The sequence below is a fragment of the Oryctolagus cuniculus genome, chromosome 21, assembly GCF_964237555.1.
Source record: "Oryctolagus cuniculus chromosome 21, mOryCun1.1, whole genome shotgun sequence".
NCBI lineage: Eukaryota > Metazoa > Chordata > Mammalia > Lagomorpha > Leporidae > Oryctolagus > Oryctolagus cuniculus.
Genome location: NC_091452.1, coordinates 31353816 through 31632457, shown reverse-complemented (window position 1 = coordinate 31632457; position 278642 = coordinate 31353816). Strand labels below are relative to the sequence as shown.

General features: G+C 56.0%; 5 protein-coding genes, 1 long non-coding RNA gene and 1 pseudogene across 18 annotated transcripts in view; 6 read left to right on the top strand and 1 right to left on the bottom strand.

Annotated features, from left to right (window-relative positions):
- Positions 1-42346, top strand: part of GNAZ (G protein subunit alpha z) — a 46752-nt gene extending 4406 nt beyond the window's left edge. The window contains exons 2-3 of the mRNA XM_051837136.2: positions 16039-17261; positions 40535-42346. Coding sequence (XP_051693096.1) covers positions 16539-17261; positions 40535-40879 — 1068 coding nt within the window. The 5' untranslated portion in view covers positions 16039-16538 and the 3' untranslated portion in view covers positions 40880-42346. The remainder of the gene's footprint in view (positions 1-16038; positions 17262-40534) is intronic.
- Positions 1-56586, bottom strand: part of RSPH14 (radial spoke head 14 homolog) — a 70435-nt gene extending 13849 nt beyond the window's left edge. The window contains exons 1-4 of one of the 3 annotated variants that reach the window (XM_008250155.3): positions 56517-56586; positions 53791-54037; positions 53118-53220; positions 50291-50409 (exon numbers count right to left, since the gene is read on the bottom strand). In XM_008250155.3, the coding sequence (XP_008248377.1) occupies positions 50291-50409; positions 53118-53220; positions 53791-53989 (421 nt within the window). In that variant the 5' untranslated portion in view covers positions 53990-54037; positions 56517-56586. The remainder of the gene's footprint in view (positions 1-50290; positions 50410-53117; positions 53221-53790; positions 54038-56516) is intronic. The other 2 variants (XM_008250154.3, XM_051837138.2) reach the window with 2 other exon arrangements.
- Positions 56587-61894: 5308 nt separating this feature from the next.
- RAB36 (RAB36, member RAS oncogene family) lies at positions 61895-83154 on the top strand. 7 transcript variants are annotated; one of them, XM_051837079.2, is made up of 11 exons: positions 61907-62136; positions 64120-64207; positions 71708-71799; positions 73202-73267; positions 73475-73576; positions 75205-75269; positions 76624-76675; positions 77443-77524; positions 77800-77870; positions 79158-79255; positions 79733-83154. In XM_051837079.2, exons 1-11 carry the CDS (start codon positions 61946-61948, stop codon positions 79795-79797), a joined length of 972 nt encoding a protein of 323 aa, XP_051693039.1. In that variant the 5' UTR covers positions 61907-61945; the 3' UTR covers positions 79798-83154. The 7 variants fall into 7 exon arrangements, with proteins under 7 accessions (XP_051693042.1, XP_051693041.1, XP_051693039.1 ...); XM_051837077.2 differs by having other exon boundaries at positions 61915-62136; positions 77800-77890; XM_051837076.2 differs by having other exon boundaries at positions 61919-62136; positions 79158-79277.
- An 11523-nt stretch (positions 83155-94677) lies between these two features.
- On the top strand, positions 94678-224064 carry BCR (BCR activator of RhoGEF and GTPase). Of its 2 annotated transcripts, XM_008250161.4 has the most exons (23): positions 94678-96123; positions 159770-159954; positions 165925-166029; positions 166567-166752; positions 173899-174006; positions 178285-178345; positions 179485-179537; positions 181955-182095; positions 190534-190655; positions 191551-191719; positions 195677-195796; positions 196428-196503; positions 198896-199000; positions 199584-199658; positions 202130-202227; positions 205641-205772; positions 216775-216834; positions 218068-218177; positions 219301-219440; positions 221470-221604; positions 222320-222425; positions 222825-222987; positions 223181-224064. In XM_008250161.4, the coding sequence occupies exons 1-23, from the start codon at positions 94818-94820 to the stop codon at positions 223268-223270; spliced, it is 3846 nt and encodes a 1281-aa protein (XP_008248383.3). In that variant the 5' UTR covers positions 94678-94817; the 3' UTR covers positions 223271-224064. The 2 variants fall into 2 exon arrangements, with proteins under 2 accessions (XP_008248383.3, XP_051693069.1); XM_051837109.2 differs by lacking the exons at positions 94678-96123; positions 159770-159954 and adding an exon at positions 165317-165455.
- LOC138847405 (uncharacterized) lies at positions 105998-110624 on the top strand. Its single transcript, XR_011385202.1, has 2 exons — positions 105998-109541; positions 109899-110624. It is a non-coding gene; the product is annotated as an uncharacterized lncRNA (long non-coding RNA).
- A 17825-nt stretch (positions 224065-241889) lies between the features above and the next one.
- SPECC1L (sperm antigen with calponin homology and coiled-coil domains 1 like) overlaps positions 241890-278642 on the top strand; it is a 135148-nt gene continuing 98395 nt past the window's right edge. The window contains exons 1-2 of one of the 4 annotated variants that reach the window (XM_051837119.2): positions 241890-242086; positions 266865-267051. In XM_051837119.2, the coding sequence (XP_051693079.1) occupies positions 266902-267051 (150 nt within the window). In that variant the 5' untranslated portion in view covers positions 241890-242086; positions 266865-266901. Of the gene's footprint in view, positions 242087-257189; positions 257236-266864; positions 267052-278642 lie in introns of those variants that run through there. The other 3 variants (XM_051837121.2, XM_070065956.1, XM_051837120.2) reach the window with 3 other exon arrangements.
- On the top strand, positions 267061-269888 carry LOC127488337 (MOB-like protein phocein pseudogene; annotated as a pseudogene).

The window sequence follows — 278642 nt, the reverse complement described above, 5'->3', positions numbered from 1 at the left end:
TATTTGCTTCTAAATTAAGGTATAACTCTCTTTTAGAGACGTCCCTGGAGAATCCATCGAGAAGTGCTACATCGAGACTGTGAAAAGCCACAGCGCAGGGCGGGGCCTTGCAAACGCCGTCAAGCCCTGCGCTTCTGGCTGCCTCCACGCACAGCACGCCCGTTCCTCAGGGCTAGGGCTTGGCCGGGTCTTGTGCCCTGCAAGGGATGGCCAGCACTAACCTTTCAGAAGGGGACCCCTGCCCCACTGCGTGGTCACCCTGTGGAGATGGGTGTGCTGCCAGGACAGGCTCCCTTGGCCCGAGCCCTGATCCCTCAGCCAGGCCAGTCCCCGTGAGCCATGGAGACCAAGTCCTCCAGTGTGTTGAGCCTGGTGTACACATCTTCTTCCCCCTAGACCCATGTACAGCGTTTGCAAGGAAGGCACCAGGAGCCTGCTCTGGGCTCCATGGCCAGGGGCCTCCCGTGGCCAGTGCTGCTGGGAAAGAAGCTGCCCCCTCCCCACCCCCACTCCCGCTGCTTTACGGTTGAGGAGACTGAGACCCAGACAGGCGGGTGGCCCTTCCTGATGCCGCAGTGGGTCTGACTCACTGGGCGCCGAGGAGGGTGTCCCGCAACCTGAGGGCTTGCTTCCTTGACACCATGAGGGCAGCCCAGCTGCCTCTCGTGTGGCCTGACTCCCGCCCTCTGGTTGGCCACTGGAAGGGTGGTGGTGGCGGCCTGGCTGTGCCTGCTGGGCTAGAGGCAGACACAGTGGCTGCAGCTGGCTCCTGGCCTGTTCCCTTCCCAGTCCGCACCCCTGGGAGAGGCAGCAGGCAGGCGCTCAGGGCACCCTCAGACCGCCACACTGCCTGTTGGGGCCTCAGTTTGCTTCTCTCTAAAATGTGGGGCTGACGTGTGTGGGCTGCAAGGCCCCTTCTGCACTAACCCTTGCTTCCCTCCGGGGACCCAAGGCTTGCTGGAGACAACATGGGGGCTTGGCTCCTCACTAGCCATCTTTACACTCCCTTGGCTTCTAGAGCTGCCTTTATCCAGCTGCTTGGAGAGTTTGTCTGTGCATCCGTGTGGAAGGCTGGGTTCTCTGGGGGCCCTGTGGCCCCGCTGGCTGCTCTGTCTTCTCGTTCACAATTCTCAGGGTCCCTCCCAAGAAAGGTCCGTGCGTCTGCTGACCGCGTGTTCACTTGAGGCCTGTCAGGCCCTCTGTCCAGGACAGTACTGTGTCCCCTTGGCCCGCAGTCTAACCAATCCCTCGTTTTATTTGCGTGTGGTGTGTCCCTGCTGCCCCTCTCCTGGACCTAAATGCCAGCTCTCAGGCAAGGACTTTGTGTTCATCAGGAGAATCCGGCCAAGCGCGCAGGAAGTCGCTGTGGAGGCAGATGAGGATGGCAATGGACGGGCCTGCAGCTGCCCTGGTGGGGCCCACTGATGGTGAGGGTTGGGGCTGTGTGCTGTCAACCGTCTGCTCCTAAGGGGTTCTGCCTTTGGGTCCCGAGACGCGTCTCTTCAAGGCCTTCTGTTTGATCACCAAACACAAACCACCTGCAGGTGGACAGCACCGGCCGTGCACCCTCGGGCCTGACCGTGGTTCATCCTGGAGTAGGTGGTGGCTTCTCAAGCCTCCAGCTGGCATCTGGCCCCTTCGGTGACATGGCATGACACGGTGGGCTCCGGTCAGACTCAGGGGGATCCCCATAATCATGACTGCCAGAGGCATGTCTCTGGGATGCTGTCCTAGAGGGGAGAGGTGGGACAAGGTCCTGATGGCAGGAGAGAAACATGGTGATGGCCAAGCGGCCTTCCAGGTGGCCCCTGTGCTCCAACATCAGGGAGCGCCTGTCAGTTGGGTCGAGAGGGCAGCTCGGTGCAGGGGAAGGCTTGAGGCTTGAGTTGAAGTCCCCAGTGTGTCCAAAACAGTGACCCTCATGGGTCACTCTTGGCCACAGCTCCCTCTCCTCGTAAGCTCTGGACTGGGTCAAGGGTGTGGATAGTTGTCGTCCTTTTTCCCACTTGGAGGTGGCCACCGAGGAGTCCGGGTCTGTGTCTTGGCTCAGGGAGGAAGGCAGTCATGGCTGATTGGTGACATCTGCGGCAGGATTTCGGTGCTTACCAGCAGTAGGCCAGCCCCACCACTGCACCCTCCCTCTGACCTAGCATCAACACATCACGCACTCTCCTTGAGCACCCCTTGCTTGGGGACCTCCCAGCCAGTATCATGGGGGTCTGAGCAGCTGAGTGACTCCTCCCCTCTCAGCTGATGCCTCACTCCCTGCAGCCGCCCCAGGGCCCACCCCATGCCGGGCCCCTGGTAGCTTCTCTCTGTATGCTGAATGAATGAACGAGCCCCTTCCTGGGTCTAACTCTTGGACTGGGCTCTGCGCCTGCCTGGAGCCCCAGGAAGCCTGCGTGGAGCAGGGAGACCAAATGACCACCAAAGTGGAGTGCTAAACTGTTGGTTTGGGCTGTCAGGTGTTGCAGGAGTAGTAAGGGCTGGGCAGGGGAGGGGAGAGGTGAGTGACTTCCAGGCTCTGGGTCCTGCAGGGGCTCAGCGCTCCATCTGACCTCAGCCATGAACATGGCAACAGGGGTGAACATGGGAAACGCCTCAGTGGTGCCAGGAGGGGTCCTCTGACGACCTCCACGCCAGCAGGCCCTCGACTCCTGCTATGGAAGGAGCAGCTTGGCCCGAGCTGGTGGCGCCCTCCCCATCTCCTTCTGCTCCCTGCACCTGTGCTGGGGTGGAGGTGGCCAGGCCCGGGAAGGAGCGGTCTCCACGTAAAGGGGGAGCTTCATGCCGACTGTGGCCGGCATTTTGCCTGCCTCTCCCGCCGTCGTCCTCCAGCCCCAGCTGCCCGCGGCCTTGGGCCTGCCCCGCCCGCCCATCTTCCTCCCTGTGGCCCCATGGCTTGGCTGCTGGGACCCTCTCCAGCCAGCCCGCCAGCCCCCCATCGGCAAGTGTGGGTGTGGGTGGCCTGTCCCCAGGCTGGGCTCTCCTCCAGCTCAGTCGCCCCCTCGCCTGCCCCATTACCTCCGATATGCTGTGCAAACATATTTCTCGATAAAATGCTGGGAAGAAAAATAATTAGAGTGTTGCCTCCATTATCCAATTTCTGATTAATCAAACTCTCTTTGTCCTCGGCCAAAATCTATTCATTTCCCTTAAACACTGGGCCAGTGCCAGACATCGATTTCCTCTATGATAACACCATATACGCACGCACGAACGTTCCCAGCCCTGCCCTGCCCTGGGCAGTGCTGCTCTCGCCTCCCGCGCAACACCCACCTCCCCCAGGGACCCTCCCTGCACCCATTCCCTGCCCCGGATCTGGATCCTGGAGACACGTGACTGGCCTTGCTTCAGGCAGGGGGCAGTCTTGCCTTGTTGCCCCTGCCTCCTGCCCCCAGAGCTGGAGGGGAGACTGCAGCCCCAGGATCTGGGCAGGCCAGGGTTTGGGAAGCATCCCTGACACCAGAGCACAGGGCCTTTAAGGGGCTGAGGGACCGGGAGGTGTGTGTATGGGTTGGGGACATGCTTTCAGTGGCAGCAACACAAGCCAAGCCCCAAAGGGAATAAAAAATAAAGGGACATCCTAGCCCCTAGGCCTGGGGCAGCATCAGGGTTGGCCAAGTCCAGATGGGAGGTGGCCACACATCTACTTGGGTCCATCTAGGGTAAGGCCAAGGGACCCTTCCAGAAAACTGCCTGGATATCCCCTCCAAGTGTGACAGCCATCCACCTGTCACTCGGAATTTATTGGCACTGGCGGGGTGCCATGTCCTCAGAGGCACTTGGGATACACCAAGTATATCAACTGACCTGTAGTCTTGCCTGTGGCGCTTTCGCTGTTTTGAGCAAGGTGGGGCTGGTAAGCATAGTAAGCGGGTTATGCAGTGTTAGGGACCGCACTGGGCGAGCACAGGGTTCAAGGTTTGGGGGAGGGTCGTTTCTGTCATAACTTGGACAGGCAGGGAGCAGAGGAGAGGAGAGTTGAGCCACTGGATGGGGATAGAGTAAGCCCCCGGGTGCTCTGGACTCAGCTTTCCAGACAGGAGGGAGAGCAGTGCAGAGGCCCTGAGTGGGGAGCGTGCGATGTGTGCCAGCGGTCAGTAAAAGGCCAATATGTGGGGCGGGCAGCAGGGGGGAGGTCAGGCTGCTCACAGAGCCTGGGTCCTGGCAGGACACGGACTTGCTCTGACCCCCGGCTGCTGGAGAAGCAGACTGCAGGGCTGGGGACAGCCGGGGAAGGACCTGCATGGTCACTGCTACAGTCCAGACAGGGCTGGGCTACCATCAGAAAGTCCCCTGAGGGCTGCCCGGAGGCCAGCTGGATCCAGATCCTGAGAAAGGAAGGGGACCTGCTGTGTGGACACCACAGTGCCCCCACCCAGGTCCCCTTTGCGGCGGTACAGTGTTGCCCAGCTACCCGTCCAGCAGCTCGCAGCTGCACCCCTGCCAGACAGCTGCCCCAGGCCCTTGGAGCCCTCCCTGGAAGTGCCAGGGAGCTACTGCCCCTGCCTTCAAGGTGGGACAGCTGTGACATCCTTCTCCCTCCTGAGCCTCCAGGGGACCAGGTCAAGGCACAGGAGTCCCAGCTCGGGGTCAAGGCAGGGTCAGGGTCATCACAGGCAGGTAGCACCTGCAGCAGCTCCCTGGGCAGAGGCCTGAGACTGCTGGCTTCAAGCGGATCCACAATGGCTGACAAAATGCACGTCCCTGGGCTCTTCCTCAGACCTAGGTGTGGGCCCAGGACTCTGCACTTTCCTTGTAGCTTCCATGAGTTGGGTCTGAGTAGGTGGATGGGAACGCAGGAGGCCCTGGAAGCCGACTGTGGGGAGGGGTGGGGTGGGGCAGGGCATGGCAGAGAAGGGGGAGCAGGGGCGAGGGGCTGCAGGAGAAAGCTGGTCACTTACCACGTCCCCACAGAGCCCTCACAGGGTGGGTCTGGCCTGTGGGGTGGGGGTCAGGGGATGGGATTATGGGATGCCATACTCAGAGGTGGGGACAGGAAACTGCAGGCAGCAGGGACATTCCCTTCCCCAACCCAAGGGCATGACCAAAAGCCCCTATAACTGGGCTGTCACTGAAGGCCCTGCCTCTTCTCTGTCGTCTTTTCCTCCTGCCCCTCTGTAGATGGAAGCTCTCGGTGTTTATTTATTTATTTGCTCTTGGCCCAGAGACGTAAAGTCTGGCCCGACTTCCTCAGGCGCTGCTGTCACCTCCTCTGGTCGGCCTTGGTGGCCACAGGCCAGAAGACTGCTGAGCAGCAGAGGATGTCCCTCGCCAGGACAGCAGGGCCACACGGAAGGTCCCTGCTGCTCACCTGTGTCCCTTTCCCTGGGCCAAGGGAAGTCCAGCCAGGGCTGAGCCATTGGCTGAGTTGGGGCCTGTCTGCAGCTGGGGGAAGCAACACCATGTCCAGTGGCCCTGGTGCTTCCTCCTGCCCACTCAGCTCGCTTCAGGACACCCAGAGACCTTGGGCAGAGGCAAAGAGGGGCCTCCTTGTAAGCGGGGAATACACTGCAGATCTGCAGATGCCAGGCCAGTCAGGCCAGTTGTGGGGGGGACGCAGAGAAGCTAACCCAAGTGGCCTGGGCCCAAAGAACCCACAGACGAATGACAGCCCCACATGCTGTCACTCCCCACATACCCGCAGAAGCTGTTGTGAGGAGTCAAACGCAAAGTCGTTGACGGGCCCAGCAGAAGCTTGGTGCACAGAACCCCCTTACAGCTCAGTCATCAGCAAACGCCCACTCTGCTCTCACAGTGAAACCCATGCCTGCGGCAGGCTGACCACTACAGGACGGTGGACCTCCCAGAACCCCCGTGCACTCTGCTCGTGCCCCCTCCCCGAGTTGGCTGTGTCTGCCCCAAATCTGCCTATGCCCGTTGTGCTCGCTGTGAGTACCTGTGAACCGACAGTGAGTGCAGAGGGCTTCTGCCAAAACTCCAGCAAGGGTCAGGTGTGGCGTGGGCAGAACACACGCTGGGGGCCAGGGAGCCGTTAACAGCCTTGAGTTCAGACTCTGATGACTTCGCCCCCTGACTGACGTGGATGTCACCAGGGGGCTGCCGGGTTCGAGCGAGAGAACCGTGAGAGCGACCCCAGAACACAAAGAGACCTTGGCCCTCTCCAGAAAAGATTGGCGCATGAATGCACGTTCATCTGTTTGAAGTGAAAGTAAGATCCTTGTAGTACGTACATACCATTTCCCATGACTCCCTGCTGTAACTCACTTCTCGCAGAGCCCAACCCCAGGGGTGGGGGTGGGGTACTAGGGCAACTTACAGGGGAGTCGGAATGGCCAAGGACCAGGAGGACCCTCCACCCACCCTTGCACTGTGGGCAGGGTCTATGTAGTCCTGCTTCCCCCCAAGGCAAGATGTGGAGTGGTCAAGATCAGGCCAGGGAGGGCCGGGGGCAGAAGATAGGGGGTGGGAGAGCAAAGAGGAGTGGACAGGAGAAGCTGCGGTGGGGGAAGGAACTGGAAGCCACTATGTTTGGGGGCTGTAGGGAGTAGCCTGTGGCTCAGGGAGGAGTAGGGAGAGGCACAGCTGCCAAGCGTTTGTGGAGAGCAGGACAGGAGGGGTGGGGACAGGGTAGGACAAGTAGGCACACAGGCAGAGGAGGCCCCGGGGGAGCCCGCCTGAGCTGGGTCCCAGAGTCTTGGGGCTGTGAGCCTCCAGGCGTGGCCCCCAGGCCAGCAGAGACCCCAGGACCTGGGGCTGGAGTGTGACCCCCTCCGCTGCAGGCTCCCGGGAGAGGTCACGTTAGGTAACACACTCCCAGGGGAGGGCTGGGAACGCTTCTGAGCTCAGACAAGAATTGTTTGGTGTTCATCCATCTACCACCCATCTGTGCTGTGAACCCTTCACGGCACCTGCTTCCAGGGAAGCAGAGCTAGCTACTGGGGTAGAGAAGGCGGTGCGGGAGCCCAGACCAGCCCGCGGTGGGGACTGTGGAGACCACACGCCCAGGAGGAGGCGGCACGGGCCGAATGTGGTCAAGGAAGGCGCCTGCAGGAAGAGCCTGCAGCCCGAGGCTGGGAAGGGCTAGGCTGCGGGCATCCCTGCGTCTCCTCCCGGGTTGAAGTCCAGCCCCAGTGCTGAGCCAGCCGCATACCACACCTGGTTCAAGGTCAGAGGGGCCGGGGGTGAGTCTACCAGGGCTCAGAGAGGGCCTGGCCCAGCAGTGTTCAGGCAGCTCTCAGCAGGAAGGTGGCTCTCCCAGAACATCCAAGTGGGCATTTTGAGCTGGGGGGGGGGGGGGGGGGACGTGGCTGGAGAGCAGGAACCTGGGTTCTTGTGGGGTTAGCAGGAAGGATGGGGCAGGGCTGTTCAGGCCCTTTCTCCCCAGGGGACATTTCTGGAGGATCTCTTCCGGAAGATGTGGCTTTTTAGTCCAGAAATACATGTTGTATCAAAAGCCTAAAACCATCAGGCCCTTCCTGCAGGCAGCCACACTGTGGGGGGACGAAGAGGCGCCAGGGAGTGAAGCGCCCGCTGCGTGCATGCTGTGAGTGCGCCCTCGCTCGCTCACTCCTCAGCCCCACCTGCTCTTGTACCACTGCACCATACTGCTGAACACAGAGAGGGCTGGGGGCAGCCTTGCCCTTCCCCACCTCATCCCCAGTAGGGAGCTGCACTGTGAGGTGTCCAGGAGTGTGTTTGAGACGCCACGTGTTGGGAAGTGAGGGAGTGTCCATCCACACCCTCCCGGACAACATGGTCACGCGGTACCCATCCTGCTCTCTGGACCCATGGGGCAACATTACATTCAGTGACAATGACTGGCAGGGTGGGGGATGGGCTGGGAGGCAGAACTGCTTCTCTCCATTCTGGGAAACTTGCTGCTCCCAGAGTCCAGGCCCACCCAGTGTGTCCCGAGTACCCTGCACATCCCCACCAGCTGCCTGCCTCAGTGGGGAGCCTCTTCCAGAGACCCTGAACTCTGTTTCCAGGGGGTTTGTCCCAGACGCACACCAGCTCCCATCAGTGCCGCCAGCTCTGATGTCCCCAGAAGTTCTTCACCGGTGCTGTTCTCCCTCTTTGCCTGTGTCCTCGTCTCTAGGACACTGGTCTTCATCAGGAATGGCCCTGGCTGCCTAATCTGCAGAATCCAGGTCGCTTGACACACACACACACTCCACTTGTCCCCTGCCCCGAGCAGGGCTCAGTTCTGAGCCAGCACCATATTGATCGTGGCAGGCTGGGTGGCCTGAGTGTGGAGCGCCTCGGGCCAGGGCACGTGTGCTGGGTCATTTAGGAGTAATGAGAGAAGCAGTGGAGGGCTGCAGAACATGTAAATGGAACAGAGACAGGGAGACCGTGACCCACTTTTCTGAGACCAGAAACAGCCTTTGGACAAGGGGTACATGGTTGATACCACAGCCCGGGAGCCTTCAACTCTGCACCACTGCCTCCACCCCAGGGGTCCCAGCTGAGAGCTGTCTGGGCCTAGCCCTGTGTGCACCTGCAGTCCTAGGAGACATGGCCACAGAGCCCCACTTCAGAGAGCAAGGGGCTGGGTGGCCACCAGACCATAGGAGGCGGCCTCAAGCCATGGCTGTGGACAGCACTGAACCTCCCTGTGAGGAGGTAATCCTTTTTTATTTCTCCCTGAATCCTTTTCCTTCAAGGAGAAAAATCTCAGTTTGGTACCAGTGTGGCTCTAACACCCTCCAGCAGGCGCTAATCCCTGTTGTTTAACCAACAGCAAGCGGGCAGCCTCACCTGGCCCCTCTGCCTGCAGTAGGCCCTGGCCAGCAGCAAGAGCTGTTTCTTTGTGCTGCTGGACAGTTCACGTTACTTCTGTCAGAGTTACCCTGGCTGTCCATTTAAAGCTTAGGGACCAACGGTTGTGGTGCAGAGGATTAAACCACTGCTTGCAACACTAACATCCCATAATGGAGTGCCAGGTTCAAGCCCTGGCTGCTCTGCTTCTGATCCAACTCCCTGCTAATGAGCCTGGGAAGACAGCAGATGGCTCAAGTACTTGGGCCCCTGCCACCCACATGGGACACCCTGGCTTTGGCCTGGCCCAGCCCCAGCCATTGCAGCCATTTGGGGAGAGTGAACCAGTAGATGGAAGCACACATGTGTGTTTCTCTTTCTCTTTCTCTCTCTCTCTGCCTTTAGAATAATAAATAAATCTTTTAAAAAAACTAAAGTTAGGATATGAAATTCTTTCTTAAGGACATCTGTTTAGTAAAAAGGCAAGCCTATTTAAAGAAAAACGCTGAGTAAGTAACAGCAGGAGGTGCCCAGACACAGCCAGGTTGGGCTGCAGTCGGGTGCTGGGGCAGGGACGCCAAATCCTGCAGACTCCCAGCCGGTGACCCTCAGAAGAGTCACCTCCTGTCTTCAAACCTTGGCTTCTTCATTGTCGGTGAAGTTGTGGCTGCCTCTCGGGGTGGGAGCAGAAGAATGCGGGATAGCAGTCTACCTGCCCTGGGCTCCTCTCCTCCCACTGGCTCATGGGAAAGAACGGCCAGCACCCAAGGCCCTCCCCTTAGTCCCACCTCACCCAGCTTCCCTGGGACCGACCCTCTCTGGATTCTGCAGCTGTCTCTGAGGTTTTTAAAAATTATTTATTTGAAAGGCAGAGAGAAAGAGATCTTCATCTACTGCTTCACCCCACCCTCCACCCAATGGCTGCAGGGGCCAAGGCTGGGCCTGTCTGAAGCCAGGAAGGAGCCTGGAGCTCCATCTGGGTCTGCCATGTAGGTAGCAGGGGTCTGTGGACTTGGGCCATCTTCCGCTGCCTTCCCAGGGGCACCAGCAGGGAGGCTGGGTCAGAAGTGGAGCAGGTGGGGCTCAGACACCTGACCCCTATGGATAGCCTGTACCCTTCAGCCTCTCCAGGTTGCTGCTGAGCAGCCACTGGGTGCCAAGGTGGAGCTGGCAGGTGGAAGGGCCACTGCTGCCAGGGTAGAAGGTGTCTGAGCAGATGGGGAGGTGGCAGTGCCGAGTCACAGCCCCGCTCCAGGCCTGCTGAGCGGCTCAGCCTCCGGGGACATGCCGGGCAGGGCGAGGAGCCTGTAGTACAGGCAGCCCCAATGGAGTGGTAAAGGCTTGTCCTGACTCATGCTGCCACCCCCAGCCTGGGACTGCACACACCCCAGATCCTATGCTAGGGCTGAGCATCCTCTAGGCCCAAGCCTGGGGCACAGATCCAGGGCATCTGAGGGGTGCCTGGGAGCTCTGCAGGGCACTGAGGGTGCAGCCTCACTCCACCCTGCTGGCCTTGTAGCCTGGGCTGCCTGCCACCTCCTGGGGTCCTACTCCCTGTACCCAGCAGAGTTGGCTGGCTGAGTGGCCTCTGCTTGGAGCCCGGATGTGAACATGCCCCTCCCTCCATTCATAGTCTGGGTTTGGAGCCAGCCCCTTATGGAACTTAAACGTATTAAACCATTGCCCAGTCCTGGCTGCCAGTTCTGTGACTGCCCTGGCCCAGTGTGGGGCAAGCTCTTCTAGGGGCAAGGAGAGAGGGCAGCTGGGGGACTGGGAGGGAGGGGCTGGGTTGCTGTGTCAGAGGAAGTGGACCTTGTCATGAGGGAGCCGACCTGTAGGCAGCTCAGCCTTCCGCCCTAGAGTCTCCCTGGCTTAGCCCGGCTTGGGCAGTGACACCTGTGGGACGTGGAGCTGCCTTCCCCCCACCTTGGGGCTCCTTCTTTGCACTGGCCATTGTGGAGGAGGCCCCGGGGCAGATTTGGAGGTGTGTCAGGGGATCTGTGTGCCCAGAGCAGGCTGAGGCTCCATGAATCACAGGCTGGTGGGGAGCAGTGGCTCTTGGCATGGAGGACATCCAGGATGCACAAGCCCCCAGAGAGGTGGCAGCCCCTCCTTCCACAGCTCAGTGCTGTCACCCGATGTCTGTCACAGGAACAGGCCAGAGGGCCTTGTCTAGGGGGAGACAGGCTGCACCACCAGCTGGTGAGCGTGGCCGGGGGCAGGGAAGGAGGGTGTTGGCGGGGAAGTTATCTGTGTGTGTGCTCAAGGTCTGGACTTGAGACCACCAGAAGTGAGCGGCTTTCAGTTGAGGGGTCCCTGAGTGGGCTCAGGATGTGAGGATCACGCCTTGGCAGTGCTTGGGTAGGTGAGTCAGGGAGACATGTTAGGGGCCAGGAGGAGCCTGTGGCGAGGAGGGGCTGGTTTCCTGAGACTGCCAGCACATGGCAGGGTGGCTGCAGACGGGGGTCTGGCCCTGTGTTCCCTGTGTTGCTCCCCAAGTTTTAGCAACCTCCTAGTGAGCCCATCAGGCTCTGCATGCCTCAAGCGCCACATGTGTGCAGGGGCAGAGGGTGGGGCTGCCTGGTGCTCTCTGTGTGTGGTCCCTACAACTGCACTGAGCAAGATCCCAACTACAGGGACATCTGCTACTTCCTCTGCAAAAGTGGCCCATCCTTCCAGCCTGCTGGCCAGACCCCGGGGTGCCCTGAACACCTCCCTGATCCTACCCCACAACTGCTCCATCGCCAGGCACAGTTCATCGCACAACCCATATATGAAGTAGAGCCACCCACTGCACCTGCCACCCTCAGCCCTTGGCCACATTGCTTCACTGTCACCTGGGTGTACAGGAAGCTGCCTGATCTAGCCTCAGCCAGCAGCCACACTTGGGGCAGGTCTCAGCACTGGCTCCTCCCCCAAACCCAGGCTGGCTGCTGATTCACCCTTCCAGTGACCTCCTACCCACGACCTTGGCACCAGGCACACAGCTGCCATCCTGTCCCTCAGGCTGGCCTCAGGACCTTCACACTGGCAGGTCCTGCGTTCACAGGTGCCTTCTTGTCTGCCTGCATCACCACCTGTTCACATTTACCTTCCACATGTAGGGAGACCGGCCCCGCCCACCTTGGCACACATGCAGCCTTCACCCCACCCCACCCCCAACAGGCCTGCTGTCTGCAGCTCTGTTTTCACCATGAAAACTCGGCACCTCTGTCACTCACTGCTTATCTGTTGTCTGTGCTCTGACTCCTGCCCTCCCTGCCTAAGCACACGTGAGGACCTGGTCTTATCGGCACCTCATTCAGCAGCGCTGCCCTGGTCCCCAGCCCCCATGGGCCAGGCTCAAAACAGACGTGGAAAGCAGAGCTCCTGACTCATCTCCCCAACAGGCCCCTCATTTCCCCCGAGCCTGGATCCACGCCACAGCTGTCCTTCCTGTCCATGGTGCCCCGGATACCACACACAGGCCCACACAGGCCCACACACTAGGACATGCACAGCTGCACGCAGCACTCGGGCGTGGCTGCTGACACAGGCAGAGGTGTGTACACAGCACCCAGAGCTGGGCAGCCCTGTGGAGCTGCAGGGAGAGTTCTGGCTGGGGCCTGCAACCTGCCTGGTTCTAGTGAGCTGAATGAAAAGACTGCCTTGAGGAGGTGACCTTGCCCTTGGGTGTGACTGTTGATCACCTGGCCCCACAGTGCACGGTCACTGCCTGGCCGCCGTTTCCCTTTTACTCCTTCATTGCCCTGTCACGCACACCATCGAAGGACCACATGGCCAGCCTGGGGCTTCCAGCCGGCAGCAGGTAAGGCCACGGGCTGCCCGTCCACCACCCTGGCCTGCTCTCCTGATTGAAGCCCAGCCCCTCCTCCTTAGGGCTGTGGACTGGGTGCTTTCAGAGCACCCTCTTCCCCCACCACCACCACGGGGGACCAAAGGCTGGGTGGACACGGTTCACCACCCTCACGTCTTGGCACTGGGCTGGGAGCCACCAGGACAGGGCATGTCCAGTCCCCAGGTTATCTCTCTGTTACCCACATGGACTTGGCAGAGGTAGGAGCTGATCCTTGAGTGGATGCTCTGCCCGGCTCAGAGCTAGAGGCCAGCCCAGAGCCGCCCGACACCACGGGGTGGGGTGGGGCCAGGGTCAGCACGGACAGGGCCTGCCCCTCTCCTGCACTACATGGCCACCCCACTTTTAAGGAAATCCAGCCTGGCAGGAGAGACGGGGTACAGAAGCGCAGGCCGCGGGAGAGAGAGGCACCCACAATGGGGGAGGTGGCTGTGTGGCAGCTGACCAGTGAAGACCTGCAAGAGGTCCCAGACGCTGAGCAGGCTGCAGAGAACAGCCTGTGCCAAGCCTGGTGAGGCCCCCAGACCCACGTTTCAGGGAGCTGGGGCTTGGGTTTGAGAGGGACCTGCCAGGGACTGGCTCACTGTTCAGGGGCAGCTCTGCCCTGTCCTGGGGCAAACGGGAGCAAAGCTCACTGGGAAGGAGCTGATCCTGAGTGACCTTTGGCCCTGACACTGGCAGGCTGTGAGAATCGGTGGCGCCTGGAGCCTGGCTGGGCCTCAGATTGTGAATCAGGAAACTGAGAACTGATGCTGACCAAGAGGGGATCCCATCTCCCCCAGCCAGGCTGGACACAGCCTTCAGCGGGAGGGCGGGGGCAGCCCTGCTAGGATGACAGCGCTGGCGGGCGGAGTGCTGGGTGCCCCAGGGCAGCTGCACTGGAAGAGCTGTCCCAGACACCGTCCCACCCCCGGGGACAAGGGAACAGCCACAGTGTCCCTCCCCCATACACAGACGGCCCATGACATAAGCGAGCCCATGGACGCTGAGTGACAGGGCCCTGTCAGGGCCATGATGCAGCTCACAGAAACGTAGAAGATACAGTCAAATGCACGCGCGCACGCGCGCACGCACACAGAAAACCCCCGGTGATTCCACAACCCAGAACTCTTCGCCACTCGGGGAAAACTTCCCAGACCTCCGCCTGCAGGCTATCCTGTGCCTGTGCGTGTGTGTGTGAATACACGTGTGCGTATGCACAGTGTACGTATCATGTATGCAGCTCCTTTAGGCAGATTCTCCTCGGACACCCACTCTGTGCCAGAGTCGGGGTCGACTCGAGACTTTCAGGAGAACATAGTTTCCAGCCTTTTGGGGATTGGACTGAATGACCTTTTCGTCATCGCTGGCTCCCAGCACAGATGTTGCCGGGCCATTCTCTGATGCAGCCCCTTCAAACTTCTCCCCTTGGCAGGCTGCAGAGAAAGGAGAAGGTTCCCTAACCTCTCTAGGCCTGCAGGCTGCCCCCCAGCCCATACCCCCACCACCACCAGTGCTCACTGAGCCCACTCTGTTCAGGACGCCGCGCTGCTCCAAGCGGGGAGAGGAGAGGTAGGACAAGGCCAGGACAGGCCTTGCTCTCCTGGCACTCTCAGCCCGGGCAGGAGGTGACACCAGCGCAAGGTCATGTAGATCACGCGTTTACTGAGGGCTGCTGTGGAGGAACTAGAGAGAGGCCAGGGCAGAGGAGGTGACGGGATGGGGGTGGAGACACCTGTGGCCCTGCTGTTGGAGGCAGCTGGGCCCCGGGAGAATTGCTGGGAGGAGTGGGTGAAGGTCTGTGAGGGGTAAGGGACAGAGGGGGGCACGGATGACAGCTGGGAGGATGAGGGTCCCGGCGTGCGACGCGGGGGTGAGCCGAGGCCAGTCTGGGCAGGTTGGGTTTTGGACTCACACTTGGCAGTGGAGACGGGGATTGGGGGGGAGGTCTGCAGCTGCTGGGGTCTGTCTGCCTGGGCCCCCCTGCCCCATCCTGCCAGTGGCTTGGTAAGGTGAATGCTCACCTTGGCAGAGCAGCCTGGCAGGGACAAAGGTCGGGGGAGGAGATCAACAGGTATGCAGGTGGGGCCGTCGCGGCACGCCGTGGCCTCGGGTTAAACCTCCACTCGCAACAGCAATAGCCCATATTGGAGTACCAGTTACGAGTCCCAGCTGCATTGCTTCCCATCCAGCTCCCAGCTAATGCACCTGGGAAAGCAGCAGAGGATGGCCAAAGTACTTGGGCCCCTGCCACCCACATGGGGGACCCGGATGGAGTTCTGGCTCCTGGCTTTGGCCTGGCCCAGACCTGGCTGTTGAGAGGCCATTTGAGGAGTGAATCAACAGATGGAAGATTCTCTCTCTCTCTCTCTCTCTTTGCTCTTTCAAATTAATTAATCTAAAAAATACATACATGAGGGCAGGGACTATCCTGGGTTCCCGGTCACAGACGAAAGCCCAAGATCTGAGAGTGGACTGGCCCTGCCTACCCGATAGGTCAAGGAAGCATCCTGGGCATCCCACCAAACAGGTGGCCAGCGAGGAGAGTAACTGCACAGCCCAGCCCCCACCTCGTGTGGCCACAGCTGTTGCTCTTTGGTGGCCAGGCGGGGTCAGATCAGTGAAAGATTAAACCTGGGCCCAGGGAGGCCCTGCACTCAGTGACTGCCTCTCCTGCCTTCCCAGATGGACTTGACCACAGTGCCCCACACAGGCCAGGCCCTCCCTCTGGCCCCTGCCTCAGTGGCAGCCTCCTGCTGCCTCACGCCACCAGGAGTGTGGTCCCCATTCATACGGGCAGGCCCGACCCCAAGCAGCTGTCCACTGTGCACCCTGGGTTGTACCCACAGCCTGAAGCACCACCACCCCTTGTGTTGAGCCCTGCATCTGCTCTGCTCCTTCCTGGGGCACATGTCCTGCCCTGTGCGAGAAGCAGTGTCCCAGCTCCTGCAGGAGGTGGTGAGGGCCAGGGAGGTGCTCAGTTAATGCTGGGTCTGGCATTTGGGGGCCGGCAGGGCCACAGCCAGCACCCTCAGAGGAGAGGTCAGGGGCTGCTCACAGCGCGCTTGCCTAACTGAATCCCAGCCAGATGCAGGGCCAGCGGCTCAGGGAGGGCGGAGTCAGCCAGGTCCGGTGGGCAGGGAGGGGCAGGGAGGTGAGCGTGGCATGGGGGCGGGCACACACCTCACACACTTGCTGCTCTTTTTGTGCACCTGGCTGCGGACACGCTGAGCTGGCCGGGAGGGCAGTGGGACGCGGCGGCAGCCAGGAGTGTTTGTTTTGCTGTAGTCTGGACACCAACCCTGCAGCGCTCCGCGGAGGAGCGGGGTGTTGATGAATTGCTCCCGGCTGATTTTCTGAGCCGGCCTCAGCTGCTCCGCTTTCTGCCTTCCCAAAGGGCCCGCTTTCTCGTTCAGGCCAAGGTGGGGCCGCAAGGACCTGGGCGGGCCACTCACGCTTTTCTCTGTGTTTGGCAGGTGAAAGGCCGGATGCGTGGCCAGGAGCTGGAGGCAGGGGGGCTGCAGGGAGCACACACGGTGGCCGTGGCTGGCCCTCCAGCCGCACTTAGCAGCATCGCCACAGCAACCAGCGGCCAGACGGCAGCAGCCTAGGCAGGCGCTAGCGGCCAGCTTCTCCCCCCACCCCGTCGTCGGCAGAGGACAGGGAATGACTGCTGGGAATCAGGCCTCGCTGCTGCCCAGGGAGGTGGAGTGGAGCTAGAGGGGAGGGTGCGGCTACCGCCCCGCAGCACAAGCGCCATGCCGGCTGGAGAAGACGCACTGGGGCAGGGGCTGCAGCCTAGCACCGCCCAGCCCCCCCACCAGCACTGAGCACCCCAAGGGTGCACTGTCCTGCCTTATAGTGTCCCCCCCTGCACACACACCGTGGCCGTCTCCTCCCCCTAGTGAGGCGCAGAGCGGGTGAGGGAGAGGCGCCCTGCCCCGTGCCCCACATCCGGGCCCGCCACTGCCGGACCATGGGATGTCGGCAAAGCTCAGAGGAGAAAGAGGCAGCGCGGCGGTCCCGGAGAATCGACCGCCACCTGCGCTCCGAGAGCCAGCGGCAGCGCCGCGAGATCAAGCTGCTCCTGCTGGGCACCAGCAACTCGGGCAAGAGCACCATCGTGAAGCAGATGAAGATTATCCACAGTGGCGGCTTCAACCTAGAGGCCTGCAAGGAGTATAAGCCCCTGATCATCTACAACGCCATCGACTCGCTGACCCGCATCATCCGGGCCCTGGCCGCCCTCAAGATCGACTTCCACAACCCTGACCGCGCCTACGACGCTGTGCAGCTGTTCGCGCTGACAGGTCCCGCGGAGAGCAAGGGCGAGATCACCCCCGAGCTGCTGGGGGTCATGCGGCGGCTGTGGGCGGACCCTGGGGCCCAGGCCTGCTTTGGCCGCTCCAGCGAGTACCACCTGGAGGACAATGCGGCCTACTACCTGAATGACCTGGAGCGCATCGCCGCGCCCGACTACATCCCCACCGTCGAAGACATCCTGCGCTCCCGGGACATGACCACGGGCATTGTGGAGAACAAGTTCACCTTCAAGGAGCTCACCTTCAAGATGGTGGACGTGGGTGGGCAGAGGTCGGAGCGCAAAAAGTGGATCCACTGCTTCGAGGGGGTCACGGCCATCATCTTCTGCGTAGAGCTTAGCGGCTACGACCTGAGGCTGTACGAGGACAACCAGACGGTGAGTGAGGCTGGGGTCTTGACTCCTGCTCGTTCCTGCTGCCGGGAGTCTCTGGGGAGCAGGCACATTTGATGGGGCAGGGAGAGGAACTGATGCAGCCGCATGATGCTGGGTGTGGGAGGGCCTCCGGTGAGGTGGGGGTGACCTGCCCCTCGTGCTGTGCTCAGGAGCATAATGGAGCTCTGTGGGTGCTGTGGGCACCAGGGAGTCTTGGACTCCCTCTTCCTGCCAGGATGTCAGCCCCAGAGGAGGACCCCTGGTGGGCAGCGCCGTACTGGGCTCTTACAGGTTTCCTGCACCACCAGCTCTTCATAGCTACCTTGGCCTGCTCTGACCTAGTTGGCCAGGCTCTGATTGGCTCTGGAAGCTCTGGCACCTTCCAAATGACAGGCACACCCTTTGCTCCACAGAACGAGGCCCAACCCCTGTCAACTGTAGCTGCCCCCTCGGTGGGCACGAATGGCGTTGCCCTCCTGATGCTCGTGGGCCTTGGGTACTTTGGCCGCAGCAACTCTCACAGGCCTCAGAGTCCGCAAGGGGAGAGAGGACAAGGCCCAGCCATGCGTCCGGTGTTGGTCTCTGTAGCAGTTTGGCAACTCCATGCTGTAACTCCATGATGGCGGTGGTGGGGCTGGTAACTGTTGGGAAAGCGTAACTTCAAGGCACTAGGGCCTGACTGGAAGTCCTGTTGGTGGGAGGAGGAGGCACAGCCAGTGTAAGGATTCTTCAGAGCCCTCTGTTCAGGTTGAAAACTATTGTTGGGGGTGGGGGTTGGCCAGAGGGAGACCCAGGCCCAGTGCTATCCTGGTGGCTTGTGAGGGGAGTTGCTGCAGAGGCTGGGGAGCCAGCCCCCTGGCAGGCAGGGGGTGGGCAGTATGCACAGGCCTAGCAGAGGCAAAGGCCCAGCATAGGAGGTACCCACAATTTCCCCAGGTACCCAGGAGTCACAGCCATGGGAACCATGTAGTCAGACAGGGATGGGCCCGGCCAGGGCCATCCTGGGGCTGGGCTGCTCTGTGATTTTGTGCCAGGCAGAAGCACTGAGCAAGGACCCAGAATTTGCCCTTTGACCTCTGAGGAGCTGGGCATGGCTGTGGATGCCCCAGGGTTCAGAGGACATGGAGGGTCCAGCTTGGGAGCCTCTGGGGTGGATGACAGGGACTTGTGAAGGCAGGTGGCAACTTTGTTCTTTGGATTCACCCAAGAGTTTGAGTTTCGGCCTGTGACCCCTCCAAGGAGTCTGGCTGCGGTGCTGGGCAAACAAGATCTGTGGCTCTGGGGTCAGGGCTCACCTCCCCCTCCACACCACCCATCTGGGAGCCTGCGTGGCACGGTACCCAGGTGTGGATGGTGTCCACGGTAGGAGAGGCTATGCACTGTAATGCTGTGTCCACAGGAGGCAGGGCAGGCTGCAGCCTCCGCCGTGTCTGCCAGTGGTCTCTCAGGCTCCAGCTCCTCTTGCTCCTCTGGCTGCCCCCACTTCAGCAGCATGTGCATTCCCAGCAGATGAACAGGTCAGGCTCTCCTGATGAGACGCCCTTGCAGGCAGACCCCGCCTTGAGGCAGCACAAGGTGTCCAGGCTGTGCCCAGGGACAGTGCAGTGGTAGCTGCCAGTCCAGTCACTCAGGCTCTGGGGGTCGGCTCTCTGGGATTTTTCTGCCCATTTCTGCTATGCCCTGCAGCCGGTGAGAACCCATGCTCCGAGGTCTCCCAGGCCTGTCAGGGTGGGCATGGTCAACTCCCTGGGCACTGGGCCTGGCTCCCAGGCCCATCCTTGGGCGGCCTGTGTCCATGGAGCCTGTGTGGACGCCTGGACAGGACAACTGGGCCCCATGTGGGTCCTGTGTCTCATGCAAAACCTTGGGTGTGTCCTCCACTCTCTGCATCTGTCATTGAGGAGGCCACAGGTGTCCTCCCAAGACGGGCCCAAGGCCACGCCCCCCACCTTGTCGCTCTGCACCCTGTTCTGGCCAGCATCAGATCCTTTTGCTCCCATAGCACTGCTCTGTCCAGCCTTAGCTGGTGACCATCCTTCTCCCTGCCCGCGACCCCGTGGCCCCATCCTTTGGGTCTCTGCGCAGTGACATCTCCATAGGAGGCTTCTCTGGCTCCAGCTTGGCACGTGCATGTTGCTCCCACGTAGCCGTCCACTGCAGGGTGGGTTGGTCGACCTCGTATCTGAGCAAACGCCTAGGAGCAGGCTCTGGGTGGGGCCTCATGGGACCTCGTGTCTCCAGCAGCCTCCACCTCTGTCCCCGAGGGGAGCCACCGTGTGCACCCCCCAGCAGGCCGTGGGGATCAGTGAGGCCAGGGTCCAGGGTATCAGGACACTTTCTGACCGGAGGACCCGACAGCCAGCTGGCACCCCCCCCAGCCCCACCACCCGGTCTCCACAGGCCTGGGGAAGCGACTGTTCACCAGAAAAGGAAATTCTGGATGAGAACCCAAGCAAGGCTGGAAATTCACTGGATTCCAGATGGGTCTGACCTTTCATGCTCTACCAGCAATATCTGGGGATGGAAAACAAACAGGCTGCCGAGGAAAGACAATGCCCTCCCGTGATTCCTCCCAGCCAGGGCCTGCCTGTCCGCTCCCTGCCCGGCCGGGGCCAGCGCAGCACGGGGGGCCAGGACGGGCTGCCAGCCTCTGCCTTCTCCTTTTAGAAGGTCCTGCACCATCCTCCCAGCCCTGCGAAAGGCGAGTCAGCCAACAAAAGGCCGCACTCATTTTTGCAAAAAATCAAATGAAACTTAGGGCGCAGCGCCAAGGCTCTGGACGCGGCTCCTGCAGAGCTGGCCTTCCTTATGCAGCTCCCTAGGCCTTGCCTCCCCTCTGCCAGAGGCTGGCGGTCCCCCCCCCCCCCCAGCCCTCCAGGCCTGGCGAAGGAGCCACAGCCCCCCTGCCCTCCTGCTCGCCCGCCCGCCTGCCGGCTTCTGCGTCAGCACGTTGCCAAGGAGAGGCATCAGCGTCTCTGAGCTCCTGGGCGTGAGGGCTGCAGTGAGCTCAAGGCAATACCGTGGAGGGGAGAAAGGCAGATTCCAGGGCGTCCGTGGACCATGGCAACGGCAGAGACAGGAGCCCTGCGGGTCTTGGCCACATCGGGGGGGGGGGGGGGGGCGGTGCGGGGAGTGGCAGCAGCACCTGTCGTCACTGTCGGGGATGCTGAGGCTCAGGCACAGGGGTGGCGCCACTCCCCTGTGCACTCCCCACCACCCCCACCTGCATCAGAATGGCCCCCAGCGACCCACCACAGGCTCCTCACTCAGCCCAGGGCTCTGCCTCTCCTTAGTGCCCTGACACAGGAGGCAGTTGACAGAGATGGATCAGGCTGTGGCTCCAGGAGGACCACGGGAAAGTGGAAGTAGAAGAGCTGGCACCTACTAGCCCATGTGGAGGGACGAATGCAAGAGATGACAAGGGCCCCTTGGGAGATAGGTGGGCCCTGAGCACCCTTGCTGGGAGCCCTGGGGAGGCAGGCGCTCGCCTGCAAACTTCTGCCCTCTACACCTGCTGGTGAACTCTGCCGGCGCTGAGTGGAGGGGCATCCTTCCAAGGGGCCAAGTGTTCTGTGGGAACACAGGGAGCTCCCTGCCCATTTCCCAGCGGGGCTGTCAGCATTCTCAGTCCTGTGGCAGGCCTGCTGTGCACCTGCTGTGTAGCTGCTGTGCAGGCACAGGACCCAGGCTGGGGGCTGGAGATGAGGATGAGCTGACTCTACTGGCAGCACAGGAGCTTGGGGGGACAGGGAACAATCACACCAGCACAGCCACAGCATCGTCTCCACAAACCCTCATGCCGCTGGGGCCACCCGGCCCTCCTTCCTGAGCCAGCAAACAGCTGTTCCCAGGGGTATCCCCTGTTTTGCTTTCATCTAGAACCTCTGGCAGCCAGCTGGACCACAACAGGGCTCACCCTGGGAGGCCTGGTGGCCATGCTGTTTATCTGAGAGACAGCTGTTCAACATGTGTCAAGGAGGGTCCCCAGGGGATAGGGGGGTGGAGAGGTCAGGTTCTGCAGATGGGGGGTGCTGTGGCAGCTAGAATCCAGGCAGCTGGCCTCTGCCCAGACCTGGCCCTTGTCCTCGGGCCCTCACATCCTGAGGACAAGGTCCATACCTACACTGAATGGCCTGTGCTGATGGCAAAGGGCCTGGCACACAGGCAGTAGGTGCTCAGGAGGCCAGCTTGCTCAGGTAGAGCTGGGGGTGCAGGGTCCTGGCTTCTGGGTGTGGGGCTACTGGAGCCCCCATCAGCAAGCCCCCATTGATGCCAGCTCTTGACAGGAGTGCCTGCAGTGTGCCTCTGAGCGGGGGGCCTTCCCAAGGCCGTCCTGCCACCCTAGCTCTGTGGTTTGTCACTTAGCCTGAACAGAGAGAGCTCGTCCAGTGCTTCAGACAGCTGCGTCCTGGATTGGTGTGTTAAGGGTAACATGGGCTTCCGCAGTAGTAAGATGGACTTTCATCTTTTGATCACAGAGCCAGTGATATCTGCCCCCAGGAAGAGATTACAGACTGGAGTCAGCCAGGTGTGCATCTAACATGTCCTTCATCGTCCCCAGTCAGCCAGCTTGCAGAGAGCAGCCGAGGCTCAGAGAGATCCCATCGATGTCCCTAGGTTCTCAAGGAGGGCCCTACACTGTCTCCTGGGGATCCCAGCAGCGCCCTCCCTACCCAGCCAGCCCCACGACCTCTGGGTACAGGGTGGGTCTCCACTCTGGGCTGCCGTGTGGCCAGCCTCCTTTTGGGAAGGGCCGAGGGCAGTCACAGCGAGGCTCAGAAGGCATGAGTAGCCGTCAGAGCTGGCACTGCCTGCCACCACCCCTACCCGCCACCTCCCCGGACCAGTCAGTGACAGGACCACAGGGAGCCCCAGCATGTCCCCTGCTCCTGACCTGGCTGAAGACCTAGTTCCAGCAACACTGTCCCATGCCAGGGGTCCTGCCAGGAGCCTACCGCCCTTCCCCTGCCAGGTACGCATTTCCCAGCATTTCCCTCTGATCCTGTGATGCGCCGGGGCCACACGGACTTTGTGATGCCTACAAATCATCATGACCCTGGGACATGCAGACCTCCTAGGGCGGAGCTGGAGGCGGGCTGGGCTATGGGAGATGCTGGAGGCAGCCCAGCTCTGGAGAGCCTCACAGAGGCAGGAGACGGAGCCAGGCCCGCGTCAGGGCCCTGATGGTGCCACCTGCGGCAGATGAAGGCCTCAGCTAGCCACAGTCCCCCCCTCCCGACTCCCCTCTGAGTCTGGACTGGTTATCTCTGTGACCTGGTATCCTTCTCAGGGGAGCCAGGTGGCCGTCGGGCCCATACCCACAGCACTTGAGAGTAGGCCCTATACCACTTGGCTGCCAGCTCCCCCAGTCTGAGGTCCTCAGCTTCACTGCCTCGTCTGAGCCCTGGCTTGGCTGCAGCCGTCTCACTTGAGTGGGCCCAGGGCCACTCAGCCTGTGGTCCCTGCTCAGGGAGTGGTGGGTGTCTGCTTGCCCAGGGTCCCGGGCTTCCTGTGAGTCCCCATGGAGTGCTGACTCCAGCCTGGGAGGGGCAGAGGAAGAGGAGAACACAGCACACCTGAGCCCCTGTTTGAGGCCCTGGGCACTTGTCCACAGGTGTTTCAGGTCCTCATGCTGGGACTTCCTTCTCTGTACTCCCAGGGGGGAACTGGAGCATGGAGGCTCCAGTAGCAACTCACTCCATCTCCCCTTCCCGTCACTAGGTGTTTCTGGGAGCCCCCTTAGTGTGGTGGCTCCTTACACTGAGTGGGTCCTTGGTAAGACGGCAGCCGATAAGCAAGTTGGGCCCCGGCTCGGGCTCAGCATCTCCCTGCCCCGACATCAGCCCCCACCTACACAACGAAGCCTTGGGAATCCAACAAGACTTTTTCATTTACTCCCACCTCCTCATCCTCATGTCACATTGTCACTGAGAGCACCAGGCTGGGCACAGGCTGTCCCTGTGCACCACTGTGATACCTTTGCCACATGCCTTCACATGATCCACACAGGGCGTCCACCTTGGACTCGTGAAGCTACCAAGGCTGCAGCTGGGCAGGCAGACAGGGGTCAGTGTCTTGGCCTAGTGCCAGGAAGCCAGCACCCTTCAGTGCCAGGTGGGGAAGGGCAGCTTGCACCCCGCACAGGGGGGCACTGGCACCACATCAGTCTCTCGATTTTTACCAAGTTGCCACGCCCCTTCCACATCGTTCTGATGGCCTCAGAGCCGCCTGGGGGGGAGTAATTATCCCACAAACACTGACATTACGAGCCAGCCCCATGTCCCCACGCCAAGCTGCCTGTTAAACCTTTGTCAGCCACAACTCCCCAATCAGGCCAGGTTACTGGTGGATTTTGGCATTCACTGTGTGCGTCCTTTTGAAGAGACAGACAGTGACCTTATCTCTGTCGCTCTCAGCCCTCTCCTGGGACTCCCCTGTGATTCCCAACTCTGGCCCTGTCCACATCTGGGCCACTGGAGAAAAGTGGTTTGCCCAAGTTGGTCCACGCTTGCCCAGGCCCCTCCCGCCCTCCCTAGAGGCCCAGAGAAGCAGCCTCAGAGCTGGGGCTGTACTCTCTGTCGTCGGCCAACACAGGGGGCTAGGGAAGGCAGCACCAAGGGAGCTGCTTGGGGGGTGGGGGCAGTGGAGAGCACAGTAAAGGTGAGCCAAGGCACTGGGCGCCCTGTGTTGAGCTGGACCACACCCAAGACCCAGCACCACGGAGGTGGGCAGCATGGCTGCCCGAACACTCCATGAGGGTGGAGCAGGGGGGTCACACACATCTCCCACTCCCAGGCTGGGCGCCTCACACTCTATCTGGTGACTGCCAAGTGCCCACAAAGATGGCCCTCTCCAAGCTGCCCCAGGAGCTCCAAGACAGTTGTTCCCGCCCCGGCCAACGGGTAATTACTCTCCTGAGCACATTAGCTCACCCGATGCATCACACGAGCTTCGGGCTTTAAGGTGCAGCGTGTTAACTATTTTACAAGATTTGTATAATCCAAGACCTGGAAAACAATTTTTCCACTTATCCAGAGCAGGCTCCAGGGTGGAGACTGACAGCGCTTGGGGTCTTGCTACCTTGGAGGCCCCTGGTCACCAAGGCTTCAAGGAGAGTGGGTGAGGGTGGGAGTGGGCACCGCAGTCGGCCCTTCAGGCCCAAAAGACTGCTGTGCTGACCTCCATCTGAATGGGCTCCCTCAGGTCCCCTGGGTCCCCACGGTCTACACTTCCTGGTGGAATCAGAGTGGCAGTTGGCTGGGAAGGAGAAGGGCCTGGGCATCTAGTATTGTCCAGCACAGAATGCAGGCCGGCCCGGAAGCCTGGACTGCAGCTCACCCCAGTCCCTTCATCACAGCCCTGGTGGATGTCCCCTCAGCTCACACACTTTGACTTCATAATAAAACCAGTCATCAGGACCCCGAGCCCATGTCCTAAGGCTCCCCACCAAGTCCAACCCAGGGACAGTAGCCCCACACCCTCTCTGTGGCCCATGGTAACCCCTAGCCATGTCCTGACCGAGGAGGCCCTGAGCCTCCAGGGCAGATTGGCCTAACTGGAGAAATGACCACGGATGAATGGCCACCCCACAGGACCTCCCTAGGGCAGGGGAACTGGAAACCCGGGCCCCTTGGTGTTCCCCAGGAGCGCTGGTATCCCAGGAAACAGCCCCAAAGAGAGCACTCTGGCAGTGGCTGGGCTACATCTGGTTCTTGGGTGCTTCCTACTGACGGCCATCCAGGAAAGAAACCGGAGCCTCAGCTGCCCAAGGAAAGGGCTGTAGGAAGCAAGAGGGGCAGAGGCGGGCCAGACATGGCCCCGACCCCTGCTCAGTCTATTTGGATGAGCTTGTCTAGCCATCACTGCTTGCTCAGCTTTAACATGGGACTAACTGTGGGTGAAGGTGGACAGAAAGCCTCTAACAGTGTTCCTTCTTCTGCCCTTGCGTGGTCGTGGCTGAGTGGCACTGTGGTGGAGCGTACCAGGCCTGGGGGTTAGACCCTGACGGGTTCAGCAGTTGGGGAGCCTCTCCTGGCCCCAGTGGCCTGGTTAGTGGTGGCTATGGGACCTGCCACAGGCCTGTAGGGACCATGGTACCTGCCTGCCACAGAGCCTGCCAGCCATTTAATGTTCATCTCACAGGAGACTGCCGTGAGCCCCACAGGACAAGGGAGTGTCTCCAGTCTACACACAGCGTGAGGCCGGCCAAGGTCAAGGTGCTGGGGTACACGTGGCCCCAGCTGAGCTAGGGTCCCCAGAGCAATCTGAGAAGGCCGGGTCCCTCCTCCCCCAAGCCTGCCATGGACTGCCCAGGACCAGAGCACCAGGGCCCCTCAGGATACAGCATCATAGGGGGCCTGAGAGCTGCACAGAATCAGGAATGGGACTGTGCTGGCTGAGGGGGCATCCAGGGTGAGGCTGTTGTATTCTCCTCTGATGCTCAGACCTAGCAGGACCTGGCCTGGGGGGTCTCAGGGCAAGTATGCTGGGGCATCAGACCTGGCACAGGACGAGTCTCCCAGGGACATCGTAGCCCCTTGTCTCTGCTGGACAGGGAGGGACCCGTTCCCTCGTATCAGGCATCTCGCCTGACAGTACCCACCCCCTAGGGTAGCCAGAAACGCCAGCCTGGCTTCTGGGCTCACACTTGCCCTGTGCCATGACCATGTCCCTGCCCAGTGCTTTTGTCCCTGGGAAAGCTGCTAAGGCAGGCCCTGCTACCCACCCTCCATGGCTCCGAGGTCCTAGCTGGGGCCAGCCACCCCATCCACTCACAGCGCCCCGCTGGACCCTGCTCATCGTGCGTTCTCTGCCTGTTGGGCCCTGTCTACCTGTGGCCTGGCCAGATAACATCCTGACCCATCCATGCTCCACCTGGGAGGACAGCTCAGGCAGCCGTGAGTGATACAGGGGAGTTCGAGAATGGAGCAGGGCAAGTTGTTTGCAGACCCACCCAGGGGGCAGTGATGCTGACCACATGACCCAAGGTCTAGGACAGTCTTCCTGGTGAAGCGTGTAGGCTCAGGACCCTGTCTGTAAATGAGGCTACAGATGACTGGCCTCGGTGGGGCCAGCACCGCGGAAGCACACTCTGCTCTCTGCCCTGCACATTGGTCTTTCTTGCTGCCCACAGCCCACTACGTGACTCTTAACAGGTGCACTGATCAGTTGCCACCTAAGGCATAAATGTGGCAGCTTTGGGAGATGTTCTGGAGTCTAAGCCCTGGTCCCTGTCCAGGTGTTATCTCAACAAGTCATCAGCATCAGTGCAGGCGCCTGTTCCCACTGAGGCCCAGAGAGGGGACGACACAGCCAGGGAGTCCTCCTCCTGCAAACACCCGGAGCATGGCGGTCCCTGCTGCTGCTGGGGACTTGGGGGTAGCTGTGCAGTGCCCTAGCCTCCCCAGGTGACCTCTCAACTACTGCTTGTGACCAGGCCATCGCCCATGGCCACAGAAGTCACCATCTCTCCTAGAGCAGCTGCTCAGTAAAGGCAGGAAGCCCCCTCATCCTTGGTGCCCTGACCCCACCCGCAGCTCCTCCGAAGGGCCCCACCAGCCCTCACAACCACGGAAGCCACTGCATTCCGCACAGGGTGAAGCCTCCAGCTGCCCCTGAGCATACACAGCAAGGGATGTCAGGGCCAGGAACAGAGCGTCCCCAGGCCTCGGAAATCCCCCAGCTTAGATCTGGGTTTTGGACCCTGAGACTTGGGAAGTCTGAGCTCATGTCACCCCTCATCACTGCCCAACCACAGGTGCAAAGGCCAGCGTTAGGACTCAAGTACAATTTTTAGAAGAGGCACATTTCTTAAATCCATCTTGCCACAGGCAGAGAGGGTCCCTGCTGGGATCTCCCCCACCCCCCACCGTCAGTTTCTCACCTCCCTGGAGGAACTGGCCCAGGCTGGGGCTGCTGCGGGTAGTTTCACAGCCTTTGCGCCTATTGTGGGGGCCCCGGGCTGCAGTCTCAGCAGCCGGCATCCCAAGGCACACCTCGGTGACTGGTGCCAGGAGCCGCGCTGGGCTGTAGGTTCCAGGGACCCCTCTGGAACTGAAAATAGGGGCTCCTTGCACTATAGCTCTCTGCCACAGGCCTGTGTGTGTCAACAGCTGTGGGGCTACAGTGGGCATCCTGCTGTTTGTTAATTTCCCGTCAGTGACTGACAGCAGGGGGTACTCCATCAAGCAGGCAAGATTTAACACAAAAGCAAGCAAGAGACAGTTCTCACTTCAGAGGCTTTGGATGGGGAGAGCATGCGGGGCCACAGCCTATACACTGTCCCCTGATGGCCCAGGACCTGCCTTTTCTGAGCCTGGGCATGGAACTGGGGAGCATGGCGCAGGAACTCCAGGCCCTTTCAGAGCAAGCACGCCCAGCAAGCACCTTGTGGGAATTTGCTGTCGCAGAACTGGGAGTCACTCCCTCTGGTTATGTGACACCTACCTCCCGGGTCACACCTACCCTGGGGCTCCGCACATCCAGGGACTTTGAGCAGGAATAACATCCTGCAAGTCACTGATACTGAGATCTAGCAAGAGCAAAATATGATGTTTCCAGGGACCCCCAGAAAAGCTCTGTCAGGCAGGGGAGCCCTCCCTGGCACCCGGAAAGTACTCTGGTACAGCACCAGCTCTGGCTCACACTGGGATCCTGGGGTGGCTAACCACGGGTCCAGCTGACTCAAGGTCACTGGGAGGCCCCGTGTGTCCATCTGGACTGCCCAGGTCCCAGCTGAGCCAGCAGCATAGCACTGGGTCCCCTTGTCCCTCTCGCAGCTCCTAAGGAGTCAGGACAACTGACTGGGTACCTGGTGAGCTCAGAGCTGAGGAGTGGCCACTATAGTGGTTGCCACAGAGTAAGTGGGAGCGGATGGGCCACTGTGAGCAGGTGGCCAAGAGCACTGCCCATACGACCTCTAAGGCCCAGAGCAGCAGAGATGGCCCCCGGCCAGACACACCGGGAAGCGTGCATTCCAAGGCCAAGGACCCTCTGCTGCCCACTGCCAAGAGTGCTCGGGTGGCTTAGGAGGCAGCACTCTTGCTGTTACTTAGGGTCACCGCTGCCCGCCCTCCACGCTGTGCCCATGGGAAGACCAGGCAAACAGGAATGTCCAGGCCAGGCGACAAGGTGGCCCTCAGCTGAACTGGTGCATGAGGCAGGAAGCGGCTGGCGGCTGTCTCTGGCAGGTTGGACAAGGGCTTTTCAGGCTATTAGGGCCTGAGTTACAGCTCTGCCGGCAGCCTGTTATCTTGTTTAAACAGCCCTTGCTGTTTGAAATGGTAGGCCAGGCTGCTGCTGTTACTATGAGTGTTACAATTGTCCCTGGGCATCACCGAGAAGGGAGGGACCATGGCACCGGCAGGCCAAGGCTGTGGCTTCTGCACTTGGTTGGGGGAGACATGCCTCTAGCCCAGCCCCCACCCCAGAGAGCCCCATCTGTTGCTGGCCTGAGGCCTCGAGGGCCAAGTACTGGGTAAAATGGGCCACTCCTGAGCCACATGGGTGTCCCCCCACCACCACCAACCCACCTCCCCTAGGCAGCAGCTGAGCTGCAGGGGCTGGGAGGAGAGAAGATGGCAGTAAGGGGCAGTACACTGGGGTAGGGTCAAGGGCCCCATGAAAACCGCAAGCCTGGGAGTGTCTGACGGCACCACGTGGAGGCTCCCGAGTTGCTAATCCTTCCACACCACTTGCTAATCTCGGCTTTGACCATGCAGTCCTACAGACTCAGGGAGTCCCTCTGCAGGTGACAGCTGGGGTAGGAAGCAGAAGCCAAGCATCAGGCCCACGCACAGTGTCCCAGCGGACACACAAACCCTCTCAGGGGGAACGCGGCTGTGGGATTGTGTCATGTGGCCGTCACACCCAAACCCCAGGGCATTGGCCACACAAGGCAAAAATCACAGAAATGAAACTCAAGGCTTCATCCGCCAAGATACAGATCAGACAGTTCCTGATCATTTTCAAGCTGAAAGCACACCTGCCTTCCGCAACACCTATGTGGAGTGTTTGCCAGACTGACCCACTAAACCCCGAGGCCCCCTGCAGGCCAGCTATCGCCGGAAGCTATCACTGGAAGGCCAGGGCAGGCCTGCTGGGGGCAATGGGTGGGGGAAGCCCAACCCCACTCCTATCAGAACTTCCTGTGGGTGCCTGTCTCCTGCCTGGCCATGTCAGGGGTGTCCTCAGAGGACGGGCTGGGAAAAGAGGTGTCCCCATAGGGGCAAGACAGGGGAGCGGGGTAGGGGGCAGGTATGAGGCCTGCAGACTCCTCCCCACCCAACCTAGGCCAGATCACGTGTGGGCCAGGCTAGGGTAGTATATCTGTGTCGGAAGCTGGGGTCAGGTCCACGGGCAGTCAGGTACCCACAACCCCTCTCACACCAAACACCTATAGCATACACCATCTGACTCTGTCATCTGCCCCACCCCGGGCAGAGCTGGGGAGACCCCCCCCAAGACAGGCGGCCCTGTGCTCACAGGCAGATGACGAACGATCTCGAGAACCAGGGCCCGTGGTGCAAAAAGCTGTGCAGTGAATCTAAGGGTCGGGGTCACGACTAGAACATGCTTCAGGTGGGAAGTTCAGCGAGCTACCCAGCTCGTGAACCCAAGGAAAGTGCGAGCCGTGCAGGACAGCACGGCCGTGGCCATGTGTGGAGTGGTGGGGTGACTGGCAATGAGCTGGGGAGGCTGCCGAGGCCATCCGGTCTGCCGAGGGAGCCCTGGGGAGCAGTCATGGAGCAGATGCAAAGACACGGGGCTGGGTGAGAGATGGCAGTGGTGGCAGTGGGGAGGAGAGGCCCAGCATGCTCCCTGAGTGTCACAGAGGCGCCATTACCAGACAGGACGGGACAGGGACAGGGCCACAGCATTTTGCTAGCCCTCTGCATGCCACATCCCTCGAGCTGTACCATGGCCTGGGTGCCGCCACCTCCTCTGCCAGCAGTCAGCTTGCTGCCCACCACCCAGCCAGACGCTATGCTCTGTACCGCCTGCCCTTCAGCTCCCAGGGTGTGGTGCTGGCCGCCCCTCAGGCCTGTATCCTTGCTGGACGGGTGTGGCATGCGGATCCCGGGAAGCCAGGACTGCCCTTTGCTCCTGTCTGCCCCTCAGGCAGGGAGGGGCCTGCTCTGCGTGCAGTGTCGGGGAGCAGCCAGGGAAGGGGTGCCAGTGTGGGGGAGGCTGGGCTCCCAGGAAGAGCAGCCTCTTCTCAAGGCCCAGACGGCGCCCGGTGGGTGGGGGACGTGGGGCTGCAGCCTCCTCATCGCTGCCTGTTGACCACATTTCTGTTGTGACTCATCTCACCATCGCCCAAAATAACTGTTGTCTCTCGGCTACCGGGACCAAGCTCTGGGGGTAACGCAGAGGTCAAGGAGAACCAAGGCATGGTTCTGGTGGCTGAGCAGGTGGGCAGGAGACCACGGAGCTGGCTCTGCTGCTGTGTAGAGGTGGGTAGGGGTTGGAGGCGGGGACGATGACTTCCCTCACCCCCTCCCTTTAGGACTGCATCCTGCCTTCTGCAGGTCACCCAGGGAGACCTACAGCTGCCAGAAACCCCAGGGGTGGGAGGGGGGACTCAGAGAGAGGTGAACTCCAAGCTGAGGGCGGGGGGGGGTCTGACCCAGAACCAGAGCAGAGCTATCAGGGTGGGCACTTCGGAAGCTTGTAGCCAGACACAGAATAACGCAGCGTGTGGGGCCAGGGGCTGCAGTCAGCCTGGGACTGATGGGGGAGAGGGAGGTGTTCAGGGAATAGGGGCCCCAGGCCGGGGTGGTCTGACCCAGAGCAGAGCCTTCCCTGCAGGCACGACCGTGCCCATTGGCCTCTGCATCCTGCACACTCACATGACCAGGGCAGGGAGGAGTGGGCTCCGGGTCCAGGCTCGGGAAGCACTGCAGGGAGCCCAGGCAGGCCCTCCCCCACCCACTGCCCACCCCTCTGTGCTCCCGAGGTTGGCCACCAGCACTGCCTCTTGCCCCAGGGTCCCTGCAGACCGGCTCCACGGCAGCCAGGGGCTCACTGAGTCATTAGCCTCGTTTAATCCAATTCTGCAGGCCGGCAAGGCAGCATTCGTTTTGCAGGAGGAGGAAGAGGGAAGCGCTAACCGGATTAGACTGGAAGTGACCCTGGGCATCCGGCTCTGTCCCCAGTCACTTCCCTGTTCCTGAGGCCAGTAGCATGGGGGGCATGGCCCGGTGTGGGGGATTGGGGTGGGGGTAGTTCACGCTGCCTAGGGCTCTCCTCGGGGCGGGCAGAGGGCCAGACAGAGGGGCCTCATGTCCAGCTCTGTAAAGTGGGAGTGTGGCAGGGAAGCCACTGGGGGCTTCCTCTCCCCACCAAATTGAGGAGCCTCGTGCATCTCTGAGGGAAAATATCGGGGCTGCCCACAGGTGACGCGAGCGAGACACGCCCTGCGGCTGTACACCCATGCTCCCTCCTAGCAAGGACACCCAGAATCCCACCCATCCCCAGGTGCTGTGCTCTCCTGACCTTCCCAAGTGGGCCGGCGTGGATGTTGGTCTGACCAACCCGGCCTGCCAGTCCCTATGGAGGGACACTCGGCCAGCTCTGGGATCACAGCTGCATGAGATGGAGGGTAGAGGCAGCCTCCTTGGTTGTCATGGAAACGGCTATTGGGCCATCGAGCGTCTGGGTGCTCAGCTTTGCAGAGGGAGGGGCAGCTGCTGTTACCGCCTCCCTCCCAGCAGCAGCAGCACAGTGCAGGCAAGACCCACGGGGCTGCCATGCACCTGGGCACGGCCAGCACGCAGAGGGCAGCTCCATGACCCTCCATGGTCCAGGCTGTGTGGGCAGATGGACCCCTGTCTGCATGGGGTCAGCAGTGATTCCATCCAGGCACAGGTGAGCTAAGCACAAGGGCACTGCCCTCAGGAAGCCATCTCCCATGGGGCGGGGTGGGGGTATCATCAGGATTCCAGCAGGTGACAGTCAGTAACCACCTGCCTGGGAACGGCCGAACCCCGGCCCCCTGAGCGTGAGCAGAGGTGACTCACATGGCCTCCACCTGCTGGCCTGCTCGGGTTTCGCCAGAGTGACCATCTCCCCTCTCAGCTTTGTAGCTTCTTAAGGACCAGGTGGGCACATGACTTCCCCCCCATTTACTCCCAAGCCAAGGAGTGTGGCTGAGCCAGAGGAGCTGCCCTGTGGCTGTGGCCACAGAGCCAGGCCCAGGCCAGGCAGGGGAGGCGTGCACACTGGACTCAGTACAGTCTGGAGGCAAAGAGAGATTCAGAAAAGGCTCAGGGTCTGCGTGCCTGGGGTCTTTAGGACCTGGAGACAGGGTCGCGTCCAGAGAAGCTTCACAGTACCAGTGGCACAGAGACACAGAACCGCTCCAAGTAGCCCCACACACGGTCACTACACTAAGACCAGGCGACCATGTTGGAGGAGCAGCTCTTCTACTGAGGCAGGAACTGCGGCCCAGAAGAGGGAGCGATGCCATTTGGTGGCACCCGGGACCTCCCAGCCCCTCCTATGGGCAGCCAGGAGGGAACAAACAGCTGTGCCACAGGAGCCCCTGTGCACCCGCCCCTGTTTGTGTTGATTCCAGAGGTGCTGGGCAGGGTGAGATCCAAGCTCCCTCGTCATTTCCGAGCCCAGAGTCTCCAATCACAGAGCCACGGCACCGGGAGTGGGTCCTGAGACGCCAGGGACGTCTCAGGCTTAGTCCCCTGCCCTCCGTGGTCATCGTCTTAGTGGACCTGTGAGAGTCCCCAGGAAACAGGCGCCACTCATGACATTTGCACAGGGCACTAGGGGCCAGGCCACGGGCTTCCTGGGCCTCCTCTCTCTCCCAGCACCCTGAAAGCATGCCTCCAGCTGTGTTCCTGGTTTCAGTCCCTCTCCTCCCCCACTTGCCTGTGTGGCTAGGGTGGGGGCTGGTGGGTGGAGTCTGGAAAGGGAAGACAGCCTGTGGGGATGAGGACTGGACTGCGGGAGACGAGGTGGCAGTGGTAGGGACTGTGGAGGGGACTTCAGAGACGCGGCTGCAGCCCAGAGAAGGCAGGGCAGCCAGCACCACCCTGCTCCCAGGAACCCACGTGGAGGCACCGGGAAAGGACAGCATTCCCAGCAGGGGTGACTGCCGTCGTGTAGCTTCCAAAGCAGCCAGGGCTGCAGTGCACAAGGAGCCACCCACAAGACCCTGACCCCAAGGCTGACCCTGACCTGGACAACTCTCGCACTCAGTACCCCCCTGCAGCTGTCACTCCTCCGGGCAGCAAGCCGAGGCTTGGCGGTTGACTGAACAGCGCTTGTGACACCTGGCTCCGTGCCCAGTGGGGTCCTGCTGCTCCCAGCATCCTCCCCACTGGTCTTACACCACCTCCCTGTGTCCCAGTCCTGTCCCAACCAGGCTGGCAGCTGCCACCGCCCCATCTTGAGCAACCTCCCTAGGTGTCCCTGCCCACAGCGTTCCAGGATCTTACCCCTGCTGAGCCTTGCTGGGAGCTTGGAGCCCCAGAGGAAAAGGAATTCCTGACAGGGACTCTTGGCAGCCAGGCCAGAGAAGCACAGGGCTGTGAGCCACGGGACAGTCCGTGTGCTGAGCCCAGCCTGGCCTCTTCCCCCAGAGCCCAGGTCCAGAGCCCTCTGAGTGTGGCCCCTGCCTGCCTCCCACAGCCAGCAGGGCCACCTGTGCACCCCTGGCCCCCCAGACTTCTCTGAGAAGAAACACACACTCCTTCCCTTGCTCCCTTGCCCCTACTTTGAAGACAGAGAATAAGCCACGCCCTGGGACTTGGACCCTGTCCCTGGGGTGGATTCCTGGGTTGTCCTCACACCGCTCCCCCCGGCAGTCACAGGCACACCTAACACGGGAGCCAGATCTGGGGGCACAAGAGGCACGGGCTCCTCCACCCTCTGTGCACCCGCTGTGACCACGAAGCATAGGGGTGAGGCCCATTCACCCTCTCCCCACTCAAAAGTCTAGGGATACCTGTGCCCTGGATTTCTCCCTCTGTCAGGGACAGAAAGCGGGAGGGGCAGACAGCACTCTCCGAGCATGGACACCAGGCCAGCCAGCAGGGAGGTGTTGCCTGTATCACCTGCGCCTCTGCACCCCTCCACTTATGCCCCACCCTGTGGTGCCCCTAAACTCCCACCACAAGAGGGGGCCAGTGTGAAGCCCAGCCCCTCCAGGCAGGGTGCTGCCCTCAGTGCCCTCCGAGCCTGGCACCCTGTGGCTCAGCTCGGGGTGGGCGGCCCCGGGGCCAGCCCTGTCCATGTGAATGGGGCTCATTCAGGTCCCACAGCATGGCTTCCATTGTGAAAAGCTGAATTCATGGCCCAGCAAACAACCACTCAGGCTCTTGGTGGCAGTGGAGCTGGGCTTCCCAAACTTGCCTAAAGCGAGACAGTGTCCCATGGGAAGGAAACCATAGCCTAGGGCCCGACAGAGCCTCCCTACCCAACTGGACCAGCGCGCAGGCCCTGGTCCCACCAGCCCCAGCCCACCCACCCACCATGTCCCCGGCATCTCTGGGCCTTTCCTCCCCTCCAGATCCAAAGGTCCCTGCTGCTGTGAGCTGTGGCCCTGCCCCTCCGCCTTCCTCACTCGGTCACTTCTCTGAGTCACAGATGGTGTGTGTCTGGTCCCTGAATGCCAGCTGCTAGCTGTCACCTGTCTTACAGATGGGGAAACTGAGGCTCAGAACCACTAAGAGCTGGTGGCTGGCAGAGCACAGCGGGGTTGGCCCCTGCAGGCTGCCCCACAGCTTCCACGCCAGCAGTGTAGGCTCTTCCTGTCCAGGCCTCTCCGCTCACACGAAAGGGCACCCGGAGACACCTGCCCAGGGAGGCAAAGCAGGCACGGGGCCAGGGTTCACACGGTTCCAGGAAGAGCTAAAAGCTTGACAGCTCCTGCGTCTTTGCTGTCACCTGAGACTTGAGACCCCTCGGTGGGCCTGCTGGCCTTGCCCTGCACTGTGACCACAGTAGCCTAGCCTTGGACCCTGAAAGTGGGAATGTGGTGGCAGGAGAGTGACTGGGAAGGAAGACAGGACGGGTCAGTGCTGAGCCTTCCAGAGCCATGTGGCCATGTCCCAGCCACCACGGCGCAGGATAGGCGCCCCCTATCTGCAGCAGCAACATATAACAAGGGTTTGGTGCATGAGTCACTATGACCGTGGGTAGCAGGCTGTGGCCCCACCGCCTCTGGAGCACACCCGCAGGAAGGGGTGAATGGGTCCCTGGGCTGCCTGAGACCTGGTGGCCTTCCCCGTAAGGAGGGGGCAGGCCTCAGGGCAGCCTCTGAGACAGGAGGTGCATGAAACAGGTGCAAGGCCTGGGGGAAGCTGACCACAAGCAGGGGCAGCCCTGAGTGATGCCAATTCCGACCTGGCACTTGGCTTCCTCCACAAAAATTTAGGGGCCTCGCCCGAGGTCAGGGGACAGGACCGATGTTTCTGCCATTTTGACTCAGGTCTTTTTCAAGGAACCTAAGACTTTGAGAACCCCAAGGCAGCATGATCAGCTCGGGCCTGTGTCAGGCTAGGCGCACCTAGGCAGGTGCAAGTCGGGGGGAGGGGTCCTTACGGCCATGATCCGTGAAGATCCGGGGTCCTGGCCTGACACTGCCCGTGCACTCTGCGCCAAGTCACGCTGTGTTTGCTGGATTCACAGCCTCATCCCGTGTGAGGCACAGACAGGCAAACAGGCTGTGGAACACCTGGGCAGCTGAGGTGCAGGAACAGGGAGCAGCTTGGTGGGGGGTGGGGGGCAGGAGAACACCCGATAGTGAAGGGCTGGTGTGGGGTCCAGACTTTGTCCCCAGGAGGCTGCAGGAAGATGGGGCGCATGTGAGGACATCAGAAATGGGGGGGGGGGTGCAGGAGAGGGCTGTGGAGGACTTCGCGCTCCCCCCAGGGTGGCCAGTGAGTCACCACTTACAGGACGTGGGTCACGACCATGCCTGCGGTGACCTGTGAGGAGGGAACAGGAAGGACACTGTTCCTGGGGCTCTGATCCAGGGAGTGAAAGCAGCCCGGGGTGGCCTTTGGTACCTGGCGCTGAGTCTGCCAGGAGGGGTGTGTGGATGGAGGGCCAACACCCAGGCTCCACGAGGCCCTGGTCCCCCCCGGCTGCCACAGAAAGGCCAGGGCATGCCACACTGGGGCCAGGCAGCCATGAGGAGACACTGCAGGCTCCCTGGCTCCAAACACAGACCCCTCCTCCTCCCAATCTGGACAGTGCGGCCTAGTGGGCACCTGCTGTTGTCCCTCTGTCACAGGTAGGCAAGTGACCTCTCCCCAGCTGGAGGTGGAGATGCCAAGGGGGCCTCTGCTCCTCTGTGAGGTGCAGACTGGACTGAGGTGGCCACCGTGGGTCCCTCCCTGCCAGGCACAGGAAGCCAGGGGCAGCCCCCCGAGACCTGTTGCCTAGTACTGGGGCTGTTCTGTGCCCCCCCAACAGCTCGGGGCACACACTGCAAGGAGACCAGCCTCCCAGGGGGCACCAGGGGCCAAGGCAGAAGGTGAGGTGCAGGTCACAGGAGCCTCCCTAGGAGCCAAGCTGACCTGGAACTCTGTGGCCAGCACAGGAGTGTCACCTGTGGAAGCCCTGCCTGCAGCCAGGTCCCTGGGCCACGGTCGGAGGCAGCTCTGGGGTCCTGTGACTTTGCCCACGGCAAAGTCCCCAAACCTCTGCTGTGCTGGTGGCGGAGGGAGGTGCAGGGCGTCCAACAGACCCGCTGGCGAGAGGACATCCCAGAGTCGGCACGAGGGGCAGTGGCATGTTGGGGCACAGCCCCTGCTGGGGCAGCAGTGCGCCTTTGCACAGGTGCCCACATGCTCTGACTGAGGACACTGAGTTCAGAGGGGAGAAATGACTTGACTGAGGTGAGCGTGGACCCTGGCGCCTGTTACCAGAGACAGCTGCCCCTGGTGTCACCAAGAAACCTCCACAGAGGGTCAGGACCGAGGGACCTTGGCTTCTGAGGAACCAGACGCAGGCCACTGCTGCAGCATGTCACTCCAGGGGCCAGCCTTGTGCTGGGGTGAAGAGCTCAGACTGGAAGGCCAAAGCCCAGCCTCCAAGGAGGTGCTGGCCCGCTGGTGAGCAGGCCCTGGAGAGAGCTGGGCTGGCGTCCCAGCAGCAAATGGCCGGTGCTTCTGCCGCCACCACTGTGCCCTTGGCAGCTGCAGGAGGCCCTCTCAGGGGAAGAGGATTCCGCAGTCGATGCCACATAGGGTTTTTGATGGAGCCATGGCAGGTTGGTCCCGCACTGGGCTCAGTCCCCTGCCTGAAAGGGGAGGCCTTTGCCCTCCCTCACAGTGGGGTGGTGGGCTGCAGAGGCAGCTCCTGTGACCCTGGCTATGTGGAGAACATGTTCATACAGCGCTGAGGGAGGAAGTCACTGCAATGCAGCGGCCGTGGGCAAAGTCACAGGACCCCAGAGCTGCCTCCGACCGTGGCCCAGGGACCTGGTGCTGACCCCAACATACCCTTCTCTCTGCAGCAGAAAGAGAGGTGACTGGGTGGGAGGTGGAGCCACCTCCCAGGCCATGGACACCCATCAAGGGAGAAGAGGGGCAAGGGAGACCCCAAAGGCCAGACTGTGGGGCTGGGACTTTATCATGGTGCAGGGAGCACAGCCAGATGCATGCTGTGGGGAGATGAGCCAGACTTCCAGGAAGATGGCGCCATGAGTGAGGCCTGCCCAGTGAGCTGGACATGGATGGTCAGGGCGAGGCCCAGGAGGTCAGGCACAGGGTAAGGCGAGCTGGGGCTGCATCCTTCCTGTCCCTCCCCAGCACGGGTGCTTGCCATGGTTTCCAGAGTTACGGCCCAAAATAGCACAGCTCCTTTTTCTCGAGGATTGCAGTTTGCAGTGTCGGTACTGGAGTAGCCACCTGTACACGCTAGGGGCCGCGAGGGACAGGCACTGCTACAACCCTGGCTCCCGAGGCCACAAGGCCCCCACATGGTCTGGACGCTGGGTCTCACAGGGAGACGAGCACCCAGCCCTTCCCCTGCCCCACCATGGCCTCTTCTACCACTGATCTCTCGGACCCTAAAGAGTTTTCTCCTGTCAACTTTGGCAGGTCAGGGTCCTGTCTCTGTGACTACCCATGCTTCTTCAGTCTCCCCCCGCCCCAGTCCACTTCCCCTACCTCCAAGACCCACAAGCCTCCCTCTGGTCTGGGGACCACCCCTGGACGCAGTGCGTGCCAGCACCAGGTGTCTGAACACTGACCCTTCACCGGCTCATGACGATCCCAGAGTGGGTACAGGCAGGGCAGTGCCCACACGCAGGGGAGGGCTCCACAAGCATCAGGGGTGCCAGCGTGCATAGTCGGTCAGGGCCTCCTAAACCCTGCCAGGCAGGGCCCAGATGATAAATGAGGCCAGGGGCCAGGTGTATGCGCAGGTATTCATTGTGACTTCCGGGCACCCAGTGATCCATGGCCAGTGTGGTCCCCCAGAGTTCGTGCCAAGGAAGAGAAGAAAGCTGAGCTCCCGCTCACCAACAAACCGAGAGCAGCCCTGGGCAGGTGCACATGTACCGCAGAGCTCTCCATGGCCAATGGAAGTGCTATTTCCTGCCCTTCCTCTTCCTCAGACTCCCCTGGCTGTCACCCCAAGTGGCCCAGTGGGGCTCAAGGGGGCAGGCTTGCCCACCACTGTTGACCCCCAGCTCTGTACCCTACTGAAAGCCCCCCTGCACACCCCAGCTACAGTCTGCTGTTCCTTCCTGGCCTCTGTCCCCACAGCCCCTGGGCTCATGGCCCTAAGGCTGAGTCACCCGGTGTGCCCAGTGAACTGACCAAATGAATACGTGCTAACAGGCACCGCTGTTATTTCTCTGATCCAGAATTCGGGGTCAGAAGCACAGCCCCCAGTTATGACAGCACCCCTGTGAGAAATGACACTCCATTACCACAGCCGTCCTCACCATGCGGCTTCCAGGAACCCGTTAGCGCTAATTACTCCCGCGGGAGAATGTGACATTCCTAGACCACCGGTGATCTTGCCCTCACGGACTTCACCGCCAGAGGCACTGGCGCCTCCTGGGCTCCTGTGCACAGAGGTCAGGCCCCCCACCCTGGACCTGAGACTTCTCAGCTTGTCAGTGTCTAAGCTCCATCGAAATCAGGAGTGTGGGGTCTCCCGGGTGGAGCACGCGTGCCGGGTAATGACGGGTACCTCCAAGCATCCGCCCCTCCCACACCCCAGGCTGCTCCTTGGCACAGACACTGCCGGGGCCTTTGCCTTGGGGGACCCAGGGGCTCTGGAGAATGGGGTTTCCGTGTGTGACCATCATCATGACCGCAGTCACAGTGATGCCGGTGCCTCACGTCTGTGTGGTGAAAGCCTGCTGTGGTTACCATCCTCATTAGCACGGGCATCAGTGATGTCATTGGTCAGAAAAGCCCTGAAATCTGAAGCTTCAGATCTTCACCAGTGCCAGACCTTGTCCCAACACCACGCCTTCAGTTTGTGCTCAGACAGGGCAGGGCCGGGTGGGGGGATTGGTCTGCTGTCACCAGCAACAGTGCCAGGTGGTGGCACTAGGCAGAAGTGAGAATGACTGGCTCACAGGGAAACCAGCTTTGGGAGTCACACAAAAGCGTGCTCTGTAAAAACTCAGACTGACATAACACACTGAGAAGGGGCCCTTGTGATCGTGGTCCCGAGCACCCACTCAGTCCAGGCCACCAGGCAGCCCACAGCCAGGATCCTGCCTGGGATCCTGCCCTGGGCAGCCGGAGGCCCCTGACGCCCACAGCCAGGGAGAGGAGCCCAGCCCAGGGCTGCCACTTTGTTCCTGGCTCCGGTAAACCTGCCATCTTTGGGTACAGAGGCACAGGCTGCCTGCCCCCTCACGCTGGCCCAGGACTGAGATGCCGCATGGCAAGATGGAGGTGTCAGGTCGGGGGTCAGGCACAGATTAGGCAACAGCTGCTCATGTTCACATCCAGACAGCTGTGGTCTGACAGCTGTGTCCTCGGGAGCCTTGCATTGTCGCATAGCCACACAGGGGCAGGCTGAGGACCCGGGAGAGGGACCGTCAGGGAAGGTGTGGGTGCCCAGCTCCACAGGGGTGGAGGAGGCTCCAAAGCTACATGCTGAGGTCCTGGGATCCAGAAGGGGCATGGGTCAGGCTCCAGGCACGGAGGGCAGTGTCAGCCATTCCCGTCGGAGGCCAGGCACAGAGAGGTCAGCCAGGAGGCCCTGCCGAGGGGCTGCGGGTGCAGGGTCTGCGCTTACTCACTGCCCCCTGATTAACGCCGGCGCCTTCCTCTGCCCAGAGTCGAATGGCGGAGAGCCTGCGTCTGTTTGATTCCATCTGCAACAACAACTGGTTCATCAACACCTCGCTCATCCTCTTCCTGAACAAGAAAGACCTGCTGGCGGAGAAGATCCGGCGCATCCCGCTCACCATCTGCTTCCCCGAGTACAAGGGCCAGAACACGTACGAGGAGGCCGCCGTCTACATCCAGCGGCAGTTCGAGGACCTGAACCGCAACAAGGAGACCAAGGAGATCTACTCCCACTTCACCTGCGCCACCGACACCAGTAACATCCAGTTCGTCTTCGACGCCGTGACAGACGTCATCATACAGAACAATCTCAAGTACATCGGCCTTTGCTGAGGGGCCCACCCGCCTGTGACAAGACCGCGCGAGGGAGGCCCCGACCCAAGGGCAGCCAACAGGGGGCCCAGAGAGCAGCCCCCAGCCTCTCGGCCCCGTGTTTCCGCAAACATCCATATGTACGGATAGATCACTAGGTAGATAGACACACACACGCGCACACATGCACACACACGTGCACAAACACACACGTCGGAGACGGCAGAGTTCCCCAAAGCATCAAGGTCTGTTGAAGACTTGAGAGCCTGTTGCAAGTCCGCCACTAGCCCATCCTGCCCTCACTCTGCCTTCCTGAGTTAGCCCCATCCCTCTGCATGGCGGTCTCACGCCAGACTGCCAGGACGAGGCGGCAGGGCTGGGGCCCGAGAGCCGGGCCAGCCGTACATCCCGTCACCTGGAAGAGCTCTGCCCTGGGGCACCTTGCCTGCTGGCCGCCACGTTCATTGTGGAACCAGGGACCCTGGTAGGGGGTAGGGTGGGGCAGGTGACAGCACCAACCAGACCTCCAGCCACTCACGGCTCTTTTTAAAATAAAACAGCTTCGAAATATGCAGCAAAAATCGACACAATAAAACGAGTGGCACGGTGTATCTAACTAGGCCAGCTGGGGTTCCCAGCTTTTCTTCTACCAGTGTGATGTTTTATAAAATCGAAACCTGGTTTTTTTTCTTCTCCGACATCCTCTTTTTCGTTGTTGTCGTCGTCGTTGGCCAAACTTCGTGGTGTTTCGCAAAAAAGAAAAAACACAAAAATACAGGAAATTTCCGACGCAGTTGAGTATTCTTTTTTAAAATGCAGATTTTTTCAAGACATATTTTTTTTCCCCTCCAGGATGGTCCTTTCTTGTGTCTGGCTTGCTGAATGTCAAAAGTCGTTACGAGAACCCCGGGGCGAGCGGCAGCCCTCATGCCAGCCCCGCGGGGGCACCACGTTGTACATAAACCCTCTGCAGCGACCTCCTGTTCTCGGTGCGGTTTTTTTCTGCTTTGTTTTTATTTAAGAAAACAAACGTGATGTATTTAAAGAAGGTTCTTCACTTAGGAGCGGATGGACGTCTCAGTGTCGCAAGGGTGAATCCTCAGCGGTTTTTGCCTGGTGAAGGGAGGGGCAGGGAGCCGGGGGGTCCCGGGAGCAGCCGTGACTCCTGTGAAGGCACAGCTGGTGGCCTGAGGGAGGCCCTGCTGGGACTGAGCTCCGGCCTTCCTGCCCCGGGCCCGTGGGTGCCCAAGGCCTTGTGTGAATATAACCCCTCCCCTCCACTCCTCCCCACAGTGGAGGCTCCGCCCGGAGCCCTTGCCAAGTCTTTGCTCTCATCCTGTGTTTGGTAGCCACGCGTGTCCAAGGTCAGAGTGCAGTCACGGCCCGGGACTTTGAAGGATGTACAGACGGGGAAGAGAGAAGCTGGTGATTGGTAACGAAAGTCAAAGATTGTCTACTTTCCGAAAATAAAAAAATACCCTGAATGGAGCCACGCCTCGTCCCCGTGTGCTGTGTGCCGTGTGTGCAGCTGGAGTGTGTCTGAACTCACTCGGAACACTCAGGGAGCCGGAAACCGCCTTCCACACTGAGGTTCCAAAGAATAAAACCACCCGGAGGGACAAGAAAGCTGCCGGACAGGGAGACCGGCCAGGTCCATGGGACCCGAGAAGCGTAGCTCTGTGGGTGATGACGGCTCCAGCCCCTCCCACCAGTCCCTCATCCAGACCCCTCCCATCCTACAGATGCCCCATGAGGGTCATCCCTACAGAGCAGGAGGGTTCCTTGTGTCAGGAAGGACCCAGCCCCCACGGCAGCGCAGGGCAGATTCTGCAGGGTGCTGGGAGGTGGGGCCCTCAACAATCCTCCTCTTCCTCTGGCTGTGCCCTTGGGTGGGCAGAGACCACAGGGAGCCCAGAGCTGTCCTTTAGCCTCCTGACCCTTGAGCAGAGCCCTAAAGGGGAGCATCAGACACACATACTCATGCACACGCCCTGACACGTGCACACAGATGGGTGCACTGGGACACATACTGGACCTGGCTCTCCCACCACCTCTGGAGCCCATGTGAGGGGCTGGGGGGGATTCTCTTCACACCTTTCTCTGTCGGCAAACAGCAAAAATCCAAGGGGACTTTTGTTTAAGAAGGAACCAACCTGTGACTTAATGTTATCATTGTCACTGAGACCTGTTCTGTTTTTCATGTCCGAAGTGATTTTGTGGTGGAAACACACAGCTAAAGGGGAAACAGCCTCCAAAGCATTTAACCCTGGTTTGCAGAGCCCAGCCCCCTCCCTGCACCCCACCTCCTAGGGCACCCACCCCAGGGCAGGGCAGGAAGGGGTATTAGCACCTCTAAGTCTGGCCCCACCTGACCTGCCTCCTGCCCCCAGTCCATGCCAGGCATGGGAAGGTGTGAACTGGGAGGGGTCCAGGGGAGGCCTAATGAGTACAAACACTGACAGATGGCCAACCTTGGCCTTGACCTTGGCCTTGGCCTTGCTGGGGCGGGGGGAGTGGGTAGGTAGTGAGCACCCAGAGGGACCGACAGGGGTGGTGAGAGAAGGGCTGAGCTGGGCCCTGCACTCTGCAACTGATGGACCCCAGCCCTGGCCTCCCTGCCCAGGACACGTGGGCTCCTCCTGGGGCCTTGCATTCTCCCCTGTAGCCACCAAGGTGGTACACTGGGCACATGACAGTGGCCACCAAAATCCTGCACCTGTCATTCACTGCACACTGCAAGGTTGTGGACTCCATTTTATAGAGGCCCTGAGCAGGGTGACTTCATAGCACCGTGTGGTGCGTGATACATGACCGGGCTGGGCCTATCCATACTCTCCCAGTAGCCCTACAGCAGACCCACCAGGCCCTGAGGCATCTCCTCCCCAGGGATGAGACTCCAGCTGGCACAAGGCAAACGCCAGGGCAGGCTGCACTTGCACCGTGAGGACACCCCGGGGAGGGGGGCACCCAGCCCAGCCTGAACAGGGAGGGGGCCTCCAAGCTGAGCAAGGGCATAGGGCAGGTGCCAGCTGGCACAGCCCACTGCACACCCTCGGGTAATTCCATTTGTAGCAAGCTGTCCAGTCGCAAACCACGGTGAAATGCCGTGATAGCTCATCCAGCAACAAGGAAGCATGAGGATAACCCCGGGACCCTGGAGGGGCTGCTAGCCTGGGACTGAGGCACTCTGCAGCACGGGCTCTGCCTAGGCGAGCAGCCTGTTCCCACCCCTTCTGCTCCCCCGAACCCAGCCACCCCCACACAGTTCTCTAGCCCAGGCACCAAAACCCCAAGTAGCCCTGCACTCCCAAAATGATCAGACTCACATCGGCGTCCAGACGTCTCTCCTGGCTGCAGGCTGCAGGCTGCCCCCCACCCCAGCTGGCCCTTCTCCTTTCTGAATCCCAGGATCCAGTTCCCACACAGCAGTGAGCAAGGCCTGAGCATGGCCTCCCCGTCCCTGGCTGCCCAGGAGGTCCCACTGCACTGCCCCTGGAGCTGGACCAGCGTCTCAGAGCCTGGCACAAAGAGGGGGTGGCAGAAGGAAGGCTGGACCAAATCCACAGGTGTGGGACACCCCAGAGGGTCTTAGAGGATGTTCAGCTGCACCCCAAAATGTGGTTGGAAAAGAATCCAATCTTGCATCAGACCTATCTCCCTAAAAACACCTGGTCACAAAAGGAGACTTGGTTTCACATGAGGTTAGCAGGAGAGGGACTCTGGGTGGTCACTTGGGGCCTGGCTGGCAGGAGCCTGGGCTAACATTTGCCTCGATGATCCTGGTTTCTTCTCCCCTGACCTGACACCAGGCGCTAGCATAAGGCACTCCCTGGGAGGAGGGCTCCTACCCCATTCCTTCCCAGGCCTGGGAGCCATTAGGACAGTCAGCCATCCTAGAGCGCCCCCTGGTGTTCATTATGGGAACTCACGCAGCAACTCAGATCAAGTGGGGCTCCCAACTTTATCCCACAGATAATTTAGAAACTGAGGCACGGTGGCTGGAACAGAGCAAGGTCCAGCACACATTTGTTGAATGAATGAACGAGAAGGTGAGTGAACTTTAGCAAGAAAAACAATAAGTGATCCTTAAGAATATGATATAAAGGGGTCAGTTTTAAGTCGCCGCTTGCAACACCCACAGGACTGGCCCACGTCCCCGCTGCTCTGCTCCCCGCCCATGCACATCCTGGCCAGCACCAGATGATGCCTCAAGTACCTGTGTCCCTGCCACCCACGCAGGAGACCCAGATGGAGTTCCAGGCTCCTGGTTCTGGCTTGGCCCAGTCCCAGCTGTCGAATCCATTTGGGGAGTGAACCAGAGGACGGAAGATCTTCCTGTCTGTTTCTCTCTCTCTCTCTCTCTCTCTCTCGGGGGGGGGGGTATGGGTGTGTGTGAGTGTATGGGCATGTGTCTTTCTGCCTTTTAAATTAATAAACAATTTTAAAAGAATATGACCTAAAACCTGCTAAATAGTCAATACTTGTTTTTATTTATTTATTTTTTGACAGGCAGAGTGGACAGTGAGAGAGAGAGAGACAGAGAGAAAGGTCTTCCTTTTCCATTGGTTCACCCTCCAATGGACGCTGTGGCCAGCGCGCTACGGCCGGTGCACCGCGTTGATCCGAAGGCAGGAGCCAGTTGCTTCTCCTGGTCTCCCATGCGGGTGCAGGGCCCAAGCACTTGGGCCATCCTCCACTGCACTCCCTGGCCACAGCAGAGAGCTGGCCTGGAAGAGGGGCAACCGGGACAGAATCTGGCGCCCCGACCGGGACTAGAACCCGGTGTGCCAGTGCCGCAGGCGGAGGATTAGCCTAGTGAGCCACGGCCCAGCCAATAGCCAATACTTGAGTACTAGCACTCCGCCTGGAGCAGAGGGCGTGTGCAATGGGGAGAAATCTGCAGAGTGGCCGTGGGGAAACCCTGATATACCAGCGGCCACCAGCACACACTGGGAGCCGGGTGAGCCTGGCATCCAGCCTGCCCCACCCAGCTAAGCTAACAGGGATGCAGTGAAGGCTCCCACAGCCACATGCTAGTCAGAGTGGAGCCACAGAGACAGATGCCCTCTTATAGACAGATGCCCAGGAGGGGCGCCAGCCACACTTCCTCCCTCCTCCGTCCATCCTTGCCTCTGTCCAGCCACTCCCCCAGCCCGGGACACTGCTGCACAGCCCTCACCGGGGAGCCTCAGGAGGCTAAGGAGCAGATCCTGGGAACAAGAGCTGAGACTCAGCACCCCGACTCCCAGTGCCATTTTTGCTCATCGGGCTCCTAGGACCACAGAGCTTCGCTCCTCATCATACACCCAGGGTTTGTGGATTTCAGGGGCGGAAAACACCACATGGAGAGAAGATGGGGGGAACCAGGGGTCTACCCAGAGCCATTTCAGAATGGAAGCTGTGTTGACTGGACAAGAGCTTCAAGCAGACAAACAGGGCCGGCGCCGCGGCTCAACAGGCTAATCCTCCGCCTTGTAGCGCCGGCACACCGGGTTCTAGTCCCGGTCGGGGCGCCGGATTCTGTCCCGGTTGCCCCTCTTCCAGGCCAGCTCTCTGCTGTGGCCAGGGAGTGCAGTGGAGGATGGCCCAAGTGCTTGGGCCCTGCACCCCATGGGAGACCAGGATAAGTACCTGGCTCCTGCCATCGGATCAGCGCGGTGCGCCGGCCGCAGCGCGCCAGCTGTGGCGGCCATTGGAGGGTGAACCAATGGCAAAGGAAGACCTTTCTCTCTGTCTCTCTCTCACTGTTCACTCTGCCTGTCAAAAAAAAAAAAAAAAAAAGACAGACAGAAACCCGCCCCAGGTACCTTCTACACTTGAAAAGCTAAGCTTTCACATTTCGGTTAAAAAAAAAATAGGAGCTTACGGTAAAGAAGGATTATTTCACACAGCACCTCAAAAATGCACAAAGGAAAGGGTTGATGACATGATTACATGATTCAAATAAAAAGCTGCTGGGCCAGTGAACCAACCAACAAACAGCGCAAAGCCAGGCAGACGGTGCAGGTTAATGATATTTGCTGTGCAGGTAACTAGTGTAGGATTAGAATCCTGGATACAGGACGCACTCCCTCGAATCAATAAGGAATGAGAAAACAACTCGTGGACAGCACGGGCCCCAGCTCCCAGGAGGCACTGTGCAGCAGCGGAACCCCAGGAGGCACCAGGAAGAGGGAAGAGGCTCCTTTTTATTTATTTATTTATTTATTTATTTATTTATTTATTTTACAGGCAGAGTTAGAGAGAGAGAGACAGAGACAAAGGTCTTCCTTTTCCGTTGGTTCACCCCCTAAATGGCCGTTGCGGCCGGCAGAGACAAAGGTCTTCCTTTTCCGTTGGTTCACCCCCTAAATGGCCGTTGCGGCCGGCGCACTGCACCGATCCGAAACCAGGAGCCAGGTGCTTCCTCCTGGTCTCCCACACAGGTGCAGGCCATCCTCCACTGCCCTCCCGGGCCACAGCAGAGAGCTAGACTGGAAGAGGAGCAACCAGGACAGAATCCGGCACCCCAACCGGGACTAGAACCCAGGGTGCCAGCGCCACAGGCGGAGGATTAGCCAAGTGGGCCGCGGCACTGGCCAAGAGGCTCCTTCTTGTCAATCACAGGGGACGGCAAAGCCACACAGCAGTGGAAATGCACAGTGCCACCCGGGCTCACTTGCCTGCTGTTGCTGTGGACTGGGAAGCAACCAGGACTCCCTCCTGCAGTACGGCCCAGAGGCAGCCCACCTGCCTGCCCGCAGGGGGATCTGTTTGCAACCCCCTTCCCATTCCAACGCTGGCAGAACGTGCAGGAAATAAACGACAGCAGGCCTGCAACATGACCTGGTTAAAGCTGCAGGTGACAACGTGACCGTTTTTCAGGTCTTCTAAGTGCTTACACTGTGTTTCCAAACTGGCAAAGCAAGGGGATGTCTGTGTCACCTGCTGATGGATGTAGTTACATCTATGGTCAAAGATACAGACACGCCGCGGGGACACAGTCATCACAGGATGGCCGGCTTGAGGGAGGGCAGGAGAGAGGCAGGGTGCTGGACAGCAGGAGGTTCATGGGCTGCTTGGACCACACCTGTGGGGTTTCCGATCCAAAATCCCAACCAGATATGAAACACAGCAGAACACTGAGATTTGGCAAAGCTGGGGATGGTACTCGGCATTCGTTACCATCATCTTGTGCCTCTCTGGAGGCTGAACAGGTCCCAGGTATTATAAGAGCCCTGGAGAGAACAGCCAATCCCCCCTCTGCACACCCCCAGGAGCCAGAGAACAATGCCCTGGCTCAGGTCTTCGGGTTGCTGCTTGCTGAGCACCTGGGCATAAGCTCAGCCCCGGTTCTCCTGGGAGACACTCTGAAACCCCATTGGCTCTCCACCCCAAGAACACGTGCACATCCTCCAAGGTGCATTTAGGAAATCTCGCCCCCGGAGACTGGAGGCCTGGGGTAAGTAAGGCTGAGGTTGGGAAGGGGTGGTGGAGGGAAGCGGGTCTTTTTAAAGACCATCAGAGTTCTGTTGTCCAGCCCCGACGTGTTTTCATCCCTGAGCCCAGCCAGACCGGAAGATCAGCCTTCCTAGCTGGACAGCAACCCCATGGCCTCAAGGGCTCCGCTCTGCTGGGCCTGATTCTCTGCACCTGATCCCATAGCCCTTTCCCCCTGGGCCCTAAGTCAGGGGGCACCCACACCTGCCCTAGAGCCTTTACGTCCTTCCTAACTGGTGCTGCGGTACAGCCCTGGCCAGCCAGGTCTCAGTTCAGACCTCCAAGGCAGGCACGACCAGCCTCACTTGAGACAGGAGGGGAACGGCACTGTGGCACACAGTGGGTTAATCTGACACCTGCGATGCCCGCGTCCCAAATAAGCGTCGGTTCGAGTCCCGGCCGCTCCACTTCTGATCCAGCTCCCTGCTAATGTGCCTGGGAAAAGCAGCAGAAGATGGCCCACATGCTTGGGCCCCCTACACCCACATGGGAGACCCAGATGGAGTTCCAGGCTCCTGGCTTTGGCCTGAACCAGTCCCAAGTGTTGTGGCCATCTGCAGACTGAACCAATAGATGAAAGACCTCTGTGTGTGTGTGTGTGTGTGTGTGTGTATCTCCCTCTCTATCATTCTTGCCTTTCAAATAAGTATATCTTTACAGATTTCCCTTTAATCACCAGCTGTGGGGAGCAACTCGGACTAGACTAAGTTACTGGAATTAAGACTTATTCTATGCATCTGCTCTCCCACAATATGGCGCTGAGAAGGGAGAAACAGCTTCTACACAGCTGCCTCCAGTTCAACCAATAAACTGTAGGACCTGCTCCTGATTGGAGGAGAGCAGCGTACTCGGCGTGTGGGTAGCAGAGTTGGGATTGGCGGAAGAGGACTATAAAGGAGGAGAGAGACAACATGCACCAGGAACATCTAAGGGGAACATCTGAGGGAACACCTGTGCAGCCCCCGAGAGAGCCGGCCGGCGGTGTGCCGCTCCCCCGCGGAAGTAGGGAAAGTGGCAGGGGGAACCGCCCTTCCACGGAGGTGGAAGGGACGGTAGCCAACCCGGGAAGAACCAGCAGCAAACCCGGGGAGGGCCGAGCAGACAAAAGAACAGCGCAGGGTCCTGTGTCGCTCCTCCACGAAGACGGGGAGCGACAACCAGGGAAATACACATTAAAACCAAAACCAAACTGAGACACTGCTACACAGCCTCCAAAATAGCTAGAATAGAAACACAGAAAGATCAAGTGTTGGCAAGAATGTAGCTAGAAACCCATTTGGTTGTTCCTTCTAAAACTGATGGTGAGGGTCACCTCCAGGAGCTGTTCTGTTCCTAGGTGCATCACACAAGAGACGCACACACACGTCCCAGGAAGCCTGTAGAAGTGTCAGTGCCCACTCTGCTGTTGGCGATTCTAGACTAGAAACGATTCGTATGTCCGCAGACGCAGAAAGGAGAAACCGCAGCTCAAGGAGTTTCCAAAAAACATTCATGGGAAATGGGAGTTGTAAAACAATGGCAGTGCTGCCACTGTGGCACTGGGGAGGCCGACAGCCCACACCAGAGCGCTGGTTCCAGTCCTGGCTGCTCCACTTCCCATCTGGCTCCCTGCTAATGCACCTGGGAAAGCAGCAGACCATGGCCCAGGTGCCTGGGTCCTTGCACCCTGGCCTGGCCCCAGCCGTTAAGGCCATTTAGGTAATGAATCAGAAGATGGAAAAAAACTATCTCTCCCTTTTTCTCTTAGTCACTCTGGCTTTCAAGTAAATAAATAAATCTTTAAAATTAAAAAAATACATATATGCATGAGTTTCCAAATGTGGGGCACCCAAATAAACTTCTCTATTTGCGTTTTTCCATGAATGTCTTGAAGTCCCCTCACAGGTGATCTGGAGAGGAGGCCCACGGGTGACCAGGACACCCACAGGATCCACGTGCAGGACGCATGCCTACCTGCAGGCAGCTCAGCCAGGTGCTTGTACGCCTGATGAAGGTTCATCCGGCAGACAGGGTGGGGATCATTGAGCAGGGAGGACAGGGCCGGGATGACGTCACACTCCAGAAAGCCATTCCTAGGGAAGGGAAAGTAGATGCAGACCTAACTGGAACCCTGCCAGGAGAGGGAGTAGTGTCGCCAGCTGCCCTGGCTGCAGTCCCGTCTCTGATCTCTGGCTTCAGGAGAGCGCACAGAGCCCAGAGGTGGCCAACGCCTGAGGGACTCCCCAGAGGCCATGTCCGCAGAGCAGTGAGGCTCCTACTGCCAACAGCCACAGCTGTAGGGGCCGACACTGTGGCACAGCAGGTTAAGCCACCACCTGCATTGCCAGCATCCCATATGACCACCAGCTGCTCTGCTTCCAATCCAGCTCTCTGCTAAGGCATCTGGGAAAGCAGTGGAGGATGGCCCAAGTGCTTAGGCCCCTGCACCCACGTAGGAGTTTCCAGATGGAGTTCTAGGCTACTAGCTTTAGCCTGGCTCAGCCCTAGACATTGCAGGCATTTGGGGAGTGAACCAGTGGATGGAAGATCTCTGTCTCTGACTCTATCACTCTGCTTTTCAAATAAATAAATAAACCTTTTTAAAAAAAATCAAAGCGACAAATCAGATAAGTGTTCTTTAAACAAAAAAGATTGCAGAAAACATCAGCCAGTGAACCCATATCCCAGAAAAGGCCTGGGTCCCACACAGGGATTGGCAGATGCCTTGTCATATGTGTTTGGAGTTTTTTTAATGAAAGGTGTAGGTGAGGGGCCAGTGCTATGGCGTAGTGGGTAAAGCTACCGCCTGCAGGCACTAGTTCGAGTCCTGGCTGTTCCAATTCTGATCCTGCTCTCTGCTATGGTCTGTGAAAGCAGTAGAAGATGGCCCAAGTCCTTGGGCCCCTGGATCCACGTGGGAGACCTGGAAGAAGCTCCTGGCTCCTGGCTTTGGATCAGCTCAGCTCCAGCTGTTGTGGCCATTTGGAGAGTGAACCAGTAGATGGAAGACTCTCTCTCTCTCTCTCTCTCTCTCTTTCTCTCTCTCTCTCTCTCTCTCTCTCTCTGTCTGCCTCTATGTAACTCTGCCTTTCAAATGAATAAATAAATCTAAAAAAAGGAAGGAAGGAAGGGAGGGAGGGAGGGAGGGAGGGAGGGAGGGAAAGAAAAGAAAGGTGTAACTTAAGTTTACCATCTGTATACTTCTTTGCTTTGTACATATTTCTCCTGATTGACCAACTGATGGCCGGGCCTGCCCACAGATGGGAAGAGGGTTTCTGAGGCCACACCCCTCAGCGTTGGGTCTGGAAACAGATGACGTCAGGCGTGAAGCCCTCAGCCAAGTGTCCAGCACCCAGGAAGTGCCTGACCAATTGTGTCACTGCAGCACCGATCAGGACTTAACCATACGGTGTGTTCTGCATCACTCTACAAGGAGAAAAAAAATCAAGGTGCCAGGGCCCTTCCTGACCGCCAGGTCCTCCTCGCTCGGTGCCCAGTCACCCAACCCCAAGGTCACTCATGCGTCCAAAGCTGGTTGCGTTCGGCTGCAGAGTGTGCCCCCCTGCCCCCCTCCCCACTTCCCCCGCAGCAGGCCAACAAGAGGGCAGGGGAGGGAACTATCCGCCCAGGAGCCACCTGGTCTGTGGGCCATCATACAAAGTACCTCCTCATGGCGCCAGGGACACGGAGCCTGGGGCTGCCAACCTCATTCCCGGCTCCCGTCAGCACTCACGTGGGTGGAAGCAGCTGAAGGCTTTCGTCGTGGGTGACCCAGGGCAGAGACTCAGACTTGCGGCCCTGCAGGCTGTTGGCTTTACTTGTGAGTTCACCACTGAACCCGGAGGAAATTCACCAGGGCCCTTTTCCTTCCTGGTGCTATGCAGTGTGGGAATCCTAGCCTCTGAGCATGTGGCTGGCCGAGCGGGTCTCTCCCCGGCTTCCATCCCCTGGCCTGGCAGTGGTCATGGGAGGGACACAGAGAGAGTGGGTGGGGACAGGTCCTGGATCAGGAGTGACTTCTTGACTATGTCCTTGACAAGCCTTGCCAACAGGGGCCCAGCCAGCGACCTCCCCGACCCCGTACCCTGGTGCCCAGGCTCTCCCAGTGCTACCAAACCCTCCCCAGGCATTTAGTCTCAGTCCACTTGCCCAGGCTTCAGCACCTCTCCTCCCAGCACCCCTCACTGTCACCCCCCGCTGGAGGCCTACTGCCTAACAATGTCCATATTGGCTCTAGAAATACGGAGGAGGAGGGGGACAGGAAAGGTGCGAGATGCTTGACTCCTGTGTGTCAGCATTTTTTTAAATTATTTATTTATGAGACAGACAGCTCCCATCTAATGGTTTACTCCCCCAGATGTCCACAGCAGCCAAGACAGTAAAGCTGCCGCCTGCAGTGCCGGCATCCCATATGGGCACTGGTTTGAGTCCCAGCTGCTCCACTTCTGATCCAGCTCTCTGCTATGGCCTGGGAAAGCACCAAAAGATGGCCCAGGTCCTTGGGCCCCTGCACCTGCGTGGGAGACCCGGAAGAAGCTCCTGGTTCCTGGCTCCTGGCTTCGGATCAGCGCAGCTCTGGCCATTGCAGCCAGAGTGAACCAATGGATGGAAGGCCACTCTCTTTCTCTCTCTCTCTCTTTGCCTCTGTAACTCTGCCTTTCAAATAAATAAATAAATAAAATCTTTAAAACCCCCCCAGAAGATCAATGCTACAGACACAACTTCAGAGCACTCCAGGTCATCCAAGGGCAGCCACCCAAGGGGAGGAGCAGGACCCAGGTTTCCAGGGACGGCTGCCCACCTGCCCACGTTATGCGTCGCCATGATGTAGAGCACCTCAGTGGTTTTGATGCGCACCACGTCGTCGCTGTCCTTCAGCAAGGCTTTCAGGCTCTCCAGGCAGCCTAGGAGGTAGAAAATCCTTTGATCACGGGCCAGTCCCAGAATTCAGTTAACCCAGACGCCAACGCATGGGCAGGAAGGAAGTCTCAGAGGTTCTGCTGCTTTGGGGGCGCTGGGAAATCACACAGGGGACACACAGCATTTCACAGTCATTGAAGGTGCTGTCTCATCTAACCTGCTGCACGCTTTCTACAAATGCTTGCAAGTCCACCCTGGGGTTAACAACCCTTGACCCAGGAGAGACATGGGGTCAAATTATAACCCTGTCCCAAACTAGTCCCATGGCCTTGAGTGGATGACACCAAGCACTGCTAGGTAATAAACATCCCGCTTGGCTTCCGAGGAGACAGCCCCGTGTTCACACCCCTTCTCTGAACCTGCATTCTTATCTGTCGGTTGCAGGCGGCTGCTATGAAGACTAAGATAACCTAGACACTGTGCATGGGGTGGTGCTGGTCCACGGTCAGGCTAATTAAACAGCAACCCTTCTAACCCTTCTTCCTGAAGCTCCACCCGGCGTTGAAGCCACATCAGAACCCCTGGCACGGTCGCCTGGGCTGGGACACTCTCACCTATGTTGATGGCCTCGTAGACATACTCGGGGTCGTGCATGAGGTCACACAGGGCCACCAGGGCCTTCTGCCTCGTCAGCAGGTGCTCTGACTGCAGCTCCTTGTTCAGCTTGGGCAGGGCCCGACAGCCGTAGGCAATGGGAGCCTGCGTGGGGTTGACGTCGGGGGGCAGGTACATGGAGATCCGGGCACTGGCCATCTTCGCACACCTGCAAAGGACTCTCCGAGTGAAGCTCTGCAGAAATCACTGGTTAAAGGAACCCAAAAGGCTGTCGTTATTACTATTGTGATGTAGAAGCTACTTCTCATCTGATCTGCAAAACTGGGAGTGGAGGCGGGAGAGTATTTTTACTTCCATTATACAGATGGGTAGACTGAGGCTGACAGCGGTAGATAGATAGGTTCAAGCCCCCAGGGAAGGTAAACTGCAGAGTTCTTCCACGCAGTAGTGTTTAATGACAGAAGAAACCACGGATAGTCTACAGTTTTGGTAAGAGTTATCCAAAAAAAAAAAAAAAAAAAAAAAAAAACTAAGCAATCCATACTGGTCACTCCAATAAGTGATTACCTCGTGCCAGCAATAACTAGTATCTAATTCAACCATGCCGTTAGGAAGGGACTAGTATGAGGGGACTTCAAAAAAGCGCACGGAAAATGGAATTGAAAGGTTATTTTGGTGCAAAGAAAAGTTTGAATTTATACATGACAAAGGCTCTTCAAAAAATTCATGAAAAATATGTATTATCAAAATACTGCATGGATTTCAGACTCTTTGGTGCCAAAACAAAGTTTAATTCCACTTATCATTAGACTCTTGGAAGAATCCTCATATTATCCATATTTTACAAGTATGGTGTAGGCCAAGGAACTCACTGGAGGCCACAGAACCTGGAAGGTAGAAGCCGTTGTCCAAATCCAGGTCTAACTCATTCATCTATCAGGAAATATTCAGGTGCTTCCAACACACCCACAAAAACTGAACGAAGGTTAGAGGGGGGTTGTTTTCACCCCACACACACACGCACTTTGGGCAACTCTAGCCAGAACCTCAGAAGGTCAGTAGTAGCTTCCCACAATCACGCAAAAGGCAGAATGTCACAGAGCAGGGAGAGGCAGAGAGCTTGCATCCCCTGGTGGCTTAGGAAGAACCAGCTCCAGGAGCAGGCATTTCACACGGCAGCCAAGATGCGCCTGAAAGGTGCCAGTGTAGTGGGTTAAGTCTCCTCCTGTGGCACTGGCATCCCACACAGGCACCAGTTCAAGACCCAGCTGCTTCACTTCTGATCCAGCTCTCTGCTATGGCCTGGGAAGGCAGTGGAGGATGGCCCAAGTCCTTGGGCCCCTGCACCCACGTGGGAGACCTGGAAGAAGCTCCTCGCTCCTGGCTTTGGATCCGCCCAGCTCCGGCTGTTGCGGCCAGTTGGGAAGTAAACCATCGGATGGAAGACCTCTCTCTCTCTCTCTCTCTCTCTCTGTGTGTGTGTGTGTGTGTGTGTGTGTCCCTCTCTGTAACTCTGCCTCTCAAATAAATCTAAAAAAAAAAAAAAAGATGCTGTTTAGGGAGCAACTCAGACTAGACTAAGTTACTGGAATTAAGACTTATTCTATGCATCTGCTCTCCCACAATATGGCGCTGAGAAGGGAGAAACAGCTTCTACTCAGATGCCTCCAGTTCAACCAATAAACAGCAGGACCTGCTCCTGATTGAAGGAGAGCAGCGTACTCGGCATGTGGGTAGCAGAGTTGGGATTGGTGGAAGAGGACTATAAAGGAGGAGAGAGACAACATGCACGAGGAACATCTAAGGGGAACATCTATCTGAAGGAACACCTGTGCAGCCCCCAAGAGAGCCGGCCGGCGGTGTGCCGCTCCCCCACGGAAGTGGGGAAAGTGGCTAGGGGGAACCGCCCTTCCACGGAGGTGGAAGGGTCGGTAGCCAACCCGGGAAGAACCAGCAGCAAACCCGGGGAGGGCTGAGCAGACAAAAGAACAGCGCAGGGTCCTGTGTCGTTCCTCCACGAAGACGGGGAGCGACAGTTTAGGACACCAGCATCCCACACCAGACTGCTTGGTTTGAGTCCCAGCTCCTGGTTCTCATTCTAGCTTCCTGCTAATGTGCACCCTGGGAGGCAGTGCACAATGACTCAAGTCCATGGGTCATCACACCCATGAGAGACCCAGATGGAGTTCTAGGCTCCTGGCTTCAGCCTGGCCCAGCCCTGGCTGTTGTGGGCATTTGGGGAGTGAGCCAGCAGATGGCTGATCTGTCTGGACAAGTTCCTTCCTTCATCTGTGCCTCCCTGCAACCTGCTACAAGGTCATAGTAATGGCACCTCCTGCTCACCTTCCAGAATAACCCACAGATACACACTGGCCTGACTCACCAGCGCTCCAGATAGGTTAACTGGGGTTATGATTATGGTTGTGACTGGGCTTAGTCACATGGGCAAGCCCCAGCCCTGCAGAGTGAGCCAGACTCTGATACCCGGCACCAGAAGGTCAGTCCAGGAGGTCGGGCTGGAAGGGACAGGGCCGTGTCTGATCTGGGCTTCCCAGCAGGGTCAGTAGGCGCTGGGGACAAGGGCCTGCCCTCCTGTAAAGGGCACGGCTGCGGGGTGAAAGAGCACGACTGGGGCGGGGGGGGGGGGTGCTGGGACACACGAGCCTTGGGTGGGTTAGGGGACCCCCTCCACCCTATCCCGGGCCCCTGTCCCGCCGCCACCCACCTCACCTGCCTCAGCGCACCAGCTGCCTCCTGGCGCCGGCCAGCTGGTAGTGTGCGGGCCCGTTGCTAGGTGACCCAGTTGCTAAGCGACCGGGAAGCGTCTGCTGCGTCTCCCTCTGCGCAGGCGCTAACAGCCCCAGGCTAGGACCTGCTGCCAAGGGGGAACTGTAATAATTTACGGGGTTACTGTGGGGGGAACAAAAGGCGGCTCAGCTTTGTTCCCAGGTACGTAAGGGAGACAGAGTGGCTTAGCTACGATGTTCTCTATATTGAGCGCTTTGCATGCCTTTGATCTTCAGATTAAATCCTAGGGACAAAAGCCTCAGACGGTCAGTAGTAGCTTCCTACAGTCACGCGAAAGGCAGAATGTCACAGAGCAGAGAGAGACAGATCTTGCATGCCCTGGTTCACTCCCCAGATGGCCACCAATTGCCAGGTCTGAATCAAGGCCAAGCCGAAGCCAGGAGCCAGGAGTTCCATCCTGGTCTCCCACGTACTTGGAAGATCTTCCACTGCCTTCCCAAGCTCATTAGCAAGAAGCTGGATTGGAAGTAGAGTCGCTGGAGCTTGAACTGTTACTCCAATAGGGTATGCCGGTGTCACAGCAGTGATTAACCCACTGAACCACAGCGCTGGCCCCTTTTGCTCCTTTTTCTTCAAGCTCACCGTCGGAATGACAAAGGTCACCCTGTGCTGGACCCAACACACTGCTGTTCTCAAAAGCGAGCCAGAAGAGCCGACGCTGTGGCTTAGTGGATAAAGCCACCACTTGCAGCACCGGCATCCCCTAGGGGCACTGGTTTGAGACCCAGCTGCTCCACTTCCAATCCAGCTCTCTGCTGTGGCCTGGGAAAGCGGTGGAAGATGGCCCAAGTCCTTGGGCCCCTGCACCCTCGTGGGAGACCTGGAAGAAGCTCCAGGCTCCTGGCTTCAGATCAGCCCAGTTCCAACCACTGCAGCCATTTGGGGAGTGAATCAGCGGATGGAAGACCTCTCTCTCTCTCTCTCTCTCTCTCTCTCTCTCTCTCTTTGCCTCTGCCTCTCTGTAATTCTGCCTTTCAAACAAATAAATAAATCCTTGTTTAAAAAAAAAGCAAGCCAGACGCAGCCACTGCCACCTGTGAAAAATCCTCCCTGAGCTCCCCACTGATCTCAGGTCTGAGTCCAAGCCCCCAGCTGGCTGCTCAGATCCCTTGGAAGTGGCTTCTTCCAGTCATCTGGGCTCTCTCCTTTGAATTGTATTTATTTATTTATTTATTTTTATTTTTTTATTTTTATTTTTTTTTGACAGGCAGAGTGGACAGTGAGAGAGAGACAGAGAGAGAAAGGTCTTCCTTTTGCCGCTGGTTCACCCTCCAATGGCCGCCGCTGCAGCCGGCGCACCGCGCTGATCCTGGCAGGAGCCAGGAGCCAGGTGCTTTTTCCTGGTCTCCCATGGGGTGCAGGGCCCAAGCACCTGGGCCATCCTCCACTGCACTCCCTGGCCATAGCAGAGAGCTGGCCTGGAAGAGGGGCAACCGGGACAGAATCCGGCACCCCAACCGGGACTAGAACCCGGTGTGCCGGCGCCGCAAGGTGGAGGATTAGCCTATTGAGCCACGGCGCCGGCTATTTATTTATTTATTTTTATCTGTGTGTTTGTGTGTGTGAGAGAGAGAGGGAGAGAGAGAGAGAGAGAGAAAGATTTTCCATCCACTTCCATTTGGGTTTACTCCCCAAATGCCTACAACTGCCAGGGCTGAGCTAGGCTGAAGCCAGGAGCCTAAAACTCCATCCAGGTCTCCCACATGCTACCTCCCAGGAAGCTGGAAGTGGAACTGGGCTGGGACTGGAATCAAGGCACTACGGCAGAGTGGGTAAAGCTGCCACCTACAGTGCCAGCATCTCATATGGGCACTGGTTCTAGTCCTGGCTGCTCCACTTCCCATCCAGCTCCCTGCACTGGGAAAGCAGCCAAGATGGTCCAAGTCCTTGTGATGTAGGCAGGCAGATAGGATCAAATTGATTAAATTTGGGAGCTGGAAGACCACGCCCCCTGTGTGATCTCAGCCCACCCGCCCATCAGGCTATGTAACCACGCCCCTTTGGAAGTGGATAAAAGGCCTGAAACAAGGTGGGCCGGCCAGTTTTCCCCATTATGGACCTTTGTTGCCCTGCGCCTTCGGGGTACGTGGCCTTTGGGCCGCCAGCGAGCTCTGCCTCTGCTTTGCTGCTTGGGATAAGCTGCGTGTAACTGCTCTTGGCCAAATGCTTGCTGCACATGGCTTTTGGCCACCTCTCTGCTCAGTGTAGATCTAGACTTCCCTTCTCTCTTAGAGCCCTCACTCTCTTACGCACGTCTCCTGTCGCTCCCCCTCTTCACGGAGGAACGACACAGGACCCTGCGCTGTTCTTTTGTCTGCTCAGCCCTCCCCGGGTTTGCTGCTGGTTCTTCCCGGGTTGGCTGCCGATCCTTCCACCTCTGTGGAAGGGCGGTTCCCCTGCCACTTTCCCCACCTCTGCGGGGGAGTGGCTCACTGCTGGCCGGCTCTCTCAGGGGCTGCCCAGATGTTATTCGGATGTTCCCTTTAGATGTTCCTGGTGCATGTTGTCTCTCTCCTCCTTTATAGTCCTCTTCCACCAATCCCAACTCTGCTACCCACACGCCAAGTACGCTGCTCTCCTCCAATCAGGAGTAGGTCCTACAGTTTATTGGTTGAACTGGAGGCAGCTGTGTAGAAGCTGTTTCTCCCTTCTCAGCGCCATATTGTGGGAGAGCAGATGCATAGAATAAGTCTTAATTCCAGTAACTTAGTCTAGTCCGAGTTGCTCCCCACAGTCTCCCACTGAATAAAAAGCTTAAAAATTTACCGTGTCGTCTGGTCTATCTGAGCCAGCATTCAGAATTCTTCTCTGAATTCATGGCAGTGACCCACACTGCTTATTAATTTCAGAAATATTAATGAGCAAGTCGGTATCACTTGGGCCCTGCACCCACTTGGGAAACCTAGAAGAAGCTCCTGGCTCCTGGCTTCGGATCAGCCCAGCCCCAACCACTGCAGCCATTTGGGGAGTGAACCAGCATATGAAAGACTCTCTCTCTCTCTCTCTCTCTCTCTCTCTCTCTCTCTCTCCCTCTCCCTCTCCCTCTCCCTCTCCCTCTCCCTGTAACTGTGCCTTTCAATAAATAAATATTTTCTTAAAAAGGCACTATGATACAGGATGTGGTTTTCCAAGAGCTGTCTTTTTTTAAAAAAAGAATTTTATTTATTTGAGAGGTAGTGTTACAGAGAGGGAGAGACAGAGAGAGAGGTCTTCCATCCACTGGTTCACTCCCCCATTGGAGGAAAGAGTTGGAGCTGGGCCAATCCGAAGCCAGGAGCTTCTTCTGGGTCTCCCATGTGGGTGCAGAGGCCCAAGGACTTGGACCATGTTATACTGTTTTCCCAGGCCATAGCAGAGAGCTGGATTGGAAGTGGAGCAGCCAGGACTTGAACCAGTGTCCATATGGAATCCTGGCACTGTAGGCGGAAGCTTAACCCACTATGCCACAGTGCTGCCCCCCAGGAGGTGTCTTCACCCCTGTTACAATGCCTACTCCTGAACTCTCTTCTCAGTCTCCCAAATGGCCAGCTCCTTCTGCAGCCTGAACTGCCTTAGCACTAACTGCCTCTGTGTCCTCGGGACACAGCTGGCTGGACACAGCTGGCTGGACACTTCCTCCAGGAAGCCTTCCTTCTCTACAAGCCAAATTAATAAGTGATGCTGTAGCTTAATCACCCCGTTGGCACTCTGCCTTTTTCTTACTTCTCTATTTATTTCTTTGTCCTCCCCAGCAAACTCCAACTTCCCTGAGGGTAGAGACCATGTCCGTTCCGTTTCTTTGCCTCCTGAGTGCCAGGCATAGGACTTTCAGCAAATGTATAACAAATGAGTAGTTAACAGACCTGAGCCAGGTTTTACGATATAAAAACCCATTCATTATCCCATTCGAACCTCAAGACAAACCCTTGGGGTAGAAAATTGGGTCCATTTTACAGCTGGGTAAACTGAGATTCCAGTGGTAGAGCAGCTCACCCGAGTTCAATCCCTTAAGCCTGAGGACTTACTGGTGAAACTCATTAACAAAGATCATCAACATCAACTGCCAGCATGTTTGAACTGAAGATGGCTGAGCGAGGGCCAAGGATTCCACGTGGTGATACAGAGACTAGCCTGAGGGAGCTCTCCAACCCAGAGCTTCCTGGTGTTTTCAGAAAGACGGTGGGGGCTGGCGTCGCGGCTCACTAGGCTAATCCTCCGCCTGTGGCGCCGACACAACGGGTTCTAGTCCCGGTCGGGGCGCTGGATTCTGTCCCGGTTGCTCCTCTCTGCTGTGGCCCGGGAGTGCAGTGGAGGATGGCCCAAGTGCTTGGGCCCTGCACCCGCATGGGAGACCAGGAGAAGCACCAGGCTCCTGGCTTTGGATCAGCGCAGTGCGCCGGCCACAGCGGCCATTGGGGGGGTGAACCAACGGAAAAGGAAGACCTTTCTCTCTGTCTCTCTCTCACTGTCCACTCTGCCTGTCACAAAAAAGGGAAAGATGGTGGGAAGCCTACAGAGGTGGAAATCAGAAATCTTCCAGCTGGAGTTGTAACTCACTAGTTGTAACTCACTTTCTCTCCTTATCTGGGAAACAAGTAGACTTTCAAGGCTGGGAAACCCGAAAATCCTTTTCCATTTCCTTCCAAATGGAAACTAATTTACAGAGAGGCTCAGTGACTCCGGCCAGCTGTTCGACAGGCATCAATTAAGGAAATTAATTTTGTAGCATGAACTCCAGCAGCCGGACATATGTCACTCAGACAACCCTGGATTCACAATTATGCAAATTAAAGTCAGTAGATGGTAGGCATGTCCATCTCTTGTCGCTGCTGGGTGCTTAACTCCAATTAAACACCGAAACTACTGCCAATTTTTTAAAAGATTTATTTATTTGAAAGAGTTACAGAGAGGAGAGACAGAGAGATCTTCCATCAATCGTTCGCTCCCCAACGGCCAGGACTGGGCCAGGCCAGAGCGACAGCTTCATCCAGGTCTCCCTCATGGGTGGCAGGGGCCCAACCATTAGGGCCTTCCTCCTCTGCTTTTCCCAGGCTAACGGGGAGCTGGATTGGAAGTGGAGCAGCCGGGACTCGAACCGGCATCGCAGGCGGCCGCTTTACCCGCTGCTCCATACCGCCGGCCCCATGCCAATAGTGTTATGTGTGCCACCACGCCTCTCCACCAAGGCGATCAGAGGCTCAGCCCGCCCCGCCCAGGCCCCGCCCCTATACCCCAAGCCCCACCCTCTGGCCTCCGTGACTCCGCCTGCCGCCTGCGGATCCAGCACCGCCCTCGTTGCCATGATGATCTCCGCCAACTCCCTGGAGTCTCACGCGCCCGGACTCCTCCCGGGAGGCTCTCGTCGCCATGGTGATCGCCGGTTCTGACTGCCCGCCGGACTCGCTCCGCGGCCAACCCCGCCCAGGCCCCGCCCCCGACGTCTGGGATTGGTCAGATTCGCGCGGTTCCCGCGTGGCCTGCGTTGCCGTAGAGATCCCGGGCCGCGGGTGCGGCCAGCTGAGGCGGCGCGGAACTCGGAGCGTTCGCGGGCGCTGCGGGTGAGTCCAGACCCTCATCTGGTGCAGGCACGTCCGGGAGGCCGGGGTCCCCAGCGCGTCGTGTGCTCCACCGTGTCTCACCTCCCGCATCCCCACCCGCCCAGGAACGTGAACTCGGCCTGCAGCCCGGGGCGTCCGCATGGCCTGGGTGCCCCGCATCTGCGCCAGGCCCGCGCTGGACCGGGAGGGAGCTGGGAGCGATGGGAAGGGAAGGACAAGAACAAGCCGTGGGCGAGGCCATCCTGACGGCAGAGGAGGCTGGACGGGAAAAGGAGATGGAGGCGGGCGGTGCAGTAGGCTCGAGGGGCCGGCGCTGCGTGTGTTGGGGGGGACTTCCTGGGGAGAGGCCTGTTGGCGGGAACTTAAGCCCCCCGCCCCTGTCCAGCCCGCCCAGGTCACGGAGTGGGAACGGGCATCCCTCCCCCACGCTGCTTCCAAGGCCTGGTGTTTGCACCGCGCCTCCCACCCGGTGGAGGAAGCTCAGAGCTGGGTCTCTTTCCCAGAGACACCTGTCAGGTCTTCTGACTCCTAGGCAGGCCGGCCCACCCCGACCCTTCCGTACTCCCTGAATGGACAGAGATGGCCTGAGGTCCGGTGTCCCGGTGACCTCTGGCAGAGGGAGGCTTGGATATGTTTTTAGTTTGGTTTGGTTTTGGGTGTTTTTTTTATATTTATTTATTTATTTGAAAGAGTTACGCAAAGAGAGAAGGAGAGGCAGAGAGAGAAAGAGAGAGAGGTCTTCCATCCACTGGTTCACTCCCCAGTTGGCTGCAACAGCCAGAGCTGGCCAATCCAAAGCCAGGAACTTCTTCCGGGTCTCCCATGCAGGTACAGGGGCCTAAGGACTTAGGCCATCTTCCACTACTTTCCCAGGCCACAGCAGAGAGCTGGATCGGAAGAGGAGCAGCCAGGACTAGAACCTTTGCCCATATGGGATGCTGGCACTGCAGGTGGTGACTTTACCCACTATGCCACAGCGCCGGCCTCGTTTTTTTCCCCCAAGAATATTTATTTGAAAGGCAGAGTTACAGAGAGAGAGGGAGGGACAGAGAGGTCTTCCATCCACTGGTTCACTCCCCAAATGGCCCCAATGACTGGAGCTGGGCCAGGCCAAAGCCAGGAACTTCCACTGGGTCTCCCACGTGGGTTGCAGGGGCCCAAGCACCTGGGCCATCCTCCACTGCTTTCCCAGGCACGTTAGCCAGGAGCTGGATTGGAAGTGGAGCAGCTGAGACTTGAACCGGCACCTATATGGGAAGCCCGTGGCACAGGCAGCGGCTTAATCACTAAACCACACTGCCAGCCCCTGGATCTGGTTTTAAAGCTGATGAAAAGTTTAGGCAGAAACTGTGGGTGAATCCCCAGGCTTGCATGTCTCCCTAACTTTCTTGGAAATATGGAATTGCAGCAAATTTAGCAAGATCTTAATTGGCTTTTACTTGCAAGTCTAGAATTGAGCAACACCTCCTTTTATAAGATAGAGTGGGTGTTCCTGTGAGCTGAGCCGAGGGGGTGGATTTTATAAGGAAAGCAGAAACAGAAAACAGCAGGCAGATTGGTCATCCCGAAAGGACTTTCCTTCTAGGGTTAAAGCACAGGGACTCTACTTGTGCTCACTCGGGTAAAGGATGGGCTTTAAAAGAATTATTTGAGAGGCAGAGTTAACAGACAGAGGGGGAGAGAGAGAGGTCTTCCACCTGCTGGTTCACTCCCCAAATGGCCACAACGGCTGGAGCTGGGCTGATCCTAAGCCAGGAGCTTCCTCCGGGTATCCCATGTGGGTGCAGGGGCCCAAGCACTTGGACCATCTTCCACCGCTTTCCCAGGCCATAGCAGAGAGCTGGATGGGAAGTGGAGCAGCCAGGTCTCGAACTGGTACCCATATGGGATGCCGGCATTGCAGATGGCGTCTTTACCTGCTACACCACAGCGCCAGCCCCCTTGTACACAGTTCATTTAACGTGCTCTGTGCCCTGATTTCAGTCCACAGGACTCTGGAAGAATGAGGTCCTCCCTGACACCTGTGGGCCCCCCTGTGAGCCGGGACCGTGTCATCACCAGCTTCCCTAAGGTAGGGTCCGTGTTTGTCGGTGTTGCTCTCCTGACAGCTGTGGCCCCATCCAGCTTCCTCCCCACAGCCTGCACTCACCCCAGAAATAACAGCAGGTGAACCAGGGAGGCATGTCTCTCGCCTCGTTGACCAGAGTTCTTGAGAAGCCAGGAAACTGGTGTAGGCTTACCCAAAGCAGGCCGGCAAGTTAATGGTGACACCAGGCTTGTGTCACACAGGGCGGTTGTGGCATGGAGGTTCCAAGGGCTCAGACTTTGTAGGCAGACGGTCCTGATCTTGTCCCTGTGCTGTGTGACCGTGAGGAAGCTGCTCCGCCTCTCACAGCTGCTGTTCCGTGAGAATTCCTCACGTCGGGTACCTGGGCTGCAGTAAATCTGCCGTCGCGGTCTCCATTGTCATGACTGTGACCAGAACGGGACTCTCTTCCCCCTTGCCATTCTGCCTTCAGTTTCTGCTGAAAACTCACAATTTTCTCCTGCCTGTGTTAAAATCCAATATTGGGGCTGGCACTGTGGTGCAGTGGGTTAAGCCACCGCCTGCGATGCCAGCACCCCATGTGGGCACTGGTTCATGTCCCAGCTGCTCCTCTTCCAGTCCAGCTCTCTGCTGTGGCCCAGGAAGGCAGTGGAGGATGGCCCAGGTGCTTGGGCCCCTGCACCTGCGTGAGAGAACAGGAAGGAGTACCTGGCTCCTGGCTTCGGATCAGCGCAGCTTCAGGCATTGTGGCCATTTGGGGAATGAACCAGCATATTGAAGATCTTGTTCTCTATTTCTCCTTCTTTCTCTCTCTGCAACCCTGTCTTTCAAATAAATAAGTGAATCATTTTTATAAAAATGATATAAAATAAAATCCAATATTAAGGAGCAGGTGTGTGACCCAGAGGTTAAGGTACCACCTGGGATGCCTGGTCCCTTTCCCTTTCAGAGTCCCGGCATTTTGAGTCCCAGCTCCACTTCCCATTTCCGCTTCCTGCTAATTCATACACTGGGAAGAGCAAGAGACATCACAAGGACTTGATCCCCTGCCACAAATGTGGGAACCTGGATTGAGTTCCAGGCGCCTGGCTTCAGCCTGGCCCGGCCTCACCTGTTGCAGGCATCTGGGGAACAAACCAACAAATGGAAGATCTCTGTCTGTGTGTCTCTGTCTCTCTGACACTCACACTCTCTGTCACTCACACTCTCTGTCTCTTTTTGCCTTTAAATAAATAAACTTTTTAATATATTAATTACAACAGGAACAAATCAGCACACACTCTGAAGGGTGCAGTGGGACAAGATTTACCAACACTGCAGAGGCCCTGCCTGCTGACCCAGCATTCTATTTCTAGGAGTTTTCTCAGCAGGTTTGCTGGCACAGGTGTACAGTGTGCACGAGGCCAGGTACTGCAGATTTTTTTATTGCATCTTTTTAAAAAAATTTATTTCGTAGCTGGCATTGTGGTGGAGTGGGTTAAGCCACCGCCAGCAGCACCAGCATCCCATATGGGCCCCGGTTACAGTCCTGGCTGCTCCACTTCCAGTCCAGCTCTCTGCTTATGCATCTGGAAGAACAGCGGGAGATGGCTCAAATGCTTGGGTCCTTGCACCCACGTGGGAGACCCAGATGAAGCTCCTGGCTCTCCCCAGGCCCAGCCTTGGCTGTTGTGGCCATTTAGGGAGTGAACCAACCAACGAAAGATTGAAATCTCTCTCTCTCTAACTCTGACTTCCAAATAAACAAATTTTTTTAAAAAAATTATCTGTTTGAAAGGCAAAGCATCAAAAGAGAGAGAGACAGAGATCCTCCATATACTGATTCACTCCCCCAAATGACCACAGCAGCCAGGTCCTGGTTAGGCCAAAGCCAGGAGCCCAGAACTCCATCCTGGTTTCCTACACAGTGGCAGGGGCCCAAGTACTTGGGCCGTCTCCTGGCGCATCAGCAGGAAGCTTATTGGGAGCAGAGCAGCCAAGACTTGGGACTTGTGCCGGGGCTCTGATATGGGACTCTGGTGCTAGAAGCTCTGGCTTCACCCACTGCTCTACAGTGCTGGCCCCTGCAGCAGTTTTTTTTGTTTGTTTGTTTGTTTGTTTTGTTTTTGTTTTTGTTTTGACAGGCAGAGTGGATAGTGAGAGAGAGAGACAGAGAAAAAGGTCTTCTTTTGCTGTTGGTTCACCCTCCAATGGCCGCCACGCTGCAGCTGGCATACCGCGCTGATCCGAAGGCAGGAGCCAGGTGCTTCTCCTGGTCTCCCATGGGGTGCAGGGCCCAAGTACTTGGGCCATCCTCCACTGCACTCCCTGGCCACAGCAGAGAGCTGGCCTGGAAGAGGGGCAACCGGGACAGAATCCGGCGCCCCAACCGGGACTAGAACCCGGTGTGCCGGCGCAGCTAGGTGGAGGATTAGCCTATTGAGCCACGGCGCCACCTGCAGCAGTTTCTAAGAGCAGGTCAAACCCTACAGAAATGTCCTCCAAGAGGGGGCTGCGTACACAGTGCCACTTCTGCTGCAGTCGAAGTCGACCAAAGTGAATTGTTGGGTAAAAATGCCAGGAGTGGAACGGCATGTAATTGAGTGTGTATAGCATGCTCTCATGTGTTTAGAAAAAAGAAGAAAGGGAGACAAGAAATTTCTGTGTCTGTTCATGCACGCAGGAAATACTTCTGTGTCGCTCCCCCTCTTCATGGAGGAACAACACAAGACCCTGCGCTGTTCTTTCGTCTGCTCGGCCCTCCCCGGGTTTGCTGCTGGTTCTTCCCGGGTTGGCTACTATCCCTTCCACCTCCGTGGAAGGGCAGTTCCCCCTGGCCACATTCCCCACTTCCGCAGGGGAGCGGCACACCGCCGGCCGGGTCTCTCGGGGGCTGCACGGGTGTTCCTTCAGCTAGATGTTCCCCTTAGATGTTCCCTGTGCATGCCGTCTCTCTCCTCCTTTATAGTCCTCCTCCGCCAATCCTAACTCGGCTGCCCACACACCGAGTACGCTGCTCTCCTCCAATCAGGAGCAAGTCCTACAGTTTATTAGCTGAACTGGAGGCAGCTGTGCGGAAGCTGTTTACTTCTCTCCCAGCGCCATATTGTGGGAGAGCAGATGCATAGAATAAGTCCTAATTCCAGTAACTCAGTCCAGTCCGGGCTGCTCCCCACAGATCCCCCTTTCTTTTTATTTTTTGGCGTTGATACACGCCTGTCTTCGGTGTCCCGCGGCACACACTCTGCTCTACTTGCTAGAGTTGCCACAGGTTCTTACAAGTCCTATCAATCAGGCAAACCGAATCCGGGTCCTCTCTTCGCCATGTTGTGAGGAGGTTTTTAGGCGCTGATGCGTGCCTGTGTTCGGTGACCTGCGGCTCATACTCTGGTCGAGCCGCCTGCTGGCGCTTACCGCCTTAATCAGGCAGACCAAATCCAAGCTCTCTCATTGCCATGTTGAGGGGAGGCCTTTCTATTTCTCTATTTCTCTATCTCCGGGCATTCCTATTTCTCCCATTTTACTTCTATCTTCCAGCGTTCCTATTTCTCTCACTTTGCTTCTAAACTTCTATTTCTCTTATCCCTGCAGCTTCCCGGCGCCTCGCCCTGCCGGCAGCTTCCCGGCTCTGCGCCGCTTCAGCCAGCGCCTCTCTCATCTGCGTGGCTCGGCTTTGCGCGCACACTCCGCGGTCTCGCACTTAACCCTTTCGCGTCTGAACCACGGCCTCGCGCCAGCCCCGCGTTCCCTATGTACTTGAGCCCCGCACACTCTGTCTGCGCGCGGCAGCCTCCGCGAGTCACACAGCGTAGCTTACGTGTCCGCCACTAGCATTCAATCTAAGTTCCCCGGGCTAGCCTGACGAATTCAACCCAGCATACGTCTCCGCCCCATGATTTGGCTTCCCGTCCTTTGCTCCCCGGGCTAATCAGACGGATCCCAATCTGGCTTACGTTTCAGCTTCTGGTTTCAACTTTTCGCCCCCTATTCCCGGGCTAACTTGAGAATCCCAAAGTGGCTTTCATTTCCGCCTCGGCCTGCCCCCCGCGGCTTCAATTTCCCTAACATTTTTCTCTACCCGGTATGTTTCCCCAAGCTTTCCTCCAACAATACTCCTCCCTCATTTCTCCTGGCCTCTCCCCACAGTTCACATCCGAGTCTGTTTGTTCTAGCTTTCACTTTCGCTTGCATCCGAGTCTGTTTGTTCTAGCTTTCACTTTCGCTTTCGACCTTAGAGATTTCTCCCAGCTTCCCCCCGTAGTCCGTATCTGAGTCTATGCCTAGGCTTTCAATAGCTTCTTCCGGCACCCTTTTCGTCCGGCTTTTCCCTAGGCTGTTTGCTAGTCTCTCTCTCCGGTATTTTCCCATTTCTTCCCGTTTCTTCCCTCCTAAGTTTCATATCCGTCCTAGGTTTCCTATCCGTTCTAGGTTTCCTATCCGAGCTAGGTTTCCTATCCGAGTCACGGCACCATTATGTCGCTCCCCCTCTTCGTGGAGGAGCAACACAGGACCCTGCGCTGTTCTTTCGTCTGCTCGGCCCTCCCCGGGTTTGCTGCTGGTTCTTCCCGGGTTGGCTACTATCCCTTCCACCTCCGTGGAAGGGCAGTTCCCCCTGGCCACATTCCCCACTTCCGCAGGGGAGCGGCACACCGCCGGCCGGGTCTCTCGGGGGCTGCACGGGTGTTCCTTCAGCTAGATGTTCCCCTTAGATGTTCCCTGTGCATGCCGTCTCTCTCCTCCTTTATAGTCCTCCTCCGCCAATCCTAACTCGGCTGCCCACACGCCGAGTACGCTGCTCTCCTCCAATCAGGAGCAAGTCCTACAGTTTATTAGCTGAACAGGAGGCAGCTGTGCGGAAGCTGTTTACTTCTCTCCCAGCGCCATATTGTGGGAGAGCAGATGCATAGAATAAGTCCTAATTCCAGTAACTCAGTCCAGTCCGGGCTGCTCCCCACACTTCTGGAAGGTTCCATAAGACCCTACTGTTAGCTGTCACCTGCATGTGACTTGAGAGAGACATGGAGGGAGATCGTCTCTCTGTGGAGTGACCTTTTACTGCGTTTATTTTGTCTGAGAAGGAGGGGACCTCCCATCTTCTAGTTCACTCCCCGAAAGCCTGTAACAGCCAGGGCTGAAGCTGTGAAGCTGGGTGCTGGGTCTCCCATGTGGGTGGCAGGGGCCCACCTACTTGAGCCGTCACCTGCTGCCTTCCCCGTTGCGCAGTATCAGGAAGCCAGATTAAAAGCGGAGGCAGGCCGGCGCCGCGGCTCACTAGGCTAATCCTCCGCCTAGCGGCGCCGGCACACCGGGTTCTAGTCCCGGTTGGGGCGCCGGATTCTGTCCCGGTTGCCCCTCTTCCAGGCCAGCTCTCTGCTGTGGCCAGGGAGTGCAGTGGAGGATGGCCCAGGTGCTTGGGCCCTGCACCCCATGGAGACCAGGAAAAGCACCTGGCTCCTGGCTCCTGCCATCGGATCAGCGCGGTGCGCCGGCCGCAGCGCGCCGGCCGCGGCGGCCATTGGAGGGTGAACCAACGGCAAAGGAAGACCTTTCTCTCTGTCTCTCTCTCTCACTGTCCACTCTGCCTGTCAAAAAAAAAAAAAAAAAAAAAAGCAGAGGCAGGTCTCAAACCCTGGCACTCCAGTATGGGATGTGGGTGTCCCGATTGGCCACTTAGCCACTGTACTGCAACACCCATCCCTTCTTCCTTCTTTAACTCCCCCCTGCCACGTTCCTGCTCCCCACACCCACAGAGAAAGGCTTCGAATCCCAGACTCATGGCTGCGTTCCCCCCAGGGCTTCCACCACGACAAAACCTCAGGCAGGTGCTCTCCCTGTAGCACACGACAGAGGTAGCTGAGGTGACAGGGACTGGTGATGCATAAGCCACGAGGAAGAGAGGCATGAGTGGCGCAAACAGCCCGGGTCTCGTGGGACCAAGGACCCTGTTTCCCGGGGCAGGACGGCGAGGCTCAGAGGCGCCTCTCACGAGGTTGTCGATGCTGTTCCGCGTGAGTGTGGGCTGCTCGACCCGGCTGCTCACCAGCGTGACTCAGGGACTCCTCCAGCAACCACATGAAAGGGAGCTCTCACGAGGAGCCCATTTTAAAGATGAGGAGGCCGGGGCCCCGAACGGTTTCATCACTCGCCCTTTGCGAAGGCTCCTTCCCCCGGTCCTGCTTGCCTCACCACCAGCTGAAGCTAAGAGGACAGAGGGGCCAGGGCAGCACCCAAACTGATGCCTGAGAACCCGGAAGAGACCCTGGGGCTGGGGCGGCGAGCCGTGGGGTCAAGCGGTGCCCGGCGGGACCGAGTAAAGAGCCAAGGGCAGCATTGCCGTACACGAGGAGCTCGCCGGCAGCCTCCATGTTTCTTCCCACAGCCTCGCCCTGTCCATGCTCTGCCGTGGTCAACCCAATGGCAAAAACTCGAAGTCATTTTTAGTTTCGTTTTTTTTTTTTTTCTAATTATATAACAAAGCATGCATCCCACCTATGTCCTGATGACTTTTTAAGTTTTATTAATTTTTAAATATTTATTCATTATTTGAAAGGCAGAGTTACAGAGAGGCAGAGAAAGAGAGAGAGGTCTTCCATCTGCTGGTTCACTCCCCACAACAGCCAGAGCTGGGCTGATCTGAAGCCAGGAGCCAGGAGCTTCCACTGGGCCTCCCACACAGGTGCAGGGGCCCAAGGACTTGGGCCATCTTCCACTGCTTTCCCAGGCCACAGCAGAGAGCTGGATAGGAAATGGAGCAACCAGGACTCGAACCAGCACCCACATGGAATGCCAGCACTGCAGGTGGCAGCTTTACCCAGTACACCACAGCGCCAGCCCCTATTTATTTATTTTAAAGAATGACAAAGAGTGAGAGAAAGAGAGAGCAAAAGATCTAACATCTGCTGGTCACACCCTTAATGGCTGCAGCAGCCTGGGCCAGACCGGACTGAAGCCAGGAGCTCAGAGCTCGCTCCAATCAGATCTCCCCATGTGGTGGTGGGCACCCCATACTTGAGTGACTGTCTGCTGCTTTCCCAGGGCGCTGGATCAGAAACAGAGCAAGCCGGATTGGAACCAGCACTACAATACAGGATGCCCACATCGCAAGCAGCAGCTTAACCCACTGTACCACAACACCGGTGCCAATTTATTTATTTGTCTGAGAGGCAGAAAGACAAAGGGACAGGGACAGAGAGAGCACCCATCTGCTAGTTCACTCCCCGGATGCCTGAAGCGGCCTCTCAGCTGGTGCCAGGACTCAATCCAGGTCTCCCACAGCAGGTAGCAGGGACCCAATTCCTTGAGCCATCACTGCTGCCTCCTGGGGTCCACGTTAGCGGGAAGCTGGAGTCAGGAGCCAGAGCTGGGTGTTGAACCCAGACCCTCCAATATGGAATGCTGGTGTCTTAACCGCTAGGCCACACGTCTGGCCCTCATCCCGTCTTAATAGCCAAATACTAAGACACTCCCTCGCTGCCCAGCTTGGGGTTGGAGCTGCAGCCTGGCGGGAGGATGTGCCCATCTGTCTGTCTGTCTGTTTCTTTGCAGTGGTACACGCCCGACGCCTGCCTGCAACTCAAGGAGCACTTTGACAGACAGGTCAGCACAGCCTGCCAGCGCCGGGACACGGGGACTGTCGGGTGAGCCCACGGGGCGCTGGGTGGGAGCAGAGACAGCGAGAAGGAATGAGCGCGTGAATGACCATGTGAACGGACGAATGAGCAGACGAAACACCACTCCTGCCCAGGTGTCTGTGTGTGGGGCAACCTGCCCTTTGCTCACCGAGTCCCACAGTGACTGGGCTGTCAGGCCGAGGCCGTGGCGCAGGTGCATCTCCTCTGTCTGTCCCACTCCCCGTGCTTTCCCGTCCCTTGCTGGTCAGTGCCAGGACCTCGGGGAGCCTTCTCTGACCCCCCACCCCACTGCCCCTGATGCCCAGCCCCTCCTTTGTGCTTCTGAGCCCCAGGAACTCAGCTCACAGGTTGTAGGTTTGACTTTCTGGATGTCACCAGAGCTGGCCTGTCTTATTGCTTGTTCTCACACTGGTAGCACCAGACACCAGTGGCACAAGGGTTTTATAACAATTGTTCTGTTTATTTCTTCTTTTCTTTCCTTTTATTTTTCAAAAAATATGTATTTGAAAAGCAGAGTTACAGAGAGAGAGAGAGAGAGAGAGAGAGGAAAGAGAGATCTTCCATCTGCTGGTTTACCCCCCAGATAGTTGCGGTGGGCTGGACCAGGCCAAAGCCAGCAGCCTAAAACTCCATCCAGGTCTCCCACGTGGGTGGCAGGGGCCCAAGGACTTCCACTTCCAGGTACTGGTGAAGCATCCTCCACTGCTTTCCCAGGTGCGTTAGCTGGAAGCCATTTTGGAAACAGAGTAGCCAGGACTCAAACTGGCATTGGATATTTGAGATGTGGCGGCTTAAGCTGCCAGTGCCACAACTCGGACCCGAGCTACAGGAACTCTTAAAGCATTGTCAGCAGTCCCGGAAGTGCCAGCACAGAAGGCCAAATCAGAGACAGAGAGAGGGAGAGAGAGACAGGGTGGCTAGGGAGCCCAACAGGTCCAGAGCTGATTAGCCTCAAGCCACAGCCCAGATGTGCAGAGCCCAGGTCCCTTTCCGTGGCACACCCCTCGGCTTGTCTGACCCTTCCGGACCCCACTGAGTGAGCAGGTGATGGTGTCCTGGTCAGGGAGTTCCTGCTTGTCAGGAGCCAGAGCCCGCACAGGTGCACAGCCCCAGCGAGTGCACAGGAGGCTGCAGGGGCGGCCTACCCACTCCTGGGCCCCCGTCTTCCTGTACCCTCTGCATGGCAGCTCCCCCCTGCCAGCTTAGACATGGCTCTTGGCTGCCACAGCCCCACCCGGGGTCTTTCTCTGACATTTTTATGACATTTTATGACTTGTCCCTCGTCCAGCAGAGAGCCATCTCTGGACGATGCCATCCCCAGCAGAGAGCTCAGGGAAGGGAAGGGGCCCCGTGTCGCAAAGATGTCCTTGAACCACACCCAAGAGCAACACGGGCATATTTCTCGCAGGCTCCAGCTGTCCAAGGTGGTGGTCGTTGGCGATCTCTACGTGGGGAAGACCAGCCTCATCCACAGGTGCGCCCTGCCGGCACCAGGTCGGCACACCTTTACCTGGGAGGCCCAGAGAACAGCCAGGGGGCCGCTGGGAGCCCCTCCCCCTCGGCCTGGTGGGCGGTCTCTTGCTGTGGGTGTTGTCTGCCACCCGACTTCACGAGCAAAGCTTTTGCATGTGTTCCTGTCCGAAAGGACGCCCCTCTGACAACCACGTCCTCGCCCCCACAGGTTTTGTAAGAATATGTTTGACCGGGACTACAAGGCCACCATTGGGGTGGACTTTGAGATTGAGCGCTTTGAGGTGGCCGGGGTTCCCTACAGCCTCCAGATGTAAGTCCCATCTTCGTCAACAAGGTCGTGTTGTGCCAGTTCCCACCCTTGGCTCACGGGAGGCCTTCCCAGAGGCACGTGGGAACGGCCTAGGCGAGTTCCTTCTCCCCTGTGCCCCAAGGCACTCAGCAAGGCCCTGTCTGGACAAGCAGGGCCTGGGTTGGATGTGTGGAACTGGGCCTCCCAGCTCCCCAAGTCCCCAGCCCACACACCCGCTCCATCCCTGTCATGGTCTCGTGTGGGTTGTCAGACCTGCCCACCTGCTTCCACCTCCCAGTGGCCTCCGGCTCCTGCCCCTCTGCCACCTGGAGCTCCCATGATCCCACTCTGCAGAGCCCCTGCCATCCAAGTCCCTTCCTCAGGCCTGGGACGCTCAATGGCTGCCCCTGCTCCACCCACTTTTCTTGGCCACCCCCCGACCCTCGGTCTCAATCTCCAGGTCTCTGTTCCTCCCTGGGTTCATGCCTCCATCGCCCTTGCCTGCCTGGGCTCAGCCTGCAGATCCTGTGGGTGTCCATTCCTAACTGGTGACACAATGCCCCCGTGTAGTCCTGGGCCACATGGTGCCCATCCTGCCCGGGGAGAATACGGCAGCAATCAGGAGCAAAGGAGGCCGTGGCACATGGGGCCGTGGGCCTCAGGGACCTGGAGGCTGACGGATGCCAGGGCGGGGCAGCCCAGGGGGAGCCATGCAAGGAATGGCTGAGGCCAGCTCACTGCCTTGGCCACAGTAAAACAGGGGCTCTGTCCTTATCTTGAAGCCACTGCCAGCTACCCTCTGGCCCCCTCCCAGCTGCCTACCCCTGCATCTTCAGAAAGGAAGGAAAATTTATGAGGGAATTAATGAAAGAATGAAGCCCAAAAGGCTGCATCATGCTAGATCACTTGATTAAAAAAAAAAAAAAAAAAAAAAACAGACCATCCATGGATCGTTTCAGACTTGTCTACACTTCCATTTCCTGAGGAAGTTAAACTGTGGTCTCATGGATGGAGCGTGGATTTTCAGACTCACCTTGCACATAGACCACCTGCCCTGTTCCCAGCCAGAGCCAATAGATCTTGGCATGTTCACCTTCCCCTCTGCCATGCTGTGCCCCTGGCAGACATCACCAATCAATGATTGCATTCTCTTCTGTGGACACAGTGCTCCACTTCCGAGCCCTTCTCAACATGGTGCTCCAGAGAGCCAGAGCTGACTGATCCGAGCGGCTGGGGAGTGTCCCTGTCAGACACTCCCACCCCCACACTGAAGCAGGGGCTCCTGCCACACCTGAGCACGTGGCAGAGCCACAGTTGGAAGCCCAGCTTGGAGCCCAAGGCCTCCTCTGAGGTGAACTTCCATCGCCATATGCTCCATCTGCAGTCAGAAGGGCCTGAGCTGCAGCTCCGTGCAGGCAGGGGACTATGCCCCTCCCCCCACAAGCCTGCCCAGGGCACCCACAAAAGCATCATAAGGAGCTGGGGACAGGAATGGCTGGCTCCCAGCAGGTACTTCCTAGAGGCTGTGCACCTGCAGGCCCTGAGCCTCCTACACACACACACACAGTCCCACTCGCCTGTCGGCCTAGAACACTGCGACTGCTTAACCTGCCCCCACTCTTTCCCTTCCCCTCTCTCCCATGGCACAGCTGGGACACAGCCGGGCAGGAGAAGTTCAAGTGCATCGCGTCTGCCTACTATCGCGGTGCCCAGGGTGAGTAGTTGTGCCAAGGCAGGGCCCTCAGCCTCAAGCAGCAGTGGGAAGCCCAGGTCCTCTGCAAGGGTGCTGAGCTCCTGTCCCCCTTGAGCCACTGAGAAAACACTGGGGACAGGGAAGCCACCTCCAAGCTGGGGCCCTTGGCTGGCTTCAGGGTCCCTGTGGTGGAGGGTGCACGCCTTAAGTCGCAACCCCAGTCTGGAGAAGGAGGCACTGAAGACATCTCAAGACTCCAGGGAGGTGGGGACAGGCTCGTCTAGTCTCAGCAGGGGGTGGGGGTGGCTAAAGCCGGAGAGGAGGGGCAGAAGGTGGGCCATAGTAGGACTGGCAGGACCCAGGTGGGGGCCGGCAGGGCCAACGGCAGACCAGGCACTGGGCAGGACTTTGGGTGGCAGGAAAGTCCCCACGCCGACCCCAGCCTCCCGGGAGGAAGACAGGACGGGATCGGAGCAGGAGGCTTGCAAGGGTTGCCCAGAGCATTCTGAGCCAGACTCGAGATGCGTGAGGCCCGGTTACGCCTGCGCAGTAGTGCAAAGCCACAGCACGCTCATTCAGATCTGAAAGCGGCAGAAACAGGAAACACACTCCGCGAGCCTGAGCCTGGGGGTCAGAGCTCTGGCTTGGTCACGTCCACGATGGCTTCCTGCACCCGTTACCTCTGCAGGCCTCTCTCTCCCAGGGCAGCCACCCCCTGGGAAGAAGAGGTGTGAGGCACCTGGCACACCCCTGCCAAGGCAACCAAATGCCTCATTGCCATTGTCATCTCCCTCTGCCCGGTCCCACACACCACTAGAGGCAGTAGAGAGCCAGTGTGTGCCCACAGTCATCCTGGTGGGGCTCCCTTAGGGGTACCACTCTCAACACAAGGGGCCAGGGTGGGGTCGCATCTCCCAGTTTTCCTCCCACCCAGCCCCACCAGTTGTCTCCCTCCAGCTGGTTGCTGCCACTGGTTGTAAGTGCCCCATGTCAGACTCCAGACCAACAGTTTTGCCAAAAGCTGCTCAGGTTGAACACCCCCCACCTCCGGTTGACAGGCGGGGAAACTGAGGCTCTCAACCATTAAGACCCTCCCCCCGACTGGTGCTAACCTTTGCCCTAAGTGGCACAGGGTGTCTGACACCAAAATCCACCCACTGCTTCCTGCTCCCTGCAGGCAGGGGAGGGCGGGTCTGTGGGACAGCCAGAGTTGTCTCCTCCCCAGGGCCAATGCCTGGGGCCACCCCAGCAGTTGCTCAGGATCCGGGGGACCCTGGGAGCAGGGAATGCCCCAGTGGAGTCCCCTGGGTCTCCCTCTTGGCCTTTCCTGCTGCTGATTGGCTGTGCTTCCCCCTGCCCCCCACTGCGTGTCCAGTGATCGTCTCGGCCTTTGACCTCACCGACATACAGACCCTGGAACATACCAGGCAAGTCCCAGGCACTGTGGCCTCAGGGTCCCCCAAAGCTCAGGAGACTGCCCAAAAGGGCTTCCCAAGACCCTGGGCTGGTAGGCTGGGCCCCCGGCAGTAGGTGTGAGTTAACTGGGCAAACTTTGTCCAGACCAGCTGCCCACAGGCCACTTCCTGTCCAGTTGCCCTCTTACCCCTAGAGACTTGCTTCCCAGGGGGCACACGGCCAGGGCAGCCCCATGGGGGTGGGGGGTGGGAGGGAATGTGTTCCCAAGGGCCGCGCCTCGCTTTAGTCACCTTCACTGCAGTCATCATGTTCACTTTGCCCTGGTCCAGGACATGAATTTGACCTTGCTGTCTTGGGCAGAGATGTGGCCCATCCCAGCGCGGCCGGAGGTTGGGGGGAGCATCTTGCTTCTATCTGGAACAGTCCAGCAAAGCCCCGATCCTATGTTTATTCCGAGTGTTCACACCCAGCATCTCAAACCCTGTGAATAAGAGGCCAGGTGATCTTTTGAGCTGATTGCAAAGCAGGATTCGCCCAAGGTCTCACAGGGTAAAGGCAGAGCCAGGGCTAAGGCGGGGGGGTGGTCTTCACTGTCCCCCACCAGGCCCAGCACCCTCCTCTGGCAGCGTGGGCCAAGGGACCCTCCCTGCACCTCCCCGCTCTGTGCTCCCAGCCCTGGAGGCTGCACCCTGTCCCCTAGTCTTCTGTAGGCCCCTCTGGGTAGGGGGGTGACATGTCTCTGCCCATGTCACCCCCACCCCACCCCGGTACTTTCCAGACAGTGGCTGAAGGATGCACTGAGGGAGAACGAGGCAGGCTCCTGCCTCATCTTCCTCGTGGGAACCAAGAAGGACCTTCTGGTGAGTGGAGCGGTGTTGGGGCCGGGAGGGCCGTGGGCGAGGAGCAGTGGGAGGGACTCACACGTCTAAAGTTGGAGTTCAAAGACACGGGCTTTGGGGCTGAAGGGGAAGGGACTCCAGGTCCCTGTGCTGCCTCCCAAGAGAAGGGTGGACCCCCTCCCCATGGTGAGGCCGCCCCATTGTCCTAGGGTGAGATGGGGGAGCCAGGGTGGGGAAGAGGCAGGGGCATCCCTGCCGGAGGCCGGGACGCTGGGTCAGCCAGGTACTTCTCGCAGTCAGGGGCGGCGTGTGAGCAGGCAGAAGCTGAGGCCGTGCAGCTGGCCCGTGAGATGCAGGCCGAGTACTGGTCAGTGTCAGCCAAGACAGGTGAGTGGGCTTGGGGCATCGCCGTGGTGGGTCCTCCTGGGGCTCTGGCATGGCGTGGGGCCTGGTGGCACCTCTATCCCTTTAGAAGGAGTCTGGGAGTCCTGCCTCATGGGTGGGTGGAGGACAGTGCCCCCACTACCACCTGGGAGGTAGGCTCTGCTTCCCCCTGCGGAGTTACCCCTCAGGTCCCAGGGGAAGAAGTGGCAGGGCTGGGAGCCACACACAGCCCTCACCTGGAACCTGTACATGGTGGCTGTGTGGCCGCACCTGGCAGGTGGGAGGGACCAGAGATGCGGGAGCTGCTGCCCCTTCTGGGTTTTGTCTAAACACTGAGATGTTGCCGCCTGGCCCCGGCTCTCACCTGTCCCACTCCTCACTGCTCCTCCCTGGCCTCACCGGCCCCCCTCTAGCCCTGGGCAAGCTGCCCGGCCTCGTCCAGCCTGAGTCTCTCCGCCTGGGAAGCTGGCTGGCGCCGTCCATCTCATTTCCTTTGTAATGAAAACACGTGCTTTAAATTACAAACGCCAAGGAGGAAGAACTAGGGAAGTTGCGGGTAGTTGCGGGGTATGTGGAATCCTGTGCAGTCCCTGGCCCAGAGGCAGCTCCGGGGGCTCAGGAATCGAGCCCCCTGGCGGAGGGGGAAGTGGATGTCTGGCCCTCAGGACTGAGCGCTGAGCGCAGCAGCACCTCCTCCAGCCCAGCGCGAACACCTGGCAGTGCTGTGCCAGGTGCCCCCTTGCTGCTCCGTCCCAACAGAGGTCGCTCGTGCCCTGAGGACCCACCCTCCTTCGTCAGAGTAACAGCAAGCTCACCGTGCCCCGTGCGGTTGTGCAGGTTGTTAACTGCACAAAGGCAGAGTGAGTAAGTGTGTTTGGGACTGGAACCCTGGCTGCTCCCTGTGCAGCACCTCCACCTGTAGGAGGGGGTACAAAGATGCCTTGTAGGGGCCAGCAGCATGGTGAGCCTCACGGACCCACTGGACAGGCATGGAGACAGGCGCAGGCAGCAACTGCCCCTAGCGGGTGGTCAGAGGCAACCAATTGGAAGAGTAGACACAGGCAACGAAGACTCAGAGGTGGGAGGGGGCTCGAGCCAGGTGGGGAAGCTGGTTCTGCAGGTGGGCGGAGCTGCCCCCCAGGGCCCTCACTGTGACTGGCAGGAGCGCTCTAAAGGGGGTCCCACACCAGCCTGGGGGGAGCCCACCTCCAAACACATCCAGGGCATGGGCAGAGGCAGCCAGGGTCACAGCCGTGTCGCCGGCCCACAGGGGAGAACGTGAAGGCGTTCTTCAGCCGTGTCGCTGCCCTGGCGTTCGAGCGGTCAGTGCTGCAGGACCTGGACAGGAGGAACAGCGCCCGGCTCCAGGTCGGCGATGGAGACCTCATCCGTGCGTACAGGCGAGGCTGGTGGGTTGGGCAGCAGGCTCGTGACCAGGAATCCACGTCCACCAACCCAGGACCCTGCATTTCCTTAACCCAGCACCCTAATGTCCTCCTTTGACCCTCTGTTCTGGGCTGTCACCCAGCCCCAGGTCTGTAGCTACCCTGCCCCTGCCCACCAGCTCAGACACCTGCCTGGCCCTCCTGGCCTCCTAATAGGCTCCTCATGGGCTGGACTGGGGCATCTGGGGCCCTGCAGGCGTGTCCTAGGTCCAGCTCTCCCATCCCCATGCCACCTGCGATGTTCCCCAGCCTCGGCCTGTGCCAGGTCATCCGGGGCCTGAAGCACAAACCTAGGAACTGAGGTTCATGGCTGTGGCTGTCAGGGAAGGAGTGGCCCCTGCCCAGTGCTACAGGGTGCTTGGAGGGCTCCAACTTGTACCTCTTTCTCCCCTCCGCACAGGGATGGAGGGAAGCCCACCCGAGACCCAAGAGACCCAGCAGTCCTCCAGCCTGGGCTGCTGTTAGCAGGAGCCTGTGTCACAGGCCCCCACCGGCCCCCTGCACGCGCGTGGGCAGCGGCTTCTGTGACTGAGGAGAACTGATGTGGCGCCCCAAGCTCCACAGCACGTCTGCCTCCTCTCGGGCAGGCCAGGAGCCAGCGAGAAGGTCGCCACTGGCCTCCCAGGGGCCCCACACTGCCCCCTACCGGCTAGGTAGGGTCATTGTAGGGACCTCCCGAAAGTCCTCCCTGCAGGGTCACCCGATGGTCACCCTTGACCTTGAGCAACCTCAGGTCCGGACCACAAACTCAGGACAGCCACATCCCTCATCCGTGGCCTGCATCAGCGGGTTCCTCCTTCCCAGCCACCCTGGACGTGGCCTCAGAATCCTCACCACAGCGTTCCAGGCAAGCGGGACTTGTCCGAGTCAGCACCTCCTGGCCCGTATGGGAGTCCCCAGGGTCCCGGCCTCCAGTCTGTGGGCGGGGAGGGGCAGCCCAAGCCACTGGCCCATAGGGATGACAGATTCACCCAGCCGTGCTGTGGGAAGAAGATTCGTGGATCACTCGCTCCTGAATCCGGGAGCACTGTGCCATGGCCCAGGCCAGCCCGGTACCCAACTGTTGCCTCCCCATCCCTCTCGCCCACCAGTCCTGCCTGTCTCTTGGGGTCTTTTGTAGTGGTGCCTGCACATCTTGGAAGTACTCTGGAATCCCTCTGAGTCTGACATGTCTCTCTCTCCACTGCTTCCCCTTGCACACCCACAGCACGCATGACCCTGCCCCCTGGCCCCCTGGCCCTCTGCCCTCCATGCCCATCAACACTGCCTCTCTGCAGCTCACCGCCCTCCACCTGCCCTGCATGCCTGCAGCCCAGGGGCTGTGCCCACTCACCGCCTACCTGGTGCTGTGGGCAGCCGGATAAGTGTTGGGGAGCATGTTGTGGTTGGTGCCTGGCACACTACAGATGCTCATCAAAGAATTAAGCTCATAACAGTTGCCAAAAACCAAGGGGAAGCCTGGGCATCACTTTCTGTTCATTGCTCCATAGTTTTGTAATAGCCATATTTTTAGTTTTTGTTTTTTTTTTTTTTTTTTTAAGAACACTCTTTTAAAAAACTATTTTATTTACTTGAAAGATGGCACAGAGAGGGAGGGAGGGAGGAGCACTGCCATTGCCCGCCCTCTCTTTTTGTGTGTACGGGAAGGTACTTCACAGAGTTTGTGCAAATGGCACTACAAGCCAAGTTTAGGGGTAGGCATTGCAATGCAGCGGATTAAGCCTCTGCTGGAGATACCAACATCCTGCATCAGTCGGTCCAAGTCCCAGCCAGTCCACTTCCAGTCCAGCTCCCTGCGAATGTGCCCAGGAGGCTGCAGATGACAGCTCAAGTCCTCAAGTCCTTGCCACTCCTGCGGGAGGCCCGGATGGAGTTGCTGGCTCTTGGCTTTGACTCAGCCCACCCCCAGCTGTATGGGGGAGGGAATCAGCACAGGTGGGAGGTCATTCTGTCACTCTGTCTTTGAAAGGCAGAGTGACAGAGAGAGGTCTTCCATCTGCTGGTTCACTCCCTAGATGGCCGCAATGGCAGGAGCTGTGCTGGTCAGGAGCCAGAAACTTCTGAGTCTGCCAAGTGGGTGCAGGTACCCAAGGACTTGGGCCATCTTCTACTGTTTCCCCAGGCCATACCAAGGAGCTAGATCAGAAGTGGAGCAGCCAGGACTCGAGCCGGTGCCCGTGTGGGATGCCGGCATTGTAGGTGGAGGCTTTTACCAGCTACGCCACAGCACTGGCCCCAATAATTTTTTTAAAAAAGTTTATTTTGGTGCAAAAAAAATTGAAATTGATGTGTAGTTTATTCAGAATATTGATTTCCATGAGATTTTTGATAACTCATGCATGAATTTCTCCATTTTTTGCACCCTAATAAACTTCTTTAAGAAGTGCCCTTGTGGAACACACTTCTTTATATAAATCACTTTTAAAGGAATGATGAGCTTGGTGTGAAACAACGCCAGAGAGACGAAATGGATGAAACGCAGATGGGAGGGCCCACTTCTGTGGGTTGCACTGCCCACTGCTGAGCTGGTGTCGCGGGCAGCTGGCAGCATTCCCCTGTGTCTCCTGTGTGCACGGCCCCTTCTTTGCCGGCTTGCGTGCAGCGTCGCCAGGGTAGCCCCACGCTGTCCACACTGCCTGGCAGCCTGCCCCTCTGACGAACTGCCGCCCCGACTGCGGGTCCTCTACCAGCTGCCCCATTGTCTTTCACATGGGCGGGCCCACGTTTGCCGCCCCCTGCACAGGTCTTCTGGTTTGCGTCCACCTTTCTGATTTTACCCAGAGGGCTGCCAGTGGCCATCCCTGTAGTTGCGTGAGGGTCTTTGCTATGTTCCATGAGCTCCTGGAAGTCCCCTTGTAGCAAGGAGCATGGAGGGGGGCAGGGCTTACGTAACCGCAGCTCCCTGCGGGATGGGGAGACAGACACGGAGAGCTGAAGGGGGGACACCTCATGCCTGAGCACCATGTCCTCCTCTTCCTCACTCCTGGTCCAGCTCTGCCTCTGCCCCACCCCTGTGGGAACTCCGCTCCCAGTGGCCTTGCCCTTGGGGCTGCCCTGTATCTCTTAGGGGTGCCCTCCAGTTAGGTGGTGCCAGTCCCAGCCACCCAGGGTTGTGACCCAGCCGTGGCCAGCTCTCTTTGGGCTCCCCCAGCCCAGCCGCCCCACTCCCTGTCATAGCCTCCACGGTCTAGCTCAGTCCATTCTGTCCTGCAGCCATGGTGACGTATGGACATGGAGACTCACCCCCGCTCCCAGCTCTTTCAATGTTGTGTCCCGGGTGTCTGCCTACCTCACCTTCCTCCCAGCCCTCCTGGGGCCTCCACAGCAAAGGAGCAGCCACCAGGGTGTGCTCACTCACGCAGCAGCCTGGGGGATGGGGTGGGATGTGGGCCTTTAGCCAATGAACCTTGCTCCCCCCCCCCCCCAGGATCAAAGGGGTCTTAAGCCAGGAGAGCTGAGCTCAGCTAAGATCTAAGTGCTGGCTCTGGTTTGAACATGATCTGGCCCCTGGGCTCAGGCAGACGTTCAAACCCCCAAGTCGCACATCAGTGGTACTAAGAGAACAGAAGCAATCCAGTTAAGTGTTCAGGAAGTGGGACTTGGAGGAGGTGCTCAGTTTCCACTGGGGGCGTGTCCCCGGAAAGCAGGTCTCAGGAGCAGGTTGCATACAGAAGCCTGATTTGAGCCCTAGCTTCTCTGGCTCACCACGCGAGCCTGCCTCTAGTCATCAGCCACCTTCATTGGAGGTCAGGCTAACAGGGCTGCCAGTCTTGGACTTGAACTCCCAGAAACATAAGCAAAATAAAGCTCTTCTTGTCATAAGCTTAGTTGCCTCGTCATATTTGGTTAACAGTGGTGAAAAGCTGGCCGCTGTGCGTAGAGGGAGACAGAGCACCGGGAAAAGGTGCATGTTCACTGAGTCACTAATTCTTTCTCTTTCCTGTGTTCAGCTTTCCTAGAGCCCTTTCTGGCCCAATCCACTGCATTCCCCCACTTAACTGTGCCCAGACAGGTGTCAGCCCAGCCCCATTTCACAGGTCTGTGCTCCAGGTGGGTGCGGGACTGGGTGAAGGGCATTAGCCCCAGGGCCACGCAGGTGCAGGCTGGGACAGGGAGGCAGCCCCTTGTGCAGCTCTGAGCCCTCGGGGAGGCTGGCACTTAGGGAATTCTGGGCTGGAGGGACTCTGGGGTGGACACAGAGTGACTCAGGAGGCCCAGGGCAGGCACGCATGTGCGATTTCAGAAAATGCACAGCTCAGAGGGGGGCCCTCACTCTCAGACCGGGTGGACCCTGGGTGCACCCCCACACACACGCCCAAGAAACTGGCGGCTTCAGGCCTTGCCCTGAGATAAGACAGCTCCTGGGGCTCTCCTTCCATCTGCTGTGGCCTCGCAATGGCACCTCCCATATGTCGGGCCTCCCCTGAGGGACGCTGACGGGCAGATGGGGAGTGTGGCTGTCACATCCCCCTCATCCAGGTGCCTCCGTGATACTCCAGGCACCAGCACCTGTCTGAGCCTGTGCCCCTGCCTCTGGGGTGCTATTAGCCAGCCTGCAGTCAGGGTGGGTGGTCCGGGAGGCGAAGTGAACCCAGGGCTCCCTCCCTCCTACAAGTAGGAGCACCCCAGGCCTGAGGGGGCTCTGGGCCTCTGCCCACTGGAAGCTGCGGCCTGGGCCATCTCACCGGCCACAGCTTCGGGAACAAGCTCATCTTGCGCCCTGTGAACTCTGGAAACAGCAGCCAGGAGCTCCCTTGGTGATAGCCCAGCTGCAAAGGCCTCATCGGTAACGCATTCTGAGGAGCAGAGGGCTGGGGGAGCTACTGCTGAGGAGGGCCTGGAAGGAAAGGGCCACACCCCCGCCCGTTGCAACCTTGGCCGGCGGCTCCAGCAAGGGCTCGTTTCTCGCCTGGCAAGGATGTCGTACGGAGACCTCTGCTCCCGGACTCCGGGCCAGGGAAGGGCAGGCTGTAGGACGGGGCGGGCACTGTCCAGGGCAGCACAGTGAGCAGGGCTCAGAACAGCTGTACTGATGGCCCCAGCTCCCTGGGGCTGACGGATGACAGATGGCAGATGGGGGTCATGTGGACACGGGTTACTCGCAGGAAGCCTTTCTCTGGCCTCCAGCCAGCAAAGTCGTGGACGCTTGTGCAGACAGAGCAGGGAAAGGAGCAGGAAGAGCCCCAGGCTTTGAGTCAGCCTCAAGCAGGTGTTAAGGCAGAAAACGCAAACGCCGCTGTCTTTCTGATGTCAACCGATGGTCCTGTCTGCCGGCACAACACTCAAGAGCTTGGATCTGGGAGGAGGGCCGGCTGGGCTCATGTCTGGGCTGCTTGTTTACTGCTGAGTCTTATAGTTTGAGTAGGATTTGGCTCCCCAAATTTAGGCAAATGCTTAAACCCCAAAGTCTTATGTTGACGGTTAATGGTTGGTGGATTAAGAGTGGAGAACTGATCCAGTGCTGGTGGCTGGGAGACGGGGCTGAGAATTTTTAGGACATTGGGGATTTGCCCTCTGAAGGCTGTTCCCGGGGCCGGTGCTGTGACGTAGCAGGTAAAACCCACCGCCTGCAGTGTCGGCATCCCATATGGGCGCCGGTTCGAGTCCTGGCTGCTCTGCTTTTGATCCAGCTCTCTGCTGTGGCCTGGGAAGATGGCCCAGGTTGCTTGGGCCCCTGTGCCCACATGGGAGACCCAGAAGAGGCTCCTGGCTCCTGGCTTTGGATTGGCCCAGCTCCTGCCATTGCAGCCATCTGGAGAGTAAACCAGCAGATGGAAGATTCTCTCTCTCTCTTGCTGCCTCTGCCTCTTTGTAGCTCTGTCTTTCAAATAAATAAATAAATATTTACAAAAAAAAAAAAAAAAGATGGCTGTTCTTGCAAGGGGGTTGCTTATGCAAGCAGAGCGTTCTCTCTCTCTCTCTCTCTCTCTCTCTCTCTCTCTCTCTCTCTCCTGTCTTAAGATTTATTTTATTTGACATAGAGTTACAGAGAGAGGTATGTCTTCCATTCTGCTGGTTCACTCCCTAAATGACCACAACAGCCAGAGCTGAGCTGATCCGAAGCCAGGAGCCAGGAGCTTTTCTGAGACTGCCACGTAGGTGCAAGGGCCCAAGGACTTGGGCCATCTTCTACTGCTTTTCCAGCAGAGCGCTGGATTGGAAGTGGGGCAGCCAGACTCGAACTGGTGCCCATATGGGATGCCGACATTGCAGGCATCAGCTTTCCCCGCCACGCCACGGCACCGGCCCCGAATGCATGAGTCTCACAATCACTCATCACGTACATGTTCACAACAGCCCGCAGGTGGAAACAGTCCCAAAGGTAGAAGCCGATGAAGGTATAAAGGAAATGTAGTCCATCTATGCGCTGGAGTATTATTCAGCTTGAACAAAGGAAGAACATTCTGACACATGCTGTATATGACACGTATGACATTCTGACTGCGCATGACATATATGAGTCTATGACATTCTGGAAAAGGACAAAAGATGGGAGCAGTGAAGACGGTTGGCGGCCAGGGATCAGGGAATGGGGGATGGGTGAGCAAGGCCAAGAGGGATTTTAGGGCAGTGAAACTACTCTGTGGGCTACCATGATAGTGGATCATTGTCACTCATTTGTCTAAATGTGTACACAGCAAGAATGAACCTAACCTGTAGCCTGTGACGCCGGCATCCCGTATGAGCGCCAGTTCAAATCCCAGCTGCTCCACTTCCAATCCAGCTCCCTGCTAACGCACCTGGGAAAGCAGCAGGTGATGGCCCGAATGTGCTTGGGTTCCTGCCACCCATGTCGGAGACCCTGGTAGAGTTCCTGGCTCCTGGCTTCAGCCTGGCCCAGTCCCGCCTCGTAGCTGCAGCCATTTGGAGAGTAAAACAGTGGATGAAGGCTCTCTCTCTCCCTTTCTTTTGTAACACTGACCTTCCAATAAATAAATAATTTAAAAAGAAAACTGAAGGGAAACATGCCCAAAGAGGCCCCTTCCATGTCCCAGTTTCTAGATTTAAAAATAGAACATCCGTGGGGAGGGGGCGTGGAGATGTCTGTCATCTCACTGCAGCCGTGTGGTCACCGTGTATACAACTGTCCAAACTGCACTTGGCATCGTTCATCTACACACACATCCATCACACCTCCATGAAGCTGTCAATAAAACCCGAAAACCCCAGCCATTGTTTCTTTAATTGTCAAACATAGCCTTTTTCATGATGAAGACACAGGAAAAGTACAATGATGAAGGAAAGAAATGGTACCCAGGGACTCTGCCCTCCTCGCTGGACTTTCTCACTCCCCTGGCCAGTCCCTTCTCTGTCTGGCTGCCTCTCACAACCTCCTAATCAGGCTCCTGCCTCTTCCCATCCAGCCCCCAGGGCTACAAACACCAGCTGTCCACTTACAACACGCCAATACTACAATGTGGGTTTTTTTTAAGATTTATTTATTTATTATATGAAAGGCAGAGTGACACAGAGAGCAAAGGCGAAGATGGGCATGACAGAGGGAGAGAGAGAGCTTTCATTTGCTGGTTCACTCTCTGAATGCCTTCAACAGCCAGAGCTGAGTCAGGCCAAAACCAGGAGCCAGGAGCTCCATCCAGGCCTCTCCTGTGGGTGGCAAAGGCCCAAGCACTTGAGCCATTGTCCACTGCCCACCCCAGGATGCATTAGCGGGAAGATAAGAAGCAGAGGAGCAGGGACCCAAGTGGTGCTTGGATATAGGATGCGGACATCACCAGCAGTGGCTTGACGCCAGCCAGCCTCCGACACGCCCATCTCTACCTGTGGTCTCAATTGCCCCTTGGCACTACAGACTAAGCCCCTGCCTGGTGGGCAATGCTCACCTGTGGCCTCACATGGGCACCCTTGCTGGCCCCAGTGTCAGTCAACTACGTGGCTGTGGATCCTGCTCATTCCCCACACTCGGTGCGTCTGTCAGAGCCACCAAGTCTACTCCTGGAATGGGAGTCACTCTCCCTGTCTCCTGTGCTTCCTCCCTTGTCTGCGTCGCCACACCAGCACTGGCTGCTTGGACAACGGTGACAGCTCCTGACTTCTCACCTTGAAACCCCCAAACCCCACCCACCCACCCAGTTTTCCACACAGAAAGGCCAAGTCAGTCTCCCCCTCCTGACCATGTTGTCCAGTGTGGCTATATTTTTTTCATGTTTGATTTTTAATTTAGTAGACTCTAGTAAGTGATTCTTTCCATCAAATGAATACCAACTCAGGGTAAAAACACATTCTTTTTAAAAGATTTATTTATTTATTGGAAAGTCAGAGTTACACAGAGAGAGGAGAGAGAAAGAGAGAGAGAGAGAGAGGTCTTCCATCTGCTGGTTCACTCCCCAGTTGGCTGCAATGGCTAGAGCTGTGCAGATCCACAGCCAGGAGCCAGGAGCTTCTTCCAGGTTTTCCTATGCAGATGCAGGGCCCAAGGACTTGGGCTGTCCTCTACTGCTTTCCCAGGCCATAGCAGAGAGCTGGATCAGAAGTGGAGCAGCCAGGACTCAAACCAGCGTCCATATGGGATGCCAGTGCTTCAGGCCAGGGCGTTAACCCGCTGCACCACAGGGCTGGCCCCAGGGTAAAAATACATTTAAAGACCTAAATCTTTTCTTTAAAGATTTATTTTATTTATTTGAAAGGCAGGGTTACAGAGAGAGGGAAGGGAAGGTCAGGAGGTGTTGGGGGAGAGGGAGAAAGAAAGAGAAGGAGAGAGAGAATCTTCTATCTGCTGGTTCACTCCTCAAATGGCTGCAATGGCCGGGGCTGGGCCATGCTGAAGCCAGGAGCCAGGAGCTTCATCTGGGTCTCCCAGGTGGGTGCAGGGGCCCAAGCACTTGGGCCATCTTCTACTGCTTTCCCAGGCACATTAGCAGGGAGCTGGATTGGAATTGGAGCAGCTGGGATTCAAACCAGCGCCCTTAAGGGATGCCAGTGTCATAGGCAGAGGCTTCACCTTCTATGCCACAGTGTCGATCCCAAGATCTAAATCTTAAGGCAGAAGTAAACCACTATGAAAACAATATATCTAATAAAGGGGCCGGCACTGTGGCATAGCGGGTAAAGCCACTGCAGTACCAGCATCCCACATGGGCACCGGTTCTAATCCCGGCTGCTCCTCTTCTGATCTAGCTCTCTGCTGTTGCCTGGGAAAGCAGTAGAAGATGGCCCAAGTCCTTGGGCCCCTGCACCCACATGGGAGACCCAAAAGAAGAGCCTGGTTCCTGGCTTCAGATCGGCGCAGCTCTGGCCGATGCAGCCAACTGGGGAGTGAACCAGTGGATGGAAGACCTCTCTCTCTGCCTCTCCTCTCTCTGTGTAACTCTGACTTTCAAACAAATAAATAAATCTTTTTAAAAAAATTTCCAGGCTGAAGTGAAGACACTTTGCTGTATCATAGCTAATATCCGACCAAGCGATGGGTTTATGACAAAGGAACTAATGTGGGTAATTTCACGGTTTTCTTTGGTTAAGATTTTACAGAATTACGGAGGCTGGTGCTGTAGCATAGTGGGTAAAGCTGCCACCTGCAGTGCCGGCATCCCATATGGGTGCCAGTTCGAGTCCGGGCTGCTCCTCTTCCGATCCAGCTCCCTGCTATGGCCTGGGAAGACAGTGGAAGACGGCCCAAGTCCTTGGGCCCTGCATCTGCATAGGAAAACCTGGAAGAAGCTCCTGATTCCTGGCTTCGGATCAACCTAGTTCCGGCCATTGCGGCCAACTGGGGAGTGAACCAGCAGATGGAAGACCTCTCTCTCTCTCTCTCTCTCTCCCTCTCCCTCTCTCCCTCTCTCCCTCTGCTTATCTGTAACTCTGTCTTTCAAATAAATAAATAATTCATTTTTTAAAAAAATAAAAACCTGTTAAAATTCCTTATTTAGTACTTCTGAAAAAGTCTTGTCAAATAAGATCACTAAAACTACCAGAAAAGCTTTGAAATACTAATTGCAGATTCGTTTCAAAGTAGATTTAGCTCCTTTCAAGAGCTGGCATTCAGTCATAAATATCTCCCCCAACTTGAACTCTGATAATACAAAAATTATAGGCAGCAATAGCCATAGTGGAGCAGTCCTGGTATTGCCTGAAATCAAAAATAAAGACTGAAAATATACATCCATCATGCATCCCACAAGTTCAAGAACAAAGTCAAGTCAAATATTGTCATGTCTTCACAGGTTAGCTCAATTCCACCTGAGAACTTGTCGGCCAAAACACGGCCACACTCACGTAAAATAAAAGGAATAGGGAGGGAATTTTATGCACATGTTACTCAATGCTTGGTTTCTACTTTCCTAATTTTTTGTGTATGTATAATTACGATAAGCCAAGCAGCTATTACATTCACTAGAGTTAAACCGAACGGAAAATTCAGTTCTTCAGCAGCCATAGTGACAAGTGAGGTGCCCAGTGGTCACGTAAGGAGACCGGGGGCCCCCACACATGTAATCCGTGCAGAGAACAGAACACGCGCAACACAGTGCCAGGCCCTGTCCGAGGCTGCCGGCTGAGACCTTGGCAGTGGCTTTTGCTTGCATTTAGAATGAAACTCTTCTTTTTTTTTTTTTTAAGATTTATTTATTTATGTGAAAGCCAGAGTAACACAGAGAGAGGAGAGGTAGAGAGAGAGGCAGAGAGAGAGACAGAGAGAGATCTTCCATCTGCTGGTTCACTCCCCAGTTGGCCACAATGGCCGCAGCTGCACTGATCTGAAGCCAGGAGCCAGGAGCTTCTTCTGGGTCTCCCACATGGGTGCAGGGGCCCAAGGACTTGGGCCACCCTCCACTGTTTTCCCAGGCCATAGCAAAGAGCTGGATCGGAAGTGGAGCAGCTGTGACTCAAACCGGCGCCTATATAGGATGCCTGCGCTTCAAGCCAGGGTGTTAACCAGCTGCGCCACAGTGCCAGCCCCCTCTTCTTTTTTTAAACATTTATTTATTTATTTATTTTAAAGGTGGGTGGGGGAGAGAGAGATTGATCAATCCCACCCACTGATTCACTTTCCAAATGCCTGCAATAACCAAGGCTGGACCAGGTAGAAGCCAAGAACCTGGAACTCTATCTGGGTTTCCCACACGGGTGACAGGGACCCAACTCCTTGGGCTGTCACCTGCTGCCTCCCAGGGCGCACACTGGCAGGAAGCTGGGATCCGGACAGAGCCAGGACTCCACAACCCAGGCACTCCCACATAGGACACTGCAGGTGTCCCAAGCAGTGTATTAACTGATGTACCAAATGCCCGTCCTCAACCTTTTTTTTTTTTTTAACTATTATTTTTTAGTTATTTGAGAGGCATACAGAGGGGCTGAAGCCAGGAGCTAGAAATGCAATCCAGAACGCGAGTAAGAGGAGCACAAAATATTTGTGTCATTACTGTTGCTTCTCAAGGCCTGCAACGGCGGGCGGCCAGAGCCAGGAGCCAGAGCCGGGACTGAACCCAGGGAGGATACGAGATATGGGCATCTTAACCACAAGGCTGAATTCCACTCCCAACCCAGACTTCGTACAGGCCTACAAAGGTGTCTCCTGCTGCTGACATCGGCTTCACCTTCTAGTCTGGCTGTCCCTTAAAAAACAAAGGCCATCTCACTTGGCTAATCCTTCGCCTGTGGCACCGGCACCCCGGGTTCTAGTCGGGGTCGGGGCATCGGATTCTGTCCCGGTTGCTCCTCTTCCAGGCCAGCTCTCTGCTGTGGCCCCGGAGTGCAGTGGAGGATGGCCCAGGTGCTTGGGCCCTGCACCCCCTGGGAGACCAGGAGGAAGCACCTGGCTCCTGGCTTCAGATCGGCGCAGTGCGCCAGCCGTAGTGGGCATTTGGGGGGTGAACCAATGCAAGGAAGACCTTTCTCTCTGTCTCTCTCACTGTCTAACTGTCAAAAAAAAAAAAAAAAAAAAGGGAAAATTTTGAAGTCTTTTTTTTTTTCTTCCAATCTGTGCTTTGTGCTTTGGACATGCCCAGGTGCCACTTGCCCCAGCAAGCCTTCCCTGTTCCTCTGCCCGCTCCTGAATGCCTCATACAGCACACACATTGCTGCTAAGGCACGGCCTTTTTAAATTTCATTTTGAGAGAGAGAGAGAAACGGATAGAAAAAGAACTCATGTGCTGGTTCATTCCCCAAATGCCCACAATAGCTTAGATTGGGATGGGCTGAAGCTGGGGCATGGAGAATTCAATCCAGGATTCCCATATAAGTAAGTGGCAGGGATCCAACTACTTGAGCCATCACCTGTTACCCCCGCCCGCCCCGCCCAGGGTGCTGGTTAGCAAGAGCAGAGCTGGGAGCTTGAACCCAGGCACTCATACAGGATGCCAGTGTCCCAATTGGCATTTCTTTTAAAGATTCATTTATTTGAAAGTCAGAGTTACACAGAGAGAGGAGAGGCAGAGAGAGAGAAAGAGAGGTTTTCTATTTTCTATCTGCTGGTTCACTCCCTAGTTGGCTGCAACGGCTGGAGCTGCACCAATCCAAAGCCAGAAGCCAGGAGCTTCCTCCGGGTCTCCCACATGGGTGCAGGGGCCCAAGGGACTCGGGCCATCTTCTACTGCTTCCCCAGGCCACAGCAGAGAATTGGATCAGAAATGGAACAGCCAGGACTCGAACCGGTGCTCATATGGGATGCCGGCACTGCAGGCGGTGGCTTTACCCACTATGCCACAGTGTCAAGCCCCCAATTGGCATCTTAATGCCTGCCCCTTTGACCTGGCTTTCGCAGCTTTGTCATTTGTATAAACACCTGCCTCTCACTCCTCTGGAGCACACACACAGAGTCCTTGTTCAGCCAGGACTGGCTGAGCACCTGCTGTATGCTAAGTACTGGGGCATACGTAGAGGGGGGGAACAAGACAAGGAGGCCTGCGTCTCTGCAGAGTTTATGGAGCCAGACCTGTGTCCGGAGCCTGTGTCCCTCCTCACTCCTTCTCCCTGGGGAAGGGCGGAAGCTAAGAAGGCTGTGGCTGGAGCGGCCCAGGGCCCCAGGGTGGGAAGTCTCCAGGATGCAGGAGTGTCCTTGGGGCCAGAAGAGACTGTTCTTTGGAGAGGGGAGAAAGCCGCTATCTGGATGTGCCCTTGTGCCCAACGCAAGCTATCTGCTATATCGAGAACACAGCCTGCAAAGCAAGCGGAACAGCGTCAGAGTTTCTGAAGTGAGCCTGCTTGTGTATAAAAATGCTCGAGATGGAGCTGAGCTGGGGCCTGGGAACTGCAGCACCCCTGTGGGAACTAAAGGGGCCTGGTCAGCATAGGGGCGGGAGGGAGAGGGCAGGATTCTTCCTGCTGACGGTCAGGGAAGGCAGGTCTGGGCTCTCACCTTGCTTGGCCTGAAGAGGTCATTTGGAGAAGATTGCCTGTACTGTGACCTTGTGAGGTCACAATAAAACAGAGAAAGGGAGAGAGAGAGAGAGAAGGAGAGAGAATCTATATCTGCTGATTTGCTTCCCAGATGGCTGCAATGGCTGGGGCTGGGCCAGGCTGAAGCCAGGAGCCAGCAGCTTCATCCAGGTCTCCCACGTGGGTGTCAGGGCCCAAGCACTTGGACCACCTTCTGCTGCTTTTCCCAGGTGCATTAGCAGGGAGCTGGGTTGGAAGCAGAGCAGCCAGGACATGAACCAGCACCCACATGGGATGCTGGTGACACAGGTGGCAGCTTTACCTTCTACGCCACAACGCCAGTCCCCTGAAGTTACAATTTTTATACCCATTTTGAAGAAGCGACCACTGAGGAAGAGAGCACCGCAGCCCCTTTCTGCCCTACTAGTCCTGAAGTCAGAGTACTCTCCCCCCCCCCCCCCCCAGCTCAGTTCCCTGGCGGTGTAATGGGCTTAGCAGGGGATAAAGCCGTCGGCGGGAAGGGCCGCAGCGTTTCCCAGAGGCCTGCAGAGGGCGGCAGTGAGCCGCACAGTATCTGGGCGAACTGGCAGCTGCGCTCCCCAGGGCTTTCCAGCCGCACCAACGTGAAGAGGCAACGAACCCCGCATGCCATTGATGAATGGAGTGTGCCTTACATACGGTGGTCACAACACTCCACAGATGAGGACACAACTGAGGCCCAGGGAGGGGGAAGGGACCTGGCGGAAGAGACCTGCTGAGGTCTCCTAGCAGTGAGCCTGGGTTAGATCTGAACCAGGCCGGTGCGGCTGTCAGCCAGGGCTCTGTTGGGGGGCGGGGGGGCGCGCACAGGCTCGGGGGTGGAGGGACAGGAGTGGGGGCCCTGGCGCTGGATTGGGGGCGGAAGGCCTGCTAGCTTCTCCCATCCATGCAGTCCTGGGAGACAAGCGCTCAGGAAACTGAGGCACGGGGTGGGGGGTGCGGTGGGGAGATAGGGAGGAGGTGATCACGCAGCGGGCAGGTTTGGGTAAAGTTCATCTTGCGCCCCTCCGACTCCCTGCAGCGTGCACTCTGCTTCCTGGGACTCCCCGACGGCGGCTTCCCTTTCCACCTGCTACCGGCCTCCCTGCCTTCCTATCCGGCTCCCCACGCCCGGGGTGAACTAAGCCAGGTAGGTCCGTGGTCAGGAAGTTGCTGGACAACCTACCCTGGCCTCCGGAGCGCAGGAGAGGCCAGGGGACCGATACACTCGGACCGGGACAGCAGGAAGGAAGATGCGGGGCTGAGTGACTTTGCGTGGGAGAAATTCTATGGAGGGTGACGATCCCGGGTGGCAGCTGATACTTGTCTCCAGCCCCCGGGGAACCCCTTGGTGACCCGGCCTCGCTGGGTGTTCCCGGGAGCGCTCAGGCCCCGCCGCTCGGCGAGCGCAGCTCTGCGTAGGAAGGAGCTCCCCCGACCCCGACCCTCGTGCAACCAGCCGGTCCAGCGTCCCTTTTACGGGGACCCTGGGCTCGGAGTTGCCAGCCGAGTGCACCGCCGTCGGAGCCTTCCCACGAGCGCGCACGGAGCGGGCGAGGCAGCGGCTCGGCCCCTTTAAGAGGCGCGCCCCGCTCCGTCAGCCGCGCCGCGGCCACCGCCCCCCGGCCCGCCCCTTCCTGCGGCGCCGAGTGCGGGCCCGGCGCTGAGTGCGCAGCGAGCGGGCCGAGCGGAGCGCAGCGCGGCGCGCCGGGGAGGAGGAGGCGGCGGCCGCGGCGGCGGGGCGGCGGCGCGGCGCGGCGCGGGAGCGGAGAGCAGCGGAGCGCGCACGCCGCGGCCATGGGCTAGCGGCAGCCGGGGCCCAGCCGAGGGCACTGCCCGCCCGGCGCCGCGCCGAGGAACCCCGCACACAATAGCGGCGCGCGCAGCCCCGCGCCCTTCCCCCCCGCCTCGCCCCCGTCCCTGTCCGCGCGCGCGCGCCCGCGCACCCCCCGGGGGAACCGAGCCGGCAGCCTCACCTGCCGCCCGGGAGGGGGCGGGCATTGTTCGCCGCCGCCGCCGCGCCGGGGGCCATGGGGGCTGCCCGGCGACCCGGGCCGGGCCTGGTGAGGTGGCCGTGCCGCCGCTGAGGAGGGCTCCTGCTCGCAGTTCCCCGCGGCGCAGGTGAGGCCGGCCGCGCCATGGTGGACCCGGTGGGCTTCGCCGAGGCGTGGAAGGCGCAGTTCCCGGACACGGAGCCGCCGCGCATGGAGCTGCGCTCGGTGGGCGACATCGAGCAGGAGCTGGAGCGCTGCAAGGCCTCCATCCGGCGCCTGGAGCAGGAGGTGAACCAGGAGCGCTTCCGTATGATCTACCTGCAGACGCTGCTGGCCAAGGAGAAGAAGAGCTACGACCGCCAGCGGTGGGGCTTCCGGCGCGCCGCGCAGCCCCCCGACGGCGCCGCCGAGCCCCGCGCGCCCGCGTCGCGCCCGCCGCCCGCCGCCGAGGGTGCCGACACGCAGCCCGCCGCCGCCTCGGCCGGCGAGGAGCCCGAGGCCCGGCCCGACGGCGAGGGCTCCCCGGGCGGCAAAGCCAAGCCCGCGGCCGCCGCGCGCAGGCCCGGACCCGCGGAGCGCGACGACCGCGGGCCCCCGACCAGCGTGGCGGCACTCAGGTCCAACTTCGAGCGGATCCGCAGGGGCCCCGGCGCGGCATCGTCGGAGGCGGACAAGCCCTTCTACGTGAACGTCGAGTTTCACCACGAGCGTGGCTTGGTGAAGGTCAACGACAAGGAGGTGTCGGACCGCATTAGCTCGCTGGGCACCCAGGCCATGCAGATGGAGCGCAAGAAGTCCCAGCACGGGCAGGGGCAGGGTGCGGGCGACGCGTCCAGGCCCTCTTACCGGGGGCGCTCTTCGGAGAGCGGCGGCCTTGGGGGCCTCGACGGCGACTACGAGGACGCAGAGCTAAACCCCCGCTTCCTTAAGGACAACGTGATCCATGCCAATGGCGGGAGCAGGCCCCCGTGGCCGCCCCTGGAGTACCAGCCCTACCAGAGCATCTACGTCGGGGGCATGATGGTGGAAGGCGAGGGCAAGGGCGCCCCGGGCCCGCTCCTGCGCAGCCAGAGCACCTCGGAGCAGGAGAAGCGCCTCACCTGGCCGCGCAGGTCCTACTCGCCCCGGAGCTTTGAGGACAGCGGAGGCGGCTACACGCCGGACTGCAGCTCCAACGAAAACCTCACGTCCAGCGAGGAGGACTTCTCCTCCGGCCAGTCCAGCCGCGTTTCCCCGAGCCCCACCGCCTACCGCACGTTCCGGGACAAGAGTCGCTCCCCGTCTCAGAACTCGCAGCAGTCCTTGGACAGCAGCAGCCCGCCCACGCCGCAGTGCCAGAAGCGGCACCGGCAGTGCCCGGTCGTGGTGTCGGAGGCCACCATCGTGGGAGTCCGAAAGACGGGCCAGATCTGGCCCAGCGATGGGGACAGCGCCTTCCAGGGGGACCCAGGTGAGTTCCTTCCAGGGGTGCGGGCCATGGCTGGGCACACTTGGCGCCTCCCGCCGCGCTGCGCGAGAAACCGTTAAAGAAAGGGGATGGCAAGAGATATGGAAGAAGTTGTAATAGAGAGAGGAATGGGGAATGGCAGGTTTTTTTATTTTATTTTATTTTTTTTAAGAAGAGTTGTGGCTTCATGCTGATACTGTGCGTGAGCTAACGCCAGCCCTGTTTTTCCTGAAGGTGGATTCTCAGTATTTGGAAGGGGTAGGTGGGGTGGGCGCGGGTTCCTTTGGTTCTACGGCACCGAACTTCTTGTGAGTTCCAGTTTGGGAGCTGGGACGCAGATGTCCTAGCCGGGTCACCTCTTTATTTTGGGGTCCCTTCCCCCCTCCAGTTCACAAAGTGTCACAAAGCTGGGGTCCCCTCTACCGCCTCAGCCGGTTGCCTTTAGCCAGGACTGATCTGCACTTTGGGCAATCCCTGCAGCCACGGTCGCTTGTCCTGAAGGGGTTGTGTGACACGTTTCGGGGAACCCAAGATGTGCCGGCCGCTGCCAGGCCACAGAAGTGTCAGGTTCGCCGGCTGGCAAGTCGGAGCAGGTGTGGATCGGCATTCAGAAGGAAGCGAGGTGACGGGGAGTTGTGACTCAACAGGCTGTCGGAAAAAAAATCAATGGGATGATTTTATCCAGGGCTGGAGCAGAAGAGCCACACCCGTTCTGATCTTCCTGGCTTTGATGGAAGGCTTCACCCATCGTTAGTCACCCGCTCCACCTTGGGTCTTAACCGGCGGCCGCTTTCCGAGATCCTACCTTCCCAAGGATGAACACCCACAGGGGATTGCTTTGAGCTTCCATTGGCAGCCTGGTCCCCAGCCTTGAGGTTAAGCCCAGGGCATTGTGCACCTGACTTTCATGCTGCATCCAGAGACCATTAAGGTGCTTGGAGCAATGGGACTAGGTTTTTTGTTTGTTTGTTTGTTTCTTTTTTTCTTCTTTTAAAGATTTATTTGAGAGGCAGAATTACAGATAGAGGAAGAGACAGAGAGGTCTTCCATCCACTGGTTCACTCCCCAATTGCCTGCAACGGCTGGAGCTGGACCGATCTGAAGCCAGGAGCTTCTTCCGGCTTTCCCATGTGGGTGCAGGGGCCCAAGGACTTGGGCCAGCTTCCACTGCTTTCCCAGGCCATAGCAGAGAGCTGGATCGGAAGAGGAGCAGCCATGACACAAACTGGTGCCCATATGGGATGCCGGCGCCACAGGCGGTGGCTTTATCAACTACACCACAGTGCCAGCCTCAGGACTAGGTTTTGAGATCCAGGCACAGTTCGCAAGTGGGGTTGGGAGAGGAGCATGGGTGGCTGGGGCTTTGGGAGGCCGTGGGCATCTCCTGGAGTCCTGGGCCCTGTAGGGCCGATCCTGTGTTCTGCTTCATAGATTTTCTCTTTTTCTGCCGGTGCAGTTGCATGCGTGTCGTTTGTCAGAATCCTCTGGAAACCAGTGAGTCTAGTTTTGGCTCCGTGACACTCTGTCGTGTTTGCTTTAAGGACTAATCAGGTGCCGATCTTCCATTTACAGCTGGGGTTGGCTGGGACCTGCCGCCTGGCCCAGCTGCTTTTCCTAAGTCGCTGGCTGGGGGCAGGAGGCTGTAGGTTTCCCAAGTCCCAGTCGGGGGCGGAAGGTGGTAGGAGGCAGAAGCCAGTTCTACAGGCACATCAGGGTCTGGAGGGTTGCCCTGCGGTTCCCGGGCACCGGCCTTGTCCGGCCAGCTGTCGTCTGGGCAGGCCAGCTTGCACTGGCCCCTGGTGGTGCCCGGGGACCATGATTCATGAAGAAAATGAAAGGCCTTCGTGGAGAGCTGCTGTCTGAGATGAGGATTGCTTGCAGGTGGGGAATTCTGAGTCTCCAGAAAGTTGGGCCCAGCCGTCTCTGCAGCGCCTGTACACATGGCTGTGTTGCCCGCCACGTGCCGAGACCCCAGATGTGAATCGCAGGAGCGGCTGAAGTTAGGAACGGGAGGGAAGTGAGGCCTGGTGCCTGCAGTCCACGCAGCAGGTTCTCAGGGAATGGAACGTGTACAGCCTGGATGCACTCTTAGGACTTTCTGGATCCTAACAGGTTTTATTTTTTACCCCCAAATTATGAGTTTTTTTGTTTTGTTTTTAATTTGAGAGGCAGGGAGAGAAAGCTGTGTTTCACTCTTCACATGGCCAGGGCCAGGCCAGGCCAGTGCTGGGAGCCAGCACTTCGTCCGGGTCTCCCACGTGGGTGGCAGGGCTCCAAGTACTTGAGCCATCAGCTGCTGCCTTCCAGGGTGCACTTGAGCAGGGAATTGGGGTTGGGATTAGAGCTGAAACCGAAATCCAGACTCTGTGAGTGCTGGCATTAACTACTATGCCAAATGCCTGCCCTGTTTTTTATTTAAAGGGCATTTTTTTTAAAGATTGATTGATTTGAAAAGCATGGTTGCAGAGAGAGAGAGAGAGAGAGATAGAGATGTCTTCCTTCTGCTGATTCACTCACTCCTCAAACAGCCAGGGCTAGACCGGGCCATAGCTTGGAGCCAGGCACTCCATCTGAGTCTCCCATGTGGGTGCAGGGGCCCAGGTTCTTGGGCCACTTTTCACTGCTTTCCCAAGCACATTAGCAGGGAGCTGGATCAGAAGTGTAGCAGCTGGGACTCCAACCAGCACCCGTATGGGATGCCAGCATTGCAGATGACGGCTTAGCCCACTGGGCTGCAATGCTGGCCCCAGGACGGTTTGTTAGAGTGCTTTCAAGTTCACAGGAAAATTGCGTGGAGAATGTGGAGATTCCCGCATAACCTCTGCCCAGCAGAAGTGTGTGTGTGTTGCCGTGGATGAACCTGGACTGGTACAGCACTGCCCCCCAGAGTCTGTGGTTCTCATTAGGGTTCACTCTTGGGGTTGCACCAGCTGTTGGACTTCCAGACTCCCCGGTTGAGGGGCCAGCGCTGTGGCACAGCGGGTAAAACCGCCACCTGCGATGCCTGCATCCCATATGGGCGCTGGTTCAACTCCTGGTTGATCCACTTTTGATCCAGCTTCCTGCTAATGCACCTGGGAAAGCAGCGGAGGGTGGTCCAAGTCCTTAGGCCCCCGTACCCTTGTGAGAGACCTGGGTGAAGCTCCTGACTTTGGCCCAGCCCAGCTGTGACTGCTGGAAACATTTAGGGAGTAAACCAGTGGATGGAAGATCTCTCCTTCCCCGTCTCTCTCTGTAACTCTGCCTTTCAAATAAGTAAGTAAATCTTCAGACAACCAAACTCCTGATCGATTTAGCCCTGGGAGCCTTTAAGCTCTGTGCCCTGCCGTAGGAGAAAGAGGGATCCCGTGCAGGCTTGGCCATCTGTCCCTGGGCTATTTACTGATGTTCTGTGGATGGCCATGGAGCCTGCTGGCCTGAAAAGGAACAGTGTGGAAAAATCGCGATGTGGGGAGGGGGCCAAGGTCACGCTGATGCTCAGGCGGACGCGCTGGCTTGCCCCTGATGGCTGCACACTGGGGGAGTGGGCTGGCGCTTCTCTTTCAGAGCTGAGAGCCCCTGATGTTTGAGGGGAGGAGCTGAGATCACCCCACGCTGCTGTGTGCCGGGCATGGTGACAAGGTGCTTGGTGCAAGGCCCTTCGTGAGCTCCTCATCAGCTGTCTGTGTGCCAATAAGGATGCACCAAGGAAGTGAGAGTGCAGGGCCGCAGGGCCGGCGTGGACAAGGAGCCGTTCTTCCTTCCCGCACGTGGTTGTCCTGCTGCGTTCTCCCCACCAGACAGGCCGGTCCAGGGGTCCTTCCGGCTCCAGACTCCCAGGGTCAGCCTGAGGGGTCAGAGCACGTGGCCACGAGCCCTGCCCTATGCAACCGCTGCTTCCCCGCTGTGCCGCATGGGCTGTGTAGTGTCAGTGATCCTTGCTGTTTCGAAGCTTACAGATTGATGGGCGACAGGGAAATCCGTGTGTGTCAGATGGGAACGAGATAGGAGAGCCCCTGGAAGCAGCAGCGGCACTGGAGAGCGCCCTCCCATCAGCAGAGCATCCAGTGGAGTGTGTGTGTGTGTGTGGTGACAGCAGAGTCTTTGGAGGGCACCCACGTCTGCCATCTGTGACTCTGCATCATGTCCTTTCTTTTTAATGATAAAATATAAATAACATGAAATTTATTGTCTAAAGGTGGTTTGACCATTTTGGTTTTTTAGAGATTTATTTATTTATTTGTAAGGCAGAGTCAGAGAGAGAGAGAAATCTTCCATCCACTGGTTCACTGGCCAGTTGGCTGCAATGGCCAGGGCTGGGCCAGGCCCAAGCCAGGAGCCAGGAGCTTCTTCCTGTATGGGGTTGCAGGGGCCCAAGGGCTTGGGCCATCTTCTGCTGCTTTCCCAGGTGCACCAGCAGGGAGCTGGGTTGGAAGTGGGGCAGCTGGGACTTGAACCAGCACCTTTATGGGATGCCAGCACTGCAGGCACTGGACTCAGTGCAGGTGCATTCCTGGTGCCCCAGCAGAGCCTGTCTCAGCCTTCTGTGTCGCACACAGGGAAGATCTCTCCTGCCTTTCACAGCCTGTGGGCTGGGTTTCAGAGGTCGCACACTCACTCAAAAGTGTCTTAAGGGCACTGGCGCTGTGGCAAAGCGGGTAAAGCTTCTGCCTGCCATGCCGGCATCCCATATGAACACCAGTTTGAGTCCTGGCTGCTCTGCTTCCGATCCAGTTGCCCGCTGACAGTGTGCAAGGGAAAGCAGCAGAGGATGGCCCGAGTGCTTGGGCCCCCGCAGCCAGGTGGGAGACCCCATCTCCTCCTAATCTCCTCCCGGTATTTCAGCTTTTCCTTACAGAACACTAGGACGAACCCTAGGTCCTTTCCTCCTTTAGCTCCAAGCCCTGTGAGCCCCTCCCCCCTCATGCAGGTGCCCCTTAGGTCTCTCCGAGAACTCCTGTGCGTCACTGCCCATCGTCGCGTCTTCATTAAGCCACTAATTGGCCCAATGTGTTGGCGCCGGAATGATCACTGCCTTGTTTTTTGTTCCCCCTGGAGTGGTTGACTGGACCCACAACCGGTTTGAGTAACCTGGGGGCAGGGAAAGGTCACTCGCGGGCACCTCTTGAGAGCAGAGCCTTGAGTTCCCCGGGTGGAGAGTGGGCAGCTCCGGAGTCTGGGGCTGCTAAAGCCATCAGCAGGATGGAAACGGAGCCCAGTGCAGATTTTACTAGGGTTGTCTGGCTCAGGACGGCTGACTTGTTTTGGGAACAGAACGAAGCATTCCGGAACATTTCACTAAGGAAGGAGAAGGGAGTGTTGTTGACCCGAGTGTGTCCAAGGGAACATGCCTGCCCTGTGACTCTCTCTGCCTTCATTTGTCGCTTCTGGCTTTGGGAGCCGCCTCCCTCCCTTGCTCAGGAGTCTTGTGGCACCCCTGTGACTGACGTGACTGCTGTCCCCGCCAGGACAGGGTGCAGGTGAGCCGCGCGCGGAACCCACCCGGGAGAGAGCACGGGGGCTCCAGGCCTGGGCCGCTGCTCCCTCTGTGGTTTGAGTTCGCGGAGGCTCACTGGGTCTCTTGGAAGCCTGCTTAGGTTGCCGAACAGTAGGTCTGAATTTTGGCTAAAGCTGCTACTTTCTGGGTCAAGGCTGGGGGTAGGGAGTGTGTGTTAAATGAACTATGAACCCCTTGGGAGTCCTCAGCTCTGGCTGGAATGCAACCACTGTGGCTCAGTTAGGGTTTTTTTTTTTTTTTTCCCCTTGGAAAAATGTTGTTTTTTCATTAAAATATGTTGTTTATGTAGCATGCATGGGTTTATTGTTGACATTTTATTGCAGAATGTATACAACATATGCATGAGTTTTTAAAAGACTTATTTGCATATTTGAAAGGCAGAGTTAGAGAGAAGGAGGGAAGGGCCCAGCAGAAGCCAGGAGCCAGGAGCTCCATCCAGACCTCCTGGCTTGGAAGTGGAGCAGCTAGGACTTGAACCAGCACTCACATGGGATGCTGGCATGCAGACAGTGGCTCAGCCCACTACATCACAGTGCCAGCTCCAAGACTTACGTAGTCATTGATTTGAATGGCAGAGTGGGAGAGACAGATCTTTGATCTACTGGTTCACTCCCCAATGGCTGCAACAGACAGGGCTGGGCCATGCCAAAACCAGGGGACAGGAACTCAATCCAGGTCTCCCACAAGGGTGTCTGGGAGATCTGGGCCACTGTCTGCTGTTTTCTCAAGCACATTAGCTGATTACTGTTGGAGCTGATCCAACAGTAGAGCAGCTAGGGCTCGAACTGTCACTCTGATGTGGGATGCTGGAGCTGCACGTGGCAGCTTAACCCGCTGCACCACTGTTCTGCCTCCCTTTTGTACCATTGTAGTCATTAAAATTATTTATGCAAGGGGCCGGCACTGCGGCATCGTGAAAGCCAGTGCTGCAGTGGGAGTGCTGGCATCCCATATGGGTGCTGGTTCAAGACCCGGCTGGTCCTCTTCCAATCCAGCTCTCTGCTATGGCCTGGGAAAGCAGTAAAAGATGGCCCAAGTGCTTGGGTCCCTGCACCCGTGTGGGAGGCCCGGAAGAAGTCCAGGCTCCTGGCTTTGGATTGGCCCAGCTCCGGCTGTTGCAGCCAATTGGGGGGTGAACCAGTGGATGGAAGACCCCCCCCTTTCTCTCTTTGCCTTTTCTTCTCTCTGTGTGTAATTCTGACTTTCAAATAAATGAATACATCTTTTTTAAAAATTATTTATGTGTTTATTTTAGAGACAGCCACGTTCCCTTGGTTCACTCCCTAAATGCCCACGACAGCCAGGGTTGGGCCAGGCCAAAGTCAGGATCCAGGAGTTGGAATCTCAATCCAGGTCTTGGTGAATAGCTGGGACCCAACTGCTTGAGCCATCACTGCTGCCTCCCAGGGTGCACATTAGCAGGAAGCCAGAGCGGGAGCAGAGCTGGGAATGGAAACCAGGTACCCTGATGTGAGATGCACTGGGCCAAATGTCTGCCCTTAGTTATTTCTTTTTAAATATTGCTTTATTTGAAAGGCAGAGAGACATGTTTTTCATCCACTGGGTCAGTCCCCAAACGGCTGCAACAGTCAGTGCTGGGCCAGGCTGGAACCAGGAGCCCGGAACTCCATCCAAGGTCTCCCCCTGGGTGCAGAGGCCTAAGCACTTGGACCATCTTCTGCTGCTTTCCCAGGCGCATTAGCAGGGAGCTGGATCACAAGCAGAGCAGCCGGGACTTGGAACTGGTGCTGTGATGCGGGATGCTGGCATGGCAGGCGGCAGGTTAACCTGTTGCACCACAGCGCTAGACAGCCCTAATTACTTCAGTGTACAGTTTAAGGCCTTAAATACAAGGGTACTTCAGGAAGTTCTTGGGAAAATGGAATTAAAAGATAAAGTTCGTTTGAGGCCCAAGGAAAGTTTTAAATTCATGCATGATTATTTTTATAATATGCATTTTTCATAAATGTTTTGAAGACCCTTGGTGTGTAGCTCATATGTTGTGCAAATGTCTCTACTACCCATCACTGGGACTTTGATTTTCCCAGACTGAAGCTCCGTACTCAGAAAACACTCTGTCCCCATGTCCTCCAACCCCTGGTGTCCGCCATGTTTTCTGCACAGACTCCCTTATCCTGGGTGCTTCGTGTAGGTGGAGCCCTTTAATATCTGTCCTGTGTCTGGCTTATTTCACTCAAGTTGGGCTCTTTCCAGTTCCCCGGAATCATGCTGTCATCATCCTTAACTCCCTACCTCTGATCTTTTTTTTTTTTTAAAGATTTATTTATTTACTTGAGAGGCAAAGTTACAGAGAGAGGTCTTCCATCTGCTGGTTCGCTCCCCAAATGGCTGCAACAGCCAGAGCTGGGCTGATCCAAAGCCAGGAGCCAGGAGCTTCTTCCGGGTCTCCCATGTGGGTGCAGGGGCCCAAGCGCTTGGGTCATCTGCTGCTGCTTTCCCAGGCCACAGCAGAGAGCTGGACTGGAAGTGGAACAGCCGGGACTCTAACCGGTGCCCATATGGGATGCCAGCGTTTCAGGCCAGGGCTTTAACCTGCTGCTCCACAGTGTCCCCCCACCCACCCATTGTCTTTTAATAAGGACATCTGTCAGATTAGCTTAGGGCCTACACCGGTGACCTATTTTAACTTAAGTCACCTCTTGAAAGACTTTTCCTTCAAAGGCACGGGGAGTCAGGACTTTGACATGGGAAAGTTGGTTCCACCCTTGACGCCCAGTGAATCCCTTGTTGGGCAGTGGAGGAGGGAGCTGCCATAGCAGAGAGACGGTGCTTGCGCAGGCCATCCCCACCTATGTTTTAGGACAGATTTCGTGAGAGCGTCCGGTGAGGTTAGGCAACTTAGCCACGACCTAGGGCTCCATGGTCTGCCTTTTCTCTCATTTAAAAAGTTAGGATTGGGTCAGGTCATTTCTTTTAAATTTAAAAAATTCTTTTCAATACAATGTTTTCCATAATCCTGATCCTGGTTCCTGTTTCTTTTTTTTTTTTTTTTTTAATGTTTTTTAAAGTTATTTGTTTGAAAGACAGAGTTAGAGAATTGGAGAAAGAGAGATCGTCCATCTGCTGGTTCACTCCCCAGACAGCTACAGTGGCCAGGGCTGGGCCAGGCTGAAGCCAGAGCCTGGAACTCCATCCAGGGGTCTCCCCTGTGGGTGGCAGGGCCCAGGTACATGATCATCTTCCACTGCTTTTTCTAGGCACATTAGCAAGTAGCTGGATCAGAAGTGGAACAGCTGGGACTCAAACTGGTGCCCCATGGGATGCCGGTGCTGCCGGTGGAGGCTTTAGCCAGTGCACCACAACACCAGCCCCTTCTGCCTTTCTTTATTTTATTTCTTTATTTTTTTTTGACAGGCAGAGTGGACAGTGAAAGAGAGAGACAGAGAGAAAGGTCTTCCTTTGCCATTGGTTCACCCTCCAATGGCCACCGCGGCCGGTGCGCTGCGGCTGGCGCACCGCGCTGATCCGATGGCAGGAGCCAGGTGCTTCTCCTGGTCTCCCATGGGGTGCAGGGCCCAAGCACTTGGGCCATCCTCCACTGCCCTCCTGGGCCACAGCAGAGAGCTGGCCTGGAAGAGGGGCAACCGGGACGGAATCCGGCGCCCCGACCGGGACTAGAACCTGGTGTGCCGGCACCGCAAGGCGGAGGATTAGCCTAGTGAGCCGCGGCGCTGGCCCTGCCTTTTTTTTTTTTTTTTTTTTTGACAGGCAGAGTGGACAGTGAGAGAGAGAGACAGAGAGAAAGGTCTTCCTTTTTGCCGTTGATTCACCCTCCAATGGCCGCCGTGGCCGGTGCGCTGCGGCCGGCGCACTGCGCTGATCCAATGGCAGGAGACAGGAGCCAGGTGCTTTTCCTGGTCTCCCATGGGGTGCAGGGCCCAAGCACCTGGGCCATCCTCCACTGCACTCCCTGGCCACAGCAGAGAGCTGGCCTGGAAGAGGGGCAACCGGGACAGAATCCGGCGCCCCAACCGGGACTAGAACCCGGTGTGCCGGTGCCGCTAGGCGGAGGATTAGCCTAGTGAGCCGCGGCGCCGGCCTAGTCCTGCCTTTCTTTAACCACCTGTGCCTCTTCAATCCCTCAGGCATACCTGGACACATACCCTGCAGATGTCTCCATGCAGGTTTGCTGTTGGTCTTTTGTCTTTTAAAAGCCAACAAATGAAAACAAAACCCAGTAGTGCCAACGCATCTTCCCCTAGCTGTGTGTCTTCCTTGAGCTGGATGAGTGCAGCTGTTTCCTGTTAATCCTCTGTCTGTCTGGCTTCCTTCTTCAGGGTAGTGAGATCCTGAAGACAAGGACAGAATCTGTCCCCCGGGACCTGCCACACACCCTGGGCCCTTCCCCACTGTTTTTTTTTTTTTTTTTTTTTTTTAATGATTTTTTAAAAAATTTATTTGAAAGGTAGAGTTACAGAGAGAGGGAGAGACAGAGAGAGAGGTTGTCCATCTGCCGGTTCACTCCCCAAATGGCAGCAACTGCTGTAGCTGAGCCAATCTGAAGCCAGGAGCCGGGAGCCTCTTCCGGATCTCCCATGGTACAGGGGCCCAAGCACTTGGGCCATCTTCCACTGCACTCCTGGGCCACAGCAGAGAGCTGGACAGGAAGAGGAGCGACTGGGACTAGAACCGCGTGTGCCGGCGCCGCAGGTAGAGGATTAGCCTAGTGAGCCACGGCGCCGGCTCTCTCTGCCTTTCAAATAAATAAATCTTTAAAAAAAAAAAAAAAAAAGACACGCCCCAGAGGTTAGCTAATGATGCTCAAAGAAAGAACAGCTCCAAGGTCACGGATGCAGTCGCCAGCCTGGGCCTGGGCTTGGGCTGGGGAGACTGGGGCACCCCACTCTGTGTCATAAACACGTCATTTGTTCACAGAGGCCATGAGACATTCCTGGGCCCTCAAAACCATCTTGTGAAGTGGCTCTAGTGAGATAATTATCAAAATTACAGGTCGCCCTCTGGTCGTGGCCGAGGGGGTGCATGAGACCGACACACAGACCTGGAATGACCCAGGTCGAGGTCAAGGCGACCGCAGAGTGGCCAGCACTGGCCTCCGTCCTCAGACTTGAGCAGCGATGTTTGTGGCAGGAGAAGGGACACAGAGTGACTCCCTGGTGGGGTATGGGTCAGTCTGGATCGGTCGCTTGGCAGACATGTCCTGTGCACCTGCTGTTTCGGGCAGGGCAGGTGCTGAGTAGCATGAGCTGGGTCCTCGCTGCAGGTCCCTTTCAGTCTGGTGGGAAAGCAGCCACTGAACTGCAGCAGAAGTCACCCGGCCCCTCACTCCAGGCCGTTCTTTCGAGTTGTCAGTCATCTAGGGACTTGATTTCCCCTCTCTTATTTTATTTATTTGAATTGCAGAGTTGGAGAGGGAGAAGGAGAGAGAGAGAGAGAAAGAGAGAGATCGGTCAATCTTCCATCTGCTGGTTCAGTCCCCCAAAGGCCGCACGACTAGGGCTGGACCTGGCCATAAGCCAGGAGCCAGGAGCTTCTTCTGGGTCTCCCACATGGGTGCAGGGGCCCAAGCACTTGGGCCATCTTCTGCTGCTTTCCCAGGTACATTAGCAGGGAGCTGGATAAGAAGTGGAGCAGCCAGGACTGAACCGGCACCCATATGGAATGCCAGCACTGCAGGCAGAGGCTTCAACCTGCTGCGCCACAGCTCCGGACCCTGGTTTCCCCTCTTATTTTGCACATTTCCAGGACTCTGGATGATAGCGTCTTCCAGAGCTCGTCCCTGAGATGCCTCCAGCAACGAGCGTGGGGAGGGGTCTTCAGGAAGATAGAACTGTGTGTCCTTCCACTCTTGTCATTCATCGGTCAAGGGCTGTTGGTTCCCTAGAATTTATGGGCTGGGGGCTTGGTCCTGGTGTGGCAATGTTGAGCGGTGCTGGACCCTTTAAGAGGTAGGGTCTCACGGAAGAGGACTAGGTCTTGGGGGCTCCACCATCTGTAGGGATTCCCACAGAAGTGGGTTGTTAGCAGTGCGCCTGGTACCTCCCTGAATCTCTGGCTTCTTGCTCCACCACTGCCCCTTCTGCACAGTCTGTTCACGTCCTGCTTCTCAGCTGGCTGCATGCTGTTTCTTTCTTTTTTAAAGATTTGTTTTATTTATTTATTTTTTATTATTATTTTATTTATTTATTTGACAGGTAGAGTTATAGACAGAGAGAGACAGAGAGAAAGGTCTTCCTTCCGTTGGTTCACTCCCCAAATAGCCGCAGCGGCTGGAGCTGTTCCGATCCGAAGCCAGGAGCCAGGAGCTTCTTCCCAGTCTCCCATGTGGGTGCAGGGCCCAAGCACTTGGGCCACCCTCCACTGCCTTCCTGGGCCACAACAGAGAGCTGGACTGGAAGAGGAGCAACTGGGATTAGAACCAGCACCCATATGGGATGCTGGCACCACAGGTGGAGGATTAACCAAATGAGCCATGGCTCCAGACTTATTTATTTATTTGAGAGGTAGAGTTATAGACAGTGAGAGGGAGAGACAGAGAGAAAGGTGCATACTGTTTCGACTTTGCCAGCACCAGAATCAGGAGCTGAGACGTCTCGGCCTGAGCTGAGACAGGCTGCAAATGCCATCAGTTGTCCCCAGCATGAGCAGGTTCTGGGAGGTGCAGGGGGACGAGGCCTGGCTAGATGCAGAGCTGGCTGGCCGTGTGCACAGAGGCTGGGAGCGCAGCCCAGGGAGCACAAGGAAGGAGCCGAGGAGACTGCCAGGGGACGCTGAGAGAAGAGGAACCGCAGTGCATCAGCCACAGTGGGAGGCAACCAGGCAGAGCCAGGAGTGAGCGGCCCGGGGGTTGAGGGCTGGGGGGTGGTCCCTCCACTCAAGTGTGTCTGGAGATGCACTTTGCTCTGTTGCACTGCGGTTGTCCATCGGCGTGCGGTGCAGTGCGGCGGGAGGAGCTTCTGTGTGCATCACAGTGGGCGCCGTCTGTTGGACCTAGTTCCCGGGAAAAGACAGACCTTGAAGGTGGAAGATCCGCACCCACCCCCTTTTGGGAACCCTGGCTCTTGCTGCCGTGTGGCCTCGTGCAGGGGTGTCGTTCCCCCTTGGCCTTTGTCGGCTGGAGAGGATGACCCCCCACACTGCAACCTCTCATCTGTTGGGGGGCTATATATGAGAGGCAGGTGCAGGCTCTTGTCTGGTTCTGCGGAGTCTCCCCCAACACACGTCTGGCATGATTGAATGCTACTTAGCAAGAGGTGGTTAGGAGGAGGGCGTGGTTAAGTGGGGACAGATCATCTCAGCTGCTCAGCTCAGCCCAAGGTGGGTCTCCAGGGCCTGGGGGGAGGGGGTGGTTCTGCTGTGGACTTCATCTCCCTCCATTTTCTTCTGCTTCTCATGGCTTCCCAGGGCAGGTGGACTGTCTGCCCTACTCCAACAAGGGAATGATACTAGGAAGTGGAATTTGGTGGGGGGGGGGCAGTAATGAGTGAGATTAGTGGCCAGAGAGCTCCCTATACCCCCTCTGCCACTCCAGGACACAATTAGGAGACGCCACCTAGGAACCAAGAGGGAGACCCTCAGCAGCCACGCAGGCTGCCGATGCTTTGCTCTTGGGACTTCCCAGCCTCCCAGAGCTGTAAGCAATAAAGTTCTAAGCTGGTTATGGGCACCTCGTCCAAGGATTTTCCCAAAGCAATCCAAAGGGACCCAGGCAAGGTGTGCCGTACGTGTTTTCCTGCGTTGTGGCCCCTGAACGACAGCAGCCATATCTCCTGATGTCAGAGCCATGGCCGGATCCGCCCAAGGCACTTGAGGCCACGCACTGGTGAGCAGCCTGGGGGCAGGATGGCCTTGGTCCTCCTCAGGGGATCCTTGTGGTTCCTCTGGGCCTTGTGGCTCTGGGGGAGGGGGGGTGGAGAAGAGAGGCTTCTGGGTTTTTCTTACAAAGGTTGCCAAGGGGCCGGCGCCGTGGCTCACTAGGCTAATCCTCCGCCTAGCGGCGCCGGCACACCAGGTTCTAGTCCCGGTCGGGGCACCGGATTCTGTCCCGGTTGCCCCTCTTCCAGGCCAGCCCTCTGCTGTGGCCAGGGAGTGCAGTGGAGGATGGCCCAGGTGCTTGGGCCCTGCACCCCATGGGAGACCAGGAAAAGCACCTGGCTCCTGGCTCCTGCCATCGGATCAGCGTGGTGCGCCGGCCATTGGAGGGTGAACCAACGGCAAAGGAAGACCTTGCTCTCTGTCTCTCTCTCACTGTCCACTCTGCCTGTCTAAAAATAAAAAAAAAAAAAAAAAAAAAAAAAAAAAGGTTGCCAAGGGAAGGCTTCGAACCACATTGCTGTCCTGGTTAATGACCCAGAGAGGAAGTAAAAACCACAGTGTCTCTTCCTTTAGTAGGAAAGGAGGGAGGAAGAGGAGAGGGAGCATTGCTAAGGTGTGGACCCATCCCGGCCTCTTGCACCCAGAATGAGGTTTCCACGCTGGTGCTCGTGTCGGGACGTCACTGCTTTCTGTGGCTGAGTGATACTCAGGAGAGTGGTTTTGCACAGGTGGCTGGGCCTGCCCTGGTTACCTTCTGGGTTACCTTGGGGTGCCCACAGGTCCAGGGTGAGGGGAGACCCAGTCAAGCGTGTCTTGGGGCCATGTGGCCTGAGGGCCGTGAGTGGACGCTCCAGTGGGAGTGGTGGGGCCACCTCTTCACCTGGGCTTTGGGGAGAGCCCCAGGGCCATGGGAAGCTGGGACCCAAGTGGTGGCTAAGACTTTGTGGGGTGGTTGAGCCGGTTTCCTTTTGTAGCCTGCAGCCGGGTGACTCCCACCCCAAGGCCCAACCTGCAGAACCTGCCCATCCAGGGGCCTGCAGGGCTGTGGTCTTCCAGAGCCCTTTAAAAATGTTTTGATCGACACCTGATACTTGGACCTTGTCTATGAGGTGTATAATGTGTTGTTCTGATTCACGCTGGGTAATGACCGGAGAAGGGTCATTAGCATGTCCATTACCTTAAACTTTTCTTATTAAAGATTTATTTGTGTATCTGAGAGAGAGAGAGAGATATGATCTATCTTCCATCTGCTGGTTCATTCCCCAGCTGGACGCAATGACCAGGGTTGGGCCAAGCGGAAGCCTGGAGGCAGGAGCTTCATCCAGGTCTCCCACATGGGTGTCAGGAACCCATGCACTTGGGTCATCTGCTGCTGCTTTTCCCCAGGCCATTAGCAGGCAGCTGGATTGGAAGTGGAGCAGCCGGGACAAGAACCAGTGCCCATATGGGATGCTGGCATCACAGGCAGCAGCTTTATCTGCTATGCCACAACACTGGTCCTTACCTTAAGCTTCTGTTATTTCTTTATGGTGAGCATATTCAAACCCTAGCCCCTTAAAGGAAATTTTTTTATATATTTACTTATTGAGAGACAGAGCTTCTATCTGCTGGTTCACTCCCCAAACGCCTGGGTCAACCCAGTGCTGGGATCCAGGAACTCAGTCTAGGCCTCCCACTTGGGGGACAGGGATTCAAATACTTAAGCCATCACCTGTTGCCCCCTAGGGTCTGCATTAGAACTGGACTCAGGCACTCCGACCTGAGATGCAAGCATGAGAGATGTTCTAACTGCTATGCCAAATGCCCGCCCCGGGGGTCTTCCTGCGAGTGGACTCATAGTCTTGGTCCGTTTGTGCCTTGCTTATTCTCTGAGTGTAGTAGTCTCAGAGTTTTCTTGCCTTGCCAGAGTCAGTGAGCCCCAACAAGGCTGAGCTGTGTCTTGCAAACATGGCTTCTTCACCGGGGTCCAGTGGAGGGGGCCGGTGGGGCCCCTGCGGCTGCAGGTTTCAGAGTTTTTAGGCGAAGGGGTCAGGGCGTCTCCAGGCTCAGACATCTCCCGTGGTTGAGTGGATAGGATCATCCTGGACCTGAGCTCCTTCCCAGTTTCACGAGCGGATCCACATGCACCATTGGTGAGAGCCCGGGAGGTGGAGGGTGGGCCTGCCGACGCCCATGTCCACTTCCCTGTCCGCTCTGAGTCGCACTGGACTCACAGCGGTCATTTGGCGGGCTGGATGAGCTTGTGCCGTGACCTTGTACGTCCCCCTCACTGGGGAGCGCGGCAGATTCACCCTGTGGGCGTGTGCAGCCGGGCTCTGTGTGTGCCCAGATCCTCGGCCTCGGAGTTGAAGACCCTGACTCATCCGTGAACGTCAGCTTCCGAGAGTGGCCCACTCCACCCCCCACTTAAGACACGGGTGGGAAATACCTCTGTCTGTGCTTGGAGCTGTGGCCCCTATACCTGTACTTGACAGGTGTCTTTGGCTTAAAATCCCCTTCATGCCTCCAGGAGAGTGGGAGGGCGAGGCTGGTGAGCCCAGCTGCTCCCCACCTGCGTCCTAAGTTGCCTCAGGATCTCTCCTTTGTCACCTTCTTTGCAGTTTGTTCAAAACAGTGATGGATTGATTGCATATTACACAGAATTTACCATCTTAACCATTTGTAAGTGGCCAATTCAGTGGTGTTAAGTATTCAGTGCTTTCTTTTTTTAAAAGATTTATTTATTTATTTATTTAAAAGATAGAGGCAGAGTTAGAGAGCGAGCGAGCGAGAGCTCCCATCCCTGGTTCACTCTGCGAATACCTGCAGCAGCTGGGAACTCCATCTGGGCCTCTTGTATGGCTGGCAGGGGCCTCAGTACCCCCTGGGTGCACTAGCCAGAAGCTAGATGGGAAGCGGTGTAGCTAGGACACGAACCAGATACTCCAGTATGGGATGCAGGTATCCCAAGCAGCAGCTTAACCACTGCACAACACCCACCTCTGTGTGTGTGTGTGTGTGTGTATATGTGTGTGTTTAAAGTTTATTTTATTTATTTGAAAGACAGAGTTAGAGGGAGAAGGGGGAGAGAGAGAGAGATCTTTCATCCACTGTTCACTCCCTAAATGGCCACAATGGCCGGAGCTGTGCCAGTCTGAAGCCAGGAGCCAGGAGTTTCTTCTGGGTCTTCCACATGGGTGCTGGGGCCCGAGCACCTGGGCCATCTTCTGCTGCTTTCCCAGGCGCATTAGCAGGGAGCTGCATCCCAAGTGGAACAGCCGGAACTTGAACCAGTACCCACATGGGATGCCGGCAGTGCAGGCTTAACTCACGACACCACAGTGCCCGCCCCTGCTCTGTGTGTTTTAAGAGACAGAGTTGATGGAAGAGCAATGATCTGTTCTTCAGGGGGTGTTTCCTCCTGATGCACTGGGAGAGAAGAGGTGGTTCAGACTTCAGCTTTAACTAGGGGCCGAGGCACTTGGGGACCAGGTGGGACCAGGGCCAAGCAGGTGCCTCATGTAACCATGCTGTAGTGTGGATCGGAGGCCCTGGGAGAGATAGGTGCCATGCTGTGGGGTGTAGGAGGGAAGTCTCCTGTCTGTCCTGTTTCCGGGGGGCAGAGGGTGTGGAGGGGAGGGTGTTCCAGGCAGAGGGACCAGGATGGACAAGAGCTCACAGGCTGGGAGGCGTTCACCCTGCTCAGGAGACAGCAGGAGCGTTTGGTTGGAGGATTGGTATGAAATGTGGGTTCAGGGGCAGTGAGGACTGGGTAGGAGGGTTTGGGTCATACCACGTGGGACTCAGAAGTCAGGCTGAGTGAGGTGTACTTTTAATGGCAATAGGGAGCCACTGAAGGTTGTTGAGTGACAGAGGGGGTGGTGTCGCAGCTTTTGCCTTGGGAAGGTGAATCTGGCAGTTGCGTGTGAGGTGGTCCAAGGGGAGTCAGGGGTCCGAGGAGGAGGATGGCTGGAGAGAGAGGACCAGGAGGATGAGCCGTCTGTGAGGAGGGGGTGAGGCTGGGCCTGGGCATGGCTCGGCTGTGCTGCAGGGTCCCAGAGTGGGTTTTGGGGAAAGAGGGCTGAAGGCAAAGGGCAGGAAGGTGAGGCCCTCAGCAAGCCAGGTGCCCTGCAGGGCCACACGAGAGGGAGACGGAGCTGGCGGTGAGCTGGGAGTTGATGCCGCACAAGGGAAGTGAGCACCCAGAGGTCACGGAGGAAGGGGCCGAGGCCGGCCGCGAGTGGGTGAAGAAGACATGGGGGCTGCACCTGTGGACTGTTGTGGCCAGGATTTGAGCAGCTGGCAGGAGAGGAGGATGTGTGTGTGGTCAGCGGCTTAGGACTGGGGCCTGAGTGTTCCCATGTGTCCACTGGTGGGGCCTCTGCTGTTCCAGGGGGCAGGGCTGCAGTGAGGGGCCACGTGCCTGTCGACACACCAAGGAGGTGACCAGTGCGACAGAGTCCCTCGAAGACAGGGAGGTGGTCAAGTGAGGGCTGGGGGCAGCTGATTGAGGGGTCCTGTGGGGGAGGCGGCAGACCCTGGGGAGAGTGGCTGGGTTACCGCTGGACAGTGCTTGGAGCGGTGTGGCTCTTCAGGGGTCTGGTGCGGGAGCTGTCAGTGAGGTCGGAAAGCAGGTGTGGGAGTGGGGGTGGGACTGCCCTGTGGCTGGCATGGCCAAGGCCAAGGCTACTGCGGCCAAGGGGGTTGAGAAGGTGGTTGTGGGCAGATGGCCTCTAGCGTGGAGCAGAACGTGGTGCTGAGCTCTGCGCTGGGTGCTGTGGTATTATAGTGAGGGTCTGGGCTCAGGGCTACATCCTGTGTTGAGTGGCATCTCATCCTGGAGCCGTAGCATGGGCCCGCCCTCGTCTCCAAGCAGCTGGCCAGGGACTGTTGGCCCTGACGGATAAAGGATATGATGGACGTTAAGTGTGGTTCCCTCTCCCATGGCTTACTCCGTGGCCAGATGGTGGCAGCGACCGTGGTAGGCTCCTCTCTGTGGAGGAGCCAGCCGAAAGCAGTGCCTTGGTGACCTGGTTCCCCACACTATGTGCCTCTGGCTTCCTGGCTCTTTATATTTTGTTTTGTGGTGTTTTTGTTTGTTTGTTTTTTAATTTGAGAAACACAGGGAAACAGAGCTCTCCTTCTACTGGTTCACTCCCCTCAAAAGGCTGGGACTGGATCGGGGCAAAGCAGAGAGGCGAGAACACAATTCAGGGCTCCCATGTGGGTATCAGCAACTTAAGTACCCAAGCCGTCACTGCAGCCTCCCAGGATCCACGTGAGCAGGAAGTGTGGAGCCTGGAGCCAGTCTCAAACCCAGGCGCTCTGACGTGGGTCTCAGGTGCCTTAAATGCTACGCCATAGGCCTGGCCTCTTCCCCAGCCCTGTGGCTGTTTGTTTGTTTATCCTGCTACGTCTGCAGTCTCAGGTTCCAGAGACTCCGGCTAGGAACTTCCGCAAGGTTCATGGGTTGCGACTTGGCCTGTCTGGGAGTGCTGCTTTGTTCTGGCTACTCCGGAAGCCCCGTGTCTGCTGCCGTGGGCTGGGCAGCTGAGCCCCCAAGGAAGCCAGCAAGGGGCCTGCTCCCATCTTCTGGAGGTGGAAACCTTTCTAGTTGGCTTTTGGGGTGCGTGGGTGCTGGAACTGGCGCGCCCTGCCCATTTGCCTGCATGAGGGCAGAGGGGAAACAGAGAATGGATTTTCCTTTTCTTTTTCCTCCGTGAGCTCCTTCAAGCGATGTGAATTAGCGGCGTTGCTCCCGGGGGAGCAAGAGTCACTTGGCCTCTGTTGCATTTTAAGATCCGTCAGGACAGGGTGTGGCTGTAAACAGGGCCGTGGACATCAAAGGCTGAAGCAGGGCTTCCTCATGGGGAGTGTCCCAGACACCCATGCCGGCCCCACACTCGGGCTCCCTCCCGGCGTGTGGCCCCGAGCAGGTGGCTCGGGACTTGTGTCCCGTCCTTTCCTGAGCCCCTTTCAGTTTGTAGCTGCCAGGGGGCCTTTTATTTATTTCTCTGTTTATGTTCATTTTATTTGAAAGGGATGCTCTGCTGAGAGATTTCTCTTGGCTCACGTTCCAAATGCCTGCAACAAGGCAGGCTGAAGTCGGAAGCCTGGAGCTCCATCCGGGTCTGCCACACGGATGGCAGGGACTCAGGTGCTTCAGCCGTCACGTGCTGCCTCCCCGGAAGCTGATGGGGAAGTGGGGTAGCCAGCACTTGAACCAGGCATCCCATGTTGCGACCTGCGCTGCTGTGACAGATGAGGCAGAGAGAGAGAGAGAGAGAGAGAGAGAGAGAGAGAGGTCTTCCATCTGATGATTCACTCCTCAATTGGCTGCAATGGCTGGAGCTGGGCCAATCAGAACCCAGGAGCCAGGAGCTTCTTCCTGGTCTCCCGTGTGGGTGCAGGGGCCCAGGCACTTAGGCCATCTTCTACTGCTTTCCCAGGCCACAGCAGAGAGATGGATAGAAAACAGAGCAGTGGGGTCTCGAACTTGCACCCCTATGGGATGCCGGCTGCAGATTTACCCCTTACGCCACGACTCCAGCCCCTCTGCTTTGCTTTCTTAATGTCTGAGTTTCTGGGCATGGGGTCCGCAGGATCCACACTGCTCAGAGTCTCGCGAGGCTGCAGTCAGGATATCAGCTGGGGCTGTGTTCCATCTGAGTGTGTGGTCCTCTCCCAGGCTCCTTCAGGTTGCTGGCAGAGTCCCAGTTCCCGGGGGTTGTAGGACTAAGGTCCCCATTGTCTTGCTGGCTGTCAGCTGCCCCCCTCCCACCTTCCGGTTCTGGAGTCAGGCCCTCTGCATAGGCAGTTGCACAGGGTTGTTGGCATTTCTCCTCCCAGGAAGGGGTCTTTGAAAGGCTCCATGGGTGATGGTGCTCCGTGGCCAGGGTTCCAACCCCTCAGCTTCTGGAATCTGCAGACACTGGCCATGACTTTGAGGGGGGCTGGCAAAGAGGAGCAAGTGGATTTCTTTGGGGTCACATCTGGGAGGCCAGAGTGTCATTAATGGCTCAAAGCTTCCGGGAGACAGGTTTCTGCTCAGTGTTAAAGAGAATTTAATTTTCTTTCTTCCTGCCTTCATACTTAGTCATGTCAAATTATTTTACAGAGCTGAGATCTTGCTGGGGAGTTGGGTGTCTTGCCTTTGTCGATTAATGTGAGCATTTTCTTGTGCTGGTAAATGTTTTGTAAACATTTATTTATTTTAGATTTTTTTTTTTTTTTGATAGGCAGAGTTAGGGGGAGAGAGAGAGAGCTATCTTCCACCCCCTGGTTCACTCCCCAGTTGGCCACAATGGCTGGGGCTGGGCCAGGCTGGAGCCAGGAGCTTCATTCGGGTTTCCCACTTGGGTAGCAGGGACCCATGCATTTGTGCCATCTTTTGCTACTTTCTGACATGCATTAGCAAAGGAGCTGGGTCAGAAGTGGAGCACTCTGGACTTGAACCCAGAGCCCATATGGGATGCAAGTGGTGGCTTAACCAACTATGCCACAATGCCAGCCCCTGTAAACATTGTTTTTAAAGGACCACGTTATTGCTCTATGGGGCCAGTGCTGTGGCATAGCGGGTGAAGCCGCTGCCTGCAGTGCTGGCATCCTATATGGGCACTGGTTTGTGTCCCGGCTGCTCCACTTCTGATCCAGTTCTCTGCTGTGGCCTGGGAAAGCAGTGGAAGATGGCCCAAGTCCTTGGGCCCCTGCATCCACGTAGGAGACCCGGAGGAAGTTCCTGGCTTCTAGCTTCGGATCAGCACAGCTCTGGCCGTTGTAGCCAACTGGAGAATGAACCAGTGGGTGGAAGACCTCTCTGTCTCTCTCTGCCTCTCCTCTCTCTCTGTAATTCTTGACTTTCAAATAAATAATAAATAAATCTTAAAAAAAAAAGACTGCATTATTTCTTTGTAACAGAGCTATGGTTTCAAGAGTTTTGTTGGACATTCAGAGCCCTTGCTGTATGTTGTTGGATATTACAATGATTCAGTCAGCATCTTTTTTTGGTTAACAGCTTCCTCCAGTTCTAACTCACATAGCATACAATTTGCCTGTTTAAAGTGTGTAATCCAGCAGTTTCTGGTTTATTACATTATGATATTTTTTAGGATTTATTTATTTATTTGAAAGTCAGAGCTACACAGAGAAGGAGGCAGAGAGAGAGAGAGAGAGAGAGAGAGGTCCTCCATCCACTGGTTCACTCCCCAGTTGGCTACAACAGCTGGAGCTGCGCCAATCCACAGGCAGGAGCTAGGAGCCTCCTCCGGGTCTCCCGTGCAGGTGCAGGGGCCCAAGGACCTGGGCCATCCTCCACTGCCTTCCCAGGCCACAGCTGAGAGCTGGCGCTCATAAGGGATGCCGGCATCCCGAGTGGCAGCTTTACCTCTGCTGCACTACGATGCCAGCCCCTCCTGAATTATTAAGTGTGATAAAATATACATGACAAACAGTTTCCCATTGTGGCCATTTTCTAGTCTACATCCTGGGTATCAATAAGCCCATCCCATTGGTGGGCAGCCACCCTCTCCCTTTTCCAGAACTTTCCAGCGTTGTAGCTGGTGGCTTAACACACTGCACCACGACACCAACTCTGTCTCAACCGTTTTTAAGTGAACAGTTCAGGCAGTGAGCATCTTCCCGTATGGGTTTCTGTTCAGATTTCTGATTGTGCCCAGACAGGGCTGGCATCTCTCAGTTTGTTTCCTGAGTCACTGCTGTCCAGGGCCCATCCAGAGGTGCTGCTTGAGTTTATCCTTGATTTCCAGATTAATTTTCCCTTACTGTGATGTCTCCCTTGCCTTTGTTTTTTTTTTTTTTCTTGCAGGATTTTAATTTTATTTTAAGATTTTTGGCCGGCGCCGCGGCTCGATAGGCTAATCCTCTGCCTGCAGCACCGGCACACCGGGTTCTAGTCCCGGTTGAGGCGCCGGATTCTGCCCCGGTTGCCCCTCTTCCAGGCCAGCTCTCTGCTGTGGCCAGGGAGTGCAGTGGAGGATGGCCCAGGTGCTTGGGCCCTGCACCCCATGGAGACCAGGAAAAGCACCTGGCTCCTGGCTCCTGCCATCGGATCAGCGCGGTGCGCCGGCCGCAGCCCGCCGGCCACAGCGGCCATTGGAGGGTGAACCAACAGCAAAGGAAGACCTTTCTCTCTGTCTCTCTCTCTCACTATCCACTCTGCCTGTCAAAAGAAAAAAAAATTAAAAAAAAAAAAGACTTTTTATTTGAAAGGCACAGTTAGGAAGAAACAGAGACAGAGAGAGATCATCTGTCCTCTGGTTCACTCCCCAAATGCCCGCAACAGCCAGCCAGGGCTAGATAGGCTGAAAGCAGCAGCCTGGAGCTTCGTCCGGGTCTCCCACGTGGGCGGCAGGGGCCCCAGTACTTGGGCCATCCTCTGCTGCTTTCTTTCCAAGGCACATGGCCAGGAAGCTGGATCAGAAGAGGAACAGTGGGATCTCGAAGCCGTGCTCTTTTGGGATGCTGGCATCGCAGGCAGCTGCCTAACCTGCTGTGCCCCAGCACTGGCACTGCAGGATTTTATTAAAACACTTCCGTCCGGTGACAAGAAGGCCAAGTGGATGGGGCCTCACCTTCCAGAATTTCAAAGTCATGGTATGGGGTTTTCAGCCAACGAAACAGAATTTGAGGTTAAGGTATCTTTCGGTCAGGGCCGTCTGTCCTTGGCTGGGCCCCACCTGATTTCCTTGGTGACCTACAAAAACAGCCAGTCCTGGATTGGGAACCTCCCTAGGCTGAGGTCTCGCTGTGGCCAGTGGCTAGGGGACACTTAGTTCTTTATCAGCTCCGTGGCCTTTGAGAGTGAAAGAACCCCATGATCCTCTTGTTTATCGGGAAACCCGTCAGTTTCTTGTTGCCCTGGACGGCTTGAAACTGGATCTGAAAAAGCCTTCTGGTTTCCTTGCTGTGTGTGCATCCTGGCCTTGGGGTCAGGTCTGCTCAGTAGGGTTGTCCAGGGAGTCCTGGCTCATGGAGTTCCAGCTGGATTTTCCCTAAAGCTCCAAGGGAGCAGAAGGCCGGGGTGGAGAAGGGCTTTCCCAGAGGGAGAGGGGCTGGCGTGGGGCTCTGTGGCTGCAGGTGGCTGGCAGAGGTGGACCAGGGCGCCGGTCAGCCCAGACGCCGCCCCGTGCATGTTGACTTCAAGCAGGGATGGACTGTCGGTCGGGTGTCGGAGCGTAGCCAGGGGAGAGCAGCCCGGAATCCCGGGCGTGGATGGCGGGGAGAGGAGAAGGAAGGGCGCAGGTCTGCAGCCTGGACCAGCCCCGCCTGCAGTGGAAGTCACACTTTCTTGTCTTTGGGAGTGCCTTAAAGAGGCGGGACTCACACTTGCCGCTTCTCGGGCTCAGCAGTACTGGCCGTCACTCAAACTCCTCGGGCCTCTGGGTCTCTGGGTTCCTGTCTGTCGGTGAGGAAGCTGAGCGTCTGCGTCTTGGAGCTGCCTTTAAATTATTTGTGATCCCGACTAGAAGTGAAGAGTCCCGTGGCTCTGAGTTCCCAGCAGGTTACTTGGAGGGCCCCCCACCCCACCCCCCGTTGGCAGGTGCCCCAGAGCTTCCTGTGGTGGTGCAGGTCTGCAGAGCCCAAGGTGGGGGAGGGGCAGCTCGTGCCTATTGCCTGATCGGCCACCGACTGCCCAGCAGCCAGTCTGAGGGCTAGGACGGGTGTCTGCAGTCGAGTGTGGGCAGCAGCAGGAGGCCCAGTCAGCAGCGTGGGAGGGGGTGGAGGCCCCTTGCGGGTGTCTGCCAGGGTGCAGGTGATGGCGTCCAAGCAGGTGGCTGGCAGTGGGAGGCCTGGTAGTGCCAGCTGGGGCCTTGCCAGTCACAGGACAGCCCTGCGTGGCTGGGATGCTGTGCTCAGGCCAGCACTGAGATGAGCAGGGCTCGGCTGCCCGGCTGCCCGGTGTTTCCATGCCTTGGGTGCTCTGAGGCCGCTGTTTACGGCCGTCACAGATGATGACCCAGCCCCTCCGACAGCCTGCTGGCCTCAGCACCGGCCCCACCTGGGATCAGAATCCAGGCCTCGCTTCCTGCAGAGGAAGCTGCCCGTCTGGTCCCCGTTACGCTTCTCTGAGTGTTCTCAGTGCCAGCTGGAGAGCTGGCGAGGCCTTGGGAGGGCCTGGTCAGTCGGGAGGAGGACAGGAAGGGGGCAGGCTGAATGCCGGTGCTCTGTGGGGTGCGCGTGCCTCCATGGAAGCCCGTCCTTCCCTCCAGAATGTTCTGTGGGACAGGCTTGGCTTGAGGTGCACTTGACCTCCGGGAACCCCTCTGTCTGAATTCGCCTGTGTTCCTTCTCTGACAGTCCTATGGTGGGGGGGGGGGGGTGGAGAGGAGAGGGAGGGCCCAGCCTTTCCTGGAATGTTGCACTTGAATGTGGCTCTCTGCTGCTGATGGGCCCCATCTCCTCCACTCCCTGCAGGGAGCATTGTGGCTGCAGCTCTCTTAGGAAGCGTTAAGAAGCCCCCACGTTAAGAAGCCCCCACGATAGAAGCTGGATTTGAATGGGGGTTGGGGAGGTTTTATTTGAGTCTCTGCTCTTGGCTGTGCAGTGTCGGGATTGGCCACATTTTCTTAAAGGGCCAGTCAGTAGCTAATTTCGTCTTGGTGGCCAAGAGGCAGGGTCCAGGCTGCTGTGTGGGAACAGTTGTCCCTCGGTATCCATGGCCGACTGGTTCAAGGACCCTCCTTGGATAGTGCTGACGTAGTATTTGCATGTAAGTATACACATCCTCCTGTATGCTTCAGGTCATCTGTAGGATACTTATAAGACCTAAAGCAGTGTCAGTGCTGTGTAAATGCCCACCATACTGTGTGGTTTAGGGAATAATGGGAACAAAAAAAAGCCCATATGTGTCCAGTAGGGATCTCGAGTATTCTCCATCTGTGGTTGTTCCCTCTGTGGACGTGGAGCCCACGGTCCCACGAGAGCAGGTGGCAGTGGGCTGGAGCTTGCCGACCCGTGTCCCGCAGCGAGCCGCCTCCCGAGTGATTGTGCAAGAGGGGACAGTGCCGTGAGTGGGTGTCCCCATCTGTCTGGGAGCCTGACAGGCTTCTCCCTGGAACCTGTGGGGCAGGTGGGGTCGGTCTTCCTTGTCCCCGGGAGGACTCTTTCCTCAAGGAAGTGGCTGGAGGTGGAGAAGCCGGGGTGGGGGTGGCACCTGCTCTCCCACTCCTCCTCCTCCTCCCCCTTTTCTCCTGCTGCATCACGGTGATGAATATTCAGGCCCTGGAACAAGGCTGGCCACTGGTTCATCTTGGAAGCACGGGTGGACGTTTGGCCTGGCGGTTTGAGTGCTGGTTAAGATGCCTGTGTCTCATATTGGAGTGCCCCAGCGTGATCCCTGGCTGCAGCTCCTGACTCCAGGTTCCCACCAGTGCAGACCGGAGGCAGCAGTAATGGCTCAAGTCTTTGACTATGATGCCAGGGTCCACAGCACGCACACACACACTCAGGACTGTGGGAAAGCATCGTTGGGGCTTTTTGTTTGTTTTATTTAATTGTGTTAAAATATACCTAGCACAAAACTTAACCATCTTGACCATTATTTTATTTAAAAAAAAAAAAGATTTATTTATTTGAAAGTCAGAGTTACACAAGAGAGAAGGAGAGGCAGAGAGAGAAAGAGAGAGCTTCCATCCGCAGTTTCACTCCCCAAATGGCCTCAATGGTCAGAGCTGTGCCGATACGAAGCCAGGAGCTTCCTCCGGGTGTCCCACGCGGGGCAGGAGCCCAAGGACTTGGGCCATCTTCCACTGTTTCTCCAGGCCATAGCAGGGAGCTGGATCGTAAGTGGAGCAGCTGGGACACAAACCGGCGCCCATATGGGACGCCAGCACTGCAGATGACGGCTTTACCCACTGTGCCGCAGCACTGGCTCCTTGACCATTTTTAAATACACAGCTCAGTGCGGAGACGTCCTTGTGTTGCACAGTCGTCTCTGCCGTCTGTGTCCAGAGCTCTTCCATCTCGCAGAGCTGAAACTCTGGACCCGTTTGACGCTGACTCCCCATTCCCCTACCCTTCAGCCCCTGGAAACCACCTTTGTGCAGAGCCTTAAACTTGGGACACCCACACCACGTATCCAGGTGCCAGTTCAAGTTCTGGCCACTTCGCTTCTGATCCAGCTCCCTAATCACAGTACCCGATGGTCATCCATGCCCCAGGAGCACCCACCCCCGTGGGCCCCGGGTGGCCACTGACATGCTTTCTCTCCCATGAGTCTGTCTTTTCCTGGACATTACATAAATGGAAGCGTCCGGCTCGTAGCCTTTTGGATCCTGCTTCCTTCACATAGATCACGCACTTAATGTTCCAAGCTGTTGGGCGTACCGCTCGCTCGTTCTTCTTCATAGTAACCAGGGAGTCCTGTGTCCCAGGGATGGGTCAGTGCTGTCCTCTCCCTGACTGCTCCGTTCTGACCTCTGTCTGGAGCCATGACTTGATATTGCTGTGTAGTTCACCCATTTGAAGTGCGCCGCTTAGCGGCTTCTAGCGTGGTCACAGTTGTGCGACTGTCACCGATCTCCGATTCTAGAACATTGTCATCACCCCCAAAAGAAAATCCACGCTCACTGGTGGTCTCTCCCCATTCACTTCTCCTCCTCACTGCTGGCACTCACCAGTGTGCTTTTTTTCCATCATGCACGTGGCGTCCTTTGGCCCCTGCCTTCCGGTGGCCCCCGTCCTCAGTTCCCCCTTGAGCCTGGGCCCAAGTTGTCCCTGGAACCACTGTGGCGTCTGGTTTTTGCCCAGGAGCCCAGGGCCGCAGCAGACAGCACTCCAGCTTTCCAGAAACCTGTTATAGTTGTTGCTGTGTGGATGCAGAAAACCTAGAGGCCCTGGACTTCGCCCCCGCTGGGCTCTGGGAGGCCTGGGCTGGCCTCTGTTTCAGCCTATCCAGGGGAGAGAATGCCGGCAGCTTCTAGAATGGCACAGCCGGCCAGACCTCCATGCGTGTGCCCGCTGTGAGCATTGCTCCGTGTATCTCAGCATGCGTGACCTCCGTGGACAGCCCGCTCTTGTACTGGCAGAGAGGGTGCCTATGACTGGCACTGGGCTTGTTCGCCCCGTTGGAGAGGGAAATAGATGCACCTGCTCTCTGGCCAAGAGCTATGGCAGCTGGAAGCTGCTCGCCCTGTTCCCAGTATTACCCGGGCCAGGGGATGAATTATTTGGTCATAAATCAATGTCTTGTCTGCAGAGGACTTGGAGACGCTAGGGCCCAGCTGGCTTTTCTCTCCGCCGCTGGGACATTGCCGATCTCACAGCAGGGCGAGGACAGGCAGTGCCACGAACGCTGTCTGATTTGGGCAGCTTTGGGGCTTCCCCCACAGCATGCCGTCCTGGGGAGGGCCCACCAGAACCTTCCTTATCTGGTTCTGTCCTCCTGGCTGTCCCCTGGCACTGTCTCCGAGAGGACGCAGCTGACCCCTCTGCTTTGCCGAGCAGCCTGCATCCTCCTGTGGACACTCGCAGTCCCGGACACGGCCATCAGCGCTGGGAACGTCCAGGGTTCAGCCTGCCAGAGTGGGTGCTGGCCAAGCAGTGCTGACTCATGTTCCTGACCCGGGGGGACCTGAGTGTAGAGGAGGCGGAGGCTGGGCCGAGAGGCAGAGAGCTCCCTCCTTGTGGGACATTTGGGCCCAGGTCCCTCCTAGGAAGGCAGAGCCGGGTCCCAGCCTGCACTCTGCACATTGTATTCCTCCCACGACTCCCCCCAGGACGAGGTCGGCTTATCAGTGGATGCACCAGGGTGAGGGAAGGCAGCACTTCCAGTTACAGCCCCACGAGAGGCAGAGATAGCAGAGCCCACGGTGAATGAGGTGGAGACTCCGGGGAAAATGCATGCCTGAGGGTGGGTGGGATGACCAAGCGGTCCCCAGTCAGGGATGTGCCCTGCAGATCACTGCGCATGGCCGCTGGTGCACAGAGAGCGCGCAGTAGCACCGTTATCCCCGTCTCAGTGCTGTTATCTTAGGCGCTGTTATGACAGACGGTGGGAGAGGATGCTGACCGCTGCATCGGCTGGCTGCGTGTTTGGGTTTACTTTTGTATTTTTTTGTTTTGAAGAAGCCACAGTGGAAGAAGAGAAGCTGCCTTTTTCCATCTGAATTGGAAAAGTCCACGGTGCCCATTTCCAAAAACAGGGACTTTGTTTTTGAACACTTTTTTTGTTCATTTGCTTCAAGATTTATGTTTGTTTCTTTGAAAGAGATACAGAGAGAGTGACAGAAAGAGAGGTCTTCCATCTGCTGGTTTACTCCCTAAATGGCTGCGATGGCTGGGGCTGGGCCAGGCTGAAGCCAGGAGCCAGGAACTCTATGTGGGTTTCGCCTGTGCATGGCAGACGCCCAAGCTCTTGGGCCATCTTCTGCTTTGCCAGGCACATTAGAAGAGAGCTGGATTGGAAGTGGAATGGCTGGGACTTGAACCAGTGCTCTTGAGATGAGACGCTGGTGTCACAAGCAGAGGCTTAACCTGCAGCACCCACCCCACGCCTTCACTTTTCAGTAAACTTTTACCGACAGAGACACTAAGTGCATTGACAGTGTCCTGTTACTGTCGCCACCACTGTATCCATCAGGTTTTCTTGGGTACAACACGAAAGACCTGAGACATGTTACAGTACGGAGAAGAGAGAGGTTTGTTATTTAGCGCGCGGTGTTGGAGGTCGGAGATCGTTGGTGTGTTGTCTGTCGAGGGCAACAGGTGGAAGTGGCGAGGGAGTGGGGAGGAGGCTGAGCCCCATCAGGCCTTGCAGCCGGCCCTCCCCTGAAAGCCACCTTCCAGGTCACACACGCAGTGCCCTGGGGACCTCTCCTGGGGGGCCACATGCCGCACACCCCATCTGGATGAAGCTTCCACCCTCTCGGCTCCTTAAACTTACAGCTTAGGAAGAGGTTTAAAAGCCTACACAGGTCCGGGAGCCACAGCAGCCACCATCCGGCTCCAGAACATTTGTCATCTTCCCAAACTCCGGTTCGTTAAACAGTACTCCCCACTTCCTCCTCCCCCAGGCTCTGTTTGCTTTCTGTCTCTGTGGATCTGACAGCTCCAGGCCCTTCAAGCCCTGCCCTTTTGTGTCTTGCCAAGCAATGGAGCACAGGTTTGAATTCCCTTCCGTTTGCCAGGCTTTTTGAGGTGGACACCTGAGGCCCGTTTGCACCTTCGGCTACGGTGCAGAGAGCACGGCTGTGAGCAGGGCTGGGGGTGTTTTTACTCCTGAGCCCTGGCAAACAGGCCCCTCCTGCATGAGTGCCCGCAGGCATCGCTTAGGGAACCACGCACTTAATAGCCACTGTGAGCACAGCTCTCTGGAATGTAGCAGGTCACTGATACAGAAGGCGGGAGTTCTTGGAAAGGTGGGGTTCTGGCTGCAAGCTCCACCCCTGTTTTCTGGCACCTTCTGTGCCAGGGAAACTTGAGTCAGCCTTTCCTGGGTAGTGCAGGCCTCAGCCCTGGTTCAGGAGAGCTGGGGGAGGGGTTCTGTGTGACTCCTGTCTGCTGATAGGGTGGCTACAAACCTGGGGTCCCTGGGCAAGTCATTGATGAATCCAGAGTAGATGGATGGAGGATGGGCACTGCACTTGTTCATTAGACTTTTTAATTTAAGATTTATTGGGGCTGGCACTGTGGCACCGGCATCCCATATGGGCGCCAGTTCTAATCCTGGCTGCTCCTCTTCCAGTCCAGCTCTCTGCTATATGGCCTGAGAAAGCAGTGGAACATGGCCAAGGTCCTTGGGCCCCTGCACCCGCATGGGAGACTGGGAAGAAGCTCCTGGCTCCTGGCTTTGGATTGGCGCAGCTCCAGTCGTTGTGGCCATTTGGGGAGTGAACCAATGGATGGAAGACCTTTCTCTCTGTCTCCCCTTCTCACTGTTTGTAACTCTACCTCTCAAATAAATAAATAAAATATTTTAAAAAAAATTTAAGATTTATTTGCCCCTCTTCCAGGCCAGCTCTCTGCTATGGCCCGGGAGTGCAGTGGAGGATGGCCCAAGTCCTTGGGCCCTGCACCCCATGGGAAACCAGGAGAAACACCTGGCTCCTGCCTTCGGATCAGTGCGGTGCGCCGGCCGCAGCGCACCGGCTGCGGCGGCCATTGGAGGGTGAACCAACGGCAAAGGAAGACCTTTCTCTCTGTCTCTCTCTCTCTCTCTCACTATCCACTCTGCCTGTCAAAAAAATAAATCAATTAAAAAAAAAAAAGAAAGAAAAGAAAAGCAGAGTTAGAGATCTTCCATTCGCTGTTTCACTCCCCAAATGGCCACAATGGCCAGAGTTGAGTCAGACCGAAGCCAGGAGCCACTAACTTTTTCCAGGTCTCCCACATGGGTGGCAGGAGTCCAAGCACTTGGGCCATCTTCCGCTGCTTTCCCAGGTGTATTAGCAGAGAGCCGAATTGGGAGTAGAGCAGCTGGGACTTGAGCCTGTGCCCATATGGGATGCTGGTGTTGCAGGCGACGGCCTTACTCGCTGTGCCCTAGTGCCGGCCCCCTGTTCATGATACTCTGCCTTCTGCGTGGGACAAGGTGGGCAGGCCTGGAGTCTTCTGGCATGTGGCAATGACACCATTGGGCCCCAGCCTTGAGACAGGACTGAGGTCTTACATCGCACTTGGTAGTTCCAGAATCCCTAGGGATGTGGGACGCGTTAACCAAGGAGTTAATTAAGACAGCAGCCGAGGGGCCAGCGTTTGGCATAGCGGGTTAAGCTGCTCCCTGTGATACTGGCATCCCATATGGGCACCGGTTTGAGTTCTGGCTGCTCCACTTCTGATCCAGCTCCTTGCTAATGTGCCTAGGAAAGCAGCAGAGGACAGCCCAAGTGCTTGGGCCCCTGCACCCTGGAGGAGGCTCCTGGCTCCTGGCTTTGGCTTGCCTTTGTGGCCATGTGTCTCTCCCTCCCTCTCTCTAACTCTGCCTCTCAAATAAGTAAATAAATCTTTAAAAAAAAAAAAAAAAAGTGACCAAGATTCCGGGAGTTTCACCTTTCCTGTAAACCTGGGTGGTTTTCTAGAATAACCACCTTCCCTTTCATGTGGCCGTGTTGAGGAAGCCATGCCGTGCTGGTAATGACGTAATGACACAGTCTAACTGAGAAGTGCTTTAGGCACACTTTCTGTTCACCTATCTCTCCACGCCCCGCCACTGAGTGTTTGGGAGGAAGCTGTGGGCGCGTTTCACGGGTGAGTGCTCCAAGTATTTTCCTCTCTGGCTGGGCCTGAGTGGCCTTGATAAGCTGGGGCACCCCCAGTGCCGATGCCAGGGTGGCCAAGTCCACGTGTGGCCCCCCCCAGCCCCCTACCCCCATTCCATCATGCCACAAGGCTGTCTTTAAACTGTGCATCTACACTGCTGAAGAATCATCCCCACGGTCTAACCTCAGACCCTGTCAGCCCACCCTCAGTGTACCCCCACGGTCTAACCTCAGACCCCGTCAACCCACCCTCGGTGTTTTCCTAAGGAAATCTGACCTTTCTTTCCACCCCGCCTCTTCCTCTCCCGTGAGGCTGCTCATTGTGTTCACAACCGTGGAAAGCTGGAAACAGCTCAACCTCCTGCAGTAAAACATGGGGTGGCGTGGCCTGGGCAGACGGGTCTGTCTGTCATCACAGGCGGTGACAGTTACCGAGGCACAGGGTGAGGAAGCTGGGTCCAGGGTTGTGTCGGGGTTTGTGTCAGTCAGCCTCTGGATCTGGCCTGTTCCCCATCCACCCCCGCCGGGGATCCCGTGCTGGACACTTGGTCCCCAGGGCGGCAGGTAGCCCCTAAGAGGAAGAATTGGAAGGTGGTGAAGCCAGTGGGACTGCACCCTCAGAAGAGACGTAACAGAGCTGCCCTGGGACCCCAGTTAGTTCCCTTGAAAGGGGGTTGTTTTGAAAGAGCAAGACGGGCCCCTCCCCAGGCACTGGCCTCCCGTCTCACCATGGGAGTCTCTCCCACCTCATGCATGCTTCCACCACGATGCCGTCCACCAGGACGTGAAACAGCCAGAGCGCCAGTTCAAGTCCCGGCTGCTCCACTTCCGATCCAGCTCCCTGCTCATGTTCCTGGGAAAGTGGTGGAGGACAGTCCAAGTGCTTTTGCCCATGTGGGAGACCTGGATGGCAGTCATTTAGGAGAGAGAACCAGCAGAGGAGATAATCCTCTCTCTGTCTCCTTCTATGTCTGTAACTCTGCCTTTCAAATAAATAAATACACCTTTAAAACAACAGCACGATTTGCTCTCCCAGGGTTCTGTAGATTGGCAGGTGGTTCTTGGCGTGGCTGTCCCCAGGGCTTGTTCATGTGGTTGTCTTCAGCCAAGGGTCAGTTGAAGCTGGCATTGCCGGGTGGCCTAACCCATGTGCCTGGTGCCCCAGTGGGGACCCTGGAGGGCAGGGACCTCTGGCCCCTGTGATGGGTCTTTGACCTGCAAGTTGAGGCCAAACATCTTCACGTGGGAGCTGGGTTCCAAGACGAAAGGTGGATGCTGCCTGGGCTGTGAGCTCACTTCACCGTATTGTTGACAGCAGTTCCGAGCCCAGCCCAAGGGGATGGAGAGCAGGACTCTGCCTCTTTTCTATTTTTTAATTTTATTTATATAAAAAAATTACATTTTTAAAAAGGATTTATTTATTTGAAAGAGTTACAGAGAGAGGTAGAGACAGAGGTCTTCCATCTGCTGGTTTACTCCCCAGATGGCCACAATAGCCGGAGCTGCAACAGTTCGAAGCCAGTGGCCGGGAGCTTCTTCCAGGTCTCCCATGTGGGTGCAGGGGCCCAAGGACTTGGGCCATCTTCCGCTGCTTACCCAGGCCATAGCAGAGAGCTGGATTGGAAGAGGAGCAGCCAGGACTTGAACCGGCGCCCATATGGGATGCCGGCGCTTCAGGCCAGGGCGTTAACCCGCTGCGCCACAGTGCCGGCCCCTTAAAAAATGTAATTTTAAAAAAGATTTCATTTATTTATTTGAAAGGCAGTTACAGAGGGAGAAACAGAGAGAGAACTTCCACCTGCTGGTTCACTCCCCAAATGGCCACAATGGCCAGAGCTGGGCCCATCCAAAGCCAGGAGCCAGGAGCTTCACCTGGGTCTCTCACATGGGTGCAGGGGCACACGCACTTGGACCATCTTCTTGCTGCTTTCTCAGGGCACAAACAGGGAGCTGGATCAGAAATGGAGCAGTGGGAACTCAAACCGGCGCCCATATGGGATGCCGGCGCTGCAGGTGGAGACTTAACATACTACACCACCGCAGCGGCCCCAATCTTTTCTATTTTATAAGGATTTATTTATTTGAAATGCAGTTATATAAAGAGGAGACACACATACACATATCTTCCATCTGCTAATTCACTCCCTCATATGACAGCAACAGCTATAGCTGGAGCGTTAGTGGGAGCTGGATCAGAAGCTGAGCAGTGGGGACGTGCACCATGGCCCATTAATAGGATCACAAGCAGCAGCTTAAACGGCTACACTTAGGACTCCGCCTCTTGATGGGGGAACAGTGGCTTCATATTGACAAAGGGCGGTGGGCACAAGTGGGCCTGATTCCTGGGGACCTTGCTTGTGCCCCCCTATGTGGGCCTTTGGTTACAGTCACGGGGCCGGGGCTGGGGCCGGGGTAGAAGGAATTAATGAGGGAGAATGAACCAAGGGCATGAATCAAGGGGGCCAGGTTGTGGAATTTCTTCCTTTAGCTCTTTGCTACTGCCTGTATATGTAGGAGACCTCAGATAGGAGGCCCGCGCATGCGTTCCACCGGGCTCCTAGCTGGAGAGTGACGGCAGGTGGTCGAGGGGTAGGTCCCTCCCGTAGGCTCTACAGCCTGGACTTGGGGAAGAAGACGCTGGAGATGGTGACCTGTCACCTTGCCCTCACTGTCCCCGACAGAGAGTCCACAACAGTTGGACATAACGGACCCAGGCCTTGGGAGCTTAGGTCGACCTCCTCTGCAAGGCGGGGCTCAGGGCCCAGTCGACGCCAGCTGACCTTCCTGGTGAGGGATGCGGGGGCCTCGTGGGAACCCTGTGTCCAAGGACGATGCGGTCCAGTGGATTAGAGTTGGTGGGGGAGGCATGGGTGGACAGCTTGCACTTATCTGCCCCGCAGGCCCTTTTTTTGAGTCATCTCTGTTCTCCTAAATAAATGATTCTTTGTATTCTTCTTGCAAGTTTTCCTGAAGATTGAAAAGTTATTTCCAAATAAAAACACGGGAGGGGTGGGAGGAGAGAGTGGGGAGAGCGGGGGAGGGGCGCTCCCAGGCAGGCTGGGGCTCCTGGGCAGCAGGCCAGTTTGGATAGGAGAGGGCCTGCTGGAGCTGGCTCCTGCATCCTTCTCCTAAGGAAAAGCTGGCTCCTGCAGGGAATGGGGGTGGCAGCATTCGTGGGGACCCCCATGTATGAGCATATTCCCAAATTTCACAGAAAATTTGAGTTACTGAAACAACTTTATTTTGATGCAAACTTGGAATCTATCGATAGTGTTTGCATTGTATGCATTTTTGATGACTTTTTAAAAAATTATTTATTTATTTATTTATTTGACAGAGAGATGGGGAGAGACAGAGAGAGAAATCTTCAATCAGTTGGTTCACTCCCCAAATGGCTACAATGGCCAGGGCTGGGCCAGGTTAAAGCCAGGAGCCAGGAGCTTCCTCTTGGTGTCCCGTGTGAGTGCAGGGGCCCAAGCACTTGGGCATCCTCCGCTGCCTTCCCAGACACATTAGCAGGGAACTGGATTGGAAGTGGAGCAACCAGGACTTGAACTAGCACCCTTATGGGTTGTTGGCATTGCAGGCAGCAGCTTAACCTGCTACACCACAGCACCAGCCCCTTTGATAACCTTTTTTGAAGACCCCTCATATGCATGGATTTAAAAAAAATTTTTTTGTACCATGATAAACTGCTTTTATAAACTCATTAAAAAAAAAAAAACAACCTCATATGAGGCAGATAAAACTGGTTGAACTGACTCCCTCCCCGCCCCACACCACAGGGATCTGGCCTAGCCTGGGCAGCAGTGGCAGGGAATGAGCTGAAAGCCACCTGGAGAGGGGGTGGGCCTTGGTCCCCATAGCGAGGACCCTTCCCTCATAGCCCAGGACAGCCTGTACCTGGGGAGTGGGCAGGGAAGGCACAGGGCCCCATAAAGGGCCGTTTGTCCTGTGCTGGAATGCTCAGCTCTGACGCTGGAGGCTGGCCTGTTTGCTTCTTACATTAAGAGGTCCCTCACCCTCGGGAGAGGTCGCAGCCCAGGGCTGTGTGGGGAAGCGCAGCCAGCTGGTGCGGGCTTGGGAAGGGCGGGGGGCGGGTAGCTGATCCCTCATCCCCTCATCATGGAGCAGGGAGGGCCCCCGGCGTGCCAGCCCATTCCTGCCATGTCACTGCCCTGGCGGCCGTGACGGCGACGACGTATGGATGGACCGAGAGCCGGGCCTGCCAGGCAGTGAAAACAGGAAACTTAATCTTTTTAAAAATAATCCACGGGGAGGGGAAAAAGTGAGGAAGCCAAGCCCAAAAAGCGAGCAGATGGCCCTCATGGTGGGGGTGCGGGTGGGGGCGGGGGTGGGGGCGGAGGAGTATTTTCCCGCCTGCTGGCTGCTCTGGGAGCCACAGCTTCCAGTGAGGAAAGCTCAGAGACAGAGAGAGAGAGGTCTCCCACTTGCTGGTTCACTCCCCCAAATGGCCACGACACCCAGGGCTGGACCAGGCTGAAACCAGGAGCTTCTTCCTGATCACCCACATGGACAGTGGGGGCCCAACCACTTGGGCCATCCTCTGCTGTTTTTCCAGGCGCATTAGCAGGGAGCTGGATGGGAAGTGGAGCAGCCAGGACTTGAACCTGCGCCCATATAGGATGCCAACATCACAGGCAGCAGCTTAACCTTCTGTGTCACATGCTGGCCCCTAAGGATGTTTTAGCACAGAGCTTCCCCCGACCCTGCCTCCAAAACCATCCCCCTTTGGAGCCTGGTGGGCTGGTCTGACCTCTTGCTTTGACTGTGACCCCTGTCCCTGCCCAGGGCAGCCAGCGTATTTGCCCAGGTGGCCTTCACAGAGCCTGATTGTCACTTCCTTCTCAAGCCCCTGCCCTCCTCCTGGGTTCAAGGCCATGTGTCTTGGGCGTATTTGTGCACAGGACGCTTTGCTTTCCCACCTTTCCTGGGCACAGCCTCCCTGCCGATGCTGAAATTTCTCTTCTGTGTACTTCCTGCACCCTACCTCCCACACCCATGTCTCCACCTGCCCAGAGCCCTCTGTCACCCAGGCTCCCGCTCCATCACCCACCACACATCCTGTGTCTCCTGAGCTGCGTGCGACATTTCCCTCCTCTCTCCTTTCCCGGCCCCTCCTTCCCACACGTCCCAGCTTGCGTGTGCCCCACCACCCCATCTCCTCCACGTCAGTAGCCCCTGGAGCATGGAACCTCCTGTTACCACTGCCTCTCGCTCCGGAGAGCTGGCACAGCCCCTGTGGCTGGCTGCTGTCGTGTGTGGCCACACAGAGGGAGAGGGGCGCTTCTGCCTTTGAGGCTGCCTGGGGCATGTGGCTCCCCAGCAGGTTCCAGGAGCAGCAGGGAGTCCTGTGCTGCCCTTATGTGGGACCAAGGGGCTCTCCCTGCCTCCGTCCAGTGTGCTTCAGAAAAGAGGAGGGTTGCATTCAAGGTTCACCTGTGACCCCCCCTGAGTGACAGCTAAGCATTGGGGGGGGGGGGTCTAGGTCCAGTGTGGCCTCCACACTTCCAGCCCCAGCTGCTGTTTCTACCCAGGCCATCTTGGTTCGGTGGCTCTAACCTGACTTGGGGACTTTTGAGATTTGCAAAGCCAGGGCCTTGTGAAGTACCGAGATCTTGCGGATCCTAGCCAGGTCGGTTCCTGCACAGTTGAGAGCTCAGCTCACTGCCTGCCGCTTGGTACTCGGTGCTTGGTCCACGCTTTTTGCAGTGAGCTTCTGGGATGTGGTGAAAACCCGCCATAGGTGGCGGTGTCGGGTGCTGGCTCTGAGACCCCCTGGCCGGACCCCTCGCTGGGCCTCCGTGTGTCTGGAAGATGGAGATGGCACCCCCTGCCCTCACTGCTCCCTGGCGTTGTGGGAGCTTCAAGGCAGAGCGGCCAGCTTGCTCTGTGTGCAGCCAGGGGGCGGTTTCTGTCCTCTGGTCCTGTGCCTTTTGAATAAAGGGTTAGACTCGCCGGCGACTCCCAGGGGAGTCTTTCTCACATGGTGGTCTGCTGGCGTCTTTGAACCTGCCTGTTAGGACCCGTGCCATTAAAGGCAGGGTGAGATCCCCAAGGTGACAGCTTCCTCGGGCTCGTGGTGCCTTGTAATTACCTACCCGGCAGGGCACCGGAATCGCCTCGGGTACGGTAGCTCCATGCCTGGAGTCATTCACGTCTTCCGTAACTTGCTCTTCTACAAACCGGGGAATGGTGATGCGGACGGAGAACGAGGCTTGTATTGGAAGACCAGGCTCCCTAGGGCGAGGGGGAGCCCCAGTGGGCTGGGTCTTGGTGCCCCCAGAGGGTTCTCTGCCCGACACGGTCCTCCTGCCTTCTCCACCCTCCCTTTCACTCCTGGTTCCTCACCTGCCTCCCCCAGGACGAGGACAGGTCTTGGGGGGATGCCTTCATGGAAGGGGTCCCAGAGCAAGAGCCTGGGGGTTCTGAAGGGTCTCAGGGGCAGGGAGCAGGAAGCCAGGAGCCCCTGAATTTCTCTACTGGACGCACAGGCTGGATGAGGGTGCCCACCTTGCTTGGTCCTGAGGGAGACTCCAGCTCCAGCCAGGCCATCGCAAGGGGTGTGTATAAGGAGATTCCTTATTTCTCCAGACTCAAGCCAGACCCTCAGTGGGCAGCAAAAGAAATATTTGTTGGGGTTCCAGTTGGGTTCACTGGCGTGTCTGTATGTTCCCCTCTCCTTTAACAACAACAACAAAAGGTTTATTTATTATTTGAAAGTTAGAATTGCAGAGGAAAGGAGAGACAGAGAGCGAGCTTCCATCCGCTGGTTCATTCCCCCAGATGTTTGCAATGGCCAGGACTGGGCCAGGCCGAAGCCAGGAGCTTCTTCCAGACCTCCCACATGAGTGGCAGGGGACCAAACACTTCGGCCGTCTTCTGCTGCTTTTCCTAGGCACATTAGTGGGAGCTGGATTGGAAGTGGAGCAGCCAGGACAGGAACCAGCGCCTGTATTGGATGCCAGCATTACAGGCAGAGGCCTTACCTGCTACACCACAGCACTGGCCCCTCCCCTTTTCTTTATGGGACAAATTTCAGGGGGTGAAGTTGAGACAGGTGACAGTCCCCCTGTTCCCATCAGGAAGAAGTGCTAGGAAAGTGTATGGACAGCCCAGTCTGTGCCTCTGCTCTGAGAGGACACATGTACACACGTGCACACTCACAGAGACCTGCAAGAGAACACGCACAAATGCTCACCCGTGCTCGTAGCCACCTCACACGTGTACCGCACCTCCCTTAGTCCAGTCCTTGTTGGCTTGCTGGTGATCTGCCTTAACCAGCCCCATGGGGGAGTCCCTGGTGCTGAATGTGTCCCCCCAGAATTCCCAAGTCAGAACCCAGTCCCCAGGGCTGGCACTGTGGTGCCAGTGGTTAAGCTGCTGCTTGGAGTTGAGTCCCACCTTGGCGTCCAATCCTGCTCCCTGCTAATGCTCCTGGGAGGCAGCAGACAGTGGCCCAAGTGCTTGGGCCCCTGCCACCCACATGGGAGACCCAGATGGAGCTTCTGGCTCCTGCCTTGGTCCTGCCTAGCCCCAGATGTTGCAGGAACCTGGTGAGTAAACTAGTGATGTAACCTCTCTCTCTCCCCCTCTCCCTCTCTCTTCCTCTCTCCCTCCCCCTCCCTCCCTCCCTTTAAAATAAATAACTAAATAAGTCCTAAAGCAGCAACAGCAGAAAGTCCCAATTCCCTGCCCCCCTCCATGCAACAGGATTAAGAGGTGGGGCCGCTGGGAGGTGGTCGGCCCCCCAGACTCGGATGAGCGTCTCTGCCCCTTCCACTGCAGGGAGGGCACTGCATGCCTGTTGGTCTCCCTCTCCCTGAGGGCTGTGGTCCCTGTGTGCTTTGTTCACTTCTGCATGTACAGTGCCTGGGACAGTGCCGAGCACGGGGTGAGTGCTGGGTTGACATTGGCAGAGTGAACAGATGACAGTCGTGCCTGCCACATCTCAGGGGTTCCCCCCGCCTTTCCATGAAGTGCAGTCAGAGCTAGAGAAGTCAGATGGAGGGGGGGCAGGCCAAGTCCCCAGCCTCAGTGGGAAGGCAGACACAGGTGCGTGAAGATTAAATCGAGCAGTAAAATTATGGTTCCCCACATACCGCAGGAAAAGTTGATGCGACGGTCGAACGGATTGCACAGATGCTGAGTGCTGTGCAGCTGTCGGTCTTTTCGGGTAGCAATGAAACACCGGAGACTGCCTGGCTGAGAAGCCCCTGAGGCTTGCAGCCCACAGTTCTGGAGGCCGTGAAGGCCAAGATCAAGGTCCTAGTGGGCACCGTGTCTAGTGAGCGCTCGCCTCTGCTCAGTGAGTGACACCAGCTTGCTGTGTCCTCCTGCGGGCATCTCTTCTAACCCCCTCCTGGGGGCCCACCTCTTCATGGAACCAGGGGTTCCGTCATAGGGATTTGCTGGGGTAGTAGGGGGGTGCACATAGACATTGAGTCCATAGCAGTGGGGGGGGGTGCACATAGACTGAGTTCATAGCACAAGGGCTGGCTGGTCCCATGGGGCTGGTGCAGGAAGAGGCTGCCATGGGAGTCAGGGCGTCGGTGTGAGCATTCACGTGTGTGCCTGTGTGTGTGTGCACGTGTGTTCGTGGGAGCCAGGGACACAAGCAGCCGCCGCCACCCCTCCCCTCCGGCTCAGTTGACCCCCCTCCCCTGCCAGGCAGCCAGAAGGAGGGCTCAGGGAGGAGGACCCAGAGGGTGGCAGAGACCAGGTGGCTGTTTTGCCTTTGGACCTGGATGGCCACATGGTTGTCACTCCCCCCACCCACCTACACAGGGATATCAGGGGCTCCCATGCCCTTCCTGTCACCTTCATCTTCTTCCTTCTCACTCCAGAAACCCTGATCCAGGCCCTGTTCCCCCCACCCCACGGCTGCCTCTTTCTGTTGTTCCCACGGGCAGAGGCCCTGGTGCCTGGGACCCCACATGCCGTGCACAGGAAGAGTCAGGAGCACCCTTATCTCAGCCGTCAGCCTGGTGAGCCTGTTTATCTCCCCTGTCCACATGGCCTAAAGGAAGCTGGTGCTGTCACAGCAGATGCAGACGCTGGCTCCACAACAGGAAGTCAGGCTTGGGCACAGGGCTGTGGGCTGCTGACCGTGGCTGCCAGGCAGCAGGCACTGGTCCTGCCCTGGGCCCCTTCTCCTCCCGCCCCCCCCCCGCCCCTCGGGTCCCTAGGGCTCTCCTGGTGGGGGGGGGACGCTGCCCCAGAGTGGGCTTTGCAAACTGCAGTGTCCGAGGGAGGACCTTGCCTGTGGCACCACAGTGGCTGCTGCCTTCGTGGCCGTGGCACTGGGCTGTCTTTTGGGGAGGATAGCCATTCTCGTGCTCACCTCTGGAAGGGGTCAGCCAGTCCCCTCGCCCTGAGCCACCTGTGCCCTCCCAGGGCATGGCGAGTGGTGTGATGCCACCAGTCTGCCTTTTGCTTACTGTGGGAGGTTGGGCAGGCAGGGAGCGGGAAGGCCCTCCAAGACCTGGGCAGAGTGGATCTTGGGGCTGGGGCTGAGAAATCTCCAAAGTCAACTCCGGGCCTGTCACAAGCAGACCTGGCATCGGGACCAGTCGGCCTGGTGGCCAAGCAGGAGGTAGCCGAGCCCTCCTGGAGCAGGCCTGGGCTGAGCTTCCCTCCTGGTCGACGTGTGCATCCCCTGTAGGAGGAGAAACGGTCCAGGGCTTGGGGGCAGGCGAGCCTGAGTCCACCTGACCCCTCTGTTGTGTTTTTTCTCTCGACCGTGGCTCCCCTATACCATTTACAGAGATCAGTCCACCCTGAGGAGCACGGACCAGAGCCTTCATCCGAGCCCCGGACAGCAAGCCCTGTGACTGTTTTGGGATTCTCTCTCTGGCCCTGAGCTGAGGCAGGCTGGGCAGGCCAGGTGGAAAACGTGGGCCCTGCCACAGTCGCCATCCAGGGCTTGGGTTTGGGGGAAGTCCCTGTGGGTCTGGAGGTGGCTGAGATGCCCCCGGGCTGTGTGTGGCCCTTGACTTCCAGTTTGTCCTCAGTGTCCTTGTGCACACAGGGCTGACCTGGAGTCGATGGTGAGAAATTCCAGGCCGTCCCCACACTGTGTTTATCCTACGTCCCGGCCGCCCCATAAGTGGATGGAAGTTATCCAAGAGTCTTTGCCCCCTCTCTCCTGGGCTTCTGCCAGATTCAGTCTCCAGGGGGGTACATACCAAGGCCTGAAACCTGCTCAGGCCCCCCCCCCCAAGGCCTTATTTTCCCATTGTTGGATTTCTTTCTTCAGGCTGCCGCAGATCCTTTTGGAAACAGGGCAGCTGAAAACCTAAACAAACAGACTGTCCCCGGGGATTGGCACTGCCCCCTTGCCCACATCCTGCTGGCCCGCCTTCCCTGGGTCCCTCCTTGGGGCGGGGCAGGTGGGCCAGGCATTGCCATGGCGACAGTGGTGCTTGGGCTCCAGGAGTGAGTGAGTCATCCTCTCCTTCGCTTTCCCTCTACTTCTTCCTGGCAGAATCTCTGCTGGGGGAATGGAGATCCTGCCTCATGTTTTCTGCCTGGGTTGGTGTGAGCTTTTACCTTCAGAAATGTCTTTCCTCTAGGCCCAGAGTGTACTTGATGGATACAGAGAGAGAGAGAGAGATGATCAGCTACCATCAAGGGAGCAACACTCTTTTCTTAAAAAAAAAAAAAAAAATTATTTATTTTAAAGGCAGAGTTGCAAAGAGAGAGGGAGAGACAAAGAGAGAGTTCTTCCATCTGCCAGTTCACTCTCCAAATGGATGCAACGGCCAGGGCTGGGCCGGGCCAGGCCAAAGCCAGGAGCCCAGAACTCCTGCCTGCCAGGGTGCACTTTAGCAGGACAAGAGCGGGACTCAAACGCAGGCACTCAAAAATGGAATGTGGGCATCTCAGGGAGTGCCTGCACCAAACGTCCATCCCCGGGCAGCATTGAAATGACGGAACTGAAAGGGAGAGAGTTTTCTGAGCTGCGTGAAGTCTGCAGTGACTACAAGAAACAGCCAAGCTCAGAAAACAAGAAGATGGTAGTCGAGGCCCCTCTCTATTTTTTTTGTTTTTGTTTTTGTTTTTGTTTTTGTTTTTGTTTTGGCACTGGGGTTGGCAAACCACAGCTCAGTATCACCCCCACTACCTGCCTACCTGCTTTTGTAAATAAAGTTTTATTTGAACACAGCCGACTCACTGGTTTGCACGGCCATGTTTGTGCTTGAATGGCAGGCAGGGTTGAGCCTCTGAGACAGATCCCGCACGGCCTGCAAAGCTGGAAATGCTTTAATTTATTTAATTTAATTTATTTGGAAGGCACAATTAGGGAGAAGCAGAGAGAGAGATCAATCTTCCATCCACTGGTTCACTTCCCGGATGGCTGCAATGGCCAAGGCTGGGCCAGGCGAAAGCCAGGAGCCAGGAGCTTCCTCTGGGTCTCCCACATGGGTGCAGGGGCCGAAACATTTGGGCCATCTTCTGCTGCTTTCCCAGGTGCATTAGCAGGGAGCTGGGTCGGAAGTGGAGCAGCTGGGACTCGAACCATCACCCATATGGGACGCCGGCATTGCAGGTGGTGGCTTTGACTGCTACATCACAACGCTGGCTCCCAGGCCCAGGATTGAAGCCAGATCTGGATGCTTCCACACAAAAGCCTTTTAGACAGGCCACCTACCTGCTGTGAACATAGCTCACTTTAAGCTTTTACATTTTATTTATTTATTTATTTATTTTCATTTTACCTGAAAGGCTGAGAGAAACAGACAAAGGTGTCCCATCCACTGGTTCACTTCCCAAATGCCCATGACAGCTGGGCCTGGGCCAAGCCAAAGCCTGGAGCCTAGAACTGTATCTGGATCTCCTGCATGATGGCAGGGGCCCAGCTGCTTACGTTGTCACCTGCTGCCTGCCAGGGTGCACATTGGCAGGAAGCTGGGTCGGGAGTGGGGAGCAGCCAGGATTCAAACCTGGGCATTCTGATATGGGGCGCAGGTGTCCCCAAATGATGGCTTAACTGCTGTGGAACATGCTTGCCCCACATTTTAAGTTTTTTGCCTTTTTATTTTTTTATTTATTTATTTTTTTTTTTAAGAAAAAGGTTATTTATTGGGGCCAACATTGTGGCATAGTGGGTAAAGCCAATGCCTGTGATGCTGTGGGTGCTGTTTTGTGTCCTGGCTGTTCTACTCTGATCCAGCTCATTGCTAATGGTCTGGAAAAAGCAGTAGAAGATGGCCTAAATGTTTGGGCCCCTGATACCTACATGGGAGACCCAGATGAAGTTCCTGGCTCCTGACTTAAGCCTAGCTCAGCCCTGGCTGTTGCAGCCATTTGGGGAGTGAACCAGCAGGTGGAAGATTCCAAGATCCCTGTGCCTCTCCCTTTCTATCTATAACTCTTTCATCTGGCCCAGGCTGAAGCCAGGAGCGAGGAACTTCATCTGGTCTCCCATGTGGGTGATGGGGACCCAAGTACTTGGGCCATCATCTGCTGCCTTCCCAGGCGCATTAGCAAAGAGCTGGACTGGAAATGGAGCAGCTGAGACTCAAACCAGTCCTGGCATGCTGACATCATAAGCAGCTGCACCACAACACCAGCCCCATACCTGGAGCCTTTAAAAGAAAAAAGAAAAAGAAAAAAAGACCTGCAGAGCCAAAAACCATGCAAATACCGAGCTTCCTGAGTTTTCTGAATGATTGAAAGGGTGGAAAAGAGGGCCTGTTAAAAAAAGTATTTGAGGAGGTGGATTTCCACAGCTTGGAGCGAGTGGGCTGATGAGTGCCACTTGCTAATGGCAGCTGTTACTCTCTGCACCTACTGTGTGCCAGCCCCTGCAGCAGGTACTTTGTCACCATGTTCAGTTTCAAAACAGTTACCCCAGTTGCTGCTTGGGACCCCCCAGGGGTTTGTCTCCAGCATGGATCTCCCAGGCCAGGACGGAGAAGGGAGCAGGTGCAAGTGTGTGGCTCCTTTGCCTGGCCGTCTGCACCCGGAGTGGGGAGATTAGTGGGAGTCCCAGCTGTCCTGTGAGACATAAGGAGGAACATCTTGCCTGTAAGCAGGGTTGGAGGCTGGGGATTAGCTGTCAGGAAGTCCCATCAGGGGAGAGCCTCAGAAAGGAAAAGCCATACTCCAGTGTTTTCAGCGGCTTAGTGACAAGGCACTGGCCTCGGCGGCTTCCAGAAGGTGACCCTTCAACCCTTCCGATTCATCCGTTCTCTCCCCTGTGGCTGGTTCAGATCCCAATAGCCCTTTTCAAACTGGCAAGGCCCTGAGTTAGCTACTGGACATTTGGTTCCTAGGGACTTTCTTGCACTTAAGAAAACTAGATGCAAGCATTTGGCACAGTGGGGTTCAAACGCTGCTTGACCCATACACACCCCATGTCAAAGTTCCTGCTTTGGAGTCCTGGCTCTGTGCCCACCCCCCAATTCCAGCTTCCTGCTAATGTGCACCCTAGAAGGCAGCAGAAGGGACTAGCGCTGTGGGCTAAACCTCTGCCTGCGGGGGCACTGACACCCCATGTCAGCGCTGGTTCATGTCCCAGCTGCTCCACTTCCCATCCAGCTCTCTGCTGTGGCCTGGGAAAGCAGTAGAAGATGGCCCAAGTGCTTGGGCCCCTGCACCCATGTGGGAGTCTTGGAAGAAGCTCCTGGCTCCTGGCTTCAGCCTGGCCCAGGCCCAGCTATTGCAGCCATTTGGGGAATGAATCAGGGGATGGAAGACCTTTCTCTTGTCTCTCCCTCTCTCTGTAACTCTACCTCTCAAGTAAATGAGTAAATTGAAAAAAGGGTGGCAAGTGATGACTCAAGTAGTGGGGTCCCTGCCACCATGAGGGAGACCTGGATCGAGTTCCCAGCTCCTGGCTTCGGCCCAGCCTGCTCCTGGCTGTTGTGGGCGTTTGAAGAGCAAACCAGCTAATGACAGCTCTCTGCCTCTGCTCCTCAATACGTACATACAGACATATTTTCTTTAACCTTTCTCCAGCCTCCTCCTCTCCGTGACCCTCCCCCACGCTCTGCTTTCCCTACTTCCTCCTTCCAGGTGTTCTGAGCAGAAAGTTGGGCCTTGGCCTCCCTGCTCTGCTGCCAGAGCCCTACCCTGAGGGCCTGCGGAGGGGGCTGGGGGCTCTGCATCTTTGGTGACCCTCGCCTAGTGCAGAGCAGGAGGAGCCCAGAGGGCTCCCCACCAGGGTCTGCTGCTGCCCTATGGGTGAGGAGGTAAGGTAGGCAGACACTATGTTTTTGCTGGCGCATAAGCTGGAACAAGGCATTCCATGTGGCCACCAGTTCAAGTCCTGGCTGCCCCACTTCCAATCCAGCTCCCTACTAATGGCCTGGGAAAGCAGTAGAAGATGGCCCAGGTGCTTAGTCCCCTGCCACCACATGGGAGACCTGGAAGAAGCTCCTGGCTCCTGGCTTCAGCCTGGCCTGGGCCTGGCTATTTTGGTCATTTGGGGAGTGAACCAGCGGATAGAAGACGTTTCTCTCTCTTTCAGTAACCCTGTGTTTCAAATAAATTAATCTTAAAGGAACAAAAGAGAAGATTTATTTGAAAGGCAGAGTTACAGAGAGAAGGGGCATCCCAGAACGCTTCCCTTCTGCCTGCCCCGCGCCGGGCCCGCCTTCCCGCCAGCCCACTCCCCAGCTCCATGTCCAGCTGTCACGAGGCGTTGTTCTGGACACGTGGTTCCTTCAGGGAATGTGCACCTGGGGGCTGCAGGTGGAGCTGGGAACACAGCACCTGGAACCATCTGACCCAGGAGGGGCGAGGTCCTACCCACCCGCCCACACCACATGCCTTGACCGTGTTGCTTCAGGCAAGGGATGGTTCCCCTCTGGGTCTCCTGGGAACCTTGGTAGAATCTTTTTTTTTAGGGCTGTGTCGGGGTCAGCAGTAGCAGCCCAGCACCGAGTAGGTGCTCAGGAATTGAAGCGGCCTTTACTTTCTCACGGGGAATGGGAAGGGGTGTTTTCTGGACTGATTCCCCTGACCCACTGCCTTGTAGGGGACACCTCGGCGCCTTCTGGGAAACAGACCAGCGGCACAGCCACTCTCTGGAGCGGGTGGTGGAGCCAGGGATGTTGAAAGGCCTGGGACTGAGCTGACTCCACTCTGCCTGCCACCTGGGCTGGCCCTGCCCCAGGGCCTCCCTCCCCGCCTCTTCCCCTGGGCGTGTGGAACAGGCATGCAATCCGGCAGGAATGTGCAATGCATCCCTCCCTGGACGCTTTGGGGCACCATCTGGCAGGGCTCGCGGAACAAATGGGCCCGCGAGTTATGTCCCCACCCATGCCCGCGGCGTTAGCAGGAGAATCTGATGCCCGTGCAGAGTTGCAGGTGGTGGCTGGGGAGGAGGGGGTGAGTCGCTGGTGAGTATTTGGGGGGCTGTTCCTTTCTTCTTGGTTGACTCCTCAGCCCTGCCTTGGGCACCTTCCACCCATCTCAGGGCTACTTAACATTCAGGCCCTGCCCTGTCTTCTCACCTCTCCAGCCTCCTGGCCCAGGGCCTTGCTGTTGACAAGATCACTCGCACCTTAGCATTCAGCATCCCCTCATTTTTTGCATTGCTTTCTTGCCTCCACAGGCTGCAGACTCAGTAGTACCCAGCCAAGGACAGGCCTTGCTGGCCTCCCTGCTCCTGGCTTAGCTGGAGGGGTGAGCTTAGGAACCCCAAGTGCCACTGCACAGACCCCATCCTCAATGCTGTGCTGTGCCGGGCTCAGAGCCGGCACCTCTTCAGGACTCTGGGTACATCCTCTTTTGGTGGAGGAGAGGCCCGGCTGGGGATTTGAGTCCATGTCTGTGCTGCCCAGTTGGTAAATTCTGTTGTGGCTAATGCGGGGCGGGGTGGGGGGGGGGGGAAGCACGGGCCACAGGTCTGCCAGCAGAAAGGGTGCCCAGCCCTCTGTGGGTGTGTGTGCACCTGAGTAGGTTGGGAACAGGAAGGTGCACCTGTCCAGAACCTTCCTGGGGCTCTGCCCGAGTACAGACAGACCCTGTTAGACATCCAGGTCCCAGCCTAGTTTGATCGCTCGCTTGCTCTGTGTCCATCCCTGTGATGGGTCAGCAAGCCCACCTGTAGGCAAGGCTAGTGTCATCTGGAGGTGGATGGCAGCGTGGGAGAGGCTGTGAGGGCTGCTGTGGTAATAAAGGAGACTGGGAGGTCCACCGCGGAGCTGGGTCTCGGATCCCACGTCCTGGGTCTCAGAGTCTGTGTCTCCTGTCAGTTTGACGAAGCTGCACCGGAGGAGCTAGTTAGGAGGGCTTGGCTGGCTGCACAGGTCTCAGACGCTACCGCACATGCACGCGTGCGTCCTCGGAAATACTTCTCTGCAAGGTCCAAGGGAAGAAAGGCAGCTCGGATGCTCTCTGCCCTGGACTCGGGTCCAGAGGCCTCAGTGGAAGTCTTCCCAGGCAGTTGGGATCCTGGAAGTGGCCGACCTCCCCACTGGGGCTCCTCCGTGCCTGCCACTGTGTGCTGGGCCCCCTTGGGGGTCTCTGAGCAGAATCCCCAGCAGGGCTGAGCTTCCGCGACGGAGCCTCCCCAGGGCCCACACGCCTGCTGCTGCGTCACCTGCCTGGATGCTCTGTTCTTGGAACGTGACTTCCTGAGCAGGCTGCAGGCTCCAGTCCTGCCTCTGGCGGAATCAGCCGTGATGCTTCTCCGGGCGGTGACAGGCTGTTCTTGTTTGGAAACAGGAAAGGCAGCCGCGGTTGCTTTTTTGGCTTTTGTTATTTTGTGTTGGTTTTTGTTTTTCCCCTTTACCCAACGTAAGGCCCGTGTTCAGTGGCACGTGTACAGTGCTGGCTCTGTGTGCACACGGTGGGTGCCCAGCCCTGATGCCCTTCTGGTCACCAGGCGACTACAGTGATGTCACCTGCCCCGGGAGATGTGCCAGCTGGGGGTCACTGGGCAGAACGCCTGGCGTGGGAGGCATTCCCGGAGGTCACAGACCAAAAACATACACTTCTGAGTTTTTATGACTCAGAAATGAGCTCAACCCCTGTGGATGTGATGAGACCTGGGCCTCCAGCCTCCAGAGACAGATCAGCCATGCAAAGCTTTGCTTTCTGCCAGTGGTAGTTTGATTTATTTTGCTTTTATTTGAAATAAAAGGCAGTGGCAGATTCCCACCTGCTGGTCCCCTCCCCCCCCCCCAAAAAAAAACACCTGCAACATCCAGGAGCAGCCCAGGGCAAAGCCAGGGACACAACTGCTTTGAGCCATCACCTGCTGCCTCCCGGGGTCTGCCCTGGCAGGAAACTGGAATTAGGTGTAGAACCAGGACTTGAACCCAGGCACTCCGGTAGAGGGACAGGAAGTAGGCATCCCAAGCAGTGTCTTAACTGTCTCCCCAGATGCCAGCCCCACTCCCAGTGTTTTTGTGACACCCAGGCATAGCTGTAGACTACAGAGGGAACGTGGTATGTGTGTGTGTGTGTGTGTCTGTGTGTGTCTGATCAGCTGAGCATGGTGGTGGTGGTGGTGGAGAGATGCTGTTAATCTCCTATCCCCTGGCACCCACTGTGGTCTGTGGCTGCCCCTAGCTCAGCCGCCCTGACCTCCATCTGGCTGAATCAGAGGGGTCGGATCCGAGGAGGCATGGGACTCCGGCCAGTGCTGAGGAGCTTCTGAGGAGTCAAGAGGGGCCTGGCGTCCGTCTGGATGCTGGCTGTAGAAAGGTGGCCTGTCCCAGAGTGGGAAGGAACCTCACCCTGTCCATCTGGCTGGGGAGGAGGGAGGCTCAGGTTGTCCACAGCAGGGATGATACCGTGGAGCAATGTGAAGAACCCACAGGACTCAGAGACAAAGGAAGCCGTCTGGATGGGGGAAGGGTGCAAGCCAAGGCCCTGGATGGGGCGTCCAGGGGGTCCAGTCCCACCAGGCTTGTGGCATGCTCCAAGGGAATACCAGGAGTCAAACTGCAAAGGGAGAAGAGAAGAGGCCGATGGCTTTGAGTGTGAATGCCCGGCTCCCTGATGGGCGTGTGCGAGAGCTGGGCTGTAGGGCGGGGACCAAGCCCAAGCTCTGGAGGGACCAGGGGACCCAGACACCCAGGGCAGTGGCGGGGCACAGAGGGCAGAGAGAGCTGCGTGGACTGAACCTGGCGCTGCTCACAGGTGAGCAGGGTGGCTGAGGTCAGGGGCTCACCTCCCGGCTCCGCAGTAGCCCCTTCGTCCTATGCACCTGATTCTTCAGCCTCGGTGAGAGGGAGATGTCGCCTCTCAGGTCCTTGGCCTCTCAGAGTTTCTGAACTCAGCTGAGCCTCTGAGGGAAGGGCGCTTCCCCACAGGGTGGTGGGGATGGAATATGGCCTGGGGGCCACAGAGAGGAAGGGACCTGGTGATGTCACAGGTGAGTCGTGGACCTTCCTAGAAGCTGCAGCACAGAGACCCACCAAGGTGGGGAGGAGCTGTAGGAGCTGGGAGGTGTTCCTCTGCATTGCTGGCCCTCTGCAGCCTGTTAGGACAGAGCTCATCAGACAGCAGACGGGCTGGTGGCTCTGAGGTGGCCTGGGTCCCTCCTGTCCGGAGAGATCACCCCAAACTTGTGAATGCCTGGGGTTTTCCTGGTCCCCACCCTCTAGCCAAGAGCAGAGCACAGCTCAAGGGTAATGGCAGGAATGGTCAGGACCTGCTCGGCCCAGACGCGGAGCGTATAACCCAGGGAGGGTCTGTGTGGGCAAAGCTAAGGGACCTGAGCTTCAGGAGCCAGTCTGGGCTCCCTTCCTCAGGAAGGAGAGGGGACTGACGCCTGGCAGGTGCCTGCCTGCCTGAGTGTGGGATCTGACGTCCAGCTCGTAAGTGAGGAGCAGGTCGGGGCCAGCGTTGTGGCATAGTGGGTTCAGCCACTGCCTGTGACACTCGCATTCCATGTAGGTGCCGGTTTGATTCCTGACCACTCCACTCCAGATCCAGCTCCCTGCTAATGCACCTGGGATAGCAGTGGGAGATGGCCCAAGTGCTTGGGCCCCTGCATCCTTGTAGGAGACCAGGATGAAGTTCCAGTTCCTGGCTTAGGCCTGGCCCAGCCCCGGCCATTGTGGCTGTTATGGGGAGTGAACAGGCAGATGGAAGATCTCTCTGTCTCTCTCTTAACTCTGACTTTCAAATTAATTAATTAATTAAAAAAAAAAAAAAAAGACTAGGAATTGGCCTCAATTCTCTCCAGTCCTGTCTGGAAAAATCTAAGCTGAAGTCCTCTGTCTTTGAACAGTACCCAAACAAGGCACAAGCCGTGTGCCTTGCTGGCAGGTGGGCAGTTATGTAAGCGGGGTATCGGGCCTGGTGTTTGGGGCGGGAGTTGGGAGGGGACCCAGCTGTTACTCCCCAACCTGAGATTTTCCTGGGAGGAGCGCTGGGCTCAGAGCCAATGTTGGATACCTCAGGGGCCTCCTCTCCCCCTGGGATCACAAGATTCTGGAGGGAAGGAACTCATCCAATTGTGTCTCCACTTGTGTGTGAGTTGAGTCTCAGGAGGGCTTGCTTTTTACAGAAGGTGGCTTTCAGAACAGAGCCATACCCTAGGCCCTCGTCAGGACCTGCTCCACTGGCTGGGCCAGCAGGTGGCCAAGTTGGAGCCCCTCAATGGGCACCCAGCAGCCGTGCCCACGGAGGGGACAGCCAGGGCCTGCAAATCCCATCTTCCCCCAGGGGAAGGTCCCGGGGTGTCAGGCAGGCTGGGAGCAGGGCCTGGTTGTCACACCAGCTGCGATGACAGCTAGGATTATCGCCGCCACGGGTGGTGCTTCCCACAGCACAGTTTCAAGTTTCAGGTCAAGAGCTGGGCCCTCTGCCACCTCCTACAGAGATCCTCGCCAGCTGGTGTTCCTGTAGGTCCCTCCGCCACTTTCAGAGACTTGGGCTCACACTGAGGTCCAGGCCCAGCCCCCAGGGGAGTGAGGAAGCAGGTGCTCCAGCCGGATCCTGGCTGCAGAGGAGAGATCTGGGAGCTCCTCCCGGCCAGGGGGAGCACAGAGGGGCCGCCGGCCTTTGCTGTGGGCTGGACAGACCACAGATCCTGCCCTTCTCCCCATCTGACCTGTGGCTGCCTGAGGCCCAGTGGGTGCCAGGGGCCCTGGCAACACGTGAGCTCAGCCCTGGTTGTCCCCGGAGTGGAGCCCCTCGGCCTCACGTGGCAGAGAGCAGTGCCACACGCTGCCACAGTCAGCTGTGGGGCTGGAGGAGATCACCTGGGTTTTCTGGAGAGGAGCGGGTGACTGTCGCAGGTTGGACCACATGAGTACCTGAGGCTTCCAGTAATTACGATAAGTGATGCTTGCACTCCCCAGACGCTTCCTCCCTCCAGCAGGGGAGCGCTGGCCTCCTTGTCACCCCCGGGGTGTGTGGGCGGAGGGTGTCATTATCCCCGTTTCACTGGTGGGAACCGGGTGAGATGAAACAAACCCCTTTGTGTCTTGTCTCTTCTGGGGTGGGGTAGGGGAGGGTGGGAACAGAGGGAAGCAGGTTTGCTCTTCCAAATCCTGTTGAAGTCAGGAATGGCAGGGTTCTCCATGTGCGCAGAGGAACGTCTGTCTGGACCTGGACTTTGAGATCCTGCCCCCTTTCCAGCCCGTTCCTCGGCTTTTTGACATCTTCTGCGTCTCAGATTCTGGCACAGAACATAAAATGCCACCCGCTCTGTCCGAGCCTGCTCCCAGGTCAGCTCCAGGCAGCCTGAAGTTGGGGATACAGCCCCCGAGGTCCCTAAAACGTGTGAGCCTTGTGGGGACACCTGCCTGGGGGAAGGTCTGGTGTTTATTCTTGCAAATCTTCCATTTTCATCCATAAAACAGGATCCTGGGGCTGGCACTGAGGTGTAGCCAGTAAAGCCACCACCTGCAGCGCCGGCATCCCATATGAGTGCAGGTTCAAGTCCCGGCTGCTGTACTTCTGATCCAGCTCCCTGCTCATGGCCTGGGAGAGCAGCAGAGGGTGGCCTAAGTGCTATATGAGGCTCCCAGCTTTGGTCTGGCCCAGCCCCGGCCGTTGTGGCCATTTGGGGAATGAACCAGTGGGTGGAGAATCTCTTCCCCTCTCTCTGTAACTTGACTTTTCAAATAAATAAATCTTAAAAAAAAAAAAAAAAAAAAAAAAAACAGCTCCTGGCAGCTCCCTTGTAGAAGTTTGAGGATTGAGCAGTGCCCCGGCCTCTACCTTCTCCTCCTGCTGCTGCTGCTACGTGTCGTCCCTGGTGGTCTGCGGGCCCCAGTTCACATCTAGAGACCAGCGTGAGCTGGGTGACCAGGACAGGGGTGAGCCCTTTCCCCCAGGACTAACCCAGTGCTGCGCCCCCTTCAAGGCAGGTGAGAACACAGTCACTCCTAGTGGGGGGAACCCCACCTGCTCCCTGGCCTGTGCCCATCATTCCTCCAACAGAAAGACAGGGGCCCTGGAGTTGGAGGGTGCAGCAGGGCTCATGGGCACCTCGAGTTCAGCCTGTCTCCAGCATCCGCCCCGGCTTCCGTACTGCCCAGCTTACCACTTCAGCACCTCAGGTTTCCTTGTGTGCATCAGGTCATCTCCTCAGGTCCTGCCGTTGTCAGGGAGGAAGAGTCAGGTGCAGGAGCTTCTTCAGAAAAGAGCGCCCCCTCAACCAATGCACGTGCATACTTCCGGCCCTGCCCTGGGGGAGGGTGTAAGGCTGGCTTGATTGCATTATGTGGGGCGTTCAGATCGCGGCTGGATTTCGAGCTTCTGATTTGTGCCAACCCAGGATAACCCCAGTGGGTCCAGTCTGTCCTCCAGTGGGAGGGGCTGAGTAATTGAGGAGAGAGCCCAGGGGCACAGGTGCAGCGGTGAGTGACTGCAGCCCCGCCATGCCCTCTGAGCCGCGGGTGTGGTAGCGGCAGCGCCTGGGCGGCTGTGGCCGCCGGCTGGAGTCTTCTTTCCATGAGCCAGTGAATCATCGCCTGGCAGCTCCTCGGTGCCTTGGTGTTTGAACTGCGTGGTGGCCGTGACCGGGTCAGTGTGCTGGGACCACAGGGCTGCGTGGCTCAGATAGAAATGTATCAGCTCACCATTGCCCTTTGCCTCCCCACCACCCTCTCTCTTCACCCCTATCAGCCGGGCCCTCACTGTGCCCCGTGTCCGGTTTTCCGCTGACTCCGTCTGGAGCGGCCATCCCAGGAGCCTCTGGCCCAGATGTGCTGCCTGAGTGTCCCCAGTGCCCCCTGCCAGTTCCCCCTTCTTGTTCCAGAACTCTGGTGCCCCCCACCCCACACACACACTTCCTGAACGCTGCCCAGGGCTGTGCACAGCATCCTCCTGCTCCTGCCTCTGTCCTCATCCCAGCACTGCCTTTTCCAGCCCTTGCTGCTGCAAGCACAGGAGACCCCTTCCCTGGGTGCCCTTGCAGCCCCTGTGCTGGTAGGAGGCTCCTCACTAGGGACGCTGTCTCAGAGACCAGGCTGTCTCTGCCCCCCAGCCCCACTCCCTGGCAACCCCATCTTTGTGTCTTGTGATGACCATAGCAGATGAACACAAACTCAGTGGCTTACAGCAGCAGTGTGGTTCTGGAGTGGGCAAGCCAAATCCAGGTGTCAGCAGGGCATTCTTGGGGGTGGGAGTGGGGACTACACAGGGGAGCCCTCCTCTGCCTCTTCCAGCGTCTGATGGGCCCTGGCCTTTCTGAACTTGGCCCCTGCCTCAGCCCTGTCATCCCGTGGCCTTTCCTCCGCGTCTGTCTCTTATCAGCCACGTGTCATTGGATTCAGGGTCCATTGGTGTCATATTGTGACCTGGTTCCTGGCATAGAGCTCCCTAAAATGGTTGCAGTTTTGCTGGTGACGGGGAAGAGACAAAGTGTCTTTTGTTATTTGTAACAAATCTCTCTCTCTCTTTTTTTTAAAGATTTATTTAGAAGAATTACAGGAAAGGGTTGGGGGAGAGAGAGAGAAGGGGAACTCCCATCCTGTAGTTCACTCCCTTAGTGGCCGAAACAGCCGGAACTGAGCCGTGCCAAAGACAGGAGCCTGGAACTCCATCTGGATTTCCCACATGGGTGCAGGGGTCCAAGGACTTGGGCCATCTTCTGCTTTCCCAAGCACGTTAGTAGGGAACTGGATCGTGGAGCAGCTGGGACTTGAACCAGCACCCATGAGGGATGCCAGCATTGCAAGCAGTGGCTTAACCCACTGTGCCACAACACCGGCCCCTCTCCCTGTCTTCTTAGAAAGGCACCACTCTGATTGCAGGATCCAACTTCATCACTTTCTGAAGACCCTGCCTCTAAGCACCTGCCCTCTTAAGTAACTCCCAGTGGGAATTGCATTGCAACACATGGACCCTGGGGGGATGCACACACACACCACAGCCAAACCGTAATAGTCTTGCTCCTTCCTTCACGCGCTCGGCGCCGGCTGCGTCTCCCGCTGGCTTTGTCATGGTTGCTGTGATCATCACACGGAGGATGCACCTGTGCCTGAGAGCAAGTGCCGGGTGTGATGTGTGGTGCCCGCTTTTGCATACCTAGCCCAGTACTCGCTCAGCAAAGGGGCCCCGTGCCTCTGGGCTGAACATTAGGTGCATTTGTCTCGGGACTCCCGAGAAATCTTTCTGAGCCCTGTTGTCAGAGAAATTCAAGGTGGCGATCGGGAGCGGTAATTATTAACATCATTCAAGACCAAGGGCTGCTGCCTCCTCCTCCCTGTCTGCCCCGCCCTGGCACCGGCCCATCCCGACACCAGATTATCTTCCTCTCCTTTGAATGTCTGGCAGCTTTAGGCACAGGTGAGTTCCTGGAGACTGGAGGCGGACTGTTGGACGGTCCTGCTCTGCACACGCTTGGGCCAGAGATCGCCAGCAGAGTCAACCTTCTGCTCACTCGGTCACCAGCCAGCTGACACCCAAACTCCCAGTGGGCGGAGCTTACAAGGGCAGTTGGACAAGAGTACTTCAGAAAGTTTGTAGAAAGATGGAATCAAAAGTTATGTTGATTTTGATACAAGAAAAACGTCTGAAATCTGTGTATAGTTTTTTTTTTTTTCCTTAAAGATTTATTTGAAAAAGTTACGGACAGAAAAAAAGGAAAAACAGATAGACATCTCGCATCTGCAGGTTCACTCCCCAAATGGCCACAACAGCCAGGGCTGAGCCAGGACAAAGCTGGGAGCTTCATCCAGGTCTCCCACATGGGTGCAGGGGCCTAAGCACTTGGGCCGTCTTCCACTGCCTTCCCCGGCACGTCAGCAGGGAGCTGGATAGGAAGCGGAGCAGCCAGGACTCGAACCAGCACCGCTATGGGATGCCAGCATCGCAGGCAAAGGCTTAGCCAGCCGCACATCGGGATAAGTTTAACTTCCATTTGTATTCCCATACACCTTTTGAAGTTCCCCATATTTGTCAGCCTTTGCCCGCCAAGAAAGTTCTGGAAACACCTGCCACTCTCTCTAGGGCTGCCCGTGAAGCGGGGACATCAGGCTGTGAACTACGCAAGCTCAGGCCCCTTTGCAGCTGGTATTTCTGGGGCTGTCTGGGGCTGTGGGGGCCTTGGCTGGCCGCAGGGCTTTCGGAGTGGCACATGCTGACTCCTTACCTGACTCACGGCCGTGACCTCTCCCTGCCTTTCCATTCTCAGGTGCTTGGCCTGGTGAGGGCGGGCCTGTGGGGTTGCTGTGTGAGGCTGGGACGCCCTGAGGGTGGCAAAACAAATTTCTCCACCCACTTGGTGTAGATGCAAGAAATTGCAGCAGCCAGCCTGGCAGAAGAGGAGAAAGAGAAAACACGCAAACCCACCATGAAAGAACAGTGGCCACTCACCGCCTGGTGCAGCGGGCAGTGCTGGTGTCCACTTGGTAAGATCTTGCCGTCAAGAAATAGTGGGGTTATGTTCCAGGTTCCCTGTTTAAGAGAGGAAAAGCAGCTTGGCTGCCCCCCCCCTTTAATTGGGGTAAAATAATGCCATAGTAACTATTTTGGAAACAGACATTTAGTGCACTAGTTCTACCACTTGGGATTCCTGTGTCCCACATCACAGTGGGTGAGCCCCAGCTCTAGTCCCAACACCACTTCCTGCTAATGTGCACCTCAGGAGGCAGCAGGTGATGGCACAAGTCCTTGGGTCCCTGCCACCCACGTGAGAGACTCAAATAGAGTTCCAGGCTCCTGGCTTTAGCCTGGCCCAGCCCAGTCCCAGCTGTTGAGGGAATTTGAGGAGTGAACCAATGGATAGGTGGAATCTTTCTCTACCTCTTTAAAAACAAAATTATTTATTTATTTGAGCAGTAGAGTTACAGACTGAAGGGTCTTCCATCTGCTGGTTCACTCCCCATATGGCTTCAACGGCCAGAGCTGAGCTGATCTGAAGCCAGGAGCCAGGGGCTTCTTCTGGGTCTCCTATGTGGGTGCACGAGCTCAAGCACTTGGGCCATCTTCCACTGTTTTCCCAGGCTACAAGCAGGGAGCTAGATCAGAAGAGGAGCAGCCAGGACACCAGCCAGCACCCATATGGGATGCCGGAGCCACAGATGGAGCCTTAGCCTAGTATACCCTAGCCCTAGTCCCCTTTCTCTACCTTTCAAATGAATAAAACAGTAATAAATTTATTTGAAAGCAAGCCAGTCGTTGGCTTTTAGTACATTCGCACTGTTTTCCAACCACCACCTGTGTTTTGTTCCAGAACATTTCAGCCCTAAAGGAAGCCCCGGGCCCAGCCAGCAGTCAGTCATTTACAGGTGTGGCGTTACCTGCTGGGGCATTTCCTGTAGTGGAGCCCCACAGCCGTGGGGCCCCTTTGAGCATAGGGACCTCAGGCTCTTCCACGACGCAGTCTGTGTCGGCTACTGTTCCATTGTATGGATGAAAGGCCAGTGAAATGGAAAGATACTAATTCTGGTTTTTCCAAGACATGCATTTCGGGGGAACCAGCCAAAGACCCAGTGTGTGCATCCATCCACTGGTTGATGGGCACCTGGGTTATTCCCGCCCTTTGTGGGTATCGCTTCTGGGCACGTGCCAGGCTGAGTTTTGACGTCACCTGCTGTCCGTTGTAAACCAGGGAGGAAGTAGCTGGGTCACATGCTCATCCACAGGCCTCTCTTTTGGAAAGTCACTGCGGCGAATTCCTGTAGCTTTGTATTGCCCAGGCTGGATTTTTTTTTTTTTTTAAGATTTATTTATTTATTTGAAAGGCTGAGTTACAGAGAGGCAGAGGCAGAGAAGTCTTCCATCTGCTGGTTCACTCCCCAGATAGCTGCAACAGCCAGACCTGTGCTGATCAGGAGCCAGGAGCTTCTTCCAGGTCTCCCATGTGGGTGCAGGGCCCCAAGGACCTGGGCCACCTTCTACTGCTTTCCCAGGCCATAGCAGGGAGCTGGATTGGAAGTGGAGCAGCAGGACTCGAACTGGTGCCCATATGGGATGCTGGCACTGCAGGCAGCAGCTTTACCCACTACCCCACAGCACCAGCCCCAGTAAAATCTTTGTTTCCATCTTGTGTCTCTTATCATCAGAGACTTGCCCAGATCCATCTCAAAGGTTCTGAGGGAATCCTGGACGCATCACACTCTACCCACTCCTTGCTCTGAGACTCAGTTTCCCTGCCTGCACCTGCTGCCCACAGATGGCCAAGAAGTGCCTGGCAGAGGGTAACAGTCATTTCTGCCCTGCCACTTCAAAGACTGTTGGGGGGAACTTACATCCCCGAAGCGCCACAGGTACCTCCCGACTGCCCTTGGGCTTCTGCAGGATAAATGGACCACCTTCAGATCCCCACTCCTGAGGGCAGAAACCGCTTCCAGCACCAGGTTGTGACCTTGAACCGTCAGTGAGACGTGGACTACTGTGTCCCAGCTGTGGTTTCCCACGCCTCTCCCAGAGTGGGACTCTGCCTACCTGGCAGGACCCTCTGCAGAACCAGAGCTGTTGTCTGTAAAAGTAACCAGCGCTTCCCTGTGCTGCTGCAGCCGGCCTGTGACCAGGGAGAGGGTGCAGGGCCGAGAGGAGAGCTTCTGCAGGAGTTGCTCCAAACCCCTCTCCATGGAAACTTTCATTTAAACAAACAAACAAACAAACAAACATGGCCCAGTCATTTGCAGCCAGCATAAACAGGGGTGGGGACCCAGCCTGCCCATGGGCTCTGCATGGCTCAGTTCCTACCCCTCTCCCATGCTTGAGTCTTCCTTCCTCTCCACCCAGCGCCTGTTTATCAGGATCATTCCCCAGGCCCATGGCAGTTGTTCCCCTGGGCTTTTCTAGGCAGAGAGGCTGAGGGTACTGCCTTGTTTCCCCTGAGGGCTCCCAGGGCCAAAGGGTGGGATGGGAGCTGGGTTCCTGGAGAACTGAAATGCTGGTGGCCCCTGAAGCAGGAAGTGGGCACCCGGCAGGTGCACTGGGTCTGGGAGCCACACGGCCTGCAGGCGGGGGCTGGGTTGTGTGTGGCATTGCAAGGAGCCAACTACCTACTTTGTAGTCTCCATGGATCCCACGAGGCACCCACGGCCCCGTTTATAATGATCCCACTTGCCAGTTTTCAGCTTCAGTAGAAGCCGTACTTTGATTTTGAATGTTGGTCAACCCCCTTTCCCATACTTAGCAGGTGGGTGTTTGTGGGGTTCTCTCTGGGCTGGGATCCCTGACAGGTGAGCAAGTCACGTCCATCCCTGAGCCTCTCAAAGCTGTGGCATCTCAGGCCCTGTCTGTCTGTCTGCTTGTTTGAAAGGCAAAGAGAGAGAGAGACAGAAAGAGAGCCCCCATCAACTAATTCATTCTCCTAATGCTCAGAGCCGCAGGCTCTGGGCCAGGCCAAAGTCAGGAGCTGAGAACTCAATCCTGGTTTCCCATGTGGGTGACAGGAACCCAGGTCCCTGAGCCATGCATGAACTGTAGCCTCTCGGAGTGTGCACCAGCAGGAAGCCGGGTCGGGAGCAGAAACTGTATTTAGGAAGACTAAAATGATCGCATGCTTGCTTGAACACTGTGCTAGGAAAGAACTCGAAGGTTCCCTTTCCGATGTCCTGTGAGACTTGGGTTCCGTCTGTACCCACCTCCTTTTTTCCCGAGACCTCTCACTTCCTCCTGGACCTGAGCGACCCACAGTTTCCCTCCTGTCGCTCACAGGCTCAGACAGGTGCCGAACGATTGAACCCTTGAGCAGACACTGGCAGCTGTTCCTCTGAACTGTAGTAGACAGGAACCTGCCGCTCCTGAATCAGGGGAAAAAATCGCTTAATTAGCAGAGTATCCAAAACAGCCAGAGCTGTTTTCTAGCTTTGGTTGTTAATGGATAAGCCTGGCTGATGTCACCGCTGACCGGTTCCTCCGTCCCACCGAAGGCCAGAGCCGAGGCTGGGGAGGTTTTCGCACCGGATGTTGATGGAGGAGGCTGACAGCCAGGACTCCCACTTGGCTCTGGTTCTTGGGAGAGTGGGGGCTTTCAACATGTCCCAGACCCTGAAATCTGGGCCTTACGCTCTGAAGGAAGGGATCTTAGTGGTTTGGAGACCTCGAGTGTGAACAGCAGCAAGAGAGGTCACTGAATGCTGGTTAGAACAGGGCACGCGGAGCTGGAGGAGCTGGCCTTGTGGCCCAGCGGGTTAAGCCACTGCCTGTGATGCCGGCCCACATCCCACATGAGTGCCTGTGAAAGTCCCGGCGGCTCCACTTCCAATCCAGCTCCCTGCTGTTGTGCCTGGGAGAGCAGTAGAAGATGACCCAATGGGGAGAGACAGAGCACCTTTCTGATGTGTTCATGCTCACTTCTCCCATCCAGAGGGTGAGTCCTGTGTTACAGGCATAGAGCAAAGGCCCCAGCAGCCCAGGGAGCCCTCCCAGGTTCCTCACCTGACAGCTGGAGCCGTGCTTTGAGGGCCCAGACTGACGTGGGCGGGCAGGTTTTTGTTTTTTCAGTTTTTTAAGATTTATTTGAAAGGCAGAGCTATACAAGAGAGAGCAACTCTTCCATCTGCTGGTTCACTCCCCAAATGGCTGCAATGGCTGAGGCTGATCCAGGCTGAAGCCAGGAGCCAGGCACCCCATCCAGGTCTCCCATATGGGTAGCAGGGGCCCGAGTGTTTATGCCCTCATCTGTTGCCTTCCCGCACACATAGCAGAGAGCTAGATCAGCAGCTGAGCAACAGAACTCAAACCAGCACTCGGAGATGGGACGCCAGCACTGCACGGTGGCAGCTTAGCTCGCTGTGCCACAGTGCTGGCCCCAGAGGGCAGGTTTTTGAGTGTGATGGCTTGAGTTGACAGAAGGGACAAGAGGGCCTTGATGTCTGTTTCATTTACAAAAACTCCTGTGATCCCCAGCAAGGAAGTAGAAGCTGCAGTCAGGCCTGTTCTTCATCGGGGAGTTGAGGGTTCTGCACTGAGGCCTTTGAGTACTCCCAAGATGTTCTCCAGGGATGCTAGGAGAGAGCTGGTTTTTAGTTAGTGCTGTCTTGAAAGCTGGGCAGGAGGAAGCAGAACTCGGGCCATCCTGCTGGAGTAGAGCCATGCAGCTGCGTGTTGATAACCCACACCGGGAGCAGGGTACCTGCGGCCGCCTGCGTCTCCCAGGAGCAAGGGAGGCCAGAGGACCTCTGCGTGGCTTGTCACTCTTGGAGCCTCCTACATCCGCTACTGCTTTCAGCAAGTGCCTTGCACACACACAGAGAGACAGAATCCAGCGTGGCCTTTGCAGTGTACTGACACCTGTACCGCAGGTGGCTCGGTGGGTCTCAGCCCCAGCTGCCGGCTGGAATCCCACCCACCCACCTACTCTGGGAAGCCTTTACAACCAGCGTTATCCACCTCCCAGCCTCTCAGCCTCACCCAGGGCATCAGAGTCCGTGGGTCTGTGTTGGGCCTTGCTGTGTCTTGTGTGCTTCCTAAAGCTCCCTAGGTGGGGACCAGTGTCGTGGCGTAGGAGATAAAGCCTCCACCTCTCATGCTGGCATCCCACGCGGGTGTCGGGTTCAGGTCCTGGCTGCTCCACTTCCAGTCTAATTCCCTTGTAATGCACCTGGGAAAAGCAGCAGAAGATGGTCCAAGTGTTTGGGCCTCTGCTACTCATGTGGGAGACCTGGAAGAAGCTCCTGGCTGCTGGCTTTGGCTTGGCCTGGTGCTGGCTGTTGGCAGCCATCTGTGGAGTGAACCAGCGGATGGATTGTCTTTCTCTCTCTCTAACTCTGACTTTCAAGTGGAAAGCTCCCCAGGTGATGCTGATGTGCACCCAGGGCTTGGGGCACCTATTAGAGGCCCTGAGTCCTGCTGGGACTCAGAGATGAGAAACATGGAGAGGCAGAGTGCCAGTCGTCCAGGGGGCCACTGCGGCCGGCTGTGAGCACCGGCTCACTCCAGCCACATTCCTCTGATCTGCCGACGCGGAAAGTTGGGACGGCTGGGTCAGCACCTGGAGACCGAGGGCAGCCTGTGCCCGCCTCACCTGAGAATGTTCCGGAGCAGCTGTAAACTCTGGAATGCCGAGGCCGCCTGCGGTGATAAGCTTCAGGCAGGGCTGCTTGCCGGTGAGTCACGGTGACAGTGGCGTCACCCAGTTGGACCTTGAAGAGATCCTCCAGTGAGCCTCGAGCAGCTGGGGTGCTTGTGGGCCGGCGTCTGCGGCGAGGTCAGAATGCTGGCCTGAAATGGGCTGAGGAGGAGGAGCTAAGATGGCCGATGGCCAAGGGCTCGGGATTGCACTGGACTCCGTCACTTGGGCTGTGATTTGTGTTCAGGTGCCCTTTGCAACTAGATAGTTCCAAGGGGGCACGGAGCTTCGTGTAGGATCAGCTTCTCCCTGTCCTCCTCGGGGCACTCTTACAGGGGTGGTCTGGGACTAGGGGAGCTGTGAATCAGCCATAGTGGGCTGCAGCCCCAGTTAGACCCCGGTGGGACTTGCAGCTGCTGCTGGCCTGCGCCCCTCCCCCATCCGATCCCTACTGGCAGGTGCAGGAGGACTGTCCCTGGCTGCAGGACAATAGCATTTGGGGTGCGCCTTTCTGTAACAGCCCGGGTCCCTTGTTTGGGAAAAGCCACTGTTTTTATTGAGATTCACACTCAATACAGGCTGCTTCTGTGACCAGATGGGTGTGGCAAGGGGAGAGTTCCATACCAAGCTCCAGTTCTCTGTGAACACCAGCTGGATAACCTGTGGGGTTTTTTGTTTTGTTTTGTTTTTTTGCTTTTTAAGATTTATTTATTTGAAAGTGAAGTCATACATAGAAAGATCTAACATCCGCTGGTTCACTCTCCAAATGACTACAGTAGGCAGGGCTGGATCCGGCCAAAGCCAGGAGCCAGGAGCTTCACCTGGGTCTTGCATATGGGTACAGGGGCCAGAGCACTTGAGCCATCTTCTGCTGCTTTCCCAGGCACATTAGCAGGGAGCTGGATCAAAAGTGGGGCAGCCTGGACTCGAACCAGCGCCCACATGGGATGCTGGCATCATCGACGGCAGCTGTATGTGCTGAACCGCAACACCAGCCTCTATTCGCTTCCTCCTAGCCCTTGTGGTCCTTGCCCATCAGTTGTGACCGTGACATCAGCTCACCCAAGGTCTGCGTGATAACACCTGTGGGTGACAGACACCGTGTAAGCCTGGGTGCTTGCTTGGACAGGTGGAGTGTGGACAGCAGTGCCACCAGAGTCCAAGCTCTCCTTCCTGCTGCAGGGAAAAGCCGGTGATGGGCGGGCGAGGTGCTAAAGCAAAGTGTGCGTTGGGGGAACCAGTAGACGGGGAAGGTGGCTGAGGAAGCCGTCGGGCCCGTGCTTTGTAACGGGCCCTTTCCAAGTCCGAGGGGCAGGAAAAGTAGAGCCGCGTGAGGTCAGGAGAGGGTGAATCCTTGCAGATACCTGGGCCCCAGCAGGGGTCTGAGAAGGGTCATGAAACTCTGTCCTTGGTCCTTTGACTTCAGAGTCGAGGATCTGGTCCATCTGCTCCCATGAATCCTTGTTAACAAAACCGTCATCATCTGTGCATGCCTCCTTATCTCCTAGAGAGGCGAGCTCCGGGCGAGGCCAGTGGGCAGCAACCTCAGGCTGCAGACAGGACCCCTCGCACGGCCGACACACACGTCTCCTCCGTGCGGGGCTGAGCCACCCGGCCCTGACCCTGGGGACAGACACAACACGGACGCAGACGGGCCCAGCCTTTGCACCCTGTTCCACTCCCCCGGCGGGCGGGCGGCCCCCCGGCCCCTTCCTCGGTCTCTAACACTGGCTGCTGCTTTGCACTCAGACACCTCGTTTGGAACGCCCCCTGGCTATGGCTGTGCTGCGGACCGGGCAGAGGGACAGCAGCGCCGGCAGCAGGACGGACTGCCCTACATCGATGACTCGCCCTCCTCCTCCCCTCACCTCAGCAGCAAGGGCAGGGGCAGCCGGGACGCTCTGGCCTCGGGAGCCCTGGAGTCTACCAAAGCGGTGAGTCCTCCCCACCCCCGTACACCTGCGTCACCTGACAGGTGTGAGCTTGGCTGTGGGCCAGCTCTTGTCTGCCTGGAGGCTGCTGGGTGTACCTGGCACCCCTCCCCACCACCCCAAGTTGGTTTGTAAATGGGCAGAGCCAGTAAACACATCTTCTTGGGCCATCCTCCACTGCTTTCCCAGGCACATTAGCAGGGAGTGCGTCAGAAGTGGAGTAGCCGGGGACACGAACCAGCGCCCACGTGGGATGCCCACGCCCCAGGCTGAGGCTTAACCTACTGTGCCACAGCGTCGTCCCTGCTCAGCTTCTTATCCCGTGCCAGTGTCCACTGTTTTACAGCTGAGGAAACCCAGGTCCAGAGAGCTGAAGTCGCTTGCTTGGGGCCACACAGCGCGAGGTTTGAAGCCTTCCTGATTGCACCGCATCCTCTCTCTCCTTGCTCTGCGAGTGAGGTCCGAGAAGGACCCTTCGAGCTCTGAACAAGTGGATGCTGAGTCCTGTGTGCTCCTTCCAGCCATGAGAGGAAGCTGATCTGTCCGCTTGCTGCCAGGGTGCTGCCCAACTTGGCCTCCTACCCCACCAGGCTCCCGACTGGGAATCTGGCCCTTGCTTTTCAGCTTGTGGTGTGGGGACTTCTCTCCCATGGAGCCGTCAGGTGCTGGCCGCCTTGGGCTCCCAAGGGAGCCTTAGACTACCGTCGTGTTACACACTGGCGGGAGGGTGCACTTTTGTGCCGGCCACCTCTGGAGGCTCCATTCCCAGGCATGCCACCGGGCCCAGAGCAAGTGTCAGGACACACCTGGAGGAGGAATGCATTTAGCCAGAGGATGGCCGGGTGGTTTCATTCCCGAAGCTCGTGGGTTAGGGGATCTCCCTGGAGATTGGAGCTTGGGTACAGGTGCTCTGCTGCCATCTTCCTCGCCAGCCCTTTCGTTTTCCATCTTTGGTGTGAGGATGTGGTGGCTGCTTCCTGGGGCCCCCAGGGAGCGTGGTGGTCATGAGGATGAAGGCACCGCGATCCTGACCGGCCAGCAGGGTCTTCATTCTTCCCCGCCCTCCCTCCCAGCTTGAGCTGCTCTCCACACCCCCAAGGCCCTCATTTGCCCCCTGCTGTTCAGACTGAGCATTTGGGGCCCTAGGGCTATCAGGGGAGACCCTTCCTGACAACTCTGTGGCTTAGGCGGAACACCGGTGGGTCCCCGGGTTACAGATCTTCTCGTGAGTAGCCAGCTCCACGCTAGGTGGGGCCGGGACAGCTGGCAGGACTAGGATGGGTGGATTTATCAGGAGGATTCGTGCTGGTGGAGAGTGGGCCCAGTCTCCCCTGCATGCAAGGGTCTGCACATTTGCAGGATGGGCCTAACTGGGAGTTCTCTGCAGCAAGACCCCTAGCAGAGATGGGATGGAGAGACTGGAGGGCAGGGGACAGGGTATGAGGGGGCTCCTCCCACATGGCCCTGTTGCAGCTCGGCTCCGGCACCTGTTCTCGCTTACCTTGGCGGCAGCTGATGCCGGGCAGTGACTTTGTCCCCTGGGCCCCTCCAGCTGTGCCCGCCGTGTAGTCGGGAGCCCAGGTTGCTTTTTATCAGTCCCTCACTGGCCTTCGTCTGGCCTTGGGTTTGGTGGTGTTTGCCGGGAAGAGGGCTTTTCCTTCCTGGCAGGGCTCCCTCCGTCCTGCCGGCCGACTGCTCTCCCAGGCCCTCTCTCAGAACTGGCGGTGCTGCTCCCTAGCTCGGGGTATAAATAGCTGGTCCCTGCCCTGCACTCTGCTCATTTGCAGCTCTCAACCCTCCCTCCCTCTTTCCTACCGAGATGGGGTTGGCCGGTTTCCAAGCCAAGCCGTTGGTATTCTGATGGCACCAGTGCCATACGGAGCCTCAGCAAAAGCTTCCGGCGCTGGGAGAGGAGCCCTCATCTGTGTCTTCTCTCCACCCTGCCCCAGAGGCTCCCTGAGCAGGACCCACCCTGTGCTGTTTTTCCTCCTGGCTTTCCAAAGCCGGTGGGTGGAACAGACACGGTGCTCCTGCCCATGCGGGCACTGCTGCCCTGCCGGCCTCCCTGGGCCCCGCCGGGCCCCTGGTGCCTACAGTAGCCGGATTGTTGCCGGCACATGAACTGGGTAGGGTAGGTGGTGGCGGCTGCCCGAGGGGCCTGCTGTTCCCTCACCCCTCTTCCGCTGTATAAAGCAGGGAGCTGTGTCTACACTCGTGGGAGGCGCATGCAGGGGCAGCTGAGGGAGACCTCACCATTCACAGTGGACTGATGGCATCGTAAGCACCCCCAGCCCGCGTGTCTGTGCACGCTGAGGGCAGTGATTCAATTTTAATAGCTCTTCAGGGCCCCAGGGCAGGCTCAGCTGACAGTCCTGGGTACTGGGACCCTGCATATCTCCAACAAGGGTACCAAGACCCTGAAGGAGCCCCCAGATCTTTATAAAACCATGGCCGAGGCCGGCGCCGCGGCTCACTAGGCTAATCCTCCGCCTTGCGGCACCGGCACACCGGGTTCTAGTCCCGGTCGGGGCGCCGGATTCTGTCCCAGTTGCCCCTCTTCCAGGCCAGCTCTCTGCTGTGGCCAGGAAGTGCAGTGGAGGATGGCCCAAGTACTTGGGCCCTGCACCCCATGGGAGACCAGGATAAGTACCTGGCTCCTGCCATCGGATCAGCGCGGTGCGCCAGCCACAGCACACCGACTGCGGCGGCCATTGGAGGGTGAACCAACGGCAAGGGAAGACCTTTCTCTCTGTCTCTCTCTCTCATGTCCACTCTGCCTGTCAAAAAAAAAAAAAAAAAAAAAAAAAAAAAAAAAAAACCATGGCCGAAAATGGCACCCAGCTGGGCCTTCGAGATCCACTCGCTGATCTGTTAAATGCGTCTGCATTGAGCACTTGAGTGTTTCAGGCACAGCTGTGACCTGAGGCTCCCACCTAGAATACAACTGCCCAGCGTGTCCTGCGGGGCCCGTGAGAGGGGGCTCTGCATTGTCCTTGCTCTGGAGAGGCTCTCAGCCCACATCGTGATGGCTGACCCCCCCCCCCACATATGCATACATATATACCTGCACGCATGCACGCTCGCTCACAGCTCGTGCACACAGCCCACTCGTGTGCACACTCATGTTTCCCAGTGCACCTCAGCAGCCAACCCAGGAGGATGTGGTGCAGGCCCCTGCAACACTGGTGGGGTACAAGGACAGGACTCCCCCACCGCAGCTTATGTCCAGATGCTGACTCAGGCTGGGAGGGCACCTGCCTCAGATCGCAGTACTCACTGCGGCTGGCCCGGTCCTGCAGCTCTGGCCCCTGGGCTCTTTGTGCTGGACCTGCTGTCTGTACTGTGAGGGACCTCCCTCTTGCCGAGCCAAGGCAGTGGGGAGGGACAGCAGGGTTGGAGGATCGCAGAGGGACCACAGCTGGGATCCTGACTCCAGGCTGCGGAGACCCCATGAGCTCTGAGCAGGCTCCGGTCAGGTCCTTCCTCAGACCTAGCAGTTCTCAGGGTATGGGATGTGGGAGGATCTCTTTGAAGACGTTTGTGGGGTTGCCACACCTGGAGGCTAGAGGCCAAGGATGCTGTACAACGTCCTTCACGGCATAGGAGAGCCCCCAGCCCCCAGGAGAAAGTCCTCCAGCCCTGGACATCAGCAGGCCCCTGGCGAGGAGCTTGCACCGCTGGTGATTTCCCCACGTGGCTTGGGAAGGGAAGGGTCCCGGGAGGCCTGACTCCAGGTCTGCGCCCGCCTGAGGGCTGTGTGCGGGAAGCTGCGGAGGGATGGGCAGAGCTGTTGTATCACCCTCCCTGTGACTGCAGGAGGGGCCGGCTGGCACAGAGAGCACAGCCCCAGTGTGGCTGCAGCACAGGCCAGTGCCAGGGGCATGGCCAGCCTCTGGCTTCGCTGGTGGCCAGGGAGTGAGGGAGTGATGGACAGGAAGTCAGGCAGCAGTTTGACTGCTTTTGACGTCATCGTCCATTTCAGCTTCCTGGGGGCCACCCTAACAAAGAGCCCCAGCCTGGGCGGCTCAAGCAACAAGGACTGAACTTTCTCGTGATTTTAGGGGCTGGGATTCTGAGGTCAAGGTCTCCGAGGTGCGTCTCCTCCCTGGGTCTTTTTTTTTTTTTTTTTTTTTAAGATTTATTTTATTTATTTCAAAGGCAGAGTTACAGAGAGGTAGAGGCAGAGAGAGAGAGACAGGTCTCCATCCACTGGTCCACTCCCCAGATGGCTGCAGTGGCTGGAACTGGACCAACCTAAAGCCAGGAGCCAGGAGCTTCTGGGTCTCCCACATGGGTATAGAGCCCAAGGACTTGTGCCACCTTCCACTGCTTTTCCAAGCCATAGCAGAGAGCTGGATCAGAAGTGGAGCAGCCGGGTCTTGAACTGGTACCCATATGGGATGTCAGCACTTCAGGTAGAGGCTTTACCCACTACGCCAAGTGCCAGCCCCTGCTCCACTTCTGATCCAGCTCCCTGCTAACGTGTGTGGGAAGGCAGTGAGTGACGACTCAGGTACTTGGGCCTCTGCCACCCATGCAGGAGACCTGGATGGGGTTCCTGGCTCCAGCTTCAGCTTGGCCTAACCTTGGCTGTTGCAGCCATTTGGGGAGTGATCCAGTGGGTTAAAGATCTCTCCCTCTCTCTCATTCTCTCTCTGTAAGTCTGCCTTTCATAAATCTTTTTAAAAATATAAATAAACTTCTGTTGTAATTGCATTGTTCTCCATGAACTTTCTGAAGTAGCTGCATAACAGTCAGCTCTGGGGTTTGGAGGGTCAGGAGCGTGGTGCCAACCGCGCCATGGGGCTCTGGAGGGGGCCTGGCTGACAGGTGGTATCACGGTGTCAGGTGCAGCCAAAGGAGAGAGGTCATCTGGCGCAGACTGGAAGCCAGGAGAATTCAGGGTCCAGCCTTGTGCTGCTTAATTACAGCTTGCCCCTGTGGGAACTAAGTCATCCTGATGTCAGTCTCTGTAATCCCTCCCACTCGGCCCCACCTCTTAAAGGTGCCGCCACTTCAGACTAGGGGCACCCACTCAAACCCTACCCAAACTGTAGCAAGGCCCAGTCTGCAAGCATAGTGAGATTCGCACGTGCTGGGGCTTTGAGAGTCGACATACAAATGTAGGAGAGGAACATAACTCAGCCCGTGACATCCTCATAACTGGGATTGGAATGGGATCTCCCAGGGATGTGGCACGGTCCCCCACCCCCACCCCACCCCGCTCTCGGCCACATTCCAAAGGCAGCAGAATGCCACTGAAACATTGATGGGTAAGTGTCACTTGCCAACAAAGACAGAGTCTAGAATGCAGAATCAGCGGACAGAGGCTCTGAGCCCAGGGATTCCAGGGATTCCCCCTGGGCAAATGGCTGCAGCTCCCAGCTCCTGCCTCTCCACCCTGGTAGGGCAGGGGAGGGAGGCGGGGCTGCTGCCAGGCCTGGGCCTCTGCTGTCCAAGGGTCAAGTGACAGTGGCAGAAGATCCGGGCGAGGCAGACACCAGGTGAGGAGCAGAGAGCTGCCGGCTTAGGCTCCAACTGGAGTTGGGATGGGTGGCCGTGGGGTGGCTGTGACACCCCCTGGGCTCAGCCTATGGCCAGGGCTACCCTTGGACTTCCTGTTTGCTATGCCTTTCATGGCCTAGAGCCTTATTTGTCTCCTTGGCTCAGAGGGAGCAGGTGCACGGCATGGATGGAGGCCTTGCCGGATCCATTCTCCAGTGCACTGAGACCAGGGCTGGCCCTTTGGCTTTGCAAGATGACCCTCCAGAACTCACAAGTGACCACCAGCGAGTGGCTGAGCGTGTGCTGAGGCTCCGTGCCTCCCTTTGAATTCCACGTGCAGCCTTCTCAGGAGACTGGTCCAGAGGTTGACAAGCCAGCCTCTCTCCCTCCCCGGGCCAGGTCTGACTCGAACATCAGTCCCCCTCCTACCCAACCCTGGGCCTGACTTCTGTCCGCTTCTCCTTGCAGAGTGAACTGGACTTGGAAAAGGGCCTGGAGATGAGAAAATGGGTTCTGTCTGGAATCCTGGCCAGTGAGGAGACGTACCTGAACCACCTGGAGGCACTGCTGCTGGTGAGAGGGGGCAGGGGTCAGCTGTCGGGGCCCTGGGGATGTCAGGAGTTTATCTGTGGGATGGTGAGCATGTTCCACCTCTGCAGAAATCTGATCCCCTCTCCCCACCGAGGGTCTGTGGGTGCCGAGGAAGACTCAGCTGTCACCATTGCTGGGTTTGTGTGTGTGTGTGTCTGTGGGATTTTAAACATTCCAGCAGGAGTGAGCACTTAGCCTGGCATTCAAGACACCTGCATCCAAGGGCCCCGGCCTTGATTCCTAGCTCTGACTCCTGACTCCAGCTTCCTGCTGGTGCCCATCCTGGGAGGCAGGGACTTGGGCCCCTGCCACCCATGTGGGGGACCCAGATGGAGCTCTTGGCTCCTGGGTTCGTCCTCGGCCTGACCCCAGCTGTTGGCAGGCATTTGGGGGGAATGGACCAGCAGATAAAAATGAAATCCAAATAAATGAATCAGAGCAGACACTGTGTCACCGGCAAGCTGCAGTTTGTGGTACCAGGCACTTGCCAAACATCCTGTCACCCGTGCCCTCTTCCAGCCCATGAAGCCGCTGAAGGCCGCCGCCACCACCTCCCAGCCGGTGCTGACGAGTCAGCAGATCGAGACCATCTTCTTCAAAGTGCCTGAGCTCTACGAGATCCACAAGGACTTCTACGATGGGCTCTTTCCCCGCGTGCAGCGCTGGAGCCACCAGCAGCGGGTGGGCGACCTCTTTCAGAAGCTGGTGAGTGAGTCACGGCCTCCGCAAGGATGTCTGGGTGTGGGGTCCAGGCTGTCCTTTGACCCACAAGCATGGTAGAGAGTGAGGGGCAGGGGGCTAGGGAGGTGCCCCTCTGGTGCCCGAAACGCCAGAGGGCAGGGTGCTAGGCGGGAGAGGCCGAGGGGAGCATTGACTGCCTCGGCTCGGGACCCGTGAACCAGCCGGGAGTCCTCTGTTCTCCCCAAAGCTTGTTACATCACGGGATCCTTTCCAGCTGCAGCCGGTGTTACTCCAGGTCCCCGGTCTCCAAACTGGCACAGCCACTTCCTTGAAGTCGCCAAAGACCCGAGTGATGAGACAGGCAGGGGGCGGATTGGGGGTGGGGGTGCAGGTGCTGCCTGGAGTGGCCCAGGTGGCATAGAGCAGAGTTTATTGGTCTTTATTTCATTTTTGCAGTTTTTGGACTTAAAGGCCTTGACTCACTTCGGAGCTGTTGTTGTTGTTTGAAATGATTTGGTTAAAAAAAATCAAGAGAATAGAGAAGTTGCCCTCAGGTCCTGGGCTGAGAGAAGCAGCAAACACGGGATACTGTGCTGCCCCCAGCCCCCACTGGCTGCTATTTAGAACCTGCAGACAGGATTGAAACTGCAGGCTTTCTTTGTTTTGTTTTCTATGTTTTCGTCTTTGTTTTCTGAAGACTTAAGTATATATTTGAAAGGCAGAGTTACAGAGAGGGACATCACCCATTCACCATTTCACTCCCCAAATGGCCACCATGGCCAGGGCCCAGCCAGGCCAAAGCTGGGAGCCTGGAACTCCGTCGGGGTCTCCCATGTTGGGTGGCAGGGAACCAAGCACTCGGGCCATCCTCTGCTGCCTTGCCAGGCACAACAGCGGGGAGCTGGATCGGAAGTGGAGCAGCCAGGACCCCAGCCTTTGCTCATACAGGCTGCTGGCGTTGTTGGCGGTGGCCTAACCCGCTGCAAGCACCCTGGGAAGCAAGAATGACGGTGCTTCCTTGTGGGCAACTGGAGAAACAGGAAAGGATTGGTGTGCCTGGTGCTGTAAGGAGGCCTGGTTCCTGTGTGACTGACCTCGGCTCTGATAGCTCTGGGTAGAAGGTGTGGCCGGGGGTGTGCACCGTCTCACTGAGCTGACGAAGCCCTGGGAGGCAGGTAGGCACAGCCTCCATTGCTATGTGAGGCAGAAAGTTCATGGACAGACCACGCAAGGATTTCAGAATTTTCTAAAGATTTCTTTATTTATCTGAAAGGCAAAATTAGAGAGAGAGAGCAACAGAGAGAGATCTTTCATCCATTGGTTCACCCCTTAAATGGCCACAACAGCCAGGGCCAGGCTGAAGCCAGGAGCCAGGAACCAGGAACTTCTTCCGGGTCTCCCACGTGGGTGCAGGGGCCCAAGCACTTGGGTCATCCTCCACTGCTTTCCCAGGCCATAGCAGAGAGCTGGATCGGAAGTGAAGCAGCCGGAACTCGAACCGGCGCCCATATGGGAAGTTGCAGGCGGTGGCTTACCAGTACTTTACTACAGTACCGGCCCCTCAACCAGATCTCGACTGCTCAACACCTGCCTCTAAATTATCCATTAATTCCATTTTTTGTATTTTGTTTTGTTTTGTTTTCTTTCATGAACTTTGTGAAGTACCTTCATACAGTGAGGAGACTGAGGGTCTCCTTGGCTTTAACCCTTTATCTGCCTTGCTCCAAGCGGAATGCTCTTCCGCTGCTTTCAGTGGTGTAAAACCGAGGACAGGTGGCATTGAGAGGTGGAGTAAGGGCCTGGACTGGCCAGGAATCCACAGATGCTCTTTCACTCAGGACGGGTTAAGTCTCCTAAAGTCGAACCCCCATAAGTCAGGACCCATCTGCATTTGGCTTTGGTGACTATAGGATCCCAGCTGTGGTTCAAGAAGTATGAAATGGCAGAGGACCTCTGGGAAGGTGGGTCAGGGGGAGCCAGAGACGCTACTTTATTTTTTTTCTTATTTAAAGAATTATTTTATTTATTTGAAAGAATTACAGAAAGAGGTAGAGCCAGAGAGAGAGAGGTCTTCCATTCCTCTGGTTCACTCCCCAAATGACCATAACAGCCAGAGCTGAGCTGATCCAACGCCAGGAGCCAGGATCTTCTTCCAGGTCTCCCATGCAGGTGCAGGGGCCCAAGGACTTGGGCCATCTTCTGCTGCTTTCCCAGGCTATAGCAGAGAGCTGGATAGAAAGTGGAGCAGCTGGGTCTGGAACTAGCGCCCATATGGGATGCCGGTGTCGCAGGCTAGGGCTTTAACCCGCTGTGCCACAGTGCCAGCCCCCAGGGACGGTACTTTAAAAAGTCACAGGGAGTGGGTAGGTAGGGCGGTGGTGTGGCGTGCCCCGTAAAGCCACCACCTGTGAAGCCAGTATCCCATGTGAGCACCTGTCCCGAGTCCCAGCTTTCTCCAGTTCCCTGCTAATGGCCTAGGAAAAGCAACGGAAGATGGCCCAAGCGTTTGGGCCCCTGCACCCACATAGGAAACCCAGATGAAGCTCCTGGCTTCTGCCTGGCTCAGCCCTGGCTTTTGCAACCATCTGGGGAACAAACTGGCAGATGGAACGCCCCCCCCCCCATTCTCTCTCAACTCTGCCTTTCAAATAAATAAGTAAATTTTTAATACATAAGTAAATGTCACCAGGATCAGCACCATGAAGCATGGTGATGAAGGGACTGACAGGACATCCCGTTCCTGACATCGGCCAGGCCACAGCCAGGTCAGGCATCAGATTCAGGTGCACACCTAACTGAGACAAAGACAAAATAGAACTTGTCTAAAAGACAGAATCTGGGGAGGGACTTGGGGGGCAGGGTGGGGCAAAGGGCTGAACGCCCAGGCAGGGCAGCCATGTGTCTGTGAGAAGACGACCCCTAGGTGGGTCTACGTGGGCAGCAGGGAAGCCTCTAGAAGTAATAGCCTGGCTGGCAGCTGTCTCCCAGCAAAGAGGCTGCCCTGGCACTGTGGGCCCCATCTGGGGTCTCCTCAGATCCCTGGATCTGATTCCAGGGTGGCCGGGGCCTCCTGTGCACTAGCTGGTTTCCGGAGTCTTCTCCCTCCCAAGGGAATCAAGTCCTTCAGGGGCAGCACTGGCCCAAGGCTCTCTGGGCCCTCTGCGTGCAGAGAGCACAGGGCGGCTATGAGGCTGTGGGGCTGTGAGGCTGGGATTTCCTGTTGGCCGTCTCCTTCCTCCACCCACCGCCGTGGACTATAGACACAGCAGACTCCAGGTGGGGGACACGGAGGAGGCGCTTGTCTATTCAGGTTCTCGCCTCCTGGGGCTCCTTTCCCTGTGCCCAGAGAGAGCAAGCAGGAGACCTACTTGTTCTGATCAGTACCCCTACTCCCTACTCTTGGAAGCTCCCCCACCCCCGAGCACTGTGTCAGCGATTTTAAATCCAGTGGCTTTCACTCAGCTGGAAGCCTGCTGAAGAGAATGGCATTGTTGGAAAAACATACAGGTAGTCTCTCCCCGTAAAGAATATCCTGAATTGCTCAGAAACTTTGGCCTTCCTCTCCCACCCCCCACGTCTTTAATATAATTTTAATAGAGTGATGAATGCCAGAACGTGGCATTTGCAAAGTTTCCTCTGGTTTCCCTGGTGACCTTAGGTGGCCTTGGTACGTCAGATGCGGCAGCAGGAAGGCTGGGGAGAGAGGCCATGGGGTGCTTGGCCTGGGCCGGTTGCCAGGCTCCCCAAGGACAGATAGGCTGGGCCCTGCCCTTGGCCCTCTGGGACCAGCTCAACAGCAACCAGTGTCTTGGGCCCAAAGGAACTCGGGGTGCCCTGCCCAGCCTTGGTGTCCCCTTGAGGAGCTGGGGGACTCGTGAGCTCCCAGGGCTGAGAAAGCCCACCCCACCTTTGGCTGGGCAGTGGCTGCACAGGTGACTGCCCACTGCCTAGGAGTGTGTTTCTGGCTGAAGCTGTGTCAGCTTGGTTCTGGCTTCCCTAAGCATTTGAGACTTAGGGTCACAAGAGTAGGGTGGGGAACTCTCCTGCAACCTTCACACACAAGCGCCGATTGTAATGCTTCACCGTGTGCGAACATGTGCACGCTCACCCGCACGCACTCACTCTGCCACTCACGTTTTCCCAGGATGCCTTGAGAGTAAGTTGCAGACACCTGCCCTTGTGCCCTGAAATACTTCATTGTATATTCGCTGAGAACGAGAACATTCCTTTTCCATAACCCACAGTACAATTTGTCAAATGCAGGAGACTTGACAGTGTGGTACTGCCATTTAACACAGTCCATATGCAGATTCGCCCTGAATTAGCTCCGGATCAGGATCCAGGCTGGGACCATGTGATATACTTGGTTGTCATGTGTCTTTTTTTAAGGTTTATTTATGGGAACCAGTGCTGTTGCGTAGCCAGCAAAGCTGCTGCCTGCAGTGCCAGTGTCCCGTATGGGCACCAGTTCTAATCACAGCTGTTCCACTTCCAATCCAGGTCCCTGCTAATGTACCTGGGAAAGCAGTGGAAGATGGCACAGTCCTTGGGCCCCTGCACCCACTTGGGAGACTCAGAAGAAGCTCCTGCTGAATCCTGGTTTCAGATTGGCCCAGCTGCAGCTGTTGCAGCCATTTGGGGAGTGAACCAGTAGATGGAAGACCTCTCTCTCTCTCTGCCTCTGCCTCTGCCTCTCTGTAACTCTGCCTTTCAAATAAATAAATATTTCTGGCTGGCGCCACGGCTCACTAGGCTAATCCTCTGCCTAGTGGCACCGGCACACTGGGTTCTAGTCCCGGTCGGGGCGCTGGATTCTGTCCTGGTTGCCCCTCTTCCAGGCCAGCTCTCTGCTGTGGCCAGGGAGCGCAGTGGAGGATGGCCCAAGTGCTTGGGCCCTGCACCCCATGGGAGACCAGGAAAAGCACCTGGCTCCTGGCTCCTGCCATCGGATCAGCGCGGTGCGCTGGCCGCAACGCGTCGGCCGTGGTGGCCATTGGAGGGTGAACCAATGGCAAAGGAAGACCTTTCTCTCTGTCTCTCTCTCTCACTGTCGACTCTGCCTGTCAAAAATAAATAAATAAATAAATAAATATTTCTTAAAAAAATCAAAATATTTTAAAAATTTATTTATTTGAAAGGCAGAGTTAGAGAGAGAGACAGAGATGCCTCCCATTTCTCCCCAGATAGGTGCAACAGCTGGAGCTGGGCTGATCTGAAGCCAGGATCCAGGAGCTTCTTCTGGGTCTCCCACATGGGTGCAGTGGCCCTAGGACTTGGGCCATCTTCCACTGCTTTCCCAGGCACATTAGCAGGGAGCTTCATTAGAAGTGGAGCAGCCAGGACGCAAACCAGTGCCCATTTGGGATGCTGGCGCTGCAGGCAGCTGCTTTAACCTGCTACACCATGGCATGGGCCCCTTGTCACATCTCTGTAGTCTGCTTCCTTCTAAACCCATTCCTTAGACTTAGCTTGTCATACGTGACTTTGACATTTGTCTGCTTTGTGCTTAGGAAGAGATTCAGGTTCTGTGTTTCCAGGGGGAAAAGTGGTGTCACAGCAGGGAGGCCGTGTCCCCAGCTCCATTTGCGCTGTTACTATGGCAGCTCCCTCTCTGATGTGCTGGAAGGGTGGAAGTGAGCTGCTTGGAACTTGTCACACCTGGGAGATGTGAGCTCCTTGAGTCGGGGGTGGAGATGTCACCCAGACTCAGCTGAGCTGTCCCAAATCCAGGCCAGGGTTTGTTTTTTTTTTTTTGTTTTTGTTTTTGTTTTAAGATTTATGTAATTGAAAGGCAGAGTTACACAGAGAGGCAGAGAGAGAGAGGTCTTTCATCCACCAGTTCACTCCCCAAATGGCTGCAACACCTACAGCTGGGCCAATCCGAAGCTAGGAGCCAAAAGCTTCTTCTGGGTTTCCCGTGTGGTGCAGGGGCCCAACCATTTGGGTCATCCTGCTCTGCTCTCCCAGGCCACAGCAGAGACCTGGATTGGAAGTGGAGCAGCCGGGACTTGAGCCGGTGCCCATACGGGATGCTGGCGCTGCAGGCAGCGGCTTTTCCCACTGTGCCACCGCACCGGCCCGGGAAGAATTCTTGAGTCTCATCTTTGCAGCTGTGAGGAAGGGTCTGGAACTTGAAGGTGCAGTGACTTCTCAGGGTGGTTAGCATGGCAGGGCTAAGTCGTTCTTCCCCCACCCCTCCGCCTGCTGCTGCTGTTTCCTTCCAGTGCTCCCAGGAGCCTGCACGCAGCTCCTATAGGGAACCAGGCCAGACGACCAGACCGGGCCAAAGGCGCCTGGGTCCATCTGGGATCATCACCTGTGGAAACACAGAAGCCCGTACACATGTAAATGCACGTGGAAATAGAATTTAGGCTTGACACAGAGCAAACGCCAGGAGCAACGATGGGGAGCTCTGGACCCAGCCAGCGGATCCCCTGGGTCTGCCTCCCCTCTCCCCCTGGCCTGGGCTTGCTAGTCCTTGGTGTGGACTGGTTTCCCCACTGCCTGTCCCCAGAGGTGCTGTGGGGCCCAGTGATGGCGGTGGCTGCATGCACACACACCCCCACCCGTCCAGGGAAGTCACTCCGATGAATGCCTGCCTCTGCCTCTCATAGCTGCGGCTGACAGGTGTCCCGCCTGCCAGGTGTGCTGCGGTGACACCTGGGCACTGGGAGCTCCTCTTCCCCTCAGGCAGCCCCACTGCTTGCTTCTTGCATGTCTGGAAGGATCTGACATGAACACCACAAATCCCCAGAGGCTGGGGGGCCTGACACCCCCTCACCCCACCCCGCCACGTCCTGGGTGGTCTCTGGAACCTAGAATGGGAAGGCCCCTCTCCACCCGACCTGTGCAGAGACAGCCTTCCAGATTCACCATCTGCCTTGAACCTGAGCCCCTGCGGGGGGTGGGGGGGCACGTGGGGGAGTCGGGTGGGAGGAATCAGCAGTTCTAAAAGGGCGTGGGTACCTGCTCAGCGCCGTGAGTCACTTCTCAACGTGTCACTTCGGAGAGGGAACCACGCTTGGTGCGTGGGGAGGGGAAGCAGGTGGGAGGCAGGGCACAAGGGAGCTGAGATCTCTGCAGCCCGTGCGTGGCCTGCCCTACCTGAGCCGTGCTCTGGAGCCCCCTGCTCACCTGCCCCCCCACCCCACTCTCTCTCTCCTCCCGCAGGCCAGCCAGTTGGGTGTGTACCGGGCCTTTGTGGACAACTACGGGGTTGCCATGGAGACGGCCGAGAAGTGCTGTCAGGCCAACGCCCAGTTCGCAGAAATCTCTGAGGTAACCGACATCGGGATACGGCTGGGAGAAGGGGCGCCGGCGATCCCCACCCCTACCACCATGTCCAAGGTCAGGCTGGCTCTGAGCCCCAAGCCCTCTCTCCCAGTTCTGCTAAGCGTGTCCTCTGGGGCCCCATGCCGGCCGGGGACACTTGTTGGGACCAGGCAGAAGGAGCAGTCCTGAAGTGCCTGACCCCCAGGGGCCAGGGTCAGTTCTGGGGTCAGCCTACATCTCTGTCCGTGTTCTGTAACAGAATGCCTGAGATCTGTGTAGCTGGGACGTTGGCAGCGTGGGCGTCTGGTAACAGCATTCTTGCTGCATCCCGATGTTGATACGAGGCATTCCCTGGAGAGACAGGGCAAGCTGCTGGCTTGGGTCTGTCGCCTGCTTCTTCCAAAGCCTCTACTGCCAGCCTGGGAGCCCCGCCCTCAGGACCCCACGTAGTCCTGATCACCTCCTGGAGACAACCCCCTCCTGCCGCCGCCACCTCCCTGCATCAGCACCCGGACTTGGGGGCCAAGTTCCCAGCATGTTCCAGCCACCGTCTCACACTGTCTGTCTGTCTGTAGTGCAGAGTGTCCATGGTTCTGCCCCTGATCAATGTTAAGGACGAGGCCTGGATGGGGTCTCATCACCCGAGTCCCAGGGCTGACTTTGCACCTTGTCCCTGGAGGCTCCCTGGGTGTGCGTGGCCCTGTTCGAGCCCAGGAAAGCAGGTGTAGGTTTTGAGGGCTGGGACTACTGGGGAGCAGGCAGGAGGGAGCCAGGGTGCTGTTGCTGGTGCTCCTTGGTGGCCTGCATCGGGGAGAGAAAGCTCCAGATTGGAGCCTACACCCCCCACCCAGGGCTGAGGCGTTGCTGTGTCCCTGCTCTTGGGCAGCCTTTGGGGGACTGGAACCTCAGACAGTGGAGGAGCAGGGGCTTCAGGAAGTTCCTGGACAATGTGTGGTATGAAATGCAGTTCAGAGTGGTTTTATACCCAACCAAATCAATAAATAAATTTTACAGCTGTGTTTGAGAGCTAGAAGTGGAAACAGACAAGAGAGCTGCCACGTGCCGGTTCACTCCCCTAGATTCCTGCAATGGCCCCATGGGACCAGGAACTCCATCCGGGTCTCCCACATGGGTGGCAGGAAGCCAGCTACTTGGGCCATCACCGCTGCCTGCCAGGGTGTGCATTAGCAGGAAGCTGGAGTCAGGTGCCTGAAGCAATGTTGAACCCAGGTACTCTGATGAAGGAAGGGTACAGGGACATTACCTGCTGGGCCAAGCACCAGGCAGTCCTTAAACTAAAAACTTCTCCTTCCGTTTTTTCTTTCTTTCTTTCTTTTTTTTAAAGATTTATTTATTTGAAAGTCAGAGTTATACAGAGAGGAGAGGCAGAGAGAGAGAGTCTTCCATCTGATGTTTCATCCCCCAGATGACTGCAATGGCCGGAGCTGCGCCAATCCAAAGCCAGGAGCCAGGAGCTTCTTCCTGGTCTCCCACGTGGGTGCAGGGGCCCAAGCACTTGGGCCATCTGCTACTGCTTTCCCAGGCCATAGCAGAGAGCTGGATTGGAAGTGGAGCAGCCGGGACTAGAACTGGTGCCCTATGGGATGCCGGCGCTTCAGGCCAGGGCGTTTACCCGCTGCGCCCATAGCACCAGCCCCTCATTCTGTTTTTCTAAGAACTTTTTGAAATACCTTCATGTTAGTACCTGGGACCCAGAAAGAGGAAGTGGAGGCCGTCCAAGGGTCTAGCAGTGAAGCTGGGACCAGGCCCACCCATAGGTCTCCATTTATCTGGACAGGGAATGTCCCCAACATTCCCCGCCCTGTCGGCGCAGTGGCCAGTGGCAGCTGGGTGGTGTCCCGCTCTGTGGGAGCCTGCTGTCACTCTTAACCTGCAGAATCCCCACACTCTTGACTGCCACGTGCCCTCTCCCATGACCCTGCATGGGAGTAGCAGCTTTAGAAAGAGAAACAGGCCGGCGCCGCGGCTCACTAGGCTAATCCTCCGCCTTGCGGCGCCAGCACACCGGGTTCTAGTCCCAGTCGGGGCGCCGGATTCTGTCCCGGTTGCCCCTCTTCCAGGCAAGCTCTCTGCTGTGGCCAGGGAGTGCAGTGGAGGATGGCCCAGGTGCTTGGGCCCTGCACCCCATGGGAGACCAGGAGAAGAACCTGGCTCCTGCCATTGGATCAGCGCGGTGCGCAGGCCGCAGCGTGCCGGCCGTGGTGGCCATTGGAGGGTGAACCAACGGCAAAAAGGAAGACCTTTCTCTCTGTCTCTCTCTCTCTCACTGTCCACTCTGCCTGTCCAAAAAAAAAAAAAAAAAAAGAGAGAGAGAAACAGAAAGAGCAGGGAGTCCCTTGGGACAGCAACTGGAGCAGTGCGGGGCGGGGGGTGGGGACAACACACCTGCATCCCACCGTACAGGTTCAAGTCCAGGTGATGACGGCTGAGGTCCTTGGGTCCCTGCCACCTACGTGGGAGGAGCCGAATGGGGTTCCAAGGTCCTGGCCTCAAGACTGGCGGAGTCCTGACTGTAGTAGGCATTTAGGAATGGGACTGAACCAGTAGGTAGAGAGCTCTCTGTCCCTTCCTCTCTGGTAAACTGAGAGCTGGGTGCGAGGCGGTATCCTGTTAGGCCAGAGTCTGCCAGGCTGGATTCTGGGGATGACAAAACGATTACACGTTATGTGAAAGGGGCTTCTCTGGGGTCACGCAAGTTTAGGAAACCTGAGGTTACACCAAGCCCCCTAAGCTTCCTGTAGACGAGGCTTCCCGGAGCTCCCGCACTGTCTGGGTGCACTGGGAGCGCAGGCTGCCTCCAGCCGCCTGACCTCAGCACCTCGCACCCTTGGGGAGCTGCTGAATCAGACCAAGAAAGGAACAGTGGGCCGGCGCCGCGGCTCACTAGGCTAATCCTCCACCTAGAGGCGCCGGCACACCGGGTTCTAGTCCCGGTCGGGGCGCCGGATTCTTTCCCGGTTGCCCCTCTTCCAGGCCAGCTCTCTGCTGTGGCCAGGGAGTGCAGTGGAGGATGGCCCAGGTGCTTGGGCCCTGCACCCCATGGGAGACCAGGAAAAGCACCTGGCTCCTGGCTCCTGCCATCGGATCAGCGCGGTGCGCCGGCTGCAGTGCGCTGGCCGCGGTGGCCATTGGAAGGTGAACCAACGGCAAAAGGAAGACCTTTCTCTCTGTCTCTCTCTCTCTCTCACTGTCCACTCTGCCTGTCAAAAAAATTAAAAAAAAAAAAAAAAAAAAAAAAAAAAAAAGAAAGGAACAGTGGCTGTGGGGGACGCTGAGCTCTCAGCAGAGTGCCAAAGTGCACGGTGGGGGTCAGCCCCGTGAGCTGGAGCATACTCCGTCTCTGCGGGGGAGGGGTCTCCTGTAGCACAAGAGGTTGGGAGAGCAACCTCAGCCCCCCGCCCGTGTCCTTTGCTAGTACACCCAGACCTGGGATCCTCAAAGCTGCTTCCCAGAGAGGCTCTCACCCACGCGGGGTGGGGGAGGGGGTGGAGGCTCTTACGACTTCGTTTCTCTTTGCATCTTGGGCCATATCAGTGATGCCCTTGATGGAGCTGTGTTGAAACGTGGCCTGTCCAACCAAAAAGCCCTGGCCCCACCCCGGAAGTCTCGTTTTTTTTTAGTGAGCACATTTGCAGCCCAAGCGAGGCTGGGTGTGGGTAGAATCTGGTGCCAGCTCCATGGCAGCAGGCCCGCCCAGGGCCAAGTCCAAAGGTGAGCGCTCTTGGGAGCCAGCAGCTCCCCCACCCAGCCACCCTGCGTGCTGTCACGTGGCTCCAGGAAAGCAGTGGTGTGCAGTTAGCAAGGATGCTGCCATCTGCCTTGTTTGCAAGATTCTCTGTCATTGGAAGTTCTCAGCCAGGGGTGATTTTGTCCCCAAGAATTGCTTAGCAGTGTTTGCACACACTTTTGGCTGTAGTTAACAGGAGGTCAGGGCTGCTACTGCACATGTAGGTCAAGGCCAGGGACTGCCCTGAGTCCTACAGTGCGTGCAAGACGGCTGCTCACCTGCCCAGGGTGTCCATGATGCCGAGGTTGAGGAACCCTGTCCTGTTGGGGGGCGCCCTGAGCACTCAGCTTGCCCGCGGGTCCCTGCTGTCCCATGCATCTCATTCGGCCACTCAGATCATACCCCTGCGGTTTGCCACGTCTGAGGTCCTCGACCATGAAAGAAGGCCGGAGCTTTCGGCTGGAAATCCCTGACTGTCTGTACCCAACCAGCACAGCCTTGGCTGTCCACATGAGCGTGTGCTCTTCTCTCTGCAGAACCTGAGAGCCAGAAGCAACAAGGATGCCAAGGACCCAACCACCAAGAACTCGTTGGAAAGTGAGTTTCTCCATGCCAAGACTCCTCTGTTGTCCACAGCTGGCCACTGACCACAGAGGGGCTCGTGGCTGGGAAAAACAAAACAGAAACCAGCCACTGTCTCCCTGTTGGGTCGCCCTCTGGCATCTAACCAATTCTAGACTTCAACTAGTGGGAGGTGGCACAGGAAAGGGCCACCCTGCGTGGGACCGGGCGGGGAGGGCCGTGGTCAGGAGCAGTTCGCCAGCAGCACTGCCCGTCAAGAAGAACGTTAGAGTCAGCGAGTGTCCCCAAACCAAGGGCATTTAAAAATGTCACTGTTGTGTTGTCCCCGATGCCCCCATAGGGAGGATTTCACTTTCCCTGTCTTTCAGATGACAGAACGGGGTGCAGGACACACATAAAGGAACCCACACAGGGCGCAGGGGTTGAATCAGAGGGGGCAGGCTTCCGGGGCTGCGTGCGACCTCACTCTGCTCAGCAAGTGGTATCAGGCTTGACAAATGGCTTCTGACTTCGGGTGGTTTAGGATGGCGTGTGGGTGGCCAAGCCCCCTCCTCGCCCACAACAGCACCCCTGGCTCCAGTCACCAGAGCTTCCCCATGCTCTGAGCCTCAGTCTTGCCATCTGTAAAATGAGGACAGCAGCCCAGCCCCTACTCCAGTCACAGGGCTCCTGTGCCGCTGGAGGCTGGGTGCCGCCTCCAGTGCGTTCCGATCCCAGGGCCACCTGTCCAACCAAGAGCTATGCCAGCATCCGAGTCAGCTCCTGCCCTTCTCAGAGCCAGGCCTCCAAAGCGTCCTGGGACTGACATTGAGAACAGCCTGCAGGTCTGCTCCCAGGGCACCTGCCAGGCTGGAGAGCAGGGCTGGTGAGGGTGGGTACTGGTCCTCATTGGGGTGCTGGCAGGCTCCTGCACCCCAGGCCAGGAGGCACATCAACACTCTGCCTTCTTAGCGATCACCGCCAAGTTAGCGTTGGCACTGCCCTCTCAGGGTGTGGCCAGCAGCCCTGGGCTTTCCCAGCAGGTGCTCTGGCCGTGGCCGTAGGGGCTGTACAGGGGGTGCGGATGGTGGGGTTGGGGCTGCCGCCACCCCCTTGCTCTTATGGCAGGGGTGGGCAGCAGGTGGCCATCTCTCACCCTGCCCGTCTCTCCGTAGCCCTGCTATACAAGCCTGTGGACCGGGTGACAAGAAGCACACTGGTCCTTCACGTGAGTCACAGGGTCCCTCTGCAGCCCCAGGGCACCGCAGCCTCCCTAAGCCATGGTGGGGGGCTCCCCACCCCCAGGCCTCGCCAGGACCCCCTTCACCTGGGGTCCCCGGCTTCCCCTGTCCCAGCTCTGGCTCTGGCATTTGTCTCTTCTCTGCCTTCCACCTTTATTGAGGATGTGGGGATGAGGTGCCACTGCCATCAAGGGCCCCATGGGGTGGGGTGCAGGGAGACTTAAGCAGCTCCACACGTGTCGCAGGTGTTCCTGCTGGGGCAGGTGCGGGCAGGGCTGGGGACTGGGGAGGGCACATCCTGTCTCACACAGGCAGGGGCTTGCAGGGGGAAGCTTTGTAGCTGCCACAGCCTGTGGGGTCCAAGGTGGCCGGGGCAGGGTACCGGTCAGGTCACCGTCTTGTAACCTGGGGAGCGCATGCAGCAGGGAGACACCCCCCTCTCGTTGCAGAATCACTGAAGGGATATCTTTTTAACACAGGGGTACTTCAAAAAGTTGGTGGAAAATGGAATTAAAAATGGGTTTATTTGGATATAGAATTTTTTCATAATACATGGAAATTGTACATTATAAAAAAATGAAACATGGAATTCATAATTGGTCAGAAACAAAAATAAGCATACTTTTTAAAAAAATTATTTGAGGCCGGCGCCGCGGCTCACTAGGCTAATCCTCCGCCTTGCGGCGCCAGCACACCGGGTTCTAGTCCCAGTCGGGGTGCCGGATTCTGTCCCGGTTGTTCCTCTTCAAGTCCAGCTCTCTGCTGTGGCCCGGGAGTGCAGTGGAGGATGGCCCAAGTGCTTGGGCCCTGCACCCCATGGGAGACCAGGAGAAGCACCTGGCTCCTTGCTTTGGATCAGCGTGGTGCGCCAGCCACAGCGCGCCGGCCACGGCGGCCATTGGAGGGTGAACCAATGGCAAAGGAAGACCTTTCTCTCTGTCTCTCTCTCTCACTGTCCACTCTGCCTGTCAAAAAAAAAATTATTTGAAAAGCAGAGAGACAGAGGGATCTTCATCCACTGATTCACTTCCCAAATGACCACAACAGCCAAGGCGGGGACTCCATCCGGGTCTCCCCCATGGGTGTCAGGCCTAGACACGTGAGTCATCCTCCTCTGCCTTCCCAGGCGTATTTAGCAGGGAGCTGGATGGGAAGTGGAGGAGCTGGGATTCGAACCAGTGCCCCTATTGGGTGTGAGCATTCTAAGCTGTGGTTCAACCCACTATATCACAGCACCTACCCCTAAAAAAACTCTTAATTCCATTTTCCACCAACAAGTGCCCTTGTCTTGAAAAACAAAACCAGGAAATAAAAATATCCCCAGAAGGCCCTAGTAACACACAGAGTTGCACATGCTTTTTTTTTTTTTTTTTAATGATTTATTTATTTGAAAGGCAGAGAGTTACAGAGAGGCAGAGAGAGAAAGAGAGAGAGCTTCCATCCACTAGTTTACTCCCCAGATGGCCACAATGGCCAGAGCTACGCCTATCCAAAGCCAGGAGCTTCTTCTGGGTCTCCCATGCGGGTGCAGGACCCCCAAGGACTTGTCCCCTCCCAGGTCATAGCAAAGAGCTGGATGGGAAATGGAGCCTCCGGGACTCAAACCAGCGCCCATATGGGATGCTGGCACCACAGGCAATGGCTGCACCCGCTACACCACATAACACTGGCCCCATTTTTTTAAAAAGTTACAGCAATCCACGGAAGTGTGTGAGGTTCCCACTTTACCCCCATACTGACCAACGGGAGCACCTGTTAGGTGTATGCAGCAGGTGTGGCTCTGTGCATTTTCTACTCCATGTCATTTCACAGAGGTTGCTGCACTTGGGCCCACAGGGCGCTGCCTCCTTCTCTCTCAAGCTGCGTGGTATTCTGTTGTGTGGATGGCTCATGGGTTCTTCCTGTGCTCCCATGAAGAGTCTTTGGATGGAGGGGAATGAGACGTGAGATGAACTGGTTGGCAGGCTCTGGCCCCGGCAGCCTCTGGCCCTCTGGCAGGGTTGGTCCCCGCCTCAGGTGTGGGTGTCTGGGCCTCATGACAGAGAGAAGCCAGCCCGTCAGTGTCAGCCGGAGTGCCTTCCTCTGCTCACTTTCCATCTCTCCAGCTTCCCTTTGCAAAGAAGTTTGGGATCTGGGGGGTGCTTTATGAGCACTGTGCAGGCAGCAGGGGTTTGGCGTGTGTCTGTCAGAGCACCCTTGGGGCCCACCTCCAGGAGGGTCCTCACACAGGCCCCCCCCCAGGGCCCTCCCAAGAGGCAACAGCAATGCCCGGGGAGCTGGCGACTCTGAGCGCCGTCCGGTGAGGGCGTGGGTGTGCGGTTCTCACACTGTGGGTGGCACTGGTACTGCTCTCTGTCTAACTGGAGTCTCCTGGTTCCCCGCCTACTCCCCCCACCCCCTACAGGACCTGTTGAAGCACACTCCCCCCAGCCACCCCGACCACCCCCTGCTGCAGGACGCCCTCCGCATCTCACAGAACTTCCTGTCCAGCATCAACGAGGAGATCACACCCCGCAGGCAGTCCATGACGGTGAAGAAGGGAGAGGTGAGCGGGGTCCCCGGGCTGAGGGACGCAGAACACCCGGGTCCCCCAGACAGCTCCGCCCAGGGAAGCTTGTTGGCTTCAGGGTCTTGCTCTGTTGGCAAGACATGGCATCACAGGGCAAGAGAGGAAGAAAAGAGGTCTTCTGTGGCTGTGGCTCAAGGTCAAGGGCACCTACCTGGTTGGTGATGGGTCTCCACGCTGGCTCGGTCCTGAGGGCTGCCTAGGCCATCACAGGGCAAGGGACAGGGTATGCGTCCATGCTGGGCTCTTTCTTCCTATAAAGCCACCAGGACTCAATCTTGGGGGCTCCGCCCCGGTCACTTTATCTGATCCCAGTCACTTTCCAAGGCTCAGGCCTCCAACACCAGGGTCAGCTGCACCCTCCCAGCACCTCCCAGTCAGCATCATTCCATGGGCCAGGGCTTAAGGCGGGGAAGGGGTCAAACCACAGCAGGGACCACAGCAGGAAAAACCCGGGCAACATCGGGGTGGATGTGTGGGAGCGACCGTCACCAGGCCTCGCTCGAGCGCCTCGCTGTTTTCCCGTCAGAGTGGTTCACAGAGTTTTTCCCCACACTCTGGCCAGCTCGGGGTCCCCAGCCAAAGAGACCCACTTCCTCTTACCTGGAATCACCTACTTCCTGTCACTGAAACACAGTTAACGCCGGATTGAAGGATTGGCAAGAGGGGGCCCGGGGAGGGGTCCGTGGTTTGTGATGGAGACTGGAGAAGGGCTCAACAGCTTGATGTCGCTTCATTCCGGAAGCTTCCCGGCCCTGCCCGCCACGGCCTCTCATGCCGTCCTCATGCTCATTCTGGTCTCAAACGTTTGCTCCCTGGCCAGCAAGTGGCCACCAGTTGGCCCATGGAGGGGTGATCCCTTAGGTGCCTCTACTGCAGAAAGGGAATGAGTTCTCATGGCTCAGAGAGGTCTCAGCCTGACCTGTACCCTGCGTCCCGAGCTTTCCATGGTGCCTGGCTAAGCCAAGATGACCAATCAATGCCCATACTCATGATGTCCTGCTTGCTCTACCTCCCAGCTGGTCCAGGAGCAGACATTACTAATCAATCAGGAGACAGGAGCGCATGCGCACACGCGCACACACATCCCTGGCCCTGCCGGGGATGGATCCACAGGCTGTGTCCACACACACACCCCTGCAGAGATGGGTCCACAGGCTGTGTCCTGTTAGAATTTGCAGCTGGGGGGAGGGGCTGAGCTTTGGAAGCTCCCCCGCCTTGCAGCCATCTTCCTGAGGTGTGACACTGCTCGTCAGGTTCCCAGTGGCTCCACGCTCGAGTCTCATGGTGACTCCGTGCCATCAGAGGCTTCCTTGCACTGAACGGGTAGAGCAGCTGCAGCTCAGAGGGGCTGAGTGCCTTGCCCCTGGGCACAGCCACTCAGCAGCTAAGCCGGGAGGTGAGGCCAGGTGTCCACTGTGTGCACCCCTGGTGTGTTGTGCTCTGATTCCTAACCCCCCCCCCCCGCTGGTGAACGAATCGGACTTGTCCAGCCCTGCTCCTGTGCCTGCATTACAGGGGTTACCTGGAGGAGGCTGGGTCCCTTCGCGTTCTGTTTCTAGCTTCCCTGGCAGCTTTGCAGCAAAAACAAAGATGCCTGCCTCGGCCTGGGTGTGCAGGGGTGCTCCCCTCGACTTCTGCCAGGAGCTGGCCAGGTGCCCCGTCTGGGCTGTGCCTAGGCACTCCAGGGCATCATGGAGAGGGGCCAGCAGCCTCAGCCCCCAGCACCCACTGTAGTTCCAATGACCTCATCATCTTGGGCCGCTGTGGTGGCTCCAGGGCAGTGCTCCCTAAGGGAGGGTGCCTGCGCGACAGCACAGGGACCAGGAGCAGCAGGCTCTGCCCGGGAGAATGGCCTTTCTCAGCCTCTCCGGAAACATCTAAGTCCAAGGACCCCGCAGGCACGTTTTCCTGCCATCCCGAATCCTGTGGGCTGGTGGGTGGGTGCTCATTTGTTTAGCGCAATTGGCTTCACCGTCAGATCGCCGGCTCCCCACTGCTGGGTAATTTCCCCGGCGTGGCTGCTTGTCTGTCCGCTCTGAGCCCTGCACAGCCTGCTGCTTGGACTCGGAAGCATGTGGGTTGATCTGCATTGGAGGTTTTGTTTCCCAAGAGCTGGCCAGGCACTGGCTGCAAAGCCCGTGTCAGAAAGCAGCCCAAGTGTTGGGCCCCCACACCCACATGGGAGACCCGGAAGAAGCTCCTGGCTCATGGCTTCAGCCTGGCTCAGCCCCAGCCATTTGGAAAGTAGACCCACAGATGGAAAATCTCTCTCTCTCTCTCCTTTTCTCTTTGTATCTCTGCCTCTCAAATAAATAAATCTTTAAAAAAAAAATGAAAAAGCATTGGAGAGGCTGGACCTAGAGGCAAAGCTGGAGAGGGCAGTGCCCAGCCAAGGGCAAAGACCAGGGAGGGGTGGGGTCCCTGGCTCCTCCAGACATGGAAGAGCAGCATATATAGGATGGGACTGGGCCTAGATTATTTTTTTATTTGAGAGAGAGCGCTCCCATCTGCTGGTTCAGTCTCCCAACTGCTCATAATGGCCAGGGGAGCAAAGCCAGGAGCGGGGATCTCAGCCCAGGGCTCCCACATGGGTGACCAGGGGATTCAGTCGCTGCCTCCCAGGGTCCACATCTGTTTAAGGTTTATTCATTTATTTAAAAGACAGTGACAGGGCCAGTGCTGTGGCGCAGCAGGTTAACACCCTGGCCTGCAGTGCCAGCATCCCATATGGGCACCGGTTCGAGTCCTGGCTGCTCCACTTCCGATCCAGCTCTCTGCTGAGGCCTGGGATAGCAATGGAAGATGGCCCAATTCCTTGGGCCCCCTGCACGTGTGTGGGAGACCTGGAAGAAGCTCCTGGCTCCTGGCTTCAGATCTGCCCATCTCTGGCTGTTCTGGCCAATTTGGGAGTGAACCATCAGATGGAAGACCTCTCTCTCTGCCTCTCCTCTCTGTATAACTCTGACTTTCAAACAAAATAAATAAATAAATCTTTAAAAAAAAATAAAATAAAAGAGTGACACAGAGAAAGAGATATCTCCCATCCGCTGGGTCAGTTCCTAAATGCCTGCCAGGCCCAAACTAGGAGCCGGGAGTTTCAGCTGGGTCTCCTTGTGGTGGGACGGAGCTGGAACCTGCTGCGTGGCTAGGCTCTGTGGACTGAGCGGGGGCATCGTGGGTCCTGCTCTCGTCACATAGGGCCTGAGCCCCAGAAGGCACTCAGCAAACCTGAGCTCCCAGAAACCAGCCTCGTGCTTCCCAGGACCCTGGAATTAGCCACAAGAGGCTTTCCTGGGGACCAGGACGTGAAGGTTTGCTCCGCAGGAGAAACCAGTGAGCCAGAGAGCAGGTGAGAGGGAGGACGACTCGGGCAGGACCCTCAGCCTCATGCTCAGCCTCCCTGCACAGGTGTTCCTTCCTCCCAGCCACCTGCTGCACCTCTGCGGTCTGCCCACCCAGGTAGAGCCAGGGTCAGCTCTCCAGGGGTGCGGGCCTTGCTCTGGGCTCGCTGGCCTCCATGGCCAGAATGGGCCAAATTCAGCCCCTACTTGGAGCAAGCAGCTTGGTCCTCACCTTGGCCTTCTGCCTTCTCCGGTTCCTTCCTCTCAGCCCCGACCTGGGCCACCCCCAGTGACTTTTCCTGGTCCCACCGGCTAAGACCCTGCTGCTTGTTTTCTAATCGGAATCTAAGGGCAGGCGTCTGGCCTCCCACCCGGGCCTCCTGTTGGTGTACCTGCATCCCGTATCCAGAGTGCCTGGGTCCTATTCCCGGCTCCCCTCCTGGCTCCAGCTTTCCACTGAGGGAGGCAGCAGTCACAGCTCAATTACTCGGGTCTCTGCCACCCCCATGGGAGACCTAGGTCGAGTTGCCAGCTCCCAGCTTCCACCCTGGGCCAGCCCCGGCTTTGCGGGCAGCTCTGGTCCCCAGGGAGGTTTCCCAGTGTGGACCCGTGGTCTGTGGCTTAGCTCAGGCTGTGATGCCAAGGCACGCCCTTTGAGCGGCTTCAGTGAGAGATTCACATCTCACGGTGCTGGAGCTGGAAACCCCGGGGTCAGAGTGCCCATGTGGTCAGGTTCCAGTGTGGGCTCTCACAGTGTCCTCAGCGTGGCCTTTCCTCCACCTGAGTGCTGGGAGAGAGAAAAACAATCGCTCCCTCTCGCTTCCTCTTCTGGGACCCCCGTGGCACCATGTAAACCTGTCACCTCCCACGGGCCCCACCTCCATATAGCATCGCAGGGGCTGGGGGGAGGGGCCAGGGCTTCCTCCCACACATGAATTTTGGAGGTGCAGTGGTCTTCCCGGGAAGGCCCTTTGGTGGGCTGCAGCTGGGGCGGTGCCTGGGGCGGAGAGCGGTGTTGCCCTGGTGACAGGTGGAGGAAGCAGTCAGCCTGGGGCAGACCCCATAGGAAGGAGGGATTCCCCCACCCACCCACCCACCAACGGCCCATGGAGCCTGAGGCTCTGCCCCCCTCCTCAGGACACCAGGGTAATGCTAGGTGACCTCAGGGTCATGCTAGGTGACCCTGGGAGCCTCAGCCTTCTCGCCTGCAGAGGTGAGAGTGGTGGTGCCCTGCTCACAGGGTCGTCTTGAGGAGCAGGTGGTGTGATGAATAGGGAGCTCCGAACGGGGTGCCTGCACCCAGACAGGACTCGAGCCCCCTCCGAGGCCCCCTAGACGGCTGTTTCACTTCACCCTCTTAGGGATGTTCCCAGATGGGCCTTTCCCAACCCCGTCTCTTTTTTTTCTCCCTATAAGATTGATTGATTGATTTGAAAGGCAGAGAGAGATCTTCCATTTACTGGTTCACTCCCCAAGTGGACACAGCAGCCAGGGCCGGGCCAGGCTGAAGCCAGGAGCCTGGAACTCCATCCCAGTCTCCCACGTGGGTGGCAGGGGCCCAAGCACTTGGGCCATCCTCCAGTGCTTTCCCAGGCGCGTTAGCAGGGAGCTGGATCAGAAGTGGAGCAGCCGAGACTCCAACCGATGCTCATATGGGATGCCGGTTTCACAGGTTGCAGCTTAACCCACTGCATGCCAGTTGGGCCCTGCAACCCCATCCTGTACTCAGGGAAACAGGCTCAGAGAATCAGCCAAGACGGCGTCCTTGTCTTGGAGTGGGGGTGGGGGCTGAAGGTGGGGGTGGGCCCAGCCACACGCACTCTCTCGGGGTCTTCCTGTTTGGGGCCCTGCCGTCCAGAACTGTGTTTATCCACTGTTGCTTGTTCTCAGGCAGTGGTATCCATCCCAGCTGGTGTCCCAGCTTGGAGCTCGCAGAGGGGGTGCCGCCCCTCCCACCGCCGTGTCCTACAACACACAGGGACCCTGTGCACAAGGTCCCGCTTGCTTGTCAGTGGGGTCGACAGGGAAATGTGGCTACCCGGGGCCACACAGACGGGATACCCGCAGAGAACCAGGACCCTCACGCCAGCAAAGGCGCTCACACATGGGGACGCCCCCACCTGCATGGGAACACGCGTGAAGAAACACAGGTGCCCTCCCCATGCACACACACATGCGTGCGCACACCCTGCAGTCCCCACGAGATGACTCTGTTCAGCTGCTGCCCCTCAGCCTCCAGGTCTGGCCCCATCCCCGTGCTGGGGTCCAGCGGGCTGTTTGCTGTGGGGGTGGGGAGATGCCGAGTCAGAGAGAGGAGCCCTTTCCAGCCCAGGAGGAGGGGGTGGGACCCAGGTGGCCCAGCCCAGCCCTTGCCTGTGCCCCCTGGGGGGTGGGATGGGAGGTAGGTGATAGAGCTGGGAGCCTGGTGCTGCTGTAGACCTGAGTATCTGCTCTCCCCAGCTAGGGAGGGAGGCCTCCTCGTCCTGCACTGGTGCTGAGTGGGCATGGAAGAAGGCAGGCATCCCCGTCTTACAGGGAAGACAGAGCCTCTGGCAGCCTGGGCCAGAGGGGCAGGGGTTCCCTCGCAAGGCCTCGCAGAGTGGAGTCGCTGTGGGCACCTCTGCTCACTGTCCCAGGGCCCTCATCACCACTAGCTCTGCCCCACCTTCCCAGGTGATCTGCCCCGGGCCCATCTCTGTCTCCTTTCCCGTGCAGATGAGGTTGGAGCCACTGCTGTTTTCTCACGGGATAGATCCAGCTCACGCCAGGCCCCGCTGACCTCCTGGGCCACCAGAGAGGCACGGTGGAGGCCAGGGGCCCAGACTGTGGGTCCAGTGGCCCCACCAGCCTTTAGAATCCATCCTTTTTCAGTCCTGGATGGCTGGAGACAGGGTGAAGCGTGGATGGATCCTGCCTGCCCTGCACCTGCTGCTGTCATGTCCGGGCCTTGATTCCAGCCCCTCCAAGAGTACTCCCTGAGTTTGCCAGGGTCATGGTTGGGCCCCTCCTTCCTGGACATTTTCTGTTCAGGTCGCGCCGCCAGTCTCCGAGGAGGGCTGCGGTTTGGAGTGAGACCTGGCTCCTGTGGGAAGCTGCTGTGACAGCCCAGGGAAGCTTGTGGGGAGAGAGCTTTGGCCAACACTCTGTCCAGCACCCAAGCCACAAGTGGCCCATGGTGTGGCGTGCAGGCTCGTATGACCCTCAAAGAGACAAGAGTCCACCACAGCAGGGCTGAGATGCAGCAGGTGCAACTGGGCTGTCTGGGAGGTTGAAAGAGCAGGCTGGAACCAGGCTTAGCCTGCTTGTCAGAGCCTCCAGGGCCTGCACTGCCACCCAGAGCAGCCTGCGTCCTCTCCTGGCAGGGAGACGTGCATGTCTGACCAGCACCCACGGTGCCAGGAGCAGTCGGTGCTGTGTGCGTGACCTGCAGCCAGAAGTGGGTGCAGGGTGCCCTCTGCTGGTGACGGCAGGGAGTGCATGCCTTTGCTTGGGAGTAGGGTTTACTGTCCCCGCTGGAAGTCCCATGGTCCCCACCTCCTGGGCTGAGAGTCCCTCTGCTGTGACCTTGCTGATGCAGCATCTGTGTGGTCAGTTCTCCAGGCCTTCCCATGTACCCGTGGTCTCAGAGTTGAGCTTCCATTGCTGTGCAGCCAAGTCTAACAGGTGCACATGCTACTTCCTGCTCCCTGTGGGTGAGTGGCAGTCACAGGAACGGCATGCTGGTGGCCTTCCTTTAACTTTCCACTTGTGGGTTCGTGGCTCCCATGTAAATAATCATCGGCTCCTCTCACCAGGGTCTCTCTTGAGCCAAGCCCTGTGTGACAATGCCATGGCACCTGTAGGAGCATCAGGCAGCCTGGCAGAGCCTGCACTTGGCTGCTGCCGCCCCTGGCCCTGCAGGGTGTGTGGGAATTCAGGAAGGCTGCAAGGACAAGGGAACCAAGCACACAGGGTGGCCCCAGCCTGGCCTGGCTCTGCCATAGTGGGAGTCTGGGGATGAGTGCGCCCTCTGCTGGGAGACACTGGATTTTCACCCACCACCCTTCCCAGCATTCACAGCTCGGGCAGCAGTGGTCACCCACTCTGGGAAGCTGTCCTTGAGAACAGGTGAGCCTGGTGCCTGCTGAGCACCTGCCCTCTCTCCCTGGGCTTGTGGGCTGCCAAGAGCAGAGGCCAGTGTCTGTCATGGCATCTCACTGCACTGCCCAGGGCAGTGTGTATGGGGGTGGCCGGGTGCTCTGTGAGGCTCATTTCTTTCATCTGTGAGATGGACATAAGGACCTGGCCGCCGGATGTTGTGATCAAGTCAGTGGATGCAGGTGCTGAGCTACCGGCCACTGTTGGTCAGATGAATGCATGGTTTGCCTCGGTTTGCCCATTCAGCAAGAAGGGCCACCCTCATCTTTGGGGTGACACTCCAAGCTTGTGGCCTCCCCTGCTTGTTCTCGGTCCATCTACCAAGGGTACCTCCCGGACTTGGCTCGCAGGTGTCCGGCAGGTGCCGAGTGCAGTCAGGATCCCATCCCACCCATCAGGAGGATTTGGGGTTCCCAACATGGGCCCCTCCCCAAGTTTCCCATCGCTCCTGGCACCAGCCCCTGCCTGTGCTGCAACCCGCGTCCTGCCTGTGATGGTCCCTCCCTTCGGGGGACATGCCCTCCTCGGGGTGGCTGGCTGCTTCTGGTTGTCAGTCACCCCCTGGAGAAGGTATGGCTGTCCTCTTTAAAGGGGGTTCTCACATTGCAGCTGCATGTGCCCCCTCCCTAGCTTCCGGGCTGATAGCTGTTGCCTGAAACCCACCCCACCCCACCCCCCAGCCCTATCACTCACCCTTGTCTATGGACCAAACACCCAGGAGGCTCCCATAAAGACTTGGTGAACAAAGAGGTTTGCATAAGCCACTGTCTGCTGGTGGGTTGATGGGATGGACGGGGTGCACTCTGCAGTGTGAGTCTGGGGAGTGGGGGGCCTAGCATGAACTCTGCTGGGCTGGGCTGGGCTGGGCGGGCCCAGCACACCCTCCACCCTGGGTTGGCCCTGACAGAGCCCCCCCCCCCCGCCCTGTGCCCGCAGCACCGGCAGCTGCTTAAGGACAGCTTCATGGTGGAGCTGGTGGAGGGGGCCCGCAAGCTACGTCACGTCTTCCTGTTCACCGACCTGCTCCTGTGCACCAAGCTCAAGAAGCAGAGTGGGGGGTGAGTGACAGCCGAGGGGGCGGGGAGGGGGACCTGCTCCACTCCCACCTGGACAAGATACCCGGGTCAAGGTCAGCAGTTTGTCAGTAAGTCTGGAGAGGTTTCCCAGCGGAACTGGGGATGGCTTTGACTCCTGTAGAGAAGGGGGAATTGGTGAATGACAACTCAGGGGGCTGCAGAGACTGGCGCAGGCTGGCCCTCCCCTGCCACGGCAGACATCACTAGGTGATCACCGCACTGTGTCTCTCCAAGCCTAGAGATGGATTCTACGTGAGTCTCAGCATAGGCCAGGGAGGCCTCCTGCCCCTCAGGGGTCAGGTTCACCCGGGTTGGAACTGAGCAAACAGTTGCGTTTGGCAAGGCTGGAGCTGGGTTCTCCCTCCTGGTTCTGTGATTGCCTTGCTCAACAGGTTTAACCAATCAACCCAGAGAGCCTCAGTTCCCCCCATCCCTTGACCCAGAAGGGAGACTTCAGGGGAGTTATGGGAAGGGAAATTTATGAGCATATTTTGGTGCAAAAAGATTTTTTGAAACCCATGCATATGTTTTCATTTAAAAAAAATTCATGGGAAATGCAAAAATTTCATATTTTTTTTGGATGCCGTCTATCTTTAATTCCATATTCCGTGAATTTTGTGAAGTGCCGTTGTGCCGGGTAGCTCTGTGGCCCCTCATGCTCCCACGGGAGCTGCCAGCAAAGGAGCACGGAATAAGGTGGATCAGTGCTCCCCAGACGCCCGGGACCCGGGTCAGGTGGGCAGAGCGTTCCCAGGCACTGCGGCGTCTGCGCGTGCCGCATCCGGCCTCTCGCGCGGGGCATGCAGGTGCACAGCCACAGACAGCTGCTAGCGAAGGCCAGCGGTCAGCACAGTGACCTTCTCCTTCTTCCACCCAGCAAAACCCAGCAGTACGACTGCAAATGGTACATTCCGCTCACGGACCTCAGCTTCCAGATGGTGGACGAGTCGGAGGCCACACCCAACCTCCCCCTGGTGCCCGACGAGGAGCTGGACGCCCTGAAGGTCAAGATCTCCCAGCTCAAGAGTGACATCCAGAGAGAGAAGGTGAGGGCCGGCGCTCGGGCTGGGCGTCCCCGATCCCACCCCTAGAGAGAGTGAGGGCAGGCTCCCCCCCACACCAGAGAAAGGAGGTGAGGGCAGGCCCCCAAAGAGAGAAGGTGAGGCCAGCATCCCCCACCCTTACCCCTAGAGAGAGTGAGAGAAGGCTCTACCACCCCCAGAGAGAGGAGGTGAGGGCCGGCACTCGGGCTGGGCATCCCCCACCCCACCCCTAGAGAGAGTGAGAGAAGGCTCTACCACCCCCAGAGAGAGGAGGTGAGGGCCAGCACTCGGGCTGGGCGTCCCCCACCCCACCCCTAGAGAGAGTGAGGGCAGGCTCCCCCAACACACCAGAGAGAGGAGGTGAGGGCAGTCTCCCCCCACGCACACACAGAGGAGGTGAGGGCAGGCTCCCCCAACATACCAGAGAGAGGAGGTGAGGACAGGCTCCCCCCCACACACACACAGAGGAGGTGAGGGCCAGCTCCCCCCCACCCAGAGAGAGGAGGTGAGGGCTGGCTCCCCCATACACACACACAGAGGAGGTGAGGGCCGGCTCCCCCCCACCCAGAGAGAGGAGGTGAGGGCAGGCTCCCCCCACACCCAGAGAGAGGAAGTGAGGGAAGGCCCCCCCCCGACACACAGAGGAGGTGAAGGCAGGCTCCCCCACCCTACCCCTAGAGAGAGGTGAGGGCAGCCCCCCCCCCCAGAGAAAGGTACGGGCCGGCAGCTCTGGCTGGGCGTCCCCCACCCCCTGGGACCCCTGTGAGTGATGGCATCTGGTTACAGCCAGGTTCCAGGTTGTTTTTGAGGGGCCCCCAGCTAGGCTGGGGTTCCAATATCAGAGCAGCTACAAGGCGGCGCCCATGGGAAGTAGCCAGGAGCCAGACATGGGTGTTCCCGCTGTGTCTTTGCCGGGACAGCTTCTTGTGCCTGGTAGACAGCTTCAGGCCGCGTGGTTCGACCCGTGACCTGGACTCTGTCACCCAGGAACCGTGTTGATTCTGGCACACGCCATTGTGGCTTCTGCCTGACCCTGTCGTCCAGTTTACACCACTCCGGCCCTGGCTCTGGTGCCAGGGGCCTGACCCATCTCCCCAGTGTCCCAGGGAAGAATCCCTCGCTGGGGTAAGCCCTGGCTCTGTGGATAGGAGGTCCAGATGCAGTGCACCACAGTAGGGAGCAAGTTCAAAGGCTTTGAGATCCTGGACCTCCTGGGTCATAGGAGGTGGGAATGGAGAGTCAGGAGGAGAGAGAGAGCGAGAGAGAGAGAGAGAGCGCGCACAGGGCCCCTGGTGTATACAGTTGATCCTTCAACAGCTTAAGGGCTAGTGGTGCCAAATCCTGCACATTCAGAAGTCTCTGCCTGTCTTTCCTTTGAGAAGCAGAAAGACACAGATACCCCGTATGCCCGCAACAGCCGGGGCCGGGCTGCAGCCAAAGCTGGGAGCCAAGAACCCAGTAACGTTGGTGCAAATTTTAGGTTTTTTTGTTTGTTTGTTGTTTTGTTTTGTTTTGTTTTGTTTTGTTTTTGACAGGCAGAGTGGACAGTGAGAGAGAGAGACAGAGAGAGAAAGGTCTTCCTTTGCCGTTGGTTCACCCTCCAATGGCCGCTGTGGCCGGCGCACCGCGCTGATCCGATGGCAGGAGCCAGGAGCCAGGTGCTTTTCCTGGTCTCCCATGGGGTGCAGGGCCCAAGCACCTGGGCCATCCTCCACTGCACTCCCTGGCCACAGCAGAGAGCTGGCCTGGAAGAGGGACAACCGGGACAGAATCCGGCGCCCCGACCAGGACTAGAACCCGGTGTGCCAGCGCTGCTAGGCGGAGGATTAGCCTAGTGAGCCGCGGTGCTGGCCAATTTTAGGTTTTTAAGACTTGCTTTTCGGGGCCGGCATCGTGGTACAGCAGGTTAAGTTGCCACCTGAGACGCTAGCATTCCACATAAGCGTCAGTTCAACTCATGGCTGCTCCACTTCTGATCCAGCTCCCCTCTAACGCACCTGGGAAAGCAACAAGGGATGGCCCAAGTGCCTGGGCGCCTGCCACCCACGTGGGAGTCTTGCATGGTATTCTAGGCTCCTAGCTTTGGCCCTGATGATCGCTGAGACCATTTAGGGAGTGAATCAGCAAATGGAAGATTTCTCTCTCTCTCCCTCTCTCACCCTTCTCCCTCTCTCCATGTAACACTGACTTTTAAATAAGTAAGATTTCCCGGTCGGGGCGCCGGATTCTGTCCCGGTTGCCCCTCTTCCAGGCCAGCTCTCTGCTATGGCCAGGGAGTGCAGTGGAGGATGGCCCAGGTGCTTGGGCCCTGCACCCCATGGGAGACCAGGAAAAGCACCTGGCTCCTGGCTCCTGCCAGGATCAGCGCGGTGCGCCGGCTGCAGCGGCGGCCATTGGAGGGTGAACCAACGGCAAAAGGAAGACCTTTCTCTCTGTCTCTCTCTCACTGTCCACTCTGCCTGTCAAAAAAAAAAAAAAAAAAATATTTTTTTTCATAGGGTCTCACATGGGTAACAGGAACCCAGGGACTCTGGGGTGGGATGAGGGCATTTTAACCACTAGACCAAACACCTGACCCTCTGTATAATTTTTTTAAAAGATTGATTTATTTATTTGAAAGTCAATATTACAGAAAGAGACAGACAGATCTTCCATCCGTTAGTTCACTCCCCAGATGGCCATGATGGCTAGCACTGAGCCAGGAGATTCATTCAGGTCTCCAGTGTGGGTGGCAGGGGCCCACCAGCTTGGGCCATCTTTCTGCTGCTTTTCCCAGGTGCATTAGCAGGAAGCTGGATCAGAAGTAGAGCAGCCGGAACTGGAGTGGGTGCTCATATGGGATGCCAGCATTGCAGGCGACAGCTTTACCTGCTACGTCATAACACAGGCCCTGTAATTTTTTTTTAAAGATGTATTTATTTATTTGAAAGAGGTACAGAGAGAGAGAGAGAAAGGTTTTCCGTCCACTGGTTCACTCCCCAAATGGCCACATCAGCCAGGCCTGGACCAGGCCGAAGCCAGGAGCTTCATGCAGGTCTCCTATTGGATGCAGGGGCCAACTTCCTCTGCTTTCCCAGGCACATTGGGAAAGCAGTGGAAAATGGCCCAGGTGCTTAGGCCCCTGCACCCATGTGGGAGATGTGGAAGCAGCTCTCAGCTCCTGGCTTTGGATTGGCCCAAACCTGGCCGTTGCAACCATTTGGGAAGTGAACTAGCGGGTGGAAGACCCCTTTCTGTCTCTTTCTGTCTCTCTCTTTGTAACTCTGCCTTTCAAATAAATGAATCTTAAAAAAAATAAAATAAAGAGAAGGAAGGAAGAAAGGCTCAAGCAGGCCGTGGACAGCCCAGAACTCAGAACTGTCCAGGACATGGAACAGCAGGAGGTACCCTTCTGACCCCTTCCAGTGGCACCAGTCCCAGGTGGGGAGTGCAGCTCTCCGGGTGTGGACTGTGGGCCCGTGGTTCTTTCTGGGGAGCTTTAGGAGATGGTAGAAGTACTGAGAGTGCATCCGCGACATCATTGTGAGCCCCCAGGCCCGAGCAGGGGCCATGCAGCGGCCACAGGCGAACTGGGTCCCTGGGAGACTGGCCTTGGTCCATGCACACCTGGCTACAGTGCACACAGCAGGACAAGAGGTTCCCCCTCGGCTCTCACCTAATGCAAGCTCAGTACATCTGGGAGCAGGTGGGGAGCGACAGGTGAGGCTTGGGAAGCCCGGGACTGGGGTGCACACAGTAGGTTGTTTATTCACCCAGGTGGGCTGGCAGAGTGTCCCCACGTACTCCATCCCATGCTTGATAACCGTGTCAGCCGTGACCAGCCCCGGCCTGGAGCTATGCAGAGCGGCCAAGAGTTGAGGCCCAGGCAATGGCTGGGGGGACTTCCAGGGCCGGGCCAGGTGGCAGCAGGTAGCACAGGGCCCAGGACGGAAAGCTGAGCTTGTGGCTTCTCTCCCGCAGAGGGCCAACAAGGGCAGCAAGGCCATGGAGAGGCTGAAGAAGAAGCTGTCGGAGCAGGAGTCGCTGCTGCTGCTCATGTCTCCCAGCATGGCCTTCCGCGTGCACAACCGCAACGGCAAGGTGAGCGTGCCCGCCGCGCCGTCTCCCTCGGGGCTGCCCTGTGCTGGCTCGGGTCCCTGGGCTCACACGCAGCGCTCTCAGAGAGAGAGAGAGACTCGTCCCAGCATGGCACAGGCAAGCACCCAGGGCAGGGTCTCCAGGGCGTCTGAACAGGGTGGGGGCCCTCAGGTCTGTGCCACCCAGATTAACCCAAGGCCGGAGAGGCAGCTTGTCTGCTGAGAGTCTGGCTCCTGGTGCCAGGGGGGGCCTGGGCCTCTCCTTCCACGGGCGTCACACGCACCTCTCACCGTGCACAGTGGTTTGGTCTCCAGCATATGGTACAGGGAGGGAGGCAGTGATGGGCTCTGCAGGAGCCTCATCTCCAGGTCTCTGCATGGGGAGCCGCTCAGGTCAGCACCCGCCCACCCCTTCTGCAGATCCAACCCCCAGGTTCCTCAGCTGGCCACCCTCTGCCAGCATCACCCTTGGGCCCCAGCAATCTGGACACAGGCCCCTGAGGTGCACAGGTGCACAGCTCGGCTGGGAGGTACGCGTGCGCCCTGGCCCCAAGGCACCTCAGAATCACACAGGGCCCTGGCTCAGCCCTGGGGTGGAGATAACTGGTGTGCATCCTCCATTTCTGCCACCCTAGAGTTACACATTCCTGATTTCCTCCGACTACGAGCGTGCCGAGTGGCGAGAGAACATCCGGGAGCAGCAGAAGAAGTGTGAGTGGCTCCGGCCAGGGTCTCTGGGGGCTGCAGGAATCAGCCTCTCCTCTTGTAGCCTTTTTAAAATTTTTATTTTTTAAAAAGAATTATTTGTGGTGTCAGTGCTTTGGCATAGTAGGCTAAGCCTCTGTCTGTGGCACCAGCATCCCATGTGAGCACCAGTTGCTCCACTTCTGATCCAGCTCCCTGCTAATGGTTTGGGAAAGCAGTGGAAGATGGCCCAGGTGCTTGGGCCCCTGCAGCCACAGAAGAGACCTGGAAGAGGCTACTGGCTCCTGGCTTTGGCCTGGCCCAGGCCCGGCCATTGCAGTCATTTGGGGAGTGAACCAATGGATGGAAGACCTACCTCTGTCTCTCTTTGTGTAACTCTGCCTCTCAGATAAATAAATCTTTAAAAAAAAAAAAAAAAGATTTGTTTATTTGAAAGAGTTACAGAGAAGGTGAGCCAGGGGCAGAAATAGAGAAAAATCAATCTTCCTTCCACTGGTTCACTCCCCAGATGGCCGCAACACCCAGGGCTGGGCCGGGCCAAGCCAGAGCCAGGAGCCAGGAGCTTCTTCCAGGTCTCCCATGTGGTGTAACCTTCTACACCATGGCGCCAGCCCCAAAGATTTATGTATGTATATATAACGCAGAGAGGGAGGGAGAGACAAAGGTCTTCCATCCACTGGTTCCCTACCCAAATGGCTACAGCAGCCAGAGCTGGGCAGATCTGAAGCCAGGAGCCAGGAGCCAGGAGCTTCTTCAGGGTCTCCCATGTGGGTGCTGAGCCCCAAGCACTTGGGCCATCGTCCACTGCTTTCCCAGGCCATTAGCAGGGAGCTGGATCAGAAGTGGAGCAGCCGGGACTCAAACTGGTGCCCAAATATGACGCTAGCACTGCAGACTGGCAGGCTTAACCCATTCCATCGCAACAGCAGCCCCTGCTTCTGTAGCTTTAAAGCTTTTTTTCCCTTTAAATGGACCTTTATCCAAGTGCAATATTACATGGAGTCTTAATTTAGAAAAGAAGTGGACGGCAGGTCCTTGGCCTACCTGTTGAGACTGCCACATCCCACATCCTGGTCCCTGAGTTCCAGTCCCGACTCCAGCTTCCTGGGAGGCAGTGGTGATGCTTCGAGTAGTTAAATCCCCACCACCCGCCTGGGAGACCCCAGCTGAGTTCCCAGCTCCTGGCCTCGGCCCCAGCCATTGAGTGCCTTTGGGGAAAGAGCCAGTGGAGAAGAGCTCTGTCTGTCTCCCTTTCTGCCTCTCAGGGAGAACATTTTTTTAAACAGAGAAGTTGGAGAGGGGCTGTCCTGATTGGCTCCCAGCCCCTGGTGTCACCACCTACCATGGCCCCACCCCCTTAGTCCTGGCCCCACCCACCCAGTCCCCTTGTGCCTCCATGCCCCCACCTGCCCTCCAGGCTTCCCCTCTGAACCCCCTCTTGAATTCCTCACCTGCCACTCATGACTCACCCCCCTCCCATGCCCCCCCAGGCCTTTCCCACAGACCCCTCCCCAACACCCTGTGCCCTTGGCCTCCCCAGTCTCCCCTCCCCCGCCTGCCCCACAGCAGGTGCTGGTGCTGGTGCTGAAGGGGCCTTTGCTGGCCTCACGGGCAGCCCTGGGACAGGGCAGGGTCTGCCTCCTCCCTGCAGCCTACCTTCCTTCTCTGAGCACTTCCGTCTTTACTTCTCCCGAGCTCCCAGCTGCACCCCTGCTACCTCCTGGTGGGGGTGGGGGATGGGAAAGCAGACTCTGCCCCAGATCCTCTGGCGGACCAGGGTCGGGAGCACTTGGGGTTCGCCTGCTGCACACAGATGCTGGGCGGGGGGGGGGGGGCCCTCGTGCCTCTGACCTGGCCTGGGCTCCCATCCCTTCAGACCCATCATTCACACCTGTGCTGAGCCACATCTTCCCCGCACCCACCCAATGCCACCAGTGGCCTGGCCATGGTGCAGGGAGCTCCTGCCAGGGCCCGCGTCCCCTGATTTCCTGTTATAAGACACGGGAACCCAAACTGCGTCCACACGTGCCAGCTTCTGTCCCCCGGCTCAGTGTTGCACCCCGAAACAAAGCCAGTGGAGAGACGGCGGCCTGCATTAGCAGGGGACAGAGCCACCGGATGGGGTCAGCCCTGCCCTGTGACTGTGCCTGGGCGACAGCAGTGTGTGTGTCGGGGGGGTCGTGGGCTCCCCAGGGTCTTGCTCTGCTGCTGAGACAAGCTCTTCACCTGGGAGCCAGCAGGCACCCCCTACACCCCCCAGCCGCTGACCCCTGCTGAGGTCTCCACACCCTAGGGTGTGGTGAGGGTCGACCAGGAGGGACAGGGAGGCCCAGGAGCAGGGGGCGCTAACGGCCGGTGTTTCCGTTTTCTGTTTTCCCTCTCGTGTCCGCCCTCGCAGGTTTCAAAAGCTTCTCTCTGACGTCGGTGGAGCTGCAGATGCTCACCAACTCCTGCGTCAAGCTGCAGACCGTCCACAGCGTCCCGCTGACCATCAACAAAGAAGGTGGGGCCTGGGCGCGGTGAGGCGCGGGGGGCTGGGCAGCCAGCCAGCGAGGGCCTTCCGAACCCCCACCGATCCTGCTGTCCCCAGCCGACGCCCCTCCGCTCGTCAGGGTCCGCCATCCACTCCCAGGAGTTGTTTCTCCTCCCCTGGCGACTGCGGCCAGACCGTTGAGGAAGCAGATGGCTTCCTACCCTGGTCACAGGGCCTGGGATGCACGCTTGCCTCCCAGACCCTCTGTGCTGTGGATCTGGCCCCTGCTCGGCCGGCGCCTCCACCCACCCCCACTGCCCGCCTCTCACCTGGACACTTGCCGGCCACACTGCTGGGTCGTATGGAGCTTGCGTTCACTGTTGCATGTGTGCTCACACAGGCATGCACTCATGTACACACACGGGGGCACATACATGTACAGCAAACACGTACCCCACACCACCCCCGTGGTCCTTGGAGCCTCCATGCCTTCTGTCTCAGTCCCTGGTTTGCCCGTGCCCGAGACACTGCCTTGCCGGGTTCTGAAGCAGAGCCAGGCTGTCAGCCGCCTCCCTCCCTTCGGCCAGCGGCTCACCTCTGACCTCTTATGCAGATGATGAGTCTCCGGGCCTGTACGGCTTCCTGAATGTCATCGTCCACTCAGCCACCGGATTCAAGCAGAGTTCCAGTAAGTGAGTGGTCTGGGGGAGGAAGGCCAGGTGGCCGAGCCAGGGTCTTCCCCTGAGGAAGGGTTGATGGGCAGGGCGTGGGGGAGCCAGGGACAGCGTTCTGATGACCCGCAGGTGGCTTGACCCACCCTGACCGACTGCTCTGAAGGGCTGCTGCCAGGTGGTGGTGGTGGTGTGTATCCTTGGCTTCTCTCCACCCCTCCGGGAGTCAGCTCTGCCCTTCTGTCTCAGATCCTGCCAGCTGGTAAGCTGCCCCCTGCAGGTGGTTCTTGTAATTGCAGGGATTGAGAGCAGCCGGGCCAGTAGAGCAGGCAGCTGCTCTGTGGAGTGGCACCGATGCTACACCTGTCCTGCTCCCCACCCTCCCCCCTGCAAGGGAGGGTTCTCCCAGCTGCTAACGCCGTCCGCACAGCCGAGGCTGCTTGTGTTTGGTCTGCTGACCTCTCTCAGCGTACGCCTGGCTCCTGGGGTCTGTAGTAGGACAGCACGGGGCAGGCACAGCTCTGAGTCTCAGAGACAGAGAAAAAGGACGAGACAGAGGTCTTCCATCCACCCATTCACTCGCACCGGTGCCCACAGGGGATGCCGGCATTGCAAGCGGTGGCTTTACCCGCTACGCCACAGCACCAGCCCTTCTAGGAGCCTTTTCTTTCCACGGTTGCTGCAAACCAAAACAAGAAACCTCCACCAAGCCACAGAATGGGGAATAGTATTTGCAATGTGTGAGATAACTCTGGGTCCAGATTAGGATTTGTGTACAGAACATGTAGAACTCTGACAACCCAATACTGAGGCACAGCCCAGGTTTTAAAATGAGCACAAGACTTGGATAGATTTCACCAAAGAAAGGTGTGTAATGAAAAAGCACACACTGCGGCCAGGGCTGTAGCACAGTGGGCTAAGCCTCTGCCTGCGGTGCTGGCATCCCCTGTGGGCACCAGTTCATGTCCCAGTTGCTTCTCTTCTGATCCAGCTCTCTGCTTATGGCCTGGGAGAACAGCGAGAGATGGCCCAAGTCCTTGGGCCCCTGCACCCACATGGGAGACCCAGAAGACGTTCCTGGCTCCTGGCTTTAGCCTAGCCCAGCCCCAGCAGTTGCAGCCTTCTGGGGAGCTCCGGCCGCTGCAGGCATTTGGGGAGTGAACCAGTGGATAGAAGACCTCTCTAGTGCTCTCTCTCTCTCTCTCTCTCTCTCTCTCTCTCTCTCTCTGCAACACTTTCAAGTAAATAAGTAAATCTTAAAAAAGAAGAAGAAAAGGCTCCTAGAACTGTGCCTGCCCCGTACTGGCCATTGTAGCCACCTGGGAAGAGACTAGTGGATGAAAGATATTCCTCTGCCTCTCTCTCTCTCTCTCTCTCTCTGACTTTCAAGTAAATAAAATAAATCTTTAAAAGAAAAAAAAAAAAGGAAGGAAGTTAAGCCCCTCATCGCTTAACCCAGTAATTCCTACTCTGTGAATTCACTTTAGGGGCTGGCGTTGTGGTACAGTGGGTTAAGCAGCCTTCTGCAGTGCCAGCATCCCATATGGGCACCGGATTGAGTCCCAGCTGCTCCACTTCCAATCCAGCTCCCTGCTATGGCCTGGGAAAGCAGTGGAAGATGGCCCAAGTCCCTGGGCCTCTGCACCTACATGGGAGACCCAGAAGAAGCTCCTGGCTTCCACCTGGTCTAGCTCTGGTTGGTGTGGCCATTAGGGGAGTGAACCAGCAGATGGAAGATCTCTCTTTCTCTGTAACTCTGTCTTTTAAATAAATAAACAAGTCTTTAAAAAACACTTACTTTATAGAAGTGAAATCGAGAAAGCCTTGAGTGGGTGCAGTGTGGTCTGTCCGTGCTGCGGCTCAGTGGCCACAATGAAAAGAGAGGGACTTGTGGAGTCAGCTGCGTGGGCATGAAAAAGCACTGTGCTAAACAAAGGGAGCTCGGGGCAGGAGACGGCACGCTGGGCTGTCCCGCGGCTGGATCTCCCATGTGACTGGAAGATTCCCAGGGTGCCCACCAGCAGGAAGCCAGAACTGGGAACAGAACCAGAACCCAATCCCAGGCGCCCTGGTACTGGCTGGCATATCAATCACTAAATCAAATACCTGCCCCTGTACTAGTGTGGTGTAGGCAGTTAGAGACAGAGAGATGTCCCATGCACTGGTTCACTCCCCCAGATGACCACAAAGGTTGGGCCTGGGCCAGTCTAAAAGCCAGAGCCAGGAGCTTAGGGCTTCATCCGAGTCTCCCGTGTGAGTGGCAGGAGCTCAAGCACTGGAGCCATCTTCCACCACCTCCCCAGGTGGGTTAACTTAGCAGGGAGCTGGCTCGGAAGTGGAGCAGCCGAGACTCAAACCGGTACTCACGTGGGATCGGAGCTTAATCCACTGCACCACAAGACCGCTGCTTTCTGATTTTGAAAAACATTCAAGCTCTCATACGGGGTAAAAAAGCACGGTGCCCCCTCTCCCCGTCACCTTCCCACAGATCTCTACTGCACCCTGGAGGTGGATTCCTTTGGGTATTTTGTGAATAAAGCAAAGACGCGCGTCTACAGGGACACCACGGAGCCCAACTGGAACGAGGTGAGGAGCCAGGTTTGCTTGCACAGAATGTAAACATCCACACCCAGGGGTTCCTGAGGGCTTCCCCAGGCGATGCCGCGCATTCCGGGAATGTCCTGAGACGTGCAGATGTTTTTATCGCCTGTGTTCCTAAGAATCTGACTCTCACTGCCCCCCTTCAGCAAAGAAACAGTTTTGCTTTTTTTTTTTTTAATGGAGAAGTCTTTGGAAAGAGAACTTAAAAGGCCGGCTCATCCTGCCTTTGTTAAGGCTCAGTGTTTACTTGTTGGTTGCCATAGCAGTTTTTCCTCTGAAGTTGGCAGGAACCTCTGGGTTTAGGGCTGGGGTGGGGGTGGGGGGAGCTGGACTTTGTCCATGTGGAGGAGGAGCGGAGCCGGGTTGGGGACCAGGGATCCTGTTCCTGCCTCTCAGGGTTCTGGGTTTGTGGAGCTGCAGTTTGTCCTCTGCTTTCCCCCATCCCAGATTGGTGCTTAGGTGTTTGGCCTTGAGCCTTGAGGAAGGGAGGGGTGATTGCCCTGGAGGCCAGGATGGACCCAGTGCCCAGATGCTGAGAGGTATAGATGTCCCTCCTGTGCTTCGTTGTGTTCCTGGAGGCCACCGGGCCACGGAGAGCTGCCTCCCCGTAGAGGAGGGTGCTGCTCCATCCCGCACCCAGAGCCAGGGTAGGGGTGGGGGGTGCTGCTCCATCCCGCACCCAGAGCCAGGGTAGGGGTGGAGGGGTGCTGCGCCATCCCGCACCCAGAGCCAGGGTAGGGGTGGAGGGGTGCTGCGCCATCCCGCACCCAGAGCCAGGGTAGGGGTGGAGGGGTGCTGCGCCATCCCGCACCCAGAGCCAGGGTAGGGGTGGAGGGGTGCTGCGCCATCCCGCACCCAGAGCCAGGGTAGGGGTGGAGGGGTGCTGCGCCATCCCGCACCCAGAGCCAGGGTAGGGGTGGAGGGGTGCTGCGCCATCCCGCACCCAGAGCCAGGGTAGGGGTGGAGGGGTGCTGCGCCATCCCGCACCCAGAGCCAGGGTAGGGGTGGAGGGGTGCTGCGCCATCCCGCACCCAGAGCCAGGCTGTGTGATAAAGTGGAAGGAGCACTGCAGCCGAAAACCAGGAATCCTCATTCAACATCCACTTTAAAAATTTTTTTTTAATTTATTTATTTATTTGAAAAGCAGAGTTAGAGAGAGGCAGAGAAAGAGAGGTCTTCCATCCGCTGGTTCACTCCCCAAATGGCTGCAATGGCCGGAGCTGGGCCGATCTGAAGCCAGGAGCCAGGAGCTTCTTCTGGGTCTCCCACGCGGGTACAGGGGCCCAAGGACTTGGGCCATCTTCCACTGCTTTCCCAGGCCACAGCAGAGAGCTGGATCGGAAGTGGAGCAGACGGGACTCCAATAGGCACCCAAATGGGATGCCAGCATTGCAGGCAGCAGCTTTACCTGCTACACCACAATGCCAACCCCACAAACAAAATTTTTTTAATTTATTTATTTGAGAAAGAATTCCCCAAATGCCTACAATGACCAGGACTAGGCCGGGCTGAAGCCAGGAGCCCAGAACTCCATCTGGGGTCTCCCACGTGGGTGGCAGCAACCCAGCCATGTGAGCCATCACCTGCTGCCTCCCAGGTTGCACAGGAGCAGGAAGCTGACAGCGGCAGCCGAGCTGAGACTCAAACCCAGGCATTCGGGTATGGGATGCCATGTCCCAGCTGCTGTCCTCGCCACTGTCTGTCAGTAACTACACTTGGCTGAACGGGACGTGGCCACAAGGGGCCTAATTAAATGGCCTACTCAGCATGACTCTACACATACCTATGACGAGGAGAAGGGATCAGAGCCATGTGGGACCCATCAGGGAAGGCTGTGCCGGGAGTGGGAGGCCGTGACCGGTGGAAGCAACCGGTGAGGGTTCTAGGCGGTGTGCAGAAGGGTCAGGTGCCAGTCAGCCATGCAGGCTTGAGAAGGGAGGTACAGAGGCAAAGGCGCCAAGGTCTCCGTGGTGTCAGACCAGCAGGGGCTGCTCATGCCTGGTCATCAGAGGGGGCCTGCTTGTTCCTGGCACACACACCCATCCTCTCAGGCCCAGCAGGCCTCTTGCAAGCCTGGGGGATACCTTGCCTCTCACTTCTGTCACCTCCCAGGGGTCACTTTGTCTTCCCTTATCTTAAGCAGAACTTTTTAAAAGACTTATTTATTTTATTTATCTGAGAGGCAGAGTTACGGACGGGGAGGGGGGTCTTCCATCCACTGGCTCACTACCCAAATAGCCACAAGGGCCGGAACTGGGCCAGGCCAAAGCCAGGAACTTCTTCCAGGTCTCTCATGTGGCTGCAGGGGCCCAAGCACTTGGGCCATCTTCCACTGCTTTCCCAGGTCATTAGCAGAGAGCTGGATTGGAAGTATAGCAGCCAGGTCTCAAACTAGCATCCATATGGGATGCCAGCACCTCAAGCTTAACCTACTGTGCCACAGTGCTAGCCCCTAATTTTTTTTTGGGGGGTGGGGACAGGCAGAGTTAGAGAGAGACAGAGAGAAAGGTCTTCCTTTTCCGTTGGTTCACCCCCTAAATGGCCGCTACAGCCGGCGCGCTGCACCAATCCGAAGCCAGGAACCAGGTGCTTCCTCCTGGTCTCCCATGCGGGTGCAGGGCCCAAGCGCTTGGGTGATCCTCCACTGCCTTCCCGGGCCACAGCAGAGAGCTGGACTGGAAGAGGAACAACCAGGACAGAATCCGGCGCCCCAACCGGGACTAGAACCCGGGGTGCCGGGGCCGCAGGTGGAGGATTAGCCAAGTGAGCTACAGCGCCAGCCCCCAATTTTTTTTTTAATAGATGATCCACGTTTTTGTTTTGTTTTTTTCTTTTTAAAAGATTTAATTATTTGAAATAAAAGGAGACAGAGAGATCGTCCATCTGGTTCACTCCCCAGGGCCGGCAACAGCCAGAGCCAGGCTACGCCAAAGCCAGCAGCTGGGAACTCCATTCTGGCCTCCGGGGCTGGTGGCAGGGATCCAAAGTGCTTAGCCCATCACCCCGCTGCCTTCCCAGGTGCATTAGCAGGAAGACGGATCGGAAGCAGAGCAGCGGGGACTCGAACAGGCATTCTAATAAGGGATGCAGGCTTCCTAAGCAGTGGTGGGCTTAACCCACTGCTCTGATGCTGGTGTTTCCTAGGGCAATTTTCAGTTCACAGCACTGCTGGACAGCCCCAGAGTGGGATGTTTGTTAGACTCAATGAGCCGGACCTGACACATTCTCATCACCCGGGGTCCACAAAGGGTCCCAGAACTAAGCGTGCGGGGTGGGGGTGGGGTCCCAAGCCAGGCGCTGTTTGTGGGGAGGAGCTGTGGCTCGGCCTGCAGCACCGGACCTCTGTACACACACACCTGTCTGCTCACTGCACACCTGTTCTCTCTCGGGGCCCGCAGGAGTTTGAGATAGAGCTGGAAGGCTCCCAGACCCTGAGGATACTGTGCTACGAGAAGTGTTACAACAAAACCAAGATGGCCAAGGAGGACGGCGAGAGCACCGACCGGCTCATGGGGAAAGGCCAGGTGCAGGTGAGGCTGCCCGTCCCTCCCTGAGTTCCAGAAGGTTCCCCACCCGGGGACACTGAGATGGCTCCCGGGGCAGTGGGCGTCTGCGCCTCTGAAATAACCCGGCCGGGCAGACAGGCTGCTGTTCCGTCTGCCATCTGCTGGGCCGCTCCGCTCTCAGTGGATGCCAGGGTGGTTTCCCGATTGCACTGTGCCGTGAGCACCGTGGTGCCAGGCTCTTTCGAGAACAAGTGTCCCAGCGTCTACTGCGTGGCAGTTGTTGGTCTGGGTGGACCCATGGCTTTGGATTTATTTGAAAGGCAGAGTGACAGAGCAGGAGAGACAGAAAGAAAGAGATCTGGCATCTGCTGGCTTACTCCCCAAATGGCTACAACAGCCAGGACTGGGCCAGGCTGAAGCCAGGAAGTGCCGCTCTCCCCTTGTCCCATCAGGCTCACCTTTGACACTGCTTGCCACAGTGCCCCGGATTTTGACAGACTTATTTCTTCATGCACACAGCCTGTGTTTTGGGGGTGGGCATTTGTTACGATGCCACTTGGAACACTCGCATCCTGGCATCCTGGGTTCGTGTCCCAGCTCTACTGTTCGATTCAAACTTGCTGCCGATGCCCGCCCTCCTGGGAGACCTGGGTTGAATTCCTGGCTCCTGGTTTCAACTTGGCCCAGCTCCAGCTTTTGCAGGCATTGTCAGGGAGCAAACCAGCAGGTGGGAGGTCTCTGTCTCTTTCTCTTCCTGTCTTGCAAATAACCCAAACTGGTAACAACCTGTGCTTTCCTCTTGGGCACCCCAGGGAGCACCAGCTGAAACCCCAGCCCCTTCTCCAGCAAGAGGAGTTAAGTGGCTGAGAAAAGTTAGAGCTAGGCGGGAGGTAGAGCAGCAGACCCAGGCCTTCCTCAGGGGTGGGGCTGCTGCAGTGGGGGAGTCGAGCCTCAGGACAGCCCCCGCCCGACACAGCATGCACCAGTGGGGTTGTGTTGCTTGGAAACAGCCTGGGGGTCCCTAGATGGAAAGTTAGGAATTTCAGGGGCCAGGGGCATCCTGGCTAAACCCACCTGATGGGATTCTGACAGGTGGTGACAGGTGGTGACGGATGAGGAATTTGGTCAGATGCTGAGATTGAACCTATGTCAGATAGCAGGTGGGGGTTTGCTCAGCCAACTTATGAGCAGGGCACTTGGCTGAGCCAGGATTTTTGTTTTTCCAAGGAAGCAAATACATGGACCTGCGAGAAGGTCGTGGAGCCTGGAGCCGGCTTGGCTGAACAAAGACTTTGTCATAAGATTTGGGAGGGGGGAGGGCCTCAGAGGGCGTGACTTCTCACTGCTGCTCCCAGGGCTAGCTCAGCAGGAACTCCCACCTGCCACCCATCCTCTCCTATAGGCACCTGTCAGCCCCCAGGACCCAGGTGTGAAGCTGGGAGCAGGAGGGGTACAGGGAGGGGGGCATGGGCTCTGTTTAAAAAAAATCACTCAAGGGTGATGCAGCTAAAGCCCAGTAAGAAAGACTTTATTCAGGGTCAGGACCCCCGCAGCAGGTACAGTGACCACAGCACAGGGTTCTGAAGTCGGGGAGGAGGGGTTTGGGCTTCTCTCCAAGTGCAACCAGGAAGAGTGGGAATTTCCACCGTAGCAGGGGTGGGGGGCAGGGGTTACCAGGTGGAAAATTACTGGGAAGAACCATCGGGGCAGGGGATTCTGGCTACACTGACCCAGCAGGATTCGTCTGAAGTCCTGGCCAGTGGCGAAGGATGCCAAATTTGATCGGCTATCAGGGGCAAGGGGGTTCTGGCTAAACTGATTTAGCAGGGTTCTTGGCTAAACCTGAGCCCCCCTGGAGACATGTGCAAGACCCGGGGTGGGGGGCCTGGTTTGAAATAAATCGAGCTCAGGAGGAGAGAGCCTCAGTCAGCTCCAGGCCCCCCCCCCCCCCACGCTGCGCCGGGCCTGTGCATCATGGTACTATGCGGCCCTGGGAACGTGAGGGGCCTGACCTGCCGCTCGCAAGCCTGGGGTACGTTTGCTGCTGCTGGTGTTTTTTGTTTTTTGTTTTTTGTTTTTCTTGTTTGTCATCCGTGGAGAAGGGTGGGTCTGGCTCCGGTCCTCTGGTCACTCCCTGCCTGGCGTGGAGGGGAAGGTGACTGGGAAACGTGGCCCCCTCTGCCCGCCCCCCACCTCCTTAAATGGAAAGGATCCAGGCGCCGTGAAGGGCGTTTGTGACTCATGCAGAGAGGTGGCGCCTGGCCTGGCCTGGCCCCTGGAAACGCGGGTATTGGCTACCAGGGCTTGTTTGTGGGATCCCAAGAGGAAGGAAGGCAGAGGAGGGGTGGTGATGCCGACTGCCGGCGCCCTCAGGCCCCAGCCTGGCCTCGTCCCCCGCTCCCGCTCCCCCCTGCTTTCAGAGTCGGGCTACGTGGGAGAGGATGTCCACGTCCTGAGGAGCCCAGCCTTTTCCCGGGAACCACAGGTGCACACCTCAGTCGGGGTGTAGGGGAGGATGCAGGCTTGGGGGAGTATGTGTATGTGGCTGGCTCCACATCCAGGGAGTCTGTGGGGGTGCCCTGGACGCCGGCCCCCCAACCCCCACATGCACCTTGACCCAGAAGTGGGGTGAGAAGGCCGGCGCCGCGGCTCACTAGGCTAATCCTCCGCCTAGCGGCGCCGGCACACCGGGTTCTAGTCCCGGTCGGGGCGCCGGATTCTGTCCCGGTTGCCCCTCTTCCAGGCCAGCCCTCTGCTGTGGCCAGGGAGTGCAGTGGAGGATGGCCCAGGTGCTTGGGCCCTGCACCCCATGGGAGACCAGGAGAAGCACCTGGCTCCTGCCATCGGATTAGTGCGGTGCGCCGGCTGCAGCGCACCGGCCGCGGTGGCCATTGGAGGGTGAACCAACGGCAAAGGAAGACCTTTGTCTCTGTCTCTCTCTCTCACTGTCCACTCTGCCTGTCAAAAAAAAAAAAAAAGAAGTGGGGTGAGAAGACCCTTCTGTGAGCGCAGGCAGCCACTGGTCCAGGAGGGGCAGGCGCAGCGCCCTGCGTGGCCGAGCAAGGACAGGAAGAAATCCAGATGCTGCAGGGAGGAGCTGGGGTGGGAGGTGGAGCCTCTGGGCCTGGGCCGGATGCCATCTGTGTTCTGTTGCCCTGAGTGGCACTGACAAACTCCGGGTTGTAGCACCACGGGCTGTGCCTGCCAGTGAGCGTCCTGGGAGGATGGTCGTGTCCTGCTTCCCTTTTTATTTGTTTTGTTTTGTTTGAAAGGCAGACAGAGAGCTTCTCATCTACCGGTTCACTCGCCAAATGCCTACAACAGCCAGGGCAGGGCCAGGCCAAAGAGAAGGAGCCAGGAAGTCAGTCTGGTTCCTCCCATGTGGGTGACAGGAACCCAACCCTTTGAGCCATCACCTGCTGCCTCCCAGGGGACACCGCCATGCCCGGGCCAGCCACCCAGGGAAGAGCTGTGCTGGTGGCGCAAACTCCTGCCCTATGTGAGCAGGTGCAGAGGGCCCAGGTGAAGGGCCTTTCTAAGCCAGCCAGTGAATGAGGTCTCTGAGCAAGCAAGATTGTCCAGTCCACCCTCAGACACCAAGAATCTATGTGCTGCCTTCCTGCTCCTGGGGTCCCCGAGAATAGGAAGGCATCTGTGTCCCCAGGCTCTATCTGCAGAGCAGAGAGGCTGGAAAAGCTTGGATGGGGACAGACATTTAGCCTAGCAGTTAAGACACCAGTTAAGATGATGCTAATGTTAGCCGGTGTTATGTTGCAGTGGGTTAAGCCACTGCTTGTGACACTGGCATCCCATATAGTCCCAGCTGCTACACTTCCGATCCAGCTCCCTGATAGTGTGCCTGGGAAGGCAGTGGAAGATGGCCCTCGTGACTGGCATAGTGGGTTAAGCTACTGCCTGCAATGCTAGCATCCCATATGGGCACCGGTTCAAGTCTCGGCTGCTTCACTTCTGATCCAACTCCCTGCTAATGCACCTGGAAAAGCAGCAGAAGATGGCCCAAGTGCTTGGGCCTCTGCACCCATGTGGGAGACCTGGAAGAAGCTCCTGGCTCCTGGCTTCAGCCTGGACCAGCCCTGACTGTTGTGGTCATTTGGGAAGTGAACCAGCAGATGGAAGATGTCTGTCTGTCTGTCTGTCTGTCTGTCTCTCTCTCTCTCTCTAATGCGCCTTTCTAATAAATCTTAAAAAAATAAAAAGATAGCCCTTGCCACCCATATGAGAGACCCATATGAAGCTCCTGGCTCCTGACTTCAGCCTGACCTAGCCCCAGCCATTGCAGCCATTTGGGATGTGTACAAATGGATGAAATCTCTCTCTCTCTCTCTCTCTCTCTCTCTGATTGCCTTTCAAATAAGTAAGTCAGATGAGTTAAGATCCCTGTGTGCTATGTGGGAGTATCTGATTCAAGTCCTGACTCTAGCTCCTGACTCCAGCTCCCTGCTAATGCAGACCCTGGGAGGCAGCAGTGATGGCTGAAGTCATTGGGTCCCTGCCGCCCCCGTGGGAGACCTGGATGGAGTTCCCAGTCCTTGCCACTGCAGGCATTTAGGGTGTGAAGCCGCACATGGAAGCTCACTGGCTCTATGTCTGTCTCTGTGTCTCTCAAATCAATCAATAAAAATAAGAGGTTTGGATGGCATTTGCAGGGTGAGGTCAGGGCACAGAGAAGCCTTCACAGAGGAGGGGCGCTGAGTCCAGGGGCATTTTCTAAGGTGAGGCATCAACCTAAGTTCAAAACCACCAGGATCACGGGATCCATGGGAATGCATGAGACGCAGCAGAGCAGGAGGGCTTGTGGGAGGAGTCTGGTCAGGTGCATCAGGGGCAGGGATGGGGCCAAAGGCACTGTCCAGATGCCCAGCACATGCTGGGCTGGGCCCACAGTGCAAGCAGACCCTGCAGAAACTGCCAAGCCCAGGGCAGCTGGAGCCACACAGCCCCTGGGAGTTCAATTCCTGCAGTCTTTTTCCTTCTCTCTTCTCCCTTTGCAGATAGTCCCCGAGGTGTGCGGTTTCTCCTGCTCTTTTGAGCGCCTCGTGCCTCATTTACCACTAGGGGGCGCAAGGGTTGATTTTTGTTGTCGTTAATGTTTTATTTAAGATCTGGCGGCTGCACAGATGGTCTGGGATCTCTGGTTTGAGCTCAGCTTGACGTGAAGCTGATACTTGTAGCTGGCCATGTGTGGTCTCCCACACTTTCTTGCTGGCCCAGGTTGTGTGGAAACCCGACCAGGTGCAGGGCAGCAGGTCCAGCTGTCCCCCTCCTGGGCACCTCCCCATTCAAGTGACCACCCATTGTCGCTCGCTCCAGAGGCTCGCGGAGGAGCGGCAACGGATTTGCTGTTGTTTCTTTCCCCGGTCCTCCCCGGATTAGCTGCTGCCCCCCGACCCCGCCTCCGCGGAGGGGCGGCACCCCCCGCCGCTTCCCCCGCTTCCGCGGAGGAGCAGCACACCGCCGGCCGGCTCTCTCAGATGTTCCTCCTGCATGTTGTCTCTCTCCTCCTTTAAGGTCCTCTTCCACCAATCCCAACTCTGCTAGCATTCTCTCCCCATGCGTTGAGCACGCTGCTCTCCTCCAATCAGGGGCAGGATCAGCTCCTGCAGCTTGTTAGTCGAATTGGTGAGGCAGCTGTGTGGAAGTTGTTTACTCCCTCTCAGTGCCATATGGTGGGAGATCAGATGCACAGTTAGTCTTAGCAGTTCCAGTAATTTAGTCTAGTCTCGGTTGCTCCCCACAACCCATTCTTTTTTTTTTTTTTTTTTTTTTAAGATTTATTTATTTATTTGAAAGGCAGAGTTGAGAGAGAGAGAGAGAGGTCTTCCATCCACTGGTTCACTCCCCAGATGGCTGCAACAGATGGAGCTGTGCTGATCAGAAGCCAGGAGCCAGGAGCTTCTTCCAGGTCTCCCACGTGGGTGCAGGGGCCAAGAACCTGGGCCATCTTCCACTGCTTTCCCAGACCATAGAAGAGAGCTGGATCAGAAGTGGAGCATCTGGGTCTTGAACCAGCACCCATATAGGGTGCTGGCAGTACAAGTGGTGGCTTTACCTGCTACGCCACAGCGCCGGCCCCGACCACCAATTAATTCCATGGCAGCTATCCCCCAAGAGTCCACTGACCTGGGCAGCAGCTGTGTGAATGGGGCAATGACCCCCAGACTGGGCCAGTCACACACAGCAGCATTGACTGTCACAGCCCCGAAGTGGAAGAACCCAAGTGTCCAGTGACAGATGAATGGGTAAGCAAAATGTGGTTCATCCATCCCGTGGAGGACCGTCCAGCCTTAAAAAGGAAGGAGGTTTGGACACATGCTGGGACGTGCATGAACCATGAGGACATTTCTGCTCTGTGAAATAAGCCAGCCATGAAGAGGCCAATGTTGGCTGTTCCCACTTAGACGAGGTATCTGAGGTTGGCAAATTCTTGGGCTGGCGTTCGGCACCGCAGTTAGGATCCCACGAGGGCCATCCACATTCCATTTTGGAGTCCCTGGGGTGGAGTCCCAGCTCCACCTCCAGTTCCAGCTCCCTGCTCGTTCCTGCAACTGGTTGGGTGGGAGTCCGGGAGGGGATGACGTCTCAAGTGCCTGAGCCCCTGCTGCACACGTGGGAGACCTGGATTGAGTTCTGAGCTTTGACCTGGCCTGGACCTGGCTGTTGTGAGCATTTGGGGAGTGAAGCAGCAGATGGGAGAATCTGATGTCTGGGTCCTGGAGAGACCATACCCCCCCACTCTACCCCCCAGTATTAAAGAGGATTCTGTCATGGCCACGTGTGTCCCGTATACACAGCCACTCGGCTGTGCAAGGGCCTCCCACACAGGTGCAGGAGCCTAAGCAATTGAGCCATCTTCCACTGCTTTCCCAGGCCATAGCAGAGAGCTGGATTGGAAGTGGAGTAGCCGGGACATGAGAAAGAAATCTGCTCTCCATTGGATCACTATCACTCCCTAAATGGTTGCAGTAGCCAGGGCTGGGCCAGACTGAAGCCAGGAGCCAGGAACTTCTTCCAGGGCTCCCGCATGGGTGCAGGGGCCCAAGCATTTGTGCCATCTTCTGCTGCTCCACCAGGTGCATTAGCAGGGAGCTAGATCGGAAGTAGAGCAGCCAAGATTCGAACTGGAGCCCATATGGGATGCTGGCATTGCAGGCAGCAGCTTAACCCTCTACACCACAGCGCTGGCCCCATCCCTTAATTTTAGTGGTGCTGGAGACTGGTTGGGATCAGCAGAGCAGTGGAGAGAGAGAAGGCCACACTAGGGCTCAAGAGAGCAGATTTCATCATGGCAGTAAACCAGGAGGTCACAAGGGGAAGCCGGATTTCTCCTGCAGCGAGCAGAGGTTCCCTGGGAAGGCCTGCCCCCCCACCCCGAAGTGTGGGTTGCAGAGCCCATGTATGGAGCTCGGACAGCAGCACGTGGGCCATTAAGGAGTGGCTGTCCAAGAGGAGGCGAGTCGCTGGGGGAAGGACACTTGTCAGTCCACGTCCACCCCACCAGGCTGGGGCTGCAAAGCAAGCAGAACACAGCTGAGTCCTCAGCAAAGCCCTGATGCAAGGGGGGGAGTCAGGGACCCTGAAGGGACACACACCACCCCCCGCCGTCACCCCCCCCCTCCCCTGGGATGGATGAGCTGGGAAGGTTTCCAGGCAACTGTCTGCGCCAACCCCCCCCCACCCCCCCGCCTGGGGAGATGAGCTGCAGCGTAGACTTCCTGAGGCCGTGGGGTGTGAGCTGTCGGTCGCATTCCTCACCAAGACCTCACAACCCAGAGGGGACCCTCCTCCGCGTCCCGTCCGAGGACTTCAATTGTCCCGTAACCGTTTCCTGTCTCTGGCCCACTCAGTCATTTGTTTTTCCAAACCCCCGTCTCTTGCTTGTTTTTCCTCTCGGTGTTTTAAATAACCACAGAGAGGGAGCCAGCGCTGAGGGGGGTGTGGGAGCTCTTCACACCGCCACTGCCCTGCTCGGTTCACTGTTTCTTGGCCACGTGTCCACCCTAGGTAGGAAGACCTTGACCCACTGGAGCCGCCCCGTCAAGACCACTAAGGTCAAGGTGCCCAGGGACCGCCACACAGAGCTGCAGACAGGGACCCAGTGGAGAACCGACCTGGCCGCCTGAGAGCCACAGGGGGTGGGCGCCAGGGCTGTGGGTCACCCCGATGGTTTGCTGATGAGCGGGGACCACACTCGGTGTCTTCTCTTCCCTAGCTCCGTGAGAGGCTGTGCACGTGGTTACTAGGGACACCGCCTGGGGTGGTCCAGGCACGGGGCAGACCTGCCAGTCCCACGCGTGTTACTCAGTGTCTCCAAGCCGGGGCCGCAGGAAACCAGCCCTTTGAAGAAGGAAGCTCAGCTTCAGGGGAGACAGCGACAGGCGGGATTCCCGTAACCACCGGGGGGAGGGGGGCGGGGGGGTTTCCCATACACCTCACCGGGGCTGATGGGAAGCCCCTGACCTTGGCCAGCCAGACTGCGGGGCGGGGCTTCCCTGGAGCCTGGTCAAAAGGCAGCAGGCGGCCAGGAGCCCAGCACTGTGCTGCTAGCTGTCCAGCCGTGCTGGCCCCTGGCATGCGCGAGTCTCCGTCGGCACGCACTGCCATGCAGGGCCTCCTCCGGTGCTTCCACCCCAAGCGGCAGGGACACAGCCTGATGGCCGCCGCAGAAAAGCACCTGTGTGCTCGAGGTACCGCCCTGTGGAGCCACATCCGAGACCTGGTGTGCAGGGGCCAGGTGGGCCATTGCGAGGACCGTGGTTGCTGGGTGGGCTGGGAGGGAGAGGGTCTCTGTCACCTGGGCGTCCACCCGGGAGACTGGTCCGGATTCTTTGGTGGGAGCTGCACCTTCTCTGGGCTTTGTTAAAGCTCATGGGGCCAGCCGGGGCCGGGGGGTCAGCTGCTTGGGAGGACGGGGAAGGGCAACCAGGACCCGGGAGTTGGGGGTGATGGCCAGCAAGTGCCTGTTGCCTGGGCTGGCCCCAGAGCCAAGAAGGACCCTGTGTTAGCCCCCTCCTCTGCCCATGGCAGAGACTTAGGGAGTCACTCTTTTTCATTTTGTTTTTGTTTTTAAAGATTTATTGAGGGGCCAGCGCTGTGGCATAATGAGTAAAGCTGCCACCTGTTTAAGTCCTGGCTGCTTCACTTCCAATCCAGCTCTCTGCTATGGCCTGGGAAAGCAGTAGATGGCCCAAGTCCTTGGGCCCCTGCACCAACATGGGAGACCTGGAAGAAGCTCCTGGCTCCTGGCTTCGGATCAGCAGAGCTCCAGCCATTGCAGCCAACTGGGTAGTGAACCAATGGATGGAAGATCTATCAATCTCTTTCTCCCTCTTTCTCTCTCTCTCTCTCTCTGGCTCTGCCAGATTTATTGATGTATTTGAAAGTCCGAGTTACACAGAGAGAGGGAGAGACAGAGAAAGAGATCTTCCATCCATTGGTTCACTCCCCAGAGGGCCACAAAGGCTGGGGCTGGGCCAGGGAAAAGCCAGGAGCTTCTTTTGGGTCTCCCATGTAGGTGGCAGGGACCCAAACCCTTGAGCCACCCTCCACTGCTTTTCCCAGGCACATTAACAGGGAGCTGGGTCAGAAGTGGAGCAGCCAGGACTCAAACTGGTATCACAGGTGGCGGCTTAACCCCTTACGCCATAGCACCAGCCCCAGGGGTCACTCTTTGGAAGAGGCCCCATTTGGGAGATTTCTTCTTGAGTGGTTTGTATCTGACAGGTGCCAGATCCTGTCTCACAGGGTAAGGAGTGGGGTCCCTGTGGCCCCCATAAGATGCACATCTGACCCACCCGGCCCCTGGAGGCAGGTGTGCTGTCACCCTTTGGTCACCTGTCATCCTGGCTGCATGTGTCTGGCCCTGGGGAAATGTTAACCAACAGGACCCCAGGGAGGGGCAGGTGAGGGCTCACCGCCACCCCCACCAAGCCCAAGTGCAGAGAGCAGGGCCCAGGTGCCCACACCTGTGAGGTAGAGGCTGCTGTACTCCACAGCTCCTCCTTGTTTCTCAGCTGTGGCAGCTGCAGAAAGCCCAGGGGGCTGTGGCCGCTGGCATAATAACAGTCGCACCGCCGTGTGTGTGTGTGTGGCACCCAGCGGTCATGACGGGCGGTCACTGCTCAGACGCAGCTTGCCTGGCTGCCCGCGCCAGTGGCTCTCTGACCAGCTGGCTTCACGCCAGAGTCACCGCTCTGGGGGAGGTTCTCAGGGCACACGTGCCAGCCCCCTGCCCCCATCCGGAACTCAGGGTGCCGTCTGTTCCCCCCAGCTCAGCCAGGGCTAATTCAGAGCCTGCGTTCAGCAGAAAGGGGGAGACAGGGCCCCTGCATGGGGTGGGGAGGCACGTGAGGTTTGGCCGTGCGGGCTGTGGGGTTTTACAGCAGCTCTGGCTGTTCGTTCAGGGCACATTAAGTGCCAAGTTTGTGCAAAGCAGCTGCTTGGAGCAGGTTGGAGTTAGAGGGATTCCCTCCTGGCTCCCCTCACTAGCTGCGTGCCTTGCGGCTGCTCTGGATCCTTCTCGGCCCGACTCTAATCCATGGAATGGGCCTGGCGTCTCTTCCTGCCACGGGGCAGCCCATGGCGCAGGGAGAACCCGGTGTCTGATTCCCCAGATGGCAGCTCTGGGATGCCAGCCTCACCTCCACCCCCGGAAGCTGCGGCTGCCATTGAACTTCCAAAAGGTCCTTTAAGCCAACCATCGACCCCTCAGTGAGCACCTTACAGCACCCGTGCTGGGGGCAGGGGAGCCAGGTGGAGAGAGGCTACCAGCCTGGCCCTCAGTTCCCATCTGGAAGCAGCGGAGGGAGGAGCAGGTGCAGGGCCCGGAGCTGTCACTGACGCACAACCAACCTGGGTGAGCTCAGGCCCCAGACAGCAAAGGCCTGGAAGCAGCGGGGCCCTGAGCTCCCAGGACTGCTCGGCATCTGGTCCTCTGGCTCTCTGGAAAGAGTCGGGCCGTATTCATTGGCGGGCTGGGCCTCTGTTCACCAAGCCTCTTTGTTTCCAGCTGGACCCCCAGGCCATGCAGGACAGAGACTGGCAACGGACCGTCATCGCCATGAACGGGGTGAGTCCCCGAGGGTGCCCGGTTCTCTCCACGGAGCGCAGAGAGGCGGCTGAGCCCGAGCTGGCATTTGGAAGGTGGCAGGAGCAGGAGGAAGAAGGAAGGCCCCCGAAGGCCCAGTCTCCATGCACAGGAAGGGGCTGTGGAATGCAGGCTGCAGCCAGGCCCTGGGCTTCTCTCTTTGCAAACAAAGATCTCTAGGGCAACCAGAACAGTCAGGACCTGCACCTGGGGTCCTGGGGTGTCCCCTGGCTTAGATCATAAAAAACACCCCAAAACCTAGGCAGAATGAGGAGATATTATCATCTGATCGTCCTTGGCTTTTTGTCGTATTACTCTTTGCATTTTATTATTCTTATTTTTTTAAAAAATCTATTTATTTACTTGAGAGGTAGAGTTACAGACAGAGAGAGAGACAGAGAGAAAGGTCTTCCTGCCACTGGCGCACTTCCCAAATGCCTACAATAGCTAGAGTTGGGTTGATCCGAAGCTGGGAGCCAGGAGCGTCTTCCAGGTTTCCCACGTGGGTGCAGGGGCCCAAGGACTTGGGCCATCTTCTGCTGCTTTCCCAGGCCATAGCTAGATTAGAAGTAGAGCAGCCGGGACTCAAACCAGCGCCCATGTGGCGCAGGCAGAGGCTTAGCCTACCACACCACAGCACCGGCCCCTGTGTGTTATATAAAGGAAGAAAGAGGGCCAAGCGCCGTGGCTCACTTGGTTAATCCTCCACATGTGGTGCCGCCATCCTATATGGGCCCCAGGTTCTAGTCCCGGTTGCTCCTCTTCCAGTCCAGCTCTCTGCTGAGGCCTGGGAAGGCAGTGGAGGATGGCCCGAGTGCTTGGGCCCTGCATCCACATGGGAGACCAGGAGGAAGCACTTGGCTTCTGGCTTCGGATTGGCGCAGCACCAGCCATAGCGGCCATTTGGGGGTGAACCAATGGAAGGAAGACCTTTTCTCTCTTTCTCTCTCTCTCACTGTCTATATCTCTACCTGTCAAATAAAAAAAAAAAAAAAGAGATAATGGGGCTTGTGGGAGGGGGTCCCAGAGTAAGCGTGTCCTAGAACTGTCCTGAGGATTCCCTCTTTGGACCAGCCTCCCACCGGGACCTCAGCCTGCCTGATCCAGGGGTGCAAAGATTGGTCAAGGCCTCCAGGAGGCCCCTGGGACCTCAGGCCATGAGGACCAGAAGGGCGAGTGGGCCATGCCGCCTCTTCCCCCTGCCTCCCGCTGCAGATTGAAGTGAAGCTGTCGGTCAAGTTCACCAGCAGGGAGTTCAGCTTGAAGAGGATGCCTTCCCGGAAACAGACAGGAGTCTTCGGGGTCAAGATAGCCGTGGTCACCAAGTAAGTGGCAAGGGCACTGGGCCGTGTGCACCAAGAGCACAGGTGTCTCTGCAGAGAGGGGCGAGGGCGGCACTCCCTGCCGCCAGGTGTGGCCCCTAGGGGACGCCCCACGTGTGTAGCCATCCCCCGTGTTGACCGCACAAACCTGCTTAGAGACGTCCTCCCCTGGCTTGGAAGCTGTCCTGGTCCCTGGTCGGTGCCCCTTGGTCACGAATCGGCTGCCCCGAGTAGACGCCTGTTTGTCGGTTCGAGGGCACAGGCCGCTTTCCTTCCGGAATTCATTCCCTTCCCCGGGACAAGGTCTGGCCTGGCCCCTGACCTCACTGATCCTCTGGGTCCGGGCGGGCCTGCGGCAGCCGTTTCCTGAACACCTACTTGCAGCGCCAAACACCGTTCCCACCCCACCCCTACGAGGGCACCCCAGCCAAGCCATCCCTTGCCCTGGAGGCAGAGAGACTGCGTGGGCAGCAGCCGCCCCCATGGTCCGGGAAACAGCTGGGATGTGCTCCTGACCCCAGTTGCAAAATACAACTGAAAGGAGGGCCTGCCGGCAGCACCGGCTCCTGCCCCCTGAGCTCTGCCTGCTTCCTCCAGGCCCTGGAGGTACTCCAGTCGCCCACGGCTCCAGCCCAGAGCAGACAAGCGTTCAGCATCACAGGATTCTGAGCGCCGACTGCTTAGGCAGCCCAGTGCCGTCCCGCACCTTCACGCCGCGCAGATGCGTGCTGCGGGTCTGACGTGTGCACTTGGGGAGGCCCAGGGGCTCAGGGGCTCCATGCCGCTCGCACAGCAAGTGAGCAGCAGGACCAAGGCAGGGGCGCCATCTTCCCACATGGAGATCAGCTCGCTGCTTTCCAGGGAGGGGCACTGTTCACTCGAGGCCTGGGATCTTCTCTGCCCTCCCTGCGGCCAGCCGACTGCCTGACTGTTGTCCCCTATCCCCAGCCCCTGCTGCGGCTGCTTCAGCTGCCTAGAAAGCCACCCCCACCCCCACCCTGGGAGCTACACCTAGCGGTCACCATGAGCATGCAGCGTGGAGGGAACGTGCGCACCAGGCTGTGTCACTTGTCTCCCCGGGGAACTGAGGATGTCTTTCTGCCCGCCCCCCTGCCCCGACTTGCAGGAGGGAGAGGTCCAAGGTGCCCTACATCGTGCGCCAGTGCGTGGAGGAGATCGAACGGCGGGGCATGGAGGAGGTGGGCATCTACCGCGTGTCCGGAGTGGCCACGGACATCCAGGCGCTGAAGGCGGCCTTCGACGTCAGTGAGTGTCCACGCAGCGACCCCCAGAGCGCCCCCCTGGGACCTGGCGCCCCACTGGGACCCGGCACCCGGGGTATCCCTTCTCCAGACTCTCTCCTGAGCCCGCTCTTTGGGTATTAGAAAAATGAAAGACGGGGCCAGCGTGGGCTTGGCACTTTTTTTTTTTCTTGAAGACTTATTTATTTGAAAGTCGGAGTTACACAGAGAGAAGAGAGGTGGAGAGAGGTATTCCAACCCCTGGTTCACTCCCCAATTGGTCGCAATGGCCGGGGAGCTGCACTGATCCAAAGCCAAGAGCCAGGAGCTTCTTCCAGGTCTCCCATGTGGGTTCAGGGGCCCAGGCACTTGGGCCATCTTCTACTGCTTTCCCAGGCCATAGCAGAGAGCTGGATCTGAAGTGGGACAGCCGGGACTAGAACTGACGCCTGTATGGGATGCCGGCACTGCAGGCAGCAGCTTCACCCACTACCCCACAGTGCTGGACCAAGGGGCTGGCAGTTTTAATGCAGTTAAGACACCTGGGTCCCACGGCTGACTGACTGAGTTTGAGTCCCAGCCCCCGCTTTTCACGTCCTGTTAGTGCAGACCTTGGGGAGGGGGCAGTGATGGCAAAAGTGACTGGACCCCAGCCACGCACATGGGAGACCCCTATGTGTTCCTGGCCCCTGTGCTGCCCAGCACAGACCATTGAGGGTGTTTGGGAAGTGAACCCCACTTATCTGTGTCAATGTCTCTCTAACTCTTTGTGTTTTTCAAGTATTTATTTCTTTATTTGAGAGGCAGACAGAGGGAGAAACAGAGAAAAAGGCCTTCCATCTGCTGGTTCACTCCCCAAGTGGCTGCAACGGCCAGGGCTGGGCCCATCCAAAGCCAGGAACCAAGAGCTTCTTCCAGGTCTCCCACGTGGGTGCAGGGGCCCAAGCACTTGGGCCATTGTCTACTGCTTTTGCAGGCCACAGCAGAGAGCTGGATTGGAAGAGGAACAGCCAGAGTCTGGCACCCATATAGGATGCTGGCACCCATATAGGATGCTGGTGCAGCAGGTTGAGGCCTAATCTACTATGCCACAGTGCTGGCCCCTATTATTATATATATTTTTTAAGATTCATTTATTTGAGAGGCAGAGTAACCAAGAGAGGAAAAGACAGAGACATCTTTGATCTTCAGGCTCACTCCACAAATGCTAACAGTGGCCAGGGCTGGGCCAGGCTAATGCCAGGATCCTGGAACTCCTTCCGGTCTCCCACATGGGCAGCAAGGGGCCCAGGTGCTTGGGCCATCTTCTACTGCCCTCCTAGGTGCATTAGCAGAGAGCTGGATTAGAAGCCGAGCAGCTGGGACTCAAACCAATTGTCCAAACCCACTGTACCACAACACCAGCCCCATAAATTAATTTAAAAAAAAAGTTATGGGAGGGGTCTCTGCAGAAGCTGACCCTGCATCCATCCAGGCAATGCTTACCACTTGTCAGGTGGGGCCAGGAGCTTCCGTGAGGCTATGGCCAAGGCAATCACTGCCCCACTTGAGGGTGTGGTGAGGCAAAGGCGCCGACGTGACCCAGCTCCTACTGGTGCTGCCACATCCCCACCTCTGTCTTGCTCAACTCACCTGCCGGGCCAAGGGCCAGAGGCCAGGCAAGGATTCTGAGACCCCCAGAGGGGCTTTGCCCAGTGTCCTTAGAGTGGAAGGTGCTGAACTGTACTCATCAGCACTGCACGCAGCCCGCACCCTGATCTGGAGCCCAGCTGAAGGCTCAGCACCCCTGGGTGGACCCTGCTCTCACATCAACTCCCCCCAACTTCCTTCCCTGGACCTCACAGCCTCCCCCTGGCCAGGGATGTCCTGGCTGTGCCACCGGCTGCTCCTCGCCAAGCAGGCGGGGGAGATGGGAGGATGCACCTGCCTCCCCTACAGACTTGGAATCAGAAGGCTGCTTGGGGGGAGGTGGATGCGCTGCCCAGAGGGGCAGGACCCACGAGATGGTCAGCAGGGCCAGGAGGGCTCAGACTCCGTCTCCGCGCTGTCGGCAGATAACAAGGACGTGTCGGTGATGATGAGCCAGATGGACGTGAACGCCATCGCCGGCACACTGAAGCTCTACTTCCGGGAGCTGCCCGAGCCCCTCTTCACTGACGAGTTCTACCCCAACTTCGCCGAGGGCATCGGTGAGCACCCGAGGCTTCCCGTCCTTGGAGGGGGGGCACCCATGCCAGGCCTGTTCTCCCCCACCCAACGCTTTGCCATGGGCTGCGTTTGGGCCTGACCTCAGAGCGTTGGCTGTGCTGGGCCCGGAGAACCAAGCCTGTCTGTGAAGGGCGTCTCCTGTGCTCAGACAGCACGAGGTCCCCGCCCGTCCAGTAAGCCCCCAGCAAGCAGCTGCTGCTGCCGTGGAGTCAAGTCTGCAGACCAGGAGGTGGACGCCCTGGCCCCTCCCTCCCTACCTCTCTCTAACCTGGCAAGAAATCCCAGCTCACCACGCGGGGCACTGCAGCTTCCCCGTCCCCCACCTAGGACCAGCCCACCTCTCGGATCCCAGTCCAGGCCCCCGGGATGCCCGGGTGGTGCGGGGCTCAGGAGTAAGGCCTGAAAAACGTCCTTGTCCTCACACTGCCTGCTTCCTTCACAGAGGAGGAGGAGCCAGGAGCGTGTGATGGACAGCTGTGTCCATCAGCAGCCGCTGTCACAGCCCTGGGTGCCCAGGGCCCCTTTGAGCCACAGGAAAGATAGCGAGGGCGGGTCACACTCCACACAGGTTCCTCCTGGGGGCCAGTGCTGTCCGAGCGAGGACGGTGCTGGTGTGGGCACCCTCAGGAGAGGCCTCCGGGCCCCACTGCTCTGAGCCTCCCCACCAAAATCACCCCCACCCCCCACTTCCTGCAGCTCTTTCAGACCCCGTCGCAAAGGAAAGTTGCATGCTGAACCTGCTGCTGTCCCTCCCGGAGGCCAACCTGCTCACCTTCCTCTTCCTCCTGGACCACCTGAAAAGGTAGCCCCGGGTAGCCGGCCAGCAGCTCCGAGCCGGTTTCTCTCTGTGGGCTCCCCAGGGCCACCCCTGCCCCTCTCCCTCCTCCTCAGAGCTGTCTCTCACCCCCTCTGGGCACTGGAGCTTCGCTCGGCCTCAAGCAAAGAACAAAGATGCTTTGACCTTGGCCATCGGTGTCCCCTGCCCACCCCCACCCACCCCCACCAGGGCATGGCTGAAGCTGGCCTGCAGAGGCCTCTATCCTGGGCACCCCCGAGACCCCAGAGGACCCCCGGGGGGAGTCAGCCTTCAGCCCAGCCAGGATGGAGTTTGTTCCGCCTGAGTGGCTGTGCCACTGGAGCCAGCACAGGGCAGCCAGGGGCAGTGTGTCATGACAGCACCTTCCTTGCTGACCCTCTGCAGGGTGGCAGAAAAGGAGACGGTGAACAAGATGTCCCTGCACAACCTTGCCACTGTCTTCGGCCCCACGCTGCTGCGGCCCTCGGAGAAGGAGAGCAAGCTCCCCGCCAACCCCGGGCAGCCCGTGACCATGACCGACAGCTGGTCCCTGGAGGTCATGTCCCAGGTATGGAGGATGTCAACACAGACTCTCCCGCCCGTGCTGTGCCACACGGTGGACAGGGCAGCCCCCTGGGCCACCAGCACAGTCCAGGGGTGGTGGCCAAGGTTAGAGAGAGGGAGCTGCCCAGGCCCCCACGGCTCTCGGCTCCCTGACCCCTGTCTGAGCCTCTTCCCTCTTCCCTCTGCACCCCGGGCAGGTCCAGGTGCTGCTGTACTTCCTGCAGCTCGAGGCCATCCCTGCCCCAGACAGCAAGAGACAGAGTATCCTGTTCTCCACTGAAGTCTAAAGACCCAGCCATCGTCTCCAGGAGGTCAGCAGGACTGCCTGGACACCCGTGGCGGAATGGGCCACCCGCGGAGCAGGAACTGTAACCGGGCCACCTGCCAAGAGACAACAAGCACCCAAAGCAGAGGGCCAGATGGCCTAGGCGGACCCCCCCCCCCAGGGAGCACCTGGTGGGCCTGCAAGCCTTGGGCTGGCCTCAGACTGTGCTTTTCTCAAGCTGCCACCAGAGGGCGCTCCAAGCCCGCACTGCTCCACTGGGAGCGAAGGGAGTGGTTTTTATGAATTTAACTTATCAGAATTTAAAAGATTCCCTACTGGATCACCTGTCAAGATGCACCCTGTCCGGGGAGAAGCTTCCCTCCCTGTTGTGTCTTGAATAAACGCTGCTGCTGCTGCACCCCTGGGGGCCACGGCCCTCTCCCTGTGGCGGGGGAGAGGGAGGGGACGGGTCAGGTGCCCTGACCCAGGACACACACCCCCCCACCCCATCCCCACCCGCCACCTGTAACAGGTCCATACCGTGCAGCGCTCCAACTCCACACTCACCACCTGCTTCTCTCTTTTCTTTCTAGAAGGATCTCTGCAGAAACTGGTCCGCTTCCTGCTGTTTCACATTGCTTTGTTTTTTGCTGGCTTTTTGCCCCGGGATGGAGCCAGGATGCTGCGGGTGGGGGACCAGACCCCTCCTGGGGAGGGAGTGTCACTCGGGGACAGTCGGTGTGTCCACCAGCCCTGTCTTCCTGCCTGGCGCTCACTCCCTTTTTGGCTTTAAAGAAAAAAACAAAAACAAAAACACTTCAACTTCTCCGGCTCTGCTGTGCCCAAGGCCCCAGCCCCTCCTCCCCTGCACACCTGCCTTCTCTCCCGGCCTTCAGCGGAGCGCAGTTAACTCTTGTACAGGGCTGGTTTTAAAACTTTGATCCGAAATAGCCTTTTGATACTTGAATATTTTTAAGTTTTATACATAGTTTCTAAGGTTTTTTTTTTCTTCTCCTAACAAGATTCTGATACCTTAATAAGATATTAGAATGTATGCCGCGTGGACTGTCCCGTGTCCTAGCAGCATTCCGTCTTCCTCGGAGCGCCCAGAGCGTGGGACACGAGGAGGGGCTGGGACAGGCCGGGCCTGGGGCTCCCAGTCCATGCCCCGGCTCACCCCCGAACCTGGGCAGGAGCCAGGGCCGGCCGCCAAGTGTTGTGAAGAAACAGACCCTTGAGCAGTCACGGGTTTGTTCCGGGCAGGAGAGTGCAGACAGCCAGGGGAAGCGAGAGGCGAGGTTTCCCAGCCGGTCTTGGGGGGGCTGGGGGTGGGGGTGGGGGCTGCAGGAGGCAGAGGAGCAGTAGGCGAGACTCTGGACCGTGAGCACGAGAGGTCACGGGAGGACACAGCAGGGCGCCGTCCCATCACCCGGGCGTCCACAGGCAGCCCACCGCGGGGAGCCCCTAGAGCCGGGGAGCCCTGTGCCCCCTTCCTGGCTGCTGGGGGCCTCGCCCAGGGAGGCAGAAGGCAGGAAAGCAAAGACATGGAGGTTCGCTGCTGCTGCGCGTGGCATCCATGTAGCCTGCTTTCGGCTCGCAGCGCCTTGCAGGCAGGGAGTGGGAGCTTGTGCCCTCAGCACCCAGCTGGGGCCCCTGGACCCCTCTCTGGCCTGGCTTCCCAGCCCCACGAGGGCCAGCTCTTATTTCTGTACCCCCCTAATCCCCTCCAGTATGTCTTGCGGTCTGCATCTGTTGCCTAGAAACTGGAAAGCAATATGCCCCAACCCAATGTGTGTGCCAATGCGGGCCACCTCCTCCTACCCCCAGCCCCATCCCTGCTGCCTCCGGCCCCTGTGAACCCCCCTCCCCCGCTGCCTCCTCGCCCTGGACTTCTTATTTATATAGGACCCGTGCTATTGGACCTCGAAATGACCCCGTCCTGGCCGTGCGGTTGTGAGCGTGTCCCTCTGCCGCTGGCCACAGGGTCCATCAGTGCTTTGCATGGGAGTAGGGGGCTGCCTCAGTTTACCTCCTGTGTCATACCCCACGGGCCTGTGAATTGGCAGAGCCAGTGCGGAGCTGACCTAGGAGGGAGACCCGACCCCACCCCCGACGAGGTGTGGCCACCAGACTCTGCAGCCAGAAGCCATGCTCTCGGGCCTCGGGCCTCACCATCACCGCAGCCTGGCTGTCCCGCACCAATGGGCGGCTGTGCCCATCCCACTTCGGAGCCCAGCTGTCTGTGCCACACGGGGCTGGGGGTGGTGGGGGGAGCCTGGAGGACTGGCTGCCACTTCCATTAAAGTTCCCTGTGACAACAACAACTTGCATTGGTGGTGATTTCTAGATTAAAAAGAAAAGCCACGGCTGGCACCCCTGGCGGTACTGGGCTGGGCGGTAGAGCTAGAAGCAGCGGGTGCACAGGTGGCTACGGGCAGGGGCTGGCTGGGCAGTGCTGTGGAACAGCCACTGAGCATGGGCAGGGACCTTGGCTTTGAGAGGGACAAGGACCACCTGGGAGATGCTATGCTGAGCCTGCAGATGGAGCAGCCTGGCTGGTGCCCGGGGGCAGGCGGGGCTCCAGCCAGCCACCCTGGTGTGCATGAGCTCCTCGATCAAGGGTGCTTCCTCCTTAGGTGGAAATTTGGTGGTGGTGCCAGGCCCAGCGGGCAAGATGGGCCATGGGCATTCTTGGGGCCTGTGACCTTGACCTTACCGTCAGAAGCCCACCCGCTTTATCGGGAGGGAGATGGGCAAGGCTGGGGAAAGCCGACTGTCCATTGGCTTTGGCACCAGATGGCCCTGAGCACCCCCAGGAGGCCAAGGCTCCCTCGAGAAAGACCCCACGCAGGTGGCTGCAGGGTGGGTGATCCCAAGTCTTCCTAGGACCCCAGGGAGGTGTTCTCGTAGGCGCCTGATGGGTGCTAGGGGTGAGGGGCTTGATTGGTGGTGTCCTGCCTGTAGGAGGACTGTCTGGCTGGTCTGTAGATGCCTGTCCTTGGAGGACAGTCACCACCACTGCCATTGTCAAGCCAGAAGGTGCAGGTGTTTCCAGGAAGGCCAGGGGTCACCCTTCACTGGCCTGCTGCTGACCTAGGGGAGGTCACATTGAGACTTACATTACTAGGAGCTGATGTTTAAAAAAAAAAAAAAAAAAAAAAACCAACATTTTACTTGAAAGGCAAATGGAGATCTCCCTTCCTCTGGTTCACTCCCCAGATTCCTGTGATGGCTGGGGCTGGGCCAGGCCAAAGCCAAGAAGAGCCTGGAACTCCATCCCGGTCTCCAACTCGAGTGGCAGGGACTCAAGCCATCACCTGCCGCCTCCCGGAGTGTGCATCAGCAGGGAGCTGGAATTGGGAGCGGAGCCTGGGCTAGAAACTGGGCCCTCTGATACGGAATGTGGGCATCTCAAGCAGTGTCTTTTTTTTTTTTTTAAGGATTTATTTATCAGGGTTGGCACTGTGACATAGTAGATGAAGCCATTGTCTGTAGCACAGGCATCCCATATGGGCACTGGTTCGAGTCCCGGCTGTTCCACTTCTAATCCAGCACCCTGCCAATGTCCTGGGAAAGCAGGGGAGGATGACCCAAGTGCTTGGGCCCCTGCACCCATGTGGGAGACTTGGAAGAAGCTCTTGGCTCCTGGGTTTGGACTAGCCCAGCTCCAGCCATTGCGGCCATTTGGGGAGTGAACCAGTAGTTGGAAGGCCTTTGTCTTTGTCTCTCCCCTTCTCTAACTCTGACTTTCAAATAAATAAACAAATCTTAAAAAAAAAAAAAAAATAGGGCATCCAAGATTTCACGGAGACTTTCATACCCGCCCCTAAAGAGAGCCCTGACTGCCTTAGAAGGAAGTGTTCTCACGGGCTAAGGAGGGGCTGTCACAAATAGTCCTGGAAGGATACACGGCACACGGGTGACCGGCACGCTGCCCTTGAGGAGGTCCAAATGGCTTCCTGTGCAGCAGCTGCCGAGGGTCAGGGGGCAGGGTGGGGCTGGCAAGCCACCCCCTGCGGGGGGGCCAGAGAACCCTGCGGCCCCAGGCAGGGGGCCTGTGTCACCCGGGTCCCACGGTACAGAAAAGCCAGGCACGCACGCAGGCAGGCGGGGTGCTGGGAGACGGCCCTAAGGCAACTTGGTTGCATCCAGAAGACCAGCTGCTGTGGGCAAGATGGTGCCTGGTGCCCCCAGACTGGGTAGTCCAGCCAGGCCTCCTGGGGACCCCTCTGAACTGTTCCCCAGCCCTCGCAAGGCTCAGCCTGCACACCGGCTCATTGTCCCTTCTCCTGGGGACAACTCACCACACTCCCTTCAAGTTTTCCGGCACTGTCTGTACAGCTGTGGCACAGCGGGTTAAAGCCATTGCCTGCATGCTAGCGTCCCATGTGGGCGCAGGGTTGGGTTCTGGCTGCTCCACTTCCGATCCAGCTGCCTGCTGAGGTGCCTGGCCTTGGAAGATGGTCCTGTTTCTGGTTTCCTTCCAATTTCCCAATGCATCCTAGGAGGAAGCAGAGGCTGGCTCAAGTGCTCGGGCCCCTGCTACCCGTGAGGGAGACCCAGACTGAGTTTCTGGCTTTGGCCCCAGCCCTGGCTGTTGTGGGCATTTGGGGTGTGAACCAGCAGTTGGGAATGTTCTCATTTTCTCAAATAAATGAATCTTTTAATGAAAAACAATTTCCTGAGCCCAACAGTGAGCCTGTATGTCTTCTACATTCTAATCAAAGGAGGGACCTGGGAAATGGAGCCCAATGAGCACAGGTCCTTGAGGCCCTGCTGGCTAGAGCAGGCCCCGGGAGAAAGCCCAAGGCTAAAGAGAAGCCACCCCAGCTTCAGGGTCCTCCCCCAGGGACTCAAGTGACCCGGACAGGTGGACCTCCAAACTCTATGGCTTAGCCCTCAGTGGGGAGGGGGACACAGTGGGAATCCCGACCCATCCAGAGGGAGTTGGATGTTATAATTCCTCATTTAAATATATTTAAATAGAGCTGCATTTAAATATATTTAAATAGGCTTTGGGTTAAGCCCCTGCCTGCTAGGCATATAATCTCAGATTCCTGTCCCAGATGTTTCATCTCACATCCAGATCCCTGCTAATGTGCCCGGGAAGGCAGTGGAAGATGGCCCAAGTATGTGGGCCCCTGCCAAACACAAGGGAGACCTGGATGGAGTTCCTGGCTCCTGGCTTCAGCTGGCCCAGACCTGGGGAGTAAACCAGGGAATAGAAGATCGATTCTCTCTCTCTCTCTCTCTCTCTCTCTCTCTCTCTCTCTCTGCCTTTCAAATAAATAAATAAATCTTTTTAAAAACACAGCTGCAAATAAATATACAGCTGCAATTTATTCCTTTTGTTGTTGTTGTTGTTGTTGTTGTTAAGATTTATTCATTTATTTTGAAAGAGTTACAGAGAGAGTGGGAGAGACAGATCTTCCAGCTGCTGGTTCACTCCCCAGCTAGCTTCAATGGCCAGCACTGGGCCAAGTCAAAAAGCCAGGAGCCAGGAGCTTCATCCGGGTCTCCCATGTGGGTGGCAGGGGCCCAAACACCTGGGCCACCTTCCACTGCTTTCCCCAGGCCATTAGCAGGGAGCTGGATGGGAAGTGGAGTGGCCTGGACACAAACCAGTGCCTATGTGGGATACAGGCATTGCAGGCAGCTGCTTTACCCTCTGTGCCACAACATAGGGCCCCTGCAGCTGCAGTTGAAATGAGGTGACAAGTGCTGCCTTGCTCCAGGGACAGGGCATGGTGCGGAGGGGGCGGGGAGCTGACTGCCCCCCTTTCCTGGGTTTGCTGACCAAACTCCCCTCTGTAGCTGCCAAGGACCCCCATAAGAGCCCAACCTCCCACCTCTGTCCCTGGGCTCCAAGGCCACGTAGGGACCGAATGGAGAGAAAACAGTAGAGCGAGGGGAACAGCTGCTGGCTTTTTTGTTTCCTGGAAACAATTTTGAAAATGTTGCAGGGGAGAAGGGGTCAGAATTATTTGGAGCAAGCTCAGGCATCCGGGTTCCTGGTGTTTTCCATCAGATAAATGCTCCTGGGCCTCAGTCCCAAGCCTCTGGATGTGGGAGGGGCCTGCAGAAGCCCCACCCACAGCACCCAGCCCCTCCTCCAGCCTCCCACATCTAAGGTTCCTGGGCCTCAGTGCTGAGCCTCCGGTGTGGGAGGGTGCAGCCACGGAGAATGTCTTTATTTTGTTATAGATGTATTTTACTTGGTCACAACACCCGGGCCTGGGCCAAGTCAAAGCCAGGAATGTAGACTCCATCCAGGTCTCCCTCAGGGGTGGCAGGGACCCAAGCGCTTGCACCTGCTTTCCCAGGTGCATTCGCAGGGATTTGGAGCAGAAGCAGAGCAGCCAGGAATTGCTGGTTTCTGGCGCCGCAGGCAACGTACTAACCTGCACCACGACACCTGCCCCAGGCATTGAGAATTTCTTCCAACTCCACTGTCACCTCGATTCTAACCAGAGCCATGCCCGCCCCAGGTTATGTGTTTCACTACCCCGGGCTTCAGCCCACATGTGTGCTTGTTTCTCGGTGGGAATGTCCCACCCCAGGCCACAGTGCTCCCTGGATGCCCAAAGCCCCCTTCAGTTCCTCAGCCCTGGGGCGGGTGGTTAGCACAATGGTTAGGGGGCCCCACGTGGGAGTGCCTGGGTTCCATGCCCAGCTCTGGCTCCTGACTCCAGCTTCCAGCTAATGTAGACCCTGGGAGGCAGCAGGTGATGGCTCAAGTCCCTGCCACCCGTATGAGAGACCCAGATTCAATTCCCAGCTCCTGGCTTTGGCTCAGTCCCAGCTGTTGGGAGCATCTGGAGAGTAAATCAGTGGATTGAAGATCTTTGTGGCTGGCATTCTGCCTTTCAAATAAATAAAAATGTTAAAAAGCAGGAACAGTTGGAATAGTCAGGGTCTGGCCAGGCTGAAGCCAGGAGCCAGGAGCTTCTTCCAGGTCTGCCACGCGGGTGCAGGGGCCCAAGGACTTGGGCCATCTTCTACTGCTTTCCCAGGACATAGCAGAGAGCTGGATCGGAAGTGGAGCAGCCGGGACTCAAACCGGCGCCCATATGGGATGCTGGCGCTGGAGGTGGCCTCTATGCCACAGTGCCAGCCCCCAAGGAGGGAATTTTAAAAATTCAGCTGCAAATCCTGAAGATGATTATCAGAAGGAGATACTGCTGCTTTGGGTGCCGTGGGCTGTGTGCTGGATTCCCAGGAGACTGAGCTGCAAGCGGTCTGGCCCCCGGGGTGCACACACAGAATTTACAGATCCAGGCTTGATTCCACCTCCTTGACCACTCACGTACAAGGGGGCTTCAAAAAACGTTCAGAACTTTGCAAATATGGTGTAACTATCAGGGTCGGCATTGTGGCAGAGCAGGTTAAGCTACCAGCTGCAACACTAGGGGGCAGCCCATATCAGAGAAATGGTTCAAGTCCCGGCTGCTCCACTTCCCATGCAGCTCCCAGCTGCTGCACCTGGGAAAGCAGCGGAAGATGGCCCAAGTCCCTGGGTCCCTGCACCCATGTGGGAGAACCAAGTGGAATTCCAAACTCCTGGCTTTGGCTCAGCCCAGCCCCAGCCATTGTGGCGATGTAGGGAGTAAACTGGAGGATGACAGCTTCTCTCTCTCTTGTTCTGCCTTTCAAATAAAAAAATAAATCTTAAAGCCAAACAGTGTGAAGATGATGCACATTTTCCACACACCGTCTGAAGCAGCCTCACAGCTCTCTGTGCCTCAGCTTCCCTCGGGCATAACATAAAGTGGAGGTGGCCGCTTTGATGCCCCAAATCCCCACACATTTTGGCCTCTGTAGGTCACTGAAGCCTTAGGGACGCTCTCCCGCAATCCCCACATCGGGGCGAACCCAGCTCTTCCTGTGTCCTCGCGCTGATGTGTAGTTGGCTTCTTGTGGTCCCCAGTTGAATGGAAAAACTGTGTGTATTTTTTCCCTGCCCTGGCCGATCCTCCGGCACTGGCTGGGTGTCCTACGGCGTGACTCAAACCGGACGTGATTCAGAGTTAGCGCAGACCCTGTAGGTTAGGGCTCGAGCCAGAAAAAGGACAAGATTGTAGGTTCTAGGTCAAGTTCCTGCCACTTCCACCAGCTCGGTTAGGTAGCTGTTGGAAAGACCTCTGCTCTAAGGACGAGGCGGGGAAGGAAAGTGTACGTTGCTTCCACTGACTCACACTGGCTACAGGTAAGCCAACCGCCATGCTTCCAAGCCGGGGAGATTCGGCACAGGAGGATGGCCGCTGAGAAGTACTTGTTCCCAGAAGGCTGGAATTGTACACAAGGCTGCAAAGGCGCCTTGGCCATCAGCCATCCGGAGTCAGAGTCACGATTTTAACAAACGTTCAGGGAGGTGAAATAATTCTTTTGTGGGCTTGACCTGCGGCTGTTTTATCATAAATATATATTTTAAAGAACCTGGTTTTTTTTTTAAGATTTATTTATTTATTTGAAAAGCAGAGTTACAGAGAGGTAGAGGCAGAGAGAGAGAGAGAGAGAGAGAGAGAGAGGGAGGGGGGCCAGTGCTGTGGCATAGCAGGTAAAGCCTCTGCCTGCAGTGCCGGTATCCCATATGGGCACCAGTTCGAGTCCCAGCTGCTCCACTTCCAATCCAGCTCTCTGCTATGGTCTGGGAAAGCAGTAGAAGATGGCCTAAGTCCTTGGACTCCTGAACCTGCATGGGAGACTGGAAAGAAGCTCCTGGCTCCTGGCTTCTGTGGGTATAGCTCTGGCCATTGCGGCCAATTGGGGAGTGAACCAACAGATGGAAGATCTCTCTCTCTGCCTCTCCTCTCTTCGTGTAACTCTGACTTTCAAAGAAAGAAAGAAAGAAAGAGGGAGGGAGGGAAGGAGGGGTCTTCCATCTGTTGGTTCATTCCCCAAATGGCCGCCACGGCTAGACCCGTGCCAATCCAAAGCCAGGAACCTGGAGCTTCTTCTGGGTCTCCCACATGGGTGGCATCCTCCACTCCAGGCCATATCAGAGAACTGGATCAGAAGTGGAGCAGCCGGGACTTGAACTGGTGCCCATGTGGGATGCCGGTACTGTAGGCAGCAGCTTTACCCACTACACCACAGCGCTGGCCCCAGAAGCTCAATTATTTGCACCATCACTGCTACCTCCCAGGGTCTGCATGATGAGGAAGCTGGAATTATTAGGTAGACATTAGCCTATGAGTGTGAGAGGGGTTGTACAATGAAAATGGGGATTTGTGTGCAGTGGAATCAGGAAAGAAACGTAGAAGCCGGCATTGGAAGCAGGCCAGCATTTGCACATCAGTGTTGCCATAATCTTGACCTTTTTAGGAGGGTCACCAGCCCTCTCCCAGGGCTGCCCTAAGCTGGGGGTGGGGTGGAGGGCTGGGGGTAGGGCGGAGGGGTGGGATTGCTTTTCGGTCTGATAACACTGTGCTGATAAAGTCCTGGAGGAATTTTGTGAATTCCAGGCCCAGAAAGAAGACCTCCACCCAACATTATCCCAGAAGCAGGGAGCAGGTGCATCCTCTTTGTGAAACTCCACCAACATGCTCACTGCTACTCTCCATCTCCTGACTTAAGTTCTTTCCTTGCATAAACAGGAGAATGTCCTATCCAGCCATCTCCAGTTAACAGAATCAGAAGCCACAATCAGGAATCGAATGCAGGCCCTCCAATGGGGGCTGCAGCTCTCTAAAGCAACCCGTTGACTACTGTTGCAAATGTCCATCCTCGCCTGCCGCTGTTAACTGACCACCTCCCGTGTCTCTTCCTCCTTCAGCCTCCGGCCCTCATCTGTAGATTTAGGACATCAAAACGTTTCTCTTAGCCGGCGCCGTGGCTCAATAGGCTAATCCTCCACCTTGCGGCGCCGGCACACCGGGTTCTAGTCCCGGTTGGGGCGCCGGATTCTGTCCCGGTTGCCCCTCTTCCAGGCCAGCTCTCTGCTATGGCCAGGGAGTGCAGTGGAGGATGGCCCAGGTGCTTGGGCCCTGCACCCCATGGGAGACCAGGAAAAGCACCTGGCTCCTGGCTCCTGCCAGGATCAGCGCGGTGCGCCGGCTGCAGCGGCGGCCATTGGAGGGTGAACCAACGGCAAAGGAAGACCTTTCTCTCTCTGTCTCTCTCTCACTGTCCACTCTGCCTGTCAAAAAAATAAAAAAAAAAATAAAAAAAAAAAAAAAACGTTTCTCTTTCAGCCTCTCGGTGGAGTCACCCTCCCAGTATTCACCAACCCAGAAACCCTGCCAAATCGAGGGAGAGAGGTCTTCCATCCACTGGTTCACTCCATACATGGCTGCAACAGCCGGAGCTGAGCCAATCCAAAGCCAGGAGCCAGAAGCTTCTTCTAGGTCTCCCTTGTGGGTGCAGGGGCCCAAACACTTGGGCCATCTTCCATTGCTTTCCCAGGCCATAGCAGAGAGCTGGATTGGAAGTGGAGCAGCTGGGACTTGAACTGGTGCCCATATAGCATGCCGGCACCACAGGCAGAGGCTTAGCCCACTATGCCACAGAGCCAGCCCCCCTTCTTGAGTTTTTATGCAGGCATCACCCATCAGAGCCCTGGCCCCCTCTTCTCTCCCAGGAGGGTGGGGCAGAAAGTTCTAACTCTTATCCCAAGCTTGGTTATCCTGGCAAGACCCCACCCAGGGGGCTACCCCACAGTTCCCAGCCACCAATCATGCCACTGACCTTCAAAAATATACTTATAGGGGCCTGTGTTGCAACACAGTGGGTTAAGCCACCATCTGCAATGCTGGCATCTCCACAGGAGTGCCAGTTGGAGTCTGGCTGCTCCACTTCCAATCCAGCTGTCTGCTAAGGCACCTGGGAAAACAGCAGAAGATGGCCCGAGTGTTTGGGCCCCTGCACCCATGTGTGGAGGCCTGGATGGAGTTCCAGGCTCCTGGCTTCAGCCTGGTACAACCCTGGCCACTGGGGCCATTTGGGGAGTGAACCAGTGGATGGAAGATCCCTCTCTCTCTCTCTCTTTTTTTTTTTAATTTATTTGAAAGAGAGTTACAGAGAGAGGTAGAGAAAGAGAGAGAGAGAGGTCTTCTATCTGCTGGTTCACTCCCCAGATGGCCACAACGGCTGGAGCTAGACCAATCCGAATTCAGAAGCCAGGAGCTTCTTCTGGGTCTTCCACACAGGTGCAGGGAACCAAGGACTTGGGCCATCTTCTACTGCTTTCCCAGGCAACAGTTGAGAGCTGGATTGGAAGAGGAGCAGCCGGGACTAGAACCGGTGCCCATATGGGATGCTGGCACTTCAGGCCAGGGCTTTAACCTGCTGCGCCACAGCGCCGGCCCCTAACTTTGCTTTTCATCTTCCATCTGTTGGTTCTCTCCCCAGATGGCCCCAGTGACTAGGATTGGGCAAGGCCAAAGCCAGGAGCTAGGAACTTCTTCCAGGTCCTGCACATGGGTAGCAGGGGCCCAGGCACTTGGACCATGTTCTGCTACTTTTCCCAGGCACATTAACAGGGAGCTGGATTGGAAGTGGAGCAGCTGGGACTTAAACCAGTGCCCATATGGGATGCCGGCATCGCAGATGGTGGTTTAACCTGTTATGCCACAACACCGGCCCCCAAAAAAAACGGAATTTAAAAATAGAAAATCTGATCACACTCAGGGCAGCCTGTGGCACAAAGCATGCCTTGGCGGGAGGCGCAGAAGCGTGTCCCCTCTGGTGACAAGCGTCTGTGCAGTTCTCACGCTTGCCCTCAAGGAAGGGGCAGAGGCCGAGTTTCAGCTCACTGGTCCCCATCTCCTCCCCAGAGGCCAAAGTGCATGAAGGGCCTGGTCTTTCCCAGTCATCTTGGCCTGGATTAAAATCACTTGTTTATTCATCTGTTTTCCCACTACCCGTGAGTTCCTCAAAGAGTGTTTTTGCTGTCATTGCTGTTTGTTTTTCATTTATTGGGGTGGAGCGTTTGGCTCAGTGACTGAAGCAGCCTCTTGGGATACTCGCTTCCCATATGGGAGTCTCAGCTGCCCTGGTTCCGGCGCAGCTTCCTGCTCCTGTGAGCAGGTGGTGGCTCCAGCACATGGGCCCTTGTCACCCTATGGGAGCCCAGATGGAACTGGAGGCTCCTGTCTTTGGGCTGGCCCAGCTCTGGCTATCGAGGCATTTTAGGAATGGGAGATTGCTCTCTCTCTCTCTCCCTCTCTCTCTCTCTCTAATAAATATGAGTATAAATAAATAGATGTGCGGCCGGCACCGTGGCGTAGAGGGTTAAGCTGCTCTCTGCAGCGCTGGCATCCCATGTGGGTGCCTGTTCGAGTCCTGGCTGCTCCACTTCTGATCCAGCTCCCTGCTGATGGCCTGGGAAAGCAGCAGAAGACGGCCCAAGTCCTTGGGCCTCGGCACCCACTTGGGAGACCCGGAAGAAGCTCCTAGTCCCTGGCTTCAAATCTGGCCAGCTCCAGCCATTGTGGTCATTTGGCGAGTGAACCAGCAAATGGAGGCTCTCTGTCTCTCTCTGTCTTTCCCTCTCTCCATAATCTGTTTATCAAATAAATAAATACATCTTTAAAAGAGAAGTCATTACTACATTTAAAAATAAATAAATAAGTATGCTAATTCTTAGAACTTTGGATTAGCATGAAATACCCCCGTTAACAGAGATGGTTGGGTCAGAGGTCCTTGCTTCAGACATGAGACAGAGAGTAGCTGTCGCAGTAAGGGAGATAGCAAAAGGTGTCATGAAAATAGACCTGACCGGCCCACATCTCAGCAAAGAACAAGGAGCCCAGGCTGCACGCATACTGTAGTTTTTAAAGGTATGGGTGTGGGCCCATTGTCTCTCCTCCTTCTTCCCCTCCCCTGGGAGATGGCTGGGCAGAGGGTTTTCCCAGCCTGGAATTCCAGAAATTTCTCCCAGGATGTTATCAGCAGAGTTGATGGCCTCTTAGCTCTCCTGGCACAACACAGAGGGATTCCCCTAAGCTGCCCCCAGGGAAGGACTGGGACCCACCTAACAAGGTTATCTGACTGAGGCAAGACTTTTTCTTTCCTTTTAAAGATTTATTTTATTTATCTGAAAGGCAGAGTTAGAGAGGGGGAGAAACACAGAAAGAGAGAGACAGAGATCTTCTATCCATTGGTTATCTCCCCAAATGACTGTAATGGTGAGGACGGGGCCAGGCCACAGCCAGGAAGGAGCCTGGAGCTCCATCCAGGTCTCCCATGTGAGTAGCAGGGGCCCAAGCACTTGGGCCATCTTCCGCTGCTTTCCCAGGTGCATTAGCAGAGAGCAGGATAGGAAGTGCAGCAGCTGGGCCTCAAACCAGCACTGCAATATGTAGCAGCAGCTTAACCTGCTAGGCCACAACACCGGCCCCTTCCACAAATTTTCTGAGGCCTGCTCATGTGCCATCCATGCTGGTGTGGTGTAGAAGGGTTACTAGTTCTGTAGCTGGCGGCCTGGTACTTAGGTCAGAGGAGCCCTTTCCTAAGCTGCCAGCTTCCTGCCAGGCCGTGGCCTCAGGACGTGCAGACCTTAGGTGAACAGCCACTGCATCCCAAGAGTCTATTGGTGGTGTATTTGCTGGGTGCAGAACGCTTTGAAGAGAAGTGTGGGGCCATCGCTGTGGCATAGTAGGCTAAGCCTCCACCTGTCACACTGGCACCCCATATGGCTTCCCCTCTTCCAATGCAGCTCTCTGCTATGGCCTGGGAAAGCAGTGGAAGATGGCCCAAGTGCCATCTTGGGCCCCTGCCACCCACATGGGAGTCCTGGAAGAAGCTCCTGGTTTTGCCCTGGTCCAGCTTTGGCTGTTGTGGCCATTTGGGGAGTGAACCAATGGATGGAAAAATCTCTCTCTGTCTCTTCCTCTCCCTCTCCCTCTGTAGCTCTGCCTTTCAGATAAATAAATCCTTTTTTTTTTTTTTAAGATGTATTTCTTTATCTGGAAGGCAGAGTTGCGGAGAGAGAGAGAGAGAGGTGTCTTCCATCTGCTGGTTCACTCACCAGATGGCTGCAATGGCCGGAGCTGCGCTGATCTGAAGCCAGGAGCCAGGAGCTTCTTCTGGGTCTCACACGTGGGTGCAGGGCCCCAAGGACTTGGGCCATCTTCTACTGATTTCCCAGGCCACAGCAGAGAGCTGGATTGGAAGTGGAGCAGCCTGGACTTGAACCGGCACCCATATGGGATGCTGGCACTGCAGGCAGAAGCTTTACCTGCTACGCCACAGCACAAGCCCCTTCACCATTTTTTTTTTAAATAAGTAAGGTGGGATCTGTTATCTAGTACCCCAACAGTCCTGATGGGTGTAGAAGAACTGAACTGTCAGATTCCCAAGAAAAACCAAGGTACAGTTCAAGGTCACACCATTGGTGGCTCTCTGCTCTAGAGAGGGCTTGGATTAAGCTTTGGGGAACCCTGGAGCTGTCACCTAGGACTCCCTCCCACAAGCTGGCCTCAGTTTCCCTGACTGTAACATGAGTGGGTCTTCAGGCCTTGCAGTAGGTTGGATGCACCGACCCAGCCTGTTGCTCCTTGGGCAGCCTGCAGGCCAGCTGGGCATCCCCCTGAGCTTCCAGGTTTCTTGTGGGTACGAGGAGTGCGTGGCCATGATCTTGGGAGGCTAAAACAGGTCACCCGGCTCACAGCTGTGCATCTCCCAGAACCCAGCGCTCTGCTGGCTCCGAGGGCAGCACATCAAGAACCCCAAGCCTGAGGTCCCAGCACTCACAGCCGACTGCCCACCAAAATCGAAGAGTTGATTTCTGATGAAGATTTCGCTCAGGGACGGACCCCACTGGTTCTGCTCCTCCAGCTATGGTGCAGGCGGAGGCAGCTGGCTCTGAGCTGGTGTGGGTGACAGGCTGGGCCTCAAGGTTGTGGAGAAGCCAAAAGTGCTGAGCTCAGCAGGGTCCCAGGCTGCAGAGCTTGGCGTGTCTTGTCGGGCACTTTGTGTGATGGCAGAGCGGCTGGGCGCCTGGACAAATCTGGACCGCGAGCAAGGGAGGCGGAGCCCTGATACTGGGTGAATGAAGGTCAGAGCAGCACCCTCAAACCCTGACGCTCAGAGGGGGGCCCTGGGAGGGACTCACTGGCCAATAGGTGGCCTCCTGCTCAGGTCGCCAGTCACCTGTGAACCCAGGACTGGGCTATCTGTCAGGTCCCCTTTTGACTCATGGCCAGCAAATGGTCCGATTGCCTGTTTTAAAATTAATAAACTAATTTGTTTATTTGCGAGGTGTAGAGAGAAAGGGGGAGAGAGACAGAGAGAGCCCCTATCTGCTGGTTCACTCCCCAAATGCCCGGGAACCAGAAACTCGACCCAGGTCTCCCGTGCAACGACTTGAGGCACCACCAGCTTCCTCCCAGGCCGCACTCTAAGAGTAAGGTAGAATTGGAAGCAGAACTGGGACTCAGACCCCAGCCGCTCTGATAGGAGATGTGGGCAGTCCCAAGCAGCAGCACTGGGACCAAACGTCGGTCCCTGCCTCCTTTCTGTCCTGCCACTCTTGGGAGCTGCCGAGGGTGAGCAGAGGACAGGGGAACCAAGTGTGGGCTCGGGAATCCCAGGTGAGGTCCAGCCATGGAGAGGCTGTGCCGTTCACCTCCGCACTGACCCTGCCTTTGCCCCACACCTCCCAGCCAGCCTTCCCAGCTCCAGACTGTGAACAGACGCCCTGGCTGCGAGGGTCTGTCCCCTGCTGCTCCCTCACTGGTGCAGGCCTGAGACCATACTGCTAAGGATCCTGCAGCAGGTCAGTCACAACCCCCCACATCCACTCCCCGCCGCCCAAACCCTGCAGAACTCCAGTTTGGAGGCCTAGGGTGGGGCGCTCTCGGCTCTGCCTCCTCGCAGCTCCCGGATGCTCAGCTGGTCTTTCTGTCCTTGCTCTTACTCACACCTTCTGCTATCCTCAGTATGCAAACGCCGCTGGAGTAGCACCCTTTCTGGGACTCCTGGGACTCCTCCAGGAAATGGTAGTAGTGATCTCACCAGCACATCATGCTGCTGTCCCAGCCAGACAAGGCTCTTACAGGTTGGGGACCCGGTTGAAGCTCCCTTCCCAGTCCTAGGAACTGGATCCTGTCTCCCAGGTCCGGGGCTTGGTGGCTGCGTAGGGAATACGAGCATATTTCAAATGTTTGTGGAAGATGCAATTAAAAGATAAGTTTATGTTGATATCCATGGCTATGAGAAGTCTTCAAATGGTTTCTAGAGGGGTGGGCATTGTGGTGTAAGGGGTTGAGCCGCTGGCTGCAATGCCAGCATCCCACATGGGCGCCAGTTCTAGTCCAGGTTGTTCTAGTTCCAATCGGGCTCCCTGCTGATGCGCCTGCGAAATCTCTGCACCCATGCAGGAGACCTGCATTGAATTCCTGGCTCTCAGTTTGTACCTCAGCCCAGTCCTGGTCATTGCAGGAATCTGGGGAATAAACCAGTGGATGGGAGCTCTCTTTCTATGTCTGTCTCTCAAATAAATCAGTTCATAGAATATACACAATTATGAGCTGGCCTCCGGCTAGCATGTCCCCTGCTTCCTGGTAGCATACAGCAGTCCTAGCTGGACTGATCGCCTGCTGCTCCCCCGTAGTGTAAATAATAAATCTAACTCTAACTCTGCTCACTCTAAAAAAAAAAATCTATCTGTGGTGCAGTGGGTTAAAGCCCCAGCCTGCAGTGCCGGCATCCCATATGGGCGCCGGTACGAGTCCTGGCTGCTCCACTTCCAATCTAGCTCTCTGCTGTGGCCTGGGACAGCAGTAGATTATGGCCCAGTTCCTAGGGCCCCTGCACCCGCGTGGCAGACCTGGAAGAAGCTCCTGGCTTCTGGCTTCGGATCAGTGCAGCTCTGACTGTTGCCGTCGTTTGGGGAGTGAACCAGCAGATGGGAGCTCTCTCTCTCTCTGGTGCTACCTCTCTCTGTAACTCCTTCAAATAAATAAAAATAATCTATCTTTTAAAAAATTGATTTATATGTATGCATTATGAGAAAATTATGCATGATTTCAATTTTTTTTGCACCAAAATAAACTTACTTTCTAACTCAATTCTCCGTGAACTTGTGAATTGCCTTTGTATTCAAAATGTTTCTCTAGAAAGGTATCAAGAAGCTGTGTATATTTGGCTGCATCTGAGGAACCACAGGAATGGGGCTGGGGTTGAGAGCTGCCTTCTGAATTTTGAAATAGGTAAATCCATCAGAAATATATTGTGGGGCCAGTGTTGTATAGTGGGTAAAGCTGCTGCCTAAGATGTCAGCATCCCACATGGGCACCGGTTCAAGTCCTGGCTGCTCCATTTCCAATCCAGCTCCCTGCTAATGGATGGCCCAAGTGCTTGGGCCCCTGCCATCCACATGGGAGACCCAGAGGAAGCTCCTAGCTCCTGGCTTTCACCTGGCCCAGACTTGGCCTTTGCACATATCTGGGGAGTGAACCTGCAGATGGAAGACTCTCTCTGTCTTTCCCTCTCTGTAACTCTGATTTTCAAATAAATAAATAAGTTGTTAAAAATATACATGTTCAGAGAGCAATGAAAATAACCAAATTAAAACAAAATCATTAGGTAGTTACATGAAGAACATATGCCAATGACTTTGAAAGCATCAACAAAATATACACTTTCCTGTAGAAATATAATTTATTTGTGAAAAAATGACACAAGATATAGCCTGTCTAGACCTTGAACCATTAAAGAAATTGAGTGCATAATATAAAATCTGTATTCCTTTCTTCTCAAAAATCTCATGCACACACACACACACACAAATCACAAAAAAAAACTCACACAACTAAAGCAGAACACCAGGTCCAGAGGATTTTATAGGCAAGTTCAGTAAACATCAAGGAAGAACAGAAAAATCCTGATCTTATTATACACAATCTCCCCCCCAAAAAATTCTCCCCACACCTGGCTCCTGCCATTGGATCAGCGCGGTGCGCCGGCCGCAGCGCGCCGGCCGCGGCGGCCATTGGAGGGTGAACCAACGGCAAAGGAAGACCTTTCTCTCTGTCTCTCTCTCTCACTGTCCACTCTGCCTATCAAAAAATAAATAAATAAATAAATAAAAATTTAAAAAAAGAAGAAAGCAAAGGTATAAACCAACTCCTCTAGTGGACATATATGCAAAAATATGAAATAAATTATTAGCAAATCCTCCGGTAATGCACTAAAAATATATCTAATTGTGTTTTTCCTAGGAAAGAAAAAAATTCTACTAATGTGGTTCAAACCAGGAGCAGGAAAAAATCCTGTATAATTGCACGGGGTGCATCTGTAACAGTGCAACTTCCTTAACCAGAAATTAGCCTCGTTTTTTTGGTTCCTCCTGCGTTAGCGCCAGGAGGCCAGGGCGTTTTGAGTTTTTCTCACTACTGTCTGCCTGGCAAGTACGCTTCGCATGAATGACGGACTGTGAGTAAAGCCACAGGCAACCAGCAGATGGACAGCAGTTACCCCGCAGTTCCCAGCGAAGCCTTGGGGAGCGCCAGGTGGCAGAAGCGCCAGCCCCACACCTGACGCATGCGCGTTAGCTTCCCGGGCACCTAGCGACGGCCGAGCGTCCGGGCGCCTGCGCAAACCCGGACCGCGAGCGAGGTGGGGCAGGGGGCGGGGCGGCTGGCGCCTCCGGGAGGGCGGAACGTGGGCGGGGCCATCATGGCGCCTGCGCAGTCGGCGCCTGCCATGGGGGCGGGGAAGAGGCGGGCCGAGGGCGGGGGCCGCGAGGGAGGTAGGGCGGGCCTGGCGAGCGGCGCCGCGGGGTTGGCTGCTACCCCGAGGCCGGACTCAACGGATCCGGGCCGCGCCACCGGGCGAGCTCGCCGCCCGGCCCACCCCGGAGTTACCAAGCGAGCGAGCGAGGCAGCGCCGCGCGGTAAGAAACAGGGCCGGGTCTCCTCAGCGGGCGCCGGGCGGATCAGCGTTGTCTCCTCAGCGCCGCCCGCGCGGCCAGGCCCGGGCGGCCCCGCAGACCCCGGCGGGCCCCGCGCCTGCGCCGTCCCCCGCCTGGGCCCCCCAGCGCGTCCCGCGCCTGCGCTGTCCTCTCCTCGGGCTCCCGGGCCGGCTCCACGGCCTGCGTCCGGACCTCCCGGCCCGCGCGCTGTCCCCCCGGCCGGTGTTGGGTTCCGGTGGCTTTTGAGTCCCCCCTAATCCCGTAGCCACCTTCCGCTCCGAGAGGGCTAGGGACGACCCAGGCTCTTGTCGTCTTTGTTCCCGGGAGGGGGCCGCGGGGCCGCCGCCCCTTCGCCCTGGTCCCCCTCTGCCCCGGGTAGGGGACAGCGTTGCTTCGGCGCGGGGAGCCGGGGCCGAGGGTGGCGGAACCCAGAGTCTGCGCCCGGAGGAGGCGGGTTGTCCTTTGTACTAGGGATCTGGTTAATTGCAGTCAGTTGGATGCGAGTGAATACCGCGGTGTAGCCGAGGACAATTGTATGCACCCCCAGCAGCCTGGCGATTTATGTAGTTAAGTGAGTAGGTTTAAGCCATCATAGCCACCCCCCCCCCCCCGACTGAGAAAGAAATCAATTTCCAGGTAGTGTCAGGCTGTATACAGACCAAGCAAGAATTCCTGTGAATATCCGGTTACGGGGAACCTTGATAACGTTTGTCCATGCTCTTGGTACTTTGTCCTAACGCTTAGGAAGGGGCAGGAAAAATGCGCTTGAAATCGCGCCTAGCTGATGACAGGAAAATGTGGTGTTTTTTGTCGATGTTGTGAATAGAGCATTTCAAGCCATTCTGTTTCCTAACTTCACAACAGATCCGAGAGCTTCTCAGCCCAACAGCGGTTCTGTGACCCTGGAGGTTGCATCTGGAGCTGAGAGCCGGGGGCTTGGTCAGGGCAAGGGCAGTCGTTTCTGGAGGCTTGGGGCCCACTGCAGATTTGCCAGTGTGGGTTACTCCCGAGGGACTGTAGTGTGGTGGTCTTCCTAGTGGAGGATGGGATTTGGGGAAAAAAATCACATTGTACTGAACTTGAGAGGCAGAGGCAGAGAGAGAGGTCTTCCATCTGCTGGTTCACTCTCCAGATGACTTGCTACGTCTGGAGCTGCGCCAATCCAAAGCCAGGAGCCAGGGGCTGCTGGGTCTCCCATGCAGGTGCAGGGGCCTAGGGACTTGGGCCATCTTCTGCTGCTCTCCCAGGTTTAGTATCAGGAAGCTGGATTGGAAGTGAAGCAGCAGGGACTTGAACCAGCAACCATATGGGATGCTGGCCCTGTAGGCGGAAGGTTTATCCCATGTACCAATGTGCTGGCCCCAAACTTACAGACTTTTTTCTCTATTTCCTCAGTGATTCAGTTTCACTTTTTACCTAGCTTTTGCACTGTGTTAGATATAAGTCATGTGGGGATAATTTCAAGTGTACTGGACGATATGCATAGATTGCAAGCAAATACTTCATTTAAAAATCATTTTAAAATATTTATTAGACAAAGAGGTGCAGTGAGGGAGTGCTCCCATCTGCTAATCCTCTCCCAAAATGTTCACAGTAGTTGGCGGCAGGGGAGCCTGGAGCCAGGAACTCAATCCAGATCTACCATGGAGGTAGCAGGAACCCAGTTACTTGAACCCCCACCACTGGGGTCTTCATTAGCAGTAACTGGAGCCCAAGTCGGGTGTCAAACCCAGGCACTCCTACATGGAACATGGGTGTCTTACCCACCAGGCCAAGGCCCATCTCTACTACACCATTTTATGTAAGGGACTTGGATATCTCTGTTACCCACAGGCATTCTGTATTCCAAGGGACAATCATGATTCTTTCTTAATATTTATTTATCTGAAAGAGTATCAGGGAGAGATGAGAGAGATTTTCCATCCACTGAATCACTCCCTAAATACCTGCCAGCAGCTGGGTCTGGATGAGGCCTAAGCCAAGAACCAGAAGCTCCATGCGAGTACTTGGGCCATATTTTGCTGCTTTCCCAGCCATATTAGCAGGGAACTGGATTGGAAACAGCAGCTGGGATTCTGATACGTGTTGATGTTGCAAGTGGCAGCTTAGCCTGCCTGCAACAATGCCAGCCCCTTTCTTAATATTTAAAAATAATATATAAAAAGAATACATGTACATTATAAAATAGTCAGTACAGAAGGGGATATGAAGGAAGTAGTGTTGTTCTGGGTGGAATTTTCTTTCTATAGAGAAGTGGCTCATGCAGTAGTTTTTCTCCATAAATATTTCTCCTTCTCTTCACAAAGTAGAGTCTGTTAAGACTCAGCAACTTTAGGGACCGGTGCTGAGACGCTGTGGGTTAAAGCCCCCGCATGCACTGCCCGCATCCCATGTGGGCGCTGGTTTGAGTCCCTGCTGCTTCACTTCTGATCCAGCTCTCTGGCCTGGGAAAAACAGCAGAGGTTGGCTCAGGTCCTTGGGCCCCTGCACCCACATGGGAGACTTGGGGAAAGCTCCTGGCTCCTGGCTTAGGATAGGTCAGCTCCTGCCAGGCTGTTGTGGCCATCTGGGGAGTGAACCAGCAGATGGAAGACCTCTCTCTCTCTGTCTCTCTATCTCTTTCTGTAACTCTTCCAAATAAATAAAAACCAAAAAAAAACAAAAACAAAAACAAAAAAAACCAAAAACACCAACATTAGATAACTGAGAAATGCTGCTTTTTAAAAAAAAATTTAATTAATTAATTATTAGAGAGAGAGAGAGAGAGAGATCTTTCATCTGCTGGTTCTCTCCTCAAAGGGTTGCAACCACTAGGCCTGGACCAGGCTGAAGCCGGGAGTTTATCCGGGTCTCCCACATGGGTTTGGGGGCCCAAGGTCTGGGACCCTTTTCTGCTGCTGTCCCAGGTGCATTAATGGAGCTGGACTGGAAGTGGAGTAGCTGGGACTTGAACAGGAACAGGTGCTCGTATGGGATGTTGGCCCTGCAGGCAGTGGTTTAATCTGCTAAGCAACAATGCCGGCTGGAGAAATGTTTCCTCTTGTTTGCCTGTGTATATTCCTTTTATGCAGGGATTTTCTTGACACTGGTTTTTAGTGAGAAAGTGAAGATTGTACCATATTACTGTGTGTCTTGGTAACGGTCCAGACATCTGAGTGTCAAATATGTATCACAGTGAGTGGAGAATACTCGTAGTAGTTGTGGGTGAGGTGAAGTTGCTGTCAGAATTTCTATTTCAGACTTCAGTTTTTAGTGTGTATGTCTGCAGCGTGTTGTGTGTCATTTTACATGTGACTTCTGTGAAGTAGAGGTTCTCTTTATGCCCTTTTATCAGATGACTCAGGTGATGGTGTTGCATAGATTCAGAATTACAGCCTGGGTGGGGTTTACATGGTAACTCTTGCTGTTTTCCATATGCATATTTAAATTACATGGCTAGCTTGTACAAAGTATTCCACAATCTGTCCAACTCAGCTTGATGAACAATGATGGTGTCAGTAGTCTGGGGAGGTTCTCTTTCTGGCTTTATGGTTTTGGGGCAAGTCAGCTTTCTTTTCTTTTTATTTATTTAAAGATTTATTTATTTATTTGAAAGGCAGAGTTGCAGAGAGGCAGAGGCAAAGGCATAGGCAGAGAGAGATCTTCCATCTGTTGGTTCGCTCCCCAGATGGCCACAATGGCTGGAGCTGGGCTGATCCAAAGCCAGGAGCTTCTTCTAGGTCTCCCACAGGGTAAGGGGGCCCAAGCACTTGGGCCATCTTCTACTGCTTTCCCAGGCCATAGCAGAGAGCTGGATCGGAAGTGGAGCAGCCAGGTCTTGAACTAGCACACATTTGGGATGCCAGCAAACTGGGGCAGAGGATTTACCCACTACACCACAGCACTGGACCCAGCTTTCCTTTCTGACCTTTCATATCCCCATCTGTGAAGTTCAGGGGAGTGGAAAGGAGCCTGAGATGCCAATTTCAGCACTTGTGAGGTCTTCCAAAAGTTCATGGGAAATGTGTATTATGAAGAAACTGCATGGATTTAAAATATTTTTAAACCAAAATAAGCTTATCTTTCAATTTGTTTTTTCTATGAACTTTTTTCTCTTCGAAGATTTGTTTATTTATCTGAAAGGCTTAGTTAACAGAGATAGAAGGAGAGATAGCCAGAGCGAGCCATCTTCCATCTGCTGGTTCACTCTTCGGATGGATGCAAGGGCCAGGGCTCTGCCAGGCTGAAGCCAGGAGCCAGGAGCTTCATCCTGGTCTCCCACATGGGTGGCAGGGATCGAAACACAGGCCATCTTTTGCTGCTCTTGCTAGGCCGTTAGCAGAGTGCTGGATTGGAAATGGAGCAGCCAGGACACAAATCGGCACCCGTACAGTGTGCTGACATTGCAGGCAGAGGCTTTAGCCACTAGCTGCAATGCCAGCTCCTCCATGAACTTTTTGAAGTGCCCTTGTGTGGTGGGTTCCTGCCTCTGGAGTCTTTAGCCACTAGAACGAGGCCTTCTCAGCAGTTTCCTGACACTGTTAGTGGTCCTTCCTCAAAGAGGGGTGAGTGACATTGACTGTGAGAGTGAATCTTGGGGACATTAGTCAGGCCTTAAAGTGCAGTATTGAATGGGCCTTAGGGTAATGAGAGACAAGGGCAGTGTTGCGGAGCTTTTCATAAAGTTAACTGTATCCATTTAAAGGACTATGTCTCTATCTAGCTACTGTTTTCTAGATGTTAAAACTAAGCCTCTTTTAGGGAATTTATGGTGGTTATAAACGGCAGATATGAAGTAGATGATTTAGTTTTTAAAACTTTTTTTATCTTCAAATAATGTATTTGACAAGAAGTCTGTATATAAAAGATGATTTAGTTTTGATGTTTAGGAAAAAGAGACCTGCAATCCATCATTTGGCTGTTGATACAGAGTTTAGGAAAAAGTTCGTGGGGCATTTCATGTTATTAGGAGATTCAATTACAGGTTATTCTTCAATGTTAAATGTGGTCCTCAGTCACAATCCACAGGCAACTGAGAAAGCAGTTAGGTTTGCCAGCTAATAAAGATGTTCCTGTTCTGATCTTCTCTCAATACGGTCTTTTCTTACTGGATATAAAAATGTCAGATTTTTTTTTCCTTGTCCCTGTGCCAAAAAAGTAAGCCTTGGCAGGGAAATTGCTGGTGGTTGGAATTGTTAACACTGAATAGACTAGCTGTGAGGTAAGGAACCCCATGGGGTTTTCTATCAGCTCAGAAATCTTTTAACATTGAGGCCACACTCTTTTGCAATGAAACAGCGTGATCACCAAGAAATTGGGTTGAAAGAATGTATTTTTGGGTTTGCCGAGGTGTGGGGGGGAGACGGTTCTAAAGTGGTTATTAACAGACAGCCTTTTGTGTTTGTGAGGCCTTCAGCATTCGGGGTGGTCTGCTGTTAAATCCCAAGTCACAGTCACAGTCACAGTCATGGCAGCCTGCTACTGATGGCTGTGTAGCAAAATGTATCAAACAATGAAATTAAAATGGTTGGTATTCATTTATTTTGTGTGTTTTATTTATTTACTTGAGAGATTTAGCGAGATCTTCCATTTGTTGTTTCACTCCTCAAGTGCCCACAACTACCTAGGACTGGACTGGACTGAGGATGGGAGCCTGGAACTCAATCCGGGTCTCCTGTGCGGATGGCAGGGCCCCAGCTACTTGAGCGTTAGCTGCTTCCTCCCAGGGTATATGTTGGCAGGAACCTGGAGTCAGCAACCTGGGCCTAGTATGGAACCCAGGTAGTCTGATGTGGGATATGGGTGTCTTAAATGCCAGACCTAAGGATGTTTTTTAAGAAATGCCTTTAATTAAAACTAATAATGCAAGCTATAATTTTTTTAAAAAACTGATTTATTTATTTGAAAGACAGAGTTAGAGAGAGAGAGAGGGAGAGAGATAAGAGATCTTCCATCTGCTGATTCACTCCCCAAAGGGCTGCAACGCCCAGGGCTGGGCCAGGCCAAAGCTGGGAGCCTGGAACTCATCCAGGATCTCCCACGTGGGTGGCAGGAGCCAAGTACTTGGGGGCCATCTTCACTCTGTTCCCAGGGGGTGTTAGCAGAAAGCTGGATCAGGAGCAGAGTAGTTGATACTTGAACCAATACGGAGTCCTGACTTCGTGAGGGGCTTAACCTGCAATGCCACAGTGCTGCATCACTGGGCTCTGGCCTTTGCTCCCATCTGCCCCCACCTCTACAGAGGTGTTTTATTGGGCTCTTTGTCCCCTTGAAAATCCCTCCAATCTCCTTATCTCCCTCTGCTGGAATGTTCTTTTTTCACTTTATCTGATCAGATATTACCTTGCCTGGAAGGCTTCCCAGCTCCTCTGGTCTCCCATAGACTTGCCCAGCACCCTGTCCATTCAGGACCTGGCACACTGTGTCTTGTCTGCTCCCACCAGGGCCGTGACCTGACCCGCAGTGTGTAGCAGTGTGTGTACGCCTGATGGACAGTTCCGGAGTCTGCTGGGTGTGAGGCAGGTGACTGAGGAAGTGGACCTGCTCAGTCCTAGCCCTTCAGAAGCTTCTTACTCCGGTTGCACTTGACCCCACGAGCTGTGAGTCAGCTCCTCCTAGCACACACCAGCTTTCAAAGTCCGTTTCGTTATATCTTAGCGTCTAATTCAAATCTTATTTCCTCAAGGTGAGAACTCTGTCTAACGTCTATTTTTATCATCCAGAAGCCTAGTGGGCATTGTCTTTGCTTGCAGTCCTGGAAGGATTGTGTATTTGGCACCGTTTCCTCTTGTACTCTTGTTTTGTTTAAATATGATGTGTTTAGACAGTAAGTGTTTAAGAGATTAAGGTATTAAATTTCAAGTTTGTCTATTGTGCTTATAGCCTAGGGAAAATATAAAAAGTTGATGAGAAAAAAAAAATACTTTGTCTTTAAAAAAAAAGGGCCCATTGTTGTACTTTTGTAAAGAACTGAGCTTACACAGAAGAGAAAAGAGGACCGTGGTCAGGCTTAAGGAAAGAGGCACGCAAAGAAACTGGCAGCAGTGGTGATTTGCCGAGAAATATGAACCTGCTGGTGGTTCAAGTGCTTGGGCCCCTGCTGCCCATGTGGGAGACCCAGATTGAGTTCTGGGCTCCTGTCTTAAGCCTGGCCTCATCCTGGCCTTTGCGGTCATCTGGGGAGTGAACCAGTGGATGGGGAGCACTCCCTCACATGCGCATTTTCTCTCTGTGTTTCCAATAAAGTAAGTTTTATAGATGCGTACTTGTTAAAAATTATAACTGCCCCATCCTTCCTCTCTCCCTTCTCATGTTCTTGGAGCAGGGCTGTCTGTAGGGCTTCTTTATTCCTCCACAGCTACAGGAGGGCCCTTTCCCCTAAGAAATGTCCCTTTTCCCACTCCTGGGACAGCAGTGTCCTCGTGAAGTTTGGATTTCTACCCCACCAGGCCTGAGAAGTCTTGAGGAGGAGCTGTTGAGTTTTCTTCTTCCACTGCTGTTGTTAACTTTGAGGGGTTAGGGCCAGTGTTAAGGTGTCTGCCCCACTTTCTTGTTCTCTCTGTTTTGCATTTTCTGCAGACTGCACTGAATCATTGCATTGCTCGGGTTTGCTTCGTCTTCCTTTAGTTACCTGAGGGACTTCTCAAACCTTAGTTCCCTCCTTTTTATTCTTTCCAGTCATTTACTTGCATGCTGTGTTATCCGTGCCAAGTCCCCCACAACAAGGCCTTCAGCCTTCAGCATTTTTCAGTTTACTTTTTGCTTACCCTGCCATATCCTGTCACCAGGGCTGTCAGCGCTAACCTTTCATACCACTCTTCATCACTCACCCACTCATTTGCAGTAGACATGTATGTTTTTAAAAATAACAACTTAATGGGAATATGTTTCACATACCATAGTTCAGGCTTTCAAAGTATGCATTTCAGTGGTTTTTAGTATATTCACCAAGTTATGTGCCGATCACCAATGTAATTTCTGACCTTTTTCATCACCTCAAAAAGAAACCTTATATTCATTAGCAGTCACCACCCCTCCCCTTTTTTTTCTACTCCCTGCAGCCCCTGGCAAGCACTTGCCTTCTGTGGCTTTTACTTTCATGTAAATGGAATCATACAATGTGTGGCCTTTTGTCTGGCTTCTTTGATTTAGCTCATGTTATCTAAGTTTATCTCTGCTGTAGCATGTCTTAGTATTTCACTGCTTTTAGGGCTGATTAGTAAGTCATACTTTTTTTTTTTTTTTTTTTTTTTTGACAGGCAGAGTGGACAGTGAGAGAGAGAGACAGAGAGAAAGGTCTTCCTTTGCCGTTGGTTCACCCTCCAATGGCCGCCGCGCCGGCGCGCTGCGGCCGGCGCACCGCGCTGATCCGATGGCAGGAGCCAGGAGCCAGGTGCTTCTCCTGGTCTCCCATGGGGTGCAGGGCCCAAGCACCTAGGCCATCCTCCACTGCACTTCCGGGCCACAGCAGAGAGCTGGCCTGGAAGAGGGGCAACCGGGACAGAATCCGGCGCCCCGACCGGGACTAGAACCCGGTGTGCCGGCGCCGCTAGGCAGAGGATTAGCCTAGTGAGCCGCGGCGCCGGCCAGTCATACTTTTTTTTAAAAAAATGAGATTGACTTTTGGGGCTGGCACTATGCTGTAGCAGGTTAAGCTACCACCTAAAGTGCCAGCATCCCATGTGAGTACCGGTTCAAGTTCTAGCTGCTCTACTTCTGAGTCTGCTGTTGTGCTTGGGAAGGCAGCAGAAGATAGCCTAAGTGTTTGAACCCCTGCACTCACGTGGGAGACCCAAGTGAAGCTCCTGGCTTCAGCCTGGCCCAGCCCTGGCCATATAGCCATTTGGGGAATGAACCAGTGTATGGAAGATCGATCTCTCTCTCTCTCTGTGTCTCTTCTCTCTATATAACTCTGCTTTTCAAATAAATAAATAAATAAATAAATCAGAGAGAGAAAGAGAGGGAGAGAGAGATCAGTCACTCTTCCATTTGTTGATTCATTCTCCAAATGGCCACATCAGCCAGGACTGCACCAGGCTGAAGCCAGGAGCCAGCATCTTCATCCGAGTATCCCACATGGGTTCATGGGCCCAAGCACTTGGGCCATCTTCCACTGCTTTCCCAGGTGCATTAGCAGGAGGCTGGATCGGAAGTAGAGCAGCTGGTTTCTAACTGGCACTCATGGGAAGCTGGTGTCGCAGGTTGTGGCTTAACCTGCTATGCCACAACACTGGCCCCAGAGTGTACATCCTGGGGCAGGAGTAGAGAGAGGTGGACAGTTAGGAACAAAACTAATTACATGGTGTGGTGTTCTACCATGCACTTTGAATCTCTGGCAGCTTTCTGCGTAGTGTTTGTAAAGTACCAAGGACTAGATTTTCCTAAATGGTGTTTTTTAAGTTAACTGTAGTCATTGTTAGTTTTAGTGTTAATCACCTTGCAAGCAGAAGTGGTAAATACTTTCATAAAATGAAAACAGGAAAAACAGCTGGTAAAATGTGGATCTGGAATTTTTCTGGGTGTTAAAAGGGTGAGTTGGAAAGATGAAAGTGTTGGTTCTCAGTGGCAGAGTTCCAACGTCTATAAGTTGTATCCAAATCTTACTGTGGTGATGGCAGAGCCCTTCACTGAGGGTGAGTTAGGTAGGCCTGTTAGGAGGTCCGGGTGGGGGCAGCTGAGAGTACTTCTTGGGACTTGACCAAACTTCAAGGCCCATTCAGCACCCTGTGCCCTTCCTGTACTTCTGCTTACTCTGTGTCTCTTCTATGCCCTGTTAATTACCGAGATCATACCCTGCAGGCAGGCCTCCTCAGGTAATTCATGGGAGTGGTTAGGGGAAACAATCTGGGTCAGGCCGAGCAGTTAGGCCTGCAGGAGCAATGCTGTCTTACCCACAGGGGGCCTGTAAGTGAGGCAGTTGAGATAAGCATTTCTGTTCTGGTGTTAGTTTTTTGTGTTTGACTTTAAAATGAAGTGAGAGATGCATGTTTTAGTTGTACATTTTCTTTGTAAAGATTTTTTTTTTTTTTTGACAGGCAGAGTGGACAGTGAGAGAGAGAGACAGAAAGAAAGGTCTTCCTTTGCCGTTGGTTCACCCTCCAATGGCCGCTGCGGCCGGCGTGCTGTGGCCAGTGCACCGCGCCAATCCGGTGGCAGGAGCCAGGAGCCAGGTGCTTTTCCTGGTCTCCCATGGGGTGCAGGGCCCAAGCACCTGGGCCATCCTCCACTGCACTCCCGGGCCACAGCAGAGGGCTGGCCTGGAAGAGGGGCAACCGGGACAGAATCCGGCGCCCCGACTGGGACTAGAACCTGGTGTGCCGGCGCCGCTAGGCGGAGGATTAGCCTAGTGAGCTGCGGCGCCGGCTCTTTGTAAAGATTTATTTTATTTATTTGAAAGGCAGAGTTACTGAGAAAAGAAGGAGAAACAAATCTTCCATCCACTGGTTTACTTGCCAAATGACCTCAACAGCCAGGGTTGGGCCAGACCAAAACCAGGAGCCAGGAGCTTCATCCGGGTCTCCCACATGAGTGCAGGGGCCCAAGCATTTGGGCTGTCTTCTGCTGCTTTCCCAGGCATATTAGCAGGGAGCTGGGTCAGAAGTAGATCAGCTGGGTTTTGAACTGGCGTCCATAAGGGATGCCAGTGTTGCAGGTGGGGACTTAACCCACCGTGTGGCCGGTGCCGTGGCACAGAGGGTAAAGCCTCCGCCTGCAGTGCTGACATCCCATATGGGTGCTGGTTCAAATCCTGGCCACTCCGCTTCTGATCCAGCTTTCTGCTATGGTCTGGGAAAGCAGTAGAAGATGACCCAAGTCCTTGGGCCCCTGCACCTGTGTGGAAGACCCAGAAGAAACTTCTGGCTCCTGGCTTCGGATTGGCACGGCTCCAGCTGTTGCAGCCAATTGGGAGTGAACCAGTGGATGGAAGGTATCTCTCTCTTGCTCTTTCTGCCTCTCCTTTCTCTATGTAACTCTGACTTTCAAATAAATAAATAAATCTTTAACCCACTGTGCCACAGCACTAGCCCTACGGTAGCGTTTCTGCAGGTGTGATGTGGAATAGAAAAGTCAATGTGGGCTCTCTCTGGCTGCTCTGGAGTTCTTAGCAGCCGCCTCCCTTGCCTTTGCCTCTGACTCTCCCTCTTCTACCACGTGTGTTCTCATGTCCTGCTGTGGGCTTGTTCCAAAACTTATAAAACTATTCTGGGGCTGTTGTGGCGCAGGTTAAACTGCCTGCCACCTGCAACACTGGCATCCCATACGGGCACCAGTTCGTGTCCTGGCTGTACTGCTTCTGATCTAGCTCCCTGCTAATGGCCTGGGAAAGCAGTGAAAGTAGGCCCAAGAACTGCACCCATGTGGGAGACGCGAACAAAGCTTCATGCTCCTGGCTTCAGCCTTGCTCAGCTGTGGCCCTGGTGGCCATCTTGGGAGTGAACCAACAGATGGAAGATTCTATGTGTGTGTGTGTGTGTGTGTGTGTGTGTTTATGTCACTCCCTCTCTCCATAACTTTGCCTTTCAAATAAACAAATCTTAAAAAAATATTCATGAAGTTTATGTTAATAATACCATGGAGACTAATGAGCATCTATGGCAGCACAGTTCAAAAGCTGTGCATCCCCTGTGTGCCTCTCATTAAATGTGGTCCTCTAGCAACAGATCCCAAGGTGGTCAGCACAACTGTTATTTTCTACCTGAGGAAAAGAGGTTAAGAACACAGAGCTAAGCAGTGGTGAGCCTGGCCCCTGTCCCGGGGTTCTGACTGTGGATCCTGTGTTCTTCCCATGGGAGTGTGTTTGCTAGGGGGTTGTGGGAACCGCCGTGCTCTTGGGCCTGGGGAGCCGAAGACGTGGGTTCTCTTGTTCCTTGAAACATTTGAAGGGCTTTCACCAGGAGAAGAGGACGGGGTTTGTTTGTGTTGTTGTGGTATGTGGTAGTCCCAGTCACCCTGACACTGCTCCATCTGTGAACAGCTGTGCAGAAACTGAAGAATGGAAGGGCTGTCCTTGTTCCAGCTGCCACCTTGTAGCACAGGCTGTGGCGTCTGGAAGGGGGACAGGAGCAGCTTGAGCCTGACCCTCGCATCTTACTGAAGGCTGTGTGCTGCGCCTGCCATTCTCCGTGCCCTCCTTCCCTGCACCTCTTGCTTGGACCTCTTCTCTTTCCTAGTTCCAGGCCTTCTTTCCCTGCAGTCACCCTGAGGCAGGTTTTTTTTTTTTTTTTTTAATTTATTTATTTGAAAGAGTTATTTATTTGAGAGAGAGAGAGAGAGAGGTCTTTCATCCACTGATTCACTCCCCAATTGGCCTCAACAGCCAGAGTTGCACCCATCTGAAGCCAGGAGCTGGGGGAGCTTCTTCCAGGTCTCCCACGTGGGTACAGGGGCCCAAGGACTTGGGCCAACTTCTACTGCTTTCCCAGGCCATAGCAGAGAACTGGATGGGAAGAAGAGCAGCCGGGACTCGAGCTGGCATCCATGTGGGATGCTGGCACTGCAGGCAGCGGCTTTACCCGCCATGCCACTGTTTTTTGTTTTTTGTTTTTGTTAGATGGGACTATCTTGTGATAATAGTTAAGGATAATTTTATTTGGATTCATTTTTCTCACATTTGGAAAGTTCTCACTCTGTGTTATTTCATTTCTTATTTGAAACAACTTACAATCATAATTAAAAAAAAAATCCATGAATGACTTCCATCCTCTTGTTTATTCCCCAAATGGCCACAACAGCCAGGGAATGGGCCAGGCTGAAGCAAAAGACTCGGGTGGTGTGGTGTCATAGTGGGTAAATCTGCTGTCTGTGACACCGGCATCCCATATGGGCACTGCTTTGTGTCCTGACTACTCCACTTCATCCAGCTTCCTGCTACTGGCCTATAAAAAGCAGTAGAAGATGGCCCAAGTATCTAGGACCCTGCCACCTATGTGGGAGACCTGGATGAACCTTCTGGCTCCTCCCTTCAGTCTGGTCCAGCCCTGGCCATTGCAGCCATCTGGGGAATAAACCAATGGAGGGAAGATCGATCTCTCTCCATCTCTCCCTCTCTCGCTCTTTTAAATAAACAAATAAATCTTTTAAAAAACAAGTAAAATTTCAGAACATTATTATATGATGGAAGCAAACCTTGAATTTCAATAAAAGGTTACTAACAGCAAAAACTAGGAACAGACCAACATATAGACTTCATGGCAGCATCAGATAGGAGCCTTCAAAACTATTTCCTAGGGGTTGGCATTGTGGTGCAGCGATTAAGCCACCCTGTTTGCAACGCCAGCATCCCATATCAGAGTGCCGGTTGGAATCCTGGATTCTCTGTTTCCAATCCTGCTCCCTTGTTAGTGGGCCAAGGAAAGCAGCAGGTGATGGCCCAAGTACTTGGACACCTGCCACCCACATAAGAGAACCAAATGGAGTTCTGGGTTCCTAGCTTCTGCCTGAAGCAGGCCTGGCCATTGTGGCCATCTGGGGAGTGAAACAGTGATGGAAGATCTCTGTCTGTCCCTCTCTCCTTCTCTCTGTCACTTTTCCCTTCAAGAAAGTAAACAGATCTTTTAAAAACTATTTTCTGGGTTCAAATGTTACCAAAAAATTACCAGAACCCTGCACAGAATTGCCTCTAAGAATGCTGCTTATTTAATCTGATTTACTGAAAAAAAAATAATTTCACTATTTTAGTTTAAAATGTTATCTCTTCTAAGGACTTCAAAACAAATCAACAGGTTTAAAAAAAAAAAAAAAAGGCTGGCGCCGCGGCTCACTTGGCTGATCCTCCTCCACCTGTGGCACCAGCACCCTGGGTTCTAGTCCCAGTTGGGGCACCGGAATCTGTCCTGGTTGCTCCTCTTCCAGTCCAGCTCTCTGCTGTGGCCCGGGAAGGCAGTGGAGGATGGCCCAAGTGCTTGGGCCCTGCACCCGCATGGGAGACCAGGAGGAAGTACCTGGCTCCTGGCTTCTGATCAGCGCAGTGCGCTGCCTGCAGCACGCCGGCCATAGTGGCCATTTGAGGGGGAAGGAAAGACCTTTCTCTCTGTCTCTCTCTCTCACTGTCTAACTCTGCCTGTCCAAAACAAACAAACAAACAAACAAGTGGCATCGCTGTTCTGGGTCCTAATACTGAAAACACAACATGAGGTCTTCAATGGAAGTCTACAGAGCAAAGAACCCAGAGTACACAGTTGGGCAGAACCTGCATTCCAATGCTGACTCTACCTCTTCCTAATATGTTGCTCTGGGCATATCACTCATCTCCGAATTTCAGTTTTCTCATCTGTAAGTAGAAACCAAGAAATACCTTGCAGGTGCTTTACAAGAACCCATCAGGGGCCAGTGCTGTGGTGTAGCAGGTAAAGCCGCTGCCTGCAGTGCCAGCATCCCATGTGGGTGTTAGTTCGAGTCCTGCCTGCTCCACCTCCGATCCAGCTCTCTGCTATAGCCTGAGAAAGCAGTAGAGGATGGCCTAAGTCCTTGGGCCCCTGCACCCATGTGGGAGACCCGGAGGGACCTCCTGGCTCCTCTGATTGTCACAGATCGGCTGTTGCAGCCAACTGGGGAGTGAACCAGTGGGGATAGAAGACCCCTCTCGCTCTCTCTGTCTTTCCTTCTCTCTCTGTGTAACTCTGCCTTTCAAATGAATAAATAAATAAATAAATCTTTAAAAAAAAGATGTGAAGTTGGCCCTGGAACCCAGACACTCCCACATGTGATGCCGGTGTCCCAGGTGGCACCTTAACTGCCATGCCAAAGCCCACCCCTCAAATTGATATTCTAAATTAAAACTAGGGCCTTTAATTAATTTTATGAATATAGTATTGTGTAAGTTTGTAACTTCATGCCCCAAGTCTGAGCCTAAGCATCATGGTTTGAAGAGGTCCTGGATAAATGTTTTCTTGTAAATATCCAGATATTTTGGCTGAGAGGGTAGTGGCCAGAGGACACTCGAGCAGTTTCTTATGTTCTGGCAGTTTGAACTTGTGGAACCAATTTATTTTGGACTAAATCTGGAAAAATCATTTGTGCACTACAGCCAGAAATTCTTGTCGTCTGTCCTTTTCCAGCCATGTCACTTGTCTGGAATGTTAAGTGTTGTCAGTTGTCTAACGGCTTCTTCAGCAGCTTGGATTAAGACGATCTCCAGCAGTGGATCTGAAGAGGTCTTGGCAAGATGAAGCTTTTATTCTGTTGTACTTTGAAAAGCAGCGAGAGGATTTAGATGGTTTTGAATTTGAAAAACTCAGGGGTTGTTTCTAAGTATTTCCTTGTGTTAAATCTTACAGAGTCTAGGAATTATAAATCAACGTTAGTGGGCTCGTTGGTGGTCAGAACAAATGGAAATAGAGTTGTACTACTTGGTGGCGCCTTGAATTGATGTTACTGATTAATACTCCCTTTCCCAGCAGCCTGTTACTGGTTGAGGTATAGTAGAGAAAGCTCACATTGGGGGAGCTGCTTTGTCCCCCCCCTTTAACTGCAGTGTCCTACTCCTCCCCAGCCACTGAGGGTGAGGATGAGAATCGAGTGTGCTAGTGTTTGTGCAGTGAGGCCCTTCCACATTGGCAGGCTGGCCCTCTCTGGGCAGCTTGTTCTGGCATTTAAACAACAATGGTAGCATCAACAGTCTGCCTCCTTGGTCCCTTCTAGCTCCCTCCCCTTTACAAAGCCAACTTTTTGAAAAGTCCTTTATCCTTCCTCTCCTACTCAAGCATTTCATCTCACTGCACTGCCTTTGACTTGTGCTTTGCCCCTCACTGGGGTCACATTGGTCCTGCTCACCACCACCTTGTCCCTGCTGAAGTGGCCAGTCAGCGCAGCCAGACTCCTATGGATTCACTTCCAGGCTCTGTGCACTGAGTGGCCAGGCAGAAGGAGGGAGCCATGGGGAGAAGGGGTGGAATCCCAGAGAAGCTGCTTTTTCCTTTGCAGGAGAGCGTGCACGTCGGGTGGGGAGACCACAGTAGTGTGTGGTTCCCTTCCCTGGAGGGCTGGCAGTGGGGCAGGCGGGGAGCGGTAGATGTAAGTAGATTGTTCCTAACTGTGTCATCATGACATGCTTGATTTGTGGAAGCATGTGTCCCATGCTAGTTGATAATTACACCCCAATTTTAGGCATAGAGTAAAATCTTTCTTAAAAGTAGGAAAAGACTGTTGAAGTAACAGTAAGCATCATGCCGCCTCAGTCAGAAAGCTTGGAAATTCTTGGAGCTGTCCTGGGGACTTGATTCAGACTGAGCAGAGAATCACACACCTGAAGATGTCTTACATTGCTCCTCTCTCCTTGCTGTTTTAGGAGCTGACCCACTGACACTCGTGCACTCTTTGGACATGACAAGGCTCAGACTTTCCCTGAGTAGTTCTTGGACTTTTTCAATGGAAAGTCTGTCCAGGGGTGGGCATTTACCCTAGCGGTTAAGATGCCAGCATCCATGTTGCAGTTTTCTGGGTTCGAGTCCTGGCTTTGACTCCTGGCTCCAGCTTCTTGCTAATGTGGACCCTAGGAGGCAGTAGTAGTTACTCAAATGGAGTCCCTGCCACCCATTGAAGGGAAACCTTGATTGAGTTTCTGGCTCCCAGCATTGGCCCTGGCCCAGTCCTGGCCATCTGGGACATTTGGGGTGTGAACCAGTGGATGGGAGCTTGATTTTTTCCATCTCTCTGTCCCTCACTCACATTAAGAAATAAAGGAAAAAAATAGTTTTGGTTCCTGGTTCTGAAAGTACAAATTGTGAAGTAGAGTTTTTGAACTTTTGAAAGAAAGGTTCTAACCCACTTCTCTGTGTAGACAAGGGTCACAGAGCTCGGGTGATAGACTCAGCACTCAAGGTCACACATGTGGTACCAGAACCGGGACCACGGCACCAAGTCTCTTGATTATTGTTCCCAGGGACTCACTACCGTGTATTTTCAGTATTTCCTGATATATAATTTTCAGTGGGAAAGAGCCATAAGCTGGTGTTGTTTGTTGACATCTGTGTGCCGTGATATATAATTTAATGTAAGTGCTAAGTAAAAGCAATCTTTAGTCATTCCTTATAAAGGGTTTCTCTTACAAAGTGTCTTTTGAGTCGCTGCTTTTATTTTAATAAGGCATTAGTCATAGTCAGGGCATGCAGTGCGTTTGTAGCTGATGATGGCTCACATTTCTCTGGCTAACTGTGGGCTGCTATCCTGCAGAGCGATTTAGGCTCATTATTTCATTGAATCCTATCAGTATCCTTATAAGGATGTCCTGTTCCCTGCCCTGTTTCATATAGGAGGGAACGGAGGCTTCAGAGTAGTTAAGTAACTTGCCCAAGGATATAAATTTGATAGGGGCAGTCTCATGGTCCTCATTTATTTATTTTTATTTATTTATTTATTTTAAAAGGTTTATTTAGGGGCCTGCGTTGAGGCATAGTGGGTTAAGCTGGTGCCTGTGACACTGGCATTCATATGGGTACTGTTTCCTGCAGCAGAAGATGGTTCAAGTGCATGGGCTCTTGCCATGCACTTGGGAGACCTGGAAGAAGAAGCTCCTGGCTTCAGCCTGGCCCGGCCCTGACTGTTGTACCATTTAAGGAGTAAACCAGTGGATAGAAAATCTCTCTCTCTCTCTCCCCCTACTCCTCCCCATAACTCTGTCTTTCAAACAAATAAATCTTTAAAAAATAAATAAAAGATTTATTTACTTATTTGAAAAAATGACGCAGAGAGAAAGATATCTTCCATCCACTGTTTGATTCCATAGATTCCTGCAATGGCAAGGCCAGAACAGGTCGAAGCCAGGAGACCAAAACATAATCTGGGTCTCCTACATGGGTGGTAGGGACCCAAGTACCTGAGGCATTACCTGCTGACTCCCAAGTACATTATGGATCCAATTTTAAAGTAAGCACCCAGTCTTTAAAAATATCAACCGAATGACAATTAAATATACATGGTTTTAAATAGCTATACATTTTGTGTAACTGGGAGGAAAAGATTCTTTTAAATTGTAAAGTCCATTTATTTGAGAGGGAGGGAGGGAGGGAAAGAGAGGGAGAGAGAGAGAGAGAAGGAGGGAGAGAGAGAAAAAGTCCCTTCCACAGACTCACTCCCCAAATAGCAAACAGCAGCAGGGAGGCTGAACCTGGGAGTTGAGAACTCACTTCACAGGTGGGAGGCGGGAACTCAGTTACTTGTGCTGTCACTGGTGCCTCCCAGGGTTTGCATTCCCTGGGACCTGGAGCCAGAATTGAACCCAGGCTCTGGGATGTGAGATAAGGCTGTGTTAACTGCTTGGCTGGAACAGCACTCCCAGAAAGGTGCTAATGGAGAAGGCTCGGTGAAGGGGGTGATTGGAGACTGCCTGCCCCTGTAGTTGCCAGGAAGGGTGCCTGTCAGTGAGGGCGTGGCCTTTCCAGCCTTCTGGATGGAATATGTTGGTCACGATGTCCTTTTGGCATTATTTCTGAACCTTCATGGGTGTGTTTTTGTGAGTGGTTGGAGAGGGTGTGATGGAACAACGATGTAAGCCTCAGCCAAAGAGAAAAGTGGTATGTCATTTAAAGTTTTACAACATTTCTGTGTGTTTGAAAAATTCATGAGACAATGTTAGGGGAAACAAGAGAAAAACAGCCTAGCAGCAGTTTGTGTGAAAAGACTTGAAACTGTGGATGCAGCATGAGCCTCTGGTAGCTCCTAGAAAAGCAGGCTCCTCGCCACCCTGCCATGCCCCCAGATTAGGTTAAGAACAGCTCTGCCTCTGGAGTGAGGGAAGTAATAGTAGCTCGTGCCGAACTCTGCTTGCCAGAGCACACCTGTCTGGAGTGTGCGTCAAGTTCCAGGTGGATCCAGATGTGCAGGAATCTGGGGGACCAGCAGGGATTCACACTGCTGACCTGGGAGAGGGGGCAATTTAGAGAAGACCTGTAGAGATCTACAGATGCTGGGGGAGCTGTGGAGTAAGAATAGTACATATGCATATTTAATTAATTCATTTATTTGCAAGGCTGTGTGTGTGTGTGTGTGTGTGTGTGAGAGAGAGAGAGAGAGAGAGAGAGAGAGATTGATTGATCATATCTTCTGCTAGACTTTGAGCCCCGTGAAAGTAGGTACAGTTGGCCCTCCATAGCCTTGGTGTTTTTTTTTTCCCCCTGTGGCTTCAACCAGTTGTGGATTAGAGATACTCTTCTTTTTTTCTTTTTCTTTTTCAAGATTTATTTATTTGAAAGGCTAAGTTAAGAGAGGCAGAGGCAGAAGAGAGTGAGAGAGAGGTCTTCCATCTGCTGCTTCACTCCCCAGAGTGCCACAATAGCTGGAGCTGTGCTGATCAAAGCCAGAAACAAGGAGCTTCTTCTGGGTCTCTCACATGGGTGCAGGGGCCCAAGGACTTGGGCCATCTTCTACTACTTTCCCAGGCCATAGCAGAGAGCTGGATCGGAAGTGGAGCAGCTGAGACTTGAGGTGGTGCCCATATTGGATGCCAGCGCTGCAGGCAGTGGCTTTTACCTGTTATGCCACAATGCTGGGCCCCAGAGATACTCTTCTTACCATTTGCATCTGTTCTGAACATGTGCAGACTTTTTCGTACCATTTTTCTCAAACAGTCAGTATAGCAGCTATTTACATTGTATTAGGTATCATAAGTAATATTGGAATAATTTAAAGAATATGGGAGGATGTTTGTAGGTTATGTTAATACTATGCCACTCCATGTAAGGAACTGGAGTGTCTGCGGCTTTTGGTATCTGTGGGGGGTCCTGGAACCAGCCCTTGTGGCTACCCAGGGATGACTGTATTTCTGTCCTAGTTGTCTTTATATGCCAATATATTTATCTGTGTCTTTCCTGACTGGGTACCCAGAGAATTGAGGCTTGGTTTGCTTGGACATAGGATGAGTATTCACTGAGTGCTGAGTCAGTCCTGACTTGCTTGTGACTTTTTAGTGGTCAGAATCCTCTAACAGTAGATGCTTGTTACCTAACTGGAAGTTTGTTTGTTTGTTTGTTTGTTTTTTGTCAATGACATTGCATGTGGGATTTCCTATAAATGACCTCCAAGATAATTTATTTCTAAGAATTCTGTGGTTTGATTTTTTAAATGTTTTATCTATCACATGTGGAATGTAAGAGACAGGCCTTAATTTGTTTTCCATGGTAGGTTTTAATTATATGATCTTATAGATGTGAGGGAAACTGTGGAACGTCCTGTGTGGCTGTGGGAGGTGTAATTAACTCTAGGCAGGGCTCCCAGAGCTGTAAATCCTGTCCCGAGGACCCAGGGAGCACTGGGACATCCTGGCAAGAGCTGTGGCCACCCAGATTGCAGCTTGCTAACATGCAGGATTATGCTGCCACCCATGCCTAACAAATAATCACTTTAAATAGCAAAGTAACAACTACCTGTAAATCAATATGATTATAGCTAAGAATTTTATAGCTCTGACTTAATACCGATCTAGACTTGGCAATAAATTTTCTTCTCTAAAAATATTTTATATTAAATAACACAGTATTTAGTGCCAAAAATATTAAGTTTTCTGTATGAATGCCAGCACTGAACCATAGGACAAGTAGATAAATCTTGAAGGGGCAGATTGAGTAGTGTAACGTAATGTTGTTACCCTTTGTTTTGTGTCTTGTGAAATACTCTTTGAGGTCAAGCTTTGGTGTTCCTGAGGGAGCTCGTGTGTGTGGGTGCTCTAGAGGCCTTGTGGAGCTGCTGGAGGGCTAGAGGTGGGGTCCAGACTCCTGTCACTGGAGAATGCTTGACCCTGGGTCAGCTGCTTGCACCGAGTCTGCTTCTCCCCTGTAGTCGCCTGCACTTGCTTCACTGAGGACTCAGGGACTGGTACTGCCTGGGAGAGGAGGCTCCAGGATTTCTTTCTTTGGGAGCAGCAAATCTATTTTAAATGCTTTTAAGAAATACTTTTTTGACAAAAATATGTTATGTACTTCATGGATTACTGTAGTTTGACATAATTTATTTATTTATTTATTTTGACAGGCAGAGTGGACAGTGAGAGAGAGAGAGACAGAAAGTTCTTCCTTTGCCGTTGGTTCACCCTCCAATGGCCGCTGCGGCTGGTGCGCTGTGGCCGGCGCACCGCGCTGATCTGATGGCAGGAGCCAGGTACTTCTCCTGGTCTCCCATGGGGTGCAGGGCCCAAGCACTTGGGCCATCCTCCACTGCACTCCCTGGCCACAGCAGAGAGCTGGCCTGGAAGAGGGGCAACCGGGACAGAATCCAGCGCCCCAACCGGGACTAGAACCCGGTGTGCCGGCGCTGCAAGGCGGAGGATTAGCCTAGTGAGCTGCGGCGCCGGCTTGTAGTTTGACATAATTAACACAGAGGCAGGATCCATAATGTTTTTGTGAGGAGAGCTACCTTTTTTATTTATTTTTTAAAGAGATTATTTATTTGAAAGGCAGAGTTATATAGAAGCAGAGGCTGGGGGTGGGGGAGAGAGATCGATCTTCCATCTGCTGGTTCACTCCCCAAATGGCTGCAAAAGCTTGAGCTGGGGCCGGCGCCGCGGCTCACTAGGCTAATCCTCCACCTTGCGGCGCCGGCACACCGGGTTCTAGTCCCGGTTGGGGCACCGGATGCTGTCCCGGTTGCCCCTCTTCCAGGCCAGCTCTCTGCTGTGGCCCGGGGAGTGCAGTGGAGGATGGCCCAGGTGCTTGGGCCCTGCACCCCATGGGAGACCAGGAGAAGCACCTGGCTCCTGGCTCCTGCCATCGGATCAGCGCGGTGCGCCGGCCCCGGTGGCCATTGGAGGGTGAACCAACGGCAAAGGAAGACCTTTGTCTCTGTCTCTCTCTCTCACTGTCCACTCTGCCTGTCAAAAAAAAAAAAAAAAAAAAAGCTTGAGCTGGGCTGATACAAAGCCAAGAGCCAGGAGCTTCCTCCAGGTCCCTCTTGAAAGTTGGGGTGGGGGGCAGAAGGAGAGGTCTTCTATCCACTGGTTCACTCTTCAAACGTACACAACAGCCAGACTGGCCTGAGCCAAAGCCAGGAGGACCCCATCTGGGTCTTCCCACATGGTTGGCAAAGACTGAGTACTTGATCCATCATCTGCTGCCTCCCAGGTGTTTTAGCAGGAAGCTGGATGGGAAGTGCAAGGTAGCAAGGACTCAAAACTCTACTCTGATGTTGGATGCTGGTGCACAAAGTGGCTATTGTGCCTATAAACAAAGCATTTTTAAAAGTATATGTTGGGGGGCCAGCATGTGGCACAGTGGGTTAAAGCCGTAGCCTGCAGTGCCAGCATCCCATATGGGCACTGGTTTGAGTCCTAGCTGCTCCACTTCTGATCTGGCTCCCTGCTAATGGCCTGGGAAAGCAGTGGAGGATAGCCCAAGTCCTTGGGCCCCTTATCCACGTGGGAGACCCCGAGGAAGCTCCTGGCTTCTGGCTTCCGTCTGGCCTAGCTCCAGCCATTGTGGCCATTTGGGGAGTGAACCAGCGGATGGAAGATCTCTCTATCTCTCCTCTCTCTGTAACTCTGACTTTTAAATAAATAAGTAAATCTTTAATTAAAACAAACAAACAAACCACAAAGCCATATATGGGAGTGGGCATTGTAGTGCAGCAAGTTAAGCTGCTACTTGGGATGTTTGTATCCCATATCAAAGTGCTTAGGATTGAGTCCCACCTTCACTTCCTGTCCAGCTTCCTGCTAATGCTCACTGGGGGAGGCAGCAAATGATGACTCAAGTACTTCAGTCCCTGCCACCCAAGTGGAAGACCCAGGTGAATTTCCTGGCTCCTGACTTTCAGGCATTCACTTTCTATAGTGCCTTGAGTTACTAAGTTTTCTGTCAGTATATCTAATTTCCTCACTTGTGAGGAAAGCAGTGATCAGTATAACAGTGTAGGGAAACTGCTCAAATCTATCTTGGTCATCTTCAGTGTCCTTTGGGGAGGTGTAGAAGTAGGTGGCAGAGCTGGACTAGAGGGAGCACTTAGGGGGCAGATTGCTAAAGTGGAATAGGAAAATAGAAAGCACGGTTCAGAGTACAGAAGTAATTTAGTCATTCCTATTAACAGCATTTTCTGTAAGGAGCAACTAGGAGGCTAGGCAAAGGCTGGAGCAGAGAGTCCCCAAGGTTTCCCTGTGTTTCGGTTGATGTTAGTCACGGGCTCTTTTTGCACCCAGGCCTTATCATGTGGAGAGTGGAGTAGAGCCCCCTTCACCCTGTCTCACTGTTCTTTCCACCAGACCAGTTGGTATAGTTTGTGTAACGTCAAGGCAAGCCAGTCTGGAGGTTTTGAGCACGTTCTAGGTAAAATGTTCAGTAAGGCTGTTAGGACGGGCCTTTTCTTTGCCAGAAGGCTATTCTGTCTTTATTAGTATGTGGAAACCAGCCTCTTTCTGTTCGCAGTATGGTTTCTCAGAGTCATCTTAAATAAACCTTCCATTTAAAAATAGGCTTTCATTTTGTTAATTGTATTACTCTACCCAAAATGATGCCTGGTATCTTTCCAGACGTGATATTATTATAGAAACTGCTTTTCTTGCTCAGTTAACAAATGTGTATTTAGGGTGTATCTGGCCTCAGCTTTGTGTAATGCAACTCTTACCATCCAGGCCTCTTAGCAGTGGAATCAAGCAGGTGCCACTCAGGAGGATGAAGGCTGTGATTTTCTTAGTGGGTGTACAGAAAGGCCCCATTTTCTGATCCTTTTTTTTTTCTTTTTTCCCCTGACAGGCAGAGTTAGACAGTGAGAGAGAGAGAGAGAGACAGAGACAAAGGTCTTCCTTTTTCCGGTGGTACACCACCCAAGTGGGCGCTACGGCCGGCGCGCTGCACCCATCTGAAGCCAGGAGCCAGGTGCTTCCTCCTGGTCTCCCATGTGGGTGCAAGGCCCAAGCACCTGGGCCATTCTCCACTGCCTTCCTGGGCCACAGCAGAGAGCTGGACTGGAAGAGGAGCAACCAGGACAGAACCGGTACCCCGACTGGGACTAGAACCCAGGGTGCCGGCGCCGCAGGTGGAGGATTAGCCTAGTGAGTTGCGGCACTGGCTGGTGCTAATGTTTCTTTTTTTTTTTAATTAAAAAAAAAATTTTTTTTTTTGACAGGCAGAGTGGACAGTGAGAGAGAGAGACAGAGAGAAAGGTCTTCCTTTTGCTGTTGGTTCACCCTCCAATGGCTGCCGCGGCCGGAGCGCTGTGGCTGGCGCATTGTGCTGATCCGAAGCCAGGAGCCAGGTGCTTCTCCTGGTCTCCCATGTGGGTGCAGCGCCCAAGAAGTTGGGCCATCCTCCACTGCACTCCCAGGCCATGGCAGAGAGCTGGCTTGGAGGCAACCGGGACAGAATCCGGTGCCCCGACCGGGACTAGAACCCTGTGTGCCAGCGCCGCAGGCGGAGGATTAGCCTATTGAGCCACGGTGCCAGCCAGTGCTAATGTTTTGATGAAGAATTTCCATGGTGCCTCTTGACAAAAGACACATGCTGAGAAATACATTTAGTTTCTGCAGAATGATAAATGCTAGGATAGTGACAATTTCATTTAATGCTGCAGATGCTGTACACTGAGTTATGTCTCATCAGTTCTGTTAGAAGTCTAGGATATTTCCTCTCCTGGATCAAGTAGAATGTACAAAGTAATTTCAAATAATTATTCCACGAGGAAGCCTTGAAAATGGGCACATTCTGATTAGCAAGCCAAAGCATTTTTCAGCCTCTGTTTTCTGTAGTGACAACTATCTTTCATATGTTTTTATTCTTTACATAGTAAAAAAAAATCTTTGAAAAATTAACTTCTAATGTGCTTTCTTCCAGTTTGGTTCTCAGTATGATGCTGTTTCTTTCCACAGATTTGCTTGTAAATGCATCACAAAGAGGCAGCCCAGAATGAAGAAAGCAAGCAGGAGTGTTGGCTCGATGCCTAAAGTGTCTGGGATCAGTAAGACACAAACGGTAGAGAAAGTCAAGCCGGAGAACAGCTCCTCAGCACCTACAGGAAGCAAACTTGTAAAACCTGGAGCAGCAGCCCTGTCCAAGGTATCTGAATATAACGCTGGTTTTTTTCAGAGTGACTTATATGTTGTGTTAAACTGGGGATTTGCCCTCTACTGGTGCTAGGAGCGCGTTGCCTTTGAAGACAGCTTAGCTTGGGTTGGACCTTATTAGTGATTCTGGTCTGTTTTCATGAATGAAACCAAGTAGTTGGCTTATGTGTGAAGCAGATAATTGAGCCCTTGCCTTAGGCAGGGTGCTGTGCTCGCATGAATTGGAGGTGGAGTTTGCCTTCCTGAAGCTCGTAAAGCTTGGCGGTCAGGCACAGGCACCGATGACTAAAACATACATGACAAGTGTCAGGTGTCCTGGGAGAGTAGGAAAGCAGTGTGAGCAGTTTTAGGTAGGCAGACATCGTTCTAGTCCAGGAAGCTTTTATGAAGAGTGTGTACACCAGGTCTTAAAGGATGAGTGGCAGTAGCATGCCTGTGACCCTAGACAGGGTTCCCCCCCCCCCCACACCCAACCCCCATACACCATAAACTGCTGTTTTCCTGACAGCTGACCCAGTGTTAATCCTAGTTAAAACTAGGCAATGTCACCAGATTCTGGCACCATGGTCATGGCAGAGGGGACGGCAGTGTTGAGGCAGAACAGGCCGGGCACCAAGGCACAGGATTTCTATAATTGGCCTGATGGATCCTTTGATGAAATGGACAGTACACTTGCTGTTCAGCAGTATATTCAACAGAACATAAGAGCAGATCGCTCTAATATTGATAAAATTCTTGAACCACCTGAAGGCCAAGATGAAGGTGTATGGAAGTCTGAACATTTAAGGTAATTCTGTCTTGAGCTAAATTAACTACTGTCAAATTTCAGAGTGAATGCCATCCAGATACTTGTCCTCAAATGACAGCAGCTGAACAGTGGATTTTTCTGTGTGCAGCTCATAAAACTCCAAAAGAGTGCCCTGCTATAGTCTATACTAGACACACGCTTGATGGTGCTGTGTGTCTTCTGGATAGCAAGAAATATTTTCCTAGCAGGGTTAGCATAATGGAATCATCTATAGCAAAACTAGGATCAGTATGCTGTAGGATTTACAGAATATTTTCATCACTGGCAGATATTTGATGAACATGAAAATGAAACATTTTTGTGTCATTGGTTTACTACATTTGTGATGAAATACAACTTGATGTCCAAGGATAACCCAATTGTACCAATTTTAGAAGAGGAAGGTTCAGAATTCAGTTTCTGGAGGAAGTGAAGAATGAAGGGAATCATCCAGAAAAATGTACTGATCACATAATTAACATTAATTATGTGCTGTATATGTATCATTTTAGACACGTCAATCATGTATCCACATTATAGCTTCTTTGTTTAGTATAGGTTTTTGTATGCTGTATATTGCCTTTTTTTTTTTTAAGATTTATTTTATTTATTTGAAAGAGTTAGAGAGATAGAGACAGAGAGAGAGGTCTTGCATCTGCTGGTTCACTCCCCAGATGGCTGCAACAGCCGGAGCTGCGCTGATCCGAAGCCAGGAGCCAGGAGCTTCTTCTGGGTCTCCCACGCGGGTGCAGGGGCCCAAGGACTTGGGCCATCTTCTACTGATTTCCCAGGCCATAGCAGAGAGCTGGATCAGAAAAGGAGCAGCCAAGACTGGAATTGGCGCCCATATGGGACTTTAACTCGCTGAGCCACAGCCCAGCCCTGTATATTGCCCTTTACACTTGATACTACACTTGATCTTAGCCAAAAGGCCGCAAGGCGATTTGCGTATTGCGTTTTCAAATGGGAAATACTTTCTAAGTTATTCATGAGCTGTATATTCACCGTTGTGGCACTCATTTTTTTAAAAATAAGATTAGTATTTTCTGTTTTAAATAAGATCAGCAATGCCTGTTAATAAAAGAATTTACAGTTTGATAAAATTGCTGCTAAACAATCATTGGATTACAATCCTCATCAGATAAACCCATCTATAAAAAGATGAGTAAGCTTGAGGTCTCGCACAAGCCATTTACTAAAGAGATAGTAATGTTATCCTTTCATTTTGCCCCTGAGTTTAGATATTATAGAAAATTCTGTAGAACATAAATTGTAAACTTTTCCAAAATGAGATAAAAGTGCTTTAAAAGTGCTTTAAAATAGTTTTTGATATGAATTTATTATTATGTGTCTATCTGAATATAAATGCTAATGAAACATTAGTAATTCTTTTATAATCTTACTATGCTACATAAAATATATTCTAGGCCAGTGTACTTGGAAAGGATATACCTTTTTTGCAACAGTGGACTATTATGTATATATGCTAACGATAAGGCACATACAAGGTATTCTTACTGGAAACCTGTTCACCCCTTCTCACTTCCCATAAGCCTATCCCCAGATACTTTAGCTGAGAAGTCTTTCATCAGACTGTGACTTAGTGGTGGCTTAAACCTGTTTATACTCACATTTGTATTGATTACTTACAGATTTGCCTTATATTAGCAGTTATATTACACTACAAGAAAGATGTGTTGGCATAGATTCTTTGTTTTGTGAAATTTTTCTAACTACTTAGAAAACAGACCTTAAAACCATTTGATTCTTCCTCTTGGTAATATTAATCTTTTCATTTAACCCTAGGCAGCATTAAATAGAGTTGAAGAAATGCTGTAGTATTTATTTTACACCCTTTCTTCACAAAATTTGAATTGAATACATATGTGATGTTATTTGCAATATAATTGCTAATTGCTGCAAGGGTGTTGATGAATGGCCATACAATGGCCATACAATTTTTAGACTTTGTTGTAGTATTTAAGGATTTGGGTGCAGGTGTAACAATTTTTTTTTTTTTTTTTTTTTTTTTTTTTTGGTGACAGGCAGAGTGGACAGTGAGAGAGAGAGACAGAGAGGAAGGTCTTCCTTTGCCGTTGGTTCACCCTCCAATGGCCGCCGCAGCCAGCGCACCGCGCTGATCCGATGGCAGGAGCCAGGTGCTTTTCCTGGTCTCCCATGGGGTGCAGGGCCCAAGTACTTGGGCCATCCTCCACTGTACTCCCTGGCCACAGCAGAGAGCTGGCCTGGAAGAGGGGCAGCTGGGACAGAATCCGGCGCCCTGACCGGGACTAGAACCCGGTGTGCCAGCGCCTCAAAGCGGAGGATTAGCCTAGTGAGCTACAGCGCCGGCCCTGGTGTAACAATATTATAATCTATTGAATGCAGTTTTTCATGGAGTAGTAGAGAGGTCTTATTGCCAAACTGATTGTAATGAGGCACTAAGATAGGGTGGAAAAATTAAACATGTAGTGAAGAAAATACTTAAATTCATCTCTAGGATAGATTTAACAAATGTGAGAAACTTTTTCATTTAAGAAAGTTATTTTGAGCCAGCGCCGCGGCTCACTAGGCTAATCCTCCACCTTGTGGCGCCGGCACATCGGGTTCTAGTCCCGGTCAGGGCACCGGATTCTGTCCCGGTTGCCCCTCTTCCAGGCCAGCTTTCTGCTGTGGCCCAGGAGTGCAGTGGAGGATGGCCCAAGTGCTTGGGCCCTGCACCCTCATGGGAGACCAGGAGAAGTACCTGGCTCCTGCCATCGGATCAGCGCGGTGCGCCTGGCCGTGCCGGCCATTGGAGGGTGAACCAACGGCAAAGGAAGACCTTTCTCTCTGTCTCTTTCTCTCTCTCTCTCACTATCCACTCTGCCTGTCAAAAAAAAAAAAAAAAAAAAAAGTTATTTTGAAATGAAGATGAAAATGTATTCATCTTGATAATCTTCAAATTTGAGGAAATTATTTATACCATATTATGAATCAAGTAGGCAAAGACAAAAATGTGGGAAATAGTAGCATCCTGAGAGTGTGTATATACAGTTTATGCCTTTCCAATGCTGCCAATCATTTTGGCTTTAACCGTACTGTCCCCACAGCCACAGTCCTTATTGTACTCCCCCTCATGCTATATTTTACAAGTTTCAGGTTCACAGTGAAAGGAATGTTGTCTTTGAAATTATACATTTATATTAATGTTGCTATAAACTAATTGGAATAGTAATTTTTAAGCAAACTTGCTAAATATTGAGAGAATAACCTCTTAAATTAAGTTATAGATAGCATTGTAGCTCCTCTCTAGATGGTTTCTCATAATGGCTTTCTGTTACTTGACTATTTTCTTGGTGAACATTTGAACTAAGATGGTAACTGAAATTGGTTATCTGGCTAAGGATTTTGAAACATTCTGAATAATATGAATTAGTGTTAATGGGAAAATAATATTTTTTTGTATTCATTCCATCGTCCCTGTACTGTGTTTGGAATTGATCATTATAAAACAAACAAACAACTCCAAAAGGAAAAAAAAAACTAGGTGATACTAATTTGGTAAAAACATTTTTAGGGGCCGGCGCCGCGGCTCACTAGGCTAATCCTCTGCCTAGTGGCGCCGGCACACCGGGTTCTAGTCCCGGTTGGGGCGCCGGATTCTGTCCCGGTTGCCCCTCTTCCAGACCAGCTCTCTGCTGTGGCCAGGGAGTGCAGTGGAGGATGGCCCAAGTGCTTGGGCCCTGCACCCCATGGGAGACCAGGAAAAGCACCTGGCTCCTGGCTCCTGCCATCGGATCAGCGCGGCGCGCCGACCGCAGCGCGCCGGCCGTGGCAGCCATTGGAGGGTGAACCAACGGCAAAAGGAAGACCTTTTCTCTGTCTCTCTCACTGTCCACTCTGCCTGTCAAAAAAAAAGATAAAATAAAAAAAAAATAAAAATAAAAATGTTTTTTTTTAAAGATTTATTTATTTATATATTTGAGAGGCAGAATTAGAGAGAGAGAAAGGGAGAGACAGAGAGGTCTTCTACCTGCTGGTTTACTCCCCAAGTGGTTGAAATGGCTGGAGCTGAGCCGATCAGGAGCCAGGAGCTTCTTCTGGGTCTCCCACCTGGGTGCAGAGGCCCAGGCACTTGGGCCATCTTCCACTGCTTTCCCACATGCATCAACAGAGAGCTGGATTGGAAGAGGAACATCTGGTACATGAACCAGTGCCCTTATGGGATGCTGGCACCGCAGGCAGAGGCCTAGCTTATTATTCCAGAATGCTGGGCCCACGAATTTGTCTTTTTTACACTCCTTTAGAAGCTGGCTTTGGTCATGTTAGTATGAGCATGAGATGGATATATTTAATTAGATGGCTGGCTTTGGGAGCAGGTGGAGCTGGGCTGTGTTTTGTAGGGCTGTGGCCTTGATTAAATGAGGAAATAACTGAGAGTGGTTAACAGAGGGCCTGGCCCCCAGAAAGTGTTCAGCAAACAACAGGAAGAAGCATTTCTATTGGTTAACTCTAGAAACTTCTCTAGCTGGTGATTGATTCACAAAGTTGACAGTTTTCCTGTGGTGTGTTCTCAGCATCTGTATTGGTTTGGGCCCTCCTGGGATGAGATCCTGGGGAAGAGATACCATTTTCCTGTGGGCCCAGGCTTCAGTGTCACTGCACTTAGCCCCACACAGTCTCTCTCCAGCTTTTTTCAGCCCAGAGTAGGTTTGTTCTCTTGTTTGCTTGAGGAGTGTGGTGTTCTGGGTAGAAACGTTGACTGTGCAGAAGACCAGGAGGGGTTTCTGCTTGTCTGCTAGGGAGGAAGAAGCATGGCAGGAAGCATGGTGTTAACAAGGCTTGTGTCCAGGCGGGCCCTGAATAGATGGTGGCTCAGTTATTTTCAGAAGCATCTCAGAGGACACTGATGGGAGACTTCCTTATGTATGTGTTGAAAGATCAAGCAGGAAATGCTAGTTTTTCTATTCCAAGGTTGGTGAAACTGATGATTCCGTGGGCTGGGAGATGCTTCCAGAGTTTCTCCTTGGTATAGCCCTGATTGAGTTGTTAGGTGTCATGCCCTGGCCTAAAGAATGATACCCGGAACAGATCTTTGCCCTACTTCCAGTAGTTTGAGTCAACACTCTGAATTATTTTATTTCCTTGGTGGCAGTGCCGTCACTCTTTGGCATAAGACAGGCGGCATTTTCTGACCTAACTGGTTACTCAGATGCCGGGGCTGTCTCTGGAGTGGAGGCCTTTGTGGCTGAGTGACCTGTTACTTCCGTGACTGGAAGAACGAGTTCAAGCGTTGGCATTAGCTGTACTCCACTGCTGTCTCCTGTTGTCTCCTCGACAGTGGCGCAGTGTCTACAGGTTTACTTTGGAGCGTGCACAGAGTGGCACGTCATAGCTTCTGAGGCTTGGATCTGTAGTTGCTGGTGGTTTGGTCTTGAACAGTGAGTACTTTTCCATTGTAAAGCAAAACGGTGTACCTGCTCTTGCCAGCACATGCCGGCAGCTGAAAGCTTTGGCTGTGCTGCGTTGGCAGATCTGTTTAAGTCTGTGTGTGTGTGTGTCTTTGCCTAGGCTAGAGTAATCGCTTTCTCTTAAGAGAAAAGAAGTCATTGGATAGAAATTGAAGTAAGTAGGGAAGAAGAAAATAGTGAAAATGAAATTGAAAACATTAAAGAGCTTGGAGGGGCTAATGCTGTGGCACAATGGGTACTACTTGGGACACTGGCATCCTGTATCACAGTGCCAGTTCCAGTCCTGGCTGCCCTACTGCCAATCCAGCTTCCTGTTAGTGCATCTGAGAAGGCAGTGGAAGATGGTTCAGGTACTTGGTTCTCCTGGGGTAACCTGGATGGAGTTTGAGGCTCCTGACTTCAGCCTAACCCAGTCCTGGAGCCAAATGGGGAGTGAACCAGTGATGGAAGGTCTCTCTGTCTCTGTGTTTCTCCTTTGCTCTATTGCTCTGTCAAATAAATAAATAAATAAATAAATAAATCTAGGTAATCAAGCTAATCTAATCTGTCTGTTTATCTGTGTTAGAGATTCTAGAAACTTGTATTATTTTTCGAAGTTTTCCTATTTCATTGTGCTTTCTTTGGCACATAGATAACTCTCACAACTTGAATTCCTGTAACTGTTAGAGTTTTGATGACTAACCAGGTGAATAAAGTGTTTGACTTTCAGTTATTTAGACATCATGTGCCCATACTCACCCATATATGTGTGAACACCCACACCTGTGTGTCACTGCACATTTATTGTCATGCCCCACTTTTTTTTTATTATTTATTTATTTGAGAGGCAGAGTTAGAGAGAGAGAGACAGAGACAGAGACAAAGGTCTTCCATCAACTGGTTCACTCTCCAAATGGCCACAATGGCCGGTGCTGAGCTGATCCAAAGCCAGGAGTCAGGAACTTCTTCCGGGTCTCCCATGAAGGTCCAGGGACCCTAGCACTTGGGCCATCTTCTACTGCTTTCCCAAACCATAGCAGAGAGCTGGATGGGAAGTGGAGCAGCTGGGACTTGAACTGGTGCTGATATGGGATGCCGGTGCCGCAGGCAGAAGCTTAGCCCTCTGTGCCACAGCGCCAGCCCTGTCATTACACTGTTCTCTCTCTTTTTTTTTACTTGTATTTGGTCAGTTTTTAATGGATTTATATATTAATTTATTAATCAAAGTTTTTTTAGAAACTTTTATTTATTTAATAAATATAAATTTCAAAAATACAACTTTTGGATTATAGTGTTTTTTTCCCACCATGACCTCCCTCCCACCTGCAAACCATCCTATCTCCTACTCCCTCTCCCATCCCATTCTTTATTAACATGATACTGTTCTTATAATGGCAGAGTACAGGATGTGCATTTCTTCCTCTCTCTTATCTCAGATACCGTTTGAGGTTAGATCCAGTTGAGAGTTTTGAGAAAGGACCTTTTTGATCCAGGTCACTTCACTGCTGACTGGAGCTACTGTAAAAACAAAGCACTACTGTATACAGTGAGTTTTGGGGAAAGCATTCCCATTCTTATCAGAACCTGTGACTTTAGGGCCTCTGTGGGATGAATAGGGGGTTATCTTCCATGTAGAGATGGTCTCCTACACTTGCAGTTTGCAGGGGTCGCATACTGCTCAGGTTGTGTGGTCGTGGTTACCGCTTGTAAAAGTAACCTACCTTTTCGTCATACTGAGAATGCTTTTTTCCTCCCCTAAAAAGTTATGAATAGGAATTAATAACCTTCAGTTATAGTCTTTTTTAAAAATATTTATTTATTTATTTATTTTATTTTATTTTTTGACAAGCAGAGTGGACAGTGAGAGAGAGAGACAGAGAGAAAGGTCTTCCTTTTGCCGTTGGTTCACCTTCCAATGGCCGCCGCTGCCGGCGCGCTGCGGCCGGCGCACCGCGCTGATCCGATGGCAGGAGCCAGGAGCCAGGTGCTTTTCCTGGTCTCCCATGGGGTGCAGGGCCCAAGCACCTGGGCCATCCTCCACTGCACTCCCTGGCCACAGCAGAGGGCTGGCCTGGAAGAGGGGCAACCGGGACAGAATCCGGCGCCCCAACCGGGACTAGAACCCGGTGTGCTGGCGCCGCTAGGCGGAGGATTAGCCTAGTGAGCTGCGGCGCCGGCTTAAAAATATTTATTTATTTATTTGAAAGACAGAGTCATAGACAGAGAGGGAAAGACAGAGAGAGAGAGGTCTTCCATCTGCTGGTTCACTGCCCAAATGGCTGCAACAGCTGGAGCTGGGCCAGTGCAAAGCCAAGAGCCAGTAGATTCTTCCAGATCTCCCACGTGGGTGCAGGGGTCCAAGCACTTGGGCCATCCTCCATTGCTTTCCCAGGCCATCAGCAAGGATGCTGGATCAGAAGTGGAGCATCCTGGACATAAACTGGTGCCCATGTGGGATGCTGGCCCTGTAGGTGGGGGCTTAACCTACTATGCCACAGTGCCGGCCCCCAATTAGTCTTAAATAATTGGTAACTCTGACAGTTATTTGTGACCATACCCCTGCTTTGTAAAATTCAGTTAACAATATGAGCAAGCCAGCTCTGAAAACTTGAAAGCTTATATTTGAAAACCAGCCATAACATTTGAGGTAAAGACACAGACTGGGAAACTTGAATAGGACCTTGAGAAGCATGCATACTTGGTTGTAGTATTTTATTATTTGTATCTGGAAATTTTTTAAACCAAATTATTTGAATTTTGCATCGGTTAAAAAGCAAGCTAAAAATTTGTTTTTGCATAAATCTCATGTTTTTGGACTGTTGCTGAGGAGAGGTGGGTGTTCATATGGAATGTACATGTATTTACAAAATTTTGTAGCAATAATGAAAAGAAATGGGAAAAAAAAAAAAAAACCCAGGGAGTCTGTAAGTAGCTTAGTTTGTAAGAGACCAGTGGTAAGTCCAGAGTTTTTTCTTTCTTCTTTTAAGATTTATAGTTTTTGTTAAAGATTTATTTATTTTGAAAGGTAGAGTTACAGAGAGAGAGAGAAAGAGAGGGAGAAACAGAGAGAGAGATATCTTTTATCTACTGGTTCACTCTCCAAATGGCCGCAACAGTTAGGGCTGGAGCAATTTGAAGCCAGGAGCCAGGGAGCTTTTTCTGGGTCTCCCACTTGGGTTCAGGGGCCCAAGTACTTGGGTCATCCTCTGCTGCTTTCCCAGGTGTATTAGCAGGGAGCTGGATCAGAAGTAGAGCAACTGGGACTGGAACCAGTGCCCTTAGGGATGCCAGCACTGCAGGTGGCAGCTTTACCTACTGAGCCACAGTGCTGGCCCCTTAAGATTTATTTGAAAGGCAGAATGATGGGGCTGGGTGGAGAATCTTTCATTTCCTGGTTTACTCTCCAATGGCTGCAACAACTGGAGTTGAGCCAGGTTGAAACTAGGTGCAAGAAACTCCATCTGGGTCTCCCATGGGAGGCAGGCCCCAGTAATTGAGTTGGCCTGTGCTGCTTTCCAGATGCATTGGCAGGGAGGTGGATCTGAAGCAGAGTAGCCAGGATGCAGATCAGCACTTCCATATGGATGATGGCGTTGAAGTAATAGCTGGCCTGTTTTTCATTTCTGTTTTACATTTTGTTTCATTTTACTTTTTTGTTGAAGTGTAGCATACATCCAGAGAAGTTCACAGAGCATAGATGTGGATTTTTGTGAATTGTCACACAGTGTACATAGCCTGTAGCCACCACCTAGATCAAGAAACAGAATGGCCTGTCCTCAGAAACTCCTCTCAGGCCCCTGCGTAATCACTGTTTATTCTCTTCTTCCAGGAAGTAACTGCTGTCTTAAATATCTAACACCAAAAGTTAGTTTTGCCAGTGTTTGGCAATATATATATACACGCATATATATATATATATACACACACACACACACACACACACATATATATGTAACATATATAAATGTAACTGTACACTTTGTCCCTTTTATGTCACATGTGTGTTTAATTTTTACTTACTCATTTCACCTACTGGAAAAGCAGAGAGACAGTGATATCTCCCATTCTCCAGTTCATTCCCCAAATGCCTTCAACACTCTAGGGGCTCAGGCCAGGCCAATGCCAGGAGCCAGGAACTCAATCTCAGTTTCCCTGCGGGGCGGTAGGAACCCAAAGTACTTGAGCCATCACTTGTTACTTCCCAGGATGCAGAGTCGCAGGAAGCAGAGGTGGGACCTGAACCCAGGCAACTCTAACATGGGGTGGGGGAGCTCAAGGAGCATCTTGTTTGCTGTGCCACATGCCCACCCCAAGAAATTAATTCTTAAAAAGCTTCTTTTTTTTTTTTTTTTTTTAAAGATTTTATTTATTTGAAAGGCAGAGTGACCAATAGGGAGCAGGTGAGAGGAAAAGGCTTCCATTCTCTTGTTGAAAACCCAAATAGCTACAACAGCCAGGGCTGGTTGAGGCCACTGCCAGGAGCCAGGAATTCCATCTGGATCTCCCACATGGGAGGCAGGGACCCAAGTAGTTGGGCCATCTTCTGCTTTCACACGTGCTAGTGTGCTAGTGGAGCAGCTAGGATTTGGACCTGTGCCTATGTGGGATGCTAGCCTCGGGGGCAGTGGCTTAACCTACTACGCCACAATGCCGACCCCATTCTTCTTTTTTTAATAGTTGTTGAATACTTAATTGTACTCACTAATGGACCATATGTACTTTTCCATGTATAGGCATTTAAGGTGTACCAATATGTTGCAATGAAAAAGCAGTGCTTTAAAGAATAACCTTTTGTATATGTATTTTTGTATTGTTAGAGATGTGGTATTGGTTGAATTCCTAAATTCCTAGAAGTGTGATTGCTGGGGAAAGGTCACTATGTGTGTGTAGCTTTGTTAGCTATTCCACTTTCATCAGGCTTGTCTCAGCGTGCATTCCCACCAGCCATTTAGGAGCTGCCCGTTTCCCATATCCTTCCCAGAAGAATGTGTTGTCATACCTTCACCAGTGTGATAGGTGACAGGTGATACCTCGGTGCTGCCTAATATGCATGCCTGTTTTTGTGAATTAGGTTGATAACATCGTGTGTGTATGTGGATTGATCATATGATTGTCTGTCTTGCTAATTTTCTGTCTGACTTTTGGTCTTTTTCCCTGTGGCTTTTTTTTTTTTTTTTGACAGGCAGAGTGGACAGTGAGAGAGAGAGAAAGGTTCACCCTCCAATGGCTGCTGCGGCCGGTGTGCTGCGGCTGGCGCACCACGCTGATCCAAAGGCAGAAGCCAGGTGCTTCTCCTGGTCTCCCATGGGGTGCAGGGCCCAAGCACCTGGGCCATCCTCCACTGCACTCCCGGGCCACAGCAGA

What these genes read in the sequence shown, in the direction of transcription:
- BCR (XM_008250161.4), top strand. Translation starts at nt 94,818, where the DNA reads ATGGTGGACCCGGTGGGCTTCGCCGAGGCGTGGAAGGCGCAGTTCCCG. An exon ending in AAGATAGCCGTGGTCACCAA is followed by an intron (nt 218,178 to 219,300) that starts GTAAGTGGCAAG and finishes CCCGACTTGCAG; the next exon opens with GAGGGAGAGGTCCAAGGTGC. An exon ending in CAACTTCGCCGAGGGCATCG is followed by an intron (nt 221,605 to 222,319) that starts GTGAGCACCCGA and finishes CACTTCCTGCAG; the next exon opens with CTCTTTCAGACCCCGTCGCA.
- RAB36 (XM_051837076.2), top strand. Translation starts at nt 61,946, where the DNA reads ATGGTGATCGCCGGTTCTGACTGCCCGCCGGACTCGCTCCGCGGCCAA. An exon ending in TCATCACCAGCTTCCCTAAG is followed by an intron (nt 64,208 to 71,707) that starts GTAGGGTCCGTG and finishes GTTTCTTTGCAG; the next exon opens with TGGTACACGCCCGACGCCTG. An exon ending in AAGACCAGCCTCATCCACAG is followed by an intron (nt 73,268 to 73,474) that starts GTGCGCCCTGCC and finishes TCGCCCCCACAG; the next exon opens with GTTTTGTAAGAATATGTTTG.